This window comes from Caretta caretta, chromosome 2, assembly GCF_965140235.1.
Source record: "Caretta caretta isolate rCarCar2 chromosome 2, rCarCar1.hap1, whole genome shotgun sequence".
Taxonomy (NCBI): Eukaryota; Metazoa; Chordata; order Testudines; family Cheloniidae; genus Caretta; species Caretta caretta.
In genome coordinates, this window is record NC_134207.1 from 83,675,170 (window position 1) to 83,897,225 (window position 222,056).

The 222,056-nt window shown below is 42.2% G+C and overlaps 2 protein-coding genes across 2 annotated transcripts; both read right to left on the reverse strand.

The window, feature by feature from the left end:
• Positions 1–22,195: 22,195 nt before the first annotated feature.
• Positions 22,196–57,084, reverse strand: THOC1 (THO complex subunit 1). The gene is made up of 21 exons (XM_048840415.2): positions 56,862–57,084; positions 55,897–55,970; positions 55,737–55,797; positions 54,297–54,363; positions 52,746–52,864; positions 51,546–51,594; positions 50,857–50,952; positions 50,462–50,544; positions 49,162–49,235; positions 43,442–43,550; positions 41,498–41,629; positions 39,978–40,078; positions 38,350–38,416; positions 37,963–38,013; positions 37,395–37,465; positions 35,786–35,881; positions 34,739–34,804; positions 30,063–30,146; positions 29,317–29,464; positions 27,993–28,071; positions 22,196–22,873 (listed from the first exon to the last, which is right to left on the reverse strand). Exons 1-21 carry the CDS (start codon positions 56,907–56,909, stop codon positions 22,578–22,580), a joined length of 1,971 nt encoding a protein of 656 aa, XP_048696372.1. The 5' UTR covers positions 56,910–57,084; the 3' UTR covers positions 22,196–22,577.
• A 26,075-nt stretch (positions 57,085–83,159) lies between these two features.
• On the reverse strand, positions 83,160–219,774 carry COLEC12 (collectin subfamily member 12). The gene is made up of 10 exons (XM_048840413.2): positions 219,468–219,774; positions 204,197–204,247; positions 111,839–111,961; positions 102,650–102,748; positions 97,306–98,352; positions 93,884–94,363; positions 93,321–93,457; positions 92,017–92,126; positions 90,167–90,312; positions 83,160–88,033 (listed from the first exon to the last, which is right to left on the reverse strand). The coding sequence occupies exons 1-10, from the start codon at positions 219,472–219,474 to the stop codon at positions 88,029–88,031; spliced, it is 2,205 nt and encodes a 734-aa protein (XP_048696370.1). The 5' UTR covers positions 219,475–219,774; the 3' UTR covers positions 83,160–88,028.
• Between the last annotated feature and the right edge of the window lie 2,282 nt (positions 219,775–222,056).

A 222,056-nucleotide genomic window follows, 5' to 3' on the forward strand; every position in this document is an offset into this window, starting at 1 on the left:
TGCAAGACCAACCTTGCTGTTCCTGCACTATCCTACCCCATTTTTTACATACTTTCCAACTTCTAAAGTAAATGAACCAGGGTCCTAGAGCCAGATACATTGACTACACAAGGCTGAATTTTTCCTTAAGCACTGTTGTATGAACCAATAAAAAAAGCAGTGATGTATTTAAGAATTATAAGGCATTTACACTAGGGATGGGCAACCTTCATTCTTATTTCTTAACTTGAATGCATGACTTAGCATGCCCTGAATGTTTTTTTTAATGGGGGGGGGGGGGGAAGTGTTAAATTTAAGTTCAGGTGCTTGCTCATGGCAATTCCAAGGAGGGGTGTGCTTGCCACACGCACAGTCGCTGGAAGGTTCCCCCAGCAGTGCCTGTCTGGTCAGCTTAAGTGCCCCCTGGAGTTGCATCTTCAGGATGCCACATATAGGTCCCTGCTGACCTGCCACCTCTCCAGTTCCTTCTTACCACCAGTGACAGTCCTCAGAGCATTCTCTTCTCCCATTTTCAAATGATCCCCTCGTGTACTCATATCCTACCTATAAATAGTTTTCAATAGTCAGTTTGTAGTTTAGTGCAGTGCTTGAACACCCTTGTTAGTCAGGTTTCCCTGCCCCTGCTCAGGGCATGCCTCGGTCCTAGGGGTTTAAGCTGTGTAGGATCTGCCAAAAGCTCATGCCAAAGGGTGACCCACACCCGTCCTGCTTAAAGTGCACAAAGGAATCCCATCAGGATAGGTGCAAAACCTGTAGAGGATGCCACCCCCACACAAAGAAGGAAAGGGACCACAGACTGAAACTGTTGCTGATGGACACAGCCCTGAGGCCACAAATCTGAGTTGAGTCCCATAGACCTGGCCCTGGTTTCTTTGGCACACTGGCCTCAATCAGGGATGTCGTACCAAGGTAGGACTCGGAGACCTCCCCCAGCACCGCTCGGTGGCCAGTGCTGTGTAAGAAACCTAAAAAGACTGACAGAGGGCTCTCAAATGGCTTGAGCCTGCTAGTGGAGCGTGACCCATGCTGCACCACTCCACCTCATCTGTGCAGGAGGCAGCACCATTGACTCCAGGCCTGCAGAGGAATCCATCTAGTCCAGAGCCAGTAGAAGAGGGTCAAATGGAGGACTTGGATCTCCCTTCCACACTGCAGACCTTTGAGGTGGCCAGGGTCTGAGGGGAGCCTGGGTCCCTCCAGCTGCCCTGGGGGGGGGGGGGGGAAGCAGCCCCCTACCCAGAGCAGGTAGAGGGACCCAGGCTCCCTACAGCTGCCAGCACTGCTCTCACTGACCAGGCTCTGGTCAGGGAGGAGGGCAGCTCAGAGCCATCATAAGAGCCGGGCAGGCAGTTGTGGGGAGCCACAGGAGACTCTCTCCTCTGCCCAAGACAGGTGGAGAATCCACACTGCGGTTCCTCACAGCTGCCTGTCCACTCTTATAAATTTTGTATCCGGGCTGGGCTCTGACAGTATCTGTATCTACAGAAATGGTCCACAGATAGAAGTGGATACCCCCAGCTTTGCAGGGCTCTACTGATCCTTGGGACTGTACAGCTCTCCACCACCATGGGCTCAGACTCCTCAGTATCAGACTCAGAGCTGGAGTCCTTTGTAGTTAGGAGGAGCCAGCACCAAGGGCAGTGGCAGATGCCAGTGTAGTTTCCCTTTTGGACCCCCTGGGCCTGTTTCAGTTGCCTCAGCTAGAGGAGCCCCATCCAGGGCCAGACAGCTATCTCGGAGTGCCATAGTAGACAGGGGTAGATACTGACGACTGGGTGCATATTGCGGAACCAGACAGACAAGGCGGCCCTATACTGGCCCAAGCCACCTCCTCATCCTCACCTGATGAGGCAGTAGCAGGAACTTCCTCAGTGCCTGTCCCACCTGATGGAGCTCCTCAGAAGGGTGGTACAGAATCTGGGGCTCCAGATGGAGGAGGTCACTGAGGTGTCAGATCCTGTGATGGACATATTATGCCCCACAGGCCCCACCAGGGTGGCACTCCCCCTTATTAAAACAATACAGATGACCACTAAGACCCTGTGGCAGATGCTGGCCTCTCTAACCCCCACAGAAAAAAGGGATTGAAAGAAAATATTTCATGCCATCAAAAAGATACGAGTATCTGTTTATGCAACCCCCCCCACCGGACTTTAGAAATAAAGCCAGTACACAGCCAATATTCATAACTTCAAATACAAAAATGATACATGCATACAAATAGGACTAATAGATTCAGTAGATAATAACTTTCCCATAGATATGTTACATAGAACATATTCCAGTTATGTCACATATATTCATAGTATATTTCCATAAAGCCTTATGGGGGGGCACTATCACAGGCTCCACCTTATTTTCAGAAAAAAGCAGACTTGAAGCTGCATAGTTTAAAAGTCGCTTGAGCCACTTCAAAATCTGTGCAGCTGCATACACCTGCCACTCAACACAAGCATTTTAAACCTCAACCTATGCTGTGCCTGTAACCCGGGCATTCTAGGCAGGACTGCAGTAGAAGGGGCAGAAATCATTGGCATCGCCAGTTTCAACCCCTATCAACCAGCGCTCAGGGTTGTCAACACAACCCCCAGGAAGGTATGCACAGGGGCAACACACCAACCCAAATGCTGGATCCGTTACTACCCTTCTCGACCCATCTATCTCATTACAAGAAGGATGTGGATAAATTGGAGAGAGTCCAGCGAAGGGCAACAAAAATGATTAGGGGTCTAGAACACATGACTTATGAGGAGAGGCTGAGGGAGCTGGGATTGTTTAGCCTGCAGAAGAGAAGAATGAGGGGGGATTTGATAGCTGCTTTCAACTACCTGAAAGGGGGTTCCAAAGAGGATGGCTCTAGACTGTTCTCAATGGTAGCAGATGACAGAACGAGGAGTAATGGTCTCAAGTTGCAGTGGGGGAGGTTTAGATTGGATATTAGGAAAAACTTTTTCACTAAGAGGGTGGTGAAACACTGGAATGCGTTACCTAGGGAGGTGGTAGAATCTCCTTCCTTAGAGGTTTTTAAGGTCAGGCTTGACAAAGCCCTGGCTGGGATGATTTAACTGGGAATTGGTCCTGCTTCGAGCAGGGGGTTGGACTAGATGACCTTCAGGGGTCCCTTCCAACCTTGATATTCTATAATTCTATGATTTCTATCGTGTGTGGTCCCAAGTTACCTCAGACCATTGGGTACTACGCACAGCAGAACTGGGATATTCCCTCCAATTTAGTTCAACCCCTCCCTCCCACCCCCCCTTTCCCATCCCTCTTCAGGGACCCCTCTCATGAGCAACTCCTAATACAGGAAGTACAAACTCTCCTAGTGGCAGGAGCAGTGGAAGAGGTTCCTGTGGAACCAAGGGGAAGGGGTTTTTCCTCCCGTTACTTCCTCATACCAGAAGCCAAAGGGCGTCTCAGACCCATCCTGGACCTGCACAACCTCAACAAGTTCAAGAAACTAAAGTTCTTCTTAGAGTGATTGCTCATATTGATTCCAATTAGGGTGTGTGTGTGCACATGCATCAGAAAGATTTTTCCCGTAGCAGCACCCAACGGATCACTTGTGGAGCCCCCTGGAGTGGCACCTTCATGGCACTCATTATATGACCCTGCCGACCCAATGCCTCCTCAGTTCCTTCTTACCGCCAGTGACAGTCACTGGGACTGTGGCATCTTGCTCAGCAAGTTCTACCACATTTTCCTAGCCCCATGTGTTTTTTATACATTTTAGTTAGTTTAATTTTTACTTAATATTAGTACTTAGCAGTTGGGCTGGGGAGGGGGGAGAAGAGGGGTTGCCTTCTATCTCAACTGCTTTTTCTTGGGAGGGCTTTCATTAGCAAGACCCAGGGGTTCAAGCCCTGCAAGTCCTGCTCCAAGCCTATGCCACCCCAGGGCCCGTCTGCCAGCCCCACTCATCCCGCTGCCAGCCCTGGGTCCTGGTGGCTCTGCAGCTGCTCCTAGCTGTGGCCCACTGGCCGGCATCCTGGGGCAGTGAGGTGGTGCAGACAGGCAAATGGGGCACAGCTCAGTACCCCCATCTTAAATACTGTTGCAGCACCCCTGTACTGGGATATTTTAAAGTCCTGAGTTGCTGCTTACATCCCTATCATGTCATGTGGAACAGTCACTGCGTTTGACATTGTGCGTGCAGTCTGTCACAGTTTTTTTCCCCCTAAGTTGAGGGGTACATTTGACAAAGTGTCAGCTTCTAAGAAAGCAAAGTTAGATGTCCGTTCATTTCAGCCTTCTTGGACAGACACATTTAGATTTATTCAGAAGGACCGTGTTTTTGTGCTTTCTGTTGTGAAAGGGTTGTTTGTTGCACATGAAGTGTTCAACAATATTTGCAAATGAAGCATGAGGAAACCTCTCTTGCTGAAGCAGACAAGACTGAAACTGATCAAAAAGACAGTAGCAGGATATGAGAAGCAAAGCAGTTTTAATGCTTAAGTGTAAGTAAAAATAAAGCAAGAGAAGGAAGTTACAAGATTGCATAGTGCATTGCAAAAAAAGGAAAGCCCTTTACAGATGGGGAATATATATATAAAAAGTTTTTCTCAACAGTTGGGAGGTTTTGTTCAATGATTTGCCAAATAAAGATGCGATCGTATCTAGAATAAAAACTTACTCATCTCTCAACTGTTCTGGCAGAGATAGTAAGCGAAATGGCAGAAAACATTAACAAAAAGCAGACAACTGCATTAAAAGAAGCGGTTGCAGTTGATGAGAGCATGGATATAAACGACATTCCACGTTTGGCAGTTGTTGCAAGATATTGTGCTTCTGATGAAATCCAAGAGGAACTTTGTTGCCTGAAACCCCTGCATGGCACAACAATAGGGGAAAGATACAGCGGAAACTTTTGTAAGCCATTTTGAAGAATGGGGAGTTGACATCAGAAAAATATTTTGTGTGATAACAGATGGTCGGAAAACAGAAGGGATTTGTAAAGTTACTTGAAGATCAAATTGGCCCCCCGACAGTCAAATTTGACTGTATCATCCATCAAGAAAACCTGTGTGCTGAAATTTCTATTTCAAAGCTTAATAATGTGATGAATACAGTGGGGCGAATTGTGAATTTCCTTGTTGCTTGATCTGCTTTGACTCACAGACAGTTTCAAGCACTGCTGGAAGAGATAGACAGTGCTTAGAATGACATTCCACTTCACAGCAACATTCAGTGGCTAAGTTGTGGCAAGGTTTTGGTGCACTTTGTAAACTGTTTTGATGCAATCAAGTCCTTTCTGTAGGAAAAAGGACAAAACTACCCCGCACTGGATGACGACAAATGGCTGTGTAAGCTCATGTTTCTAACTGACATCACCACTCGCCTAAACAAACTCAACCTCCATCTCCAGGGTGCAGGGCAAACGGTTCTGGATCTTTATGAAACCTGGAAAGCATGTTGTAAAACAAGCAGTTTTTTCTCAGGATATTCAAACTTTGACTTTCCACTACTTCCAAAACATAAAAGAGCTATCGACACGTTGCACTGTCAGTGTCTATGAGATTGGAATGTACATGCAAGAACTGGAATCAGAATTTTCTGACAGATTTCAAGATTTCCAGTGATTTGGCCCAATGCTTTTTTTTCTAATTAAACCTGAAAAGTTCAACGAAAGCGACTTGGATTTGCCTGCATTTTAGTGGATGGGTGTTGAAAATTTCGAAATGCAGCTCATTCAGTTAAAAAGCTCAGAATTGTGGGCATCAATGTTTGGAGATCTGTGGAGTGCACTTCAAGCTACCAAGAGATACAATGGGGCCTCTATTCTGATCTGCTGGACATCCCTGCCAGTGAAATTTAACTGTTTGAAGAAAACTGCATTTGCAATGCTTTCAGGATTTGGATCCACATACCTGTGTAAACAGGTATTTGCACACATGAAATTTCTCCTCTGTCCCTCTCGGAGCCAGTTAACAACTGATCACTCAGAAGCTTGTGTGCAGCTTAAAGTATCCAAATATGTGCCAGACATTGGAAAAAACTCAGCAAGAAAAAGCAAGGGCAAGGATCACACAAAATGGATAAGATCTGCATTTTAATTTAATTTTAAATGAAGCTTCTTAAACATTTTAAAACCTTATTTACTTTACATACAAAAATAGTTTGGTTATATGTTAGAGACCTTTTAAAAAAAGGTTAAAATGTATTACTGGCATGCAAAACCTTAAATTAGAGTGAATAAATGAAGACTTGGCACACCATTTCTGAAAGGTTGCCAACCCCTGATTTAAAGGATCAGGGCTTGTGGCTTTTGTCAATAAAGGTTCACCTGGCCGCTATTTCAGCATTCAACCTAGGAAAGGCAGGCCACTCGGTCTTTGCTAACCCAATGGTGTGTTGTTTTCTTAGAGAACTAGACAGGTTATACCCACAAGTTTGGCAACTGACCCCGGCTTGGGACCTTAATCTGGTACTTTCGAGGCTCACAGGGCCTCCATTCGAGACCTTAGCAACATGCTCAGTACTCTACCTGTCATGGAAGGTGGCTTTCCTGGTCGCTATAACTTCAGTAGGAAGGGTGTCCGAGATGAAGGTCCTCACATCTGACCCTCCTTTTACCATCTTTTACAAGGACAAGGTACAGCTTCAGTCACATCCAGCCTTTCTCCCTAAGGTCTTCTCATGATTTCATGCCAACCAAAACATTTCTCTCCCAGCTTTTTTCCCCCAAAGCCTCACGCTAACAGCTGGGAGCACAGGCTCCACTCTGTGGATGTTTGGTGGGCACTGGCTTTTTAAAAAAAGCAAACAAAGCCATTTCATATATTGAACCAGCTGTTTGTCGCGATGGCGGACAGGATGAAGGGCCTCCCTGTGTCCTCTCAAAAGATCTCATCGTGGATCACGTCCTGTATCCGAGCATGCTATGATTTGGCAAAGATACCTGTCCCCACACTGATGACACATTCTACTAGAGCACAGGCCTCCTCGGCAGCTTTCCTGGCCCAGGTCCCAATCCATGAGATCAGTAGAGCAGCAACATGGTCCTCGGTCCACACCTTCATGTTGCATTATGCCATTACCCAGCATGCCATGGACGATGCAACATTCAGCAGAGCAGTGCTTCAATCAACAATTCCATGAACTCTGACCCCACCTCCTAGGTAAGGCTTGGGAGTCACCTACTTGGAACAGACATGAGCAAGCACTCGAAGAAAAAACAGATTATCTACCTCTAGTAACTCTTGTTCTTTGAGATGTGTTGCTCAAGTCTATTTCAAGACTCACCCACCTTCCCCTCTGCTGAAGTAATCCATCAAGAAGGAACTGGAGAGGCAGTTGGTCAGCCTACATGTGGTGCCATGAAGGTGCCCGAGCCCACCCGATGGGTACCGCTAGTGGAAAAACCTTCCAGCAACCTACTTGGAATGGACATGAGCAACATATCTCGAAGAACAAGTTACAAGAGGTAGGTAACCCTTTTTTCCCTAGGCTTTCTAAAAAGCCAGCTGAGAAAAATTATATGATGTGGAACCATCTTTTCTGCGATTTCCTGTAGCAAGCAGCACCAAGCACTACTACAGTGACTGTATATCCAAAAAAGTTCCTTAGCTAGAAGGAATGCTACTGTAGTGGTAGGAGACTTTGTCAGCTACATTATTTCTTACATCCTCCATAGCATGGTGCTTAGAGTGGGGTTCTTGTTATAGAGGGGAAAGTTCAGCAGCAGATATCATTGTGGAAAGGAACCTCAGGTGCTCTGCCCTTTGTCCCCAATTCTTTGGGGATATGAGGCAGATAGAAAGAGCTTCCGTAAGGATAAGATGGCCCTTGGCTACTCTAGTATCTTTGCTGTACGGGAAGATGCAATAGCTCCCCATTTCCGTTTTGTTTCTTGCAAGACAGATGGCTGGCTGCCACGGTTTCCTTCTCCAGGATTAATGGCGCACTCTCACGTGGGAGCACATGAGTAAGCCTTGTTGCCACACCTTAATTTTGCTCAGCTTCCTACTTGCTACTGCTCAGAAGAAAAACATGCTTTCTACAGAAACCATGTATTCTTACAGCAGAAGGTAGATCCAGCACTCATGAGTAAGTGCTTTTAGGAAGTTGCATCCTGGCCCCTTACACTGATCACAGCCTGGTAGTTATAAACACTACTTTGTCTCTTGAGAGATTGATCTGGAAATACTCCACAGCATGAGGATTGTTCTGGAGGTTAGAAAAGAAACTATAGCACTTTGAGATCTCTCTAGACAGCAGCCTTTGTTCTATCTGGACTTCATTACATCCCTAAAATTTATAAAAATCATAGTGCTATTAATTGCCTTCTTGAGAAGATAACTTGCCTGATATTTTATAGTGTTAAGAAAAACCATGTGTAAAAGGCGGATACCATGACAATCCTCCAAAACACTTCAGGAGAGAGAAGTACTGGGTATAAGCAATGACTCACTACTATAAAATCATTAATGGGAGTTTACTCAATTACTTAGTGAACCAATTCAAACAATGTGCACCAATGTGTGGGTTTGTTTTTCTTTCTCATGACATAAAACATGATGTGGATATGCCAGGATTAGTCATTTGCTAACAATCTTTTCCCTGACAATATGTACAATCGTCAAAAACATCAGAACTCCACCATTAATGGTTAAGACTCAGGAATCAAAAACAAATCTAGTCCCAGAACACCTAGTACTCAACTAATTCCACCCACCTTATAATACTATTGCTCTCCTAGTCCTCTAAAAGTCTCAAATCCAAGGGCAATGAACAAGAAAGTAACAAACATAAGACTTTAATCCTTAGGAATCCTCGTCCAATGGGGCTCTCAACCTTCCCCAAATAAGGATATCACCCTCCCTCTGCCCCCAAAAGGGGGATACAGCCTCCTGCAGGAGTAGTCACATCCATAGCAAGGTGCCAGTCCAAAAGTGAAGGAATTCAGCCCCATGCCCAAAGAAATCTCTTTTCCCTTCAAAGCAAGGATATTCTCTCAAGTCCCATAACCAACAGAATCCCTCTCTGCGTAACTCCTACCTCCAAAGTGCCATGGAATTCAATTCCCACTCATAGAATAGAAAATTTCTTACCCATAAGTTTCTTTCTGCTAGCAGCATCTCCCACAATTCTGGACATCTGGACTGCTCTCCTCTCTGCAGCTCACAGAGTGGATCAGCGTTTTGGCACCATGCAGTCTGGCAATGCCCCCTCTGCTCCTCCTTGATGCCAAATGAGTTATTCCCAAGCATTATCATAAACCACTATTCCAACTGTACTTTAGATCAGGGAAGATGTATGGTAACAATCCCGCTTAATATCTCTCACTTGATTCATGAGCCATCTAGGTAGAACTGTGAAATGCTGCTAGCAGAAAGGAAATCAGTAAGAAGTTTTCCAGTCTGTAGCCCAGCATCTCCTACAATTCTGGATGCCTGGAAAGTAATGAGCAGCAAACAGATATAGGGAAGGTTATGAAAAAAAAGTTTGCTAAGCAAGTACCAGCCACCTTTTTATGAGTTCGCTCAAATGTCTGTATTATTTCTGAACCACTGCCTGCAGCAAGCACCTTCCTGCCAAAGGAGGCCTCTAGAAGACAAGTCCACCTTGCAGTGCTTAATGAAGCTAGCTCTAGACAAGGTGGACGTGCTCGCTCATTCTGCCCATGGAGGTGGCTAAGCATCTCATAGAGTGCGCCTGGACCCGTTCTGGGACCGGCTCTGATTTGTAGGCTTACAGAATGTATTATAGAGTCTAATCCACCTATTGATGGAGGATCTGGAAACTGAGTTCCTGGCATTTTGGAGGGAAGGACACAAATAGTCTAAAATAGTCTCTCAGATTCTGTATGCTTGAGACCTTTCCTGTCATAGGCAAACCTCAGAAGTCTGTGGTGTGTCGTCTGTTGGGGATATGGAGATATAGGTCTGCTAGATCTACTAAAGTAGAGAAGTCCTCTCTGGGACAGGGATGATACCATTAAGGGCAGGAGCTCCATCAAACTTTTCTTCATCCACTTGTTGAGCCTTTTAAAGTCAATGCTCTTCTGACATGTAAGGTGGCCACAACTTTTCAGCTGGATGGCATGTATTGGATAGAATGAACAAAGCACAACCTCAGTTGAGAAATGGAGAGGGAGGGAAGAAAGGATTCTAGGGTCAACCTTACCCTTGTGGATCATGCAGTAAGCTTTCTTTATAGATGAGCTGAGCTGAGACATTTGCCTGGCAGATATGATAGTACTAAGAAACAAGTCAATGGATAATACAAGGCCCAGTCTGAAGTCAGAGGCTCAAACGGATGGCTTATTAAGGCCTTCAAAACTAGTGAAGTCCCATTTTGGGAAAAGTGACCTGACTGCCAGTCTGGCTAACTGGACTGCTCAAAGGAATCTGGCTACCTGTGGATTGTCTACCAGAGAGCTAAGGGATCTTGCGAACAGCACACTACTAAGGGAAGACACCGGACATGAATGGTACTAGGCTGAAGGCCTCTGCCTTCTTAGAGAAAGTCCAGAACGTTTGGAATTCCTGCATTTCTGGGATTTGCACCGTGTGCTTGTCACCAGATAGAGGAGTACGGTTTTAGTGTCAATACTCTTGCAGATTAAAGCAATGTCTAAATGACTGAAGGACAGATCGGGACATTTTAACACTTTGCTCCCACTAGTCAGGCTGTTAGTTGAATCTGTTTCAGGTCCAGATGAAGAGAACTTTGTGACAGGATGCCTGGTCTCCAATGAAGCAGGAATGGAGGCTCCAGTTTCATCTCCATCAGGTCTGAGAACCAAGGTCTCTTCAACCAAAAGGGAAATTATAAGTATTAATATCTGTTCTCATTTTATTTTCTGGACTACCTTCCCCAGCAAAGGAAGGGGTGGAAATGTTTAAAATAGGCCCTGTGGCCAACTGTGGAACACGGCATCTGGGGTTTGCCTCTCTTGTGAAGTATTTTGGCCTCTGTGTTCATACAGTTTGCAAACAGGTCAGTTGAAGGAAGGCCAAACATCTGAACAATGAGATTGAAAACCTCCTGATTTAGGCACCACTCAGAATTGTTGACCCTGTGCCTGCTCAGCCAAATCTGCCTTTTGTTTGAGGAGGATCACTGCAGGAAATAAGGGACGGTTTGTCCACTTCATTATTTCCAATGCTTCTGCAAATAGTGCTTGACTCCATGTCTCCTCCTGCCCCCCTTGGTGTTTAAATATGTAACCGCAGTCATATTGTCTGATGGAACCACATCCTGGTTCACTCTTAGGGTGGACTGGAACCTTCAGAGAGCTAGATCGACTGCTTTCAGTTCTAGGACGTTTATGTTCTGAGCCTTTTCCTCCTCACTGTTTAGGTGGACTATTTAGGTCTCCAAGTGGGCTCCCCAGCCCTCCAGGTGGGCATTAGTTGTGGAAGGCAGATGGGCATACTTTTATGGACATTGTTGTGGGCTGATCACCACTTTAAGGAGTTGAACACCTGTGTCAGAACTGATAAGTGATCTTTGTGTTCCAGGGAGCGGTCCCACATGTTTAATATGAAGGCTTAAAGATGTTGGATGCATGATTGTGCCCATGGAGCAATCTCTATGCATGAGGAATCCTAGAAGTTGAAGGCACAATGCTATGATAGGTCTCCTGTGGCTCAGGAGCAAAAAAATAAATTCCTGGATTTTCTGAAACCTTTCTAATGACTGGTAGATCTTTGCTACTTAGGTGTCTATTTCCACCTCCAGGTGGTTTATTTTGGTGAAAAGACGGTTACTCACCTTTATAACTGTTGTTCTTTGAGAACTGTTGCTCATATCCATTCCAATTAGGTTTGTGCGCGCGCCGTGTGCATGATCGTTCGAAGATTTTTACCCTAGCAACGCTCGGTGGGTTGACTGAGGCGCTCCTGGAGAGGCGCCTTCACGGCACCAGATATATGCCCCAGCCGACCCAGCGCCCCCTCAGTTCCCTTCTTGCCGGCTACTCCAACAGAGGGGAAGGAGGGTGGGTTTGGAATGGATACGAGCAACACATCTCGAAGAGCAACAGTTACAAAGGTGAGTAACAGTCTTTTCTTCTTCGAGTGCTTGCTCATATTGATTCCAATTAGGTGATTCCCAAGCCTTACCTAAGCGGTGGGGTCGGAGTGAGATGTCGCGGAGTGAAGGACCGCTGAACCAAATGCAGCATCACCCCTGGACTGCTGAATTATCGCATAGTGGGTGGCGAAGGTATGCACGGATGACGAAGTCGCTGCCCTATAAATCTCCTGTATTGGTACATGTGCCAGGAAAGCAGAGGATGAAGCCTGAGCCTGCGTGGAGTGGGTGGTAAGGTGCGTAGTTGGGACACCAGCCAAGTCATAGCACGCACGGATGCATGATGTGATCCAGGACGAGATGTGCTGGGAGGAGACCGGAAGGCCCTTCATCTGGTCTGCCACAGCAACGAACAGCTGCGACATTTTCCTGAAAGGTTTTGTTCGCTCAATGTAGAAGGCGAGGGCCCTACGAACGTCCAGGGAGTGCAGCTGTTGTTCCCATCGAGAGGCATGCAGCTTCGGGTAGAAGACGGGGAGGAAGATGTCCTGGTTGAGATTGAAGGCCGACACCACCTTAGGGAGGAAGGCTGGGTGGGGTTGCAGCTGTACCTTGTCCTTGTGGAACACCGTATACAGTGGTTCCGATGTGAGTGCCCTGAGCTCAGACACACGCCTCGCTGAGGTGATAGCTATGAGGAAGGCTGTCTTCCAGGAAAGATACAGGAGCGAGCAGGTGGCCATTGGCTTGAACGGGGCACCTATGAGTTTGGAGAGGACCAGGTTAAGATCCCACGTAGGGACTGGTTGTCAAATTTATGGGAACAGGTGCTCCAACCTCCTGAGAAATCTGCTGACCATGGGATTGGAGAAGACTGAACGCTTGTTTTCACCCGGGGGGAAAGCCGAAATAGCTGCCAGGTGCACTCTGATGGATGATATTGCCAAGTCCTGCTGTTTTAAGGACAGGAGATAGTTCAAGATGATAGGTATTGACGCCTGTGCGTATAACTGAGTGCACCAGCAGGAAAAATGCTTCCACTTGGCTAAGTATGTGGACCTGATAGAGGGCTTCCTGCTACCCAAAAGGACCTGCTGTACCAAGCGAGAGTAGCAGAGCTCAGATTGAGTTAGCCATGCAGCATCCACGCTGTGAGGTGGAGAGACTGCAGTCGGGATCACAGAGTCGTCCGTGGTCCCGTGCGATCAGGTCTGGCCACAGGGGGAGCGGAATTGGAGTGTCCGACAGCTCTAGAAGAGTGGTATACCAGTGCTGTCTGGTCCACGCCGGGGCGACCAAAATCAGACGGGCTCTGTCCCTGCGCAGCTTGAGCAGGACCCTGTGGACCAGCAGGAATGGAGGGAAGGCGTAGCACAGGTGATCCTTCCACTGTATTGGGAAGGCGTCTGACAGGGAACCCGGAGAGCGTCCTTTGGAGAGAGCAGAACACCCGGCATTTCCGATTCTTGCGAGAGGCGAATAGGTCTATCAGGGGAAAGCCCCACTTCAGGAAGACAGAACGGATGAACCGACCACTCGTGAGCTTGGAATGATTTGCTGAGGTGGTCCGCTAAGGTGTTCTGGACTTCTGGGAGAAACGACGCCACCAGATGGATCGAGTGGGCTATACAGAATTCCCACAGACGAGTGGCCTCCTGATGGGGGTTGGGGAGGAGGGGGGGCACGGGACGGGACGGGGTGGAACGACACACGACCGGGCTCCCCCTTGCTTGTTGATGTAAAACATAGCCGTCGTATTGTCTGTGAGGACTGCAACACAATGGCCTTGAATGCGCTCTTGGAATGCTTGACACAGCAGGCGCACTGCTCTGAGTTCCTGTAGGTTGATCTGCAGCGATAACTCTCCTGCTGACCATAGACCCTGTGTACAGAGGTTCCAGAGGTGGGCTCCCCATCCCAGGGATGACGCATCCATGACTAGGGACACGGAGGGCTGAGGGGCATGAAATGGTACCCCTTCACACACTGATTTGGGGTCCAGCCACCAGCCTAGAGAGGCTAATATCCCTGGTGGGATGGTAACCACCGTGCTCAAGCTGTCCCGACGTAGGTGGTATACTGTTGATAGCCAGGCTTGGAGTGGACGTAGTCGCAACCTGGCGTGTATGGTCATATACGTGCAAGAGGCCATGTGTCCCAGCAGGCATATGCATGTTTTCACGGTTGAGGTTGGGAAGTTTTGTAGGCTGTGGACTATGTTCGCCAGGGATTGGAAGTGTGCTTCCAGCAGAAGTGCCCAGGCTAGGCTTGAGTCTAAGACTGCTCCTATGAATTCTATCCTCTGGGTTGGTACCAGAGTGGATTTCACAAGATTGAGCAGGAGGCCCAGTCGATTGAACATATTCATGGTGAGCTAAACAGGAGACTGCACCTGATCCCTGGAGCGACCCCGAATAAGCCAATTGTTGAGATACAGAAACACTTGGATCTGTTGTCGACGAAGGGAGGCAGCCACAACAGCCATGCACTTGGTAAACACCCTGGGGGCTGTGGACAGGCTGAAAGGAAGGACGGTGAATTGAAAGTGCTGTTGATTGACCACAAAGCGAAGGAAGCGTCTGTGTGCTGGGTAGATTGCAATGTGGAAGTACGAATCCTTCATGTTGAGGGCGGAGTACCAGTCTCCAGGAACTTCAGCTTTACCACGAATTTGTTGAGTCCGCGTAGGTCCAGGATGGGCCAAAGCCCACCCTTGGCCTTGGGGATCAGGAAGTAGCGGAAGTAAAAACCCCTGCCCCTTGACTCTCTTGGAACCTCCTCTATCGCTCCCACAGCTAGGAGTGATTAGACCTCCTGTAGAAGGAGGTGCTCATGAGAAGGGTCCCTGAAAAGGTACGGGGAAGGAGGGTGGGGAAAAAGCAAATTGGAGGAAGTATCCCCTTTCCACCATGCGTAGGGCCTAACAGTCTGATTTTATGTGAGACCATGCATGGAGGAAATCGGAGAGACAATTTTGGAAAGGTGGAGAAGGATCCTGATTGGAGACTAGTGCTTCGTCCTTGGGCGCACCTTCAGAAAGTTCTGCTTAGGCCCTGCCAATGGCTTGGGAGGGCCCTGGCCTTGGCTGGCTTGGTGGCCAGTTTGTTTTCTTTTACCACCTCAGCCGCATCTTCTAAAGAAGTCCTGTCTTGGCCGAGGGGAAGGGTAGGATCTTTGAGGCTGTGGTCTGAAGGGCCTTCTCTGCATTACTGGGGTATGCATTCCCAGAGAGCACATGATAATTCTTGAGTCCTTCAGACTCTGCAGTCTTGAGAGTCTTTTCGGAGAATAGGCCCTGGCCATCAAAGGGCAGGTCCTGGAGGATCTGCTGCAACTCTGGTGGTAAGCCAGAGATCTGCAGCCATGAGATGCGGTGCATGGCTATGCTGGAGGCCAGGGTCCTAGCCGCCGAGTCCAGAGAGGCTTATAGGGAGGTTCTGGCCACCTTCTTGCTCTACTAGAGCGCCAAATTCCTCTCTGGACTCCTGTGGAACCAACTCTAAATTTTTCCATAGAGTGCCACGAATTATAATCATATTGGCTCAGGAGTGCCTGCTGGTTGACCACCCTGAGCTGCAAGCCTTGGCGTCTAGAGTCCTTTGATTTAGGCGCTGGGGCCTGCTGACCGTGCCATTCCTTCTCGTTGACCGAAGCCACAACAAGGGAGCACGGTTGGGGTGTGTGTTTTTAGAGGTACTTATATTCCTTTGTCCCTTCAAAGTACTTCCTTTCCATGCCCTTTGCCATAGGCGGAATAGAGGCTGGCGATTGCCAGATTGTCTTGGCATTGGCCTGTATAGTCCATATGACAGGGAGGGCCACTCTGGACGGTGCCTCTGCCAACATAATATCAACCACTGGGTCCTCTACCTCCACCACCTCCTCTATCGGGAGGTTCATATTGCGTGCCACCCTGTGGAGCAGTTCCTGGTGGGCGCGGAGGTCCATAGGAGGAGGACCCGAAACCGTAGTCCCCGCCACTGCCTCATCAGGTGAGGATGAGGAAGATATCCCCGGGACTAAGGGATCCTGTGTGAGGGCCTCTTGCAGGGAATCTTGATGCTTAAGGTCCACCATGCTAGGCCTGTTCTGGCACTGGAGCAGTCACCTCAGAAACTCCCCAAGTGGGGGGGCGGCGAGACACAGTGGCCTCCGGTACTCAGGGCTCTGAAGGGCGGAGCGGGAAGCCCCCGAAGGAACCCCTTGGGCCTGATGGTATGCCCAAGGGGTCCAAAAACACCACTGTGGAGGTCCTTGGCTCAGGTCCTGGCCTTCGTCCAGCCACTGGCTTGCACCGCCCTTGCCCTGGTCGTGGTAGCCACCTTGTGAGGGTGTTGCCAAAGTGGAGAGAGACGGCCAAGGCGGTGCTGTAAGTGTCATCACCGAGTCCCCCGGTGCTGTATGGTGCCACAGTGCTGGGGACTGGTGGCGAGATGCAGAACGGTACCGAGACATCGATCGGTGCCTGGGGTCGTATCGGTACCAGAAGCCTGATCTGGATCTCGCTGGTGACCTCCAGCGAGATCAGTGCTGGGATTGGCTCCGGGTCGAGTGCCGGTCTGACCGGTACCAGGAGCGGTGTCAGGAGTTCGATCAGTACCGGCTGTACCGCGATTTGGAACTCCGCAAACTGGAGCGGCATCGCAAGTATGACCAGTGCCAAGAACGAGATCAGTGCCGGGACTGGGAGCGATTCCGTGATGGGTACCAGGACCAAGATCGGGACCAGGACCGGTGCTGTCCTGCTTTGCTTGGCGACGGTGGTCATATCAGGGACGGTTTTTCCCTCAATGGCTCTGCCCGCACCAGAGGAGCTGCCGGCTGCAGAGTCAGTGGCTCTGTGAGCGCAATCAAGTCCTACACTGTTGAAAAGGTCTTTGGCATGGAGGGCAGCTTTAGCTCAACAGCAGTGTGCACTGGGGAGCTTACATGTACCAGACTCGACGGCCCTTGCAGCGCCAGAGTCGACAGTGTAGGAGCCATTACTTGTCCTGCGTGCTCTGGCAATGGACAGCTCCAACCGCAGTGTGGGACGCTTTGGTGGCTGTCGAACAAGAAGCAGTCGGCAGCTGTTTGGGCTGCTGCTGTTGCTTCTTCTTCTGGCCCGGAGGTAGGGACCGGCGCCGTGTTGGAGGTGGTGCCAGGGAGATCTGGCGCCGCAAGTCTTTAGCAGAGTCCAAACGGGGTGCTGGACCAGTCGGCGCCGCAGGGGCACTCCGCACCAAAGACAACGGCGCAGAGTCCCGTTGCAAAGTGCTGCCTCCTTAAGGAGCTGCTTCAGTCTAAAGTCCCGCTTCTTTTTGGTTCTCTACTTGAAGGCTTTGCAAATGTGGCACTTGTCTGCTTTGTGGGATTCCCCCAGACACCTTAGGCAAGAGTCATGGGGGTCTCCCATTGGCATTGGCTTCAGGACAAACCAAGCAGGGTTTGAAGCCCGGAGTCCCAGGCATGGGCTAGAGTACTGGGACAGGTGGGAGGGGAGAAGACCCTGTTCCACCCCCCTAAGTAAACTAAATCTAACTATACTAAGTAACTATTAACTACAAACAACTAATCACAAACTATTAACAGGTACTAAAGTGAATGCTAGGGAGAGTAGAGATCAGCCAAGCTGTGTTCCACAGTTCCAACGACCATCACGGGCGGTAAGAAGGAACTGAGGGGGCGCTGGGTTGGCTGGGGCATATATCCGGTGCCACTCCAGGGGGCACCTCAGCAGACCCACCGAGTGTTGCTAGGGTAAAAATCTTCCGACGATCATGCACGCGGCGCGCACACCTAATTGGAATCGATATGAGCAAGCACTCGAAGAATGGAACTTTTCTTGGCATTAATGATGAAGCCATGCACCTGGATAAGATTCAGCATCCAAGACGTAGCCCTGTACACTACAATTCTGATCGAGATATCATCCAGGAAGGGTACAAGCGAGTTCCCTGTGACCAGAGTCTGGCTATTATCACTACCACCATCTCTGTAGAAACCTTTGGGGCTGAGAACAGGCTGAACAGCACTGTTCAGTACTGATGCTTCCTGCCGTAGGCAAACCTTGGAAATCTGCGGTGATATGGTCTGATGGGGATACGCATCTGCTAGATCTACCAAAAAGTCAATACAACCTCTTGGGACAGGGATGACACCGTAGAGGCCAGGGGCCTCTGAAGGTGAAATGTCTTTTTCTTCATTCACTTGTCAAGCCTTGTGAGGTCAAGAATGGCTCTGATACATCCCCCTGTCCCATGTACAATGAAGACAGAGTAGAACCTTTCGTCGAAAGAAACATACTATTAATCTTAATTGGATTACTTCCATATCTAGAAGATGAGATATTTCATTCTGGATCAGATTGTGTTTTATGGGATCATTGGAGATGGGTGACTAGATGAAGAGTGGATTGGGTGGAGCCCATAGCTTAAGGGAGGATCCCTGGCTCACATGTTTGTGGTAGATGAAAACTATTCTTCTAGGAAATGGGAAATCCTGCCCCCTAACTTCAGTTCTGGATGGATGCCTATGCGATCTTTGTAAGAAAGTGGTTTTGGGGAGTGGGGGCAGACTGAGGTCCCTCATGACTTTCCCCTTGACCTCAATTCCATGATTTCCTTTGGGGAATCTATTGTCTCTTTACTGGTTCTCTGTGAGGATGAGGAGCAAAAGCAGTGCCTCTGTCTGAAGGCTGATCTATAGTCTCTCCTGATGGCACTTAGTGGGGAAGGGAGAGACTTGGATTTTGCTGCATTTTCCGCCACCACCTTATCCAGCTTTTCTCCAAAAAGCAGGGAGCGGATAAAGTTGGCTGAGCCTAGGACCTGCTTATAGTGTCCACCTTCCAGAGTTAGAGCCATAGGTGGCACTTGGCTGCTGAACTGGAAGCCCAGGCTCATTGCATCTACTGAGGCATCAGCAACAAACGCTTTTGGCTAGGGAGATGCTTTCTTTAAAGTGGAGCTGAAGTCAGGGTGATTCTCTGTTCTTAAAGGCTTTGAGATCTTCTAGCCAGGAAAGGGATGCTCTAACAAAGCAGGTAGATGCCAGGGATGCTCAGAGGATAGCGGAGGAGACTTCAAAGTTATTGTTGAGAGTGGCTTTCTATCCACAGGGTTCTTGGGGTAGAACTCACCCTCTGAGGGAATAACCATACCCCCGGCAAAGTGCGTTTCCACCTTTAGTATCTCAGCAATAGAGCTCTTTGTATTAATAAGAGCAACCTTAGGCTCTGTAACATTCAAGAATCACTTGCCCTTATCAGACGTATTCCATTCTTCCCTAAACTTCCTTGAAGGAATGAAGAAGTATTGCAACTTTGGGAAAGGATTTTGAGGGCAGAAATATATTCTGAGGCTCACTCAAAGGAGCCTGCTAAAGTTGCATTTGAATAATGTAGACAACCTTACTGAACAGAGCTTGAAGTTTCTCAGGGGAAAGAAAAAGCAAGCAAGAAAAACAAAATTGGTGTATTTTCCTCCATCCTGTTCAGATTCAGCACCAGACAGCTCACCTTCCTCAGTGGAAGAGAGTCAGAGGACTCACAGATCCTAAAACATTGTGTTTTTTCTTTTCCTTTCCCTTTATAGCCTCTCGATTTTTTTAAACCATGTATGTGTGCTTTGGGAGTGTAGATGCTCTGCTGTGGCTTTTTGTGCCTCGCCTTCTTTAGGGCCTGCTGCCTTCTCAAGAGATCTGTCTCAGAATCCTCCCCTACTGCGTCCCATTCTCCCTGGAAGGGAGGGAATAGGACAACTCGTCAGAGCCCTCCTGGCTGAGGGTGATCAGAAGCCTTGCTTCCTTTTCCCAGGGAACTCAAGACACACCTTAAGACTTGGAGGGGAGAACGGGATTCATGACCCTGCAAGCCTCCCCTCTCTGTTCTGTGAGGGTTCCCTGGGACTTATGTACCCCTGCCCCAAGTTGAGTGGTCACTGTCCTGCTTATTTTTGGAGCCCCTCTGCTCTGGCGCTCTTGGTCCATCTTTCCCACACTGGAGTTGCGACGGCTCTGGTGGGTAGGGGACCCCAGCTGCCTGTCTGACTCACAGCCCAGGGACCTAACAGAGTTAGGGATAGAAGGCTGGGTGCAGGCAGGATATAATTCTCTGTCTGCCAAGCCGAGGATGGTTGCCTCACACAGACAGCACTGCCTGGATAAGGTGCAGAGGAGCCAGCAGGGAGACACTGCAGGGAGGGTTAAACCCCCAAAAGGTCAACTGACCTAGAGAGGAGAAATGCTGAGGAGGGAGAACACTGCTCCCCCCTGCAAAGGGGGAGGAAAGGAAACTGCTGCTTTCTACTTCCACGGGGGCCAGAGGGATCAAGGCCAAACCATCCAGTGTCAAACAGCTCATCTGCTTCATTGGGAGGAGAGCAACCCAGATGTTCAGAATTGTGGGAGATGCTGGGCTGAAGGACAGTGCTCTTATTTCACAGCTCTTACTTCCCTGACAAATGAGATAATCTCCTTGCAACTCCACAGCATCTAACCTCTGCCTTGAAATATGTTCCCAACACTGTCACACATTCAAATTACCCCTAAAGCAAAACACCCACACTGGATCATGCCTGTGGCCCATCAAATCTAATATCCTGTCTCTGACAGCATCAGATCAGATGCAAGCATCAGATGCACCTCCCTGAAAATAAAGGTGGCAGTATGCAGATGTGGGATAACCTACCATCTGCATGAAAGTCTCATCCTAACCCTTAATGGGCAGGGTTTATGTTCTGCAGAATTTTTTTTTTTGGAAGGGATATAAAAGTATTTAGCATGTACTGGAGCTGGATAGTCTTGTTATCTCCAGAAATGTGCAGTCCCTCTTTGAATCTGGTTACGTTCTTGGCCTCAATTGACATCCTGTGGCACAGAGTTCTACAGTCGTCACACTGAATGGAAAAAATTATTTCCTGTTGTCTGACTCCTTTCCCCACACCCTGTTCTTGTGTTCTGTGATAGAAAGAATACTTGATCAATCTTCTCCATAAAACCACCTACATCAGCAATCTACACATTAGACAGAAACAGTCCTTTGAATAGAGATCCTGATCACACCACGAGGACAAAACTCCTTAGAGGTTTAAAACAATGGGGGAAAAAGCCCAGAATGACTGGCTCTGCAGGAGAGAACTACCTAGTAGAACTCCTCACTACCTTGCTCCACCCACAAAGAAACACGGTACGTGTCCCAGTCCAAGAGTCCTGTTGGGCTGGGGAAGAAAGGACGGAGTTTTCTTTTTAAAAAGCCCCCGCCCCCCCCAATTTGGGGTCAGTGAAATCAGGTTTGGGGCCACAGTAGCTTGACACCTTCCCAACTTTTTAAAGGACTCTCCTCCTTATGGTTGCCAGTCCTGCTTCAAGGGTCCTAATGGCCATGGCAGCCTGGTGGCTTCCCAGGCCAGGATATATAGCTGATCTGTTAGTTTTCAGCAGTAGGAACAATTAATCTAATACCACTGACAGAAACGCTTACGGAAACATTTATAATTTTTCTGTAGTAGGCTGCGCAGTCATTGGCGAGCATCTATAGAAATTGAGAGAGATGATTTTGCAACTAGAATAGAGACTTTTTCAAAAATAAAAATCCAATGATGCCTAAAGCTTTCTGAGTATTCAACGACTGATGCACTTCAATTAATAAAGCAAACTCTACATGGAGAGACGCTGATTTTGCTGAAGTAGGTTCTAGCCAAGTACTATACACCATCAAAAGCTCCTGAAATTTTTTTTTTTTTTTTTTTAAATAAACTATATCCAGAAAGGCTTCACCCATCAATAAAATGCAGCCATCCCTACATTTGAAGAAGGAAGCTTAAACTAGCACTCAGCAACACTCTACAACAGGCCAGGATAGAATACCTCACCCACATTACATTAGGGGTGAATTTTGGGTAGTCAGGTGACCTAACAACCCTATTCCTAAAAATAAATAAATTTTAAGAAGTCACATGGGATTTTTTACTGGAATAGAGTTAATACCTCAAATATATGCCTAATCCAAAGAGCACTGGAAAAGAACAGGACACTGCTTCACTGCTGATTTAGCAGTTCAACCAACTTCCCTCAGCAGGGAGAATACCACCCACTGGAGTATTAGCAACACTTTTTTCCCCCCCTAACTTGACTTGAGTCAACATTGACAGTCAAGTTTTCAAGAAGGGAAGCCAGAGGCCTGCATACAATTCCACCCCAACATTTGCATGTCCAACCAAATTAATTAGGAATCATGTCATTTTACACATATTTAACCTGAGTTACATGTAAGCAAGTACAAAGATAGTGCACATTACACACAGACCTTCGACACGCTTGTCAGCAAAACATGGTCTAAAAACAGCAAGCTGTTAAACTATTACCATGTGTGTGTCTCAGAAAACTCCACTGAACCTTGGCTCTCCCCTCTTACATTTTCATAATTTAAGGATGATGCCTGGGTTGCTATTTCTGGATCACTGTTACTAATCCTTCTCGGGAACTCTAGAAAACTAAATATTATAGAAAGGTTTTATTTGTTTACTAAACATAAAGCTGGCCTATCAAAATGTTAGATCTGTTACCTAGCAACAATAATCACAAATTGTTTTAATAAAAAAGTTGCAATCTGAAATAAATTAACTACTGTTTTCAGTGTCATTAGTTAGGCTTTCTGCAAGGTCACTTAATCCAGCTTTGTTCACTGCAGTAATCAGATTCTCAGGTGTTGCATGTATCCCCTCTTGATCCTGCCAGGCAACCAGCAGCTGCTTCGCTCTCATCTTCACATCCTCACTATCTGACTCAATCTGTCTTATATCAGAGTCCTTCATTTCCAAGTAGGGGGCCAGAGTCTTCCACTGTTCTCCAAGCTTGTTAGCAAACGATTCAATTTGTTCCCCTGTCACGGGTTTGTCTCGTCGTACATCTGGACCTGAACACACACACAGAAAGAGTAAGGTTATACCCTCAGGATGATGCAGCACTCCACAATCCTTGTGATCTGCTAAGTTTTAAACCTATTACAGTAGAACCTCAGAGTTATGGATTTCAGCCACATGGGGGGCTAGGGGTTCAGGCTCGGGGCAGTGTGTGCGCGTGTGGGGGAAGAGATTGGGGGGCACAGGGCTTCTGACCCTCGGAGTGCCAGGGCTCTGGCAGGGGGCTCAGGCTTCTACTCCAGGGGAGGACTGGGGCTCAGTGCTTTAGATTTGGCGGGAGGGAGTGCTCAGACTTCCGGTTTCAGCCTTGTGGGGGGTGCTGGGGCTGCTTTTGGCTTCAGCAGGTGGTGACCTTGGCTACAGAGGGAGCACTGAAACCAGTATTCCCCTCATAGCTAAAGCCCCAAGCCTTGGCACTGGGAACAGAGCCGTGGGGCTGAAGCCCCAAGCCCCAGCACCACACCACCTCCCCCCCACCCTTCTTGGTCTAAAGCCCCGAGTCCCAGTGCTCCCAAGGGTCAGAAGCCCCTAGCCCCTGTGGCAAATTGCCAGGACGATTATGATGGGTTCCGCGCTTCCTCTTCTTGTGGCAGGGATGGGTGAGTTTCAGGGTACAGTTTCCTGCCCCTGAACTAGGGTATCTACTGTCCCACTAGTAACCCAGAGAAAGGTAGTGGAGCAGGAGGGACCCGGGCCTGCCCTCTACTCCGGGTCCCAGCCCAGGGGCCCTAGGGATAGTGGTAAACCACTTTAACTAGTGTTTCCTTCCCCTCGGCTACTTCCCTCTCCTGTTCTTCAGCTTGTGGGGCTTCCTGCCCTCTCTCTCTGCACGAGCCGGGTGTCTCTTTACCTAGGTCTTAGTCTTCTAGCCTTCTCCAAACTCTCCTCTACTTCAACTATTCTAAACTGCTGGACCCTAGCCTTTTATCTGCTCTCTCTTCCCACCTAGAATTCTGGGGTTTCCCAGGGGATGAAAATAGCTCTGGGGCAAATTGAGCAAAAATTCGGATGAGGCTATCTGTAGGTGCCTCCGTCTCAGCCCCAGGGTTGCTACCCTCCCCTGGCTCTACTGGGGGGTGTAAGTTCTCAAACCCGGCGAAGTCCCTACCAATTAGGACCGGGTAGGGGAGCCTAGGGACCATTCCTGCAGTTACCCTGGTAGTGTTTCCCTAGATCTCAATCTGTACTGGGATTGTGCGGTAGAAATTTATGGTGCCATGAACACACGTTATCCCTATGGTTTTGGCCCAGGTTAGTTGGTCTTGCCCCACCAGCTTCCAAGACCAGTGTGACAGCACTCCCGGAATCTACTAATGCTAAGGTCGCAATACCATTCATCTTTACTGACCTTGTATACCCAAGTGAGGTCATTGCAACCCCTACCAGGCCGATTAGGCCACATTGTTCCCCAGGATCCCCCAGATTGCACTACATAGGCTCTTCCCTGTTGGGGCATTGGGCTGCTATATGCCCTAATTCCCCACACTCGTAACACCGTCCCCTTATCCTGGTTGCCGCCCTCTGCCTGGGGCTATTTGGTCCGCCCCCTAGCCCCCTCTTCCCAAACCCCCAGGTCCCTTCTTGGACTTGGGCCATTCCTCAGTGTCTTTCCTCCCAGTTATGGTTCTTCTGTAGTTCTCGACAATCTTGGGTTTCGGGCTGTCTTCCTGGTTTGCTGTGTCTCACCCCCTGGGGTCTGGAACAGTTTGAGGGCTGCCAGCTGTCTTTCCACGAGGAAGACCAACTCAATGCAGGTAGAGGGGTCATTCTGGCCAACCCAAGACCGGAGGCCTGGTGGTAGCCCCCCTCATATACTAGTCCAGTACCAGGAGCTCCATCATTTTTTCAGAACTGAGGGCCTCAGGGTGCAGCCCTTTCCGGGTCAGGTGGATCAGGTCAAACAATTGCGATCGGGGTGTCTTGTCCTCTGTATACTGCCATTCATGAAACCTCTGGGCTTGCAACGCCATGGTTACTCCGGATCTGGCCAGCATCTCTGCCTTCAGCTGGGGGTAATCCTACGCAGTCTCTGCAGCCATATCGTAGACTACCTTCTGGGCCTCTCCACACAGGAACAGGGTGAGGATACCAGACCACTGATCTAGGGGCCAGGCCTCCCGCAAGGTTCTCCTCTCAAATGCCAGGAGGTACGCCTCTACATCATCCTCCCATTACATTTTCTGTAGGCAGTTGCTGGCCCGTATAGTCCAGGTTCCGTCGCAACTGTAGTTCCGCTCCATAAGGGCCTTCATCTGGTTTGCCAGCTCCCATAGCAGAGCTCTGTCCTGGGCAGCCTGATTCATCAACAGCCGATTAGTCTCCTGCTGCACCCGAGTCGCTCCTATTGGGCTTGGATTCGGGTAGCCTCCTGCTGGGTCGCAGTGGCTTGTATTAGAGTCTTGACCACGTTGTCCATCTTGGGGATGGGATGGTTTTGGTTAACCCAGGGGCCCGAGGGATAGTGGTAAACCACTCGAACTAGTGCTTCCTTCCCCAGGCTACTTCCCTCTCCTGTTCTTCAGCCCGTCAGCCTTCCTGCCCTCTCTCTGCACAAGCCAGGTGTCTCTTTACCTAGGGTCTTGGTCTTCTAGCCAGCCATGGCACTTCTCCAAATTCTCCTCTACTTCAACTCCTCCAAACTGCACTCCTGCTCCAACTCCAAACCACTCTGCTCCAACTCCTTCCCCTGGCTGATTGAAGTAGGTGGTTTTTATCAGATGACTAGCTTCAGATGCTCTAATTGGCTTCAGGTGCTTTTAATTAATCTACAGAAACCTTTCTTCCCTCTACAGGGAAAAAGGCTTCTCCTCATCCTGGGACTTACATCTCTCTCCTATATCACTCCCCAGCTGCCTTCTGGCCATGCTGTATCACACCCCCAACCCCCTGTGGCTAAAGCCATGAGGCAGGACAGAATTTGCCCCCCCCCCTTTCTTTTCTCCAAAAAAAAGAAGTCTGCACTGCTGCCTGATTGGTGTCCGGTTGACTGGTAAGTCCGTAACTCTGGTGTTTGTACCTTTGAGGTTTTACTGTATTTATAAACAGACTCTGGCTGTTTTACACATTTCAGCTAAGCATCTTATTTTGTATTTATGCTCTGAAACAGTCCTTTAAACTCTACTCAAAAACTGTCAGCCATCAATTTTACATAATCCGATCAATGCCTGAGTCTAAGATAAACTCCCCCCATAGGTGTATTATTGAAAGACTGTCCACTATGAGGCTTTCTAAACCACTAATCCAATCTGGTACAGCTACTATATTCTTAGGTTCAGCAGAAGCAACTGTTTCCACTGCTGAGTGTAAGAAGTCCATTCTTGCAAGCCACTGCAATTTTCAATACCTAGGTCGACAGGTGTCTTAAAATCTAAAACCATAACTGGAATTTCACTACATCTGGAAAGGTTTAGGTTAGTTAAATCAAGCAGAGCTAGCCCAGTTTAACTTGTCTGAATTTGTGAAAAACAAAATTTGCTTCCCAGCAGGAATGAAAACTCTAGTTTTCCTGCTTACAGTGCAGCCTGCCCTGGATTATACAGCAGTTAGTTTTTAATTGTGTAAATTATCTTTTTTTCTTACTTAAACATTTGGCAACAAGATAAAAACACTTCGACCTTTGTGTCTTGCTGGGAAGACAAATGCTGTGTGATTATGCAAGTGAGTTTACAAACTGGTAGTATATCACAGCTTGTCATCTATGTGCTCTGCTGACCATGTTTATAACGTTTCCAAAAAACATAGCAATGGATGAAGTTACCTATACAAGGAGTTGGATACTGTTCTGCATCAATGTGTCTCTCCTCACACAGCTTCGAGAGCCAATTGGCATGTTCTGAATGTTTTCTAACTTTCTCCACTGCTTATCAGTCACACTCATTTATAGGACATTTCACAAAAAACTAAAACCATTACATCAAGAGTTAGGAATTGAAGTCCATGAACAGCTTGGGACAAAAGCAAACAGAACACTTCCATTATTGCTCAGAGGCAGAGCATGCATATACTGCATCAGAGCACAGCCATCTCATCTTTACTTTAAGATGAGATTTAAAAGGAGAAGGAAAGTCAACAAAATGGAACTGTGAAGGCTGTTCCAGGTATTGTTAAACTGAAGAGGAGGAGAAAGCTCTTGCACCCAGAGTAACAAGATTGTTCTCTCTCTTCCCTTCTACAAGTGCTAGATGAAAAAAGGTAGTGGACTAGATACACACACAGAAAACCATGAAAGGTTTTAAAAACCAAGGAAAGATTGTTTTTAATTCGATCCTGAAGTGAATGGGCAGCCAGCAGGGGTGTCTGGGGATGGGAATGAAATCACATGCAACTCCCAGCAGCACACTCCACATGCTGGATACTAGAGAGCTCAGATAGTGAAATACCACACAGGGAAAAGCTGGAATGAGAGGACTGCAAGGATAAGGATGGAGACAGGCAGATTCACTCACATGGGGGAGGAGAGATCAGAGTAAGAATGCACCAGGATTATGGGCAAGAGGCAAATGAGAAAAGTCTGATTCATGGAAAGGAAAGGAACGGAATGTTATCAGAAAGAACGCTCCTTCGCTGTCACAGAGAAACTTCTGCATTTGAGAAAGATGAAGAAAGATCTCAGCGATCTTGGAGACAGGTTATATACTATTATTATTGGAAGCACTGCATAGGGATTTAAGGGTCTATAAGTAAACACTATCCTGAGGCAATTTAACTTGTAGTTACAATAGAGGCCGAGAATTCAGAGAAAGCATTTCACATAGCTGTGCCATACTTTTGGCTTTCAATATCTAGTTACATAGTAAACACACACTCCTCAAGAGGAACATTGGGAGAGATTACTAATTATGTGTTCACAGTCCAAGTTGCACCCAACTCTGAGGAATGGAACACCTTTCAGTGATGTATGGGTTGAAGATATCCAAGAAACTGCTAGCTTTGTGGGACCGGATATGGTGCTGCTTGTTACTTTCAATATGAGCACTGGTGCCAAATGTTGACAGGTCAGAAGCAGAAGGTGAAACAGGACAGATGACCTTGGGGAGAAAGTATGATAAAAAACCATCTTCTAAATATGGATCAAGAGTGAAACTGAAAAAAACAGAAACATGTAAATCTTACTTTCATTGTTTTCCTTTAATAAAGCATCATTATCTTCCTCATCTTCATCCTCTCCTGTTTTTATTTCTTCAGAAGGAGGCTATAATGAGAGAATTGAATATCACTTGATGGCTTTTGTGTTTAAAAAGAAAGGTTATAGCTGTGTGATGGTCCCTCACATCCCTGCTAAAATAGACAATTTGACAAGACATTTGTGTACCAAAAAAACCCACATTATCCTCCTGTAACCAAAACCCTAACAACAACAACAACAAAATACTACTGACCTGGTCACAGGAGACTCTCCTGCTTTTTTCAAGAAAACAAAAGTTTACATGGAACTTGCTCACTTTAGGGAAAACTAATCATTCCACTATGATCTGTGATACTACAGGATATTCAGTGCTTATTTTTTTTTCCAAACCCTGTTCCCCACTCCCCCACCCATTTTTCCGTTCATTAGCTGATGGTGGCATTCAATAGAAAAAATATTGCGCTTATGGCCTTCTTTGCTCCTTTATGATGGATAAAAAGCTTAAGAGGATTAAAAAAAGGTTCCTGTTTGTTCAGCATTTGAAATTCAGGTCTTCTCTACTACGTTTTTTTGCTGTAGGACCCGACAGATGACTAGACAACTAGTTGGATGACAGTAATTATGCCAAGTGAAACATGATTGAAAAGAATGTTTTACTGAGCATTAAAAAACTGTAACAACTAGTTAAATCAAATGACTGAACATGCTGAAAAAAAGCTTTTTATTAAGAATTGAGTTCCCTCTCTCCCCACATCTTCAGGTTAGGGATAAGAAAGCTCGCAAACACAAATATGGATCCTCCAAGACTGATGACGAACACCACAATCAAGAGAGACAGACAATCCTGATATTTCTAAGGGGTAAAAAAAAAGAGATTTAAAAACAAAAAATCCCACCCAACCTTTCAGGCCTTCTTCATATAAAAAGTGCAAAACCCCAACATTTCTCTTGTTCCTTTTAAGGTCACCTTTAACAACACGCTTAAGACAAAGTGACCCTAAAACACATGAAAGCTGAATGTTTCTGCAGATATTTTAGGAGTGTCACAATTAGTTGTTCTAACAAGCCAAAATTTTAAGCACATGATAGCAAATCAATTCTGTTCCAAAGTCTAGCATCAGCAGGGTCTTAATGGATAACACCAGTTTTATTTGCAGTTTTTATTTTAGCACACAACCATACGCATGAATATAAATTCTTTTGACATAAACCAAACATATATATGATCATAGTCTCTTATTCTGCAGAATGGTAAATTATCAGGAGGTCAGTTAGCATAATTTGATTTAAATACCAGGAAATATTACTTACAGGCAACTCCTTTGCTAATTTGATTACCATGTTTTCTAAGTATTCTGGTAAACTCTTAAATTGTTGATTGGTTGGCTGGAAGAAGTGGGGACTTCTGCGTGCTAGTAATCTTAATGCTCTCCATCCATAATTAGAGTTGTTCACAGCCCTATAAAGACAAGTAGTGTTAGTTACATGTTCATTTATACATAGGGTTTGGAAGGCAAAAGAAAGAAAAATACCACTAGAGAACTTATTAGTGTTTGATTTAAGGAGATTTACTTTGTATCTTTTGATATGCGATGTTGACAATGTGTGTTTTAATGGTTACAAAGCTTTTAATGTTTTGAATCTCAACATCTATTGTCATTGTATAATTATCTAATCCCCCAAATGCCTGACCTCCTCAATTTCCCACAATTGTGAAAGCTTAAATAATTTTTTTTAAAAAAAATGCTTAAAACCCATAATTTTGCACAAGTTTGAAAATTAAAATTGACAAAATTTTTAAAAATGCTTTAAAAACAAACTGATATGTCGAAACCATAAAAAAAATTCTATCAAGCCTATCTGTTCAAGACAGAAAAAAAAAGAGTCACTCATTTTGCAACTAATGTCATGCTGTTCAAGCTTACTAGCCTTCTGGACAGAAGTTCAGACTTGTGGAGACAAGAATAATCCAGAGAACAGATACTGTACTTCAATGACCCAAGCAAACGTTAAAAAGAGGGACACAAATTAAGTGGAATAAAATGAAATCTACTCACTTATACTCATTTTCAACCATGTTTTCAGGATCTGCCTGCTCAATAGCCTCTTCAAAGAACTCCTCCAGTGTCGGCATATATTCCCTATGACATAAATCAGAGTTTGATACTCTTCACATTTTCATTCTGACTAATCTCTATTTATCCCTCCAATTAATTCATGCACACTTCAGTCTTCCTTATGAGGCAGCGATAGATATCCTGATTTGGACACTGCACTGAAGTGACAGATCTCAAGTTTACCTATGCATTGCTAATGTTGCTAAGACATGAACTACTGCTCCATCACTTAAATGCAACAGAGGTGTAACATGATCTATTATCAGTTCAGCACCATAGAAGACTATACAGACAGAATCCCTGCTCTGAAGAGCTGACAGTCTAAGGCACCGATTCAGCAAAGCACTGACTTCAAATAGGACTTGAGCACATGCTTAAATGCATTACTGTACAGGGATGCAATTACTCGTGTGGTTAAGTGTTCTGCTCAACCAAACTCGAAATTAACGTATAACGTAAGGAGATATAGAACGTATTGGGTGGGAGGGTGAGAGTTACAGTAATACAATTACATGGTCGCTTTGATTACTAATATGCACGAGTCTTGAGGATTTTGTAAAATTATTATTTAAGTTACCAGTATTACGAGGGTATGATTAGAATGCACAGATTTCATGGCAGAAGTGTGTTTTAAAAAGAGAGGCTTGAAGAAGAGAGAGAGTGGAAGCATGGCTGACCATATCAGGAAGGACCAGGCAGATGTAGGAGTCAACAAAGGTTGTTAGTTTTGTGCAACCTAGGTGAAACTGAGCAGGGAAAAGCACAGGTCCTTACCACCTCATCTGCCAATTCAGAACAAAGTGTTAGATATGGGCTGCATATATCCCTTCCATTCAGTTCATTTCTGGCCACTGATTTTAGAGGAAAAAATTGTAGATGTTTTTCTACTATACTTCATTTGTTATTCCCATGCTGATGGATCCCACTCCTGGTTGAGCATTTCAATAAGCATGGCTTTGCTTGTTTTTCTCCACTTGCAATGTGGCACATGAGATAATTACTGTATGTTTAAATTAAAAAGAAATCAACATACTCCTGAACATTTAGGGGATCACAAAATTACTTAGCTTTATTTAAGAGTCAATACTTGTAGTTATCATTCACCCTTTTGTTCGCTGCACTGTTATATGTTCTTGTAATAGTCAGCAGCTGCTTCTACTGGATATTCAAATCTGCACTTAATACTCCTGACAGAATATGGGCCACATTATTCTGTGCCCACCGTGCAGAAAAACGCCCCCCTCCCCCCCAAAAAAAAATCTGCTGGGGGACACAAGCCTCTTTCCCAGCAGCACATCTGCTTGGAGCAGCCTCAGAGATGGGGGCTGGGCATGCATGCCTCACTGTCAGGAAAGTGGGGCTGGATGTACATGCATGCCAACAAGAGAGACACAGACAGACACAGACTCTGTCCCTCTTTCTTGGGAATGCAGCTCCCTGGCGTGGAAGGGTAAGGTTTTTTATCATGCGCCAGGCAGGCTCGAGGCAGAAATGTAGCAGCCTGCCTGAGTTAATTGATCTCATTCTCTGAAGCACAAATATAGCAGCTTAACCGTGTAATAACACTGTTAATGTTCCTATTGTTAGTTAACTGTTCCCATTCTCAGTCAGTTCCCCCAGGAGCACAAAATCTGTGCAAGTTGTAAGGCCCCTACATTGTTAGAGTGATGTAAGCGAGCCTTATTATGAAATGACAGTAAGGGAATCCTCAGATAAAAAAAAACCTATATGCTTTCTCACTTTTATCACAATGGGGTTAGATTACATCTCAGGATTTAATTTTACTTACCCATTTAAAATATTAAAAAAAAAAAAAAAGAGACTGAGGGCAAATAAAACATTTACCAAGCAGTCATTAAAATGTCAGGACAATCAGAAACAAAATCAATCACTTCCCAAAGTACTCAGCCAGGTCCAGGACAATGATTAGCAAAACTGTATGACTGTCATTTGTGGAAATCTGTGCAATTTAAAATGACATTCTACTTTTAGGGGGTTTTTTTGTGCTGTTTGGCGTCCTGTAATTTAAATTCAGGGTATTAGTTACCAAGTGTTTATAACTTAGCTTTCATGTGTTTAGGAAATGCTGAATAGTTATTGTGACTTTTTTCCTGTATTGTAGTTTAAATAAATTACCGAAATAATTGAAACCGGTGTGATTATATTGTGTTATTTTGACAAAATATGCAGAAATTTGCAGGATTATGAATTTTTTTGGCACAGAAATTTTAAGTTGTTGGCGCAGAATCCCACCGGATTCTTAAGTACCTGATGCATCTAAGAATATGCAGAACCATCAAGATAGTTTAGTTCCTGTTTCAGAGACTGTCAGGGTTCCCTCCCCACTCTGAACTCTAGGGTACAGATGTAGGGACCCGCATGAAAGACCCCCTAAACTTATTTCTACCAGCTTAGGTTAAAACTTCCACAAGGCACAAATTCTTTGCCCTTGGAGGGTACGCTGCCACCACCAAGTGATTTAACAAAGAATCAGGGAAAGGACCACTTGGCATTCCTATTCCCCCAAAATATCTCCCCAAGCCCTTAATCCCACTTTCCTGGGGAGGCTTGAGAATAATATCCTAACCAATTGGTTAAAAAAATGATCACAGACCCAAACCCTTGGGTCTTAGGACAATAGAGAAATCAGTCAGGTTCTTAAAAGAAGGATTTTATTTAAAAAAATAAAAGGTAGAAAGGTAAAAATCACCTCTGTAAAATCAGGATGGAAAATAACTTTACAGAGTGACAAAAGATTCAAAGACACAGCAGAACTTCCTCTAGGTTTAGTTTCAAAGTTACTACAAACAGGAATAAACCTCCCTCCAGCAAAGGAAAAATTCACAAGCAAAACAAAAGATAATCTAACACGCCTTGCCTGGCTTTTACTTACAATTTTTGTAATATGAGAGATTTTTAGGGTGGTTTATAGGAGAAAGTTTTCTGACCTGATGCTTCTCTGCTTCCCAAAAGAACACACGCAACAAAGCCTCCCCCCCCCCCATCCCAAGATTTGAAAGGATCTTCTTTCCCCATTGGTCCTTTTGGTCAGGCACCAACCAGGTTATTTGAGCTTCTGAACCCCTTACAGATAAGGAGGGATTCTAGGCTACCCTTAGCTGTATGGTTACAGCTATAGGGTACTGTGATAAGTGCATTATCTTGCATCACAAATACAGCAGAAGACAGATTCATCAGGCATCAAGTCCTCATCTACGGTCCATTCAAGAGAAATATCACCTTTGCCTGGAAAGGTGGCTATCATGGAGCAACAAGGAAGCAGGGAGGACACGCTGTAGTACAGGATCATGAAGACATCTAGATAAACTGACTGGTTTTGTTTTGAAAAGTGGGTTTTGTCCCAACTGAGACTGGGCCCCATTGTGCCAGGCACTGTACAGAGTCAAAGTTAGTCTCCACCCCACAGAGTTTACCAATATATAGAGACAATACTGGTGAGAGAAAGGAGATATTATCCCATTGTACAGATGGGCATCTGAGGCACAGAGATGAAGTGACTTGCCCAGAGTCCCAGTCCAGTGCCTTAACCATTCAATCATCCTTCTTCTCAACCACTCCCCCGTCATTATAAAATAAATGCTAAATGGCTTATCATACCTCCATTGTTTCAGGTTTTTGGGTTGGGGCGGGGGGGGGAGAGAAGGTCTCAACTCCATGTACTGATGCATGTGGAGTAAGAGGTTGGGTTTTTTAAGCACCCCTCTATCTGCAGCACTTTTCTGGTACACAGAGGACTAACCTACTTCAGCCTCCCCAGCCAAGCAAGCATGGCAGAGATTCCGAGGCTCCCTCTAGCACATATTAGAAGCCTCAGAGCTAAAGAAAGCACCTCTTGTGCAGAGCTCCTACAATCTGTGAAAGCAGAGACTCTGCAAAGTTCCAGTGGAGCAGCACAAGCATCTTTCCTTGTGTTTCTTTTGGCCTCCTCAGCTACTGCCTACCACTCAGCTGCCCCATCCAATCTCCATGCTCCCTGGCCAACCACTGATGCTGCACAAAAATGGATTAATGTAGCAATGTTAGCAAAGACAATTATGTGGTCAAGTGTAGAACCTTATAATTGCACAGTACATGGGGCCTTGACAAGGGCACAATTGTAAGGAGTAACTGAAGAGTGCATTTTACGGTCATTGCCTTAGCACAGTGGGTGTGTTAAATGACAGAAATCACTGGCAACAGATCTATTCCTAGCACCAGAACTAGTAGTCAGCTTCACACCTCAAGTAATGCTACATACGTACATGTTAACACATACCCACCATCTCATTTTATTTCCCTCAAGAATTACACTTTTAATACAGCTTAAACATTTCAAACCAGATTCTGCAACCCTCGCCTGCTGTGAGTAGCAACCACTGTTCCCAGAATTATTAAGAGCAATGGGACTACCTGCATGAGCATGCACTATTCAGTGAGAGTGAGGGCTGCAGACTGTGGCCTTTAGTTAGAATTTTACTTTAAAAAAAAAGGTGAACAGAATTGTTGACCGTATAAATAATTTTATTAAACTGTTAGTTTCTTCGATTATTTTAAATCTTGTATAGTCACAGTGCAGGAAGTTAGCTTGTAGGTAATGAAGTACTTTTCCTGCTTACCTAGTCTCAGATTTACAAGCTTCCATGTTGTCCGGACATAAATTCCAAAGCCGAGTTAGCTCCTCACTGCAAACAGGAATACAAAATTGTGTGTTAAAACTGCACATCAATCATTCACTAAAAGAAAAGGTGCAAGAAAATTCCTACCATACTGCTCATCTAAAAGACCCTTATAACAAATCATGTCAGTTATGAGATGTGCATAGAATTGATATGTTCTGGGTTTATAATGTCAATGACTGACTTTGTGGTCTGTGCTGGCCATTAGGCTAGTTACATTCTTAACATATGTGCAACATGCTGCCCTGGGGATTTGGGATCAGAAAGAATAAAAAGAATTTTACTTCCCAAGTTAGAAAAGCTTGACCCTGTCATGTTTGTGATAGAGCAAAGTACCACTTTCTAGCTCAGAGGGGACTTTCTGACAAATCAAATCAACAGGAGGGGTTTGGAGTTCAACAGAAGGTTGAACCTTGCCTCTCCCAGCTTGGAGGTTAGGTGAACAGATACAATGGAAAGGAGAATTTCTCACTCCTCCACCCAAGAACAGTTAAATGTAATCAGTACATCACATAATAAGTAAGGCAGCAAGCAGAACATGACATCATCATGTTTAGGGATGCACTGACAAAGAGCCAGTGTCCCCAAAATGTTTATAATTTAGTCACATTAAAAACAGACATAACACACTGGTACATGACAGATACACAAGGGGCAGGGGGGAAGGATTCTTGGAGTGCTGCAAAGATCAGCGTGCATATGCTTTTGTAGAAAATGTATCTTAAGGGAAGATTTAAGGCAGAAGAGGGAAAGGTGATTCAACAAGTGGCCTAGAAAAACGGTCAAAGATGAGAGAGAGATACAAGTGGTGAACATGATCAGCTTCAGAAGGAGGTGATTAAAAGGAGGCATGAAATAAGGAATTAGAAGACACTGCTATACTCTGAAGAGATATTTCAGTAGTTTAGCTCATTCTCAAAATTTCATACTTTTATCACCAAGTCATCAATACAAACAACGAACTGGGGCAAAGAAAAATTAACGTACTTCCCCATGAGAATTTTTTTGTTTGGTCCTTTCCCTAGGAAATCCTCTGGAGCTGGCCTCTTTCTCACAAGTCTTGTTGGCTTGGAATCTGATGGTCTAAGTAAAAAACACTTTTTTCAATGTCAAAATAATAGTATTTGGAGATCCAAAATGAGGACAATAGCTTCTAGCTGACTTTCAACACAAAATTTCCACAGGAAAGATTAGCTATTAGGATTTTTGGGGACCTATACCATATTACACCTCAGATTCATGAGATAACTGACGACACATCTCAGAATTTGTCAATAAGAAATAATTCCCATCTATTCCAGCAGTCCATATTATGTGTGATCTACCCTACTGTATGTGTCATCTGCATGCAACCTCCAGGGGATGCAGATTCCCTCTCCACAATGCCCCTGAAGCCATGGAAGAAATTCCTCCCTTCCCTCACCTCTTCTGCTATCTCTGCAAATGGGTGGAATCAAAGAGAAGGCTCCACCAAATTCCCCCCTCAGCATATCAGGTGGTGACCCCGCTATTTTTCACCGCTGAAGATACCAGTCAGCCATGGGGGAAGGAGGGCTCCAGGATGAAAGCATAAGATGGTGGCCCAAAGCCTAAGAGAGTACATTTTTTAGCCTGACATTTTATCACTTTTTAACATGGCCTATATCTAATGGCACGAGGACCTTTTACCGGCTGTATGCAACGAACTACGTTTTCTTTCAGGTCACTCACTGATCATCACTGAGCAGCTGCCGGAGGGAATTTGTCCATTCAAGCATGATTACATAAAATGCTCAGCCTCACTCCAACAAAGACGTACAGGTTTTATGTTCACTACAGCCAAACTGCCAGAGATCCTATTACTGGGAATCCACACCACAAGATGTGGTCATATGGGAAAGTATTTCAGCTTGAGCTATCTTACTTTTTCATTCTGAGCTCTGCTAAGTGCAGGAGGTGGGGAAGCACATGACACTCCATCAGTCTCCCACTCTCCAATCACAGAGTCCTTGGTAGCGTCCAGAGGAAAAACACGCTGCCATGGAGGCAGCTGAGCCTCCTCCTCCTGCACAGGAGAGGAAAATCCACATGTGCAGAGCCCCCAATGTACTTGGGAGTACAGGGGCACGATGGGTTCCTAAGATTTTTACACCAGAGACCTAACTGCCATCAACACACACATGGTATGTCTATACTCGAACTGCAATCACACTTTCAGTTGAAGTGGGCACTCCCGCACCAGCTTTAATGTAGCTAACACGACTAAACATAGCAGAGAAGACACGAGCTTCAGCATGGGCCGCACAAGCCCACACAGAACCCTGGGTATGTACTCTTACTGCTAGCCCGTGCCATGGTCTGTTCTGTCCCCATGTTCATGGCTACTTTTAGCTGTGCTAGCTACATTAAAACTAGCATAGGAATGCCTACTTCAGCTGCAAATCACAACTCCAGATGCAGCATCAACATACTCTCAGGTGTGATACCCAACTATTCTGTTTTAGCAAAATTACCTGCTAAGTCACTAAATGCATAAACGTAAGTACACATACTTGAGTGGAACGGTCATTTCAAGCTAATTATAAAAGGGAATTTACTATTTTACTAGTACACTTACCTTTCTTTCACAAAACTTGGGCAGCCTTCATTTTTCCAGGTGTTCCAGTTTTCTTCAGTGTTTAATATATGCTGAAAAATAAGTAAATAGACACCTAACACCATTAAAGGACACAGTCACCTTCCAAAACAGTGCCTACATTTTTTAACTCACTACTATTAGAAACACCTGAGAATGCCAAGCAAAAGATCAGAGGGAAAAAAAGTCTGTTTTTTAGTAGGTTTGCCCACAAAGCGCTGTAAAATGCACTAAGAAATCAGTCACACCATTTCTCTTATACAAAATATAAAAAGGGAGCTTGGTTATACACGTGTATGTTCGTGCGTGCATATTTTCCCCCCACAGCAACAGGAGAGAGAAAAGCATTTTAAAGAAATATGAAAATGTGACTGCATAAAAAATATCAATGAGGGAATTGGTGCTGGTTATGGCACCTGAAACTTTTACTTCATACCTTAAAAACTGACTATATAGATATCAGATCAATGGCATTCTTTTAGAGCCTATTTTGATTCTGTTTAGATAAAATTACAATTTAGTATAGGTCTTTTTTTTTTTAAATACTTACCTCTACCATTTTTGAGAATCTTTCCCCATCTGGGGGGTTTTCTGAAAGAAGCTGCAATTGGAAGAAATCATATGATTAGTATTAACCTTTGGCAATATAATTTGTAGCAGAACATTTGAAAGAAGGTAAACAACTAAAAACTGTGGTAAGCACTTCATGGATAAGAAACGCCATTTATCTGCCTTTCTGGTATTTTTCCAAGATTTCTAGTGTTTTTTCACATTTAGGAAGACAACATAGCTAAATTTCCACAGTACAGCTGTGTTGAATTATTAAAAACTGATAATACAAAAACAGCAAATGGAGTAAGGAAGCCAATTCAGAGAGTTCCTTGGAGTTACAAGAAAAGAGTTGGAGCATGCATTGTTTGTTCTCTACTGTACTGACCTGGTAAACCAGTTTTGTAGTATCTTCAATCCAGAGGGACTGTTCATCAGTTAGAACGTAGTTTGAACTGTGGATGGGGGGAAAAAGCACCGAGTAAAAACAGGCTGGCACATGAGATGCTGTATATTCAAAATTTTCTATATGTGAGGAAGTTTGCAGTTAGCCAGTAGTGTTTGAAAAGAACCAATGAATCTAGGAACAGTAAGCAATGAACTACAGTAGAAAATGCACATTCATCTCAAACAATAACTTCAGCCTATTCGGTAGGCTTCATGAAACAAAGGACATTGCTTTCTTTATGCATCTAGAATCTCAACAAGAGTGGCAGGTAAGAGGGGAAGGGAGACGTGAACTATTAACAAGATCTGTGACTTGGTTCATTTACAAAAGATGAGTTATTTTTACAAACTGAAAATTAACTTTAAATTCTATTTTTGAGTTTTCACTGGTGAAAGAAAAAAGTCCATTTGTAAAGAGGATCCCTAGGAATACAAAGCCTGAATCAAACCCTTCAGTAACAACATAGTATGTAAAAATTCATCTTTTTTGTGAGGCACTAGCTATGTTCAAAAGTAAATATAAACATGGTTATGGCTAGTCAACTTATGGAAGAAAGATTTCTGCAAGGAGCCCTCTAGTTAGAGGAAATGTGAAATTTGTTAGCTCTTTTAGAAAATCAGTATTATCTTACAATAGCTATATGAAATTTTATGCTGTCACATTCCTATTTCATTCCAGGTTGGTCTACACTAGCCTAATGAATATTTATGTAGACAGGAGAATAAAGTTAGTATTTGTGCCCAAATTGGATTGTAGGGCAGTTTTGCCCAGTGGGTAGGACACTGGGGTGGGACTTGGGAGACCTGCATTCTATTCCTGCCTATGTCACTACCCTGCTGGGAGAGCTTGGGCACATCACTTCCTCCTCTCTGTCAAATGGAGATAATAATACTGACCTCCTTTATAAAGTGCTCAGAGATGTGCTAACTAGAAGCACCATAATAAGAGGTAAGTATGATTAATTGTAATTAAGGATACGATTTGGTCACAAAGGTCATGGAGTCTGAATTCCATTTCAGCCCCCTGCAACCAGCGGGGCTCTGACTTCCATGATTTATTGCCCATGTTCTGCCCGTGAATTTTAATAAAAATCCTCATGCCAAAATCTTAACCTTAATTATAATAAACTCAGTAGGCAAATCATATGTACACAGCACAAGAAATGAATGATCTAAATGTATTAGTGGGGTAAGTCTGGAAATTGCAAACATTGTTTTAAATTTAGAAAGTTGTACTCTAATACAAAATTAGAGTATTTAGCAACATAAGAAAACTCCGTCATGTCACTTTTTTTTTTATAATCCTAAATGACCATAACCACTGCTGCTGGTATTTTGGACACACACACACACCCCTTTAGCATACAAAGGGCCAGATCCTTCAACCAGATGTTCCTCACTGTCAGATCTCTCAGACAGCCCAAATCCCATTATCAGATCTCTTCCTAAATTTTACAGAAGATTTTCCATTAAAAGGACAGCAAATTTGGTGTCTCTTTTAAAAATGCATTAGTCTGCTTGTACTTATAAACCCAAACTCCCGCAAAAAGACAAACATTCTCAACTTACCTTTTAAATTTGACTTGTCCCTTTAGATACTGAAATAGTATTAGATACTGTAGCAAGATGTGACGGCGGAAGTTACTGTCGCTCAGCTGTAAATCCATTAGCTAAAAAAACCCAAAAAAGCTAGGTTAAAAAACCCCATACCAACTATACATGATTCATCTGATCCAATATATTTTCAGATCATCTTCAAGCTTTCAAATGGAAAGCCTGTATGTATTTGATAGGAGCAGTCTCAACTTAGCCTACATAAATCTGAAGTTATTCAAATATAGTGAAATCTGTAGTCGAGATTGTCCATAAGTGGCAATTCATCTTAATGATCTTCAAAATGTATTATGTATCATTCTGCCTCACTTTTATTGGAATGCCTTCTCTACTAAGACACCAACTTTGATGTCTTGGGCAATATATTAATGTGATATCTGTTAAGAAAAGATAAAAGCATGAAGAATGGTGTATATGGGCAACTCATGGTTCCTTGAATCCATTACAAAGGTTTTATACTGTTACACAGGCCAGTTTTACAGCATTCTACCCGAGGCATCATCCACTTCAAGCGTGCAAGGATTTGGACACCCACCACAAATGCGCTCACAGATGTAAAACTATTTTTCCCTTTACCAGCATACATTTGCAACCCTGAAAAGCTATTACCCTGCATAATTAAAAGTTTAAAATTAACTAAAAAAGGGCTCTGAACACTTCTTTCCCATGCAACATTTGTGTTGCAGCACAGATTTTACAAAACACATTTAGTTTTTACTACCAAATTCAATTTCTCCCAGCAAAACTTCCTACTGAGGTGGTCCAGCGCTTGGCTCCCAAGCAGTATTACTGCTACATGACAAGTTAAGTAAAAGATTAAACTTTGACAGTTCCCTTGACTGTGCAAAAGGGGCTTATGATGTGTTAGACACTACGTATACTTGGGCTCTGTGAAAAGGTATTGGCAACACTAGTCTCTGCACCCACTTTTCATTGTCTAAAGTAATAGCAATGGAACAGTTTTATGCTCCACTATACAAGATGGCTAAGGAAACTCAAGGGTGGGGGGGCAGGGGGGTTGCGGGAGAAGAGAAGAAGAAGCAACAGCTCAAAACAAAAAAGGTAACTTTGGTACCACATGAATTCTTTCAAAGTTAAATGATGTATATTATTTCAAAGGGTAGATATTTTAGTATTTATCAACTTAAAATCATGCAATTGCCATAAAGTACATAATTCTTTGCATTCTATGCACATTACTACAACACTAAAAGATTTGCAATAATTTCCTCAAATTATGATACAATAAAGCAGAAAGTGCAGGTAAAACAACTGTATGCTCATTTTAAGTGTTGAAAGTTCAGTTGTATGTGATAAGAAAAAAGCAGATTGTAAATATTTACTTTTGCTCGTTTTCCTTCTAAATTGTAATATTATGGAACAATATAGGTCAGATGGTACAATTGCAATTGTACCAACTTTTATCGGTATCCAAGCTTTTCCTTCTCTATACAAAAAGAGGTCAGGTACAATACCTTTTCACTAGTTAAGAACTTTGCAAAGTAGACATGTTCTCCCCCTGTTTTTAGTTCTTCCAACTTTTTTCTGGAGGCCTGCGTGTCATCCAATTTGTAGCTTTTAAAAACAGCCAAAACTTCTTCGGAGTACTGTAAAGCAAATGGTACTTACGTGAAAATACCAGCTATACATTTTTTAATTAGAAAAACAAGACCAATCCTAGAAGGTTTTGAGCTAGTAAATATAATTTATAAGTTTGCTATTCACAATCAGGAGGAACATCTGTGTGCAGTGTTAGCCAAAACATAAAAGTTATCCACTTAAAAGTCTGATGAAGAATGAATTTTGCACAGGTAAACTTGACCGTTAGCTTCTTGAATAATTCAAGACAAAAGTATGAATATGTTGTCCTTCAAGCGTTAAGTGGAAATTACTGAAAACTTAAATAATTTACAATGTGCGAAAAAGGAAGCTGACTGGTATTACTGAAACTATGGCTATGGCTCCCTACAGTTTAAGTTGCAAGACAAGTTCAGTTTTAAGTCCTATATTGTTCCTGTCTCCCTGCCCCATTTTCTAACGTTTCCTCTCACACACACACAAAAAACTTTGGCCTGAAAGGTCTTGCTCACAGTCATACCAAAGGAGAGGGTGTGTGAGCATGAAAGTGTCAGGGAAACTGACAGACACTTAAATCTTGAAAAAAGCCACATGAAATTTTCACCATCCTATAATTTGTCTAGCCATTTTGGGCTACTCACTTCCCAGAAAGCACTTGTTTCAAAGCTTCAATACTTCTGAATCACTTAGTTTTTCAAAAGAAAAAATGCACAGAGTACATTTGACACAATTTAATCCATAAAGTGAAAGTGATTTGAACTCTATTTTTAAGATACACATTTAGTGCTTTCCTGTTTAATCAGTGTGTGTAAAAGCTTTCCCCATAATGGTTTTAGTGCTATATTCAGGCACCATCGCACTTCCATTTGCACATGCTAGAGCAGGTACTAATAGTTAAACTTAAGTTTTTACTTTTAGAAATTAATTTAAAATATACTTTAAAAAATTATGCTAATGACCATTCATTTTCATGGAGAACCTTTGTGAGAATTTCCAAATTTGGCTTGGTTAAGTCCTGTCATTCTTGGTACCCCAAAATAATTTTTTCTTCTTTTACAGAGATTTTAAAAAGTGAAGAATGTTTTAAAACCTTAACCAAGATGTAACTTTAAAAATAAAATCTGCTCATGAGATCAAGCATTTTACCAGTAGCACATATAGCAAGTGGTTTGAAATAAGAAAGTTTTCGTTCTACTGAGTAACAAAAGGTAGAATTTTAAGACAAATGATAAGCCATCATCTATTACAGAAACAGTTTAGCAATTATATTTACTAATCATACTCATATCTACACAGCTGGCAAAACTGAAACATTGTTATTCACTATCCAACTGGTACAATGAGCTACTATGTGTATATGGCAGCTTCAAATCACAACATAAAGTCCTGACTCTACAGGGACTCTAAAAGGACCTGCCTAAGCAGAACATTATCTTGCACAAAATCCCACTGGCATCAACAGGACTCCAAAAAGGCACACTTCCCTGGATTCATTTGCAAGATTTAAGCCTAAAGCAAATGTTTTTTTTCTTATCTAGGAAAAAAAAACAAGTTCTGGTTTTTTGCTATTAACAGAAGAAAAACGGCTTCTGATATTGTTGGAACACATCAGCATTTCTATAAATGCCAGGAAATCATATATACATGTAGCTTTCTTACCTGACCTACTGTGTGTACAAACAAATAACTGCATGTCTAACTCTGCACAAAATGTATAATGCATGAATTCGTGCACTCCTACTTTCCAGCATCATGAATAGTTTAATCTTTGGAAACAATACTTTCACTTGTGGAACAAAAGGTGAATTGCTGAACAGGTTTAATATAGGAGCACAAATTACCTTAAGAAATGTCTTCCACGAGATCTTCTCATAGCACTGCACAGGATTCCTAAAGTAATCCTGAAGCGACCAGAATTTTCTATACAGGTTGTAATCTATTGGAATGGAGCTAACAAAGCAAATCATTATTTTACTCTGGCTAGTTTGGGATAAATATGCTAAACAAATAAAGGTCCATTTTCATGAATACAGAATCACTGAAAACAAAACTACCACTATTCTTGTAAATCAAAAAAATGAAGAGCCAGTAGTAAGCCCTTCCTAGGGACAGTAACTCAGAATATCAGGCCAAAACAAGGGTTTCATTCAGCCTGTTCATTTTCAGCTGTTATTTTAGGATCAGAACACTTTTCTTGAACTCCTTCTCCAAGTTCAACACTTCCATAGGCAGAGAAGCAGTATAGCCTCCTCTCCTCAAAGCATGCAATAATGACTGATACTGTAGCCAGTCTATGGACGCTTGAAAACAGTGTATGTTGTCTTTCCTCTTTTAGGCAACCCACGTTAAAACATATTAAGACATACTGGGGCAGTGCCTTTACCTTGTAATGGCTAGAGAAACATGAGTCTAGAGACTGGATTTGAGATGGGTGTTGCAGGTAGCAATTTATTATGCAATTACCTGGGCTCCTGAACGGGCCCTTTAAATTAAACACCAATTTTAGGTTCAGATTCTGCATCTTCTAGGCACAAATTTTAGAATTGCTCTCACACACCACCTGAGACAGTGATTTCACATGCACCAATAGTAACCGTGCATGCAAATTAGCCAGTTTGATTTGTAATGGTCGTTCACACGATCACGGTAACTATGCCTACAGATTCTCTTTTAGCCTTTGGGGCCGATATCAGGTGGAAAACAAGGCAGAGGAGAAATAACTACAGGGAGGGACATGACTAAAGATCATCCATTTTAAATATGAGCCTGCTGCTATTAGCCATTTGAAAGCTGTCTGGCTTCTCTTCCCACTGACATAGTGGCTTCTAGGAGGAGCTGTTCCTGTGGCTAGCTACATAGTCATAGGCTGAAACAGTAGCTTGTTAATTACTCTTTTCCAATGGTATTCACATTAACCATGTAGGCGACCATACTATGTTCCACTCCTCCCATGAACATGAGAGTAGGAGAGGGTAAAGAAATTTACCCAATACAGGTATTTAAAAAAATTGAGTTAAAAAAAAAAACAGGGGAGCAAGTGGACAAAAAGGAAAAACAGTACCAACTCAGACTTTAAGGTCAGATTGGACCATCATGATCATCTAGTCTGACCTCCTGCATATTGCAGGCCACAGAACCTCACCCACCCACTCCTGTAACAGCCCCATAATCTCCAAGTTATGAAGTCTTTAAATCGTGATTTGAGGACTTCCAAGACAAGAGAATCCATTATTTACTGTAGTTCAAACCAGCTGTTCCCCTTGCTACAAAGGAAGGTGAAAACCCCACAGGGACTCTGACAATCTGACCTAGGGGAAAATTCCCTTGACCTCAAACATGGTGATCAGTTAGACCCTAAACATTTCGGTGAGACTCAAGAGCCAGACACCTGGGAAAGAATTCACTATAGTAATTCAGAGCCCTCCCCACCTAGTGTCCCATCTCCACGCATTGGAGATATTTGTTATCGGCCATGGATGGGTCACATGTCATTGTAGGCAGTCATAAACTTATCAAGCTTAGTCTTGAAACCAGTTAGGTTTTTTGTCCCCACTGCTCTCCTTGGGAAGCTGTTCTAGAATTCACTCCTCCAATGGTTAGAAACTTTTGCTCAATTTCAACCCTAAACTTGTCGATGGCCAGTTTATATCTACTTATTCTAGTGCCAACGTTGGCCCTTACTGTAAATAAGTCTTCTCCCTCCCTGGTGTTTACCCCCGAATGTATTTATAGAAAGCAATCATACCTCCCCTGAGCCTTCATTTGGTTAAGCTACACAAGCCAAGCTCTAAGTCTCCTCTTGTAAAGTAGGTTCTCCATTCCTTTGATCATCCTAGTAGCCCTTCTCTGTACCTCATCCAGTTTGAATTCACTTTTCTTAAACATGGGAGGCAAGAACTGCACACAGTATTCCAGATGAGATCACACCAGTGCCTTGTATAATGGTAGTAACACTTCTCTATCCCTACTGGAAAACCTTGCCTGAGGCATTCTAGTATTGCATTAGGCTTTTTCAAAGTTGGATCATATTGGTGGCTCATAGTCGATGACCAGGTTTTTCCTCCTCCTCTGTCACTTCCAACGGATGTGTTCCGCAGCTTATAGCAAAAATTCTTGTAGTCAGTCTCTAACTACATGACTTTGCACTATTAAATTTCATCTCATTTCTATTACTCCAGTTTTTAAGGTCATCCAGATCTTCTTGTAGGATATGCCAGTCCTCCTCTGTATTGGCAATACCTCCCAACATTGGGTCATCCACAAATTTTATTAGCTCACCCTCACTTTTTGTGCCAAAGTCATGAATAAAAAAAAAGTGTGAAATAAGATTGTCCCAAGACTGATCCCCGAGAAACTCCACCAGTAACCTCACCCCAGCCTGACGGTTCACCTTTCAGTAGAACCTGCTGTAGTCTCTCCTTCAATCAGTTCCTTAGCCACCTTTCAATTCTCAGATTATCTACAGCTTTTCCAATGTAACTAATAATTTCCCATGTGGAACTATATCAAATGCTTTACTGAAATCCAGGTAGATTAGATTTACTGCATTTCCTTTGTCTAAAAATTATCAATTATCTTCTCAAAGAAAAAGATAAGGTTGGTCTGACACTATTTACCTTTTGTGAAACTATACTGAATTTTATCCCAATTACTTCTATGTCCTTAACTACTTTCTCTTTCAAAATTTGTTCCAAATTTTTTCTTGCATAAAATTGAGATCAAATTAATAGGGTTGTAGTTTCCAAGATCATCCCCCCCCCCACCCCTTTCTTAAAAAGAGGTTCTATATTAGCACTTCTCTTCTCATAGGGTATGCCCCCCTAGTTTACAGATTCTTGCTGCTGAGCTTGCAATTTCATCTGCCAGTTCCTTTAATATTCTTGGATGGAAATTATCCAATCACCCCGATTTGATCCCATTAAGCTGTTTGAGTTTGACTTCCACCTCAGATGTAGTAATTTCTACTTCCATATCCTTGTTTCTATTAGCCACCCTGCCACTACCCCTAAGCTCCTCCTTACCCTTATTAAAAGCTGAAGTACTTGTTTAGGTGCTGGGCTATGCCTAGATTATCTTTAACCTCCACCCCCACCCTCATTGCTTAGCAGTCCCCACTTCTTCTTTCCTTGTTTTCATTTATATGGCTAAAGAACTTTACTACTGGTTTTAGTTTCCTTTTCAACGTCCAACTCTGCTTGGCTTTTGGCAGTTCTCACTTTTCCCGTATGCCTTCTGACTTCCAAGTGGCAGCTTTCCTTGCTGACCATCCCATCTTTCATTCCTTATAGGCTTTCTGCTTTCATGTGCTCAACTGCTGTAGTCTCTCTCAGGTCATGATTTATGACAGGATATTTATATCAGTAAGGTCCCTTAATGGACCCACTTCAACAAACATTTCTGGCTTTAAGGGAGTGTGGTGTTAAGTATGCGTTGACTCATTCCTCAGAAGGGTATGTCAGTGGTAACGCTTCCAAACATCAAAGAGCGGCAAATCTATAAAGCTATGTATTTCTCATTCCTTCAATACAGGGGTGGCCAACCTAAGCCTGAGAAGGACCCAGAGTTTACCAATGTACATTGCCAAAGAGACACAGTAAAATGTCAGCAGCCCCACGTCAGCTCCCCTGCCCCAGCACCTCTGCGGATCAGCACCTCCCCCTCCCTCCCAATCAGCTGTTTTGTGGCATGCAAGAGGGGAGGGATGGGGGGGGGAGGGAGAGAGTGAGGGCATGGCAGTCACAGGAGAGGGGGCAGGAAGGGGTGGAGTGGGGGCAGGGCCTGTGGCAGAGCCAGGGGTTGAGCAGTGAGTACCCCCCGGCACATTGGAAAGTTGGCGACTATCGCTCCAGCCCCAGAGTCGATGCCTATACAAGGAGCCGCATATTAAAGTCTGAAGAATGGCATGTGGCTCTGGAGCCACAGGTTGGCCACCCCTGCTTCAATACTACAATTTTTTTTAAAAAAGTGATCACGATATTGATATATCAATCCTGCTATTACTGTTTCAGTGCAATATTTTCTGATTATTTGCATGTACTTTACATCTGGCTCATCTGACCTGGAATCCATAGCAACAAAATCCTAGAGCACAGCAGCTCTCACACTAATGATTCAACCACTGTGAATGCAGCACTATTACAAGCTTACATTTACTGCTTCTGCCTCACTGTTTTACCACTCCTCTAATAATATAGCAAGATGGCAAAGGACACCAATTTGTGGTTTAGTATGGCAAAAAGAACAAACATGCTGTTTAGTACCTGTAAAACTAATTACACTAAGAATTTAATCAATAATCTGAGCAGAAGTTTGTTCTATGAATGCTGACACAAAGTCCACTAAAAAAAAAGCACCTTGTTGATTATGCCTTGCACTGCAGTGTCTCCAGCTCTCCCTCTGGGATAGGTGAAGCCACTTAAATGGAATGTGGATAATCAGAAAGAAGCTTCTTTAACATAAAAGCCTCAGGGAACAAAGTTTTTTCCTATTACATTGAGCATTTTCTTGATCGAGGACAATGGTAAACTGCTCAGCCACTTTACTGGAATGATTTTCAACCTCAGTGCCAATTACACTGTCAATTACAATTAAGGTGGTGATGTGAGTTAGAAGTCAAGTAGCTTGTAGTTTATCCTCTCTTCATGCACCCCCATGTTGCAAGCCAGAAAATAGAGAATTTCTTTTAACTGTTCATTTAGTATTTTGAAAATTAGTAATAAGTTAGAAGGTAATTAGTTTAATTAAATAAAAGGCTTAAACAAAAACTTAAGTCTTCAATTACATTAACTGAACTGAGAACATTCTGTAAACCCACAGGCAATAACTGTCAGTTGTGGGTTATTGAAGTTAGGCACCAAATAAGTGGCTTGATTTTTCAGAGCCATCTATTTAAATGGCAAACTTTGTATACTCATATTTGAAAATTTTGGCCTAAGAACACTTTGGATAAATATTGTTTAAATGAGATAGGCTGGTATTTGGATCCATGAAGAAGTTTTATTATCCGAGGCCTTGTCTATACTATTGCAGTAGGTCAATCTAAGTTACACTACTCCAGCTATGTGAATAACAGTGAAGTTGATGGGTGATGCTCTCCGGCTGATTTACTTTACCCTTCTCGGGGAGCTGGAGTACCAGAGTCAAGGGAAAAGCACTCTGCCATTGACGTAGCAGGTCATCACTGGACTTGCTAAAATCGACACCTGCTGCATTGATCACAGCAGTGCTGATCTACTGGTAAGTGTAGGCACGGCCTGTCTTATACAGTATTCAGTTTTTAAGTTAAACACCACTATCAAATGCTTGTTACTGTATTTTTTGGTAACATCAAAAATGTGGCTTCTTTCATTATTTGAAGACAATATTGAATTAAAATTAATGTGAATACTTAGATTGGACTGGACTATTTTTTTTTACATTAGGTCATAACTGTTTAAAGAAAGGAATAATTCTGAATACAGCATACAAGAATATAGTTTCTAAACTAAAACTTCAGTTTTCAATCTACCACCGCATGCTTTCACTTCATAATTTTAAAAGCTAAACTAAACTTTAAGCTCACCAACTTGTAGGCGCTTCATCATCTCCCATTTCACCTTCTTCTACTTCCATTCCTTCATCTCTCTCCTCTATGTGCTGACAGAAAGGGGGGAAGAGGTGGGAAGAAAGTACACTAAGCGTAGAAACTACATATACACGTTTGAATCTGCAGGTCATTCTCATTATTCCAGTTTCCTAGACCTTTATTATTCATTGGAACCAAAACAAAACATCCTTTGAACAGTTTTTGGTTTGTTCATTCTTAAGCCAGGTCTTCAACTAGCAACTATTAGAACACTGACGTAGCGTTGCGATAGGTAAGGTAGCGAGTGCTGCAATTCGCATTTTAAGTAAACATGGAAGTTTAAACGGGTCTTGAAATGTGATGACTTGTAAAGGGAATTCCCCTTCACTTTAATCCTTTCCCCTCTACAGGCCTGATCCAGGACAGCCTCCGTATGAAGGAAGGGTGCGTAAGCATGTGCTTAAGTGCTTTCCTGAATCGCAGCCTATATTATTTTTTCCCTTCTTCCTTCCCCATCTCTTGGGGAGTTACACTCAACATATGCTCCAAAAATGGAAAATTGAAAAAATTAGGAGCAGTCACCTAGTTTAACTTCTGGGACACAAAGAGAAATACAGGCAGATACAAAAGAGAACATCAAGGAGGAAAAAGCTCCGTCAATAGCATACACTACGGTTTTGGTCTCTTAATAAATTCCAGATTTTTCTAACTTCCTCTTTTTTTTTTAAAAACTGCTTTAATTTTTGGTTCAGAAAATTTAGGACAACACTGAAAGAAAACCTCTAAGTTACTGTATCCTACACTACTAGGTCCCTCTCACAAATACATATATATTATATGTGTGTGTGTGTGAGAGAGTCAGAGAGTGTGTCTCTCTCATATTATATATATATATATATATATATATATATATATTTTCTGTAATGGACCATTCAAGGGTGGACTCCCTGACTTCAATGGAGCTCTGAGAGGGCTTGTACAGGCCCTGAATCTGCAAGTCAGAGAGAGAGCATGCTAGCACTGCAGTTTCACAAGTAGTCAGGTAAAGCTTATTTGATTAAGATATTAACCCTCAAACCTCAAGTTAAAGGTTCAAAATTCCCACATCCCATCCTACCTATGATTGCTGACAAAGTGGGTGAAATACATGTTAAGTTCCAGACCAGAATGATGTTTTATAGAAGTATATAATTCTAAACACTGGCTAAAAGCGGTTGTGATTATTTTGTGCCAGCTCTCCTATAGTTTTTACACAAATTTTCTGCAGACACATTGAGCGTAATGCATCAATTCTCACCTTCTGTCCTAGAGTGCTCTCTTGTTCATTAGTATTGAAAACTGTGACATTTTCCAGATTAAACTGACTTTGCAAATTGAGTCCTGCAGAAAAAATACCAACTTTTAAAAAGAGCAGATGTGTCAGTCTGGGAATTGATGAAGTTCATAAAGCCAGCTCATGATTATTACCCAACATACAATAGCCAATCTGTAGGAAACAAATCAAGTAACAATTTCTGTTTGTATTTATAAAAAGTGAATGATTTTTAAATTGTATGTTAGACACATATTAAAGTCAAAATTAAAAGCTGATTTCTGGTTAAAGTCAATTTTGCTTGAAGTAAGATTATTAGAGACTGGAGTATTTAATCTTTTAAGATACTCTTCTTTCATGTGAAATACACAAAATCTCACCTGACTTCTCTGAAAGAGGAAATAATCTAGCCAGGAATAGCTGAATTCTTCCACAGAAGACGGTGTTCTGTGATTTAGATAATCTTCTTAGGAGATCTAAATAATGTAAAAACAAGAAAGCAGAGATAAGCATTAATGTTATCACATGTATTATCTCCCAACTTTTCATCCATTTTGTCTCTAGAACTCATTTTAAGAGTTCAGACAGGTGGGATCTCCATAACTAACAAAATAAATTTGAGACATCTGTAAATTTAAATGCTACTATCTTAAATGACCCTTTCTCCCTCAGGCCTCAAATGTTTTATCTAATGTGTTCTAGTGGACCAAGTCTCTGAATTCCCACAAACCAAGAGTCCTAAAACTGTATTTAAAGATAATTGCAGGAAGAAGCCTATTGGACCACTCCTTCCAATACAGCCTCTGGCAATGATGAGGGCTTAAATGTTACTCAGAAACTTTCTTCTAGCGTCTCTCTCTCTCCTTCTCTGTGATAGAGAGAAATTTCCCCATAATCAAAATGAAGCTCATATTGAACAGCAAGGTCTTGAGTACCTACCAAGACAAATAGCTCATCATTTTAAAAACGATTACAGAAAACAGTCTAATGTGACTCAAATATTAAGACCCTAGCTTTGTTCAGTTGTTTTTGGACCTGCATTGCACTTCCCCGAAAAAGTGCTACTCACCGTTGCACATTCTCAGCAAGTAATTCTTCCCAGCTGAATAAAATGTATTCTGAAAAACAGAGCAAACGGATCAGTCTCATTCGGAGGATGCTGCAAATCTTCAATAGCTTTTGTCTTTTCAACTCAACAGTACAGATCACATTGATATTAGAAATAAATCCATCTGAGTCCTTCTTGTTCTTAAACCTCAACAGAGAATTTCCACTTATTTAAGGAAGACTCCACAAAAAAGTCCCAAAAATTCCAAGAAAATTTCTAGTTCATAAAGTAACCCAAGCTTAATGCCAACCTCCATACAAATACAAGAAATGCTGGTAATTCATGTGCTTTTTCTGAAAGGCTCTTTACACAGTGAGAAATACTGATTTGTAACCCATTTTTTCCCCTGTGTTTTATGTATAGATGTAAAGTTAAGAGAAGCACATAAACACAAGATTTAGAACAGCATCAGCTGACAGAAGAAACCTGCCAGTACAAGGAATGAAATGGATGATGTTTGGAATGACAGAAACCTGTCCTGAATGGCTAGGAGGTCACATTTAGATCAAGGAACAGAGAACAATTATTTGACGGTACTCGGAAGCTTTTTATGGATAAATCTGAAGAGCTGCCAACACTACAGATATTGTAAACGTTGAAATTTTGGGCTGATTTTGAGGGGTTCTCATGACCATGCAATAAAACTGGAAACTCAGACATATTGTTTGAAATGCCCAGTTTCCCCTTCAACTTCTGAAGGCTGCTGTTCTTGTGCTGCATGCAGTGCAGAGCACTGGAGCCTGCACATCCTTTGGCTTTGGCAGTGGCAGCAGCAGATTCACCGCCCACCACCAACCACAATCTAGGAAGGGAGAGTTACTGAAGGAAGGAGCCCAAGAGAAGCCCTTTTGAGTTGAATTTCCAATCTGTTATTGTCACAGACCATTTGGGATAGGCAGGGGATTTAATAAAAACAAGACAGACCAAAAAGATGATTTAATTAATCATGATTTTTTAACTCAAAGTTAACAGTTCTGAATCTGCTATACTTACAAGCCTACCTTCTGTGTTTCCTATAAGCAGGCAATACTGACAATATTTATTCTATTATTTCAACACAAAAATAAAAGACAAAATCCATCTTGTTAATTGGTCAATCATTTATACCTCCATATCATCATCTTCAGCATGAACGAAACACACTTTGGAAAAAATACTCACTGATTTCCATGTAGTGACATTTTTTTCGACAAAGGTAAAAATTTTGTCACACTGATCCAAAGGCAGGCAATCCAGAACATCTCCCAGAAGAACAAAAGGGGTTGATGCTGTACAGATACCTTTAGAGAGGGGTGGGAGTGCAAGGATCATTTTAGTCAGAAAGACTTGCACCTAATAACTGTATTAACAAAGATGGAACGAGGAAGTTGCAAAGTATCATGAGAAAGAAGTTACCAAAAAAAGTCAGAAAAGGTAGGGACTAAAATATAAATTCTTCTGTTTTCGTGTGTGTGTGTGAGAGAGCACAAGTATGTACAGTACCTAGCATTTCATAGGTACCGCTGTACTAAAAATAAGATACAGTAATAGTTGTCAAAACTTGGTAGGTCCCCAAATTAAGAGATGTTGGAATTTTTGTTTAAATTTTATTACAATTAAAAGGTATTGGGCTGCTTTTTTCAGAGGAAGAAAGTGAAACTATAGTGGGGCCTACTGCTGTAAGGCTTTTTGAAGTAGAATCTGCCCTCTACCAAGAAGCAATTCAGAAATGTCAGTGTTTTCACCACTGAGTGACTAATTCTTCAGAATTGAAGAGGCAGAGCCTCATATTCCCTCCCCCCCCGCCCATCCTCCTTTTTCAGACTTCCAATTTAACCATTCTACTTCTACGATAAAGCTTTTGATGATTGTTATTATTGTCATTTAGTCAAGTGACTATTACAATGGTGCTCTGATAAATGGATGCAGAAATTACTGAGGTACACAGCATATGCAACCACAGCTAAATGGTCACACCTTACACTGATCATTTATGAAATACAAACATTTTGACAAAAGATTATTACTACCGTTCATATAACATTTTACTCAACAAAACAAATATTTAACAGGAATACACTTAAGTGACTTATGTATTTCCATTCATAAACAAATGGAATTGATGATCAGGGGTTCTATGCAAGAGGGCTTCCACCATTGTCTCAATTCACATTCACAATTCTAAAAAGACATTGTAAAGACAAAGACTCAAACACTACCAACACAGTTGTGTTGCAGCAGGTCAGTTACTGCTGGGGGACCAGCATGGAAAGCCAGGAGATAAGTTTCTGTTCCAATAAGATGTTATAGGACATTGGTCAATTAACCTCACTGTCTCTCTCTTCTCAACAGTAAAATCAGGATAACAAAACCCACATTTGTAAAGAGTTTAGAGATCCATGGATGAAAAGTGCTATGTAAGTGCTATTACAACCTGAGAGAAGAGTTCAGAAATGAACTCAGATTCCCACTATGCTTTTAAAAAAGGAAAGGATCCATTCCAATATGTACAGCAGTTACAAGTTCAGTTAGCAGAAGTTAGGCAGCTGTCCTATGCAAGAACTCTACTACTGTTAGATCACCATAATATCTTAGCATCTGTGCAAACAGTTAAGCTAAGGACCACGCACTAGTGGAGTTGACGTTTGTAAATACTAATGAAAGAGAATGATATGGTAAGCACACTCAAACTTATACCTTGTATCAGGCTGTTTCATATAATTACTCACTCACCATCTGTAACTCCATTAATAGCAAGAGAAATAATAGCCAAGACATTTTCACATGAGGCTTGGTTTATCTAAACAAATGTAAGACAGATTTATTACAGAATTCAAGTAATTTGTACTATTTTGATCAGATGCATTTACTAAAGCCAGAGAAAGCTAACGTCTTGTTTTACTTAAGTATATTTTATATTACAAATGTTCAAAATCTCACTATGAGCACAAAGAAAAGTCAATGTTCATCTTCCCATGAATTTAACCACACTAGGAAGTAACATTCAGTAGCAAGCATTTCATATGAAACTAATACCAAGTTAAACTCATGCAGTTGAGTGACATTTCCTGATTACTTTTGGTCATTAAAGACTCTATAGCACATTATGCATGGCCAGTGCTATTTGGAATACCCTTATTCTAACATGTGTAGTTACAATCTCTCTAGATTTCCTCTGCAATTTCAATGACCTGATACCTTTCATAAACAGTGGAATGGTAAATTTTAGGTCCATATAGGTATGGCACTCCAGAGTGTGAAAAATCCACATCTCTGAGCACTGCAGCTATGCAGCTGTAACCCCAAGGGTAGATGTAGCCAGATTTACAGAATGCTTCTGTCAGCCTAGCTGTCGTCGCTCAGGAACATGGAGCTCCTACAGTGATGTAAAAACCCTTCCATCACTTTGGACTGTGTCTATACTACGGAGTTATGTCAACATAGCTACAACTATGCTGCTATAGTCCCCACAATGTAGACATGTTGGGTGCTATTAAACAGTTAACATTTTCCCTATCCCCCTCCCCCCGAAGCATCTGCATTTTGGCTGCTGGGTGAAATGATTTTCTATATTTTGTATATTGCTTTGGAATGAACGGCGATACTATTCTAATCGAAGATTAAAAGGCCCTTATGAGCCTACACTATAAAATGTTAGGGAATGTGCAACTTTTTTTTAAAAGTATTTCCTTTCAAAGGGCAGAATGAAATCCTGTAAGTCTACACTCTGTTAGGTATTCTTTCATGCAAGTTATTGTTTTCAGTTTTGTTTTACTCTTAGTGTATTCCTTCAAGGGCTAAATAATGAAAAAAGCAATATCCTAGATCCTATATAAAAGCTGTTATATCATAAATCATACAGATTTATAAATTTGAAACTAAAGTACAGATTTTTAAAAACTACTGTAAACAATAAATACTTCGAGAGATTTTATAAACATCACTAGACTATGAGACATTTGTGAAAGCATCTTTTAACAGATAATTTTTAAAATATGGCAAAGTGATTCATGTTTCCAACAGATATCCTAATAATTTCTGAAAGTTTTTACTAATAGCCAACATAGTACACTCAAATGGTAAATAAATGTACACAAGTTGTACATTAATTTACAATATACAATTTCAATTTGTATCAACAAATAGTTACAGTGATGTGAACGAAATACTTACAATTTCCTCTTCTAGAACAACTCTGAAAGATTGATCCAGGGTGCATTTCTTTTCATTTTCACTACAAATAGTAAAGTTTTAGACAGTACTGATGAAACATTCAGGATAAATAATAATTAGTTGAAAAGACATTTTTAAAAATGAAATGATAACTCCTTACCTTCCAGGAATCTGGTTGAATGCATTCAATAAGGGTTTGATAGTTCTGTTGGTCAAAGCATCTCGAGTAGAATTCTAAAAACAAGTTACGTGATAAAATAAGTTGCAAGTAACTCCCAGTACGAAACCAGAAGGAAGTCAAAAGTAATCCAGATAGAGGAGTCTTTTTTAATCTGACAGAAAAAGTTAAATACTAATGCTCTCTTAACCTGGGGGGATTACCACAGATCAATTTCCAATAACAACAACAAACGTACACAATTTGGTGGGTCATAATGCCACAGAAAGGAATAACCTTTAAAAGCACCAAAACGTACGTAAAATGAATTACGCCACACACAAACATGACTGACGCTACAAGTGATACAAAGGCCTGGTCTACTTACAAAAGTTGCACCGGTTTGACCAGAGGCACGGTTTTAAACTGATTGAGCTAAACTGGTTCAAGTTTGCCTGGGGACACTCGTACGGGCTTAGCTCGCAGTGGTAAACCGACATAAAGTTGCCCCCACAGAAATTTACACTGTGTGTGTTTTTTTTTAATTGATTAAACTGAAACTGCTGCAGGTCCTACGTGCAGCCCCGAGATCCAGCACCATTTGGTGGCCCCAGTGGGAAAGCTACCTGCGCAGAGCCCTATGTCCAGGCCCGGCCAGTCGGGAGAGCTGCTGGGTCTGCCGCTGGCTGGTCCACCCCCCGCAGCAGCCGAGTCACCTGCCCCGCGGGTGTCGGGGGGACACACCCACGGGCGGGGCCCAGGAAGGCGGCGGCGGCGGGGGGGGGGGGGGCGCGGCGGCGGCGGGCAGGGCCAGGGGACGCGCGCGGCGAGGCGGGGCGACCCCCCCCGCCAGGGCCGGAGGAAGCAGGAAATGCCTGCGCCGGGCTCCGCGCCGAGTACGCGGTGGTGTGCGCCGGGCACCACCGCCAGGTCCCGCTCCGCGCGCCAGGCGAGCCCGCGCTGCTCACCGTGAAGCGGAGCCGCGCCTCGGGGAGGCTGAAGAGCGGCGGCGACATCCTCCCTCCGGCAGCTCGGCGGCCCGCGCTTATGACGCCATCGCTCAGCGCCTCGGTGTCGAAACCATAGAGAGCGGAGCTCCTCGCCGCCGCCACGCCCCCTCCCTCGGGCTAGAGCGCCCTCAGCCACCGGCCTGTCGCGCCCCGAGGGCCAGGGAGAGGTAGGGCCCCACCCACTCACCCACCAGGCCGGCTAGAGGGACTCCGGGGGCGGGGAATGGAGCGCGGGGTCACGCGGCTGTGAAAACGTCGCTTTGTTCCGCCTCCCTCCCGGCGCTGCCCTGTGCGAGGCGGGCGCCTCCCCACCAGCCCGCCCCCGCCCCGCCCCGCCCCGCCGGCCCCCAGGGCCGCGCCGCCTGCCTGCGCCTGGCCGGTGTTGCCGGCACCCGGTGCCAGAGGCGAGCAGCAGCAGCAGCAGCAGCAGGGGTTCGTTGCCCGGTGTGCGTCACCCCAGAAACACAGCGGGGTGGAGAAGCAGAAGAGTTCACCTGGAGCTCCAACGAAGGTATGGGGAGAAAAGAATCTCAAATCCGGCACACTGAGCAGGCAGAGTCGCATACCTTTATACTCCTTATCTCTATTGCATTACACATCAGCCTAGTAAAACTGCTTTATATGGGTTACAACACTGTTTTTTCCGGCAACCTTAACAAGAATTTTAGCAATTCAAAACAACAGCACAGCCTGCTTAGCCTTGCGATTAATGAGGCAAATAAGCGGTTATGGCCTTGTAGCTGATTCCTGCCGTTATCCTAACTTGGCGCCAGCAAAACCTACACGAGACAGCTCTGTCTGCAGCTGCAGCGGCGTTATTCTGGGAGTACAAGGGCTTTCTCAGGCCAGCCAGGACTGAATTCTGTGAAGGGGGGTTGAGAAGGGCACCTAGGTCTAGAGCAAAGAGACTTCCTCGACACTCATGGTCTTCCATCCCCTCGACTTAACTAGTGGCCATGTCCTGGGACCCCAACAATGGGAACGGCTGTGAGCGTGCCCCGCCCACGGGGCCCTGGCTCCGGAGTCCAGGGTCAGCGGTCCCAGCTCTGCGTGAGCGCTATGGCTCCTTGGAGCCGAAATGTCCAGCTAACACACTGGCTCCACACACTGCAGCATCCCGCCGTTGCATAGGTGTCCAAAGCCCCAGCTGCCTTCTGCTCAGCCCCCAGACCTCCCGCTTCCCCCCGACGCTCTGCCTGCAATTCAGTTATGGGCTGTCCAGGCAAAAAATTTTGGCATAGCAAGAACTGAAAATGTGGGGCGAACATGAATTTACTATCAAAATAGATAGCAGAGGGGCTGCTGTGCTGATCATATTATTCAATTCAATGGCTTATATGAAGATGCAACTTGTTTCCAGTGTGCCACAGGGGAGTGCCCCGTAAGCCAAGAATTTTAAATTCAGCTGTTGCAGAGCTCAAAGGGCCTTGATCCTCCCAGAGAGCTTTTTTTTCTGTCTTGCCTTCACTGTAGAGCATTGTTCCCCAAACTGTGAGGTGTGCCCCCCTCCGGGGGCATGGAGGAACATTCAGGGGTGTGTGGTAGGGCCTTGGCCAGCCCCCATGGGAGGCAGGGAGAGAGTGCCACTTGGCCCTGCTCTGCCCTCAGCCCAGCTCCGCTTCCGGCCACAGCCCCCAGCTCCTGGCCCCAACCATTGGCCAGCTCCTGGCCGTGGCCCCCAGCTCCCAGTCCCAATCACAGCCCCACTCCTGGACCTGCCCCTCCCTGCCCACCCCCGACAACTCTGGTTTCGGCTCCCAACCGCAGCTCCTGGGGGGGCGCAGACCAGGTAAGGGGGGATGCAAGTGAAAAAGTGTGGGGATCACTGCTGTAGAGGCTCTAGAACCTTCCCCAGCTCCCCTCTTGTCTGGTTTTCTGCTACAGTTTTAAAGAGTACGCACATCCTCATAAAAACATCTCTACCCCAATTTTGTGTATAAACAATATTTAACAATAATTAATATTTAACAACAAATTGTTAAACCTAAACAAATCTCCAGCTTTGCCACTCATCCAGATGTCATCATCTTTGTCAGGAGATCGGTTTTGTCTGTATTCCAGTGGTGAAAGAAGAAAGTTTGAGATCTCTTAGGTCAGCATTTCTCAAACTATGGGGTGGGCCTCCCTAGGGGAGGCACAGGAATGTGTCAAGGGAGGTGTGAGCTATGTGGTTTGATTTTTTTAAGTGCTTTGGCTGTCAACCCTGGGTGGCTGGGACTTGGGCTGTGCTGTCCAAATTGATCTGGGGTAAGTGACTGGTCTCTTGGCACTGGGAGCAATCTGAATATTTTGTGATTTTTGGTGTGAGTGAACATTTATCACTAAGTCCAGTTTGCCTAGGTGGCAAGACAGACCGGAGTGCCCAAGGGGACTGTCAGTGACTCCATGGAGAGACTGTTACAGTGATCCAGGAGTTCACATTTGTTTCTGGTGTGGCAAAATCTAATTATAGAACACATCACAGGGTGTCTGTCCTTTTTTTGACTGTCTGGCCCAAGGCAGGCATTCACTATTGTGCACCACTCCAGACAGTGTGACAGATGGATACAAAATTATTGTTAGATCCTAGGGTTGATCACAACGAGCTAATATAATTTAAAGATGAAGATACCGTCTTCTGCACAGACGGTTACCACTATTTTGACATTGTGTTAGATAACCCTTGTTATAACACTGCCATATTCCAATGCAGAGAAGTCCTAAGGCATTAGAATATGGACTTAAATATTTCTATTATGGTAGTGCCCAAAGGCCCTGATCCACCCCATCACATGGGGCACTGTACAAACATACCTTCTCAGTGTGAGGCTCTTACAGTAGGACTGGTGAAAAAATGTATTTTTTGTAAAATCAAAAATCAGATTTCATTGTGTTTGAAATAATTCACTATTTTGCTGGAGTTTTTTGACAAAAGGAAACAGAAAAATTTTGACAGGTTTCAGAGTAGCAGCCGTGTTAGTCTGTATTCGCAAAAAGAAAAGGAGTACTTGTGGCACCTTAGAGACTAACAAATTTATTTGAGCATAAGCTTTCGTGAAAGTACTCCTTTTCTTTTTAGAAAAATTTTGGTTTGTTTCAAATTGGAAAATTTTGGTTCAGCTTTTGGGGTTTGTATATTTTAATGTTTTTCCCACTTTGTCTCCCTTTTATTTATCTTCCCTAAAAAATTAAATAAAATTTTCAGATTCAAAATGAAGGGGATTTTTTTGTGTATTATCATCATCATAGCCCCTAGTAACTAGGAGCCCCAGTCATGGGCCAGGACATCATTGTGGAAGATGCTGGTTTAGCTGAAAAAAACAGAAAATGTATAAATGAAATGAAAATTTTCTGTGATGATTTCTGCATCCGATGAAGTGAGCTGTAGCTCACGAAAGCTTATGCTCAAATAAATTGGTTAGTCTCTAAGGTGCCACAAGTACTCCTTTTCTTTTTGCGAATACAGACTAACACGGCTGTTACTCTGAAACCTGTTCCATTCAGTCATCCACTTTTCATCAAAAGCAATATCAACGAACTGTTCTAGCTTACACTCTAAGCCAGGGGTTCTCAAACTGGGGATAAGGACCCTTGAGGGGGTCATGAGGTTATTACGTGGGGGGTCATGAGCTGTCAGCCTCTACCCGAAACCCCGTTTTGCCTCCAGCATTTATAATAGCGTTAAATATATAAAAAAGTGTTCTCAATTTATAAGTGGAATCACACTCAGTGGCTTGCTATGTGAAAGGGGTCACCAGTACAAAAGTTTGAGAACCACTGCTCTAAGCTATATGTTTAATTACAATGCAATGCAGAACATATGAGACATACAGAAACAAGATGACAAATTATTCTCTTGCGGTGAGCTGTCACACTGCATAGATGCTACAGTGTTCAGTGCTACACAGAATACCTAAGAAAAGATAGATAATCAATTGTTTTCTTGCAGGAACTGCTGAATTGTCCTGTAGATGTTTTTATTTCCTTAGCTCCCTCCTCTGCTTATACTGCCAATTGAGTCTGAGACAGCACTGATTCAGCTACAAGTAAGCTCACTTCCATAGTGTTACTGGATAAATCCCATGGTATGCCCAGTTGTTAACTAAAAGAGCTATTTCTTCCTGATTGCTTTTACGGTCTACTGAGAAGGCTGGATGAAATGTTTCTTATTTCTGTTGACGTAATTTGTTCATGCACTGTTGAGGATGGCAAAGGCCTCAGTTCCATAACAAGTGTATTTTCTGCACATCTCCTACCACTCTAAAACCAGTAACAGTATGTTAGCTTGACATTAACGAAGAAGCACACCAATTCTCTGTGGAATGGGAACATTTTTTGTCTGAATTACAAATGGTTGTTTTTCCTTGGGAAAGAGATTCAGTCCTTGGCTGTTTATGAACTTTTTAAAGTATCTGAATCAATCTGTGCAGTGGAGTGAATTGATTTTTTTTTGTCTCCTTTTAGCTCTCATTCTCTTGTAGTAAACATATATATATCGTTAAATAAGTTGGTAGTAAATTTGGTTGATTTCAGTTTGGCAGTGAAGCATTGTGTATTTTAGAGCATTTGTTTTACCCTCCTCCAGTGCTAGATCTTCTCAACCTCACATAACTGAGGCTGTATCCCCATTTAGTACAACCCTTCATATTCTTGTGGTTGGAATTTCCCCCTACAGAGCAAGCTGGTCAGATCATTAAAGCAGAGGTCTAAGAAGCAGGGGATCTAGGTTAAACATTCCTCTAATGTAGCCTCCTACGGTCTCTACACAGACCCCAGTTTTCTATGATCACTCATAGTTTGATTGAGTCTTCCTAAACTGAATCTGTATTTCAGTTAAAAATAGTCAAAATATTGACTTCTGGGCTTCTGTGTCTCAGTCTAGTGACCTGACACTCAACCATTTAGCATTACCCGAGGCAGCTGAATTAACTAACACATTTTAACTAACATTTAAACATGACCTTAGTTTAGACAGGGACAGTTGTTTAAAAAGGTCTAGAGCAGAGACAAGCAGGCAGTCTGTATTGTTCCTCAAACAGCTCCCCTTCATGGCTTCCCGGTTTAAGTACAGGTATTGGCCAATCGGGACTGCTAGGACTGCCGCTCAGGTCCTCTGGGTGATACTTCTTGCCAAGACCAGCCTCACATGAGAGCCCAGCCCAAGTCGTCTGTGGCACTGTGGAGACATCAGTAGCTCAGAACCTCCCAGGTTCCAGCCCTGCAGGTTTTAATACTAATTTTCTGAAATTGGCTGGAATTGCTGTAAGAACAAGGTCATTGTAGACTTTGACATCTTTCTCTAAAGCCTTTTCTTCTTCCATAGGTGGCCATTTAATTGGAGCTCTTGATACAGTGTCTGCTATGGTGAGTGTTTCCTCTGCTACGTGTTCAATGTTGAAAGAAAATTGCATCAGCCGAAGTCTAAATCTTTGAATCCTAAATGGAAGATTTTCCAGTGGTTTTACACCCAATAATACCACTAAGAGCTGGTGATCAGTTTCTGCATTATTTTGGCCAGCACAGGTTAATAGGGTTGCCAACTGTCTAACTGCACAAACCCAAACCCCCTTGCCATGCCCCCTGTCCAGCCCCTTTCCTGAGGCCCATCCTTCTCACTCCATCTTCCCTCCCTCTGTTGCTTGCTCTCTTCCACCCTCACTCACTTTCACCAGTGGGGGGTTGGGGTGCAGGAGGGGGTGTGGGCTATGGGAGGGAGTTTAGGTGTGGGAGGGGGCTCAGGGTTGGGGCAGGGAGTTGGGGTGCGGGAGGGAGTGTGGGCTCTGGTTGGGTGGTGCTTAACTCAGGCGGCTCCTGGAAACGACTGGCATGTCCCTGCAGCTCCTAGGCTTGGGGGGGGCCAGGCGGCTCTGTGCACTGCCCCTGCCTGCAGGTACTGCCCCCGTAGCTCCCATTGGCCACAGTTCCCGACCAATGGGAGCTGTGGAGCTGGTGCTTGGGGCGGGGGCAGCGCATGGAGCCTCCCTGATTGACCCCACACTTAGGGGCTGCAGGGACATGCTGGCCGCTTCCAGGAGCTGCACTTCCAGGAGCTGCCCAGGAGCCAGGGAAGGTAGGGAGCCTGCCTTAGCCCCGCTGTACCACCAACTGGTGTCCCAGATTGCTTTCAATAGCAACCGGGAGATTGAGGCTGATTCCAGGAGATTCCCAGCCAATCCGGGAGGGATGGCAACCCTAGGTATAAATAACAGTGTAGATGGTAAGGCACTGTTTAGGTGAGTAAAGACACGCCAGAACCTTAGAGTATGTACTCTACATGGCTCTCCACACATGCAAGCAGTGTCTCCTGTAGCTACACTGCTATTTTTAGCAAAGTACTGTAGTGTCCTGTTTTGTCTCTGCTGCCAGAGACTTTCTCTGCCACAGGGAGTTGTTGAAGCCTTCCTCTGCCTTAGAGGAAGACTCTGGCTTTGGGGAAAGGCTCTGTCAAGGGGAGGCAGCAGGGCAGCAGGGAAGGGCTCCGCCAGCTCCCCTGCTGCCTTCCCCCTGCCGGAGCCTTTCACTGCCACATGTAGCTATACACTGCATTGTGGATGCAGCCTACTTTTCAGTGTGGCATATAGCTACATGTATCTTACACGCTGCTGCCAGCACAGACAAGGCCTCAGTGGGAAACCTAGGGTTAATGTGATGTGTTAAAATACAACTGGTCCTGTCTACATCAGAGTTTTAAAACATGTTAGTTAAAATCTATTTGTTGGTAAGTTTAAAAAACAAAACACCTTTTAGCCTAGTCTAGACAGAATTCAAGAAACGAGAGTGCTCAGCACATTGCAGGATTGGCTCCTTGTAATGCTGCTGAATACTCACCAGACCACTCTTGTATTTGAAACAGTAGAAGAGCTCAGCAGCCAAGACAGTTCCTTCGAATAAAGAGCCTGACTCAGGAACAGCCTTCTGGCATTACTTTCTGGTGGTCATACTGGTCACTTGGGATGAATTCTACCCTTGATATGTTTTCCTTTTTTGTTTGTATTTGGTAATAAACAGTCATATGGACTTGGCTTGTGTTTTAGCTCAGAGGGCCTAAACAAACCCACTGGTTTAGCCCTGAAGTGGTTTCCCTAACTACCAGACATATTATTTTATGACAGGCTAACAAACCTAATTACTGAAAATTCCAGTTGGCTAGCTGGGAAACTGGTTTAATGGACCAACTTCTCTATAAAAAGAAAAGGAGTACTTGTGGCACCTTAGAGACTAACCAATTTATTTGAGCATAAGCTTTCGTGAGCTACAGCTCAGCTCACGAAAGCTTATGCTCAAATAAATTGGTTAGTCTCTAAGGTGCCACAAGTACTCCTTTTCTTTTTGCGGATACAGACTAACACGGCTGCTACTCTGAAACCTGTCAACTTCTCTATGGATCTGTACATCAAAGATGCTTTGATTTATTTATTTTACCACTTCTTTACAATAAGAAAAGAACATTGTTATTTTAAATTCTATTTCCTGTATTTTCTGATTGTGTGACTGTAGTTAGTTATTAAACCACTAGAGGACAGTATTTACATAGAAAAGCATATACTTACAAACATCTTGGTTAGTTACAAGAAAAGGAGTACTTGTGGCACCTTAGAGACTAACAAATTTATTAGAGCATAAGCTTTCGTGAGCTACAGCTCACTTCATCGGATGCATACAGTGGAAAATATAGTGGGGAGATTTTATATACACAGAAAATATGAAACAATGGGTGTTACCATACAGACTGTAACAAGAGTGATCAGGAAAGGTGAGCTATTACCAGCAGGAGAGCGGGGTGGGGGCTGGGGGGACCTTTTGTAGTGATAATCAAGGTGGGCCATTTCCAGCACTTTACAAGAACAGTAGGAGGGGAAATAAACAAGGGAAAATAGTTTTACTTTGTGTAATGACACATTCACTCCCAGTCTTTATTCAAGCCTAAGTTAATTGTATCCAGTTTGCAAATTAATTCCAATTCAGTAGTCTCTCGTTGGAGTCTGTTTTTGAAGTCTTTTTCTTGAAAAATTGCCACTTTTAGTTCTGTAATCGAGTGACCAAAGAGATTAACGTGTTCTCCGACTGGTTTTTGAATGTTATAATTCTTGATGTCTGATTTATGTCCATTTATTCTTTTACGTAGAGACTGTCCAGTTTGGCCAAAGTACGTGGCAGAGGGGCATTGCTGGCACATGATGGAAGATATCACATTGGTAGATGTGCAGGTGAACGAGCCTCTGATAGTGTGGCTGATGTGATTAGGCCCTATGATGGTGTCCCCTGAACAGATATGTGGACACAGTTGGGAACGGGCTTTGTTGCATGGTTAGGTTCCTGGGTTAGTGTTTTTGTTGTGTGGTGTGTGGCTGCTGGTGAGTATTTGCTTCAGGTTGGGGGGCTGTCTGTAAGCAAGGACTGGCCTGTCTCCCAAGATCTGTGAGAGTGATGGGTCATCTTTCAGGATAGGTTGTAGATCCTAGATGATGTGATGGAGAGGTTTTAGTTGGGGGCTGAAGGTGATGGCTAGTGGAGTTCTGCTATTTTCTTTGTTGGGCCTGTCCTGTAGTAGGTAACTTCTGGGTACTCTTCTGGCTCTGTCAATCTGTTTCTTCACTTCAGCAGGTGGGTATTGTAGTTGTAAGAACGCTTGATAGAGATCTTGTAGGTGTTTGTCTATGTCTGAGGGGTTGGAGCAAATGCGGTTGTATCGTAGAGCTTGGCTGTAGACAATGGATCGTGTGGTGTGGTCTGGATGAAAGCTAGAGGCATGTAGGTAAGCATAGCAGTCAGTAGGTTTCCGGTATAGGGTGGTGTTTACGTGACCTATCCAGCTTCTCGTCCACTGTAACCCCTAGGTCCTTTTCTGCCGAACTGCTGCCTAGCCATTCGGTCCCTAGTCTGTAGCAGTGCGTGGGATTCTTCCGTCCTAAGTGCAGGACTCTGCACTTGTCCTTGTTGAACCTCATCAGATTTCTTTTGGCCCAATCCTCTAATTTGTCTAGGTCCCTCTGTATCCTATCCCTACCCTCCAGTGTGTCTACCACTCCTCCCAGTGTCATCTGCAAACTTGCTGAGAGTGCAGTCCACAACACCCTCCAGATCATTAATGAAGATATTGAACAAAACCGGCCCCAGGACTGACCCTTGGGGCACTCCGCTTGAGACAGGCTGCCAACTAGACATGGAGCCATTGATCACTACCGGTTAAGCCTGATGATCTAGCCAGCTTTCTATCCACCTTATAGTCCATTCATCCAGCCCATACTTCTTTAACTTGCTGGCAAGAATACTGTGGGAGACAGTATCAAAAGCTTTGCTAAAGTCACGGAATAGCACATCCACTGCTTTCCCCTCATCCACAGAGCCAGTTATCTCGTCATAGAAGGCAATTAGATTAGTCAGGCAAGACTTGCCCTTGGTGAATCCATGCTGACTGTTCCTGATCACTTTCCTCTCCTCTAAGTGCTTCAGAATTGATTCCTTAATTGCTCCATGATTCTTCCAGGGCCTGAGGTGAAGCTGACTGGCCTGTAGTTCCCAGGATCATCCTTCTTCCCTTTTTTAAAGATGGGCACTACATTAGCCTTTTTCCAGTCGTCCGGGATCTCCCCCGATCGCCATGAGTTTTCAAAGATAATGGCCAATGGCTCTGCAATCACATCCGCCAACTCCTTTAGCACTCTCGGATGCAGCGTGTTCTGGGCCAAGATGTTTGAAGCACCGCAGGCCGGCAGAGGTACTCTGAAAAACGAGACCCACATGCAGCTAAGCAGCGAGTTATTGGCTTTATTGAAGGTTAGTGTCACACCCGCAACGGGGACTCCAAGCATTGCTGTCATGGAAGCGGAGAACCCAGCACACCGGAGCTTTGCCTGGGAAGGAGTCGGACGAAGGGGTAAACAGGAAGCCCTAATAAGCAGTACACAAAAGCAGCTCATGAATATATAATAAGGTACTTCCCAACAGGGGCTTTCTGCTACCTGGCAACGGGCCATGCAAGGCAGACAAAACGGCCTAAAACCGGTTACAGTTGGTTCTCCATGTCCTACAGTGACCGGGCGGCCTCAAGAAAGTGGAAGTTCCCTAGCTAGGCCGTAACAAAGTCTTCCGCAGTCCCTTACACAGCGCACCCAGCCCCATGGACTTGTGCTTGTCCAGCTTTTCTAAATAGTCCTGAAGCACTTCTTTCTTCACAGAGGGCTGGTCACCTCCTCCCCATGCTGTGCTGCCCAGTGCAGTAGTCTGGGAGCTGACCTTGTTCGTGAAGACAGAGGCAAAAAAAAGCATTAAGTACATTAGCTTTTTCCACATCCTCTGTCACTAGGTTGCCTCCCTCATTCAGTAAGGGGCCCACACTTTCCTTGACTTTCTTCTTGTTGCTAACATACCTGAAGAAACCCTTCTTGTTACTCTTAACATCTCTGGACTTAGGCCTGCAACTGAGTGTGTAAACAGGCAATCTCATTAGCTACTCATGGATTGGATCTTGAAAGGTGATGAGCACTTTGGGCCTGAATGGTAGGGGCTGAGTACTAGGACGAAGCGGTGGAAACACACAACACAGGTCAGGCAGGACATTTCAGGAGTAGGGAGCCAGCAGGAAAAAAGGCAGAAAGTGGAAGAAGGAAATGAGGGTGGCATGTAAATTAAGGTCTGATCCAAAGGCTGCTGAAATGAGAGTCTTTCAGTTGATCTCAGTGGGCTTTGGACCAGGCTCCTAATAGATAGTCCAAAATTTTATCAGATAGTTGATCAAAGCCAAAAAATCAAGTTGTTCTGAATGTGTTCTTCTAGGCAGCCAATTTGATACGGATTTAAAAGTTTAGCATTATTTTTGAGCAGATTCATTTTATTCAGGAATGTCTTATAATTCCTGGCTGGGGTATTAAAGAATGCTACATACACCAAGACATTTTTTAGACCACAGACCCCCTGGTTCCATAACATTAATTTTTGGGGTTATTTCCTTTACCTTTGTATCAGTTATTGCTATGAATTCCTAGATGCAGCCTTTGTGTTTGTGCTATAATTCTAAACCTCTGCCCAATGTGGATAGATTTTTTTCAGATTAGATTCTGAGCTATTGGAGCTGATTTATTGGTATTATTCCATATTATTAATTTGAGCATGCATCGCACTTGATAAAAAAATAAGACACAGCCCTGCTCCAAAAAACTTACAATCTATTTCAAACACAAAAACTCTTCAAAGAGGAGTTGTTGATGTAAGAATCTGGCAGTATTCATTTTGTAAAAAAGCTTTGCAGAAAAAGTTTTCTTTGAGGAGGACTTTGAAGCAAGAGAATTAAGTTGTTTGGTATATGAGATGAGTGAGGATATTCAAAGGATGAGGGGCAGCATGGAAGAAGGAGGAGGAGGTGAGAGACAAAGGTGTCAGAGCCTTCCCAAAAGTGGGAGGGCCAGGAGCCGAGAGACCCTGCCCCTGAGGCCCCAACCCTTGAGGCCCAGCCCCTGCCCCTCCTTTCCTCCCAAGGGCCCGCCCCCAGCCAAGCCAGAAGCTGGAGTGGGGCCGGGGAGCCCGCCCCCCCGCCAGGGGCTTTGGGGCTCCGAAAGCAGCCCCCTGCCCATGTCCCCACTCCCTGGAGTCCCTGCCTTTGGCAAGTGGAGTATCCACAGCTCCTCACAGCTGCCCACGTGGGTCTTACCATGGCTGGGCTGTGGCTCCAAAGCCCACCCTCTCTGGTTGGAGCTGGGTCGGGGACAGAGGTATATGGGCATCTGTGGGGAGCTGGCATGGACTTGTAGATGGACCCTTCACCTGTCCTGGGCCTGGCAGGGACAAGGGCCAGAGTGGGGCTGCTTTCAGATGCAGGCCCCCAAACTGCAGGCAGGTGGAGGGTCCTCATGGCTCCCACAACTGCCCGAGCTCCACACTGGCCTCACTGGGGGGTGATCCTGGGGGGAAGAGAAGGGGAAGGAGGCAGGGTCTGCCCCCATGAAAACTGGATGGGCCAAGCCCATGCACTTTCAAAAAGTGGGAGGGTTATGGCCCCTCTAATTCCCCCCAGTTCTGGTGCCACTGGTGAGAGAAGGACACAGAGAGGGTAGATAAGAGGGAATGGGGCTGGATTTAGGGGCAGCTGACCGAGGTGACCGCCTAGGGTGCCAGGCTTGGGGGGCACTGGGCTTGGGGTGCTCTTTTTATTGTTAACGACAAAAGGGAAAATAGAATGTTTGAAGTAAAATATTTCAGGTATTCCGTATGTGGATTCATTTTAAATAGCCTCCTAAAATGTTATGCACCTTTGTAGAATCTTGTGGAACCTTCCAGGCTTTCTGAGAACTACATTTTCCTTGAACCTCCTAGAATGTCCTTGTGAGTATATAAGGGGTGGGGCATCGCCCGCCAGTCAGTCAGTCAGATATAAGAACGAAGTGAAGCGAAGTGAGAGCCCAGCTGTGATATTGTGACCTTTAGTGTACTTGTGTTTTAAGACTCGAAGAGTGTGAGTAGTGACTAATAAAGAACGTATTTAATGATGTCATGTGTGAGCACTTACATCAATTAGTTTGTAAGAAAGCTATGGACTATTACTTAAGGAAAACAATTCAGAATGAATTGATTGACCTTATGTCACGGAAGGTGCTTGATAACATATTGATGCAGCCTGGCAAAGTGAAGTACTATGCCGTAATAATGGACTGCACTCCCGACATTAGTTACAGTGAAAAGATGTCATTTATAGTAAGATTTGTTGATGACAAAGATGGCTGTATCCAAGTAAAGGAACAGTTTTTCTGTTTCTAGTCTGTGGATGACTTTACTGAAAAAGGCCTGATAGAACTGTTTATGAACCTTTTGAATGAGAATAAAATAAAGATTCAGGACTGTTGCAGCCAAGGCTACGACAATGGTGTGAACACAAAGGGAAGAAACGGTGGCATCCAGGCAAGGTTCCTTGCACTGAATCCAAGAGCTTTCTTCGTGCCCTGTGGCTGCCATTCCCTCAAACTGGTTGTGTCAGATGCAGCATCATCTTTAGATTCACTATCTCACTTTAGAGTACTGCAAAGGAGGTACGTCCTGTTTTCAGCATCAACTATCAGGTGGAAGATCCTCAGGACAGATCCTCACGGACAATGTTAGAAATCTGACGGTGAAGTTACTAAGAGAAACTCGCTGGGAGAGCCGCATTGATAGTGTAAGGCCAGTCAGGTACCAAGTGACTGAGGTTTATGATGCCCTGATGGAACTGGCACAGCCAAGTAAAGCCAAGGCTGGAATCTGACACGAGGTGCAAAGCCTGGCAAACCAGATCACAGACTTCAAATTTTTTGTCTCAGGTGTGGTTTGACACAAAATCCTGTTCCAAGTAAATGTTGTAAACAAGGCATTACAAACTTAGTCGATGGACATCACAACTGCTACTACTTTGATGAAAAGCTGCCTTGATTTTCTTGTGGCCTACAGAGACAACGGATTTGAAGATGCCATCACTGCTGCCAAAGAAATGGTGGAAAACTTCGGAGTTGAGCCTGTCTTCAAGGAAACTCATATTCATTGGAAGAAGAGACAATTTGGTTATGAGGGCAGAAATGAGGTGATGGGAAGCTTGGAATTAAAATTCAGGAAGGAGATTTTTCTCTCGTTGACACTGCTTGAGTGTCCATCAAAGAAAGGTTTGGACAAAGGAAGCACCACAAAAAGAAATGGAGTTTTTTTGTATTACCTTAGTAAGCTGCTGGTGGACAGGAAACACACTTGAACAATTGTACGAACCTTCACCGGATGCTGACACAAGAGGAAAGTTCAGACATCAAAGATAAAGACCTCGAATTGGACAACATCCATTCCATTTTGCAACATGGGAAGCACTTTCCACTCCAAGTTCTCCAATTCATTCGTGATGCAGAGCTGAAGGATATTTTTCCTAATGTGTGAATGCTTTGAGGATTCTGCTCATGCTGCCAGTCACAGTTGCAAGTGTGAGCACAGCCTTTCAAAGCTCAGGCGCATTAAAACGTATCTTTGATTGACAATGGCCGATGAGAGACCGACATCGCTTGCTATTTTATGGCTTGAAAATGCCATTGGCCAGTCTATGGAACTCTCTGATACTGTGATTCAGTTCATGAGGGAAAAGGCAAGAAAAGTGACCTTTTGAACTAAAGGACTAGAGTTAACATTCTCAGGCTGACACCTACTGTAACACTTTTTAATACTGGTCCACCCATATTGGTGGACAGTTCAATTTCTTGATCTTAGCACACTCCACTCCATGCATCTGATGAAGTGGGTTTTAGCCCACGAAAGCTTATGCCCAATAAATTTGTTAGTCTCTAAGGTGTCACAAGGACTCCTTGTTGTTTTTTCTTAAAATTAAAAAGGTTTTATAACCTTAGAGGAAACTATTTTTTTATTTGCTTATATATGGCATGCATAAATACAGATTTAACTAGGCCATGGTTAAATATATTAGGAAAAAATCTATGGCTAAATTTATATTAAAATAAAAATAAAGTTGGTTGAGGGGGAAGAGTAGGAAGGGGAGTGTGGAATTAACAAGCTCTGTGCCTATTGTCATCCTGACCACTTTACTGGTATGTTTTATCCCTTTCCTCCACCCTTCATCTGCTTTTTATTTGGCTCTCCAGGCCAAAGCTGGTGTATGTATAGCTCATTGGGGTCATGCTCCCCATTTTAGTGCTGCTGCAATACCAGTAACAACAATAATGCTCATCATTTTGGGCTATTTGTGCACGGGGTCTCTTGTTTTAGTCTCACTGTGGTTGGAAATATCCATTTTATGGCAGCCGATGAGATTCCTTAAAAGTCAATTGAACACAAAAATGGAAAATCCAGCCGTGTCCATGTAAATTATGTCTAAAGCATGTGTCATCGATAAACTTTGCTATCGGGGCTTTCTGTTGCCTTTTATTTATATCAACTTCAAGCCTGAAAGAATGTTTTGGCTGCTTTTCAAAACATGAATGCCTAGCATATGTGGATTCACTGAAAGGGCAATTAGTCACTCCTATTAGCTCAGAATATCCAATCACTTTAAAATCCCTGCAACATCAATATGCCTCAGCATGAAACAAACTCTCTTGTGGCTTGCTTGTTTGCAACATGCTTTTAATACAATTGTCTCTCTATCTAGGGGAGTATAGATCGTCTACTGACGTATAAATAGCATATGGGTGCACTACTTGTCCTTTTGGAAGAGTTGGGATGATACCACAGCCTTGAAATTAACCCAAGGCTTGTGTTTTGTGTTGTCTCATACTGCTTATGCCTAATAGAATTACTCATATTGTCATAGCTTGAGGTGTCATGTGACCATGATAAAAGCCCACAGTCATTCTTTTCAAATTCTGAACAAGGAATCCAATCAGAATAAGGAAAATAGTATTAGTCCCAAAGCTATTGTGTTTCTCTCTCTGGCCTGGTCTACATTCCAGAGTTAGGTCGAAGAAAGCCACCTTAAGTCTACCTGTTAATGAATGTGTCTACACTACCGAGTCCTTTATGTTGACCTAAGTTGCCTGTGATGTGGACGTCTGTAATCCACCTGTGCGAGATGCGTAGCGCATAGTTTGATTTTCATGGGCTGACTGCGAGGTAGTGCAGATGCAGCATTGTGTAATTTGATTTAGTTGGCCTCCAGGTGGTGTCCCACAATGCTCATCTGTGACCGCTCTGGAGATCATTCTCAACTCTGCTGCACTGCAGCCAGGTACACAGAAAACAGTCCCACCCCTGCTAAAGCCCTGGGAACTTTTGATTTCCCATTTCCTATTTGATCAGCATTGGGAGCATGCCAGTTTGAGCACAGCAGATAATGGAGACTACACACCCCAAACACACTCCAGCCTGGTCTACACAGGAGGTGGTGGATCTCACTGCTGTGTGGGGAGAAGAGTCTGTGCAGGCAGAGCTCCGATCCAGCAGAAGAAGCACGGACCTCTATGCAAAGATCGCTCGTGGAATGGGGGAGGAGGGCAACATGAGGGACACACAGCAGTGCCATGTGAAAAGAAAATAATTTTTCCAGAAGGCAAGGGAGGCGAACAGTCGTTCTGGTGCTGAACCCCACACATGCTGGTTCTACAACGAGCTGCATGCAATTCTCGGGGGTGACCCTACCAGCACCCCCACAAGCAATGTGGACACCTCACAGGTGTGTGAGTCTAGGGACAACAAGGAGGATGATATGGTGGATGAGGAAGAGGAGGAGAATGGGAGACAGGCAAGCGGGGGATCCAATTTCCCCGACAGCCAGGAAATATTTTTAACCCTGGAGCCCGGTGGGTTGCAGGACATCAGGGTGGCTGACCATGATGGCGGGGAAGGCACCTCTGGTGAGTATACAATTACAATAAAAGTCCAATTAAACTTTAGCAGGCACACACATTTCGTGGTATTGCATGTTTACTGTGAAGAAAAAACGAGGTGCTGTGATTCTCTGCATAGAAGAGGGCGCTCCAGCTACGCAGAGGGTGGTCCCTGGAAAAGACTCTTTATGTGGACTGGGATAGCCCAGGATTGTCCATGGATATCTCTAGGAAATTTTCATGGAGGTACTGTGCAATCCTTTGTAGAAGGTTTCTGGGTAGGGCAGTTTTATTTCTTCCACCATGATAGGACACTTTCCCATGCAACTCCTGAATTAATTCTGCTGGCATCATTGTGGTACACAGCACAGCAGCTCAAGGACCGGGTCTATACCCAGACACTTGCAGCATCTCCTTCCTTTCCGCCACTGTTACCCTCAGGAGACTGATATCACATAGGGTCGCCTAGGGGAAACTGGGGAAGTTCTCATTAAAAGTGCTCTTTCACTGAAAAAAGGGCATGTAGACCCCCACCCCTTCCGGATCACCAAACCACACAGCCGCTAATGTGCCTTTATTGTGCTTGGAATGGGTTGGCAAGTAGTTTAATGTGGCTGATAGGGGACTGGGTCCCCCCATGAGAGATTCTGCAATTTGGGAGTGAAAAACGTTCCCCCTCCCACCCCATTCGTAAACAGCTTCCTGTGGTGCTATAGGGAAGGACCATTGTTCGACTAACTACCTGCTCTCCTGACATGAGCCTGCCATAAACTTCATTAAAAGTGTGGTCACCCGTGACCCAGGGGGGCCTACTGACCATGGCTGGAGTAGCAAAATGGTGCAGTGAACAGTTACAGATTCTGATTATGTTATGGCTTGCACCTAGTGTAATAAGGGTGGGGTTTTTTATGAAAATGGCTTTGCTATGAAAACATTTTATTCATGTGCAGTGGCTTCTTTATTTTTTTTCCCTGACTGACAGCTGGAAATGTGTCCTTTAGCTTGTCATCAACACCTGAAAGCAGACTCTCGGTGATTAGAAGGAGGAGAAAGAGAACACAGGAGGACATGTTCACTGAGATAATGAACACCTCCGGGACAGCTGACACAGAGCTGAGAGCATGGAGGATTTCACTGTCCAAGAAGTTAGACATGGACATGGAGAGCAGGAAAGCTTCCAATGAGCGAGAGTGTGCAGCGCAGGATGAGATGCTTTGGATTATGAAGGACCAAGCAGACATGTTGCTGCGTCTGATTGAACTGCAGGAACAGAAGCAGGAGGGTAGAGTCCTTCTGCAGACCCTGGTGGACATACAGCCAGCATCGCCTGGTGCAGAATCACCCTCCCCCAAGCATTCCATGAGGGGTGGGCGAAAAGTCCATTATCCTAGTGTAATAATGTTTAAGATTTAGACTGTGCGCTTAGCTTTTATTTTCTTTGGTAACTATCTCTGACCTTATATGCCTATCACTTATAATCAATCGTTCTATATTTTACCTAAAACAGTGTGCTTTGGTTGAAGTACCTGGGAAATCTCAGCTCAGGTTACAAAGGCTAGAGTATGTCCTCTCCAAACTGAGGGAGGGGTGGACTGTGTAATAAACTTACACTAGTCACGCTTCTGACCAGGGAAAGGTGGTGTAGCTCTGGAGTGCAAGCCTGGGGAGCTGGGGGGGAATTGGCTGGTGCCTTTCTCTGTGTGATTCATGAGTGGTTCTGGGAGCATTCATGCAATCTAGCTGGGTCTGGGGCTCCACATGTGGTTGTGCTGAGTGATAACAGCACCTGGAGGGGATTGCTACTTGTCACTAGCAAAGCATTGTGAGAGACAGCCCAGGCTGGAGAGTTAAAGGCGCACAGCTGTACCCCAATTCCAAGTTGTACCCTGGGAACCCCATCACAAACATCTGTCTCCAGATGGTGTTCCCTAAGCCACAATGAAATGCTGTAAGGTCCTTTCAGATGTGACAATGGTCTATTAGTTCAGTACATTGTTCCGTTTTTCCCTGTTTTAGCCAGAGTTGTTTTGCAGTAAGTTTGCAGAAAGTGAGAGAAATTATATTGCACAAGGCTATATAGGTTTATGTCAGCCTACCACTATCTTTTCTTCTCATCCATGTACGTCACTCCCATTAACTGCAGGGAAGATATGCTTGTGAAATTCTTATACATCTAAATCCTAAAATATGCAAATTAACCTTTCTTTTAACGTGTCAGTTCAGTGCTGGTGAAAGGTGCTGTGAGTTCACAGCTGAAAACCCTGGAGCCCTCTGTTTAGTCACAGCCTGGGTCCAACACAGGCTGTGGCCGTACAGACTTCTCCTCACAGTCTTGCTAAATTGTCTCATCCCTTATCTAGAGGAACCGGCTCTCGGCTGTTCAGTCCTCACGTCTGGTCTATCCCTGACCTGTGCTGAGATTGACAAAACTGTGTCATTTTTCATTGCTGGTGTTTGTGATGTGGACACCTATCCATTGGGAAATGAACTGAAACCACTGACTCATTTCACTTGTATAGGCCATAAATAATGGACATTTATCATTTTTCAGTGAGTGCTGTGTCACTCCTCTGTGTAATATCTCTTTATGCAGGGCCAGACTCTGGCTAATCCTTATATGGCTGCACAGAGTGGGCAGGAAGGGAGTATGGGGACTCCACTTTCCACCTCCTTCTCTGTAATTATGGCCAGAATCACAGCCCCTGTGTTAGTGGAGTACAGGGTCTGCTAACAAGATGCAAGACCCCAGAAACAGCTCACCTTAATGGGGCAACAAAAGGTAGGGAATTGGTGCAGGTATGGCCCCATCCCCTTCTGCTGACCAGCTGCATAGTAGGGGAGGATACCCCACCTTTTGAAGGGATGTTACTGTCTGTACTTCCTGTATTGCTAGTAGTCCAGGTGCCAGCTCTTGCCAAGGCTATATGTGTCAGCTGAGCACTGACAAATTCATAGCTGGAAGCCAGGCCAGCTCACCTAAATGTAAATATTGTTCAAGATAGGCGTTAGACTTGTAAAGAAGTGTTTAGACTCTATAAAATGCTGGTAAATTGCTGCATGCATTAATCTTACTTGTAACGTCTGTATCCCATGCTATAAGGTAATATGGAAGTTTTTCTTTATAACTGTAAAAATACCTGCTCTGAACTTGTGAACCCAGGCGTGAGGAGTGGTTTCCCTTCCCATCAAGAAGGATTATCAAAACTAGGTGGGCCATTTTGAAGCATCACACTACAAAGACTGGGCTAACAGACCTCTCTCACCCGTGAAGGTGCTATGTGCAAGGAAGCTCGTCCCATCAGCTTGAATTCTGAAAGAAGGAAATAAAGACAGCTGACATGAAATTCATCATCTCCCTCTCACAGGGCTGGATCTAGGAAACAAAAGCAGAAAGCCCCAGGGTCAACCTGGGTTAGCCCTAAGATAAACTGAGAGCTGATTGATTACTACAACTCTGTCACCTTTTGGAACCATAGATTGTAACTTATTTGTGTATATATATGTTGCCTGCTGTAACCTGTAAAAAAACTGTCTCATTTCTTTTTCCTCATTAATAAATCCTTTGTTAGTTTACTATTGGACTGGCTATAAGCATTGTCTTTGGTGAGATCTAATGTACAAATTCATCTGGGGTAAGTGACGGGTCTCTTGGGACTGGAAGCAACCTGAATATTTTGTGATCTTTGGTGTACTTGACCATTTATCACTAAGTCCAGCTTCCCTGAGTAGCAAAATAGACTGGAGTGTCCAAGGGGACTGTCTGTGACTGTATGGCAAGACTATTATGGAGCTTGAGGAGTTCATATTGGTTACTGGGTTGGCGAAATCTAATGCTAGTACACACCAACAGTTTGGGATGTCTGCCCTGTTTTTGACATTCTGCCCTGAGGTTGGCACTCACGGTCATGGACCACTTCACACAGTGTGACACTTCCCATTCCACCACAGTTTAGGTCTGCACTCCCCCTTACCAGTAGTGCTTACCATTAGCACAAAATAGCCCACAACCAGGTTACTATATTGGTGCCAGACTAGTGACAAAACAATCACTTATCTAGCAAATGCTAGCATCACAGCCAGTTGTTACATGCATTGAACTGGTTTCATAAATGAGACAATCCTGTACTAAAGAGCTTTTGGTCTCCAGTTGATTCCTATACTAGTTTGGCATGCTACATTGACTGTGGAATTAGGAGCAGATTTGCCAGTCCTTTAAGTAAAGTTTTGTATATAGAACAACTAAAAACCACATTGATTTTTTAGAGTATAAACTATTCATGCCATTGTACTAGAGTCTGATCACTGTATAAATAAAACCAAAACAAAGACTCGACAGCAACTCCACCCTGTGGCTGATGTATTTTTTGTCTACGTTTGTCTTCTCAGACTGTAATTACCTCAGAGCAGAGAGTGGCCTTGATTCTGCCTGCGCATCAGTTTGATGCCATTGTATCTCCTCCTACTTTCATGGAGTCACTTTAGATATGCACTGATGTGAGAGGAAAAAAATATCAGGCTCAGTATCTTACGTGGTATTCTGTACCGCACTGAGCACACTGTGAACACGCAATGATTAAATAACAGTATTGTGCTTTTGTTTAATGAATCCCATTGGCCACAAAGTCTGTGTTAGTCCTTAGTTAATAGTGAAAGAATTAGTTAAATCCATGGTTCAGGTCCTTCACTCATTTGCTTCATTCCTTTCTTAGCTAAATACACTTTAGTATTAGTTAGGGCCTGACCCTGCAAAGTGCTTTGTATGCAGCAGGCTCTTGGGAGCTGCTGATGTAACTCTTGCTGAGGTCAATGGGAATGGCGGGCACTCAGCATCCTCCCAGGAGCATTCAGCAGATTGCAAGTTGAAATTCATTCCTTTGCAGAAGGCCAGTGCAAGACCTTAGCTATTCAAGCTAAACACTCACTATACTGTTTAAGTGGGACGTGAAGACTGATGAGAGGCGGGAAGGGGGAGACAATTGTACTAGGCTCCGAAACTGAACAGGGCCCCCAAAACATCTGTAACTGTGGTGAAATGGGAGGAGGCGGGTCCCCAAGGAACATGATGTACTAGAGCCCCAAATTTCTCTCAGCCGGCCTGGGGACGTGAGTGTCCTTGTGCTGGCCCTCTGCATAGAATATCATTCCTCATGCCTATGGCACACACACAGCAATTCTTGGAGGAACAGGAGCACTGGAAGAGATTTAGAAATTGCTAGACTGGTTTGTCCAGCCTGTTACACCGTGAACACTCATTTCCACTTGCTATTTATTTATACAGAGCACTAGAAATATTCCTGGCTTTTTGTCTTGTTTCACAAGCCATATATTGTTTCAGTGTTTATCTTGGTTAGCTTGATTACAGGGTAAGCAGTTCAGTAGCCCCAAAGTAGAAGGAAACCAGCAAATCAAAATACATATCAGTATCCTTGACCACGGTGCCAACTTTTGCATAGTTGTGGAAAATGCAATACACATGCTTTTGTTGCTTGTGATGGTAAATGAAGAAAGATATACTACTATATAATTTCAATATACTGGGCCTACAAAGTTGAAGCAACCACAAGTGGTGCTGTACAGATGGTTTTCTCTTGCCAGTTCGCTGTGTGCTCGGCCCAGTTTCTCTTAAGCTATTGTAACTATAATCTAAAACGTACAACTGCAATCAGACTTGAAGATTTAAATAGGTTTTCAATTGCAGTGTTTTCCTCACCATCATGGACTTCATTCAAGGTCTGGTGTGGATAAAACAGCTGTTCTGCTTGAATTGTTTTATTTTTAGCCTCTTCTCATATATGAAGTGCCAAATTCTGCATGTACTCTCTGAGACTCAGTAAAGATGTCTGCTAAATAAGTAAAGAACTTCTAATGACATTTTAGTGAAACATTCTGCCTGGCATACTTTCTCCCTTATTCAAAATTGTTAACCCACACAGCAAGAGAGTAGATTTAAACTAATAAGACAAAACTGGGATTTTTATCCACTTACTCCCTTTCAAAACTTTGGGGGGTTGGATAAAATGGGATCTAGATTTGATCTACCTCAACTTTATTTTGGTTTTGGAAAACTAAATCCCCAACTGATGAAACTTGAAAGCCCCAAACCAACCCCCAGTTTTATCCCTTTCTGTTTCATATAGAGTTGGGATTCCCTCCAAGACCTCTCCATTTGGCTTATCCAGAACACCTTGTCCAGTTCTGGGAGAACACTTCATCCAGTTCTCTGGGATCCATAAAACCTCAGTTCAACGTCAAATCATCACTCAGTTACTTTATTAGGCATGTAACAGCTCCTTGCTCATGCTGGCCAGGTCCAGGCTGATACCACAGTTTCAATTCACATCACACATTATGCAGTTTGTATACATCTTTCCTAGCTACTAATATCTATACTTCTTGCATGTAAGGGCCAATCACTTTGCAGGCAAATGTATCAGTTCAAGATGTTCCTGCCTATTTTGTTTACTATAAACCCACAATACCTGAGTTAGTTTCTGCCTCCCTTGTTTCAGCAGTTACTTGTTCAGGCTTGTCTTGTCTTGGTCTTGCTCATGTCGGCTAAGTTAGCCTTACGTCTCGATTTTGAATGAAACTGAGGCCACCTCTCTGCCCTAACTCTTATCCAAAAAGACCCCCTAGTGGATTGGACAAACTAGGCTCTGGAGCTGAACTCTTTCATAACCAAAAGTAGCTCTGGTTTTGTTTAAAGAATTCTTCTTTTGCATCTTCCTGGATGTTCTTAGTGGACTTCGAGATTCCTAAAAAGGTGACACTTTTTTCTCATTATACAAGTGACCAACTGTACACAGGTTTTTAACGCCATATGGGGGGCCTGCTATTTCCTTTTTCTGCAACCTGTCTTCAGAACTCTAGTTTAGTAAGAGGCATATTTAACACAACTGAAAAACTGGGACAGATATTTCAGAACTTGTGCAGGAGGAAAAGGATGTGCATACAATAACTTAACCAAAAAAAACAACCAACCAGAGTTAGAACCACCAGGAATTTCTGCTTTTTCTGAGAAAGTCGTTTATGGCTTCAGGGCACCAACTAACGACTGCTTTCAAGTGCTGAGGTTCTATTCCTTTCACTTTTGATGAGAATGAGCATCATCATCATCATAAACACCCATGAGAATGCCTCACTGTGCTGTCTCTGAGAAGGGAGCTACTCAGTGGGTGATCCTATTAGAGCTGTGAGAATAACCTATTTTTTCCATTTGCTACCCATTAAAAAAAAATGTTATTTTTCAGATCAACCCAAAACAAACTTTTTCAAATGTTTTGGTGATCCAAAAAGTCAGGAAAAAATTTCTCTTTAGGTTGAGTGAAGTGTTTTGTTCTACCTGAAACAAAACACTGTTTAATTTTCAAGCTTCTTTATATTTCTAACTTTTTGAAAATAAAATTTAAATAAATTTTGAAACAAAGTCATTTTGCCTAAAAAAAAAAAAAATCAAAGTTGTGTTTCAAAAATGTCAAAATGAAGCTTTTCAGGGTCCCCGCCCCCGCAACTGAAACCATTTGGAGCATTTGACATGAATTGGTGAAATGTTTTGGTTGACCTGAATTTGCATTTTTTGGCAAAAAAAAGTTTTGGGCAACAAATTTTACCCAGTTTGGAAGGGACCATCATGAGAACTTCAGGGCAATTCTCCCTCTGCAGTAATTCTCTACCCCTTTCTCGATTTCTCCCAATTCTTTTTCCAGTCCTCTCCTTGCTCTTTCCTATGTCCTTTCCTCCCTTATCCCCTCATCTTTGCCCTTTTTCCTTTCTCCTTCTCATCTTCTTAGAAAAAAACAAAAACAACTTTAAAAACATTTGAGGGACACTACATGCCTAGTGAGATTGCTAATGACCTCCCATCTTTGAGAGTGGGAAATCTGCTGTTGAGAGCTTAGACCACAATAAAGTTCTATGCTAATATCAGTAAAGCTTTAGCTATTTATTACTAAAACATACATCAGGGGTTATCAAACTTCATTGCACCGTGACCGCCTTCTGACAATAAAAATTAATACACGACCCCAGGAGGGGACACGGAAGCCTTGGTTAGGTGGGGGGCCAAAGCTGAAGCTCAAGAGCTTCAGCCCCAGGCAGGGGGCCTGTAACCTGAGCCCCGCCGCCCACAGCTGAAGCCCTCAGGCTTTGGCCCCAGGTGGTGGGGCTTTGGTTTTGGCCCCGGGCACCAGCAAGTCTAAACCAACCCTGGCAACCCCATTGAAATGGGGTCCTGACCCACAGTTTGAAAACTGCTGACTTACATCAATTATGTTAGCAGGGTGTGGTAATGTCAGGAGTCAGGTCAGGAACATTTTGCCTGTTTTAACTGTTACAGTAAGAAGCTTCAAAGCTTGAGACCTTTTTCTCTCAGTTGCTACTTCCACTGCCAGTTTTTACGCTGGCACTTGCAGAAAACAGACATACATTACACTTCTTTTACTATCAGTAAACAAAATATATCTCCTCTTTTAAGTGACTGTTGTCAAAGTGAGGCTGCAGAACTAAATAAATATTTTCTTTGCAATCTGCCTGGAAGTCCAAATGTCAGGGATGCGGAAACATCCTTCTTTTCAATTGTACATTCAAACTTTTGACACCCAACATAGCACCTATGGCTGTAGTTTGACTCAAAGTCCTGACAGTTTGGAAGCAGTCCTAAGTACCTGGAACTTTCCCAGCTGCCTGAGTCTCCAGCCAAAAGCCTTTGTTTTATCAACTAGGATAGTTCAGGCTGATGGAATCAGAAAATTAACCACTACAGGTCATGTGATGATCTCAAAGTTCTTTTGAAGATCCAGACGCTGATTCTGAATTCATACTGATTAGAATCAGTATAAGTGAGATCAGACTCAGGCCCACAGTGTCATTCACTAAACATTTAATAAACCCTATGTCAGCTGCTTTAAAAAAAAATCTAGAGAGCTACATTGGAACCAAAGGATCCATACATCTCAGGGTTTAAATTAGTAGGGCATGGGCTGGGGAGTAAGGAGCCAATCAGCTCCCCTCTCCCTCTGGCTGGCTCATGGGAGTTAGAGAGCCCATGGGAAGGGTGGGGAGGCACCCCTGAATTCCCCCCATGTGTACTCCTGACTCCTCCCTTTTTCTCTGCCTCTGTCTCCCTTCCAGCTGGTCTTGTCAAATTTTCCACATCTGTTGATTCAGGCCTGGGGCATTGTTCTTAGGAGAGTTTGTTTGCTCACATCATTCCTTGGTTGTGTCTCAAGATGAATGAAACCTAACTGACCACTGCATTACATGACATAACACAGGATTAATAGCGGTTTTGGAGATGCAGTGTCGCTCATTAACCCTTTCATAGACACTGCACATAGTTCACTGGTTGTGCCTTTCTGCGGGGCTCATCCTGCTCTGCAGCACCAGCTGGGAGTTCTGCTCTGCAGAGTGATACATGAAGCAGTAGTAGCAGTGGCATTACTTAAGTTAGCCCTAGGAGGAAAATAGGGGAGCAAACAGCTTGGCGTGGGTCACACCAAAACATTATTTAAATCTGTTTTTCTGATCTAACAGAGAATTGATTCAACAGAACTATGGGCCTCTAAAAATCAGGCCCTCGCTGTCACAAAATGGGTACCCAAAATGGAGACACTCAAAATTAACAGAATTTAACCTCTCTTTGCCTCAGTTACGCCATCTGAAAAATGGGGAGTAGAATATTTACCCACTTTAGGAAAGCACGCATAGACCCTGAGATCTTTGGATAAGAAAACCCTAAACATATGCAAAGCATTATCATCTAATAAGAGCAAACTGTGCATTATATTTCTGGAACAGCTTTCAAATAGCAGTACTGGGCGCAAATAACCTAACTAGTTTTAATATGGAACTGGATTAAATTTATGAGCAGGATTATATGACGGGTTTGCCTGTGAAGACTGGACTCAATGACCCAGGCAGTCCCTTCCAGTCCTATATTCATATTACTTGACTAGTACTGTGGCTTTTATTGTTATTAGAATAAAGAAAATTCTCACACAAATTTTGGAGCATTGACCATAGTTTATTTTGAAAAACAAACAAACTTTTATCTTCATCGAGACAAAAAAATATTGGTTCCTAGAAAAAGAAAACAAATTAGAATTTATTTTTTTCCAAAACAGGGTTTCTTTGTTTTAGATGCCATCAAACAAGTGAGGGGGAACTTAAGTGAGGCAATGAATTGACAGGTGGACTGGTAGTTCCTAGGAAGTCCCTATGTCTGCTGCAGACAGCCTTAAACAATGAGACACAGTAAATGAGGAGCTGTTCTCTAGAAAGTTAGACCAAGACTTAGTCAATTCCAATTTTCTTCACATATTCTTCTGGTAATAATGTTCCAGCTGGGCCTTTACTGTCAGCTGGCTGTGACTTTCTTTTAATTAATGTATGTACATTACTTTGAAAGTGTCAAGTACTAGACAGAGTAAGTGATATCAGTATTACCATCACCAAAAGGCTCAGCCAGGAAATCAGAAAGGGGGGAAGATCAGTTTCCAAATCCATATTCTGATGTTAATGGGGGAAGAGTAACAACTTCTCCTCCAAGTGGGAATATAAACAAAGAGGAGAAAGAAAAAGAGAAGGAAATTTATGGACTAAGGATGGAGAAATTCCATTTCTTTTGTATTTTACATTCTGACTCTGGCTGAGACCTTTGTGATTTTCAACTAGGGTGCTTTAATAGGGCTGAACATTTTTGTTTAATCATATATTGTTAACAAACTGGATCTCCCAGATGGCTTTGCCTCCATTCTAGCTAAACAGATTCCTTTGCTTGGCACCATGCTCCCGTCAGCTTATCCTATTTCCATTAATAAAATCAATGACTAATTCTTACCACTTGTTAAAACCAAAAGAGGTATCTACTGAAAAGAAAAATTAGAATAGCTGAGCCATTTGATATCTAGGAAAATAGCGACGTTGGAACCAGCATATCTATTTAAACAGTAGAGTGAAACTAGACTGAACTATAGCTAACTTGGGTTCTGGTCCTGTACCATTAAAGTCAACAGATATTTTACCCTAGATCCCTTTTCCCAGTTCTGAGTTCCCTTCTTTAAGGCTTTATGAAGATGAGTTATATGTTTTTTCTCTTAACCTTTTAAATGACACATATCTATTAGCTAGATACTGAAGGAATAGAGAATTAAAAATGCAAGTCACTAGATAAAACAGATAATTGTGTTCAGAGATACCATATGCCTGATTATGATCTACCTTACAGCAGTGTAAATCAGGAGTAACTGTACAGTGGTGTGAGAGGAGAATTTTTGTTTGAAAGAACTATTCTTTCGTTTAAGTTGGCTTTTAATACATATGCAAAGCTTTTGACAATCTGTATGCACCTATATGCACAACCGCCAACTTTGCTATATATGTATGCACAGAAAGCGCAATACTTACTTTATTGTCTTCCACTTAGTGCTTCGTTCATTGGAACAATTTCAGATGATATTTATGGAAAATTTAAGGGATGTGAATAGTTCTAATCAGCTGAAAATGATTCATAATGAATCAGTGATATCAGCAAAAGAGAGTTTTTAAAAGATCTAGCATTGGATGATGTTGTAAGGCAGAACTTTTTTCCCCATAACATCTACAATGCCAGCTACTTAATTAGTAAGGGTAGTTATACTATCAGTGAAATAACATTTAGTTTTTATGTTAAATTAAAAAAAAAATCCAATGGAAATACACATTCAATATGCCAAGAGAATACAGCCAGTTCCGTTTTAGCTGGATGTAGCTTACCCAGACATTGCTGCAAGTGGACAAAATAATTTTCTCACACAAAAGTAACTTTTGCACAACTTGTGCTGTCATTCAAGCCATACAGAAGATAGATTTACATGAATATTTACCAGACCCCACATGGCAACTCTGACTTCCATGGCTATCTCTTGGCCTCTCATGGCATCCAGTCTGCACCCTTGCCAATTGCCTCCTCATCATGGCAGTTTTCTGACCAGTACTGGCAACTTCTGCACTCCTTTTGAGATATCAGTCTTCTTATTCCACTTCACATTTCCCTTTCTCTCTTATATGAATGCTGGCTAAGATGGACAGATGGGCATTTGCTTGATGAATCTGTCTTAGCTAGCCTGCACTCTGCAGGCCAAGTTTTCAAAGATGGTTGTCTAAGTTGTGCATGCAGAGGGCATCTACTTAAAGTCACCTACTGAATCCATCTCTGCTTCAAGCATAGGCACAGAGACCCAGATCCTCAAAGATATTTAGGTACCTAATTCCCTTTGAAATCAATGCAAGTTAGGTGCTAAATATGTATGAGGATGTGGGCTAGGGTAACTGAGAATTAGGCCTGTTGTGTTTCTGACTCAGGAGTGGGTAATGAGGAACACCACTGAAGGTAATCTCCATCTAAATTCTTCATACAATAGGTATTATTCAACAACATTTTACAGCCTTAAACTGGCTCACCTCACTATTCTAAGCGACTGGTAGTCTGTGAATGAGAAACCTCCCTGAATGGAAGAAAATTGGTCTTGGGAGGATCACTTACTGAAATGTATTTTCATTTGAAGAGCATTGTAACACACGTGCCATGGGGAAAAATCCATCTTTTCAAAAAGAATGCCGTATGCAAATACCACAGGAGATGAAAGATGGTCTTGCAGCAAAGTCTCCCAGCCCAGTGCTAAGCGATTTGGATTCTATTCACAGCTCTGCCTTGGACTTGTACAGCTATGAGCCCAATTTGTGTCTCAGTCACAGCAGTGGAAAGCAGGAGCAACTCCACTTAAATCAGTAGAGTTATACTGATGTGAGGTCAGAATGAAGTCTACCTGTTCCAGCCAGTATGATGGAGATATGAAAAAGATACTGTGTTAATGTTATCCGCATAGCTATTGTATAAATATATATTTAAACACAGCACTACTATATGTTTATACACGTTTGTATATATAGGTACCGTATAATATTCATAGATCATCTGATTGTTATTCAATACATGACAAAAAGAAAATTCCTCTGGTAATCTAACTTGTTCTAGGAAAACCACTGCCTCTGAAATTATTAACTGTGTTTGTGGTTTGTGCTGTTATGTTCATTTTTCATACTCATTATGTTCTCTATGGATTTCTGCATTTCACTTTCCAGGTAGTTTGTTGGAATAAATTATAATTGACATTAAGAAAGAAGAGGATGAACTTTTGAGAGAATATGGAATTTAGGCCCTGGGAGCTCTAGAGCCAGTAAGGCAAGGATCTTTAATTGGTTACACTTATAAGCAATGCCAGAAAATATGAAGTACAAAATCTTGTCTCCTTCCAGCAGAGCTGGAGTATTTCAGCAGGCTTATGCATACTCAACCAAGGTAAACTGGAGGTCACGAGGCAGTAAAAAAACAACTCTATTCCAAAAGGGTCCAAAAGGACATACACGATGGTGTAGCATGTGGCCTCACAGAGAATACACAAAATAGAAACCAAATCACATGGATTCTGCTAATAAACTTTAACTGTTTGTTTATTTTTTGTTGGTTTAAGATAGGCAGTGCTGCTGCTGTCTAGGCAACAGCTCTTTAGGGATATGGAGGAAGTGGGTTGGACAGTGATATCATCCATTAACCATACTAAATTCTGGTGGTAGCATACTTAATTTTGCTAGGTTTTTTTGGCAGGGGAGGATTGGGCCAAGGAAGTCATAAGATTAATTTACATTAAAACATTTTAGAGAAATACAGGTTGACTTGACCTTTTAGAATACACAATGTTTTATTACCACATTTTGAAATCCAGTTTAAAAAACCCCACCACATTTCAGTATGCTTACATTTTTTGTTTCTGTTTTATAAATGTCTTTTAATGTCTTCTTAGTTTGACTTTCAGTAGTAAGCAGCACCTGTTATGGCTGAGCTCCTAAAAAACGCTTTTTAATAGAGGAATAATTAAAACATTTAAAAAAGCTAGTGACTTAATTCTGTGATATTTTTCTGTAGACAGGGAGGGAGGAAGGGAGTGAAGTAAGGCAGACATTAGTGTCTTGTGTTAACATGACCCATATAGTACAGCAGTGCATTGATGGTTCACTGGCTGTGATTACGGCTATCATGAATATCTAGTCCCTGATCTACTTAGCTGTTACTCACACAGAGTAGACTTGCATAAAAATACTGTCTAAAATCAGCTTCAAAGTTATTTAACCAGAGTGGTTCATCTGGGAAAAAAACATTTTTTTTAAACTGGAAAATATTTTTTGATAGCTTAGCAGAGCTAAGTCTGACAACAGCCTGAATTATTATTAGTACCTTTACTGTTTTCTTTGGCCCGTGTACTATATTTGTTTAAAAAAAAAAAAAGACAATAAAAAAGAACAAATGTAAAAAGCAAATATTTTGTACAAAAATACAAAGTTTTAAAAGCTCTTAAAAGTATATTCCATATTATCGATAAGAACTTGACTATATATATATTTATATAAAATCTATATACTATATGTGTGTATCTGTGTAATTTTCCTATATTTGGGATTTTAGCAAATGAAATGTACTGTTTACACTGTAGCTTTATACGTATTTCCTATAGCTCAATGACCAAGAGTCTTACTCAGACTGCTAATTTCATGTTTTTGAAGACAAAACTTGTACACTTGTATGGTCACTGGTTGACAAAAATATGTAACTGATTCAGTCCAATTGCATTTCCAATAAATGCATTTTGCTATGGGTCCAGAATCCTTGAATAATCACAAGATGGCAAAGACGAGTTGCGGCTGAATTCTTTTTTTGCATTAAATCAGTTTTCAGTGCTTCCTTTTCAATTTTGTTAGGAGATGATGAAGTCCCATAGGATTTTTAAGTAATTTGTATTTGTGTCTCTAAATTCACAGCCTATTACAATCCAGGTGCCTAGGCTACAGTGAGAGAAAGAAAGAAAGAAAGAAAGAAAAAAAAAAAGAAGGAACATAGGTGAAAGGCTTGTAAAGGTAAAACAAATTATCCGCAAGGAGGTTTATTGAATTCAAGGAATCTTGGAAAATTCTATCATACGAGTCTAGGTTTCCAAGAAACATAACTTTTTAAAATATGACCCATAATCAGATATTGTACACCTCCAACAACTAATCTTTTCAAAACCTAAAGTTCTGCTAATATAATACGTATTTATCTAGGAAGAAAAGAGAACTCTATGCACAAGCAATTCCTCAATCTACACAAACAGATGTGGATTATGCACATGAAGAGTGTACATATGTTTTTTGTGGACGCTACCTAAAAGCCAGTATCTGAAAGTTTGAATCCAGCTGGGAGTTTCTACCACATCCCATGAAATTCTACCTATGTATTTGCAATCACAGCAGCCAGACATTCATATGACACGCACAAAAAATTCTGAAAAAAGCTTTTAAACAATTAATGTTTCTGGCACACTGTAAAATAGTTTCTTTAAACAAGGTAATCATCAGAACAAAAATATTATGGGCCAGATCTGAGCTCTAGCAATGATCATGGAGCAGAGCCCTAAGCAGCTCTGTGGCGCAACAGGGTCCAATTGTAAGTGCATCACTAGATCTAGAAGGAGACTCTAGTACCTATGTGTCTGCTCAGTAAAACAGGCAGTCTGTGATTCCACCCTGCCCAGCTGCCACAGAGCTGTCAGCTAGAGAACGTGGACAGGGTCCACACTCCCCTCCAGCAGTCAGAGTGGGTGGGTGGGTGGGTGGGTGGGAGTTTAAGGAGAGAGGCCCAGTAGTTGCCAAACCCTTCCCATCAGCAGGGACTCCTTATGCTTCTTGGGGCTAGATCAGTGTAGAGCTGTTACAGGCGACAGAGTTTTCATTTGCAAGAAGTTTGTCCTCCCCGTAAAGCAGCTACACAGCATCTGCCCATACGCAATCGGTATGGCTCTCCTCTCCCCCATGGTGTAATCATTACTCCTAAGGGCATTCTGCGCCAAAAATATAAAAATTCTGAAAAATTCTGCAAATTTTATTTGTCAAATAAATGTGGAGGCTCCAGCATGTCACTGGGGAGCACAAGCCACTGGCTGCACAGAGGTAGGAGATCACTCTGCAGCTCCCCCATGGGACATGGCTCAGCAGTGAGCCTGCACCCAACTCTGACACAGCACAAGGACCGAACCTGCCCCAGAAACACCCCAGGGCTCTGCCCCTCCATGCCAGGTGCACTAGGTGTGGGCAGGCAGGCTCACCCTGGCAGGATCCAAGTGTGAGGGGATCCAGGTGTGGATTGAGAGGGTTCTATGTGGGACAATCTGGGTGTGGAAGGTGATCTAGATACACGAGGGCTTGTTGGGGTGTTCTGGGTGCAATGGTAATGGGACTCTGCAGGGGGGTCCAGGTGAAGGTGGTTGAGGCTCAGCTGGGCAGGGTCTGGATGCGTGTGTGGTTGATAGAGCTTGGCGGGGGGTCTGGATGTGAGCGGTTCAGTACGCAGTCCAGATGCTGGAGGTGTGGAGCTCAGTGGGGTGGGGATCCAGGTGCAGCTGGTTGTGCATGTCTGTTGGGGCTGGGGGGGGTGAGGCTTGGCGGGAGGGTCTGGGCATGAGGGGGTCTGGATGCACAGGGGTTGGGCAGATGGGGGAGCAGCTCCCCGTGCATTGATCCCTCCCCCTGCAGCTAAGAAGGGATGGGTGGGGAGTTTGCAGAGCTTCCTGCACCCTGGGGAGAAATCTTGGGGTGGGTCTGACCCATCCCCGGATGCCATGCAGGGAAGAGGAAGTCCTGTCTTCCCCGGGACTAGCAACTGAGCCCAGCACAGGGTAGGAGCCACCAGCCGCACCCTCTGCCCCACAGTGATTTACCTCTCTGCCTGGGCATCCAAAATATACTGCTGGGGAGGGTCACATGACTGCTCTTGTGGCTTTCCTTTGCTTCCCCATCAGAAAGTCATTTTTTTGAGAGGAAGCAAAGAAATCTGTGGGAGACATGAATTCTGCACATGCGCAGTGGCGCATAATTCCCTAGGAGTAAATCATGGCTCTTTGTGACTATGATGAAACTCTTTTAATTGAACACTTAGCTTACCTTTGTCCATGTCTTTTTCACAAATAAAACTGTTAACATCTTCACATTGAAAGTCATTCCAGAGCCCAGCAGAGATTAATCCAGCACAATCTTCCCCTGGCCCTTGTCCAGTACTCCAGTTATCAGGCTGCCCACTTTTCCAGTTTCTTTCAACAAAATAAGAAGTAGATGTTAAGTGGCATCACATGATAGTTTTCCATGCACAACAAAAGAGATTAGCAAAAAGTATCATGAGATCTGCTCTGAACTGGAAATACACTCTTCAAAAAACATTACATGACTCTTCCTGAAAATGGAAAACAGAGACAGGAATCTACTCAGCCTTTGTCTGTCACGGCGTAAAGCTTAAAATTAGACCAGTGAGCTCTATTTTGGTTTGTGGATGTACATGCAAGTGTGATGAGAGTACATGCCATATGCACATGGCACCATTCCTCCACGGTATCCGTCTACTTCATTCTTACCAGTGGATGGTACAGAAACATCCAAGATTCTGCCTAATGGATTCTTGTGTATTTCAATACCTTGCCTGCTAAAAAGAACTCAAAAGGGACATAGAGGAGAAAGGTGGCAAACTATGTACCTATTATTGCAAAGAAACTGAGATCCTGTCTTGATTGTGATGGGCCTCTCCAGCTGCAAAGCAGGGATTTGTCTATCTTTCAGACCTCATTTTGGATGAAAAATTAATTTTCAGACTCAGAAGGAATTTTTAAAAGTTGGCTTTATTTGGAGGCCAGTAACCTTGATAGTGAAACTTGACCCAGTACTTAGTGCCTTTGCTTGGTGGAGCAAAACTCTTGATTCTGTTTTCATTTAATAAATGAGATATGCTTCCAGTCTCAAAACAAAAGCTCAGTTTTCTTAAAGAAACAGGTTGTTGAACAGAAGCTTGTGGTTGCTGGCTGAAATGGTGCCATAAGCAGTTAAATAACATGCCTGCCTGATACAGAGGGTCTGACCAAGCATCTGGGAAGAAACACAGACTTCCAGAAATAATGAATCACATTCAGTGACAGACAGTTCTGAGGTCACTAGAGGACACCTTTAAAGCGCAGCACAAGAGAAATCTTCAGTGACACAGGCCTTAGGTTTGCTGTAGCAATCTGAAGTAGAGATAAGTATAATGGTATAGGATTTACCAAAACCAGATCTTTTTTCCATGTTCCTCATGAAAGTGGCCACAAATTAGACACATGGAAAACATTAATAACAAATACAAATGATTTAGCCTATTTTTCTGGGGTGCTGCATGCTGAGATTTATAATCTCTATGGTCTACTCCATTGTATTAAAAATTAAGGTGGCTGCAACCTGCTCCATTTAATACCAAATGGTGCATCCCTTGGATGCCTGGCTACCTGCTAATGCAGCCCTCAGCTTGCCAAAGTTTGGACATCCTTGCTTTATACCTTCTCCTTCTGTTTAATACCTTGTGTTTGGGTTTTATCTAATAGTTAGTCCTTTCATTTTTTTTAGTCAGAATGAGCTCTCTATTTATGGCCAGTTGTAATGTAAACAAGGAAAATTTAAACCAAGACCAAAGAGCTGTCTGGGCTCTCCACCCCCACTTTGTAAAAACACTGGCAAGCAGTATCAGGCTGTACGGTTGTGTGATTCTTTCATTTAATATTCCATTTTCCATTTTCCTTTTGGCAAGGAGATAAAGCCTTGTGCATGGAGAAAGGAGGGGGGTAGGAAAAACAATATTCAGCAACACTTCCAGATAAAGTATTGCTTCACTGACATCCAGTAACTCATCTCTAGATACTGCAGATCTCTAGTAAAGTGGCGGCAAGAACAGTAGCACTCTGTAGAAAATAAACAACATGGTTCTTTTCAACACATACGTGTACTCTGGTAAGGTTCCATCCAGCCATCTCCACTCATTCTCTTGCTCTGAATCTGTGAGCCCAATCCAGAAGTTGCCTTTCCCAGCAATCTGCCTTTTTATCCATTGCTGTGAGTGAAAGAATTCTGTGATTGCATTTTTCTGTTTCTCAGACCATACAATTACTTGCTTTGTGTAGATTTTGCTTTTTCGAAAATAGAATAAGAACAGTGTTCTTCTCCTTCCCATTCCCAATGCTCAACCACCTCGCTTCCTTGTGGGTTACCTCTTCCTTCTAATTTTGGGTCTTACTCTCCTTTGCTCTCACTCTGGGGATGCTGCTCGCACCTCTGGTAGTGACTGCAGTAATCAAAGGGCACTTTGGTAATTATTACTCCCTCTTGTCACCGAAGAATGCTCTCTCTCCTGAAAGGGTTCCTTACTGGCTGGAACTTCCTTCCCTCCCTCAAAGACAGACCTTAATTTGTAACAACATCCGAAATGGTTCTTATGGTTTGCTCCAGAGATAATCTGTACTATTCCTGCTTTACGAGGGATCACCATTGCTAATGTACAAATGATTATGGAAGGTTTATGCAGCTGTAGATGTATTTTAGGGCCTGATTCTGCAAACTTAACTGACAAAAAGGCATTATTTGTCTGTGAGTAAGACCAAAAAGGCACTAGACTCAATGGCACTATTTGTCTGTGGGTAAGAACTCCCCGCGAAAACTGGGTGGTTAGAAGGCCACCGCCCGTATTTTTTTTAACTAAGAAAAAGAATAAGCAGTTATACTTTATTGCACCACTCCTGCATGGCAGGGGTATGTCTGACTACCAAACAATTATACCACATAATAATGTAAGGTATGGTTTTTATTCATTATTGCTTCTCTGCCTATAAAAGACTTAATAGACTTTATTTAAGATCATAATAAAGGCTTACGTTGTCTATCTTAAAGATTGAATTTAAAAATAACTACTTACAACATGGAAAAAATGTGTTTCAGATAATAGGCCACTAACAATGGGCCTGATTCTGAAAGGGGCTGAGCACCCACAACTCCCATTGAATTTACTGGAAGTGGCAGGTGTTCAGCAATTTCAGGATCAGGCCCATTGACTCCTATGTTGCTCCTTTTCACAGGACGTGCTGAGCAGACATGCGAGTACAGTGTTCTGGAATGGGGTAAGTCGGTGTTTTCACTTCACCATATGAATCCATGATATTCTCAGCTTCCCTATTGCTGTGTAGTTTCCAGACTCAAAATACTTTCAAACCTTATACCTCAAGCCTTCAGAACAGCAGGTGATGTTATTTACCTGCTCCTCTTTGTTGTTTATGATAACCAGATGTGAGGACTTCTCATCACAGAAAACTTTTGCATCTTCAAAAATTTCTCTTTCAGATGAAAAGTAGTAGCATTTTTCTGTAAAGTTCTTCCAGTGAGCAGAACAACCTGTGACAGGAAACCCTGCTGTTAAACTGGGGATTTCAAACTCTCCTACAGCATGGCGGCATCTGAAATACTTAGGGGCTGAGTCAGTGAATATGCACATATCAGAAATCTGCACCAGAACGCAGAATATAGCTGACTTAACCTGCATGCCCAGAGGACTGCTCATTCCTCATTGCATTGCTGCCATCTCTTTAGAGATGAGGCATTTTAATCAAACTCCAGAGCAGCTGACAGAAGTCAGGCAGACACAGCTTTGCTAGGTAAGCTAGAGTTCCACGCTAAGAATCTTTGAGAACGAGTGTGTCTAAGCAAAAGATAATAGAAATTAACATTCGCCCACTATCATGATGGCAGGTGCACTAAAAACGGCTTCTTGGGCAGAGGGGCATATAAGTAGAAAAGTAGGTGGGTGAGTAGATAGCTTACCATTCGCCTCAGGTATTGATGTTGGCTCACTTTTCAGTGCCATAGGCATCCCTGGACCTGGTGGCCCAGGTGGCCCAGGCGGCCCAGGCATCCCTGGTATGCCAGGCAGACCAGGCAGTCCTCGAGGTCCAGGTACCCCGGGCTCTCCAACAGTTCCTTGCAATCCTTGAAATCCAGGTGGACCTTGTGGACCTGGAGGACCATCTTTGCCAGGTGGTCCTGGTGGTCCAGGGTCTCCATTAGGTCCTGGCAGACCAGTCTTGCCAGTAGAACCTCTCTGACCTTTGGAGCCAGGTGATCCTCTTGAACCTTTCCCACCTTTTTCTCCTGGTAGCCCGATTGGCCCAACTGGGCCCTTTTCACCGGCAGGTCCTGGTGGCCCTGGCTCACCTTTTTCTCCTTTTTGCCCTTTTAGACCAGTGGGACCAAGAGGCCCTTGGGGTCCCCTCTCCCCTTTAGGTCCCCTTGGACCTGGAGGTCCTGAAACAATTTAAACATGCAGAGGAGGGAAACAAAAAACAGGAAGAGTGTTCAATATACCTGAGATTAACAACGTTGGACATTCAATACACTGCAAGCCCAAGCTACTCAAGTAGCCAATGTAAAAATACAGTTGGTTTAGAAAAAGGAGGTGAATCTCTTCACAATCATTAGTTATATATTATTTCTTATTGAGCCTCCACAAGACACTTGATGCTGTAAAGAAAACCTGGGCCCTGCCAGACAGAACTTGTAATTTACGTTAAACAGACACATAATACCCCAGATCAGATGAGCCTCGGTTCTCAAACAGATACGGTTATCATTTGCTTTCTAAAAGTTGTGTTATGTGTTTTTTGTCTTTGGCGGATTGACACTGATGGGATTCATGGCAGCCTTAAGAAGGGATTTGAATGAAAAGAAAGAGCGATTGTTTGGGACACAAGAATAAAGGTTTTTTAATTTGAAGGAGCAGGATGAAAGAAGGGGTAAAGACAACAGTGGAAGGAGGTGGCAAAAAGGATGTTTAGGAGGGCAGTTTGGAGGAGGTTAGCAGTCTGTATGTGAGTGTGGGGGGATAGAGTAAGGAAGTGAGATATGAGGGTGGGGCAGAACTGTGCAGGGCTTAAAGGTGAAGATCTCTCTCAATTTTTAATAGGTGCCTCCCAAAGCAGCAGCCATTGTGGATCACTGGTCCCTGAAATATGAGGCTTACTGCAAACCATGATTTCCCCCAAATCTATCTTCTTTCCCATCTTATCCTTTCACTCTTCCTTCTGTTCTCTTTCCTCTTCTACTCCCCCTTTGTTATGTTCTTTCTCCCTTTCTTCTATTCTCCCTGTTGCTTCCAACCACGCCTCTCCTTTCACTCTAATAGTAAGATGTAGTCAGTGACAGCAGCACTGTCTTGGTGTGGAACCTGCATGGGATTTAGCAGTGACATGCTGGGATAGTGGAACGAGGTCAAAAAAAGAGAGAGACCAAAAGCAGAATGACCCACAATGTCAGGGAGGCTTGAGAGTTATTGCACCACATGTTTATTATGAAGCAAGAAGCAGACTGGGAGTGAACCATAGACCAGCTGAATGATGAAAGGGAGAATAAAGGAGCTATGGTCTATTTGAGAATCATGGGATGGATGGGTAGTGAGAAATAAGCCAACTGGGGGGTTAATGGAAAGACTAACAGAATGCTACCTACTGGATATTTATAGAAGGACAGAGCACCAGTCATAGCAGGAGATGAGAAGACAGTGAGAAGGAGTGGTCTTCCATATTTTATCATTAAAGCAGGTTTGGATTCTGTTCATGGATAAGCACATCTCAGTAAATTTTTTTCCCCAAAATCTATCCCGTTTAATCTCCATCAAGGTTAAGCTCCTAACATGTCTCTGAAAATGGAGGCAGCTACTTCTGTGTGAAATGAGACCAGGTAAGAAAGGTGCTCTGGACTCACATGCACCACGGACTGTGCTTTTATCTATTCCGAGGGAGGGTTTTATTTCTGTGACCAGTAGAGTTGCCAGTTTTGGTTGGACGTATTCCTGGAGGTTTCATCACATAAAGATTAATATTTAATTCCTGGAAACTCCAGGACAATCCTGTAGGATTGGCAGCCCAAGTAATCAGGGTTTAAGACCTGGTTCAAATCAGCAATATGGAATATTAACTTCATTCAGAAGAATACTTGGCTTAGAAGACAAAAAAAAAAAAAAAAAAAGCTCAACAACTTTGTGTGTATATTTACTTCTGAAGAAAATAAAGTATCCTTTGATGAAAAGAAACAGGAGGTTTCCCAGCCTGTTCCCAGCTGGCTTAAAACAAAATAGTTTTACTTTTTCACTAAGGGTGACCTCTCTGGGAATGATCCAGTTTTGTATTGTTCAGCTATTTCCTCCTTAGCAGGGATTGGTTTCTTGAGGTTTCCACCTCCTCCACAACTATTATGGATTACTTTAGACTAGTGGCTCTCAACCCACGTCCCAATCAGCACACAGCTGCAGCCTATGTGACATCCTGGGCCATACAGGTAGTATATATATTGTGTCAATGTGGCCCACATAACACAGAGAGAGCTGCATATGCAGTCCACAATGGCAAAGAGGTTGAGAACCACTGCTTTAGACGATAATTCAAAAGCAGACCCAACAGTCAGAATAAAATTTAACCAACCTATAACTTTCTTTCACAACATTCCAATTTCAGGCCGGTAAAGGAGGGAAGGGAATATTGGGTTGAAAAATTTAAACCAAACTTACATCTCCCAGGTTTAGAATTAGATAATGGAACAGATAAGGTCTGTGTCCCAGTATAAACTGGAAAAAGGACTTTCATAAAATGAAAGACTAATTTTTTTTTATTAAAGATTAAACTAAGGATCCCTTTCTCTGACAACGATGCAGGGAGAAGCCAAAGTCCAGGACAGCACATTCCAAAGAGAGTAGGTAATTGATAACATCTGTGTTCTCCTGGTCAATGTTTCCTTTCTTAGGGCTAGATTTGACCAGAGGTACTGTCAGGCACATTAGAGGGGTTGCAGAAGGATTATGCAGCAGCCAAAGCCCTGGTCACAAGGCCGACAGGAAGCACTGGGCAGGCCAGGCCTGGTGTGTGGGAAGTGCAGGAATGGAAGATTTGCATTGTGCAAATCCTCTGGACCTTCACCTTGCAGAACAGGGCAGCAGGAGCTCTGAGAACTATAGCAATCTTATCGCAGTCACACAGTTGCTTTGCTGCTGCTCCTTGGACAACGTGGGGTGTGTTCTTTCTCCCCATGCCCTCACAAACTACCTCTCTTGCAACTCAGCTATTCAGGCTTTGTTCAGGAGAAAATTTAACCCATAATAAAAAAAAAGTTGAAGTATTTTGATGTTATTTAAAGCAAGTAAAACCCATGTGTTGCTAAGACGTACAACTTGAGGTATAGATTGAAATTCATCTTACCTTGCAGTATTGTGAAGTTCTTGATGAGCTGACCATGTTTGGAATCTACCAGCTTCATTTCTTCCATAATTAGTGATAAATTTGCAACTTCAATATCTAATCTTGATCTCATCACATCCTGTTGCATCCTGAGAGATGTAGAATCTAAACGAATATTGGCTAGCGTGTTGTTCATAAAAGTCAGGTCATCTGTGTGTTTACTTAAGGTGTCTGTACAAGTTGTCCTGACCTCATTGAGATTGCTAGTCAGTGTCCGCAGGTGATGCGCAGTATAGCTGATGTTGCTAATGATATTGACTATATCTGTCTCAAAGAGCTGAAAGCGCTCTTCTAGCTGGTTAAACTTGGCAGAAGTTCTGTTCTCATAATCTTTATGATGCTCCTGCAGATCCTTAAGATTTTGTTCATTGGCTTGTGCAACTGTAGTGATGTTCTCCATTTGCCCACTGAATGAGCTAAGTTGACTGTTCATGTCTTCAAGTGTATCATTATTAGCTTTGGCTAAGGCTGAGTTGTTGACTGCTAACATCTGTAAATTTTGCACTTTCTCCTTAAGCCAATCAGTGTCCTTTCGTGCTTGAAGGACAACCTGTTGCAGATTTTGAAAGTCATTCTTGATTCTTTGGATAGCCTGACTTGTATCATCCACAGACCTCTGCAAAACACTGATAAGATTTCTTTGCTGAACTTGTGTCAGATTTAAGTTGTTTAGATTCATGATGACCACATTATGAGAATGCATTTGGCTTTGCAAATTTGTTTGGATATTACTTGTGTCTTGTTGGAGATTGTTGATATAGCCAGTGTATGCTTGGAGAGTTTTATTGACACTGATGATCATGAAAGAGTTGCTATCCAAGACACCTTTCATTTGGCTCTGCCTGTCATCTAATACGTTTCCAGAATCTTGTAGCTTCTCCAGTGTATCCTTGTTTTTGGTGGTTTTCTCTGCAATCTCCTGAAGCTGCTGGCGAAGAGCCAGAATATCAGATCTGAAGCTAGAAAGTTCTTTGTTAGTGCTCATATCTTTTTGTCCAGTTTCATCATCTATTAAAGAGGGAAATTTTTAAAAGCATTAGCTTTGTTTGTTTGTTTTTTAAGCACAATATAAAAAGACTCTTTCCTGCCCTGTAAATGCTGTATCTAAGAGTGGTCAGGCAATTAAAGTGTGCACTTGGTGAAACATTCAATTGTCACTTTTCTAAAAACAGATGCTCTAGGGTCTAATTCTGCCCCCAGACACACGAAGTTAACTGCTGTTGAAGCCAATGGAATGCGACCCTTTGTCTTGCCCAGTGGAATAGAATGATGGTTCTATTGTCAATACTGTTTATATATGTTCATTTAAACATGATTGTTTTACTTTCTTTTAAAAATTAACTTTTAGAGAGAGTGGTGAATAGGTGAAATATAGTACTGCTACTGTACTGAAGAAAAAATTGGATGATTAAGTGGAGTTCAATACGTTGAAGCGGTGTAAGTAAGGAGCTGATGGCCCTTTCTGGTGTAAAGCACAGCAGGCTCAATCCCATGCCTGCAGAGCTGCCAGGTAGTGGGCACCACCCCTATTGCTACCTAGCAACAGCTGTAGCTTGCTTATGCTCCAGCACCCATGACCTGCTGTGGATACAGACCAAGGATCCTGGATCCTTCCAGCTCAAGTGCCACTTCTTGCCTGTCACACATATCCCACATTCCTCACAGTGCTGCTCATGCCTGCCTCCTGCTATGCCCTAGGGTTACCACCTCTGAAAACAAAAAAAGAACCCCAAACGGCAATCCACCCCCCAACAAGTTAAGCCTGCCCAACTCCAAGCCCCAACCACAAGGAAAAAACTCCTCAATCCCCACCTCCCGACCCCGCGTCAACAACCTCTTATAGTATTTCGAGAGAGAACACATATAGATAGGATTGATAACATCATTTTCTTACTTAAACTGTGGAAGTGGGAACACTGCGAGCATCTTTAGCTGGACACAAAAATGTTTAACATTAGATATCCCAGTGTACTGAGATGATATTGGAAATCTTTAGACCCACGTAAAAAAAACAAAACAAAAAACCCCCACGCCAGCAGATAAAATTATTTTTCTGGCAACTGGCAAATCCACTAAAAAACCATGCTCCTTCTATGCTCCCATACCAACCAGCTGTATGGGAGCATAGAAGGAGCATAATCCTTCTATGCTCCCATAGAGCTCTACAATCCTATGACCTGTCCCACTGTGATAGAGTATTTACACCACACAAGGCCTAAGTACGTAAAAAGGACCAATTAACCCTGTGATGGCTGTACCTGGAGGAGAGTCAGGACTGATAAGATCTAACTGATAAATCCCAGCTGGGCAGGGGCAGGCTGAGGTGGTATAAAACCAGGAAGTAGCAAGGAAGAAGGGAGTTGCAGGACGGAATACTGTAGTCACTTCCTCTAGAGGAGTTGATCTACGGGGAGAGTAAACCCTGGGATTCTGCCTCAGACTCCAGACTTTGGCAAGAGCCTGGGAAGAGTGAAATAGCATCAGGGAGCTCCAATGGTTACCCAGAGGGGGGCAGAGCTAGAGAAGAAAGGTAGGAAGGAGCCCAGGCAAACAGCAACATGGTCAGGGATGGCTTAGGCTGTGGTTACTAGACATACAGTTCTTGGGCTGGAATCTGGAGTAGAGGGTTGGCCTGGGTTCCCCTACCAGCCACTGGGAAAGAAGGAGCAATTTGAGTCCAGCAGGAGAGAGACTGGATGAGCAACAAAATAAGTCTGGTTGAGAGCTAATACCCAGCTGTGGCCACAAGGAGGTGCCACAGTGGTGAGTAGATACCATCTGACCCTCACATTTTCCCTGTGCCAGCCCCACCCCCCAACTCCCCTCCTAGAGCCCCCTTACTAATATGCCCCACAGATATTGCCCCCATGTTTTTTTAAATATTTAAACTTTTAGAACTTTTTAAATGGGAGTTGACTTAAATAGGAATTGATGGGGCTAATCACTCCTTAGATCTGGCCATATGATACATACTACAGAGTACAAACAATGCTTAGAAATGAATTTGATCACAACAGTTCCAGACTATGATTGATTAACTTAAATCACAGAATAAGAGAAGGCTGTATGTGCTTTTAGCTGTAACATTCCCTTCCTATGAATTCACCACTGCAAACACAGGACTTTGAATAACTTCATTAACATACAGTTTATGGACATCTTTTATTGAGAAGCCATTAGAGTTTTTCTTATGACTGAACTGCAAACTAAAGAGCTTTCCTCACTTAATATACTGTAAATATCTATAAAACCTTTCCAGATCGATGGGTCCTACCCATGCCTATGGCAACATGTGTTGTACCTCATCCAGTGCATTAAATGCTCCACTAACAACTACGTAGGTGAAACCAGACAATCACTACACTCGCAAATGAACTCACACAGGACAATGATAAAAGACAAAAACATCACATCAACTGTGGACGAACACTTTTCACAAAACAATTACTCTATATCTGACCCCAGTCCTCATCCTCAGAGGAAACCTGCCCAACACTTTCAAAAGATGAGCCTGGGAGCTTAAATTCATAACTTTGATAGACAGTAAAAATCATGATCTTAATAAAGACAAAAAGAAAAGGAGTACTTGTGGCACCTTAGAGACTAATCAATTTATTTGAGCATAAGCTTTCATGAGCTACAGCTCACTTCATCAGATGCATCCGATGAAGTGAGCTGTAGCTCACGAAAAACTTATGCTCAAATAAATTGGTTAGTCTCTAAGGTGCCACAAGTACTCCTTCTCTTTTTGCGAATACAGACTAACACGGCTGTTACTCTGAAACCTGTCATTAATAAAGACACTGTATTTATATCTTATTACAACAATCTGTAACCCACCAATCTCCCATTTTTGTCCTATGACTATAGGGGTGTTTATGGGCTAAGTCACCTTGAATGGTCCCTTAGTTTAGCATAAGTAGACATATTTTATCTGTTCAACCTTGTATTTAGCTGTGACAATCTGAGTACCTTTCCCAGACGTGAAAGAGCTCTGCGTTGCTCGAAAGCTTCTCTCTCTCACAAGAGAAGTTAGTCCTTATATAATGCTTTTAATGAATATCTGGAGCTTCCTTTTCAGTGGTGCAGAGGAGGAAGGCTAGAAACGTACAGTGAAGAAAATACTTTCTACACCACTTATCTCTTTTCTTCAAAGTTGGGCGTGTGATATCACGTGGGAGATCTACATTTATAACTGCATGACTTGTACTTCCCCTGATGACTGACAGTGCTCAAAGTGGTTTGAAAAAAAGTGGTGGTGGTTGTCGGGAGGGGGGTCTCATCACCCACCCATCTGCCAGTCCCCCTGCTCAGCAACCAACTCTGCCCCTTGGCCCCAAATCGATCCTGTTTCTGTGGTCCCCACATCAGCTCTGCCCCCCTACGGCTCTCCCCTCTTCCCCCATCAGTTCTGAATCCCCTGTAGCTCCTGGTGTTCTTCACCCCCACTTCCAGGCCTGAAGGGGGCTGCACTAGAGTCCCTTCTCTCCGTTCCCAGGCTGGGTGTTGCAGGGAGAAGAGCAGAGGAGCCATCCTGTTGCTCGCAGAAGGGGAAGGGAGAAGAGGAAACAGAGCTACTCTCAGCTGCTTAACTCTTTCTGCTCTTCCCACTCCTTCTGGGAGAATGATGTTGGATTGCTGAGGGAGTGGGGGAGAGCTCTCCCTGCTTCAAGAAGCCAATCAGGGGTCCATCCCGTCCATCCGTCCCCCCGCAGACAGTATTAAAACTGTGCCCTTCAGTGGCCCGGCTTGCTTTTTAGAAATCTTATTTCCTGGGTCTGTGACCTGTTTCCACCCAGCACACTTTAAGCACTAATGACCGATGAAGTGCATCTCCTACAAGTGATGTTTTTGCCTCTGAGGTGAGGGTTAAACATATGCCATTTTTGAACATCTCTGGGCATGGACTCCAGATTTGGAATTTATCTACTAAACATCAGCTCAAAGATTACTGGGTGGGTGAAGACTTTCATTCTTAAGAGTCTCTTCTTTTGTCCATCAATATTTGCATCACTTTACAGCTCTGATTCAGAAAATCATTCCTATTCAGGACAGCTCATAAGCACATCCTGAAGTCCCTTTGATTTCAATATGGTTTCCGTGGGATTGGATGTGATTAAGAGCTGTCCAGAATCGGGAACTAAAATTTAAGATGGAATGGATATGCAGGTATTTGGCCACCTGTTCATCAGACAGATCTGTGGAGATAGAGAACTCTTATCCACTGATATATCTCCCAAAATAATACCACACAAGGACATGCAAATAGGCTGCCTTATCTGGCTTTCAGTTATGTGGAGATTACCTAATTTCTTCAGACCACTCTCCACTTCTGTGAGTTTTTCAGTATATCTTCTGTGGGATGTCTCCATGCCACCTGTAACGTTGTCCATTTTTTCTACAACTGGAAAATTGAGAACAGTGTTAACAGGCATTTACATGTGTAATTTTTGTAGGTTTCATTGTGAGAAGTTCCAACTATGAGATATGGTGTAAGTAATGAGATTTTTATAACAAGTCATATAGATGAACAGTAAACAAGAGTGTAGTAAATAATGAAAAATACAAAATATTTGGGGTCAAGCATAGAAAATACTTTTTTTAAAAAAACAAACAATTAATTTGCTTTCCACTACTCTGCATAACGTCAGAACCGTGTATTCTCTTCTGCTCATATGACCGTGTGCTCTGCTAAGAAGTTAACCACTATGCTTCAACCAAATATTTCTTTTGGTAACAAACAGATTCATCTCATGAATGAAGATTCTTCTGAGTCTTCCTCTTCAATCAATTAATATTTTATAATATTTAACTACTAAAGGTGTCTCATTGTCTAATGAAGGCATGTTGTATGCTTGAGGCTTGTTACCTCGCTTGCAGCAGACTCCCTCTCACTCTCCCGTGGGCCACTTCCATTTAGATGGACCAAATAATTTTCTGATTCTTTTAATCATTATGAACTACATCCTAGCTACTAAGTGTGGAGGCTATAGAACATATATCAAGTGCTGTTCTTAAATAATGTCTTCTGAAAAGTGATGTAGCTTTAAAACTCCTAATAACAATTTAAGGACATTTAATTAAACAGCAGTTTTAAAATAATTCTGATTTGCAAGGGTTTAAACTATGGTCATTCAGCCCAGCCTGGACATATAGCTGTTCCCAATTTGCTCTTGGCTTGGGGAGGTTTGAGTTGTTTTCCTGGCAGTTACGCATTCTGTTGCTTTTCATGGCAACAGTATGTGTACGGAAGAAGGAAAGAGCCAGAAATGAAAAGTTCCAGAAAGCTCAAAGTGCTAAATATATATTTATAAATTGTTACAAGAAAGGGAGGAAATTGAATGCTTCAGAGGCTAGATTCTGCCTTGATAAGGTTGCCAACTTTCTAACTGCACAAAACTGAACAGCCTTGCCCTGCCCTGGCCTCGCCCCTGCCCTGAGGCCTCACACCTTCTCCGTGGCCCTGCCCCCACTCACTCCATCCCCACTCTGTCCATCGCTCGCTCTCCCCTACCCTCACTCACTTTCAGTGGGCCAGGGCAGGGGGTTGGGGTGCAAGAGGGGGTGAGGATTCCGGCTGGAGGTGCAGGCTTTGGGGTGGGGCCAGGGATGAGGGGTTTGGGGTGCAGGAGGGGGCTACGGGCTGGGGCAGGGGTGCAGGAGGGAGTGCGGGGTGCGGGCTCCAGGAGGGCTTGTATGTGTGGGAGAGGGCTCAGGGCTGGGGCAGGGAGATTGGGGTACAGGGAGGGGTGTGGGCTTTGGGGGGGAGTTAGGGTGCAGGAGGGGGTTACGACCTGGGACAGGAGGTTGGGGTGCAGGAACAGGGTTCGGGGTGAGGCTCCGGCCGGCTGGCACTCACCTCAGGCGGCTCACGGAAGCAGCCGGCATGTCCGGTTCCTATGCAGAGGGGTCAGGAGGCTCTGCGCACTGCATGCACTTGCAGGCGCCGTCCCGGCAGCTCCCACTGACCACAGTTCCTAGCCAATGGGAGCTGCGGAGCTGGTGCTCAGAGCGGGGACACCACACGGAGCCCCTGTGGCTACCCCTATGTCTAGGAGCTGGACATGCCAGTCATTTCCGGGAGCTGTGCAGAACCAGGGCAGGCAGGGAGACTGCCTTGGCCCTGCTGCGCCACTGACCGGACTTTTTTAGCAGCCTGGTCAGCATTCCAGTTTAAAACTGGATGCCTGGCAACCCTATGGCTTGACCTTCAAGTCCATGTCCATTTTCAGTTTGGTGTCTGTGTATTCAAATCACAGCTAAGGCCAGAAGGTTCTGTCCTATACGCAGATTATTTAGCCTCTGGCCAGAGAGGATCTGCACCACCCCACGAGGGATTCCAGAAGACATTGTGCTGCATTGTGTCACTCCTCCAGTCCCCTAGCATGTGGCAGAAGAGGTGCTGCACCAGGCCTTCGGATGAGCCAGTGTGGAGGTAGGGGACAAAGCCATACCTCTGCCTCCTCCCTATGCCTTCCCACCCTCTTTGGGGGTGATTTATAACCTGGCAGGAACTACAAAAGAGCAGTTGCCTGTGTTCCCCCAAGCGCAAGTAGGGGGGACCCTGGTACTGGGAGTGTAACTTCATGAGCCCTCCTCCTACTCTTTGCACTCATGCAAAGGTCATACACAATCTGGCACTTTAATCTGTGGCAGCCAAGGGGTCCTTGTCCCTTTATTAATCTTCCATCTTATTTTTTTGAAGATACGTACAGGTATATAGCAGGATTTTCATGGGTCCATGCTGCTTCAAAAACATAAACCAAACAGACAGCTAGGGCTACAGTCATCTCTGGGCTAACTACACTGAAGTCAGGGGTTACTTTGGCCCTGTCACAGAGTGATAGCAATCAGCACCTGAACCAGCACTCTGATCACTATTTAACCAGTTAGGGGCCGGGGAAGGGCCTGGTTTAAGCTGACCAGACAGCAAGTGTGAAAAATCAGGAGAGGGAGTGTGTGTGGGGGTAATAGGACCTTATTTCAGAAAAAGCCCCAAATATCAGGACTGTCCCTGTAAAATCGAAACATCTAGTCACCCTAGCCTGGTTACAGAGAGGAGTTCCTGATTACCAGATCAGGTTGGGGCTGGGTAGCTAATAAGCTAATTTACGAGGAGCCAGGATAAAAGAGCACAGGGGTCAGGTGGACACCTCCTCAGGCTGTTTGCTAATCAGGCACAAGTTGGTGAAACCCCACCAGATACTTCCTGGAGCAAGAGTGAGGCTTGAATATACATGGGGATAAGAAATTCTGCCTTATGGCACAAGGGCCTCTGGAAGTTCAGGGGAAGTTTAAATGGAAGTGGGCTGGGGTAGTGGATTGGTTGCCACACCCTTTCATGTTAGGCACGGACTGGAACCCCTTCCCATTAGAAAAGCAAAGGGGTATCCAGAAACCCCAGAGGGATGGAATTTAACCCACGGGGAAGGGAAAAGAGCCATTAAAACACTGCAGTGTTGGAAAATAGACAGGAGAACACAAGCCAGAGAGAAAGTAAAGAAAGGGGAATACCCAGTGAGATGAAGTGGGAGGGGGAAAAATAAGGAAGTAGTCTCAGGAGACAAAGGCAAACTGAGCTCAAGCAGTTATTGGAACAGAGCAGTTCGGAGGGTTGAGGGAACAAGTGACCATGGGAAGAGGAGGAAGGCAAGGCGGGGGGGATGACACACCAGTAGACCCCTCCACAAAACAAAGGGTGAGAACAAGGAGAATGGCCCCCAGGTTGTCCCTGGTGTGAGGACCTGTGGGCCGAAGTGGAATTATGGGGGCTACTTCCACGCAGCACTGCCCCGTCACCGGGCCCAAGGTTGTATGAGGAACTTGAACATTCCTGGGTGGAAAGCTGCCTTGTTTCTCCTTTCCATAATGCCAATGAGCCAGCTATACACACTCCAGTCTGTGTGTGTGTGTATATATATATAAAAAACAAAACAAACACAAAAATAGAGTCAGAGTGCAGAGTTCTGCATTTCAGGACTGAGATGATAGTAGCTGGCCTTCTGAATACAAGATGCAGGCTGATAGGAATCCAGAACCAACACTCACTGTAACAGAAGACATCTGTTTTTTTCTGTCCTTATTCCTAATTTATGTTACTTAGAATTTCTCAGGAACCCAGAAGAGAAATCAGCTATTTCACTGCATGTTCCCTGATCTAGAATGCTTGGATTTCTTTGTCCTCTTCAAGACTGAAGCCTCAGTTCACCAAAGCCTTTAAGCAGGTTTGTAAGTCTACTGACTTCAATGGAACTTAAGATGTGCTTAAATGCTTTGCTGAATCAAGGCCTTAATGGGCATTATCACATCAGTTATGGTTCTTGTTAATCCCTGATGAAAGCAATGCCCAATAACTTTTTTTTCTATATGTTATGCCAGCGGTTCTCAAACTTTAGTAATCCAAGGACCCCCATTTTGATTTAAAATTTTGCCACGGACCCCCAAAACCCCTGCTTAGACCCAGGATCTGCCCTAGTTTGTAACAGTCTGCTCTGAGGCTGACACCCACATTCGTGAGTTATTCCAGACAACCTGACCGCCACCATAGCCCCCTGTCCCTTCTTAGAGGCACAGGCACAGAATTTCACCCAGGGTATATTTAATATTGTTGCTGAAAAATACTGGAGGGTATTTGGGATGTTGAAGTAGTTTAGGCTCAAACTTTAGTATATGTTATAATCTATTGTGGCCTCAAGGAATTGGTGGAAGTCAAATTTGCAGAGACCTTTAAAACTAGCTTGGGTGCAGTAGAGTGGGGAGGCTGCGGGGCAGCTGGTTACAGCTCCAGCAGGCAGATTCTAGGTCTGGTTTTTATGCCAGCCTGGAGTATAATAGAGAGATGTGGAATCTGCTTTAATCTTTGCAGACTGACTGGCCCCTTGAGGTGCTATCGGCCAACCAGGGAATGGCCAAGTGCAGAATGCTCCAGCCATGCCCCTTCCTTACCCTGATATGATCCTTACACTAGGGGTAGCAGTAGGGTGTGACATGAGCTAAAACATGCTGGTTATATACTTGCCAGGAAGATGTGGTTGCTTTTTGGCCCCTCATGCCACTTGGGCAGCATAATAGGTCCAGAGCATAGCAGGAAAACCAGCTGGTTTCTGAGAAGCTAATGTTTTTGGATTTGTAACTTTAATCAGAAAACAGTTATCAACCTTTAAGAAATTTGACTGGCTAGCACATTAGGTGTATATCTAAAAATTGATTCTAATAAGCTCTTGACAGACAAACTGAAGACCTGCCCATAATTTATATTTTTTGATAAAATAAATAATTTCCTGAAGGGGTATAACAAGAGGCCCTATCGAAACTAGATACTACCAGCCAAGATGGCAGTGTCTGAGCTAGGTCCTTAAGCCTTTGAAAGATGTTAATCATCATTAAAGGGTCTTTGTATCATCAGTGGTCCAGTTCCTAGAAAATGCATGAGTCTAAAGCCTATGCGCGTATAACTGGAGATAAGTTTTAAGTAGCAGCCCTGGATCAGGTGGGCTAGATCAGAGAGAGCTCTGGACACAGAGAATTTTTGCTGTATACCGCAGCATGATGCTCAGAGGAGGATCAAAGAGGGCAGTAAGATGTTAGCTATTTACTTCATTAACGGAGACTACTTTATCTAGTTTAGCTGATAAGTGCAAACCCAGATATGTTATACAAACCACTTCTTCTGTTTTAATTCTATTTTCTCTGTCTTTAATAAACTTTGTTTTTGTTAAGATCATTGCTGTATGGGCAATTTTGCACAGACATCCCTTAAGAGATGCAAACCTTGCAACCAACTGCTGAAGGGTAGAATGTCTGGATCCTACTCCCTGCTCTCAGTCTCAGACAAGAAGCATGGACAAGTGTCCCATCCCAGCGAGTCGAGTTACAGAAGCAGAAGGATTAAGCAATAGATGAGAGTTGTTGTGTGTATTAGTCACAAACTTAAAGCTACAAGCTGCAATATAAAGGTCTACTACAAACTGAAAATAACCAGAAATTCAAATTTCAGGCTGATATTCAAAGAATGTTTACTCCCCGCCCCCCTTTGCCATGGAGTGAGCAAGAGTATAATCATTAACTTTAAATAGATTAGTTTTACATTGACTGGTGCCAGAAGAATCTTAACTACATACTTTTGCATTTAATTTCCTTAAGAAAACATCTGGAAAACCAAGAACACTATTTTATTAATGTTTTTAACAACAGAAAGAATGTAAGTTTCATTCTGAAGGGAAAGGAATAGTAAACTCATCTTGCAACCCCTTTCAGACCTTGATATTTAATTCATGTTTTGGTTTCAGCTTTCTATGGATTGTTACACAGATTTTACAACTAATTTGGAGATTTATTCTGTTTATTTTGTATCCCATAGAGTTATTTTTCTTGCCAACCAAATTTAATCCGTTAATTCGTAGTTCTTGACTTTTTTTTTTTAAATAACATAGGTTAGCTAAGTACCATGTAGGAAACTAAAAGTTTTAAAAGCAGCTTTGGGCATTATAAATATAAATCATCAGTGTATTGAAAACAAATCTAATGAAACCTTAGCTAACAGATTGGAAGAATTCCTGATGCTAGCAAAATTCTATCTTTCATTGTAATATCACCACACAAAGGAGAAGCTGAACTCTGAGGTAGAGGGGACTGTTGTAAAAATGTACTTCACTTTTCTTTAGTGTCCAAGATTTAAGGCCTAACTCCTTAGAAACAAACAAAAGTATCCTAACAGTTCATTTGGGGATCAAATATAATAATTTTTTCTCATAAACTGGTATTTCTTCTGATTTGCAGTGATCAGAAAGGTCTATGTAAAAAGCCAGCTTACTAGTGCACAGGATGCAAGTGTGAGGACAAAAGGACAAAATCATCCCCAGTGTAAGTCCATTCACTTCAGTGGAATTACTCAAGAGATAAATTTGACTCAAGAAGTCAGTGTCTTCTGAAATGCAATGGAACAGACAGAACTGTAAGAAACATGCCCTGATGTTCAACCTTCACAATGAAAACAAATATGGGTGACAGGAGAGATGTGGAGAGTAGAGAAACAGGAAGTTGAGGAGAGTGCTGGACTGAGAATGGACTCTGGGCCAATACCATGCTTCCCTCCCCTGAAATTGGGTTTGGTGGGCCCCCAAGTATGATGAATGAATGAGATGTGCATCTTCGCACAAACTCCAGCTTTTTTTCCTTGCGGCAATGGGCTAAGAAATTCCTCTCAGTGATGCCAATGAAAAATCCCAGTGAGTATTACTGAGTTGTAAAGAAGACAAAATGGTTGTAATCATACATGGAAGTGCATAATGGAATGTAGCGAGGAAGCAGAAAGAGCGAGGAAGGCCTTGAGGAGTGTAAGAAAACCAGAACTGGAGGCATGTGGAGAGAGAAGCCTGAAAATGTAGGGTTAGAAAGAGGGAGAGACATTTAGGTGAGGGTCGCCTTGTTTGCTTATTCCCATTCAGAGGTTTCATGAAGGAACAAAGAAATTGCCATAGGTCAGTTCAGACGCCTTATAGAGATAAACTCAAGGAGCTCTATCTATTTAGCTTAACAAAGACAAGGCGAAGGGGTGAACTTGATCACAGTTTATAAGCCCCTATATGGGAAACAAATATTTGATAATGAGCTCTTCAGTCTAGCAGACAAAGGTATAACAAGATCTGATGGCTGGAAGTTGAAGCTAGACAAATTCAGGCTAGAAATAAGATATATAATATAAAACTGTGAGGGCAATGAACCATTGGAACAACTTCCAAGTGGTGGATTGGGTGTTTTTTTAAAAGAGATGCTGTAGTTCAAAAGCAAACATTTTGGGGGAGTTCTATGGCCTGAGTTATAGAGGGAGTCAGACTGGATGATCACAATGGTCTCTTCTGGCCTTGGAATCCATGAATCAAAGTCCAGCTGGTAGGTTATCTCTGACAGTAAGCAGCATCAGATTCTTCAAATGAATATGCAAGATCCCGGAAAAGACAGTTATGCAGTAACATGCCTAATGTGGAAGCTTCTTCTGAGTCCCAGGCAGTTAGTGGCTGGCTTAACATGGAGGACTGATAGCCCATGTAAGAGCCAGATCCTCAGCTGCTGTAAATTGATCTATGCCCACTTAACCTGCTAAGGGTCTGGCTCTGTTTTTATCAAGCTAATATAACTGGGGATCTTCTTATCCCTACAAGTAACTAATCATCATTGAATCCTAGTAAGTTTTTTGTTTCAATATCTTGTAGCAATGAGTTCCATGGGTTACTTATAAGTTGTGCAAAAAATGTGTTTTGTTGTAAATATGTTTAATTTATTACGTTCCCTCTTGTTATTGTATTACACTAAAGGGTAAATGGGAGCACCTTTCGTTTATATTCATAGTTCAATACACCAACATCGTGTCTTCTCTTATGAAATCTTCTCTCTAACCAGTTCTGATCATTTTAATTTTTCCCATATAGAAGTCCTTCCAAGCCTCTAAACTGTGTTTGCTGCCTTTCTCTGTCCCTTTCCTATTTCTACTATTTCCTTTTTGAGGTGATGTGAACAAAGCACAGAATCAAAGGGAAGGGGAACCATCAGTGTATATAGTAGTCCCATTGTAATATTTTCAGCATTATTTTTCCCTTTTCTTAATACAGCCAAGCTTTTAACTGGCTTTTTTCCCTAACCAATACTGCACAGCGAGCAGATGTTTGCATTGATCTGTCAGGAATGATGCCTGTATTATTTTGTGGTGATAGCTGAATTGAATAACAATATGTATGACAGGTTTCAGAGTAGCAGCCATGTTAGTCTGTATCCGTAAAAAGAAAAAGGAGTACCTGTAGCACCTTAGAGACTAACAAATTTATTAGAGCATAAGCTTTATGTATGAGAAGATCAAACTGTTCTTTTCAATGTGCATTACTTTTACTCATATATAATTTTCTCAGGCAAAACATTGTTTAGCATTGTTTGATTCTTTGGAATTTCCTCAGTCTTCAGAATATTTTTTTAGAATTGGCTTAAACACTGATGAATAAGCAATTTATCAGGTTTGGCACTACCCTGTTTATCCCTGCTTCCAGATCATTAAGAACAATATTCATTATACTTTTGAACTCCTCAGATAAAAAGTATTAATACATTAAGTGACACCATTCCTGGCCCCTCCTTTACACAAGATGAACTCTAGGGGTGGATTCTGGTACTTGTGTGGAGCCTTACTGAAGTCCTTGGCTCTCCAAATTAATATGCTTCCATATTGAAAACTGGTAAGTTAATTATACATTTTATTTTAAATCTCCACAAATGTCTAATCTAATGTCAAAACTTTATAGCCGTTTGAAAGAGAAACTTCAAAGTTTGTCTAATGTAGACTATGCCAAACATACAATGAATCATGTTAACAGAAGTTTAATTCTGCAATAATCTCATAACTGAAAATAAAATAAATCCATTCTCCTCTCTATCTCTTTCTAATACTTGGAGCTCTTGCTTGGATTCCTGTTCGAAAGTGAAACACTGTGACAGATATGGTACATACCTTTGTATCCCAGAATGGCTACTGTTATTGTTAGCAAGGCACACAAAATATATAGTAATATGATGGAGAACTTCAGTGCCCAGTTATTTTTACATTTGGTACATTGAGTCCCCTCCTGAATACCTGCAAAAGAAGATGGGACTTTAAAATCAGGTCAAAGAGTAAGCTTTTATTGTGGTTTCTTTGTCTAAATCACATACATATATAATAATTGTACACATACTTGTCTACACTGCAAGTGATAGCTAACATTCCATGGACTCCGGGCTCACTATAGCCTCACTTTAGTGATATGCTCCTTTTAAGGTTTCAGATGAGTAATAACTGGATTAAATTTAACTGGAAAACCAAATGTGGCTTTATTTGAAAAAAAAACAACAACCACTATTATCATGAGTCTGGTAGTGAGACTAGGTTGCAATTAAGCCAAAAATTTATGGCAATATTCTCTGTCTAGATCCTGATGGTAATAATTCAGTTTTAACATTCAACTTCCCTGCACTGTTAGCAGTGGGTGACATTCACACACAGAAAAAGTAGAACTGAAATTAAGTACTACTCTGAATGTCTGAAAGGAGACTTTTGCACTATTTTGCAACTTTTATATTGACACATGGACTTAGAAGATAAATATTAGCACTTCTTTTTATTTTCACTGTGTAAAATAATGTTAATGAGATTTAGGGCTTGTCCATAGAAGCATAGTTATACTGGTATATCTCCCTGTGTGGACACCAGCAGGAGTTATATCAGTATAATTATGCTACTCATACCATTTCCCCACATAAGTGAGTTCTAAAAAAGAGAGAATAGGGAAAGGAATCTCCAGTGATGAGAGAAAATGAACCATTAATATTTGGTATTTGAGCTTTTTACAGAAGATATGAATGTCGGCCTGTTGTGAGACTCTTCTGTCAATGATCACAGGTTATAGCACATATATAAGCATTGAAAGCTTTCATTAGATTATCAATAATTGCAGGGGAAACAGGGACATATAAAAACATTAGAATGTGAAGACCATGTTGGAATGAATGGACCAGGTTGAGCCCTCATTAGGCAAGCATGAATATAGCCCCCTGCGTCTATTAAAAATGAACTTCCTTGACCTTTTACCCTATTTATTTACTACTAATGGAGTCACAAAGGAGAGCGCTTTAGTAGGTTGGGTGTACCAAATTACTGATCTAATGAAAACTTGCTCAGAAACTTTTTATGAGTAAATTATATTTCCCCTGGGGATCAACCCACCAGCTGATTTTACTTTTCTCCAACTTGTGACCTTCTGCACAGTGCTATTCTTCAGGGAAATGCACAGGCAGCTTCAGCTGTGTTTATTGAGGACTGATGACAGAAATAGCAAGTTAACTCTTGTTATCTCAAAGAGTAACAGGTTCTCGTGGTTTTCTTAAACCTAAAGTGCTTTAAAAAGGGATTTTCATACAGAGGCAAATTCAAGAAGAGAGATTTATACATAAAGTAAGTTTATTTGATGAGTTATTTTCTCAGTCCCCTTCGCTAGTGTTATTTCATATATCAGGCTTGGATAACACTGAAATGAACACTTCACAGGCCAGCTCCTTCTTACACATTATGATTATGTGGCGAAGTCACACCATAATCTCATTGTTGTGACATCACATTTTGTTACAACCGGATGGATGTGATGTCATGGATTCAAAATTATGAAGTCACTGTAGGACATAGAAGAGAAGCTCAGTTGGGAAAGATCAATTCCTTTTTCAGATAGAGATACAAACCTCTCAGTAAATTGATACATGTGGCAAAAAACGGTGGGAAAACAAGTTAATGCATTTATGTTCTAAATCTAGGTTTGTTAGCATAAGCCATTTGGCCAGAAGCTCCAGAGGGGAAAGGGCTCTCTGCTCCCCCTATTGGTGAAAAGAGAGCTTCATTTGCATAGGCTATCTACCCACAATCCTGCTGGTGACACTTGGGGAGTCACCATAACTAGACATGAACTTGGATTTTGGGGGCAGTGGGCTCCCAGAGCAGCTTGGAGAGGGGAAGAGGATTTTATCTTATGACAAAGAACTGGTTTCCAAGCAGCTAGGACTCTACTCAAGGGTTTTAAGTGTGGTTGGCTCCCCTTCCTGGCTTGTACAGGATCTTGAAGTATTTGTGAGAGGGAGTTGTTCTGCCTGTTAACGGTCCCTAGAGAGGGAACACAGTTTTCCGGGCGGGGTTTGGGCCAGTTTACTTATTTGTCAAGAAGATCCCCAAATATATTGAACACAGATCTTCTTGCTGTCAGTAACGGCTTGGAGGGAGGGTTACTTTAGGTGCAGTGGAGTGCATGGTGCTTTTCAGACAAGTTTGAAAACAAGATCCCTCCTCTGAGAGGTATATAATTTAGGACCTACTTTTGTAAGTTTCTGTATGCTCTAATTATCCATGGAAATTAATGGGAGTTCAGGGCACTCAGCACATCACAGGATTGGCCTCTACCTTATACAGGTAACAGAAATTAAAGTTAATGAGAGCAGGATCAAGCCATAATATGAAAGGGCAACAGACCACAGAGGTACAACACAGAGAAGGAGGCAGAAAAAAAATGCATGTTTGATATCAGCTGCATGTTGGAAATTTGTTTGTATTAAAGTCTCACATTAAAGTTACTCATTTTCAGCTTATGATCTGTTTGCTGACACTGTACTTAATTTGATTCCCTGTGCAATGTAACAGGCTGCAACTCTCACTAATGCCCCTGAATTTAATACTGTTCATCATCTAGCACCATATATGTACCCGTATTTCGCAAGCCACCTGCTTCCTTCTCTTGGTTTTCTCTCCCTATGTATGGTCCAATTAAACAACACTTGCGCTTTATGGATCTTTCAGTTTCAGTGTATTTCAAATGGACATAAAAATGGCACCTGAACTTGAGACACTTCCATTTTTTTAACAATCCACTACTGTCAGTATTGAGATGACACACACACACACTACATAATAATAATAATGATAAACACCCATTTTTTCATGATTTGTGTGTAGAAAAACAAACATCTTCTGTATTTTCCACTGCATGCATCCGATGAAGCGAGCTGTAGCTCACGAAAGCTCATGCTCAAATAAATTGGTTAGTCTCTAAGGTGCCACAAGTACTCCTTTTCTTTTTACACACACTACAGCAGCCACACTTTAAAAATTATATTGTAATCTAATCTACCCCAAGATCTAATGTGCACAAGTGCTGGAGCAGAAAATCAGGTAGTTGTAAGTGGGTCCCTCGTCCCCCCCACAACTTTGGAGACTCTAGCACAGATAGCTATATCAATTTAACCTCTTCTGGGCTGTGGTATTTGTCTTATGTCAGGAATACATGGTGTCAAAAATATAAAGGGAAGGCTAACCACCTTTAAATCCCTCCTGGCCAGAGGAAAAAACCCTTTCACCTGTAAAGGGTTAAGAAGCTAGGATAACCTCACTGGCACCTGACCAAAATGACCAATGAGGAGACAAGATACTTTCAAAAGCTGGGAAGAGAGAGAACATCAAAGGGTCTGTGTCTGTCTGGGTGAGGCTTTTGCAGGGGACAGAACAGGAATGGAGTCTTAGAACTTAGCAAGTAATCTAGCTAGATATGCGTTAGATTATGATTTCTTTAAATGGCTGAGAAAATAAGTTGTGCTGAATAGAATGAATATTCCTGTCTGTGTGTCTTTTTGTAACCTAAGGTTTTGCCTAGAGGGATTCTCTATGTTTTGAATCTAATTACCCTGTAAGGTATTTACCATCCTGATCTTACAGAGGTGATCCTTTTCTTTTTACTGTTTCTTCTATTAAAATGTTTCTTTTCAAGAACTGAATGCTTTTTTTCATTGTTCTAAGATCCAAGGGCTTGGGTCTGTGGTCACCTATGCAAATTAGTGAGGATTTTTACCAAACCTTCCCCAAGAAGTAGGGTGCAAGGGTTGGGAGGATTTTTTGGGGGAAACACGTTTCCAAACAACGCTTTCTCAGGAACCCAGAGAAACATTTGGTGGCGGCATTGGAAAACCAAGGGCAAAGGATAAAATAGTTTGTACCTTGTGGAAGTTTTAACCTAAGCTGGTAAAAGTAAGCTTAGGAAGTTTTCATGCAGGTCCCCACATTTGTACCCTAGAGTTCAAAGTGGGGAAGGAACCTTGACACATGGATATTCATTTTGTTCCTGATAGTGGCTGGCCTTCTGATTAACTAATTAAATAGAGAGGACTACTAAAGATGACAAAAACCTGGATCTGTCTCAAATGAGAGAATAGGTACTGAACTATTTCCAGTATCTCTGGCGGAGCTTGAACAATTTAGGTTCACTTTGCTTAAAGTCCACCCAAAGTTGGTTGATCTGGTACATAAGAGGCACTTGTGAACATGGTCTCATTAAGGTTGTCTTGTGGTTTGTTAAGGTCCTTTCCTTTATAAAGGAAACAGCCATATTAGTCTGTCAGACTAACAAGAGGCAACATGGGGAAGGATTTAGAGTGAGTGTAGGGTATATGTAAAAAACTGCAACATAAAGTAGGTACCTTCTCTCAACCTTTATCATGGGAGCACAGAGTCATGGCTTGAAGTCCATATTCCATCTTTAACAGGAAAAACTTCCACTTGAGTTAATGGCATTTTGGCTATTTGGAGCCCTGAGTATAAAAACTACGAGATTTGGCTTATAGTGAATCACTGTTATCTGGCTAGGTTTGTAACATCTCATTTGGAGATCTTTTAATTAACTCAGTGGAACCAGTGTAGGACATTTTCCTACAAAGGGAACATATGTAAATCACACAGAACTGGGCTTAGCTTGAATCAGATCTTTGTTGTTCCCAACACAACATATTCCACTATGCATTCTCTACACATGGTTTTAATGATGATGTGCTCCCAGACATTTGTCACTAGCTTTGCATACCCAAAAGTCAGGGTCACTTCCGGATGATGAGCATTGCTCACTGCTGACTTTATCAACATTTAATAAATATCAGATGTGACATGCTGTGCCTTGACACACTTTTCTTTTTCCCCGACTTATTATAATACAAGCTTTGTTTTTTTCTATTCACTGTTGGGAAGACATCTGGCCAAACAGACAGCAAATCAGTACAAAGGAATCCTGCTGGCTCACATGTTTTGGGTACCCCCATCTCTGTGAACCAAGATCGTCACAATAAACATGCAAGTGAGACATCCCCCTGTTACCAGCCTTTGTAGTATTTATTTTTACAGCATTACATTCTAGTGACTGGGAACTTTGTTTTCCCGCAGGGGGTATCCATCTGCAGACTCCTTTTGTGCTACAGATAAGGCATGGTTTTTTTTTAATTACAGAAGGCTAAACACATATTCCCTTTGCCAGTCCGCAAATACTTTATCAAAAGCCAGAAGCCTCAAACATATTCTGTTTCAAGGACCACAGTTTCGAATGTTTGAGTATAACATGTATACTGTACAGATTTTCCTGCCAAATACTTCTTTTGGAATATTTTCCACTGAGCTCTCTTCTTGGCTCTTGCTTCAGAAACTTAGGTGGCCTCATAAAATCTGTGCTATAATGTAGAGTTGTGATGAAAACCCAAAATTCCCTACATAACCATGACAAAAAAGCATTGGTAAGATAACTGAAATATTGGAAGAATGTAGTGCAGGAAGCCAAAATCAATGCACTATTTAGGAAAATTCCTTTCCAGTGTGATTCAATATTGATACAGCATCTCTTGTAGCATGCAAGGAAGGCTTCAAGTGTAGTTTATATGCACCTTTATAAAACATTATCTAGAATCATGGATAACTAGAGTCATGAACCTAAATCCTTATTTAGTCTAATTTTAAAGAGGCTCAGTACAAGCAATTCCCACAGAATAAACATTGAGAAGTAGATTTTAAAATATATTTAGTTGCCAAAAGAGGCAGATAGGCACCTAGTGGGATTGTTGAAAGCACCTAAATGTCTAACTTCCTAATGCCAAGGGGAGTTAGATGCCTCAGTGCTTTTGAAAATCCCACGAGACATCTATCTGCACATTTAGATGTCTAAATACATTTAATAACATGATCCTAAGTAACTAAAATCAGGGACCCAAGTTTGAAAATTTTAGCTGGTGTAACTGACAAGTAAAATCATGATGCTTTAGCTTTAAAGACTGATAAATCTTGATAAATACTTTTAAGCATTAGGAAGGTGGTCTTACATCAACGGGGCATAAAGAGGCAATTTTCAGACTTTGGATCTTACATTTAGGCATCCAGATATGCATTTGGGTGTTTGTATTGACATCTCAGGACATCTAAAATAAGTATCTGACTGCCTGAGTGACAATTTGAGCACTAAAGGGGAAAGATTAGGTGCTCAGACATGAAAACTGGGCTCAAAATATTTAATATTTGGATCTGCTGGAGTATTAAGGGAACAAAGGGCATATTGCATTAGTATGTTCTATGCTCAGCTTACCAATGTTAACCTTCAATAAAGCTTGGAGATCGTAGAATCCAGCCAACCACAAAGTTTTAGCTGAGATTTGCAACTTTTTCCTTCATGTGGTTTTTACATGTTATTAACCTACTGCTTCATGGTATGAATCCATATAATCCCAAGTGAATAGTTAGGTTATAAATAGCAAAACTGATGATTCAGTTAAATTCTGATAGTTAACATACCTTAGAAAGCAAAAAGTCTGTAAAACATTTTAATCACTGATTTTCTAAAGTTTACAAATTACAAAAATAGGCTGATTTTTGTTGACTTTTTCAGGAACATCCACTTTGTTATTTTAGAAGTTGATTCTGCATCATAAAGGCTACAGTGGGCATTGAGGGTGCTCAGCAATCACAGGATAAGGCCCTTAGACTACGGTTATTAAGTACTCTAATTTATTAAGTACTCTAAGGGCCAGATTCTGCCACCCTTACTCAAGCTGAGTAGTACCTTACTCCACAATTCTCCCCTTTGATTCCTTAGGGCTCCTCAGAGAGTAAAATACTGCTCAGAGAGAATAAGGTTGGCAAAATCTGGTTGTCCCTTAGTTTATATATTAAACACACAAAACCTATTGTTAAAAGAACATATGGTTGCAAAGTCAAAAGTTAGGTAATGCCAGAATTAAAGTTGCCTGTACAATGCATTCCCAGCCTCCTCACCCAACAAATCCCAGCTTCCATTCTCACCCCTCGCTCCTGGTCTCCTTGCCTGCTGGTCCCAGTCTCTTTGCCCAGCCAGTCCCAGTCTCTGCACCTGCCTCTAGTGCTGGTCTCACAAGATTCCTTCTCCCAGTCTATTTCTTTCACTCTCCACTGGTCTGGCCTTTGAATCAGATAGATTCCTGCTCCATGCTGCCTAGGTATCAGCAAGGAGGTCATTGAGAGCACAAGTGAGATGACTCCCTGCTTTCAGTTCCTGTGCCCAGGCTCACACCAACCCAGAATAGCTTGGAGCAGCTGTTACAGGGAAAGTCCAGCTTCACACCTCTAGCTCTGGGCTGGGGCATGCTCAGTTGCTGTGTGAGGATGATGCATACACAGTCTGGTCAGAACTAGGAGCTGTGAGAGTCTTGAGCATGCTCAGTGAGGACAATCTTTGGAGATTTTAGCTGCTAAAATAGAAGTCTCTATTGAGCATGTTCAGACTCTGATTTTTCAAATTCTTATTACATGGCCAGATTTGCATGGTGATAGTAAAAAGCACATCCCTGACACAAAGGCCACCCTGCTGCCAAATTTTGAGTTCTTGCTCCAAAGCATGGAAAAAGACACCAGAATGTTTTAACATGTACAAAACAATGTATTTTCCCCTAGCCTTGTTCTTAGAAATAGCTGAACCATTTTGGCTGAAGTTTTCCAAATATATTCAGCCAGGAGCAGACACCTGGCATGGAAAATTTCAGCCCAAATGGTTAAAGTTTGGCAAAATTATAAGTAACTGAAAATAAGGCTTTATAATGGGAAGCATTAGACAACCCTAATAATAGGCAGCACTATCTGTCCCGCCTACCACACTACTGAAGTTACATGAGAATCTCAGGTTTCTTTAAAAAAACAAGTTTCTAGCTGAACTGGTTGCAGAGAAAAGCTTTAAAATGTGAATTACAAAAGCTCAAAACCAGAAGGCAAATAAAAGAACCCAGCATTTATTATTGTTTTAAATGTAATGATTTTTAAACCAGTCTTATGACTGGGGGGGGCTGAACCCTAATTTTTGAATACTTGGGGTTTGCAATACTGGAGATGTTTAATATCTTCAACTTCCATTGAGGTTAATGGGAATTGAAGGCACTTAGCACAGCTCATGAACCACTAAGGCTGTCAAAGGCATCCAACAGAATCCCAATTGGATTTGGGAGCCAAACTCACTTAGGCTATGTCTACACTTATCAGGGATCGACGCTGCTGTGATCGATGCAGCGGGGGTCGATTTAGCGGGTCTAGTGAAGACCCGCTACATCGACCGCAGTGAGCTCTCCAGTCAACTCTGGTACTTCACCGGAATGAGAGAATTAAGGTAAGTCAATGGGAAAGTGTTTCCCGTCGACGCAAAGCAGTGTTAGACACCGGAGTAAGTCAACCTAAGCTACATCACTCCAGCTACGTGACTAACTTAGGTTGACTTACTGCAGTAGTGTAGACAAGGCCTTAGACAAGTGGTTCCCAAACTTGTTCCACCCGCGCTGCTTCCAGCAGCTCCCATTGGCCTGAAGCAGTGAACCGCAGCCAGTGGGAGCCGCGATCGACCGAATCTGCAGATGCGTCAGGTAAACAAACTGGCCTGCCAGGGGCTTTCCCTGCACAAGCAGCGGAAGAAGTTTGGGAACCACTGCCTTAGACACCTTTGAAAATCCCAGCCTCAGTGTTTTGCTGGATCAGGCTCTAAATTCTGCACATGCGAAAAGTAGGGAAAATTCTTCACTGCAAGATCATGGAGCAGGTCCTCAAAGAATCAATCCTGAAGCACTTGCATGAGAGGAAAGTGATCAGGAACAGTCAGCATGGATTCACCAAGGGAAGGTCATGCCTGACTAATCTAATCGCCTTTTATGATGAGATTACTGGTTCTGTGGATGAAGGGAAAGCAGTGGATGTATTGTTTCTTGACTTTAGCAAAGCTTTTGACACGGTCTCCCACAGTATTCTTGTCAGCAAGTTAAGGAAGTATGGGCTGGATGAATGCACTATAAGGTGGGTAGAAAGCTGGCTAGATTGTCGGGCTCAACGGGTAGTGATCAATGGCTCCATGTCTAGTTGGCAGCCTGTCTCAAGTGGAGTGCCCCAAGGGTCGGTCCTGGGGCCGGTTTTGTTCAATATCTTCATAAATGATCTGGAGGATGGTGTGGATTGCACTCTCAGCAAATTTGCGGATGATACTAAACTGGGAGGAGTGGTAGATATGCTGGAGGGGAGGGATAGGATACAGAAGGACCTAGACAAATTGGAGGATTGGGCCAAAAGAAATCTGATGAGGTTCAACAAGGATAAGTGCAGGGTCCTGCACTTAGGACGGAAGAACCCAATGCACAGCTACAGACTAGGGACCGAATGGCTAGGCAGCAGTTCTGCGGAAAAGGACCTAGGGGTGACAGTGGACGAGAAGCTGGATATGAGTCAGCAGTGTGCCCTTGTTGCCAAGAAGGCCAATGGCATTTTGGGATGTATAAGTAGGGGCATAGCGAGCAGATCGAGGGACGTGATCGTTCCCCTCTATTCGACATTGGTGAGGCCTCATCTGGAGTACTGTGTCCAGTTTTGGGCCCCACACTACAAGAAGGATGTGGATAAATTGGAGAGAGTCCAGCGAAGGGCAACAAAAATGATTAGGGGTCTGGAACACATGACTTATGAGGAGAGGCTGAGGGAGCTGGGATTGTTTAGCCTGCAGAAGAGAAGAATGAGGGGGGATTTGATAGCTGCTTTCAACTACCTGAAAGGGGGTTCCAAAGAGGATGGCTCTAGACTGTTCTCAATGGTAGCAGATGACAGAACGAGGAGTAATGGTCTCAAGCTGCAGTGGGGGAGGTTTAGATTGGATATTAGGAAAAACTTTTTCACTAAGAGGGTGGTGAAACACTGGAATGCGTTACCTAGGGAGGTGGTAGAATCTCCTTCCTTCGAGGTTTTTAAGGTCAGGCTTGACAAAGCCCTGGCTGGGATGATTTAACTGGGAATTGGTCCTGCTTCGAGCAGGGGGTTGGACTAGATGACCTTCTGGGGTCCCTTCTAACCCTGATATTCTATGATTCCACATGTCGTGGTCCCTTTCCATGAATCCATTATCTCACTTCTGACCTAATAAAGGATCCCAAAGGGCTGGCTTTATTTTCTATGGAAAGCTCCCAGCATCAGAAATACTTTATTATGTGCAGTATATACAATCCCTTTCATTAAAGGAGGGAAGAGCCCTTATGATTCAGCTTGACCATCATCTCGCACTTATTTATATAACCCAGCCAGCATTTTGGTTTTGGCTTTGTACTTGTTCATTGTAGAATACAGAATGAATTTTCAAGGTTCCTAATTATACACCTCAACAACCATAACCATTTAATTATATAGTATTACCAAACAATGTCCTGCAGTGATTAAACATTCAATATCTTAATTAAAAGGGTACAGAAAAGGCCCAGCCACAACACAGGCAAACCACTGAGTGTCTGAATGGTTTGTTACACAAATATTCTGAGGAGAGCTGTAGGACTGTCATAGTAAATTTTGAGGAAAATCATTATAGTGCAATGTCAAGCCATAGAAATGTGGTAAGATTATTAAACTCCCAGGGGACATGAGATCTTTTAAACCATTATATTAAAACAATGCATCCAGATCTAAGATCAATCCCAAGCAAACAAGCAGCAAATGAGGGTACTTTGAAATAATAGTTTTCAACGGGTGAGCTATCACTGCATTCAGTTAATGCAAATCAAGCAGATGATCACTGAGTGCACTGCCCTGGAAGTAAGGAAATCCAATTAAACTGCTCACAAGAAAGAAAAACTAGAAAGAATTTAAACTTGTGTATGAATTAAGGAAGTGTACACTGACTCACAAGACAGCCAAAACACCAAGTAGCATTCCAGCTAAATGTTTTTTTCAAGCTGAGCCATATGTGTGCACACACGCACGCAGAGGAGATTTAGGCCAAATAACTGAAGAAAATTCTGAACAGTAAAATTTATCGGATTGTGCAACAGTCTCCTTCGAGAAGAAGTGGAGCTCCATTGTTTGAGTAAATTAAAACTCAACGAACAAAAACCTGGAAAATATATAGAAGGGAGCTGTCCTTCAGAGGCAGGGCATTTAGCCAGATGGCCTAATATGTCTTTTCTTTCCTTAAATCTGTTTAATTCTATGATGTTCAATTCTTAATCAAAACAAGGAGCTTCATCTTGAGTGTTCCCAATGGAAGGTAGTTGCTAATTAATGTTGTATAATTTGAAGACCAATCAATGTATCTGATCTTTGTCCCCTAATTTAACTTACCTTTTGTTTTTCCTTCAGTGTAATGTATTAGGCTTAATTTATATTAGTCTGAATTTTTATACCGTGGTATCGGAGTGATAGAGATTACAGTAATGGTACCTTGGTAGTTTTAAGGCAGAAGAAATAAGAAATGCATGCTGCACTGCTCTTGAGCTTCCTTTAAGAGGCCAGATTAAAGAAGTACCATCATGGTCCCAGGAGAAGCTGTAAGGGATCTTGGTTATGATGTTGAGCACCAATTATATTTGCATGGAGGTGGGGCTTATTGGGGAAATAGTGACATTGCTTAAAGGGGCAGATGAAATTCCCAGGACCTTTTCAATCAACCTTTGCATTACTATTTCCAGACTTTTTGAGTGCTTTACTTGGCAGCATAAATGTTCTTTTAACATAGATTTAAAAAAAATAGAAAAAATGAAAGCATGTGCCACTATTTTGTAAAGCACAGAGGAACACTCTCTCTCTTGCCCAATATCTACATACGATGAGGCTAGGGCTTCTTCTTTCACACATATTGCCATATTCCATAAGCCACATATATTACAACTAAAATTTCATTCAACTTTCTTATTCATTTATGTGCAAATCCAAAGGAGACTAACTGTTCAGTAGAAATGTCTGTAAAATTTCTATGTATGCACATGTGCAGTGCTCATGGAATGTTGACAGGTGATTAGTTTTATTGTATAACAATACCCAGTGTGCATCCATGAACTATGTTTTTAAACTCTTATAACTCAGAAGAACCAAAATGAATTTTCACCAGACCAGTGTAAGACACATGTATGCTCTTGGGAAGATATTTCTGACAAACTCCAAGTTTCCATCACTTGCCACTGCCATGCTACAGCTGTCTAAATAAGGTCCCAAAATAGTTTATAGCAGAAAAACTGCACTGTCTCTTTTTTCCATGCTTGCAAACTGCAGAACCATCTTTACTGAAAATTTCAGATTGAACAAATGTGTGGAACATCCAGTTGAAAAAAATGAAATAATGAAAATGATTGGGTATCCTTAACTATAGGCTTCACAATATATGGTAATGGAAAACTGACTATACAGAATTGGAGTAAGTAAATCATGAGTTAACAGCTTCAAATGAATATATAGCTTTTATCCTGCTGCCACTGAAGTCAACAGCAAAATTTCCATTGACTTCATTGAAAGTAGGATTATCCATAATGTACAAAATACTTTTTTTTCCATATGAAAAGTCTAATGGAGGGCATTATTCAGGATTTAAAATGGAAGAGATGGAGGTTCTCCTGTTAATCTTGAATAAATAACAGCAAAATAGATCTCTTACTTGGAATGAGACCAAATGAATAAAATGATGCACAAAAATAATGAGGTGAATGAAGAAGACCAATTTGAGCATAACAGGACCTATAAGAACATGAATATGGAAAACACTTGGACTCTATAAACTATGCATCAATTTATCAGGCTATGGCTGTGGATGCGCATTGTCCAAACCCATTTCTGACTAGCCTTTCCCATGGTGTCACCAGTATGCTCCAGCTCCTAATAGTGCATGGTTGCATTTAATCACTGAATAGAAGAGGAAGATCTCTGGACACACTAGGTCAAATTCACCTTAGTGTGAAAGGTTACAAATCCATTGACTACAAATCCATTCCTAATCTCAACAAACTGCATGCCCACCTACAGAAAGAAGTTCAGCTCAGCTTTAAATATTGTTCTACTGAAAAAAGATCTGGTATTAACTTCTTAGCTCTCTGAGTTTCCTGGCAGACACACTTCTTTAGTATCCAATTACCTTGCTATAAAGACACACTTCTTTAGTATCCAATTACCTCAGCATGAGCTTCCCTCACCAGACCAGAGCCTGTTTCAGGCATTTTTGCCAATGCACAAGGGCTCTGTAAGGCAAGGAAGCCACAGTTTTGGATTAATGGACTTCTCTCTGCCTATGACTAGCACTCCATAAGTTTGGGAATTATCTGCAATTGTGATTTTACCTCTTATTTTAAATTCCTTTATATTTTGGGGAGGTAATTTTCACGGCACTATATTTCATAAATTATTGTATGATGCTCCCAGCACACTGGCAGAACAGGGACTAATAGATACATTTCTTGTTTTTTCTCTTAATTAAGTTTTAGAAATAGGCAAATGCCGCATTCTACCTTTCTTTGCAAACAGATTATGAATCATGGAATTAAATCTGCTTGTCACATGTTAGGAACAAGAGAAAAAAGACATTTGATATGTGGAATGGTGTTCTGTGCAGTTTGTATTTACAGTCCAGGTAAGTAACCTATCGATAACAACATAAACCCTGTTGAAATAATATATTTACTATGTCCCTTATGCCAGTATCTTCAAATTTGTATGTAAAGGAATAAGTCTGTTAAGTAGATAAAAATCCTACTGCAAACTGGTCAACAAATTTGGTCAACAAATCTGCAAACCTGTTAAATGTGTGCACATCTGCCCAGCAACAATTTGTCACATTTATACATAAGGAAAATTCATTGAACAGCCACCTAATTAAGCAATAAACACACTACAATAAAAATAAACCTTACTATAATATGTGCTGGCTGTTAAGTGTGTTAAAAGAACATATAACCCTTACTTGATAGTTTGTGAAAGCTTGAAAAAATATTAATTGTGGGCTTTTTGAAATACCTTTTATCATGTGAAATGGCAAGGAAGGGAGAAATTGTATTTCTACTTTTGTAAAGAACATTACTGAAAATTTTGAAAAAAGGCAATGTTACAGACAAGACAAAATCTTTGCTCATGACTGGATGAAAGCAGTCATGTGATAAGTCTGAAAATTAGAATCATAGAATCATAGAATCATAGAATATAAGGGTTGGAAGGGACCCCAGAAGGTCATCTAGTCCAACCCCCTGCTCGAAGCAGGACCAATTCCCAGTTAAATCATCCCAGCCAGGGCTTTGTCAAGCCTGACCTTAAAAACCTCGAAGGAAGGAGATTCTACCACCTCCCTAGGTAACGCATTCCAGTGTTTCACCACCCTCTTAGTGAAAAAGTTTTTCCTAATATCCAATCTAAACCTCCCCCACTGCAGCTTGAGACCATTACTCCTCGTTCTGTCATCTGCTACCATTGAGAACAGTCTAGAGCCATCCTCTTTGGAACCCCCTTTCAGGTAGTTGAAAGCAGCTATCAAATCCCCCCTCATTCTTCTCTTCTGCAGGCTAAACAATCCCAGCTCCCTCAGCCTCTCCTCATAAGTCATGTGTTCCAGACCCCTAATCATTTTTGTTGCCCTTCGCTGGACTCTCTCCAATTTATCCACATCCTTCTTGTAGTGTGGGGCCCAAAACTGGACACAGTACTCCAGATGAGGCCTCACCAATGTCGAATAGAGGGGAACGATCACGTCCCTCGATCTGCTCGCTATGCCCCTACTTATACATCCCAAAATGCCATTGGCCTTCTTGGCAACAAGGGCACACTGCTGACTCATATCCAGCTTCTCGTCCACGGTCACCCCTAGGTCCTTTTCCGCAGAACTGCTGCCTAGCCATTCGGTCCCTAGTCTGTAGCTGTGCATTGGGTTCTTCCGTCCTAAGTGCAGGACCCTGCACTTATCCTTATTGAACCTCATCAGATTTCTTTTGGCCCAATCCTCCAATTTGTCTAGGTCCTTCTGTATTCTATCCCTCCCCTCCAGCGTATCTACCACTCCTCCCAGTTTAGTATCATCCGCAAATTTGCTGAGAGTGCAATCCACACCATCCTCCAGATCATTTATGAAGATATTGAACAAAACCGGCCCCAGGACCGACCCTTGGGGCACTCCACTTGATACCGGCTGCCAACTAGACATGGAGCCATTGATCACTACCCATTGAGCCCGACAATCTAGCCAGCTTTCTACCCACCTTATAGTGCATTCTTCCAGCCCATGCTTCCTTAACTTGCTGACAAGAATACTGTGGGAATTATGTGTGCTTACTTGGAGGTGAATACTACTTGGAGCAAAGCAGGCAGAAACGTAGGTCACTGCACTAAGAAACTTAGGATCCCAATTCTGATCTGACTTATACAAATATAGCCTCACTGGTTCGACAGAGTTACCTCTGATTTATATGAATGCAAGTGAAATCACAATGAAGTCTTCACTCTTCACATTTTTGTTTTAAAAAACTAATGCACAAGCACAGCAACCTGTTTCTAAAACAAACTAAATTGCCTTCATGTCTTCAAAATTCAGGGACATTGAGTCCCCATTATGCTTTCATGCTCAGCAAAATTTCAGTTGAAAAATAATTTTGGTTTATTAGGAGTGCAAAAATTGTCGACAAATGTCTGTTTCCATGTAGTTCTATTTAACACAAAAAGTTTTTTGGCTGGTTGCTTCAATGTCAAGTTTCAGCTCAGAGTGAATCTTTCCATGGCTGAGGTATACACTCCTAAAAAGAAGTCTGGGAAATGCTGATAGACAATTAACTATAGCTAATGCCACACCATGAACCACACCATGAACGGCACAGCTTTCAATGTGATGTTGGAGTGTTCACATGTGTTTCATAAAATATGCATTTTGCTAAACATATTTCACAACTCACTCCCTGTGACGTGTGAGCATCTTATTCAAGCCTGCACAGGATGAAAATGGTTGAAGACCTAGGCAGAATACTTTCACAGCAGAGACTATTGTGTTTGTCTACTTTGCATGCTTTTCTTGTTCTTTACTAATGGCTTGAAGTGCAAGAAAAGACAATTTCCTGTACACTGGTTTAAATGCAGCATTGCTCGTTTGAATAACTTTTGTCTTGCATACTCTTAACAAAAATATGTTGAAATTCTTTTTAAAGGTGGACAGAGTCAGCTCATATAACTGCTGCTGTGATAGTATTTTTAACTGACAAGATCCAAGGTGTAGTTTCTATAATTGTATAAAACCAAGTAATTAGGATGCAGAGTTGCACAATTAAAAGTGTCACTTTGACATGGATGTAACCTTAAAATAGACACAGCCAATAGACTAAACCCTGAGCATCTCCAGTTGTTTTAATCTCTATCAGTTGGAAAATGTTCTGAAAGCTCTTGCATCATAGAATCAGAAGTGGCTATGGCCAGCTAACGTATAATGCTCTTACTTAAGACTAGGCTGGCCTTGTCTGAAGTAAGGGCTCCCTTTCTCTTCCCATCCCTATTTTCTCAAGATCTCTGTTTAAGTGAACAGTGTTTTTTCAGAACTGCCTCTTCCTAAGTATTTTTTCAGGGATGCAGTAGCAAATTTAGGGCAAAATCTTGCTGCATAGGAGAAAGAAAGTAGAAGATAGAAGAGCAGTCATATTTTTAATAGCCATTTCATTTCTTACCTATTAAAAATACTGTATTTTATTGAGCAATGCTGTATTAAGGTCCAAAGCTCCATGGATGTGAGTGGCACAAAGTGTCCCTCTTGCAACCCACTCAGCAGGGACACAAACTGTGCAAGACACACAAAGGGGGACAGGCCACAGCTTACCTCTCCACTGGCCCGGTGTGCAAGAGGAGAAATAGCTACACTCCTAAAGGGATATAGCACCCGGTGTGATCTGCATGCACACTGGCGACCTCCTGCTGGTATGATTTAGAACCACATCACCCCAGTATGGGGATGTGATTAAAGACAAAATAGAGCCCATAATTAGTACTGGAAAAGAATAATGACCACCACCCATTAGGATTTGAAAGGGACTTCAAATAAAGGGGGTGAGTGTGGATCAATAGCCAGTACTCTCTCCTACCCTGAGACACTGTCTGAATGATTTTACTTACAAAGACCATAATAAAAATGTTTGTTCTAGGAACAAATAGGATGAATCAGAAGACATGAACTCCGGATATGAATGAAAAGCCTGTTTGTGTCTAGCACAATTGGAGATATTGTTTAGGAACAGTTCATCCATGTGAAACTATGACCCTGTAATACTGCCAAGGTCTGTGAGAGCTTTGGTGAGTAAGCTCTGGTTCTGCATGCTAATATTGCACAGTCAAGCAATCTTATCTGCTTTGTTTTCTCCAGGGAACATGTGCAAGCTGTAATGTGTAACACAGTTATTATGGGCCAGCTTCTCCCATTGTTTCTAATTGTTCTGGGCGCTTGAAAGAGGGCAAATTTAGAATTCTGAATTTCTGGGTGGCCCCTCTTCCTATAATGGGCCAAGCACCAAAGTCCCAGAATTGGATATCCCTGAATTATGGGGAAGTTTGTATTCAGATTCAGATCTCTAATCTGTGGCTTGGGCCCATCTCCAGAGCCTTCTTCAGAGCTGCTCACCACATTTTAAAAGGGAGATTTTGGCTATTTTGTTGGAGTGCTACTTATTTCTTGACAGGAATACAAAAATGGATGGAGGGGAAGAAAGAAAGTTCTGTGAATGAGCTGTCAGTATGGATTGGGGAAAGAGCATAGGAACAATTGAGCCCTAAATCATGCTTTCTGCAACTGCACAAAAATCAGTCAACAACATGCCCTGTAATGCCAGTGATTGTTAAAAGGCCCAGTAGAGAAAGCAGTGCCTTTGGATTACAGTACTAGATAGTAACTGATTCATTGTAATTTATCTTGGCACACATTCTCAGATCTGAAGTGACCTGTGTTTATTAGAAAATTTGGAAGATGCCAATTTCTTTACATCGACGTAGAAGATATTTACTGAGGAAATCTTGGTTAGATGGCATTTACTGAAACAAACAGTTCAATCAATTTGGTCTTTATAATCCTGTTCTGACCACAGTGGCTGTTGTGACCATGTTTCTTGGTCACAGAAATAAAAGTAAATGTTGCATTCTAGAACCATTTGCCCAATAAGCTATTTAACATTATACAAATTTAATAAGTGATATAACACATTAAAGAAATGCTGAAATGCTGTATCATTTTCTGAAATATTGGACACCTATTCATGAAGGGAACAGTATGAAAATATGTTCTACTGGGGACTCAGTGATGGCTTCCTTAGCCTTTCCATCTCGGTTCTCTCACAAAGCAACTTGTCCATTTTTTGACAGGGTAATTGGTAAAGTTGTCACTGCAGCTGCCTTTTATTGCCAACAAATGTGAGTCCCAGTGAGCTGTAGCTTTAATTCTTCATTATTCTAGTCTCAGGGGGAAAAAAATTACTCTGCTTTCAGCTGTAACTCTCGCCCATGCCAGGAAGGGAAAGTGAAATGTGCATTTTAGGATCTGCAATGTGGTTGTGACTCGGCTGCTTCTTCCTTCAAAAATGGCATAATCAATTTAGGGATTGTATGAAACACATACGCTTGAATGTGGCAGGTTCTGGAACACATCTGGACCCAGCCCAATTCTCATGGAGAAAAGCTCAAACAGATGATTGTTTTTAAAAATGTATAGTTTCCAAGATTTGTTGCAGACATGACATTTTTTCACCTTGCTCATCCAACAAAGAAGATGAGAAGAAAGAAGAAAAAAAGAGGAAACAAAGAAAAGAAAAATCTCTAGAATGTGGACAGATGAACCCTCTTTTGGACACAACTATGCTTCATTACCTCTGATGGCTGTTAACTGCTTATATGCCAGAGTAATATTGTGGATGTCTTAGATTAACAGGTCATTTGCTGCATTTCCTAAGGATGCCTAAAATGCTGTAAAGAAAAGGATTAAGGGCTGTGTCTTTCAACTTATCTGTACAGTGCCTGGGAAAACTGAACAAAAGAAGAAAATCCTTTTGAATTCTCATTTGGTTTCAATGTTGGGATTCTGTGCCAAGTCCCAGTGGCTTGAATCTAAGAGTATTTTGGTTCATGAATACTACTTTCATATGGAAGCTGAGCCAACTTCTTTTCACAATTACTCTTGTGGATCCCCACAGAAGTGAATAGTACTGCTCCAATGTATCCGAGAGCAAAATTTGGCCTGTCAACTATTGCCCGTTAGTGTTGTCTGACTGCTTGGTAAAACTTCTAGGAAAAGCACAAGCTGAAAGTGATTCTGTTTTGCTAAATCAAACTACCTCACACATTCTGTGTGGCCTGAAAAAACTAGCTGGTTTCAACAACTGGTAGTTGTTTATTTTGAGAGAAGATGAATGTTGGATTCTTTGCATTGTCTGCCTCTAAAAAAATATAAATATTTGCTTTCTTTGATTTAGACTTTTAAAAAATATGTGCTTATATTTATTTAACTGGACTGGATTTGTTTATCAGCCATTACTGACTGAAATTCTGTTTTCTTACAAGACTATTATGCTAGATAGGTCAATAGCTGATGGGGTAACTTACGCTACAGGTTAAGTTAGTTTTTGGATGTGCATGCACATCCCATTAACTTCCAATTCAAGCCAATGCACATGCACTCAAATTGGCAGGATTTGTCCCTAAATCTGCATTTGTGTGATCAAAGAAGCAGTTATGGACTCTGAAGTGAACACATCGTTGAGGGAGCATTTGTAATGTGAATTTTGAAGACATTTAATCTGAATATCACTATTAAAAATAAAGTGTGGGTATTTTAAGTTTGCTCCCCTCTAAAACTCTTCAAATTTATCCTTAGTGTAACTCCACCACGTAAATCAATGGAGTTATTTTTTCACAACTGATAGTGTCCTTGGTGCTGTACAGAATACGGAAGAGATGTGATCCTTGTCCCACGAGTGGTTTACCATTTAAGGCTCTAATCCTGCAACCAGATACATACTTCCCACTGGAAGCAGTCACAGGAGTAAGCATTGAACCCAGCAGGCAGTGTTTGAAGGATCAGGCTTCTGTAGTGCACACAGATACACCAAACAAAAGTCATAAGACTGTAGAGGGAATTTGCTTTCTTCACATGGAGTTTCTTTCTTATGTTAAATTCTGACCTCCATTACACCAGTGTAAATCCAGAGGAATGCCACTAATTTCACTGAAGTTACTCCAGATTTACATTGGTGTAGATGAGAGCAGAATTTGACTCAGTACATTTAAGATATTACTTGTCAATATAAACTTTAGAAGCCCTCTTCAGTAGCCCTGGTATCCTATTTTAAGGCGTTTCTTAGGTTTTTGCTCAGCAGGGTCAGTTTCAGAACAAAAATAATGTTCAAAATGGTTTCATATTTTCTTACAGCCAAATCCAATAGTTCTTATTTGCTCCCTGTCCAAGCAAAACTCCCACTGATGTCCGTTGGAGTTTTGCCTGAATCAAAAGTAAGCATGGTAGGATCTGGCCCTCCAAGAGCAAGGGAATCAAACACTAATGAGATCATGTTGACAACCACTTCTCAGGGGAGGAAGACATTGACATGACTTGTTTGAGGAATTTGTATAAAAGGGGTGAGGTCATCATAATTTGTTTTTAAAAGTTAAATAAATGCAAAATTGAGTCTCAGATTGCTCACTGTGCCCATTTGTGATGTCTCCTTTAGACTAAGGTTTCAAAAGTCTCTTACTTTATCACATTCCCGCTGTACTTGAGAAAAATACCCACAGACAGTTCCTACTTAGGGTAAACAAGATGTAGACAATAAACAGAGCATTTAGAATGCTCTATAATTAACAACATTAATTAATCACACGTCTTTGTTACCATTTTCTTTTCTAAGAACTGCTTCTCTGAGGGTACTGAGAGACCACTACATAATGTGATCAAGGGCTGTGCAAACGTCATCCTCCTACCGCTCTACCAATAAACCTCAGTCCTGACCTGCAAATTCCCTGCTACTCCAATCCTGGGCCTCTCTTTGGCAGAAATGGTAACTTTGCCAGTCTAAGGGGTAGTTATAGGATGTGGAGAAATGAAGACAAAGCTGGGAGCAATAAGCTCTTTCTTACCAGACTCTGAATACTAATATGAGGAGGTAAAAATTGTGTAGGTCACAAGGATGCATTAACTTACTAGTCAATTAATTTCACTCCTATTCACGCTTTGGAATTACCTCTCTTTTCTTTTTCTTTGCCAAGAGTATGAGCCTTCTTAGATCTACTGGGAGCTCTTGGGGTCTCTTTGGCACTTTTCTAACAACAGCAGTCACTCATCTAAATCCTCCTTTATGGAGCTGAAAATGCACAAGGACATAGATATTACACACCACTTCTGTCTGGTATTCTTCATGCCTGTGGAGTCTGAATTCCAGAACAGACGAGAAACAAATTTATCCACCAGAGAGTTAAAGCTCTAGACAACGTGGGACTAAAAATATCAGAAGTGTTTCCAGTAGAAATTTCCATATTGTTAATTTCCATCTTGTTTCAATATGGAAACTATATCAGCTATATATTTCCTGCTATCTTATGAATAAACTCTCATACTTTTAACTCTCACTAAATTTTATTTTTTCTTTCTTAAAACATCCCTAAAATGAGCTTTCTCTTTACATCCCTTCTACTAAAGTCCTGGTCATCTCTTATCTCAAATATCAAAACCTCCTCATCACTGGTCTCTTCATCTCTCCTCTGACCTTTCCAATGTATCTAAAGTATTGCAGCTAAGATCATCTTTCCTGCCCACTGTTCTCACTACATCACTTTTCTCAAGGGCCTTCACTGGTTTCCCCATTCCTCTGCATTAAACTAAGCTGCTCACCCCGATTATTACACCTATACATTTGATTTCTTTTCCACCTCCATATGTTCTTCCATTTCTTCTCTCCTAACTGCTCCCTTTTTCTCCTCCTACCTGTGACTTTGTACCTCCTTTCACTGAGAGCCTGATCCAGATCCAACTGAAGTCCATGGGAGCTGGATCAGCACTAAGGGCTAAATCCACAAAGGGATTTAGGCTTTGCAGAGCTCAGTGTTACAATGCCTAGCTTTTTAAGCACCCCCCACCCAGCAGAAGCCTCAGACCCAAGTTAGGTGTCCAGACTCCCTATAAAATGCATGGGGAGAGTTAGATGCCTAAGAATAGGATTGACTGAAGCCAGCTCACAGGGCCACCTAAAATAGCCAATAGGAAATACCAAGGAGAGGGGCAGGGCCTAAGCCTAGTCCCTCATAGATGGGTAGGCACCTAACTCTGGACCAGGGGAATGCGGCTATCTCTGATCGGGATTCACAGCCGTGAACCCTTTCCTGGAGTTAGGCACCTACGCCTGGTCGGCCCTTTCTCATGAGAAATCAGAGGGAAGGAAAAAAAACTCTACCCCATTCTTGTCAATAGCCCAATGGTTAGGGAATACAAGTGGGAGCGGGGAGACCTGTTTTCAAATCCCTGCTTTGAAACCTAGATTTGAACTTGAATCTCTCATGTCCCAGTGTGTGCCTTAGCCACCAGGCTGGAGTTTCATTCTCTCTCTGTGGCCCAATTAACAGTTGATTATTGTTACAGCATGGAACAGCTTCAACAGCACAGACCGAGAGAGCTCTGCCCCAGCATAGTTGGTAGTCTGGGGATTAGGGCACTCTCCTACGAGGGGAAGACGCAAGTTCAAGTCTCTACTCCAAAGCTGGTAGAGTTGGGATTTGAAAATAGGTCTCCGGAGTGAGCGCTGTAGTCCTATGGCTATTGGGTACACACCTACCCACCCCCAGCCTTGAAAATTCATGATCTGGCTGTCCCCAGCTGCCTTTCTGTGGTAGGAGTGCTCTGTAAAAGCAGCACTTTTATAGGCGGGCGAATGCCTAGTTTGAGAATCCTGACAGGGCTCAGGGGTGAGCTAGAATGGCTGAGCAGCCCACCAGCATCAGGACGGAAGTGGTTTTGCATATGATCGTCAATGGAAATGTAAGCACCTAGTGGACTTTGCTTGCAGAAACTTAAGTTCCCAGGGAATTTAGACACGCACAGGGTTGTGTGACAACTGAGGGGAGGGAAAGGTTTGAGGATCTCAGTGACGCCTAAATATTAGATTTCGGTGCCCAAAATGGCAGTTAGGCACCTAAATCCTTTGAGGATTTAGGTCTAAACCCCCTTGGCTTAGAGTAGCTTCTCATTTCTTATGCACCAACCACTCTCCCTCATCTCCTTCAAACTCCACTGTGACGCTCTGTACCCCTAAGCAATACCCTGGAACCCCGTATTCACCACTGACATATGTAAGATATCATATGAAAAGTCATGATCTGCTGAAACCCATTTTTCTTTCCAAACGTGTACATTGTTAGTGTGTATCAAGTTATGAGATTTTGCTGTATGCTCATTACTGAAATATGTTGTAAGTTTGCTAATGGCATACAAAGAAAGCAAATCATTCACAGGAGGGTATTCAAGGACAGAGTGTACTCAACGACCATTAACAGGCAGGGAAGTTATAATCCAGGGTTTTACAATTCAAGGATAGTTGCGCGAGCACCGGACTGCTTGACCCCATTGCACAAGACCACACCAGAGGGATTGCTCAACCTAGTGACTCAGGGAAGCCCTCCACGACATGCTGAGACAAGTCCCAGGCTGGAGGAGAGTTCCAGCCTATGTATTGAAGATCTGTAACCTGCTTATACTATCTGCCAGGGTGAGACACTGCTTGAGTCAAATCCTGTTTAGTTCATATAACTTAAACTGCAAATTTATTTTATTTCTTAGGTAACCAACTTTGATCTCTATGCTCACTACTTATAATCACTTAAAATCCATCTTTCCGTAGTTAAAAAACCTGTTTTATATTTTATCTAAAACAGTAAGTATTTTGCTTGAAGTGCTCGGGAACAAAAACTGGTGCATATCCTCTCCACATTGAGGGAAGGGTGGATGAGGTTATAAATGTACAATGGTTAGGCTTCTGACCAGGGCAGGATAGTACAGCTCAGGGGAGTGAAGTTGGGGAGCTGTGGGGAATTGGCTGGAGTTCCTCTATTGTTAGTTCATGAGTGGCTGGGAGAAGCATTCATGTAACTCAGCTGGGTGTGTCCCTGCCTGTGGATGTCTGTGTGAAAGCAGTACCTACCAGAGATTTGCAGCATGTCACAGCATCACAGGGTGAGAGGGAGCTCAGGTTAGCAGGACAGAGGTCTCAGCAGTACCCCAGTTTCAGGTAGCACCCAGAGACACCCGTCACACCTTCCTCCAAATTCATTTTCTTCTGGGCTGCCTTCCAGCTCCAGTGGTCATCCACCACATGGTGTCTGCCTACACACTACCTTTTCATTGAGTTGTATAATGTATTGTACCCATTCATGGCTTTAGACTGAAAGCTTTTCAGGCAGGGACTCTGCTACTTGTTTTGTGCCATTTGTACAGTGCCATGTACACCTACAGCACTATATAAATGTAATGCCATGCCTACACCAATTGCAAACTTGCCAACCCAGGCTCTTGTTGCACCATAGAACCACATTTTTCAAAAGCAACATACAAAATAGAAGAAAAACAAGACAAGTTAATCCAGCCATTTCCACGAAACATTGAGAGGAAGTTTGCTTCTCTCAAGTGAGGACGCCAGTGTTATTGTCAACTAAGGATTCAGGAAAAGAACCAGATGCTCCACTGAGCCAAGAGTATATAAAACAACATTTATGAACTTGGCATTTCAGGGCTATAGTTGTTAAACAAACTTTTGTGACAGCCCCAGGACTGATTTGGTTGTTGGAAGAGCCAGCAATAGCAAGACACTGTATAGAAAGCCAGTATTCAAACCATAAATACTTTTCAAATGCCTATTTAGTCTGCAACTAGGTGCCTGGGGGAAAAAGATGGGACTGTACAATGTAAAACAAGTGATTCTTCAACAGGTTTCATCGTGGTCTGTATGTCTAGAACATAAGAGCAGTGCCGGTGGAGTGTGCAATGCTGATAAGGACAGGTCAGTTCTGCTGAGAAATCTGGATTGCATGGTAAACTGAACTCACTTGAATAACATGCATTTTAATGCCTCTCAATACAAAGTCATACATACAGGAATCAAGACATGATGTGGGACCGTATTTTGGGAAGCAGTGACTCAGAAAAGGATGCAGGGGCATGGTGGAGAGCCAACTCACAGTGCAATGTGATGGCTAAGAGAGCAAATGAAATCCTTGGCTGTATAAGAAGAGGATTATCAAGTGGGACTAGGTGGTGGTATTACCTCTGTGTATGGCATTAATGACACCATTCCTGGAATAACGTGTCCATTCTGGTATCCATGCTTGAAAAAGGTTGAAAAATTGGAAAGGGTTCAGAAAAGAGCTACCAGAATGATCTGAGGTCTGGAAAACATGACTTAAAGTGAGAGGCTACAGAAGCTTAATATGTTTAGTTTATCAAAGAGAAGGTAAGAGATGACTAGATTGCCGTCTATACCTACATGAGGAAATGATTTTGGATAGTCCAGGGATCTTTAATCTAGCAAACAACGTCATAACAACTTCCAATGGTGGAAGCTGAATCTAAACAAACTCAGACTAGAAATAAAATGCAATTTTCTAATAGTAAGGATAATTAACCATTGGGACAACTTATCTAGGGATCTGGTGAATTCTCCATCGATTGAAGTTTTTAAATCAAGATTGGATGTTTTTCTAAAAGACATGCTATAGCTCACACAGATGTTATGGGTTTCACATAGGAATTACTACGTGAAATTCTATGTCCTACATTATGCAAGAGGTCAGACTAGATGATCACTGTTATCCTTTCTAGCCTTAAAATCTATGAACATACAAGTTATTTGTAAGATTCTTTAAGATATTGGAAACTATTAATTCTACCAAACATCATAATTTTTGTTGATATGGAGGAAATATGGTCTTGTGGTTAAGTCACTAGACTGGGACTCAGGAGATGTGCCTTTTGTCCCTGGATCTCCTATGCATTTTCTGTGTGACCATCTGTGTGTGTCCAAGTTCCCCATTGATAGTAAAATGGGATAGTATTTCCCTACCTCACAAGAGGGTCATGAGAGTCATTAATATTTTTGATGCTCTCAGATGTTACATCAATGAGGGCCATAAAAGTAAACAGAAATAAGGATAGGGACTAGCCTAAGAATGATAATAAAGCAATTTAAACTTCTTCCCATGCATAAGGCAACCTCTCTTTTCATCAGGGGAACAGAAAAAGTTCTTATACTCCTTTTAGCCCCCAAAGAATTTTTTAAAGTGTCAGGATTTAAAAGTAAACAGATAAATAAAGTAAACAGATAAAAGTAAACAGAAATAAGGATAGGGACTAGCCTAAGAATGATAATAAAGCAATTTAAACTTCTTCCCATGCATAAGGCAACCTCTCTTTTCATCAGGGGAACAGAAAAAGTTCTTATACTCCTTTTAGCCCCCAAAGAATTTTTTAAAGTGTCAGGATATACTATTTATACAGTTTATTTACAGTGGATGTTCTAGCATTAGTGGCGGCTTGGGCTAGCTGCCCAAGCTCAGGCCCTGGGAGTCAGGCGGGCTTGGACTTGAGGAGCTAGCTGAAGCTGCCACCAGTGCCGCTCTTTTAGCGCACTCGGGTCTGTCTACCTATGCTGTGAATCACATCTACCAGCTGCAGTGCAGACATACCCACTTAGGCCAAGATTTTTGAAAGGTATTTAGGCATTGCTCTGCTCAGTGTTGCAAGTTTAACCTAGCCTAATTAGGCATCTAACCTGCTAAGGTACTTTTGAAAACCCCATTAAGTGCCTGTCTGCATTTTTAAGTGTCCAAATACCTTTGAAAATCTGGCCTGCAGGCCTTGCAAAGCTGAGCAGAGCAATGACTAAAATCTGGCCTTCAGCCTTTCTATGTCTCAGTTCGATCTGTAAAATGGGGATAATAGCTTACCCAACTCACAGCAGCATATGAGGATAAAGCCATTAACAATTGTGAGGTGTTCAGATACTACAGTAATGGGGACAATATTTGAAGGACAGATAAGATAGATGTTTCTATAGGGCCTGATTTGCCAACCTTACTTATGATGAACAGCATTTATTCATCTAAGTAGCCCAGATAAATCAGGTTCACAGTGTTTTCTTAATTTATTATATGTCCCTTCATTGAAATATATGCAATATATATATGAAATATATATGGTTACCAAGAGCAACTGTGTGAAAATGGCTACCTATATGATCGTGAGCTCAGGGGTAAATGGTAAGCTATAAAAAACGGTGCGGGGTATTTGAAACGTTTTGCAGGCTCTTTAATCAGACTCATTTCTTTTTCTAAAAAAAGGCTCAGTTTAAGTCCCACAGTGTATATTACAAGCATAAAGAACAGTGATTCCAAAGAAAAACATATTGTGGGCCAAATTCTTCTCCCTCAGGTACAGGTATGTGGCTCACACTGAGCTCTGTGGGAGCCCTGTGTACATATCTGAGGGAAAGATCTTCTCCTGTGTTATGTTACTACTTGGGCAAATTTGGGCAAATGTAGGTTTCACCTGGGTAAAATGCACAAGACTCTACAGTCCACTCCTTCTAGAGGGAAGACTCATACCTATGGATGTTACAAATCTGAACTGCAGCATGCTGGGTAAAACACAACAGCTACATGAAGCAAACAATGTAAGCCTATACCAATAAAACAGAAGAGCCCCACAAAGATGGATTGTGTGTACCAATTTGCTTGTGCACATTCTAGAAAAGTATGATAACTGGGGAGATTGCATATGCAAGTTTTCTGGACCAAAACAAACAGGACACCACCCTAATGTAATATAGATTTTGAAATATCTCAAGTTCCTTATCTTTGCAAAAGAAGAGCCACACTTTTCTTTATGATTGGGTCTCAAATGCCTCAGTCTGCATGATCTCATTGGGCCTGATTCTACACTTTCTAACACGGCTCTAAAACAGAAGTAACTTCATTGACTTCAATAGTTACACCAGTGTAAATAGCAGCTTAAGTGGGATCAAAAATCAGGCTCCCTGAAAGTAGGCAAGAACAGTATTTATTTTACCCTCCCTCTGTGCCTCCCTCTCTTGAAAAGCAAGTTTCACATCTGCTTGTTATTAGTAGTTATCTCACAGTGTGCCTCTGAATCATTTAGAAAACTCAAAGCACATGCTTATTCCTGCTGAGGAATCAGCCATTACCATGCTATTTACAGGCCCTTTGTGACCTGAAGCACACTACATGGTGTAGAAAACCGCCAAGGTTTTCATCTCAGGGGTTCTCACTGCCGCTAGGTTTAATTACTTAGCTAGCCGCTTTCAGAGATGTCACTCTCCCAGACACTAAACGTTAGCTCCTTCTTCATGAGGAGCAACGATGGGGAAAGTACGGTGCACGTTCATGTGCATTTGGGCTTGTGTGCATGCACGCACATCAGAATCTGAAGGCCGCTGGCTGATTATAACCGTGAATAGACAAAAACAACAAGGAGTCCTTGTGGCACTTTAGAGACTAACACATTTATTTGGGCATAAGCTCTGAAACCTGTGAATAGACAGCATGCCCCTGAATACAGAGAGTTTAGGTTCTTCACTCAGAAAAGGCCATGAACATGCTTTTCTCGAGTTCTTTCATGTTTAGCTCGTCCAGATGAGCTTTATTTAACACTCTAAAGCACTCTACCATCATACAGAAGGAATCCCCCTTGCTCTGAGACACAAGGTATGATCCTTTGCCCGCTAAAGCTCCCACTGACTTCCATGGTGCAGGATCAGGATCACAGATTTGTTTCTCAATTCAGAGATGACAGACAAACCTCTCACCTGAGATTTCCCGCTCATTATTCAAAAAAATTAATGTTAATAGGTTAAAAATATCTGATCTCCCAGAAAGTCAGTATTTCAGCCTGAAACTGTTCCCAATCAAGTCAACAGGAAAACTCCCATACCTGTCTATTTCTGGAGCACAAGGGGGTCAGATTTTGGCTGCTCCTTGCTCAAAGATGGGGAGGTGCAGTGTTAGAATCATAGAATCCTAGCATATCAGGGTTGGAAGGGACCTCAGGAGGTCATCTAGTCCAACCCCCTGCTCAAAGCAGGACCAATCCCCAATTAAATCTGTTCTTTGAACAGAAAGCCGACATACTTATCAAATTCTGCCAAATAATCTTTTGCAGGGTTAATACACTGTGTTAGAAAAATGCTGAAGATTTTTTATTTTTATTTTCAGAGACTATCGCTATAACCAGGCATATAAGGTAGCGAACTACAGTACACAGGGTATGATGATCACTGTGGGTGTGCCAACCCTTGCATTAGGCTACTTACTGTAGTCTAGCTGTGTTCAATCACCTGCTTTGCCACAGACTTCCTGTGACAGCTTGGGCAAGTTACTTAGCCTCTCGGTGCCACGGGTTCCCATCTGTAAAATGGAGATAATAGCACTTCCCTACCTAATGGGTCTTATGAGGATAAATATATTAAAGACTGTGAGGTGCTCAGATATTATGGTAAATGGGAGCCATGCAAGTACCTATGACAGATTTATAAATCTGCCTGTGTGCCAATTATAAATGGAAATATCTACCACAGCCTTTCCACAGTATTTCTGAAGTATCTATTACCTTAGTTAGCATTAGAAAAAAGTGAATTCCACCAAAAACTAAAGAGATTCAATAAGAAAATAATTCAACCAAATGCAGCAGATTGAAATTGAAAACATCTGAATGTTGCTGAGATTTCCATGTCTCCATGTGGAAATATCTGTAGATGACAGCTTTAACATTTTGCACACTGCTTCATTTCACGCCATGGGGAAGAAGGGGAATGTTTATATATCCACTCAAAAGTGTCAAGTACTTAAACAACACAATATGGGGAACTGTAAAAGTGGAGAAAAAGCACTCAAGGTATGGATAGGCCAAAATCCAAATCTAAACCTAACCTAAATAAGTTTGATTTCCTAAACTCCTACTACCAATCTAATATAAAACAGTATGTTTGACTAACAAAGTTTCTGGCTTTAACTCATGAAAACCATGGAAATTCAAAGTTGAATTCGAAGCTACTTCTTCCACAGTACATGCATTAAAAAAAATAAAATAAAGCGGTTTTCCGTATATTGAGTAATCTTGTGTTCTGGCAATTTTTAAAAGTTTGTTTTATTTGCTATACAGACCAATAGTCTTTATAAAACAGCTAGTCTATTATTTAAATACATATTTAAAATTATAGACTCATTTATCAGAATAATATTAGCAGCAATTAGGTTAGAGGTGAAAAATACATTTATTTTGTCCATCCCAGTGCAAGCTACTTCCCTCTGGCATTTACAGAGTTTTCTTTACCAAGGATCTCTATTGTGAGATCTGAAAAGCTTGATTTTGACACTCTTCCAGTTTAACATGTGATTGGGGCTACCTTGTCGTTAGTAGATAGATGGGATGTGGATCTTTGCTTGTTTTAATTAGACTTGGATAGTGTGGTTTCTTTGCTTTCCCAGTGCCTGGACAAGAATAGAATTTGGATCAGAGTGAACTGGCTAAGGCTCAATCCCACAAGAGGATATTGGTGGGAGAGCAAAGGATCTTAAGGGAACAGAAGAGTTGGTTTCTATCCCTGTTTTTGAAGGGGATTTCCCCCCACCCTTTATGCAATAAGTTCACAGTTTGGAGGTGGCCTTGGATTCGCCATTATTCCTAATAACCCAGGGTACCTTTTTCATCTGCATCTAGCTAAGGGTTCATGACCTTTTCTGTCAGATCTTGACCTTGACAAAATAAACCAAAAATGTGGATTTTTTACTTTTAGATGAAATTATTGCAAAGCTCTTTATTTGGTGCTACTATGAAGATCATGTGGAAACTAGAGCTGCTACACACCTGCAGCTTCCTACCTGTTAAGCAGTATTTCACTACAGGCAACATGTCACAGCTGCTCTCCAGGAACTGTGTTAGTTTCAACATGCAATATAGACATTGTTCTATAAACCCCTATATTACTTGGGTCCAGGCTATCTGAGAAAGCCATGTGTCACTGTGGCAGTTGAGGTGATCAAACTAGCGATCCCTAGATTTAAGAATCCAGTGGCTGGTTGCAGGGCATTCTCTGTAAAGGACACTTGACTCCAGAGTTCACTTCCCCTGCTTGTTCAGCCAAGGCCAAATCTGTTGAGCATTAGAGCACGTGAGGCCCATCCCTTAACCCAAGTATCTGCTTGAGGAATTGGTTCAAATGATGGGGAAAGACATTGCTGGCTCTTTCATAGATGATTTTTGGAAAAGAGGCAAACATATATTTTTACACGTGCCCTGACATGCAAGGAATTAGAAAAGAAAAATCTAAGGATTTCAAATTTTCCATTATAAGCAGGTATGCTACCCTTAAAAATAGGCAATTGCATTCTAGGAGTGCATTCCCCAGTGCTCTCCTAATCAAAGTCTTCATAAGATATAGTGAGTACATCTGAATTATAACTCCGAAAAGTAAAGGCTTATAATGGAAAGACTGACATAGCCTTAATTATGTAGAGGCTCTGTTTTAATAGAAACCATCAGCCCTTGGCATAAGAACACAACCACAATTGTCTGAATTTAGGGGACTTATTTTTTATCTGGGTGCATGACCTAATTGTAGTCATTCTGTGGCTTTGTTTGTTTGCAACAATATTTAGGAGTTTGGGGGGAAAAAATCAAAGGGCGAAACATGTCATTCTTTAGCCTACTGTTTATAGTTCACAGAAGGCTTTAGCATACATTGTAGTGTTGTAAAACTCCAGAATGTCTTTGTATTCTTTAAAGGCATTACCAGTCTGCTAGCAATTTATGCATTGCTGGGGAGCTGGCAACCTTGTAAACTGGCACATTTTTTGACAGTCATGAACTTTTGTTGTTTCACACATAGGAATATTCCAAGAGTGTGGCAGACGCACCCATGGATTAAGGCAAGTATATCCAGATCATTCATAATTTCTAGTGTCTTGAAAAAGATTATGAGCTTTTGGGGGGGAGGGAGTATGAGGTGAAAAATTAAATATTTATATTAAAATATTTTGGTTCTTTCCCAAAAAAGCAAGTGGAATTTATTCCATATGACTATGCTTTTCTTTTTCACATATAACAATAAAATATCTATAGTTTATGCTGGTTTATTCTGAGTTTTGCTTGTGTTATTCCTCCTCTGTGGTCCGCCAACGGCGCCCACTTAAAGGTTTCTGACTCTTCAGCCGTCACCTCTCGTGGGTGGAGTTCCATCTCTCCCCCCTCCTGACATTTACCCCTGTGATATTTCCAGCAATCCAGACTGCCTAAACAGGCCAGCACCTGATCTTTGCTTCCTCTCCCGAGGCTATGAACAGAGTAATTGCCAGTGGACACAAGTTACCATACAGCTCTTTCTAAGCAAGCACATTTATTCTTAAAGTGAAAGCATTACAAAGGAAAAAATTAAAAACTATAACAGCACCGACGCACATGCTAAAAAGTTTACCAGAAGTCAGCCCAGCTCCAACCTTGGGCTCTGGTAGCATCAATCCTTCAAAACCTACAACTGCATTTTCCCTGTGGTTACAAGTTCATGACTGTCTCAGGTTCAAAACCAGAGCACAGGCTGGAAAGTTCAGCTGTTTCTTTATACAGCTCAGGCCCCTGATCTTGTCTCCAGGAAAAAGGAATCAGCAGGCAATGACCCGCTCCTCCAGGCGTAGCTTCAAAAGACTGGGTTTTGCATAACCAGAGATGGGGGAATTTTCATTATCTCTCCCTAGGTATTCCCCAGCAAATCTACTACACACATATTGTCCCAAAAGTTCATTCTTGTCTGGCATATTTTCAATATAGCCCTTTGAACTCCCTGGCCACACACCATATCTCCCCCTGGAGAGGTGGCATGCAATCCCAGCCCACAGTGATACATAAACTTTGCATTTAATACAATAGACCCCATACTTAAACTTAATTCATTAAGGTCTCCCAAGGATATGCAGGAAATTGCCATATCTGTCACAACTTTCTTCCCTCTTTTGTTCACATCTGGAATTAGTCCTGATATCACGAGTATGGTATGTCATCTGCCTCATCTCTCCTGGTATAAATGAGGAAAACTACTTGGTACTTATCATTCATTCACAAGTCTGAATGGAACACAAAACTGTTCAGAGTAGCTTATCCATTTTGGCCAGGTTGATTTATCTACAAAGTTAAAGCTCTTTGGAAGGAGGACAGGAAATATTAACTCCATTGCTCCTGGAAAAATAACTTCTGTCTCTTTATAAACTTTATTTTAATGCGTCTCTCCCTTCCCCCATTTGTGTATTTATGGTGGATTGTTTTTTTCCCCTCTCTCTCCTGTAATGGAGATGGCCCCTCCCCCCTCCTTTTCTCTTTCAGGGGGATCCATGTCTCCTTGATGCAGCTGCTCTGTTTCAGCCTAGTTTCTTAGCAGAGTCCTCTCCTAAAAATGTTTACTTTTTTCTGCCCTTCTTGCTTCATTCTTTGCCTCTTCTTCATGCTGGATCTTTCTCTTTCAGTTCAGCCTGTTTTGTCCTTTAGTGTTTGGGAATATAGAACACAAAGCCACCTCTTATTGAAAAGGTGATTCACTTACTTAAGAGAAACTTCCGTGTTCTCTTTCCCCTCTCTGCCAACAGGATCAGGCCAGTTCTGACACTGAGTTAAGGTGCAAGCTGGAGCAAAGAGAGGCATACATGGTTACAACAGAAATAATTGCTTTATTAGTGAGGACCCAACAGTTACACAAAAAATTCAGCATTACTTCCAGGTGTCGCAAGGCCTACAGTATTAATTCTTAAAATGCCTTCCAGTCTTGTATTCACCCTCTGCGTTTGCAATTGGTGTTGATTATGCTCTCCTACTTTAGATTTTCATACTTGATGGTGGCAGGGGACTATAACTTTTAATAAGCATTAAAGGCGGCAGGTTGCTTGGAGAGAAGATACAAAACTTGTATTATATACATGAGAACACAACTCATACTGAAATTGCTCGGGCTTCTGAAAACCTCTAGGTCACACCTGGAATAATACATTTATTGTAACAGTCACTCTCATATTGACATTAAGTCATTCATTAGCCTAATCACTCCCCTACCAGCAATATGATATCCGTCCTTAGAGGGATGTGCCGAGTCAGTGAATCCACAGACTGCCCTAATTATGCCCCATTCCCAACCAGCACCACCCACTTCATTGGCAGCACTAGCCTATACCCATATCTGAATGGAGAGGATGCTAATGTTTTCTGATACTTTAACCTCCCTTTTGTCAGGCTATTGCCTTGAAGGGCAAACTAGCATAACAATTAGATAACCTGACCCAGTGGAAGTGAAAAGTTTCTAATGTTGTAATAGTTATGATAGATCCATAACCTCTATTTGGTGAGCTATGGGTGTGTTACAGTTAAAGTAGGCAGTGGAATTTTGCCTCCGAGTTCTCCTGGTTATTTTTTTACATTTGTTTTAACTCAGATATTCTTTTAGGGCTCTTGTTGTTTTAAAGGTACAGTATTTTCAACCTAACTCTAATTTTAGGGTTTTTTTTATGTTTAGAAAAATAGATAAACAGCACCAGACCCTCAGCTGCAGTAGATCACTGGAGCTATGCCAGTTTACACTGGCTGAGGATGTGACCCACCGAGTTAATAAAGACAGCATCTTAAAGCCCAGTTTGCTAGTCTGTCTGAAAATAACAGTTAGGCATGTAATTTGCATTAATTCTGGACACTGATATCAATTTACCAATGAGAATATGCTCTTATGACAGAAGCCATCTGGGAATAGTTGTGATACTGATCTGCATTGAACATGTTCAAGGAACCTACAAGAGAGGATGACACAAAACCTTTATTGGAAAAGATTAGAGAGTCTGATCCTGCTCCCATGGAACCCAGTAGGAGTTTTGCCATTGACTTGCAGGGGAGCAAAGTCTGGCTCTAGGATTGGCCCCGAATACTTTAAATCCACATGGTCTGACTCCCATTTCTAAAATGAAAGGAAGTATTCTTTAGGATTCCTTCTCATCAGTTTAATACATTTTCACAGGGACACAGCCAATCTCTCTCTTGGCGTGCTGGGAGCATGTTGAACTATTCTCCTCAGAACCAAGTGAATGATTTATGATCACAACAGCAGCAGTAAACTACATGGCTATGTTTAAACATCACTGTCCTGATTTCAACTGTTACTTGCTTTCCACGTATCTAGTAAACTCATATGGGCTAGGATTCTTTTTAGTGTTATCAACTGCTGTGAAGAGTTGGCTTTATCTTAAAATAAGATATTTTATTGGAAATCATGCACAATCCATGTATCTTCATACAGAAGCTGTCCTTAATTAGGAATCATGTTTGTTTAGCAGCCACATCCTTACCATGTGGTGTTCAGTTGCTGCCTTCTATCAGTAGCCATGTTTTTACACACCAGCTACAGGGGAAAGTAATTGAATTGTAACAGAAACCACCCTTGATTTAAAGCTGCAGGGAGAAACTAAGTAGACATAGTTGAAATCATGGATGCTAAAAAAATATGCATGGTATCTTGACCGATTTGCAAAAAAGTTATTATTTCTTTCAGTTTAAGACATGTAAAATATGCTCAGTAACCTCCCATTCCCCAAAACCACATGATCTTGAAAACAAAAAGTATTAACAACTAAACTCATATATACACAGAGCTATATTATACATATTACATACATGCTATACACTATAAAGTGTAATATACAAAATATAAAATATTATCTATGTGTATATATAAATTTTGTTTTTAATATTAGTGTGTGCAGGCACATGTGTATCTATATATAATCATGCCCACATAAGACAAATGTAATGACATTATAAAACTGTAATAAAGTGATGCCTTATTTTCCACATAAAAGGAACATTTTATTGTCACACATGGAACTTATTCTCCTGAATTAAATAAACTTTATACAACCAGTCTTCATTTAGAAATCATTCCTTTCAATCATTTTCTTGTAACAAAAGAGCAAGCACTTTCCTAATATACAAAAAATGAGAGTTTTGAAACTTGAAAAGGAATGAATTTAAGATTAGGATTGAATTATTCATCATGGTTGTTTCAAATTTAGGATTCAGCAAGGAGTTCAAATACTACATTTTCTCAGAGAACAAAAAGTTCAATTCAGAAACCAGTAGTAGTAGTGGTGGCCGGAGACCCGGGCCCTGTCAAATCAACAGCCCTGGGGCAGCTGCTCCCTTTGCCCCTCCCCTGTGGGCGGCCCTGCTGGTAAGGTCCATACCGCTGATGGGGAAGAGATAGCGACATTAAAGCACTGGACAGTGCTTTAACGTCGCTGCCCTTTCCCCCATCGGCAGCCCTGCCGGTACAGACCCTAGCAGCAGAGCCGCCGACAGGGGAGGCAAAAATGGCAGGGATGTTAAAGCACTGCCGTGGCTTCTTACCAGTACACCATACCGGCCCGTACCAGCTCACGTTCACCCCTGGTAACACCCCCAAATGGCTTTGACCACTGCTTTCTGAATTGGCCTTAAACATTTCAGGGATGAATGTATTGTGGAGCACTATGTGTAAACTGCATCCAAAGAGCCAAAAACTCCCATAAAAATTAGATGTGCCTATGATCTTAAATACAAGGATGTTCCAGCAGCAGCAAGGATGGAAACCTATGATATAATCTTCCCAAACACATTGGCAAGGCAGCTCTAGTATCTTGGAAAATTGGATATAATCATGATGTGATGAATTTTGGCTGAATATATCAAGGCAGGTTGGTAAGGAGTTCACACAATCTTCTCTCTCCCCTCTGTAGGGCACAAAAAGGGTTGTTGTGTTAAAAGCTGAGAAGGAAGGTAAAGAAGCCATTCATTCTTTCTTACTCATGCACTCAGACAGGCTCCATCATGCCTGTGAGCTCATGAGAGCTGTGCTCTGGGTCGAACCTTTGTAAGTTTATCCTTTGCTCAGTCTCTGCAATTAGGGATTTCCAATAGCGTGGAAGTTTTAATAAAGCAATTTCTATCTAGTTCAGATTTCCTTTGCTGCATGCTCTGGCCTTGCAAATAGCGCTAATAAAAGGCCAAACTATCATTCTTTTTGATTGCATCATATTTAGGTGTTCTATAGTCTCAGAAAGTCACTGAGAGTCATGATACCCAAGAGAGAATTTATACATTACAGATGAAGCTGTTCTGACCTCATCAGTGAGGCAGACAGGAGAGTATTTGAAATAGTCCCGTTGATGCACTACTTGATAGGATGACTTTTCAATTTCTATTTTATGAACAAATTCAAACCTTATTTAGGAAACTGAATGGCAAGTCCCTTGCTCATTGTCATTTGCACATGATTCCCCCCACACTTTGGGGTGTGATCACTTTAATAAACTTGAAAACTCTCAGTCTAGGCTTTTGCAGGACACCTTTGCCCATGGCTATCAAACCAGTTGTTTTCCTCCTCAGTTTTTTCTCTCTGTCATCACTTCACTATTTTAGAGCACTGTTGACCATTGAGAGTTACTGTTGTGGTACAACCTTTCTAATGTCAGACATTGAAGAGATAGCAACCTAGGGTTATTTACCTTGGGTATTTATTATGGCCTTCAACACTATAGTATCTCTTTAACATATTTATTCTTCTAGGGTTACCAAGTATCTGGTTTTTGACCAGAACACGTGGTCGAAAAGGGACCCTGGAGGCTCTGGTGAGCACCGCCGACCGGGCTGTTAAAAGTCCAGTTGGCAGTGCTGCGACGCTGAGGCGGGCTAGTCCCTGCCTGTCCTGGCTGGCACCACACTGCACGCCAGAAGTGGCCAGCAGGTCCTGCTCCTAGGCGGGGGGTGGGAGGAGGAGGAGGGAAGAACCATAGGGTTCCCGGTCAATGGGAGTGGGCAGTGGGCAGTGCGTAGAGCCTCCTGGGCCCCCACCTAGGACCCAGACCTGCTGGCCGCTTCCGGGGTGCACACAGAGTGGTCCCAGGACAAGCAGGCTGCCTGCCTTAGCCTCCTGCTGCGCTGCTGATCAGGAGCCACCCAAGGTAAGCCCGTGCCCCAACCCTCTGCCCCAGCCCTGAGGCCCCCCCCAAACCTGGAGCACCCTCTTGCACCCCAAACCCCTCATCCCCAGCCCCACCCCAGGGCCCTCACCCCCAGCCCAGAGCCCTTACCCCCCCAGCCCAGAGCCCCCTCCCACACCCTGAACCACTCATCCCCAGCCCCACCCCAGAGCCAGCACCCCCTCCTACACCCCAACCCCCTGCCTCAATTTGCAGCTATCCCAAACTCCAAATCCCTCAGCTCCAGCACCCTCCCCCCAACCCCCAAGAATCTGGTTGAGTAAGTGCAAACAGGCAAAGAGGCGAGGAAGGCATTGATGTGGGAATATGGATTAAAATCGTAGCTCTTTATACATTTTCATGAGATTCAGAGAGTTTGCCAAGCCTCTGTGGAAAGGTTTGCATCTGGGCATCTTCCAATTTTACATAACAAAAACACACAAGGAAAGATCCATCCCTTCATTAGGGGCAGGATGCAACACTTGTTAAAGAATCATGTTTTTGTTCTAGAAGCTCTGACACTTAGGGTTTGTCTACACAGAGCAGCAATGCACCTATGGGGGTGTGATTTCTAAAGCATACTAATGTGTTGTGCCTTAATTGGCCCTTTTAGATCCTGCTGGTGTGCAATTATGAATCCCTAGTATGCTTTAACATAATGCTGTTAAAGCGTATTTAGGTGCTAAAGGAGCATTCAAGGAAGACAAGGCTATTGTGTAGGATCTGAGGGAGATTCCTACACCTGAGCCACTGTTTTTAATGTGACAAATCTGAGGACTGTCCCAGAGTAAGGTCAATATGGGGAGATTTTGGAACAGACCGATAAATTAAACAGTAATAAGTCACCTGGACCAAATGGCATTCACCCAAGAGTTCTGAAGGAACTCGGAAATGAAATTGCAGAACTATGTAACCTATTGCTTAAATTAGCCTCTACATCAGATGACTGGAGGTGTAAAGACCTGGGGATTAGAACCTTGGTCTGGAGAGACTGGGACAACTAATATCCTCACAGTGCCACCAGGAGACCTTATAGAGGCACAGGCAGGGAGCACTATGGAGAATAGGCACCACAGGAAGTACCTCCCAGAGTGATGGTACCCTTCAGCCCTCTGATTGGCCCACTGCCCTATTTAACCCCTGGGGTTGCCCCAGGAAGTTGTCTGGGCAACCACACAGATTTGGCCTGCTGCAATGCCAGACTTTGTTTGATCTCTGGTCTCCAACCTCAGCCTGGCCCTGACTCTTGCCTCCAATTCTAGCTCAATACTATCTCTGGTCTCTGATCTTGGCCTGACCCTGACTCTTGCATACAGAACCTGGTGGAATCCCAAGAGCCAACTCCTGCCCGGTGACTACTGTCGTGGTGGGCAGGTCTCAGCCCAGCTGTGATTGCTAGGCCAGACTGCCTACCCCCCAATCTCTTACAGGAGGATAGCTAATGTAAGGCCAATTTTTTAAAAAGGCTTCACAAGTGATACTGGAAATTACAGGCCAGTAAACTTAACTTCAGGCAAACTGGTAGAAACTATAGTAAAGAACAGAATTATCTGACACATAGATGAACATGATGTGTCAGGGAAGAGTCAACATGGTTTTTGTAAAGGAAAATCGTGCCTCACCAATCTGTTAGAGTTCTTTGAGCAAGTCCACAAGTATGTGGATAAGGGGGATACAGCTGACATAGCGTATTTGGACTTTCAGAAAGCCTTTGACAAGGTCCCACACCAAAGTAAGCAGTCATGGGATAAAAGGAAAGGTCCTCTCATGGACCAGCATCTGGTTAAAGGATAGGACACAAAACATTCATTAATGTTCAGGAAAAGGTGGCATAGCTTGCAGATGATACAAAATTACTCAAGATAGTTATGTCCAAAGCTGACTGTGAAGTGTTACAAAAAAGACCTCATAAAACTGGGTGACAAAATGGCAGACACAATTCAGTGTTGATCAGTGCAAAATAATGCAGAAAGGAAAACATAATCCCAACTATACATACAAAATTATGGGGCCAAAATAGCTGTTACCACTTGTGATACAGCATGGCTAGAGGGCAGCAGGAGCGTGTTAGAAGGGAGCCTTATTCCTTGTCGAGGGAAGAAAGTTTGCGATAGATTAATTAAAGCACCTGATAAAACCCCCCTGCTTCTATCAGACAAGGAAAGGAGTTGAAGCAGAGTGGATTGGTGTTGAAGCAGAGAGCAGTTTGGAGGAGTTGAAGCAGAGTGGATTGGTGATGGAGCAGAGAGCAGTTTTGAGGGAAGCAGAGGAGAGTTTGGAGAAGTGCTGCAATGGGCTAAGAAGACCAAAACCCTAGGTAAAGGGACACCTGGTTTGTGCAGAGGGAGGGCAGGAAGCTCCACAAGCTGAAGGGCAGGAGAGGGAAGTAGCCCAGGGGAAGGAACCGCTAATTCAAGCGGTTTACCGCTATCCCTAGGGCTCCTGGGCTGGGATCCGGAGTAGAGGGCGGGCCCGGGTCCCTCCCTCTCCACTAGGACACTAGTGGGGCAGTTAATACCCCAGTTCAGGGGTGAGAAATGGTGCCCTGAACTCTCTCCAAGAAGAGAAAGCGCGAGACCCATCAAAGTAGTGCCGGCAATTTGCCACACACTCAAGAAAGATCTTGGAGTTGTCATGGATAGGTCTCTGAAAACATCCACTCAGTGTACAGTGGCAGTCAAAAAAGCTAAACCCCATTAGAAAAGGTGTAGATAATAAGACAGAAAATATAATGCCACTATATAAATTCATGGCATTCCCATACCTCAAATACTACAAGCAATCCTTGTTGCCCCATCTCAAAAATATATATAGAATTGAAAAAGGTACAGAGAAGGGCAACAATAATGATTAGGGGTCTGGAACAGCTTCCATATGAGGAGAGATTTAAAAGACTGGGACTGTTCAGCTTAGACAAGAGACGACAAAGAGGTGGGGAGGAATATGATAGAGGTCTACAAAGTGAATATGAAGTGTTATTTATCCCTTCACATAACACAAGAACTAGGGGTCACCCAATGACCTGAATAGGCTGCAGGTTTAAAACAAACAAAAGGAAGTACTTCTTCACATAACACATAGCGAACCTGTGGAATGCATTGCCAGAGGATGTTGTGAAGGTCAAAAAGTATAACTGGGTTCAAAAAAGAACTAGATAAGTTCATAGAGGATAGATCTATCACTTGCTATTAGCCCCATGCTCTGGGTGTTCCTAAATATCTGACTGCCAGAAGCAGGGACTGGACTGACAGGGATTGGATCATTTTATAAATTGTCCTGTTTAGTTCATTCCCTCTGGGGCACCTGGCATTGGCCACTGTCAAAAGACAGGATACTGGGCCATTGGTCTGACCCAGTTTGGCAATTTTTGTGTGGTTAATTCATGTGCAACACATAGGTGCACTTTAGAAATCATGTCTCTTGCATCCGATGAAGTGAGCTGTAGCTCACAAAAGCTTATGCTCAAATAAATTGGTTAGACTCTAAGGTGCCACAAGTACTCCTTTTCTTTTTGTGAATACAGACTAACACGGCTGCTACTCTGAAACCTGTCTCTGTAGTGGGTATTATTGCTCTTTGTAGACAAGCCCACAGAAAGTGATTGTATTTGCCAACACATGAAATGATAAAATATCTAAACACAGTTGATGGAAGAGTTTATCAAGGATGTGGGAATGCAGACCGTAACTAGGTTTCACTGACTCTGAGCACCCTGAGTCCAGAGTAGAGGGCACCGTTTTGAACATAATCCAACCAATAGGTCTATAAAGTACTACAAACATTGATAATCCCTCAAAACTTCCATACATATGAAAAAAGAACAGAAATCCTAACAATACAATACATAACAGGATAATCAAGGACAGTTTCTTCTGATGAATAAGATATTGTGAAACTACAGCTACTGTAGTTGAACAGAGGGAAAGTATTTATGGGTAAATTATTCAACAATCAAAGGAAGTAAAAAATATGAATAATATTTGAATATTTTATCAATCAGCAAAAGAGTTGGTCAAATAATGGAGATATTTGTTCACAGATAATTTAATGAAACTTTTTTGATAAATTATCTAACAAATAATTTGACTAGATGTAAATGAATTCTCAGGTATCCAATTGCAATAGGCATGTGTGAGCGGTTTGCATATACTGTTGTTCTGATAAGCCAGAGGGAAGAGGTAAAGGAAGCATGTTCAATCTGGAATTTAAATAGACTCTCATAAATAAGAGACATCAGCTGCAGGTCAACAACAAACTCTAATGTGTTGATTTTCTAAGGAGAAAATAGCTGCAGCTATGTCAGACTTTTTCAGGTAGGCTGTTAAGGATAAAGTCTTCATTTTTTGCAAAGCTACAGAGAAAACCAATAACTAGCTGCTGGAAATATGACATTCTGTATCAGGGGATAAACAAGACATAGATAATTGAAGTTTTACTTCATACGACATAGGAAAATGTTCTAAAGAGACTTTAATTAAGCCAAAAGAAAAGGTGGGTGAGGTAATATCTTTTACTGGACCAACTTCTGTTGGTGAGAGAGACAAATTAAGCCCTCAGTTATAGGTTTCCACCTTCTGGTAGGGAGCAGTGACTACATTCCCAGATTTGCACAGGGATAGTAATTACACTTTGATGTTCAAAATACATAAGGGCCACAAGGTAGTGCTGCTTTTAAGTATGTTGAAGAAATCACTGTAAACACCATGGACCAAATTTTCAATGTATCTCTGTTTTGCATACACACAAAACACATACATGCTCCCAATTGAATTTACTGATTTGCACATGAAAATGTGGGTTTTACCCACACAAACACGTGATAACACAATAGAAGCCCTTGAAAATTTGGCCCTTTCTAAAGTGAAGCTGATTTAGCAAGCACTAAAGAGAGACCAATAAATAACCATAATTAAAACATATTCAGAGGCTCACACATGAACAGGGACATTGAAGGGTAGACGAGAAATATAATTGCAAAGTAGTAGCAGCAAGGCTTCTACTTCTTACAAAAACAAATGAGACCATATGAAAGATGCCATATTGTATTCGGCTCCTGTCTCAAGATAATCCCACACTATAAATATTGATGCAGCACTTGTGACTGTGGCCTCCACAGGACTTAATGCAGTATAATGTAATGCATCTGTTCACTACCTAGTGGGGATGTAGCATGGGAGACTGTACAGTAAAATATGAACAAGAAATTGAAGGACTCATTATACACTGACGCTCCTCTTACCCATCTCATGCTGTTATATGAGGATAGTGGAAAATATTTCCTAATTCTCAAAGAGAGTGATCTTTTATATTTCCAAAAAAGTTACATGAGCGGAGTTCAAAATAAAAAGGGGGAGGGGAGAAAAAGTGAACTTCATTCTTTGACTTTCTGTAATTGTGTAAAGTATCATAGTTGTTTACGATTTTCATATGTGATGCATAAGATATGAAAAGATCACAAAGTATACATGGAAATTTAAAGGAATAAGGAAAGAGTCAGGAATTATGCCTGATTTTTAGATCTTTAATTTAGGAAGTCAAAGGATGTAATTGCCAGTTTACACAACCTAAGTAATGCACATAGAAAGTATGTGTGTTAACCATGTTAAAAAAAAACAACCAAAACAACTCTGTACCACCCACACTGTAGATAAGTGGCACTTTATTCTCTCACTTTAAAGACACCCTTTAAAGATTTGTAGATGTAAAAACTGACCTACTTTGGCAGTGGTCTCATCGGGAAGTTTTTATTTTTGGGAACCATCCCATATACAATATTGCTTTCTTAAAACAATTCACCTTATAATTATAAAAAAAATGTTAAAAGCCACAATTCACTGTTACACCAACAGTAAACAAATCATTGTTTGCACAATATATGTGACAAAATACATTTTGGTTACTGTGAGTCTGTTCTTCTAACCCTATGATTCTACACAGTAGTTTTGTTAAGATTTTCCTGGCAGCAAAAGTTTGAAATGAAAAATACGTTGAGAAGATCATTAAAGCAAGCTCTTTTGGCTTCTATGTGGGATCGCTATCAAAGAATGTCAATTTGTGGAGCTACCAATGTTAACAGCATTCTCTGAAATAACGCTTTGGTTGTGGCACAGTACACTTTTTATCCGCAGAATATAGCATCTCTCGCCACTCATTTTATTATTATTAAACATTTATATTGTGATAGAGCCTACTGGTCAACCAAGTTGAGGCTCCATTGCACTAAGAACTGTAGAAAAATAAAGGAGGATTTTCAAAGGCAAAAAGGGCAGGCAGGTACGGAGTCGGGCACTGTGAAAGGGAAGACTCCCCACCAGTGCCACCTCGTGGTCAGGCAGGGGCGCGGCAGGTTGTCTCCCTTCTGTTTCTCCTTTCCCCATTTTCTGTTCTGTTTTGTGGGGTCTGTCCCTTTTTTTTTTGGCTCAGCCCTCTGCAAGGGTCACACATTCTAGTCCACCCTTTTCAAGGTATACAAAAGAAAGTCCGATATTGGGGGAAGTCTTTCAGGGCCATCAACGGCTTCAGGGCTTTCTCCTTAGTTCAGGGACTTGGAGTATGGACCCTTGAGAACTCAGGATCTTCCCCTGCTGGATTCCCCACAAAGGTAAAGGCTCCCATTGTTGTCCTGTCTTGTGGACTTGGTAGGGGAACACAGGCCCTGTCTCTCCACCATGCTCTGATCCAGTACTCGGTGGTGGATAAATAAGTTCTGTACCTTGGGGTGCTAAGCAGCTGCCTCCTTGGATCACTTTGTACCTAAGTCCTCTTTTACCCACAAGGTAAATTAAAGTTTCTGCCCTTCACAGTCAGTCGCCAGTCTCTTCTTTGCAGGCTTTGTCAGGTCTGTGTTGCCAGATCTCTGCCTACAAGAGCTCCTAGGCCATACTTCCCCAGAGCGCAGAACGGGTCATACTGAAAGGTGAACTGTCAGGCTGGAGGGAGGTTACTAGTGGAGACCCTCAGGCATCAGTCTTGGCACCAGTCTTATTTAATATATTTATTACTGACCTTGGCACAAAAAGTGAGGGTGGGTTAATAAAATTTGCAGATGACACAAACTTGGGAAGTATTGCCAATACAGAGAAGGATTGGAATATCACACAAGAACATTTGTAGAGCCCTGCGCAGATACAAATTTATATCTGCAGATGCAGATATAAATCGGTATCTGCAGAACCACAGGGTTCTCCCGGGAACCGCAGTGGCGAAAGCAGCAGAACATGGGGCTGCTGCTTCAAGGAGCCAACGTCCCACGCCGGCAGCTCCTCCTGCGTGGCTGTACTCCCCCCAGCCCTACCTACTGGGGCAGGCACTAGGCTCACTGGCAGCTGTCCCTGGTCGCACTCTTGTGTTTAAGTGGCATGTACACCCTAGACAGGAGGCACAGACAGCTGCGTGGAAGGGATGGAAGCAAAGCTGGGGGCGATACAGCCGTGTCAGAGGAGCTGCCGGCATGGGGAGCTGGCTCCTGGGAGCAACGGCCCCACATTTTGCTTCTTTTGCTGCTGCAGTTCCTGGGAGAGCCCCGCAGATACTGATTTATATCCGTGGATATCCACATCCGTGGGATATAAATTTGTATCTGCGCAGGGCTCTAAAGATCTGGATGATCTTGTAAACTGAAGTAATAAAAATGGGATGAAACTGAATAGCGAAAAGTCATGCATTTAGGGACTAACAACAAGAATTTTTGCTATAACCTGGGTACTTATCAGTTAGAAGCAACAGAGGAGGAGAAATCCTGGGTGTATTGGTTGATCACAGGATGACTATGAGCTGTCACTGAGATGCGGCTGTGAAAAAGACTAATGCAGGTGAGGTATTTCCAGTAGAGACAGGGAAGTTTTATACATTATACAAGGCAATGGTGAGATCTCATCTGGAATAGTGTGTGCAGTTCTGGTCTCCCATGTTTAAGAAAGATGAATTCAAACTGGAATAGGTTCAAAGAAGGGCTAGTAGGATGATCTGAAGATCATCATAAAGAAAACTTACCTTATGAGAGAACAAATGGATATAATCTGGCCATCAATAAGTTTAGGCTTGAAATTAGGTTTCTAAGCATCAGAGGAGTGAAGTTCTGGAATAGCCTTCCAAGGGGAGCAGTGGGGGGCAAAAACCCTAACTGGTTTCAATGTCATGTGGCCCATTGGCGACTGCCAGAAGCAAAAATCCTCAATAGCTGGAGACGGGACACTAGATAAGGAGGGCTCTGAGCTACTACAGAAAATTCTCTCTCAGGTATCTACCTGGTGGGTCTTTCCCCCATGCTCAGGGTCTAACTGATCACCATATTTGGGGTCAAGAAGGAATTTTCCTGCTGGGTCAGACTGGCAGAGACCCTAGTGGTTTTTCACCTTCCTCTGCAGCATGGGACACGGCTCGCTTGCAGGTTTAAACTAGTGTAAATGGTAAATTATCTGTAACTTTAAGTCTTTAAACCATGATTTGAGGACGACAGTAACTCAGCCTGAGGTTATGAGTCTATTACCGGATTGGATGGTTGAGATTCTGTGGCCTGCAGGGTGCAGGAAATCAGACTAAATAATCATGATGGTCCCTTCTGACCTTAAAGTCTATGAGCAGAGGTCTAATCTCCTCCACTCCTTGCTTGCCTGCCTCCCCCGAGCTACTCTGATTCCCTTTTTTAAACTGTGCCTCCAGCTTCTGCAGGCTTTGCAGGTGCAGCGGGGCAGGGCCCCCTGGACCCAGAGCTGCTCCTTACCCTCTTGTTCTCCAGTGTGCAGTTTGTACACCCATCACAGACACCTGACTGTCCTTTGTGCCTTTAAAAATAACAGTTCTTTGCCCCAAACAGCCCAAGGATGGTACAGAATCAAATAAGATCCACTGGGGAGAATTTGAACTTTACCTGCCCAGAAGGGTGGGGAGGGGGAAGCAGGAGCTGCTCCAAAAACCAGATGGGTCCACTGTCACTTTAAAAAAATTCTGATGGACAAATGATATATAACACTTCTGACTTGGTAGAGAAGGTAGAGGAAATATATTATGATGGATGAAGTTAGGTAAACTCAGCATTTTTATGATGGTCTGTACAGAAATCTGAACCATGATTATTATACAATCAACAAGGCATTTTTAACACTCACTCTGTTTGGATTCTGCATGTGAACAATGTTGAATTTTTTCCATATTGTAATGGTGCCTCTGAGGATATCAATTAAATCTTTCAATTGTTAGAGAAAATTAGAAACAGTTTAAGGGCAGTTTGGCCATGCTATTTGCTCAAGGCTTTCACTACATAACCCTTTAGTAATGGTGCATGACCCGGAAGGAGACATAGTCTGCCTCTTGTGGGAAATTAGACAATTAGTTACTCTAAATTATACTTCAAGAAATATGAGCTGAAACTAACCATATGGGTAAATATGCAGCAAATGCTCTCTCTCATCATATGTTTGTTTGAAAAGTTTTACCTACTCTGCACAATGGCTTCACAGGTATGAAATAAGGTTGTAATTATTTAAACAATGTTAGAAAGGCAGCCAGTTACCTATAAACAATATAACTTCCTAATTCCCAGAGCCTGATTCTGTTGTTTTCACATTTACATACAGTACTAATTTTTATCCAGGACCGTTTTCAGACTTAGTTATGGACAAACTACTGGGTTCACAAAGAATATGACTTAGGACTGTGGTAAGGGCAATATTGGAGCATGTCTCACTACATAATATATTCATTCAAAGATGAGTTAAAAACCAAAAAGGTTATCGATGGAGAGCAAGTAGACCTGGTATACTGGTTATTATTCAAAGTAATTAAGTGTATCCAGCTTTATGCTCTAGATTCTTTTCTCCGGTTAGGAGAATTGAAAAGAAACATGAAATGACGAAAATATACCATCCCTAACCTCAACTGTAATTTGTGTTTAATACTACTTACATGTAATCAGTGCTTTGTGGATGAAGTTTTTAATGTACAAATTATAGCATGTATCCAATTGTGAAGGTAAAAGCTAAACAAGAATGGATTGACTAACTTAGTTACATTACCTTGAAATAACTAGTTATCCATCCTGCTTCACAGCTGTTAGTCATCATGCTCTCATTGTCTTAAAAAAAAAAGATATAATTCCCAGGGTACATTATTCACTCTTTTCTTCTTATATTACAGATGGGCCTGGACTGGAAGGGCACAGATGAACCAAGAGTTCATGAACCTCACAGTTCAGGCCCAGCACTAAAAGATGAATCTGAACTGGAACACTGGATCCAATACCCCTTGATCTTTGGAGAAGTTTTGATCTAGGCTGATATCCATTTTCAGGACTCAACTTAGCAGCATTGACTCTTTTCTAATTAGCATGTAGTCTGCAGTGTTTAATGCTTAAACCAACTCTTACACAGCATACAATCCTGGTTCTTTTCCACCAATATTCATATCAACACCGAAGAGTATTTATGTTTAAAAAGGAGGGAAATGTGATAGTCATTTAATGCCCCCACACTGCTATGAAATTCCAGGCTTTTATGTGCAGGAAGCATTGTGTTGATTTTGGCTTCCCTATGGGTTAAAAATCTTGTTTAAATGTTGCAGACTCTAAATGCTCTTTGAGGTTTTTCACTGTTGTTTTATGGAAAGGCTTCTGCCTGATTATTTACAGATGCTGTCTCTGAGAAAGCCAAAAATAGTCTCCTACTAATTCTGAAATTTCAGCTTGCACTTTTATTATTTTACTGTGTAACCAAGAAACATTGCTCCAGGTTCTTTCATTTACATAGCAAAGTGGAGCCTTTTAGACCTTCTGCCAGCATCATGTGCCATGACAGTTCAGGGTAGCTACAATGACTACAAACACAGATATTAAGGCCCTATCCAGCAGATATGCATCTGCTACTGCTGCTTGCTCAATGGCCGTTCTGGGTGACATTGCCACAATGGTTCCTCCCTATTTCAAGATGGTACCTTCTCCTTCCTCCCCCTTCAAACCGTGTAGTCTGGAGAAGAGAAAACTAAGAACAGTTTTCAAGTACATAAAAAGTCGCGGAGGAGGGAGAAAAATTGTTGTCCTATCTTCAGAGGTTAACGAGAACAAGCAGTGGGCTTAAATTGCAGCAGTTTAGGCTGGACAAAGGATGAATATAAACAAATAATACAAGTTCGCATGGACAAAATTAGAAAGGCCAAGGCACAAAACAAAATTAAACTGTGCCCCTGAAAAGTAGACCAAATTATCTTCTGAATAGGTCAACCTGCTGCCTAGAAAATATCTATAGCCAGTGCAGCTTTGAAGGTTTTGGGTGTTTTCTGAAAGCAAGTTTCCTTACTGTAAATAGTATTATTGATTTTCTGACTATATATATATATGCGCAAATGTCATGTAGGGACCCCCCCCCCTCCATTCAAAAACAAACTTTTGCACTTGTAATGTTCATGGTGGCTGGAGATGTACCAAGGAGGTGTTTAGTTTGACTACACTTGAGACACCAAATCATAGTCAAAAGAGTGCTAAAAATGAGATTTGGATTTGATTGTGACAAAATTTCACCATCTTATGAGTTTTCTGACATTTTGATCCTGAGATTGGACACTCTTTTAAGATTTTAGCTTTCTCCAAACTGGAGACAGAAAATAGGATTCTTTCAGATGTGGCTCTAACCTAGAATCAAAGTTTTAAAGGCAGATTCTGATCCAAACTTGAAATCTCACCCTTTTCTTCCTGAAATGTAAAGGAGCTAAGATTCCAAGTTCTGGGTTCAACTCACCTCTAACCACAGGCACCAACTTCCTCCTTGCCGCAGGGGGCACTCAAGCCCCCATTCTGCCCCAAGCCCTGCCCCCACTGCACCCCTTCCCTCAAACCCCTGCCTCTTTCCACCCCGCCTCTTCCTACCCCCACTCTGCCTCAGGCCTTGCCCCCACTGACTCCACCCCTTCCCCCAAACTCCACCCCACCTTCCTCTTCCCACCTCACCTCTTCCCACCCCCTGCCCCGAAGGCGCCCTCTCCCCGCTTCTCCTCCTCCTTCCCCCTCCTGACACCGCAGAACAGCTGATCGCAGTGGGTATGAGGCGCTGGGAGAGAGGGGGAGGAGCTGGCTCGACAAATTTTTTTCTGTGGGCACTTCACAGCTGGAGCACCCACGGAGTCAGTGCCTGTCTAACAATAGTATAAGCAAGATCAGTCCAGTCAGAATCAAGTATAGGTGACGATGACAAGTAATATATGAGAAAGTCTATCACAACACATCTGAATGTTCCATCAACTGTCACACAGGGCCAAATTTACAACTGCAAATGGCTATTTTCTGCTCTGCAAAATGTTCATGAGAAACTCCTGTGTATGTCAGCCTTCTATTTGCACAAAAAAGGACTTTTACATGCTCAGAATGCATTTTCTGCTTGCAAAAAGAAAAAAAATTGCCTCTGTTTTTTGCATGCACAATTACCCACTGTGTTTCTGTAGACAAATAGAGACACAATTTTTTGCAAAGGCCAAAATTTAAATTACAGAGACAAGGAAGTAACAGGCAATTTCCTGGAAGGAGAGCCTCCTCCTCGCATCCCCTTTCCACTATACCATTATCAAAGCTTCCCAAAGGGCAGCAACCTTTATGCTCCTGGGACTCTACCTGAGACTCTGCTGAGCTGTGAGAGGACACAGAGGATGCTAGAGTGAATAGGCGGTGGTGGTGGTGTTGCAGACCAGAAAGGCTCCTGTTATAGTGTTAGACAATGGCATCCTGTGAGATCCAATGTGGTCTTTTTATTGTGTATTTATTTAAAACTTTCTGCCCTGCATGCCCTGTCAACTGCATTTCTGTGTGTCCAGTTGACCCTGTCAGATACTGCCTAAGCATCTTGCTATTATGTATATGTTTTTAAGATTATTAAATATATAAATGTAGAAAAAATAGTTATCTACAGCTACCTAACCACAATGCAAGTTGGCCACACAATTTTTGCAACCACAAAATAAAGAGATAATTTGCAATTCTATAGGCCCTTCCACCTAAGGATTTCAACACATTTTACATATATCTATCTTTGTGCGACCATAGTAGCTGAGCGCCTTCCATGTAAAACAGTAACAATGGAGTTCTTAGAGGGCTTCATGGAGTCTCTGGCACTTTTCTCTTTTCAGGGTTTTTTGCTTCTCATTTGGCTGATTTGTTTGTGTTTGATTCCATTTTTGGGATGGGTGGGTAGGAGGTTTGCTTGAATAGATGGGAGTATCAACAATGCAAGGGCAATTCTTGCTAGGGTGGAAAGACTTTTTCAACAAGGAAGGTTTTGCAGCATTCCTTAAGATGGTTAGACTCCACCTTTGCCTAATCTCCTCTGGTTGTTAATTCCATAGCCAGATCCTGGCATCTAAGAATGCTTTGAGCCCAGCTGCCACAGACTTTGTCCTGTAAGGTAGGTAAGTCTCTTAATCTTTATTTTTAAGATGAGGAAATGGACAGAGATAAGTGACTTTCCTAAAGTGAAACAGGCATTCCACGACAGAGCTAGAATAGAATCATGACTGCCTGACCCCCTTCCTTCCCTGTATATATAGCTCAACTTACTCTCCATCCTTTTTTTTTTTTTTAGAAGGCTCCTAACTAGGCACCTTCCTGCTATGTGACTTTAAGCAAGCCACTTCTCTCTATGCTACAGAGTCCCTATCTGTAATATGGGGCTAATTACATTTATCCTCCTCAGAAAAGCAATTTGAGATATACACTACTGAAAAGTGCTACATAGCAGCTAAATATTACTATTTTAATGAAACAGCATTTCATTAAAATTGGATCAAACATTTGCCTGTCTTTGCTAACTTTGTTAATGAATATGCAGGTTATTAGTGCAACCAGACATAGGAACAAAAACATCACATGCTTAAGAATTAAAAAAAAAAAAAAGTTATCCACTTTGAGCTGTTAAAGAAATCTGATGCCAAAAATTTTTGCTGACCATTTACCTTAAGATGCAACTGAGCATTTCCATTCCTTTAATATATGTTGCAGGTGGGACTGTCTTTTATGAAAAATAATTCCCCAAAGAAAATTCTGTTATTGTTTTGAAATCCCAGGACAAAACTAAGAATTTGAAAATGTAGAAACAATTTTAGACAGGTTGTTCTGATAAAAAATATCAGAGTGCTTTCCTAATTCTGTACATATTTCTGTTTTCCTCACTGCTATATTCAGCATTTGTGGCTGGTAGCCCTAAATTTTACAATCTTTTTCTGTCATGAATGTGCAGTATTACCAAAAACCTGCAAATAATGTTTTTGGCTAACAAGCAAAATAGGATGCCTTTCTGAACAATTTGCTATCTGCAGTAGCAAACCTTAACTTCAAGCCAGAGAAAGTAGAAAAAGAAGGAAGATGAGGGATAGTGCATGCGACTGAGAATTGGAATGCTTTTGGGCCTGACTCACCACAATCTTACTATTGTTTTATGCTGGCATAATGCCATAGTAGTCAGTCAATGGAGTTGGAACAACAAAGCTGGAACAACAAAGTGGTGAATTGGGCCCTCTATTTCTAAGGTTAGAGGGTTTTTCTCCCACCTAACTCATCTACATAGTCATTCTATTTTTATAGATTTCGAATAACTACAGAGAAATCTGTCCAATATTACAGGCCTGGGGCAAATTTCATTGACAGGGCTAAATTATGGCCAGAGACTAACACTGGTCTTTCATGAAGGCACCTCAAGGACTAAATTCATCAGTGACAAACTGTTATGCAAGTTGCTTGTTGCGTGTAAGTTAACTGGCTCTCCCTACTTTGCAGGACTGGGTCTCAAAGGGATCTTCTGACAGAGAAAATAGGAGGTATAGTTCCATTCATTGACTGAGAAAGCTTCCTTCACAATGGAAGAGTTTGTGCCAGGAAAATGCTCGGAGCATACTGACAGCGTCTGCTCTTACCATGTGGTTATACAGCTCAAAGAATTCCCTGGAAATTTCACATCCTTCCTTTGATAACACACAGAAGAAATCCTTTGAAATGAAACCTAGTCCTTAAATCATGGGCATGCTAAAAATAGTGATGCCAAAAGTCTCTTGTTGTCATCTTGCCAGCCAGTTGCTCTAAGTAACTGGTCAACCCCTCCGCTTTAGTTTCACTGTTTCCACCTCATACCTGCAGGGAATTTAAGCCAAAATTAATGAACCATGCTTACCATGCAGAGTATGGCAGCCAGACCCTTTCTCCTCAACCTGTAGTCTCGATTGTGCATCAGCTCTTGCCTTGCTATCTTTGCCATCCAGCTCTGTGTACCTTGGTAATTTGTGATACATGTAACATGTTTTGAACAGACAGAACTCCAATGAACCATCTATAATTAAATCCAGGTCTTAGAAAGAAGGTTTGTTCTCTCTGTCAATGATCTAATAGCTAAAGCAGTGTACCATAAATTGAAGAATGAGGAGTGCACACTAAGGTGATTATAACACCAGGATACACATGCTAACAGCTGGAAGAGATCATGGATTATTGAAGTTACATTAGCTTCAGGATGGCCACCTGCACTACGTTTTCAAGAATCCAAAATTCCTTTCCATGACCAGGCTGATGTGTCCTATGACTGTTTTCCCCCAAGTTTGTTTTCATCATGAGAATACTTTGCAAAGGTGGGGGAGAGATGCAAAAAGTTATTGAAGTTTGACCCTGAGTAGCTCAGGGTCAAACTTCAATAACTGCAAGTCAGGGGTACAGCACAATGAATTCTCTCTTAGTGTGTAGCTGTACTTACTTAGCAATAGTAGAAAGTTGATAGTGGGCAAGAGCTTAACACAGGACAAAGTAGGTTAGGTGAACTAAATCAGGTGGTCGTTTCTTTATGTGGAAGGGGCAGAGTGCCTAGCTAGAGTTTAATGGAGACCCAGATCTGAGCAAAGGAAAACCCGAGCTGGGGTTTACATTCTTCTCTAACCAAAACCACAAAAATGGAAAGAGTCCCTGGCTGCTAAACTCATTGTGTGTATGTGAATAAAGAATACCGCACAGAAAATTATAAAACACCAAAAGTAATATTTTTGTTTCCCAAGAGCTCTCTCTCGTGGCTTTTGGTCAGCACAAACACATCTCTTTGACCTGGGAGTAACCAAACCCCTCTTAAATACGTTAAGATTAAGAAGGATCAGCTACACCTGATTAGTTCCCATGTGGGAGCACGGTCCTGACCTGACTCTAAAATCTTACTGGCAATTTAACCCATCAAACCCCAGGTCACACTCTGGCTCAGCCAGGCCTCCATCTCTGGGCTGTTCTGGGGCAGGATGCACCAGGGCTGCAGGACTCTTCACAGGGCTCACCAAAAGAGCTGTGCTCTTTGTCACACCAGTGTTACCGAGGTCTAGGTCTGAGGAGGAATGTAATAAGGGTTAAATGTCACAAAGCAACAGTTGCCAGGATACCTGCGGGTGATTCCTAGAAAACTGTTGATAATCAACGAAATCCAACAGGAAAGTCTGATGCTACACTTCCCTGTGTGGAAGCCTGTCAAAGGGAAATGCAATGAGCATGCGACTGTGGAGGATATGGCAGATGGAAAGTTTCTTTCCAGAAATTGCTTAATACCAAACTACAACAATAAACTACATAAAATATACTCCACAGATCTGGAATTTTTATGATAACAGGTGATATTTAGTTGTATTACATTCAAATTAAAAATAAGAAACTGTTTTTTTTTTCTTTTAACAATTTTCAGATCCATGGATCGACTATAGGGACCCAAGTGCGCTTAGCTCAGGCAGACTCCCATTGATTTCACTAGGAGATGTGCCCATTTACACAAGACTGAATTTAGCCCAAAATTGCAGCCTTAATTCTGAATATCCTGGATTCTGTCAGGAGGAATTACATGACAGAGCCAAATCTCACTTTATACTTTCTTCCTTTATTATGAAAGTCACTGTTCATTTATTTCTACTGAAAATGGTTTTACCACATGGAACTTGGCACTTTGGTGGGAACATATAACACATCAATCAAACCTGGCCAGTGCAATAATTTTCATGTGTTGAACAGAGTAAGTTCAATTCCAGAAAGTGCAATAATGGTACATCTCTTTTTTCATCATGGTAAAAATGTAATTTCAGCAGATTCCATCCTCAGCGGGTTTTAGATCCTCTCAGCAACAACATTATCCTGTTGTTCTGGAGAGATTAACCCCTCCCCCCCAGATCCCCAACTGCCAATAAATTTCACCAATAGAATATTATATATAAATAAAACTACCTAGTTTATCTGAACTTGCTCACAAAAGGCGTGAGTCAGATCTCACTTATGGTGGTATAGATCAGGAGTGACTCTTTAGAAGAACAAGCATGATGTAGGGTCAGAATCAGGCCCTGAGATGTTAATTAGAAAACACTTTGCAGCTGAGGCTGTGGTATGAATTATTCTACAATTATAAACAAATTTCATTGTAGAGCCCAGATTCAGTTTTCCTTTACAGATCTGTCTGACCGCTTGTGTGTGTTGTGGGAGTATCTGGGAGTAGCAGTAGCATTAGGTGTCTACATATTTTCACTGAGGCTATCATCAGGTTGCACAGGTAACAGTTGCATATTTAGTTTTGATGTTCTCACTCTGCTTTACAAAGCACTAAAGTCTCTTATTGAAGTGCCCGTATGCGTAACTCCAGATTATAAAACCTAACTACAAGACTACTGTCAGCACATAAAGACTCTCACTGTCCTGATGTACAAGTAGAGCTGGACACAATGGCTGCAAAACCAAACAAAAACAAAACAAACCAAAAAAACCCACAGACAAAGCAAAATGAAAGAAGAAAACATCAAATTGAACATTTTTTTGAATTTTTTTGTTTTAAATTGTCAAAACATATTTCAACATTTTTAAACAAAAAAATTCTGGTTTTCCAGTTCAAAACAACTTTTTGTTTTGAAATTTAAGCTATTGAGACTGAAAAAAATCTTAAAGCTCAAAATAAAAGTGAAACATTTTGATTGACATGACCAAAATATTTTTTCTTTTTTGGTTCATGGAAGTTTGAGATTGACTTTATCTCCTGATTAGATATAGTAAAAATTTTCAGTCTCTTGAAAATATTTGTGAGATAAGAAAACCTTTTCCCACCCAGCTCCAGCTTAACATATAAATAATGAGTAATGGTAAATATTCTGGATTTTACATGGGACATTATATTTTTTTTTAAATGAAAGGTGTTAACCCATGGAGGCTCAAGTTAACTGACAGTTTAACCATTTCCTCATGCATAAAAGATAAGAGAAAGTAACACAGCAAAGTAGTATAGAGATCTCCGTCAAACACTGGAAAGGAAAAATCATTAACTCCAAATACATCACTTAAGTCATTTTCAGTTTCTTTATGCATCTGAGAAACACAGGCTCATAAATAATTTCAGAGTGTAATTCTACAATAATTTTAGAGCAATCTGCTAATAATTAAACCACAAAGAAACCAGGTGCCTTTTAGAAGTAAATGTTTACTAGATTTGGTCAGGAATTTTCTGTTAAACTTTTTTCAATAGAAAATATAGTTACTGCAAAAATTGAAATTTTCAGCAGAAAAGTTCTGATCTTGTAGATTTTATTTTCTATCAGGAAAATGGAAACAAAATGTTTTGTTTTAGACTGTCCTGAATCAAAACATTTTTGTTTGTTGAACCAGACAAACATTTCTGGCTAAATAGCTGCGATGCATCATGTTAGTCTGGCCCTTGCAGGCAAATGGCAGCATGATTTACCAGAACTACATCTCCCATGAAGGACTGTGGCCGTTCCAGTGGATGCCGTTCAGTGTCAAACTGAGCTGAAACTCAACGTTTTGATTCAGGAATGACTAAACATTTTATTTCAGGTGAAAACACCAATACAGAGTATTTAGACATTTTCAAACTGAAATTTTTCTGAACTCTGTTCCGTGAAATATTTTTTTCAATATTTTGACTTTGCATCCTGATTTAAAACAAAAACAAACGTTGTAGTATTGGAATGTCCTATGGGGTGGAGGAGGGGAAATCCTATTTTTGACCAGCTGTAGTGTCTACAGTGAAGGTGTTTTAGAGCTCTGGTCCTTTTAAACAAAGCTATTTCCTTTTAAAAACAAACTAATAGCACTCGGAATTTAAGATGAATGCAGCCCCATGCAGCAGGCCAGCACAAGACTCATTCACCACTTAAATCCCATTTTAACCCTCAGAATAAGGTTTAAATTGTGCATGGGCCTAATGATTGAGAGTCTGTCTCACAACACAAGAATAAGCGGATGTTCAAGGACATTACAAGGTAGTGGATCAAAAAAAAAACCCATTTCCACACTGTGCACATGAACCGTGTAACTCTGTCAAGAACCTAGTCCCCCTGCAACACTCCTTGGGGGCTGACGGGGTCATGTATTCATTCACCTCTTGTTGTCCAAGTTGGCAGGGGGAGGGAGGGCTAGCATCACAAGCCCAATGGCGGAAACTCCATTTCCTCTGGAGTTTACCCACCTCCCCTTCCGGAGCCAGAGGACAAAGAGATGAAGACAAGGAAGAGAGAAACAACCAACCAGTCCCAAATGAGCCATCTGGCTCTCTTCCTTCAGGGGGACGTCAGGCAAGCTGCAGTCTGGCTCAATGTCACCTGGTTAACTATCAGGTTGCCAACTTTCTAGTCGCACAAAACTGAACATCCTAGCCCTGCCCCTTCCCCAAGGGCTCCCCTCCCCCCCGCTCACTACATTCTCCCTCCCTCAGTGGCTCTCTCCCTCACCCTCACTCACTTTCACTGGGCTGGGGCAAGGGGTTGGTGTGTGGGAGGGGATGAGGGCTCTGGGAGGGGGTTCCAGGCTGGAGCAGGGAGTTGGGGAGCAGGAAGGCTCTGGGGCTGGGGGTGTGGGCTCTAGGGTGGGGCTGAGGGATTTAGAGTGTGGGAGAGGGCTGCAGGTTGAGGCAGGGGGTTGGGGTGTGGGAAGGGGTGAGGGCTCTGGGTGCAGGGTCTGGGGTGGGGCTTGGGATGGAGGGTTTGAGGTGCAGGAGGGGGCTCGAGGCTGGGGCATGGGCTTACCTCGGGTGGCTCCCGGTCAATGGCACAGCAGGGCTAAGGCACGCTGCCTGCATGTTCTGGCACCACGCTGCACAAACCCTGGAAACAGCCAGCAGGTCTGGGTACTAGGTTGGGGAGCGGGGGCAGGAGGCTCCACATACTGTTCTCGCCCGCAGACACTGTCCCCCGGCCCCCCACCCCCTGTTCACATTGGCTGGAAGCAGGTAGGGACTAGCCTGCCTTAGTGCTGCAGCACCGCAGAGCCGACTTTTAACAGTCCCATCGGCAGTGCTGACCGGAGCCCCAGTGTCCCTTTTCAACCAGAAACCGGACACCTGGTTGATTAACAGAAAGTGTCTTGAGGTAACCATTTATAATCCGGCCTGCTCACAGTGCTCAGACAGTTTGTAGGCATGGTCCTGGGCTCTGCCCTCCATCAGGCCCCTCCCTGAGCACTGGGGACTAGAAGTCTATATCCTCCCAGGGCTGCTTCCTACTGAGCTGTGCTTCTTCTCTTTTGAACTCTTCCTCCAGCCCTGACATGTCTTGCAGGTGTGTTGGGATGGGCTACTTGAGTTCACAGCAACTCCTTAATCGCTTTCTGTTTGGTGTAGTGTTTTGTTGTAAAAACAAACAAAAAAAAATACACACTGTCACACACTCATTGCCACAGAATCTAATTCAGGCCAAAAATGCAAGATTCAAAAATGACATTTATATGGATAGCAGAAATATCCAGAGTTACAAATAGTTAATGCTAACAAACTTTGGAAGTTATATTAAACCTCATGATTCAGGGTTTACACCAGTCTCTATTAGAAATTAAGAGAAGATCAAATGTGGGGGGTAAATTATTCTACATCTGACTAAAGTAAGATTTCTGGCACATTCCTCTGAAGCATCTGTTAGCTTCTCCCCTCAGAAACGCAGGCCTAAATTCAGGGCCCACAGTAAGGAAGCCAAGTGGTAGAAGTGGAAAGGATACTCCACTACTGGCTGGGATGATGTGGATATGCTGTTAGATGGCCGTTGGGTCTGATCCAGTATGGAAATTCCTATATTCCGTTGCACAGGGGAAATTTTACTCTTAATGCAGGATCTAACTGTGAGCATTATGTAGGTTTCCCTCTGTGCTGAGATGAATAGGATTATTTTATAAAAAGAAAAGGAGTACTTGTGGCACTTTAGAGACTAACAAATTTATTTAAGCATAAGCTTTCGTGAGCTACAGCTCACTGAAAGCTTATGCTCAAATAAATTTGTTAGTCTCTAAGGTGCCACAAGTACTCCTTTTCTTTTTGCGAATACAGACTAACACGGCTGCTACTCTGAAACCAGGATTATTTTATAGAACTTTACATATTCAAAATGCCATACAAGCATTAAATACTTGTTTTAACTGGAGATTAGGCCAAGATGTTCCTGTTAGTTTAATGAGGTGTCATTTGCTGCTGATGTTTTGCTTTTGTGGCACCGTTTTGCTTTTGATAATATCCGCCATATAACTTTTTTTTCCTGTCAGGTTTGAGGCTTACCTCATATTTGGAGGTAGGTGACTGATTTCAGTTTTACAGGGAGCTGTGGCTTTGCATTTTTACTAGGCTTTGGAAAAATTAAACTTTCACTCCTGTAACCCTCCTGGGTGTGGTGTTCTGTCCCCTCAGAGACCACTTAGAGAGAGATAAAATGAGTCTGCTCTACAGCCTTAACTAAGTGCCATATGGCTTTTAGCTCATGTATTTAGTTCCAGAGGTCCCAGGTTTGGTCCCACCAGCCAATGACCAGGGTCTGTCGGCGTTACACATGTAATGTAAGAGTGTATTTTTTTTTAACATGGTAAGCGCCATATGATAGGTACAAGAGAATGAGAAAGCAAATATATGTGTGGGAGAGGCGAGAGTCAGGCTGAGGGATGGAATAATATGACAACTGGTTATTTTAATATACACAAACTGGGATTTAAATAAAGATTGATAGAATAAGACAAAAGATTAGATTGGGTTGATTCTATTATTTTACCCTAGCATAAGTGGGGTGAGGCCCGTGTAAAAACCAAGGGTGAGGGGGCAGGAGCAGGTGCTTTGAAATGAAATCTGAATTTCCTTATGGATGCAAACTACAATGCTAGTCTCTGATTTCTCTTTGTTCATGAAGTGCTAACGTCCAGAGAATCTGATGCACAACATTTTGAAAACTCAGATGAAGGAAATTGTATGGCTCATTAGAAGTACTTCACCTGTGGCTACTAAAGGTATCTCTTCTCAGCAGCTGAAAGTCAGCCTTCTATGCTGGGGAGACACTCAAGCTAGCATGCTAAAAATAGCAGCATGGATGTTGCAACTAGGGCTGCAGCTCAGGTTCAAGACTAGGGAAGCTTTCAAGCCTTTACCTGAATCAACCTACTTGCTTGCTAATATATACTTCCTTTTTAAAAGAGACTTTCTTGTGATAATGTTCTTTATAACTCTTCACTGACATCAAGTGATCACAGTGCAAATAAGATCAGTTTGATTTTATAAAGTAAAATAGTGATAAGGCACAGTTTTATAAAGCAATCATTGCATGCTAGAGGAGAAATAGGGCAGTTGACAGTTAGGCTACTTGGCATACTGGTTCATATTCTCATGTATGCACAATAAAGCTCATGTAAGTGAGATACTTTTGGAATTTTTGAATATGGAGATCTGCTTAGGGTGGGGCAGGAACATCCCATGGCCTCCTCCACTTACCAGGTGTTAGGGGACTGGCTGAACACCAGATCCTGATCAACCCAGCCAGCAGTGGGGTATCCTTTCCATTCCTACCATTTGCTGTAGACCCTGAATTTAGGCCTGTGTTACGGAGGGGAGAAAATCCACATTGGGGAGTGGGGAAGAGAGGGAAGGAGGAAATAAATTCTCTGGCAGGTTTTTTTTTTTTTTTTTAATTATTTTATTGGCAGCTGCTGACTGGTTTGGAATGTTAGAAGTGGTCCCACAGGAGTTGGGGGTGTGTGCAGAATGTAGTGAGGTAGCAATTTATCAAACAGTTGTCTCCACCATGTGTAGTTTATCCATGTGTCTCATATTAATGTATATAGTATTAATCAGTCCTTATAATTCTAAGATGTAGAAAATTAGAAAGGGGGGGGGGGAGGGGACACCAAACACTACAGGCAATCCTGTTAATATCTCCATTACTTTTCTTTTCAAAGCCAAGACAACTATTTTGCCTAATCAATTTGTGAAAGTTCTACTTGGCACTCATGACTGCAAAATTTCTTTATTTCTATTACTGAGATAGGACACTAGGCATGTCCTATTGTCTTGAGTCCTTGCATTAGGACATTATGAAGACATCTGAACTTGCCTTCAAAATACAAGAAAACTTTAAAAATAAAAAATTATATTCAACTTGTTTAAAGAAAGCAAACAAAAATAAAAACACGCAGAAAACTATACCTCCTTTTACTCTATATTGCCAATTCCCTGTTCTAATGAATTGAGTCTTGACACCAGAAATGGATCCTCAGAGCTTAGTGAAGAAAGGCACTTGTTTCTCCCTCTGATTTCTCCTTATTAAAACTGAAATCACTGAGTTAGAAAGTCTGCCTCAATTATTCTTAATTGCTGTCATTTCTGATTAATGTGGACTGTCTTGACTCTGCAGCAATCAGCAAGAAGAACAAAATATGTGCTCTTTTCTACAGTCCTTTCAAACACAAAACTAATTTCAATGGAAATACCGTAACTGGAATGACTAAGATTGGGCTCATGATTTGGATGATGTGACATCACATCTGCAACCAAGTTTTGCAATAACAGCACTGTTTCTATTTTAGCCACTTATTCATTATTATGAATTTTTTTTGTATGGTAGCAAGTAATGTGTAAAGTAGGGCTGTTGATTAAGCGCAGTAAACTCACACTATTAAAAAGATTAATCACAGTTTTAATTGCAGTGTTAAACAATATAATGCCAATTGAAATTTACTAAATATTTTGAATGTTTTTGTCCATTTTCATATATATTGTATTGTGTTGTAATTGAAATCAAAGTGTGTATTATAAATATTTGCACTGTAAGACTAATAAAATAGTATTTCTCAATTAATTTCATACAGCTATCATAATGCAATCTGTCGTGAAAGTGCAATTTACAAATGTAGATTTGTTACATAACTGCACTCAAATATAAAAAAAAAGTAAAACTTCAGAACCCACAAGTCAACTCTGTCCTACTTTTTGTTCAGCCAATGTGAAGTGCCTTCCAAAATCTGAGAGGGACAAGGTGTGGAGCATGCTTTCAGAAGTCTTAAAAGAGCAACACTCTGATGTGGAAACTACAGAATCCAAACCACCAAAAAAGAAAATCAACTTTCTTCTGGTGGCATCTGACTCAGACAATGAAAATGAACATATGTCTGTCCACACTGCTTTGGATTGTTATCGAGCAGAACCTGTCATCAGCATGGACACATGTCCCCTGGAATGGTGGTTGAAGCATAAAGGGACATATGAAACTTTAGCGCATCTGGCACATAAATATCTTGCGATGCCAGCTACAACAGTGCCATGAGAATGCCTATTTTCACTTTCAGGTGACATTGTAAACAATAAGCAGGCAGCATTATCGCCTGCAAATGTAAACAAACTTGTTTGTCTGAACGATTGGCTGAACAAGAAGTAGCACTGAGTGGACTTGCAGACTAAAATTTTATATTCAAAAATAAAACAATGCAGTTTTTTTGTATATAATTCTACATTTGTAGGTTCAACTTTCATGATAAAGTAATTGCATTACAGTACTTGTATTAGGTGAATTGAAAAATACTATTTTTTTAGATTTTACAGTGCAAATATTTGTACTCAAAAATATAAAGTGAGCACTGTACAGTGTGTTCTGTGTTGTAACTGAAATCAATATATTTGAAAATGTAGAAAACATCCAAAAATATTTAAATAAATGGTATTCTATTATTGTTTAACAGTGCAATTAATGGAGTGATTAATCTTTTTAATAGCTTGACAGCCCTAGTAAAAAGGTGTTTAAACTCACTGACTTTTTCGGGCTGCACGGAGCCAGTGAGGTTTTCAGAGGGATTGGAATGAGAAGAGAGGATTGTTTTATTGAAGGGAGTTGAGAGGCTATAGCTTTACCACTGCACAAAACGGAGGAGCTAAAATGGGCAGAGCTGTTTTTACCACTCCCTAGGATTCTGTATACCCTTTCATCCCGGTTAACAAGTGGCAAGGGGCAGATTGAAGGATCCTTCAACACACTGTGTAAGAAACAAAGATAGGATTAGAGTTGCTGGGTGCTACGCTCTTTTGAACACCTGGTCCATATCTCTCATCACACCTCTAAAAGTCTGAAATACCCTCTCAAGATATCAGAAACATAAGAGGTGGGATATTGGACATGATCAAAAGAAATATATTCTTTTTTAGAAAAACCTTAACCCCCCCCCACACACACTTGTAGAAAATATGCCAAATAATTTTCTAATCTCTTCTGATTTACTTGTTACCACATGCATTATTAATATCTACACATGTGGCATATTTTGCGAGAGAGAAAAAAAAACTGTTCAACTTCAGCTCTTAGAGGCACTAGTAAATGTGAAATTGTCATCTCAAAGGACAAAAGGCTCTCTTCCAGCCAGCCATTCTTCTAGACAAAAGATGGATTATTGGACTTCAAGTGAGACGGTCTTTTATTAAATCCCATAAGTGACTCGATACCAAAAAATCTAAAATGAGATTCACTTTATTATTGCAAGACTTTAGAACATGCACAGTGAAGGTCAATACTTTGGAGTTATTCACATTCTTTACAAAATGTGTGTGTATGTCTTCATACATTTCAGGACTGGGTGGTAGCTGGATTCCTAGCTATGTCATATTACTATAAAATATTTTCAGTTATACAATATTTAAGAAGAAAGGCTCCTGATAGGATACGATGAGAGATGAAAAGGGCAATTCTTCATTTATTTTGATAGGACTGCACCAGGTGTAAGTCAATGCATATTGTGATCCTCTTCCTAAGAGAGCCTAATCCAAATCCCATTGAAGTTAATAGAAAAAAGTGACTGGCCTTTAAAACAAGTTTCAATTACATCCTCAGTTATACTATTATCTTTCAACTGGGTGCACAGGTGTAATTTGAGATAGAATTGGCAGAAAACAAGGTTGCACAAGTGTATCCCAAGGCATTGTTTGGCTTGCAGAATCTTTATTATGGGTGATTCATGAGAAACAAAGAACTCAGATTGACTTTCAGATACCAAAGTCTGTTTCCAGCTATTTACTGGTAAATAGAATGAATCTGATCTGAAATCAGTGAGATACAGTGTAACAGAAGCACATTTAAAACCAACAAGACATACCATAATTATCCTAGAAAGATACCATAGTGATGGGAATGGTATAAAATCCTGGATAAATAGGAATTCATATATGAAAAAACAAAAAAAAAAACAAAAAAAAACAAACAAGGAAAACACTTCACTTACTCTCCTAATGTGATGACCATTTCACAGCTAGCACAGGCAGATATAGCTCCAATGAAGTAAGTGGAATTATACCTGTTACACCATTTGAATCTAACCCAAGTAGTCATTACTGATAACTAGTCCAAAAACCTCAAGTATGCTCAACTTTCTAAAGATTGCTTTAAAATAAAACTTCATAAACTTGAATCTCAAAAAAACCTCAAAGCAACACCACACATGCAGAATGTAAGTACTGGTTCTGTGTTACAAGTGAAATGCAATAAACAATATTTCAAGACTAGGAAACTGAATGGAAAAATTATAAGTTTAATCACACAAACCTTGAATTGAAAAGACAAAAGGGCTGCTTTGGCTATCCCATCTGCAGAAGAAAGCAGCATATAAATTACAGATTCCCCCCACATCTTGCAGTAATACCAGTTCCAACATTTCAAAGAAGCCACGGGGAGTTAAACGTAGGCCTAGTTTACTGGAAATCTGCTAGCAACTTCTTCATGAGTTGGTTCAGGAACAAGCAGTGCAACTTGCCAACTTCCAAAACAGCCCATTTTTTTTTAAAAGATGCTGCAGTATGCTGACTAGATTTGCTGACCCTCAGTAATGGTGAGCTCTAAGAAGCTAAACATATTGAGAACACACAGATCATGCTGCAAAAGTTCAAAGGCTGATCAGATGGTACTACCAGATCTCCATCTATCAAACAAGAAAGGAACACAAACAAAAAGCTACTAGGAAAATAAGATTTTTCTTAGCCACAAACCAAAGAAGTTAGCAGAAAACACCGAGAAGGCAACATGGGGCTAAATTCCCACTTTGCTGTATGTAAGGGGAAAACGAAGGAAACCTGCTTCAATGCAGGGGCAAAATATATTTTAAACATACACTTGGGGCCAGTAGTGACATATAGCCAGAATCTGTAGACCCAATGGTATCAGTGGCTGTCACTTAATCCATCTAATGATGGAGAGCTTAGTGGCAAAATGAGATATCTTTCTTGACCATCCCATATATAGCTACAGGCAGAAGGACCCAACTACGCTCATACCCTCCAAACAGTATTTTTTTAAGCTTCACACTAGATCTATGCTGGCAGCAGCACATGTATTCTTCACATGCCACCTTCTCTCACTGGAGGAGGGAAACTACTGAGGTCCTGACAGGCTTCTTGCTGTTTTATCTCAGCTAGTAAACAGTGTTTGTCAGAGTCATCCCAGTTACCCTAGAAGATGGTTGCACCTGCAGCCCATATGTTATCTACCAGTCTGGGAGGTCAATATCTATACAGCTGTGGACAAAATGGACCTTTCCTCAACCCACAACTCTTAATCTTTGCTTTCTCCACATCAGGTACATTCTTTTTTAATGTTGCAAAGAAAACATAGGCAGAAATCTACTCAGAATGTGTCCTGCTAAAAATGTGGTGAAATGTATGGGCAATATGCTTTCTTCCTGGGAAGAAAAAAAAAATATTGAACCTTTTTAAAACTCTGGAGTTCAACATAAATAAATCCTCCACTAGAGCCTTAACTGTAATATTAATTTTATGCAGCTTTTCTAAATCCCATGTAGGGATCCATATAATGACATGAAAATGATGTTTATAGCCTTGTATATCTTCTCTAGGCATGAATTAATGCAGTCATAGGTAAGGGCTGTCCTTACTAATTGCTCTTATCTAGGTTTTGGGTTTTCAAATATGTAAATGGAGTATGGACACAAGCTTTGAGAGGTTTAACCTGTAAGTGAATGAAACCTACTCTGGAATTCTGGGAGCTAGCTGTGTAAATGTGAAAGGAGGAGGCTAAGCCAGCAGTTCTTAGCCTGCTGACACAGCTGTACTAGGATAACTCATTTGCTGGAGCTCAGAGGGATATTCAGTTACAGTGAAGAAATCATAACAAAGACAGGAAACAGATCAGCACTCCCTGGATTTAACACCCTCCCCAGGGACTGTGTTGATTTCCAAACTGCAAATGTTTTTAACCCTGTATTGAAATACGTACTCCACATACTCCAATCTGATGAAGTCAAGTACAGTATATAAAACAATACAAGTCAGGGAAGAAACAGCCTTAAGAGACACCAGTTGGAGAAATTGGAAACATTTCATATTACTTTCTGTGAATGAGCATAAAGATATGTATTGAGTTGAACTGTGTCCAAATAATAGACTAACTCTTATAATGAAGAAGCTCAGCTAAACTTTGCTTAGCAAAAACCATTTTTTACATTCTGATTTAAGTGCTTTTCACTGTGAATGGAAGTAATAGACTTCCACAAAGATCCCAACTCCTTCTACAGCCGCAGCGTGTCTGTTGTGTTGCAGCATTGTTCTCCATTTTTGCTGCTCTCATCACTACCCATCAAAAATAGGGAAGGAAAATCAAGTTGCCTTCATTTACCATTATTAAACTCAGTGCCAAGAATAACTAGATCCTGAACCGTTTAGTGTTGGTTATTGAGTTAAATGTAACATATCTAGCTTAATGTAACAGGTAGCCTTTCATAAACTAGATCAACTCTACAGTGCTGGGTGTATTTAGTTTAATAAAATTGAAAGTGAGAGGCTACAAGTGTGGTTCTCTGCTCCCATGTGAAGAGGAACTCCGACTTGGCTTTTGTTTATTCTCCTTCACTGCCTAATCTCCTGTAGAAGTCAGCCACTTAGACTATATGCCTTGAAAAATACCCTGAGTCCTAGTTTACCTGGAGGCTTGTTTGGTTGCTTGATTTTCTCTTTTGCGATCTAGTTTCATCTATCTGAAATTTTCATTCCATGCATGAAGCAAGAGACTTAGCAAGGAGTCTTCTTGACACTGGAGATGTAATTAACTTAACTGACACTCAAACCAAATGTGTTATGAAGGGACAGCTGCCAGCAATACAGCTCTGTATTAAGCCACATTACCACTAACTGTAACCTCTTGTGTAGGCATCTGAGAATAAAAATACACAGATATGATGATGTAGTTCACAAAAGAGGCTGAGAAAAAGGCAAGAACACTAGCTTCTCAGGATACTAAGCAGCAGCAGGGAAGCAGTGTAGCTATCATTGTTAAGGTGTCCCCTAGCTTCACACACTTGTTTCAGATGTCACTATGCAAGATGGGTTCAGGCTGAATAAGGGGGTTAAAGCTTTTTCTGACTTTGGCTCTTCATTGGCTCCTGACTTGTGTCAAAGATGGGGATCCCTAAAAAGCCATTCAGTTGGAAAGCTGCGAGGCCCAAGTGCAACCACCACATTTTCGCACTTTTCCCAAGCTCCTATGCCATGCCATCTGGCTAGGCCTTGGACCTGCTTTATTCAGGCTAGTCCAGAACCAGACTGAGTTCACAGAAAGTGTCAAGGGAATAAGAGATGGAGATTTCTTTTTAAACAAAGAGGGGAGGAGCCTCCTCAGATGTGCCCCAGCCAGTACTACGGTAGAGTAAGGAACATTCTATTGAAGCATTCTGATTTGCTAGTGGGCATAACAGCATAACATCTGCATGGAGAAGCTTGTTCTCCACACCCTGTAACACTAAAGCATGAGTAGTAGACACCCACAAATCAGTGGGCTCCCATCGCATAGGGTCCCCCCACATGCGTAGCTTTGGAAGCGCTGGAATTGGATTTGTCTGTATCTTGGCAAAGATCTGCCTAGATAACAGAGCTAAGATGGACTAAAATATATTTCCCTTTGGAGGAACATGGTACTTTCATTACATCATGTAGACACACTGCAGAAATTTTTCTAGGGTGGAAAAACTTGATCTTTGCTCTGTATTTGATACATTCAGGTAAGTCCCTCTCCTCTTTATGGTGTTCATAACCATACTTCTAATTCCTAATCTCTTTCAGTTGGTTCAAATCCTCCCTCACATCCAGCTGATGACTGTAATGGGGCCTCACAGTCCCTAGCAGCCTGATGCAGCCCTGCAATTTCCCCTAGTGGGCTTTCAGTAAGTCCAGTCAGGCTTATATGTATTGAGCAGTGCCCTTTCAGGGGTCTAGTTTATTTCACCCAAAGGCGGATCATTAAACGAATATGCCTCCAGCCCAGGGTTCTAGCTAGACTGCATTAACCTTAGTCCATCAACCCCACTTATGTACAGGTTCCTTACAAGTGAGGGCCTCTTGATCCACAGTCCTCTTCTGGAGTCATGGCCTTTTGTCATCAGATGGGGAAAGATCTCTCCTCTTGGGTCATGGTCTCCCCAGAGTCAAACCACAATGACCCTTCCTCAGAAAACATAGTTCCTTTGATCTGGTGCTGCCTGCTGCTCTCTGGTGACATTCTTCTATTGGGATCAGGTTTCACTGAGACTTGGCATTCATAGCTCTTCCCTTTTGGAGCCTCTCCCACCTAAGACCATTCTTCCATGGTTTCCCTTCCTGGTGAACTCCCTCACCAACTTCCCTTGAGACACCCTTCCCTTTGGAGCTCAGTCTTTCTGTGTTCTGGGGACTGTTACTCTCCCCAGGAGCCTGTTCTCCAGCCTGCCCTCAGAGAAGCTCCCCAGCCAGCTCCCCTGAGAAGTTCTTTCCCCAGGAACGTCCTCCCTGTGTTCTCCGTTGCCTGAGCTAACATAACCCTTTGTAAGGTCCAGGTGTTCCCTTAACTAATTAACTACTGCTCACCTACTTGGGCAATCAATTATCCCCAGATAGATCTGGACTGGCTCATTCTCTTTCAGCAGAGCTTGAGAGCCTGACTACCGCAGGGGCCAGCCACCTGTGACACAGACTTTAAAATAATTTTTTTAAAGTTATTTTTTAATTAAAAATTTTACCTACAAAATGACTAACCCTTTTAAAAACTTTAATTTTAAGTGTAATATTTGTGGAAAGTCTTTTCAGATCCTCGGTGATGAACAGAAGCATCAGCTGTTTGTCTGTTTTCTTTTAAAACAGAGTCACACACCGCATTCTCACTCATCTTATTCTCCACTGCTTTTCACAAAGTGTTTACTAAGGACATACTGCCTGGGTCTAAGGTATGCATATGTTGAATTTCTTTGATGTTTTCAACTAGTAGGTACCATTAATCAAGCAAAAATCCAATTTCCCCTTAGAAGACATTCAGATAAGTTATGGAACAGCGATGGGTTAGCCTGGTTTAGGAAAATTCACATACAGTGTAATGGGAAAACAACCTCTGCATTCCTGGCCAGGAATTTGGAAGTCAAACAAGAAAAGCCACCCCAGTTTTTTGTTATCAGGCACTGGGAATGTTGGGTGAGGACTTTTGGAGAGAACATTTTCAAGAGGAGCCCAAACCTGGCCTACATTTTTCTGTATTTATTTTGCACACTTGTAGTGGAAAGAGAAAGTGCGCAGGAATCAACCTCATTTTCTTTTGATTTATACATTCAAATTGAGTTTGTGCATTTAAATACAATCACAGGTTCCAAATTAACAAAAAGTCATTTCAGATTGACCCAAAAATAAGTGTTGCAAAAATTTTAAATAAACTGAAATGTGTAAAATATTGTTTCACTTTTGAGATTTAATAGTTTTTAAATAAATTTTTAAAATAAAATTGAGGGAAATGCCAAAACAAAGTGTCTTTCCAAAATGAAAGGAAAAAATGTTTCGTTTTGGAAATGCCAAAGTGAAGTGTTCAGACATTTAAAGTAATAATAATAATTTTTCCCCTCCAACTGAAACAATTCACAAGACTTACCTGAACTTGTGAATTGTTTCAGTCAACCTGAATCTCCATTTTTCAGTGAACAAAGGTTGTTTTTGTGGGTGTTTTTTTGGGGGAGGGGGGTTGACAGCAACTTTGTGCACCACTAACAAACAGGTAACCTGAAAAAACATCCTGGAACTCTACCTTCAACCAAAATACAAAATTCTTCATATCACCACCCACCACTGAATAGTTTAACTTACTCATCTGAACAAGCTGTGCAGGAATTTAGCTGTAGTCAAGCCAATTTCCATTTCCATGAATTTTGAGGCTATAAACGCTCTGGGATTTTCCACTTTCCCGCGTGAGGCACACAACCTCCGTATCAGGTACAGCGCAACATGACGTGAACTACTAAACACTTTCAATACCACACCACTTTTAAAGAGTTATATTAAAGTTTTTTTAAGTTTCAGTGTATAAAATATGCAAAGAGCCACTGTCACAGAGTTTACTACTCACCACTGGTGTGGCTTATATGGGGGATTAGCTCTTGGTCAGCCTGACACCCCCTCCTTTGGTTCCTTGCCTCATGGTCGCTCTCTCAGGAGTCAGGTTACTCCTTTGTGACATGGCCCCCTGTCCAGGTCATTATAGTCCTCCCCTTCTGGGGTATCAAAGTTCCCATGGACAAACTGTTTCAGCTAGTTTTCTAGTCCACTGCCCAGACTGCAACACTTCCACTGGGGCTAGAAGGGGAACAAGCCTCCCTACTGCTCCAGCCCAGGGTGTCTAGCAACCACTGTCTACACAATCTCAGACCCTGTTGCTGTTTCCCAGACTCCTTCCTCTCATTTCCCCTCTATTTTCTAGCCTTCCTCAGCCTACTTCACCATGTCTCAGGTTCTTGCCAAAGTCTCAATTCCCAGGCAGAATCCCAGAGCTTCTTCTCCTCCTCCTCCTCCTCCTCCTCGAACTCATCCTTGTCTCATATTAACCCCCATCCCCTCTAGAGAAGGGCTGCAGAGGATCATTCCCTGCAGCCCTCTTTTAAGGCCAACTTCCTTTCTTTATAAGCTAATCCTAGCTCCTCTCCCTGGTAGGCTTCATCGGCCTTTATCAGGCCCTGACTCCCTTCCAGGTGCAGCCTATAGGTTAATTGGCCTATTTCACCTGTTCAGCCCTTATGCAGGTCATACCACCCCATCACAGGCACCCAAAGAGCTCCTACTGCCTGCCATCCTTTAAAAGCACAACTAGCCATCCTCACTCCTTCATAAAATTGCCTATCAGCAAATAACTGTCAGCAGAGCAACACCCCATAGTATTCTCTCCCGCCTATGTCCTATCCATTCTTAAAAGCCCATAAAAAAAAAAAAAACCCAGACATTCCAAGCGGTCCTAACTGTGGAAAGCTGAATCGAGTTCCCCTCTCTATCTTCCTCTCACAAAGATTCCAGTTTGAACAAAGGGTAGACAACTAAAACAAAAATAATTAACTTTAATTTTTCTAGGGCATCTTTGGTCTCACTTCTTGGCTTGGGGATGGGGAGAGCAGGGTTTTTGGGATGCATCTCTGAACTGAACGGTGAGTGTCTGTAGCACATAGAAACTATCAAAGCACTAATTGCTCAACACTCCTCCATATTGTGTCTGTACACCAGGCAGGGCTTCTTCCATTTCATATATCTTTCATAATGTGCTTCCAGTCATTCCAGAATGTCAGCACATTCACTTAACCCAAGGTAAAACAAGCCAGATATTTTTTCTGCATTGATAGCTAAGCTAAGCACCATGAATACTAACAAAGTTGATAAAGAAAAGAATAAATACAATTTATATACCAGCTCTTCTTTGGCTTATCTGTAGCGTCTCAGCACATGGACTGTGATTTTCTTTTAATCTCACTATACTGAGAGCAAAACCACATAGCTTTCCTCCCCCATTGTCTGCCACAGACAAGCCTACCATAAAGACTTTTATGAACTTTATTCAGCCCATCCACAATACCATGTTCTTCCTCAGGCATATTTTTCCAGGTCAGCAGGCATTGCCAGATTTTCCAGACAGTGGCTGCATGGGATTTCTTACATCCAACAGTTATATAATTTAATATTGAGACCTAGAGTTGAAGGACAATAGTAGCCAGCCCCCCATATAACACACCTATTGACTGAGGACCAAGGCAAAGAAGTATCTCCAATATTGAAAATACCTCTCTCAGTGAGGAAGCGTAGAAGGTGCACAATCACCAACAGTGCTGTCTAGTGGTCAGGCAGTGGTTGGCAGGACATCTCCACCTTGAAGTAGAGCCCTGTCCTTCAGGCCCCTGCCTCAAGGGTTTCCAGTCTCCCCTTTAGCACAGGGGCTTTGAGGGCTGGGCCCTTGAACTGTCTTTTCTAGCTAGCCTCTGACCAGAGGTGAAGGCTCTTGTTATTGTATTGTCCTCTCAGATTGGGTAGAGGAGCCCAGGCCCCCCCATCCCTACTGGGCTCCAGTCCAGGGCCCAATGGTGGGCAGCTCCACTCAACACCTTGGGGTGGCAAACTGCTATCCCTCAGACCACTTCCTACCCTAGTCTCCTTCAGCTTCCCAAAGTAACTCACTCCAATCAAGTCCCTGATCCACCCACTTCATGCCCTGCTTCTCCTTTGTGGGTTAGCTGAGGTCTGTGTTGTCAGGTCTGAGGCAGTGAGCTCCTGGACAGTACTTTCTGTGCTCAGAACAGCCACCTGCTCCCTTTTACTGCCCACCTCTGAGCTGCTCTTCTCCCCTTCTTAAAGCCCTGCCACCAGCTTGAGCAGGCTTTGCAGGTGTGTCAGAGTGGGGCTGCATGGAACCAGAGCTGCTCCTTAACCCCCTGCTCTCCAGCATGGGATCTGTATACCCCATCACAGGAAGTCATTTATTTCTTCCACTTAATGTGCTGAATGAATCTTCAGGCATGAAGTTAACTCTCTTCAAACCCCCACTTCAAAGGTTTCCCATTTACAGGAATACAGGGGGGAGGGGTAGCTCAGTGGTTTGAGCATTGGCCTGCTAAACCCAGGGTTGTGAGTTCAATCCTTGAGGGCGCCATTTAGGGATTTGGGGCAAAAATTGGGGATTGGTCCTCTTTGAGCAGGGGGTTGGACTAGATGACCTCCTAAGGTCCCTTCCAATCCTGATATTCTATGAATTGATCAGATCTGGCAAGTCAGCTGCCCCGGGTAATTGGCTAGAAGCTAAGGAGCCAATCCTACAAGGTGCTGAACACATTATTATAGAATTGTAGTGGTGGAAGGGACCTTCAGAGATCAAGTTGGGCAGCCCCCTGCACTGAGACAGGACCAAGTAAACCCTGATCATCCCTGACAGGAATTTGTCCAACCTGTTCTTAAAAGCCTCCAATCATGGGGATTCCACAATCTCCCTTGGAAGTCAATTCCAGAACTTAACTACCCTTACAGTTTTTTAGATATTAGCAAAATCATTCAATCTCCCTTGTTGCCCCTTAGACTGATTATTTCTTTTCCTACCTTCAGTGGACATGAGGATCACCATCCTCTTTATACCAGCCCTTCATATAGTTGAAGACTTTTTCCAGGTCTCCCCTCAGTCTTCTTTTTTCAAGACTAAACATGACCTGTTTTTTCTAACCTTTCCTCACAGATCAGGTTTTCTAAGCCTTTTATCATGTTTGTTGCTCTCCTCTGGACTCCCTCCAATTTTTCCACATCTTTCCCAAATTGTGACGCCCAGAACTAGACTGAGTACCCCAGCTGAGGCCTCACCAATGCCAAATATAGTGGGACACTTACCTCCTGTGTCTTACATACATCACTCCTGTTAATACACCCCAGAATGATATTAGCCTCTTTTTGCAACTGCATCACATTGTTGATTCATGTTCAATTTGTGAGCCACTATAACCCCTAGATTGTTTTCAGAACTTCTACTACCAAGCCAGTTATTCCTCATTTTGTAGTTGTGCATTTGATTTTTTCCTTCCTATGGATAGTATTTTGCACATGTCTTTATTGAATTTCATCTTGTTGATTTCAGACCAGTTCCATAATTTGTCAAGGTCATTTTGAATTCTAATCCTCTCCCCCAGAATCTTTGCAACCCCATCCAGCTTGGTGTCATCTGTGTATTTTATAAGTTTACTTTCCACTCCATTTTATCCAAGTCACTAATGAAAATATTGACTAGTACTGGATCCAGAACTGACCTCTGTGGCACCCCACTAGATACAAGTTTGACAGCAAACCATTGATAACTACTCTTTGAATGTGGTCTTTCAATGAGACTGTCATGCGGAACTTTGTCAAAAGCCTTACTAAAAATCAAGATATATTACTTTTACTGCTTCACCTTCCCCACCCCCAATCCACTAGGCCAGTAAACCCAGGAAGGAAATTAGGTTGGTTTGGCAAATTTGTTCTTGACAAATCCATGCTGGATATTTCATATAACCCTGTTATCCTACAGGTGCTTACAAATGATGTAATTTACGATGAATTTCATCAGGCCCTGCTGATGTGAATACATTGAACATATAAAATATTCTTTAATCTGTTCTTTCCCTATTTTGTCTTGCATTCCTTCCCCTTTGTTTTAAGTGCTTGGTCACCATCGACCTTTTTAGTGAAGACTGAAGCAAAATAGGCATTAAACACCTCAGGCTTCTTGATGTCATCCGTTATTAGCTCTCTTTCCCCAGTAAGTAAAGGACCACCTACACCTTCCTTTATCTTTCTATTGCTCCTAATGTATTTAAGGAACCTCTTCTTATTGCCTTCTTTGTCCCTTGCTATGCCTAAGTCATTTTGCGTGTTAGCCTTTCTGATTTTGTCCCTACATGCTTGTGCAATTCTTTTGTACTTCTCTGAGCAATTTGTCCATGTTTCCATTTTTTACAGGATTCTATTTTGATTTTCAGGTCTTAAAGAGCTCCTGATGGAGCCATATTGGCCTCTTATTAGTCTTCCTATCTTTTCTTTGCATTGGAATAGTTTGCTGTTACACCCTTAATACTGAGTCCTTGAAACTGCCAGCTTTCCTGAATTCCTTTATCCATTAAATTTTCTCTTAGCTACCAGTTCTCTCAGTTTGTTAAAGTCTAAAGTCCATTATCCTTATTCTGCTTATCTCACACCTTCCTTTCCATAGAATCACGAAATGTATAATTTCATGATCACTTTCACCTTTAGATTTGCAACCAGTTCCTTCCTGTTAGTCAGAATCAAGTCTATAATGGCTGCCCCCCTAGTTACTTCCTCTACCTTATGAAAAAAAAAGTAGTCCTCACTACAGTCCAAGAACTTACTGGATATTCTGTGTTTTGCCATATTATTTTTCCAATATATGTCTGTGTAGCCAAAATCCCTCATTACTTACCAGTTTGTATTTTGGATATTTCTGTTATTTGTTCTAGAAATGCCTCAGCCACCTCCTCTTACCAATGTGGAGGTCTAAAGTAGACTCCTACTCATGACATCACCCCAATGTTTTCCCCTTTTATCTCTACCCAGAGACTTTCAACTGGTCTGTCATTCACATCTTTCTGGGTCTCAGAACAAGTGTATATATTCTTGATGTGTAGTGCAATATTTCCACCCCTTTTCCCCTGACTGTCCTGCCTGAATAAGCAACACCCCCTCTATACCAGTATTCCAGTAATGAGAGATTTATCCCACTAATCTATGGTGCCAGTTAAGTCAGACTTTAGCTTTTGAACTAATTCTTCCTATTTTCCATACTCCTTGCATTGTGTCTAGACCTCTAAGATATAGAGCAGGTTCCCCCCACTGATTTTCCTCTTGTTGCCCCTATGACCTATTGGAATTTTCCATGTAACCTCTCTCCACCTCACAACTTGTAGCCCTTTGTTAAGGTCTCCTTTTTATGTTTACCTGTGGGTTTTTGTCATCTACCCTTTTTGAACCTAATTTAAAGCCTTCCTCACTAGTCAGTGTCCAAAGGTGCTCTTCCCCTTCCTGATCAGGTGGACCCCATCTCTCTCCCGCAGCCTTTCTGCCCAGAACACCATCCCATGGTCAAGGAAGCCAAAGCCCTCCCGCCGACAGCATCTGCACAGCCATGAGTTCATCACCACGGATGCATCTGTCCCTGTCTGGGCCCTTACACTCAACCAGCAGGATGGACAAGAACAGAATCTGCACCCCCAACTCCCTCAGCTTTGCTCTCAGAGTCCTGTAGTCACTGCTGATCTGCTCAGGATCATGCCTAGTAGCATCATTAGTGCCCATATAAATGAGCAGCATGGGGCTGTGGTCAGAGGGACACTTGAGCCTTGGCAACCTTTCCATGACATCTCAGATATGGGCTCCAGGCAGGCAGCATACCTCCTGGGGGACATCACATCAGCTTGGCAAAAGGATGCCTCCATCCCCCTCAGAAGGGAGTCCCCAGTCATTTGTACTCTACATCTCTTCCTCTTGGGTGCGGTGGCCATGAGCTTGCCAGCCTTGGGGGCAGGTGGCTCTTCCTCCTCAGCAATTGGGTCTGCTGCTCACTTCCTATTGCCAATACAGCACACTGGTTCTTGACAGTGATGGGCAGGGAAACTGGGTGGGGCGTAGAGCACTGTCTGTGTGTGAGAGCTGAGAGCACTCAGGCCCAATCCCAGGAGGCTGCTTGCTTCACAGTTTCAGGCTCCCTTGCACATGGGAGAACAGGCATGAGTCATACAGCGCCACATATGCTTGAAATAATATTAAATTACATGTTATGTCAAAACATTATGACATTTTGATTCTAAGATTTTTGAGGGGTTCAGACCAATGATTGTACCAACTTAATTTAATCTGATCTTTCCCCTTCACTAGGACATTTCTGAAATGGAGAGCAGGAAGTAAGATGGCTGCTCTAGCTACATGAAAAAAGTCTGGCTCAGACACCAAGCAAGACATCAGTAGAATCTGAGGCCTCCTAACTAGACTGTCAGGTGCTTATTGTGTTAGTGCATATGAATATAAATTCATTTATCAGGCTAAGTTGTTCTGAGTGTTAGTCTTAGCAACTTTTGATTGACACATCTAATTCTTTTGCTGCTTGCATTGTTTGTTGCTCACTACTTACTGACACAAGGAACCAATAGAAGTACCATAGCTTTACTTAGGCACAGCTTGTTTGGAAAAAAACCTGCTAGCTCAGCCAGGTCCTAATCCTTTGAGATGCTTAGCACCTCCTCTGAAGGACACTACTCTCAATATTCAATAAAGCCAGAAAGTATTTAGTACCTTGGAGAACTGGGCCCCAAATACTGAGCTGACATTCCTGGAATTTCAAGCTTTTCCTCTATGCCTGATAATGTCACCGTTAGTGTTTCCTGGTGTTTCAAAGGGCCTTCCAAGGAAGGGAAAGGAATCTAGGAGTTTAAAGATAGCAGCACCCATGACCAGCTGATGAAGGGTATGAGTTTTATTCCTGATTGTCAGTACAAAACATTTAGCCTAAGTGTTTCATATGCCCTCAAAAGAAAGTGGCACTAATTTTTAAATTTAAAGGGTGAATACCACTTATCACCAGATACCAGCATCTGTTGAACAGCTAGGTTACATGCAGTAAACACAACACATTGGCTTCATTACTTGGGATGCTTTTGTAGGTGATATGCTAGATAGAGCAAGTCCACAGTACAGTTCTGAAGTATTTTCTTATATAATGGCATCTGTGTTGTTAGTGGAGGTTAATGAAGAGGGGTAGAGGGTAGCAATTGGCTGTACATACATACTGTTAGTTTGAACAATATTTAAAGATGCGCACCAATGACATCAGGAATTACAGCAAGTATTCCAAACATGAACCTAACAACCAGCTTCCCCGTGTGTCATTTTCATATATCTTTAATTTCCATTCCTTTCACTGTTTTCATGTTATCAGAAAGGTGCTGATTGCAGATGAGACAATTCTTAGTGTCTGTATAAAGCAGTCTATTTCAGGGAATCACTGTAAGCTCATGAACACATACAGTATCATGTGTGATTGGGTGGCTCAGGCCAGGGATTTTGGTAGAGCCCAGGTGGTAAGTATTTCATTATCTGTCCATCTATAATATTGATTTAGTGGAAAAGCAAAAGCAAAATCTCCAAGATATGATGGACTACATATTCAAAATTTTTCATTCCTCTGGTATGTAAAATGCAACAGTCAAGCTCGTGCATCTATTTTCCAACTCCAGTACAAAAAAGGGCGTAAAATACACAATTACTGATTGTATGTCTCTCATTTCAATACATTTCAGAAATGGATGGAAGGTGCTCAAAAGCAGGTAGGAGGTTAGGCATGCAAATGAAATATGCACAACTTTGTGAACAACTTTCATTGCATTCAGAAGTTCTAATAGACTAAAACCCTCAAATAAACAAGAACAAGATGCTGTTTGGGGCTCTTTCCACATATTTATGGACACAGTCACCAGCCACCCTGGGAATATTTCCTTAGTCCCGAGGAGAGGAGAAAAGTCAAAGCTGGCTTCTGCCTGACTGTCCCTTTCTGACAAAAGGGTCACTTCAGATGAAGTTTCTCATCCTAGCATGAACAGCAACACAAAGTTTCATTCAACATGGCTTTAATTATCATACAGACACATTTTATAATATGATAAATTTGACCAGATCATTGAACTGGAAGTAACTTATCAGACCTTCCAGGCTTTGTTATTAAAGGCAGCCCAGATAATTTTACTAAATTTGCAAACACATACCTAGAAGAATGCCCTTTTTAATTATTCTGTTTCTGGGGACTGAAACCCTCCACCACTGGCCTTTTTCAGACCTAGAACAAAGTCAACTCAAACTTTTAGAGCTTAGATTTTTTTCCCCTGAAGGCTTAAGGTTTGTGTGCATGCAGAACACACTGCCAGACTGATGCTACACATTTTTGTGCATGTTATTACAGTTTTGAACAATTGTCTGGATTTATCAAGGGATAGAGAATAGATTTTTGGGCTGGAGGGGGTGGTCTGGGCAGTGTTTAATGAATAAATGCTCTTTCTGCAACTGAATAAATGCTCTTTCTGCAACTATCAGAAAATGCCAAAGGAGGAGTTTTAGCAAATGCTTACAGTGATAATTTCTGAATGATGTTATTTATAGTAAAAATGTGTATGGTATCAGTATATCTAAAGGAGCGCCACAGGGATCTTCCTGGGTCTGGTGCCAGTCCACATTTTCACTAATGATTCGGATAACTGAGTGGAGATTACACTTATAAAATTTGTGGATGACAGCAAGCTGCGAGGGGTTGCAGTCATTTTGGAGGACAGGATTAAAATTCAAAATGACCTTGACAACTTGGAGAACTGGTGGTCTGAAATCATCAAGATGAAATTCAATAAAGACAAGTGCAAAATACTACACTCAGGAGGAAAAAAATGAAGTGCACAAACTATAAAATGGGGAATAACTAGCTAGGTAGTAATACTGCAGAAAATGACCCCGAGCTTAAGAGTGGATCACAAACGGAATATGATCCAATAATGTGATGCAGCTGCAAAAAAAAAGACTAATATCATTCTCGGGTGTATTAACAGGAGTGTCATATGTAAGACACAGAAGGTGATTTTCCCACTCTACTTGGCACTGGTGAGGCCACAGCTGGAGTACTGCGTCCAGTTTTGGGCACCACACTTTAGGAAAAGATGTGAACAAACTGGAGAGAGTCTAGAGAAGAGCAACAAAAATGATGAACGTTTTAGAAAACTTGCCCTATGAGAAAAGGTTGAAAAAAAAACAAAAAAACTGGTCATGTTTAGTCTTGAAAAAAGAAGACTGAGGGGGGACCTGATAACAGCCTTCAACTATATTAAGGGCCATTATAAAGAGGCTGATCAGTTGTTCTCCTTGTCCACTGAAGGTCAGGCACGAAATAATAGGCTTAATCTGCAACAAGGGAGATTTAGGCTGGATATTAGGGAAAGTGTTCTAACAATAAGGATAGTTAAGTCTTGCAATAGACTTCCATGGGAGCTTCCATGATTGGAAGGTCTGAAGAACAGGTGGACAAACACCTGTCAGGGATGGTCTAGGTATACTTGGTCCTGCTTCAGTGAAGGGGGCTGGAGTAGATGACCTCAGGAGGTCCCTTCCAGCTCTACATTTCTATGATTATTAAATGTAAAGTTTTGTCTATCTCAGGGTTCTGGTTTTCCATTGTAAGTTATTGATAGAGTTTTCATTTCAAGTTTGCAGTTGTAATAACTTCTATTGAAGATGGAAGAATAGTAACGTCATGGAAAAATCAACCACGTGTTGTGTTTGGTTCAGAACAAACCCATCATATCCGTCCCGCTATGGGCCCCATCAGTAAATAGCATTTTTCTCTATTTATGTATAAAATATAAATCAATATTTAGGAATTAGTCATTGAATGGATCCAGTTCAATTGTTCCTTTGCCACTCACCACAAAAAAACACTCTTTTTTAATGTAAGATCTATACCTTAAAAAAAAACGAAGTTTGCAGGTGCCATATTTCTGTATGATGTGGTCAGTTAGCGGCTCTCATTTTTGGAACAGAAGCTGATGGGTTTAATGCCTACCCCAAGAATGACACTATGGGCCTCATTCAGTTCCTGACATGTAAATTCTACCTAAGGTCTAATTTAGATACTTAGGTACTACATTGGTGCACCTATCCATGTCATTATTGTAAAATGAGTGAGAGCCTGTACAAGTGCATCAATGAGTAGGAGGGGCTTGATTTGCATAATGTTCCCATACAGAAGAGGCCATCCAGGGACCTTCCACTGTGTGAACCAGTAGTTGTTACGCAGTGACACCCAGAGAGCTATTGACAAGGTTAAAAAGAAGTTTATAAAGCCAAAGAATACAATTCTCATACTGGCCCCCATCAGTCATGCCTATTGTGGAGTCATAGGTCTATTGCTAACCAACTCGGAAAAAAGATTTTTCATACCATGTTGTTCATCTCTTGAGAGACCAGTGCTCAAATATATCCTGCTGAAAATGTGGATGTCTTAAGTAGTGCAAACTCTGTGCACTGCATGACAGCATGACACAAGAGTTAAACTGGGACATGAATACTTCAGACACTGAGCTTTTTCTCGCTTATGCACACATCGCTGCTGCACATGCACAACTGCCAGAAAGGAACATGCTCTGTTTGCATTAATCATGACTCATTCCTTGCTTGCATGCCCTGCCTCTTCCCCAAACACTGACAAAGGAGATTTATTCCTGTTACAGTAACAATGAACGATCCCAGTATGCAAGTCACACTTCAGATGGCCATGCTGCTTGCAACTATATCACTATTCCACCCTCTGTATGGCTGACAAATTGGTCCCTACAGGTGTCACATAGTATGCTTTTAGAAGTTCTATTGTTTGGATGGGATGTTGAAATGAAGTCCCTTCTTGCCCATCTCTGGTATGCTGTCTGGGTAGAAATTCAAGATCCCAAAGGACTTTTCAGAAAGAGGTTATACTTACCCTTTCTGACATTATGCCCCATATTCTTCATAGAAATATGCTTACACTATGAATATGGCATAACTAAGACATATTTTATGCAAGATGAGTCATGTGAGATATCATTGGAAAGGTTATGATCTTATTTGTATACATGTATCAATTTTGTATCTAAAGTTAGGACTATGAACTATGTAACAATTACAACTGTGTTTGCACCTGGGGACACCTACCAGACTGAATGCAATCAGCCTGGAATGGACAATTAGGGAGAACAATAGGACTTTGAAGATGCTAATCTCCCTGCTTCCGGAGAAGTTTCCTGTGATGCTGCTTTGACACTTCAGAGTCAAGTAATCATGTCACCTGGTACTGGACACCTGGTACTGGACATCTAGTGTTTTTCAATTAAGAGCGAGTGGGGGGGTCAAACTGGGAAACAAAGGATTCCCGCCATATGTAAATCCTATTTATGGCTGGGGAGTAATCTTGGTTTGTTCCTCACTGAATTCCTACCCAAGATGACTGCTGAAAACATCTAAGAAACAAAGACAAACGGGAAACGGGGTGGGTCTGGGGGAGAGTACTGAACCTAGGCTGGGAATGGTCTGGCCCATGAAGGATATACCTGGAGTTTTAAACTGCAAACAAGAGCTGTCTGGCCACAAAGAAATTCTACAATTTGCTTAAAACAACATTTAGGATGAGAAATTACTATTTGTAGCCAGTTTCTTTAGTATATTGAACCTAGTTTGCATTTGTTTTATTTGCTCAGTAATCTGCTTTGTTCTGTTTGCTAGCCCTTATAATCACTTAAAATCTACCTTTTGAAGTTGTTAAACTTGTTTTTTGTTTATTCCAAAAACAGTTTGTGTAATTCACAACTGGGGGGAAGCTGTGCATATCTTCCTCCACACTGAGGGAGGGGGTGGATTTCATGAGCTTATGCTACATAGATTTCTGTGCAGTGCAAGACAATATAATTTTGAGTTTACACTCCAGAGGGCGTGTGCACTTGAGTGCTGGGCAATTCCTTAGCTGAAAGCCTTCCCATGCAGCACTGATTTCAGTATCAGTGTCATTCTGCAGCTGGGGGGAGGGGGTGTGTGTGTGCGTGCATGTGTGTGTGTGTGCATGTGCGCGTGCGTGTGCAGCAGGACAGAGGGAGGGGGCCCAGGCTGGTGAATGGGTGGGCTCAGTGGAACCCCAGTACATTAGGTGGCACCCCGGAGGCAGGGGGGAAACCAGTCAGACCCTTCTTGCAACTTTTCAGATGCAGATGGCAGGACTGTTAATTCAACACAAGGGGATAGACTTACATGGTCCTCCTCCTTATTCTATAATGTTAGCTCCATCTTTGGGCTTCTGTTATCAGCATGATTTCAGGTTTTTCATGTCATCATTCATTCCAATTTCTTCTGTCTCCAAAAACTTCGCCACGGGTTCCATAACAAAGAATGATAAGTCCATCATCCTGGTTTTGAATTACCCAACAGCATGGAATAAACTGTATGGTGTATAACTTTGTATTGGATTTTGTACATGCAATCTGAGCATTATATATTTTATAATTTCTCAAACACGTTAAATTAAAATTCTCTTCCCCACACCTGTCACCCTGAAGTGGTGTGTACTGTGAACACAAACACAGGAATTGCCATACATACTGGGTCACACCTGGCGTACACCTAGTCCAGAATCCTAATGCTGTCAGTGGCCAGCAGCAGGTGCGGTGAGGAAGGTGTAGGCAGATGTGGGATATTCTTCTCCCCGCTTGGTCCTCATCCTGGTATGTAATAGTTAGACATTGCTTTAATCCATGAAGCATGAGGTTTAATATCCCTTCCAAAATTTTAACTTTGTGTTCAACTGAAATCAACACTTTTCTTTGTGGTGTAAGATTTGCCAGTATGATTTCAGAGTTGTTAAACATGTTTGTTTGAATAAATGTTGTTAACTTTATAAACAAAAAAAAAGCTAAAAAGAAAAACAGTTTATACTATAACTCCTCATGTGAGTTATTTTTCCCATATATTAAACAAGCCTTTGGCAAGTAAACTCAAAACCTGTGACATTAGCTTACAGTGGAGTTCAGAGATGCTGAATTACTTCTTTGTAAATCAAAATTAAAGAAGCTAATCTAAAATGACACTACCATCTTAAAAAATTCTCTCTCTAGCTGAAAATGTTCACCTGTTCTTGTTAAAAGTGACACCTAATATTATAAGAGAGTAGGTTTTGTGTGTGTGCATACACACACACACACACACACAAAGGAGTGAAATTCACTTCTGCAGAGGGTTCTGTATAAATTCCTTTGTGCCACTTAAGTGTCACTTTAAGGACATATAGGAGCTTGCCTGGGTTTGCTGCATGAGGCTGAACTGGAACATGAGTACACATTATATTGCATATTAATTTCTTTTTTATTCATTCTCCCATTTCTTTGTTCCAATTCTTGATTTTCTATTCACAGTTTCTAAGAAAACAAAACAGGACCGTTGACTGTAGAAGTTATCTTTTACAATAAATTACTAACTAAAGCAGGGACATGCACAGGAATAAAAATTTGGCTGCTTTTGGAGGGGCACTTTCTCTGCCTCCCACAGCCAGAGGAGCTGGCTCTCCCCTGTCCCCACCAGTCCCCCTTCCCTGTGGCCAGAGGAGCTGGCTTAGGGTTTCCAACCCTCCAGGATTGTCCTGGAGTCTCCAGGAATTAAAGATTAATCTTTAATTTAATATTATGCCATGTGTTGAAATCTCCAGGGATCCATCCAACGAAAACTGGCAACCCTAAGCTGGCTCTCCACCCTTCCTCCCCCTGCGGGCAGTGGAGCTCACTCTCCCCGTGCCCAATCTGGAGGAGTTTGTGCTCACACTGATTGGGGGAGCCTATGCCCCTGCTTGGCCCCCCAAGCACACCCCTGAACTAGAGAGATTGTCAGATGTGTGCCTCTGAAAGAATGGCCTCCAAATTTCATTCATCCACTCTGTTCCTAAAGGAAAAGATGAAAATTCCTGAAATTCTGACAGGATAGGGTTAATGTTGATGGTAGTTTTCTAGAGGAAAACAATGGAGAAAGCAGTAACTTGATCACAGAATCATAGAATATCAGCGTTGGAAGGGACCTCAGGAGGTCATCTAGCCCAACCCCCTGCTCAAAGCAGGACTGATCCCCAATTAAATCATCCCAGCCAGGGCTTTGTCAAGCCTGACCTTAAAAACTTCTAAGGAAGGAGATTCCACCATCTCCCTAGGTAACACATTCCAGTGTTTCACCACCCTCCTACTGAAAAAGTTTTTCCTAATATCCAACCTAAACCTCCCCCACTACAACTTGAGACCATTACTCCTTGTTCTGTCATCTGCTACCATGGAGAACAGTCTAGAGCCATCCTCTTTGGAACCCCCTTTCAGGTAGTTGAAAGCAGCTATCAAATCTCCCCTCATTCTTCTCTTCCGCAGATTAAACAATCCCAGTTCCCTCAGCCTCTCCTCATAACTCATGTGTTCCAGTCCCCTAATCATTTTTGTTGCCCTCCGCTGGACATTTTCCAATTTTTCCACATCCTTCTTGTAGTGTGGGGCCCAAAACTGGACACAGTACTCCAGATGAGGCCTCTCCAATGTCGAATAGAGGGGAACGATCACGTCCCTCGATCTGCTGGCAATGCCCCTACTTATACATCCCAAAATGCCATTGGCCTTCTTCACAACAACGGCACACTGTTGACTCATATCCAGCTTCTTGTCCACTGTAACCACTAGGTCCTTTTATGAAGAACTGCTGCCTAGCCATTCGGTCTCTGGTCTGTAGCGGTGCATGGGATTCTTCCATCCTAAGTGCAGGACTCTGCACTTGCCCTTGTTGAACCTCATCAGATTTCTTTTGGCCCAATCCTCCAATTTGTCTAGGTCCCTCTGTATCCTACCTCTACCCTCCAGCGTATTTACCACTCCTCCCAGTTTAGTGTCATCCGCAAACTTGCTGAGGGTGCAATCCACACCATTCTCCAGATCATTTATGAAGATATTGAACAAAACCGGCCCGACGACCGACCCTTGGGGCACTCCACTTGATACCGGCTTCCAACTAGACATGGAGCCATTGATCACTACCTGTTGAGCCCGACAATCTAGCCAACTTTCTATTCACCTTATAGTCCATTCATCCAGCCCATACTTCTTTAACTTGCTGGCAAGAATACTGTGGGAGACCATGTCAAAAGCTTTGCTAAAGTCAAGGAACAACATGTCCACTGCTTTTCCCTCCTCCACAGAGCCAGTTATCTCGTCATAGAAGGCAATTAGATTAGTCAGGCAAGACTTGCCCTTGGTGAATCCATGCTGACTGTTCCTGATCACTTTCCTCTCCTCTAAGTGCTTCAGAATTGATTCCTTGAGGACATGCTCCATGATTTTTCCAGGGACTGAGGTGAGGCTGACTGGCCTGTAGTTCCCAGGATCCTCCTTCTTCCCTTTTTTAAAGATGGGCACTACATTAGCCTTTTTCCAGTCGTCCGGGACTTCCCCTGATCACCATGAGTTTTCGAAGATAATGGCCAATGGCTCTGCAATCACATCTGCCAACTTCTTTAGCACTCTCGGATGCAACGCATCTGGCCCCATGGACTTGTGCTCGTCCAGCTTTTCTAAATAGTCCCGAACCACTTCTTTCTCCACAGAGGGCTGGTCACCTCCTCCCCATGCTGTGCTGCCCAGTGCAGTAATCTGGGAGCTGACCTTGTTCGTGAAAACAGAGGCAAAAAAAGCATTGAGTACATTAGTTTTTTCCACATCCTCTGTCACTAGGTTGCCTCCTTCATTCAGTAAGGGGCCCACACTTTCCTTGACTTTCTTCTTGTTGCTAACACACCTGAAGAAACCCTTCTTGTTACTCTTAACATCTCTTGCTAGCTGCAACTCCAGGTGTGATTTGGCCTTCCTGATTCACTCCTGTATGCCCGAGCAATAATTTTATATTCTTCCCTGGTTATTTGTCCAATCTTCCACTTCTTGTAAGCTTCTTTTTTGTGTTTAAGATCAGCAAGGATTTCACTGTTAAGCCAAGCTGGTCACCTGCCATATTTACTATTCTTTCTACACATTGGGATGGTTTGTTCCTGTAACCTCAATAAGGATTCTTTAAAATATAGCCAGCTCTCCTGGACTCCTTTCCCCCTCATGTTATTCTCCCAGGGGATCCTGCCCATCAGTTCCCTAAGGGAGTCAAAGTCTGCTTTTCTGAAGTCCAGGGTCCATATTCTGCTGCTCTCCTTTCTTCCCTGTATCAGGATCCTGAACTCGACCATCTCATGGTCGCTGCCTCCCAGGTTCCCATTCACTTTTGCTTCCCCTACTAATTCTTCCCGGTTTGTGAGCAGCAGGTCAAGAAGAGCTCTGCCCCTAGTTGGTTCCTCCAGCACTTGCACCAGAAAATTGTCTGCTACACTTTTCAAAAACTCCCTGGATTGTCTGTGCACCACTGTATTGCTCTCCCAGCAGATATCAGGGTGATTGAAGTCTCCCATGAGAACCAGGGCCTGCGATCTAGTAACTTCCGTGAGTTGCCGGAAGAAAGCCTCGTCCACCTCATCCGCCTGGTCCGGTGGTCTACAGCAGACTCCCACCACGACATCACCCTTGTTGCTCACACTTCTAAACTTAATCCAGAGACTCTTAGGTTTTTCTGCAGTTTCATACCAGCGCTCTGAGCAGTCATACTGCTCCCTTACATACAGTGCAACTCCTCCACCTTTTCTGCCCTGCTTGTCCTTCCTGAACAGTTTATATCCATCCATGACAGTACTCCAGTCATGTGAGTTATCCCACCAAGTCTCTGTAATTCCAATCACATCGTAATTCCTTGACTGTGCCAGGACTTCCAGTTCTCTCTGCTTGTTTCCCAGGCTTCTTGCATTTGTGTATAGGCACTTGAGATAACTCGCTGATCGTCCCTCTCTCTCAGTATGAGGCAGGAGCCGTCCCCTCTCGCGTGCTCCTGCTCGTGCTTCCTCCTGGTATCCCACTTACCTCAGGGCTTTGGTCTCCTTCCCCCATCTGATATATGGATTAGATGACTTCAAAAGTAACTGCACACTGTGACTGACAGAAGCAGCAATGGTGACAAAGTAGGTTTCTTATGTACACTCTCACCACAGTAGTCAAAAGCAATGGAAAGCTGAGTCAGTAGATAGCTCACTCCTGGCAGTTTTCTTGCACATCTGCAGCAATCATTGAAAGGAAGTAAACAGCCTCAACCAACACTTGGTTGAAAAAGGACCTTTCCTTAACCTCCCTACAGCAACTTGTTCTTTGCTTAAAAACAAAGAAGAAAAATATACACAATTTTTTTAGTATCTTGAAGTAGGCCAGAGAATGCCCTCGTTGTTATTTAACATGTTTGTGGCTTAATATAGTTAGCTAATGTTTTGCCAATTGAAAAGACTGGTAACAACATAAATTATTTAAAATTAGCTTACAAGAGAGGGCGGGAGAGAAAGACTCAGGGGAAGTGGTGTGTGTCTATGTTGGTAGGGTGGGGCAATGTTTAGTCTATTTTTGAAAGGCTTTTCCCCAAAACACAAGGTTTCCCCCAGGATGTCTTCCTCCTCCACTGAAATTGAGTGCAGAAAGTAACAAGGTTTATTTGTCTCCCTTCCCCTCATCCATTTACAACTTTACAGATCTGTTCTGTTTGCAGAATGAACTAATGGCAACAACAACCAAAACCCAACGTCACTTATAATACTCCCTTTTGCTGAACTCTTGAGAAGCAGTTTGGTCAAAACTTTGCTTGCCAAACAGTGACCAACAACTGTTCCCAGCTGCCAGCAATTACTCACTGTAAGCCTTTAAATACACTAAGCTTCTACCAGTGTTTTTCATGAAATCAACAGTGTTCTGGCTCTCTCTCACTTTTCAAAACATTTTATGTTCCAGAAAGGACAAACAAACCCCACCTCCTCCCAAAAAGGTGGAGTCAATGGCAATTGAAATCAACAGCAGTTCTGCTACTGAGGCAATACCTGCCTCACTCAGAAAAACGAAGAACTAATATCACAGCTATGTACTATTCACAGTATTTCAGAGTAAAATAATAGCTCTTATATTAAGGACTCATGAAGGATCAATGCTATAGTGCTCCTTATTGTATCAAACACATTCTAGTGGAGGATGTAAGTCAGTAGCAGTAGGATTTCATTGAACAGCCTGGCATACGCACTTTCAACATCCACAGAACACATAAATAACAAAAAGACTTAGTACTTGTAAGGTGCTTTTCCTCCTCAAAGACCTTCATAAATACCTAATCCTCATGACACCCCGAAAGGTAAGAAAATGCCTATTATCCCCAATTTTACAGATGGGGAAACTGAGGCACAGACTTGCCCAAAGAGGGAATAAATATCACAGCCAGGATTTCCTGGACTTCCTGATTCCCAGTCAGGTGCTTAATCTACCAGTCCACACCTGTGCAGCTATGGTAAGTTACAGTGTCCAGGGCTGGGGCACGGGGTTGGGGCCCTGGAGGGAGTCAGGGGTGGAGGCTCCAGGCAGCGCTTACCTCAAGCAGCTCCCGGAAGCAGCAGCATGTCCCCCGTCCAGCTCCTATGCAGAGGTGTGGCCAGGTGACTCTGCGTGCTGCCTCATCCGCAGGCGCCACCCCTGCAGCTCCCACTGGCTGTGGTTCCCAGCTAATGAGAGCTTTAGGGGCGGTACTTGGGGCGGGGGCAGCATATGGAGCCCCCTGGCTGCCCCTACACATAGGAGCTGGAGAGGGGACATACCAGCTGCTATCTGGGAGCCGTGTGGTGCGGAGGCTAGCAGGGAGCCTGCCAGCCTCACTGCATGGTGCCACCAACTGAACAGTCAACGGCCTGGTCAGACCAGTTGTTCCAGTCAAAAACCAGACACCTGGTCACCCTAAGGCAGGGATGGCCAACCTGAGCCTGAGAAAGAGCCAGAATTTACCAATGTACATGCCAAAGAGCCACAGTAATACATCAGCCCCCCCATCCACGCCCCAGCTGCCAGTGTCTCCTGGCAGCCCAACAATCAGGGCCTACTCCCTCCTTCCCCCAATCAGCTGTTTCACGTGCACAGGAGGCCATTGGGGGTGGGGGAAGTGAGGGCATGGCAGACTCAGGGGAAGGGGCAGGGGCCTTGAGGGAAGGGATGGAGTGGGGGGCAGGGCTTGGGGCAGAGTAGGGGGTTGAGCAGTGAGCACCCCCAACACACTGGAAAGTTAGCATCTATAGCTCCAGCCCCGGAATCAGTAGCTAGGTAAGGAGCTGCATATTAACCTCTGAAGAGCCGCACGCGGCTCCGAAGCCACAGGTTGGCCATCCCTGCCCTAAGGAAACTACATGCAAGCCTGGAACCAAGTGAGCTGTAGGTCACGAAAGCTTATGCTCAAATAAATTTGTTAGTCTCTAAAGTGCCACAAGTCCTCCTTTTCTTTTTGAGAAAAAGCGCTGGAATTTTGTTTTGATTAAGGAGAGGTTAAGGTTATTTTCTAGAAATGGAACTAGTCTCTCTCTCGCGTTCCACACAGAACAAGAGCATGAGAAATGTCTTCCTACTACTAATACCATACTGCTTCCCCCTTTCTCCATGAGCAGTAATAAAAGCTGTTCTGGAAATATTCAGATGAGCTTTATGACATTCTTAAGAGAAGAAATGAATAATTTTGTTAGTGGCACACCATCCAAGGTAAAGGGGAAAAAAAGGAAACCGGTTAATACCTGTTATGTCACACAAGTGGGTTGTTACACAGACAGGATAACTTCACACTAAAACATTTAGTCATTCGTTGCAAAACCACACTGATGAGCACTGCATAGCAAACATGCAACCCAGAGGGCAACTGCTTTTATATTTAATTTTGAATTACTGCCTTTTTCATTAGAGGTGAGAGAAGTGTGGTTACACTCTCTCACGGTTTCTCAAGAATCCTATGCTATTCCAGGGTCTGATCCAGCGAAAATAAAATAAATAAATAAAATGTGCAGCCTTATGAACTTCCCAAGCCGCAGATGCTGGCCCTATGGTGAGCTGACCTCTCCAAAAAAGCTCAACAGCAGGGATCTGTGGAGGAGCTCCAGGGAAGAAGAGATGATGCAAATAAAATCCCCACCTCCCAAATATTGCAGTTCCTTATGCTACATATGTTCCTCTCCTCCACTCCTTTTGAGGCAGTAGGAATTAAATAAATAAATATATTTGTTTTTAATTCAGTTATCCTTTTCCACTCGTGTTAACCAGGGGCAATGAAGGGGCTTTTGCTCCATATTGTGGGGATGAGTGAAGAGTGGACGCTTCCTGCTCCACACCTCCCCATCATCATTTGCTTGAGGTAAGAGAGAGGGAAATAAGGTGAGTTTTCAGACAGTCGCTTGTGCTTTTTCTTCCTGCTGACAGCTTCCAAACAGCAAGGCATCTTTATATGTGTCCCTTAAGAAATCTCACTATCAGTCATCTTGGACAGAGCTTTCCATGCATTTAGATGCAGTGGGCTCAGTGTTCTGACACTATCATTCCTGTGATCCCAACGGCAACCAGAACGTGGAATCTGATTGCTCTTGCCCTTGGGTGGCTATGGAATGCTTCCAAAGGTTGTTGCCAAGGAGGGAAAAACTCCCTTGAGAATAGGGAACAGTCTCAGTGATTACTTAGCACTCATTCAGAGTTGTGTGCACTGGGGATCAGTGCCATACAACAGGCATTTATAATGAACAAAGATCAAAGATCAAAGTGAGACAACTGATATTGTTAGGTTAATAAAAGAACACTCAACAGCATTGTTGTTTAAGTAGCAATTCATAAAATATCAAGTTGTACCACATTACATCAGAAGTAAACGATAAGGTGGTGATGAGAAATTGCTATTAAGACTTGTTTTTAAACTTCTAATGAGCACACTCCATGTACCTTTATTTCTGTCTTGTTCTCATGGCATTTGGTTTTTTGTGAGAAATGCAGGGGATGGAGGGAGGGGTTTCCGGCTAAATTGTCACCATGTCTTCCAAGAGTCCATAATAGTTTCCATTGTCCTATTCCTGAAAAGTAAGCTAGTCATTTACAGGCCTAAGGAAAGTATAATTGACAAGGAGAAATCCATGATGTATGATACTGTACCTTTTTCTTAACTGCCAGCAGATATTCATTTCTGCTAGAAGGCAAACTTCATATGGAACAGTTATGTAAACAAGTAAACAATAAAACAGGTAACATCACAGAAAGAAAATATATATTTACTTAAGTAACTCTGGACAGTTAGCTCAGGACTGTTTCTGAAGGATATACTTACCAAAGATGTTTACCAGGCCTAAACATAACACCTGTTTCTGGTCCTATATTGTATATTTCCTTTGTACATCTGCATCAGCCCCGTGATGAGCTTGTTCCCATACTTTGTCTTACTGCTACCAGCAGAGGTGCTGGAATAATTTTTTATAGTGGAGGTGCTGAGAGCCACTGAACCAAACTGCAACCCCTGTATGTGATGGAAACCACTTCAAACTAGGGGTGCTCTTGCACCCCCTGGTTTGTAGCACCTATGGCTACCAGTAAGGGGTTTTGTAAGACCTGTTTGACTTCATGTGAGTAATAAGAAAGAGCAAAGTGAGAGATTTGTTGCTACTTACCAAACCTCTTGTAACCAAAGGACTGCACCTCCTCCTCTTCTGCAAAGTCGTCTACAGAAAGACAGATGCACAGATTTAGTACTAAAATTAGCTATGAAGGCACAGAAGTTTGATTATACACAAAAGGTTACTGAACATTGTATTTGAAAGGTTAATTGGTTTTATCAATATTACTGCTTGCTGATATATGAAAATATCTCAAACTTTCCTCTTTCCCTATTAATCTTCCACCCAATCTTTGGCTACTGCATGATACTTGGATCCTTTTTTCTCTGAGTCACCAGCAGAAATCCAATTGATAAGTTATCATCATCTGATGGCTGTTCAGTGACTTTTATTAAATTGATTGCTGGTCTTAGTACAGATTTTAGCAGACAAATTCCTCATCACAACTGGCACTTAGTGCATCTGTGTTAGCAGTCTCAGCAAGGCAAAGGAATAAGTAGGCACAGAGACTGAACCACCTTTTAACCTGTACAGGGGAGCCCCCTCCAGGTCAGGGCAGAGGCACATTAGAAAAGTCTTTTGGGCGAGCTTACATTACTGCTTGCCTGTGCTGTGCTTTTCCTGTGAATAAAGAGAAGGCTTCAGTTGCTAGGGCTGTCAATCCATCATCTTTCATGAACACTAAATTTCCTTGAAGAGATAAACCTCATTCAGTCATGGGCAACAGAACTGACACGTTGGTCAAGTTCAAAAAGTTAGCAGAAATAAGAGTATTTAGTCCTTTTCATCTTGACTTGGGCACAGGGGGTAAGAGGTGGGTATTCAGGCCTTAGCTTGTCATTAATTTCATCTCTCTCCCCACTTCCTCCTGCCAGTAACAGCACAAAGGAAAGGATTATGACCAGCACAAACAAGCAATATCAGTACTTTAAAAAAAGAAAAGTATATAACATCTCTCCACCAATCCTGCCCTTTCTCCCACCTCCAGCATGGCCCTTCCCATTTGCAATCCTATTTTCCACTGTTCTGGAGCAGTGTTTCACCCCTTCCCACATTAACATTGGCAATGTGCTTAGACGGGGTATAAACATTCCTGCCACACCTAGGGCATCTGGAACAATTACAAATCTTCACCAAGAGCTCACCTTAAATCAGTCCCCTAGGAGGCTGACACCACTCTCTAGGCGTGCGACACACAGAGATTGCCATCACTACCAAGTATGCTAACCCCCCACCTACAGCTTTCCCAAGATAAGCCATAACAGAAAGAAGTAAACAGGAATACCGGCCAGTACCTGGACAGAAGGTTACCAGAAAGCTTCAGTCAGTCAGGTGCAATCACAAAATAGATATGTTATACAGGCCTCAAACAATCAGTGGGCCCTCAGCCTTATGAGATTCAGTGCAAAATCTGCATTCAATAGGCCATTCACCATTCAGTCTCATCGCCGATGAGTCAACCAGCCAGGTCTGCATCACAGAAATCTGGCTGGCTGACATGGTAGCCAGCTGCTACCTCACCTGGCTCTCCCATCCCCACCCGACCCAGGATATGTTATGCACTACACAGCCAAACCTAGAGAGGACAAATCTGAATATGGAGCATAGTCATTCATTTCCCATTCAGGCTCAAGATCAGGAAAAGCACACACAAATCAAAATCCTTTGAGGACATCCACTTACTCTTGCCCAGAGACAAGACTAACCGAGGCATACTACTAATTTATTAGCTCCCAAACATCAAAGGCTCCCAGGAGAGCTGATGGAGATGTTGCCTGACATGGTGATGACGTTCACTGAATTTATCACCTTGCAGGACTTTAACATTCACACAGCTGATACTCTGACAGGACAGCTCAAAATCTCCTATCCTAACTCTTCACCTTACATCACACAGCTGCCTATACCCTGAATTGGATCCTGAGTTGGATGTGTTTGTACGGAATCCAAGTACTTGCGGCAGCTTCCTAAAAGACTTTTTAAGGCAACAAGAAACCACTTCCCTAAACTCTCCTGAAGCCTGCCAAATTCCAAAATGTACACTTTGAAAACTCTACCCAACAAAGAGGCCAATCATATCATGGCAAATGCTAATAAATCAAAGTGATCACAAATCAGTCAACATTCAGCTTTCTCACAAACCCCAACAGTACTCATTCACTACACAGAGCTTTGGATAAAATACCACTCTGGTGTGCAAGAAAGAGCTGCATAACTCAGGCTTCAGTTCAAGACTGAACTCGTTTCTCTCCCCATTTCTCTATCATGGTGGACAACACAACGACATGCCCGGTAACTCAAGACTACAATCTTGACTTCATGTTTGGCTTGGCCTTCCACTTTGACCCACACAGCCAAGACATGTCTAAATCTTGCCTCTTCTTCCGAAACATCTCTAAGATCCCATCATTCCTCTCTGCCAAAGTCTTGTGCAAGCCCTGATCATCTTGCCCCTTGACTACTGTAATCTCCCCTTCTCTGGCCTCAATGCCACAACAGTGTCTCCCTCAAATCCCTTCTAAGTGCTGTTGCTAGGATCCTCATCTCTGACTCCTCACTGGGAAGAGATCTTGATAGGTGTTGAATTAGGCTCTCAGAGAACTCTTGGGGGGAAAAAACAGATGCTTAGAAGTGACAGATTAAAAGCCTCTGTTTGCCCCGGAAGGTAAAACTTAAGATAATTAATACAATGATAAATAATTTAAATAGACCGGTGTACAGGGCTGAAAATGCCACTCAGAGAGGGGACTCACTGTTTCAGATTTACTATATCTGGAATGATTAATGGAATTAAACATATTTTCTTTTTCTTTCTTTTTTAAAATAAATGAATAAATGAATAAATAAATAAATAAGGTCTCCTAGAAAGACACATGAATCAGATCGCAAAAGGACCCAGGGGTGAGGAATGTTCATACTTCCAACAGAAAAGACATTAATTTCTCTAAAGGAACTAAATGTCAAAAATATATACTTTATGTGGAAAATTGTTATTGTGCTCCTTTTATGAAATGTGGGTCAGAGGAAAGCCTCGGTGGCACATGAATGCATAACTGCCCTATTCAGGTGGAAACACATCTGTCTGCATTCCTTTCAGACCCTTTTACCACATTACTGCTGATCTGCTTATTGGTTGTAATTTTCCCATTTACCCATTGCAGTTCCAGTTGAAAGGCAAAATTTATCCCTGGTACAAATGAGCAAAATTCCATTCAACTGATATTTATTACCTACAACAAAATACGTATAGCTATGTTTGAAGTTCAGTTCTGCTCTGTGACTAAAATATGGCATTGTGGAGTTCCATGTTTACTTTCTCAATAATTTCAACATCAGATGTGTTCAGTTTACAAGTGTAAAGATAGGAGGAAGGAGTTTAGAACAGCTAATCCTGCGAACTCAGTAGGGATCTGAGAGTGAAAATAGATTTTTCCCCTTCTCACATATCAGATAAAAATATAAGAATCACCATCCTGGGTCAGACCAATGGTCCATCTGTCCCAGTATCCTGTCTTCCAACAGTGGCCAGTGCCGGATGCTTTATAGGGAATGAAAAGAACAGGGCAATTATCGAGTGATCCATCCCCTGTCATCCAGCCCCAGCTTCTGGCAGTCACAGGTTTAGGGACAACTAGAGCACGGGATTGCATCCCCGACCATCTTGGCTATTAGCCATTGATGGACCTATGCTCCATGAACTTATCTAATTCTTTTTTGAATCCATTTATACTTTTGGCCTTCACTACATCCTTTAGCAACAACTTCTAAAAGCTAACTGTGCACTATGTGAAGAAATATTCCATTTTGTTTGTTTTAAACCTACCGTCTATTAATTTCATTGGGTGATGCCTCGTTCTCGAATTATGTGAAGGAGTAAATAACACTTCCTGATTCACTTTCTCCATGCTATTCATGATTTTATAGACTTCTATCATATCTCCCCTTAGTCATCTCTTGTCTAAACTGAACAGTCCCACTCTGTTGCCCTTTTCTCTAACTTTTCCAATGCTAATCTACCTCTTTGGAGATGGGGCAACCAGAACTGCAGGCAGTATTCAAGGTGTTGGCATGCCATTGATTTATATGGTGGTATTATGATATTTTCTGACTTATCTATCCCTTTCCAAATGATTTCTAACATTCTGTTAACTTTTTTGACTGCCACTATACACTGAGCAGATGTTTTCAAAGAACTATCCAGGACACCAAGACCTTTCTCTTCAGTGGTAACTGCTAATTTACACCCCATCATTTTTGAGGCTAATTTAATTGAGCCTTCACTGATAGCTGTGCACAGATATAACCAACTGAAAGTTAGCAAACAAGTCATTTAATGATGCATAAGAAGAAACAGAACCTCTCTCCCCCTTTCTTCTGAGACTTGGCTCTGCAGTGCCAATATAAGTTAAAAGTAGTAAAAAAAAATATATTTTGTCATTAATGTAGGCAAATTCATGTCTGATTATATAAAAAGAATGGTTATGTTGAACGAGAAGATGTCATTTATATAGCTTTTCTGAGGAAAACTTACGTACAATGAAAGTGCTGAAGAATCAAATAAGTTTATGGGTGATATACGGTTAATTAGCTATGCTTGTTTGCTGAAGATCCCACCTCCTTCCCCAGAACACTAGATGGACTGTATAAGTCATTTCATTACTCATGTTTTGCCCAATAGCATTGCCAGAGATGTATTTAGATTTCTTTGGACCTCTGGCTTTTTATTTGTGCAATACAGTACACTGTGATTTATTGAAGACTACCGTTTTTCTTTGCTTGAAGGTAAAAAGACTTTATAATAATGCTCTTATTAAATCTCTTAATTATGATGCATATTCATGCTGTTTTGAAGATAAATATAGACTACAAGTACACTTCTATTGACAAATCTCTGCTTCCTTTACATTAAACTGTGGAGCAGATAATTTATTTCTTTGTGAGCAAAATTACTAATGGGCCAAATTCATCAGTCCTTACGTTTGGCCTTCCGTTATTAAAGGTGAAAATATAAACAAACTATTTTTTTTTAAAAAATTAAACAATAATTGTAGTTGTATATGTAACAATGTATTGCAATAAATTAGAGAGGAGGTTGAATTAAAGCCCCACCCCTTTGGGAATGATGGAATGAGAATTCAACCAGTGATATGAATCTGAACTCAGACTTTACTCTAAGTTACAATGTTAAAACAAAAGTTGAGAAACAAACCGATAAACATAAATCCAGAGTTAAGGCTAACTCCTTCCCCTGCACCTTAATGCAGGCGTTCTCAAACTTCATTGCACCACAACCCCCGCCCCTTCAGGGGGCCTGTAACCTGAGCCCCGACGACCCAGCACTGAAGCCTGGGGGTTTCAGCTTTGGCCCCTGGCCCCAGCCCTGGTGAGCCCATTAAAATGGGGTTGTGACCCACTTTGGGTTCCTGACCCACAGTTTGAGAACTATTGCCTTAACCACTACAGGAGAACCTCAGTTTTCATTAAAAAACAATTTCTAGCCCTCATGGTTGCAGAGGAAAATATGTAACTGTGACTTCAATGTACTCAAAACAAAACCAGAAAGCTAATGAAAAGAGTCCAGAAGTGTATTCTTTGTTTAAATCTCATTATATTAAAGTCAATCTCAGGCAATCTGGAGGGTCTACCTATAATTTTTGAGTGTTCGGTGTTGACACTACTGCAATTCTGTCGCTTACATCTGTGCAATCCCATTGATTTCAGTGGGGCTATGCAGGTGTAACAGAGCAACATTTGGCAGAGTGAAAGCCTTAACTTTGAAGTTTATTGCTGTTGTTTAAGTTAGATTTTTTCCCTTTTCATAGAGTACTTTAGGGCAGTATTTAATGTTAATTTTTAACATGAAATAAAAAGTGTTTTTTCTCCTCAGTGACAAACACAAAGGGCATATTTCTCTTTAAGTAATATAATTGAACTTGCTCTTGTGGCTACCTGAATGTCCCACCTCCCATCTAGTCTGAAGAGGATCTGACTCCCTACCAGTGCAGGAGAAGGCAGCCATAATTCAACTCAGAGTCTGCCACATAAGAGGATGGGGCTTAGCACACTCCAACCCTGGAACTACTAGTGCAGCTAGGGGAATGTCACTTCGCTCACACGCTCTATGGCATGACAGCACCTTTCCTGTATGAGCTTGGCTAGATTCTTTAAAAATACAACATGCTTCATAAAAAGCAGATTAGACTGTGACATCTAATACCCTATGGAAACCCCATCCCAATTCCTGATCAGAACTTTGGAACAACCAAAAAAAAAAAAAAAAAAAGTCAAGGTTTTCCACTGAGCCCAGTACATGATGCTGGGACAGGACTTCAGGAGTTTTGTCAACAATTCTATGCTGACATGATCAATACAGGTCACAGTCATGTATTTCACTACTTCATATCAATGCTTTGATTTACAAATCTCCCAGTTTTTAGTAAGAAAAATCAGCGAATGAATCTAGAATAAAGAAGAGGAGAAAAACTGAACTTAAATAAGAGTCCTTACCCAAGCAAAGCTTCCATTAGCTTCAGCTGGAGCTCTGCTTGAAGAAGGATCTACAAAAATTGGGATTTCAGATAGAGAAGAAAGGTATTTATTGTTGCAAAGTTTTAAAAGTAACTAGCCAGTATTTAAACATACAGAAGAAAGATCCAGTCAGAAAAATGAAGGGACCTTCTGAGAGATATTTTTCCATCAGTGACATAAGTACATCCTTGCATTTCTGCACCAGAACTTCACTTACTGCTCAGTCCTGAATCACTGAAGACAATGGGAGTTTTGCAGTTGGGATGGGATGACAATTGGATAAGAACCTTACTGGGAAATCAATGGAAAGCAAGGTTTCAGATTTAAAAACTTTGAAATACTTAGGTAGCAACCACACCTCACCAGGCTCTGATGGTAAATTTTTGGTAACACTTCAGATATAAATTGTTATTCTCACATCTTTCATAAATATAGTTAGAGAGTTAACTAAGTTACAGTACTGTGCTTAAAGGGAGAGGAAATAATAAGGCAGTTCAATGGGGGATTAACACAACTAACAGAGGGAGTTCATTTAATCTAAAACAAATTGGACTCTGGTTTGATTAATTTGCTGGAGGCAAAGTAAAAATCTGGTGAGTAGAACTGTGCAGTTTCTGCTTCCTTGTTTTTAGAATCTTCAATATGTTATTCATGGACCACTTGTGACTCAGTTTGAACTCAAGACAGACAGATTTGGGCTGGAGCCATAAAGGATGCCAAACCCATCCTAGTCATATAACCACTCCACTTCTCTCTCTCTTCACTGGCAGTGTGTCAGATCCATGAGTTCTTTGGATCCAATATGATTTAAGTGGAATTGTTACAATTTACTACTGTGTTTTATGGATGTCATTCAGAATGTGTTATGGAAAGCAGCTAATGCGCATGTCTAGTTGCCACCTCTCAAAAGCAAACAGCTCAGTGATTTAAATATATTTAACTAATGAAATAATACTGAAGACCTGAAATACTTTTGGACCAAATTCTACCTTGGTAGACTTCTAGAACACTTGTACACACATTAACAAGGGTATAATCTGACCCTTGGTTTAGTAAATTAAAATGGCAGAATTAAGAAAATAAAAACTTTTCCACACCAGATTTCAAAACCAAATAAAGATACAGTTCAAGAAATAATGAGGAGAACAGGACTGAAAACTGTTATGCCAAGTTTCAGCTCAGATTTGAACAGCTAGTTTATAAACCCCATAAAAACTGGATTTACAGTATATTAGAACTCACTCATGGTAATTCAGTTTAATAATACTAATTTCTAGTAACTATGACATCCATTCTGTTTCCTTTAAAAGAAATCTTTCTATAATGTCCATTTGCAAAGAACTTTAATGGTTTTGATCCCGAGTTAATGGGAATTGCATATAACCTTATGCAAAGCTCTAAAATTTACTTCACCCTTAGCAAGAATAGATTTTTTTATTTTGAAAGATGCTGCATTGATAATATAGGATTATGACATTCTCTGTTTATCCACAGAACAAAGACATGCAATGACAAGGCAAGGTACCCCTCAGAATTCTCTACTAGTGTGTCTCATACCCAGTCAGGAAGTACCAATTCTAGTGGCAAAATGTTCACTCTCTACTTATTGAATCTTAGGCCTTTTTGTTAAAGGTGCAAACTTGCATGACTGTGTATTTTTTGTAACACTAACATCTGTGCACAAAGAGGACAGACACAACCAATTCATTTATTACAGGTTGTTGAATAGTCATCAGATGTATACATACTTGTGATAACTATTAACCTAGCCCAGATCCTCAAAGATCCTTGTAGTTGGAGTTAGGCACTTAAATACCTTTGAGGATCTGGGCCCTAGTCATCACTGACCTAAAGATGAAACTGAGCCAGCAGGAGCAGAGACAAGCAGCTGCAGCAGGGACTTTTCGTTGCTGATGGTGTTTTCAGTATTCAGCTGCCTTTCACAGGCACATGTTCTCTCCAATGCGCGCAGACTGGCTGTTCTCTCCATTCTCTCCTCCGCAGACTCTTCACTTCTGCCTTATTCCATCTGCCTTTCCATACTTCCCTTCCTCCCTCATTCTTTCTTGCTACCTACCATCAAAACCCCTCTCTTTTCCTTTGTTTAGCTAATCCCCTCCCAACAAAAACCCACCCCAAAATTAAAAAAAAAACCCAACAGCAACAAAATCATGAAACTAACGTGCCATTTTCAAACAAATCATTCACTCTGCTTATATCTTATAGTCCTTCTCACCAGACCTTTGGCTGACTTGCTCCTTTAGATTTTCATCTCTTTGGGGCAGGGATTGTCTCTTTTTCTATGTCTGTATAGTGCCTAGCACAAAAAGGCTCTGATCTCATCGGAGCCTTTGCACCCCGTAACACAAATAATTAATAATGATAAATAGCTGAGGCTCAATAGCTCATTCCCAATTCTCTGAGTCATCTTGTCCTCCAAGAGTCCATCCCTCATTCCCCATTGGTCTCACACACAGAAATTTACTTTTGTTCTTAAAGAAAAAAAATCCCACTAGACATTTTACTTGGGAGATCCATCCTTAACCACACATCAAAAATAGAGAGAGGCCATGATATAATGAAGACTAGAATACTTCTCTTGAACAAAACATATCACTGCTGAGAACAGGAGCTGCTGCACTGTGCAATATCAAAGTTTGAAACTAACAATTAGAATCTAAGGCCTGAATTTTAAATCAACTCATATTTCAGAATAATAATTTGAGAACAAATCCCCTCGGTCCTATTCATGAACTGAAAACTATAATTTTTCTATGAGCCGTTTATAGGACTCATTTAACAATGTTAAAGCCTGGGCTACATTTTCCTGAATAATATATTGCTATACTATTTCCATAATTCATCCACTTGTTTCCCAGTCATGTCTCAGTCTTCACCTCCAATTTATAAACCAAAATGAATTGTAATTTTAGAAGGGGGCAGGTTAACCCCAAAGAGAATTCATGTTTTGTTTAGTCCATTCTTATATAATGCTACATTCAACATATGAAGGGATCAGATTCACTTCTAGTACGTGGTAGACACATTTTAAAAAAAATGATGATTTTTTTTTGGGGGGGGGCTCTACCGGGTGGTCATGTCTGTCTCTTCAAGGGAGAGCTGTGGAGCACAATTACCCTGGGAATCTCCCATGATGACTGGATACCTGTATTGTGGGATATTTTTAAAATCAATTTGGGATTTATCCCATCTTCCAGCCATCTTTAATTAAAATTTTATGTTTCCTTTAGTTTCACCATGCACATATACACCTGCTGGTCCGGGGATTGCACCTCCATGCATGATTGCATGTTTCGCTCCTTGTCTTACAACTTAAATGCGCTGTGATGTTTGGACCGATGAGCATGATTTTTCTCTTGCAGTGCAGATCTAAACAAATGGAGCTAAAGATTCATAACAATGGGCCAAGTTCTGCTCTCAGTTATACCAGAGTCAGTCTAGAGTAATTCCACTGACTCCTGTGTAAAAGAAAAAAAATCCCAGTGGATCTAAATTCTAAGTCCCTATTTTCCCTACATTGCACACAGCTCACAGTCACAGCTCGGCATGCCTAGGGAAAATAGAATATTGAGATCCACCATGCACGATTCTAATTAATTCTGAAAATCCTTTGTGATAATTAATTTGCATGTTAATTAATTATATTTAACACCATTTATATACAGTAATTCTCCTTTCTTCCTCTTTTTTTGATCTCATGACACTGTGTCTTCTTGTATGCTGCCAAATGAGAATACCTTCAAGCTCGTGTTTGCAAGATCCCCCTTTCTCTTCCTGTCAGAAATTTCAAAAACCCTTCTTTTCTGCCAACCCATCCCAACTATAATGACCATATGCTGGCAAAGCTTTGGGTTTGTTCTGTGTTGTATCATACATTTATTGTATCTGCTCATGCCTTTAGATTGTAAAGGCTGCGTCCTCTTACATGTGCAGCACAGGTGTCTCATTGTACATGCATGCCTGGTACATTTATGGCACTACACACATATACTAATCTATATAAGAAGATTCCAGAATTGTCACTCAAAGCCCTGAATATTTGTTGAGTCTGTGTGAAATGATGGAAACAGCTCCAAGCATGGTTGAGAGCTCCTTTTGTTCAGAATATCAGACGAATGAATCATCACTAGGATTTGAGATCTGTTACTGTTCAATTTTTAATCCATTTTGACTTTACAAGCCCGCACTGAAGCACAGGTGTAATTTTCAGCTCTAGTAAGGCAAGAGTCCTAGACCAGCGTTTCTCAAATGCAGCCACCATGTGGCCACCAGGGGCTTTTCTTGTGGCCACAGCCTCCTGGGCAGTTATTGGGGGGAGCTGCGGAGCCACAAACACCAGAGGAGCAGGCAGCCAGTGTGAGTTCCCCACTTTCCCAGGGACAGCAGGGATCAGGCTTCTGGCTTCAGCTCTGGGGTGGCGGTCTCTGTCCTCTGGCCACACGGCAGCAGGCTCCATCCTATGGCTTTAGGCTCTTGCCCCAGCCCTGGGCTCACCACCCCATCGCCCCTGGACCCTGCTGTCTCCCCTGGCCCCTCGCTGGCTCCTTACCCACCTCCCCATCCAAGGTTTAATTTGTTCTCTGGCTTACCAGGGCTGAGTAAGTCTGTTGTGAAAAGTGGTATTTGTATGTTTGTTAATATCACTTTACACTATCTTCTAGCTATCAGGTCTGCTGCTGTGAAAAGTGATATTAGCAAACATACAAATATCACTCTTCACAGAAGCAGACTTACTAGCTAGTAAGTCATAAAGAAAACCAACCAAAAAAAGCAAAAAACAAAAACAACCAAGAACAAAAGACAAGAACATGCAAAGCACCTTATTTGTGTTTGTATTCTGTTTAGATCCAATAAAGAATACATACAACTGTACATTATTTTTATTATTAGGTCTGCAAAAAACCCTACATAAATAAATTACACTGATTGGCCCTGTATATGTGCATATTTATTGTTTTTTCTAAAGTATTTTAGGAAAAAGTGTGAGAGCGGCCACCAGCAAGAGTTCATGGCCACACTCTGAGGCCACCAAAATTTTTCTTGTGAGAACCCAGGTCCTAGACCATTGTGATATCAGAGGAAGGTCAACCAATCACCACTGTTACTCTACAGCTAATTTGCATGCAACAATTTCATTGGTTGCACAAGGGAGCCTGCACAGATGGAGCATTACTAAGCCCAACTGCCACCGTTCTTACAGCAGGGTCTTTCAGCTACTAGTACCATAACAGCTAAGTTAAGGTTACTGGGTCATTTCATTCTAATCTTCTGATTTCAGTTGCTAACTTTCCAAATCTTTTATCTACTGGGCTGAAATTTCTGAAGTGTTGTCTCTGCCCAAGAAAGATGGTTGCAGAAAGACCATTCAGCTGTTTTTGAATACAAGGAGAGTGAATCATTTGTGTCTTTAATTTTTTAAAAACAGTTCTATCACCAGAGTGCCTGGCAACAGAAAACTGAAATTTGGAAAGAAAACAGTAATCATACAGGAGAATTCTTTGATTGTTAAAAATAAATCTTTATACAACGATATGCATGCATATAAAATGCAGCCAGACAACTTTTGGTGCATGTTTAAATTTTGAGAGAGAAAAAGGTTTGCTCATGAAATGTCTCATGGCTCTGTGTAAGATCATAACAGGAGTGACTGTAACTGTAGGAGTCAGCCATTCACTGTCCAATAAAATGCATACTGAATAAAGCAAAGAGCGCACATAAGCTTGGTTAATGGAAAATTTTATGTACCAAGTTTCTTCTAAAGCAAGTCAATGCACACTAATGAAGAAGGGCTCTGAAGGAGCAGTTTGCCAGATTCATCCCTGATATAACTATTGACTTCAGTGGAACTATACCAGGGATGAATCAGGCCATACGTCTCACTGAACATGCAGTTTTTAAGATGAGTGTGCACTTTGCATGGGGCATGTCATTCCGGTCACATTCTTTTCTCAAGTAAAGTATCAGACATTCCTCACCTCCACCAAAGACCTTTGATACACATGTAGTATCCCACAATCCTGTGTATATCAAACAAGTAGACTTCAAGAAAGTAAGTGATATGAGAAATACACAGTAAACCATAACATTTTACTATATTTGACACCAGAACAATTGTGATAAAAGTATAGTGCCTAGTGATGCATTTGAAATAAAGAAGTTCAGAAATGTCCAGTTGAACACTCAGTTTTAATTGCATCTTCTTTCCCGTGTTAAATTGGGCTCAATGTTTTTGAACATGTGTTGTTGTTTGAATATGTGAAAGTTGTTTTCCGTCTGTTTCCTAGACAACAAGTACTGCTTCATAACTCACAAAATATCTAAAATTTTAAAAACTGAGAAGTATTATTAGGTAAAGATACAACTAACCCTACGGCAGTCAAATCCCTTTATAAATAATGTGACATTATTAAAAAGCAACATTTATGAGCTCAGTTTAGTTTACTGGAAATAAATCTGGCAGTAAAACTAAACATATATTTCAATTTATTTTACTGATTTAAGACAACACATTAAGAATTCAAGCAATGGAAAAATATAATTTATTCCCTACAAATATCTGATGATGTAATTATTTTGATACTGTTCTGTTCTCCAGAGAGGGTAGATACGGGAATAGAGACAGCTGTTTACCGCATTCAAGAGATCAACTATGTGGTTATTCATAAGGAGAATGTGTGATTACACTAGGTTCAAAAACTCTAGAATTATTGCAAGCACCAAGTTTAAATAGAGAACGTGGAAAGCCAAATATGTATGTTAAAGAGGCAATAGGAAAATATAGAGGCGAAATTTACTTTGGCGAAATTTGGCAGTATTTAGGACTTTTATAACTCTTGCAGTACCAGTTGACTTGATGTCTTTGTTGAAGGATGTTTTCTATTAATACCATAATTTAAAGATTTTATTTTACAAGGCTTATTATTGGTTTCCATTGTTCTGAACAGAATAAAAAAAAATCAAGCAGTTGTAAAACTTCTTAAAGAAACATAGTGGTTAGGGAGTAAAAAAGGAGTGTGAAGCTTTCCAGTAAGGCTGCATTTCTGGAGCAACCAACACTAATTTACAGAAGCCATAATACCTTCTCAGAGTGCCATTTTTTGCCCTTAGCAGAGAAAAGCAATTGACTACAAATCATATCAGCTCAAATTGCGTATCCATTGAAATCAATGGCAAAACTCCTGTCAGCTTCAATGGGTGCAGGATCCTGTCCAATGTAATACTCAGCAAGGTACCTCACCTTCCCCCCCCACCCCCAAAAAAGAGACAGCTAGAAAATAAGCAAGCAAAGCGTCAATGCCAACATGAGAAGAAACACTGAGTTAAAGATTGTAAAATCAAACACATATGGTTTTAAATTTGCTATTTCCACTATTTTACTTTGTTTTTGCCACTTGAAATCTGCCAGTGAAAGGTGCTATATAAGAGACAAGGATGATCATGGTGATGATTACACTAGTGCTGCTAGCAAAAAGGCAATGACAAAACTTTTGGCACTAGTGACCTCTAAATAAAAAATATTGTTAATAAACTGCAGGCTCTTCTAGAGACACCTTGTCACAATGTCAAAAGTTATTTAAGTAGTATGCGTGGGTTCACAAAACAAAAATAAAAGCAACCACACTCCTCCCTTTAGGCAGCTACTCTGGCATGTGAATAAATGATCACATCGCTTGCTGTACTCGGCTCTGGAAACTAAGTGTAACTATCATGAGGTTTCTGGCCGGTTGGCATCTAGGTTCCAAACCGGTGCACTACTGCAGGTTTGCTGGTATTTTAAAAAAGTTTACTTTTGTCTCTGAAGAAAAACTGAACTTGAATCTTGCAAACTCACAAGCACTTCCTAAACTTTCCCTCGTGTTCTTGGATGCTTTCTTTGTAACCTTCCCCAGACTACAGGGTTCCATGCTTGGCTGTACAGCTCTCATTTTTCATAAACAGGAGGGCTTCTTGCAAAGCCCTAGTACATCTTTATTAGATTAGAACTATAGCAATTTGGAGAGCCACTTCTGTATCTGATTTAAAAAGTGTACTGATACCTCTTAGTCACAACTTTATAGGACATGAGCAGGGCCAGCTGGTGTGTTAGTGTAAAAGCAGCGGGTGTTTCACCCATTTAAAGGCGGGGAAGAGTGGGGGGGGGGGGGGAGAAGAGGACTTTAACTTTCAGTTTTAACAGATGCAAAAGCAAAAGACCAAATATTTTCCAGTCAGTGGATCTTGGGGTGAAGGATGCCAAATACATTTCACAAGCCAGTTAAACCTCCATTGGCACCTAATCATTGCCAGATGTTTAAAAGCAACACCAAGAACATCACGAAACACTGGCCAAAAAAGAAAAAGCTGCCCTGTTTTCTAAAACTACAGGGGGGTGGGTGCGGAGGGACAAAACGAAAAGATAGGGGGTCAGGAAATACGTGCTGGAGGGAGCAGAAACGGTGGGGAGGGCGAGTGCTCCCCTCTCCTGAACAGAATTTTTTCAATCCAAACGTCTGAAGCAGGGACTCAGTAAACAACTTATTAGGGACTGGTCTCAAGTTTGCTTTAGAAACTCATCCAGGGCAGCTTTCTTCATAAATCTAAAAAAGGGGGGGGGGTTAACAACCTCCCCCTTGCACCATTTCCCTCCCCATGGCCAGTTAGTGGAAGTTACCCCCCCCCTCCGGGGGGGGGGGGTTGCAAAGAGATTTCCTGGCAGGTATCTCCCAGCGGAGCAAGCCCCACACGTGAAAGCGCGGCTAGATCCACACACATACAGCTCCCCATCCCCCCCGCTTACCTTTCATGTTGGCACAGAAGCGGGTCACATAGGAAACTTTCCGAGCCTGTGGAAACGAAGTTTACTCCCGGCGCCCCGAGCTCCCTTATTGCACTTCCACGGTGGGCACCCGGGGCGGGGGACAGGGGAGCGTGCCCAGGAGCCTCTCGCTCTCCCTCTGGCTGGGCTCAGCAGCCTCCAGGACCTGGAGTTTCCAGCACTGACCCGACCCGCCTGAACTCACACGACCAGCCCCCGCTCCTCCCCTCCCCTCCGCCTCAGCTGGGAAGAGGAGAGAGCTCAGCCGCTGCGCTCTTCTTGTGGCCACCCCGCTCTCCCCCCTTGGGCTGGGAAAGCGAGACCGGGAATCCCAAAGCGGGGGAGGAGAAAGCCTTCCAGTGAAGTTCTCCCAACGCCCCCCGAAGTGGCCCCAGAGGAGGGAATGGCTGAGCCCTCAGCCACCACCTGGCTGCTTTTCTAGAGCGGTCTCCTCAGCCTGGAGTGGGGCTGGGAGGCAAGTGAGGTTCAGGCAGAGGCTCCCCCCACAGTGTAAGGAGTGGGGAGCAGATAGGATGGGGAGAAGAGCCCCCCATCTTCAGTTGTGTTCATTTCCAGTTTCCCCAAGGAGCACCAATAAGCGAATGAATACTTTGTGCCTTGGCAGCCCCTTTCACCTGAGGATCTCAAAGCACTTTACAAAGGTAGGTATTATTTTACAGATGGGGCATCTGAAGTACAAGGAGATTAGGGTGGGACCTCCAATGAGCTCTCTAGGGATGGACCCCTGCATTTGCATGGACTCAGAGATGCACCTCTACTCAGCCGAGTGAAGGATTGAGACCTCAGGTCCTGATCTTGCACCTTAGAACACACAGGCCCTAGGTCCATGCATCCTAACTCACAGGACTGGGGCCTCAGTGATTTTTCAATGTCACAGATCAAATCAGTGACAGAATCAGGAACAATACTTTTTGATTAGATCCTAAATTCACCAGGATGGAGATACATTATAATGCCATCCAGTCCTTTGTTATAACCAGTAGACCACCCTGTCTCTGCAAAACATTGCACTTTACAAAATAAAAATCTACTTCAAGAAGCAGAAGAACCATTCATACCTATACCCCATCCATCAGAAAGACTTGTGCCCAGACCCTGAAAAGACTGACACACATGCTTCACTTTAGCATCAGGCTTGTCTACACTGTGTCACAGTGCAGATTTAAGGGGGTGTGAATTGCAGAGCCAACCCAAGTGTTCGGATCGTAATCTCCCACAGTTAGCACGAACATAGTCCTCTTTCAAACAGGACTGTGTTAATGAGACAGGTACCTTTTAGTTCGCACCAGCAGAATCCACAGGGGGAAGTTAAGTAGCAAAGCTTTTGCAATTCACCCCCCCATGTAGTCCGTACAGTTTTCACACAGCCACTGTGAGTAGCCCTACTGAAATTAAATGGATTACTCACAGTGCCTAAAGTTAAGTAACTCTGCAGAATTAGAGAATTAAAGGCAAGTCACCTTTTATTTCTTTAGCTCGAATACTCTGGCAAAACTGCCATTAAATCAAGTGGCGTTTTGCCTGGATAAGGAGGGGAAGATTGGATCCTCCAAATAATTTTTAATACAAAAATTTTTCTTAAAACATTAGACATTATAATTATTTTAAACAGTGTCCTGACTATAATTGGTTCCAACTGTTCCCTCCTTCTGCTGGCTCAGAAAAGGTCCTTGTTCTCCTTTTCAGCAGTATTGCCAAAAATATTTGCATACCGCTTAAACTGGGTGTAGTTAGCCCAGTAATAGCCTTTTAATTTAGGGTCAGGTGTTGGGTATCAAAGAGATTACAATTTATTTATATTATACTAATTTATTGGGATTTTCCTACATATGCGTAATGGGCAAAGCACTTACATCCAGCCCCATTCAGCAAAGCCTTGAGCACATGCTTAAGTGCTTTGCTGAACTAGGGCCTTAACAAGAATTTTAATCTGCAAAGGTAACAGCACTGACAGTATTTATATACCAGCACAACACTTGATCGGATGTTTAGCTTAAATTGGCTCCTGAGTCAACCACTAATTTTTGATTTTGTGGAATCTAAATTGTTATGTATTCAATTGCCAGTATTAATAACTATTTAGAGCCTGATCCAAAGCCCATCAAAGTCTTTGGAAAGATTCCCATTTGGAATCAGCTTTGATGGGCTTTGGATAAAGCCATTATTGAAGAGGTTTAAATTCTCCACAGAAAAACCACATCTGAATTAAAGTTGAGCTGTTTGGCTAATGTAAAAATAATTAATGCTGCTTTAAAATAGTGATATTAATGAAAAACATGGGGGCTGGTCCTTCAGGAAGGAAACCTCAAAAGCAGCTTTTTGTTGACAGCATGTGCAATTGCCAAGAGCTTAAGAAACTAAAGGACAGCACACAAACAAAATGTTGCTGAGTATTGCAATGAGTTAGCTAATGTGTCTGGAAAAAAACTGGATAAGAAGAAAAACTAGAGAATTTGCAGACATATGGACCATGCTTTTAGACATTTATGACTGATCCATTAGGGTGTGAATCTGTTTTGTATTTTCCTGTGGTTTAAAAATATACATTTA

Excerpts from the sequence above, each read along its gene's own strand:
- THOC1 (XM_048840415.2), bottom strand. The coding sequence starts at position 56,909 with ATGTCGCCGCCGCTCTTCAGCCTCCCCGAGGCGCGGCTCCGCTTCACG. Across the intron at positions 35,882-37,394 it reads CCAAGTTTTGTGAAAGAAAG|ACCATCAGATTCCAAGCCAA; the intron begins GTAAGTGTACTA and ends TTTTTTACTTAG. Across the intron at positions 34,805-35,785 it reads AAAAAAATTCTCATGGGGAA|TGAGGAGCTAACTCGGCTTT; the intron begins GTACGTTAATTT and ends TCCTGTTTGCAG.
- COLEC12 (XM_048840413.2), bottom strand. Across the intron at positions 98,353-102,649 it reads GAGTGGTCTGAAGAAATTAG|ATGATGAAACTGGACAAAAA; the intron begins GTAATCTCCACA and ends CCTCTTTAATAG. Across the intron at positions 90,313-92,016 it reads GGAACCTTACCAGAGTACAC|AAACTGGAAAAGTGGGCAGC; the intron begins GTATGTGTTGAA and ends TTTTGTTGAAAG.